We start from the raw sequence: 204,640 nt of genomic DNA, 5'->3' as shown, positions 1-204,640 counted from the left end.
AATACTCTCATGATTTCCTCCCAACATACTGTATCCGAAAGGGGCTTCTCCCTCTACATATATTAACATATACCCACAGGAATATATATATCCACCCTTGCAGAGGCCTGACATACGGAGTGACTATATCAAAGAGTTCTGGCCCCAATATCAAAAGTCCTGGCGGTGCCTTAAATTTTGCTGGGGAAAAAAGTCTCTACGTTGGGGACGCTGCCCGCGGGCGTCCCTCCCATCCACTTGTCCAGCCGTCTGGCGCTCTTCTGGAGATGGTTAGCTTCAGAGGATCATCAGGATTTGGTGTAACTGTCCAATCTAAAATAGCCTTCTTCACTTAAGTGTGGTGGACCCAAGGGGTGAGGTAACAGCAGTGGGCCTGGGTCCACCTGTTAAGACAGAGAGAAAATCTCGGGAGAATTACTGCACATAATTATTAAATTGCACATCTTGGCTAGCATATGGAGTTAACATTCTAACATATGGAACTGGTCTTCCAAACAGAATCTCAAAAGGAGACAGGTGGGTTCGCTTTGACGGGAGACTGCGGACCCTGAGTAACGCCAAGGGCAACATGGTCACCCAATTAGACCCGGTTTCCTGTGTCAGCTTGGACAGCTGATTCTTTAGAGTCCTGTTCATTCTCTCTACCTTTCCAGAACTCTGGGGTCTATAAGCAGTATGCAGCTTCCAGTTGATCTGGAGCGCTTTTGCCAGTCCCTGTAGGACGGCATGAACAAATGCTGGTCCATTGTCAGATCCTATGGACCTTGGCACTCCATAGCGAGGGATGATTTCCCTAAGCAGGCACCTGGTTACTTCAAATGCCTTTTCAGTCTTTGTGGGCCATGCTTCGACCCATCCGGTGTAGGTGCACACTGCCACCAGCAGGTAGCGGTGTAGTCCACAACGGGGTAATTCAGTAAAGTCCACGACAAGATCTTCCATAGGTGCCGTTCCACTGTGCTGAATCCCTGGGGGAGCCAGTGGTCCGGTTCTGGGATTATTCTTTTGACACAGCAAGCATTTCCTGGAGATCTGGGCTGCCAGTTGGTAGAGGTGGGCTATGTAGAAGCATTTTTCCAGCTGCTTGGTTGTAGCATCGGGTCCTATGTGGGTTGAATCATGGTACCTCTGAATTATTGGCCGCGAAAGAGACTCTGGAATCCATATCCTGTCATCAGGGGTAAGGTACCATCCTTCTTTGGACATAGTCAGCCCCTGGGCATCTGCAGTGTCCCTCTCCTTTTGGTGTATATTGGCTTATCAGCGGTGTTCAAGATCCTTCCAGGGACCAGTGCTCCAATAACTGACGCTGGGGGCTGGTTCCCGGGCTGCTTCCTTGGCCACTCTGTCTGCCAGTCAATTTCCTCTGACCACTTCTCCTGGTCCAGTCTTGTGTGTCCATAACAGTGTGCCACTGCTACTGCCTCAGGTTCCCATACTGCATCCAGGAGGTCCAATAAGGCTTGTGGGTGGGCCACCTGATTTCCTCTGGAGGTCAAGCAGAGCTGGGACTGCATGCGGGGTCACACAAACAGTGTCTTGGCCAAAAGTAAATTTGTCTGCTTTGTTCAGTAGGGTGGCTACTGCCACAACTGCTCTCATGCATGGCGGTAAGCCTTGTTCTGTAGGCGTCAGGCGCTCAGGTACCCTTCATGTCACTGGCTGTTGCCAGCTTCCCAATTTTTGGCACAAAACCCTTTTCGCTGTCCCTTGGTCCTCATCCACGAATAGAGTAAAGGGTTTCTCAGGGTTTGGGATGCCAAGCGCTGGGGCTTGCTGTAGTGCCCTCTTCAAATCCACGAAGGCTTGCTGTTGTTCTGTGTTTCAAACAAAGGGGTCTCTCTCAGTTCCTCTGGTTGACTCATGTAGAGGCTTGGCAATGATGCTGTAATTAAATATCCATATCCTACAAAATCCTGCAGACCCCAGAAAGCCACAGAGTTCTCTGCAGTTCTTTGCCTCTGGTATCAGGATAATAGCCTGCTTCCTTTCTTCACTGGTAACAAAAGGGTGTTCCACTGTGATTGGCATTGCCTCAAGATCCTATGTTGGAGCAGTCGCTCTAGATGCACCCACACTCCTTCAGTCGCCCTTCGTGGGATGGGATACTTATTTACTGCAACAGGATTGACAAATGGCTTGGGCTTCACAATTATTGGTGGGATATTCTTTGCCATTCCTGGGGGGTTCACTTGTTCCAGAATACTGGCGGGGATGGGTCCCTCCTCTTCTTTTACCATCATGAGGTGCCAGTACTCCCTCAGGGGTGCCTCCACAACCAGTTCCCCAAGTGACATAGTGGACAATGTGGCTTCTCCCGATGGCTTAAAAGTAATTTGGGCTTGCAACTTTACCAACAAATCTCTTCCTAATAATAGAATAGGGCATTCTCTCTTCCAGTGCCCTTCCTGTCGGCAGATGGCGCACTGATTCCTTCCAAGACGGCTTCGCCCTCCTCCCCGGGCACTTCCTCTTTCCTGAGGGGTGGGTGTGGTAGCCTGTAATGCCGTCAACTTCCTTGTTTGATACTTCTCCTTTTTTTTTTTTTTTTTTCCCTCTGGGCTTCCTCATCTCTCTGATTGTAAGTGGTTTGAGCTAACTTCAACATCTATTCCAGCCCATGGCCGATGCACCCCTCATGCTTCTGGATTTTTTCTTTTGGCGAATATTGGACGCTGCCTGAGCTACAAAGGCAGCCTTTATAATGGGGCGTTGGCAATATCATCTGGGTTCTCCTCAAAGGTAGGGTTCTAATTTCTCCAATTGCACACATCAGCACTTGAAAAAGGCACATGTTGGACTGTATAAGTGCATGGTGGTGCTTCCCCACCCTGTCCTGGGGGGCTGGTGGGTCATACACTCTGCATAGAGGCATCATTGCAGTCCCACCCTTTTTCTGTGCCTTATGGGACTTATGGAGGGACACCCTGGTTGCTGCTAACAAATGGGAACTAACATCCACTTCTTTCACATAGGGTTGTACATACTGTTGCAATCTCAATGTCTGATACTGTGTCCACATTTTTCCTTTCTTTGCTAACTCAATTAGTCCCTTCATAAACTCCTCATCATCCTCTTCCTCTTTGCTCTCTAATTCATCAACCTTGGAGGGTTCAGGCTGAGGGCCGGCTCCTCCCTGGTCCTGGGGCCCTGGGCCTGGGGGATTCGCTAGAGGGGCAGCTGGTGGAGCATAGGGTGGCGGCGGTTTAATGACTTCCCCCTCTTCTCCTTCTGGCTCTGGTATCACCGGGGGCTTTTCTGCCTTCCCTGCCGGTCGAACTGTACAGATTGTATTTCGTGGGGCGTCGCCTTGGCAGGCTTTCAACCACGGTGGATTCTTTTCTACATTGGTTTTCCAAGTAGAAATATAAGGGATCTGGTCTGGGTGGACGTTCAAGATATTTTGATATAGTGGGCTGATTAGTTGCAAATCAAAGCTCCCCTCCGAGGGCCAGTTAGTTTGTTGGGGCCAATCAACTTCACACAATGTCCTCATCCTCTGTCTTCTCAATTTGAACCCCCAATCATCATGCTTTGTGGCCGCTTTCCAGTTCTTTAAAAAACATTCCAGAGGACTACATTGGCTTGCCCCAGACCCCATTTTTTTTTTTTTTTTTCAGATACCCCGCACCTAATGGGCTGTAAATTCTTTCACACTCCACGCACTACAGATTGTGACCTGCCGAGGTCGCCCTGGCAGAAAATGCACAACCCTGCAATCGCTCGGCCAAGGGGACGCTAAGCCCCGACCCACACTTGACAACAATTCAGTCACTGGGGTATCCGACATGCAACATATAACATACAAATCACACCATTATAATTTCAACATGCAACACACAAAACACACCAATACAATTTCCCCTCTGTTTCCCTTTTACCCAACCTTACTGGCGGCACTCTACTGCTCACAGCCAGGGGAAGCTGATCAGGCTTCCTACCACGCCCTTTCCCTTGGGCTTACCTGTTCCGCTGCGGACCCCTCCTTCGGCCGTCCTCTTTTCTCTCCCGACTGGGTGTCTCGGCTCAGGCACAGCGTGGCGATCTCCCCCTACAAACTGGCAGGGTGCGCGCTGGAGATTGCGAGCCCTGGTCCTGGTTGCTCACCCGGTCGAGTCTGGCCCCTCGGTCCACCTTTCGTGGGGTGGGGACCCATCCCGGACACGAGCCCCCAAAACTGAAGCCTTAGATTAGCAGTACCCGGAGGTCCAGCGGTCCGCCAACCCCGTGGCCAGAGGGGAAAAACAATTCCAGAGACTTCTTGGTCAGAGAAAAGAGATTTATTGCAAATCTGTGCACAGAGACAGTCAGCAGAATATAGTTTCTGAAATCTGACTGTGTTGTTACCATGTTCAGCAAGCATTTTTATACCTGAAAGCATTCACCCTCCTCCCATACCTCCCCCCCAATATTTGCTGGCTAAGGCTGCTAGCTAAGCACTTCCTCTGCTGGTTAAGCATTTTCTCTGCTCAGTAAGCACCCCCTCCCACCTTCTTGTACACGTGTCTTTCTTTTGCTAGCTAAGCATTTCCTTCGTATCTCTTCTTATCTTGCATTACTTAAAGCAGAAGCAAAGCAGGAAACATCTTGCTAGTGGTTTTTAGTTGACAGCAGTTTTTGGCTAGGCAGGAAACGACCTTCTGACCTGTAGCTAGCATCAGCAGTTTCAGATAGCTGGTTAGACAGGAAACGGTCTCCTGACCTGTCTGATTTAGGCTTTGCAAATAACTGCATTTTTGAGTTTGAGCTTGTGTAGCCATCCTAGCAGAGTGCCGGAATTTACTATGTGTAGATAATATTAATGATTAACCGTTCCCCTCTCCCTTCAGAATCTCAGCTAAAGCTTCCATGACAGATAGCCGTCCAACCTCTGCTTAAAAACCTCAAAGGAAGGAGGCCCGAGGCCCCAGGGGGAGAAATCCTAGCCAGAAGTCCATCAAAAACAAGTGGCCATTGTGGTATCAAGCTGTTTGTTCAATGACATATCTTACGATCCTTTTTTCTTATTTATTTTTTAACAGTGTCGGAAGACTCATGCATCCCCTTCCCACTTGGAACCGAATCCATGGTTGCATTTGGCTTCTGAAATCTATGCAGACTGAGCCAACACTTTTTTTTACAAAAAAAAAGTGGTCTGAAAGACTAGAAACTTGCTTTAATAAATTTAATCTGCTAAACATGACACTTCATGAGCCTGGTATTGCACAACAAACCCAGCAGGTTATGGAATGCATACAGCTTCAAGCATGACAGGCCATAAAGGTAAATATTTAGGAAAGCCTATTTTTGTATGTTCCAGATAAATTGTGAATCAAGTCAAAAAGTGCCCAGGATGCTTATCACACAGTGGGAACCCTTGGATGAAAGCTCTCAGTGGTATCTGACAAGCTAAGCTGTCTTCCTCCTGACAAAGTTGATGTTCTATTTACCTCAGTAAAAAGATGGAGTTAATTCTGAATGCCTGCCTGGTCTCCCTTTAGCTTTCTGTTGAGAAGAGGGGAGTAGAATAAGAAAAAAGAAAATATGCATATATTAGGAACTGGAGCAATGCAGACATTGTGGGGCCAACAATTAATTGCAATGGACAATCTCCCATTCTGCCCTTTCTCTACTTGTTCTCCAGTGCCTAAAACAAATCTATAGGACAGTTAGAAAGGGCAAGATGAGTAACTGAAACTTAATGATAATGCTAGTGTTTATAGGTATACAACAACCCACTGTCAAGATTAGTCTGTGGAAACAGACTCTTGCATAAAGGTTCTTTGCAAATCTGGGAAAGTAAATGAGGTAATGATTAAAAGAAATGATTGGGGGAGGCAGGGGGATAAGGGGAAAAGCAAAAAGGAGATGCAAGCAAGAATGTATTAATGCAAATTAACCTATTATATTTTGTAAGTCTAAGAGAGAACATCATGTCCATTTTCAGTTTTGTTTTGTCTTTCTTCCCTGATTTGGTCAATAATAGGTTTGCAATTATGACGGGGAATGTCCCAGTTGATTACTTTGGCTTCTTCTATATTTTCACTTTTAGAAATTAAATAGATTGGCATTATAATGTCATTCAGGTATTACTAATGATATTCATACTAATACCAGTAATTAGTATGCCACACATACTAATACAGATAATTAACAAAATGCAGCTTTTGTGATAAAAGTCCAGTTGCCTGGATTCTCTTTTTAGCTTTGTATTTTCCAATAACTTAGGAGATCTCATAAGCATATTTCATCTCTTCCATCCCCCAAAAAGAGAATTTTATTGGAGTATGAGCTTGGTGATTTGCTTTGACAAATAATGAAAAGGGGAAACACCCTTTTATGAGTTACAACATACATACATAAAAATACATGCATACAATCAAATCCAGCCTGAAAATTGCTCAGAAACCAAGAGTTAGAGCTGTTCTGTGTTTCCAATATGTTTTCTGTCTCCTGTTTGGCTGTCCTGAGTAATTGTCACATACAGCTGTCATACAAAGAGCAGTGTTGTTAACTGGGCAGGTTCCCAGTCACTTCCTATTTGCAATGCTCTGATGCTTACATTGCTATGCACTCTTGTCACAGTATTTCTTCTGTCATTGCATCTCCATAGATAAGCCTTTTGTAATAATGACTTAAGGGCTATTTGTCTCTTTCCAAGGCTCAGGCCTAGTGATCCTGTTAAACCATTGAGAAGAGTATTGCAATATTAACAAAGCAAAGTATGACATATTTGAATTGGCCGATTTCCCCGTTTCATGCATTTTTAAAACAAGACATCTTTCCCACTTCTGCCAGCAACTCTGTCAGTCCATTTTAAGGCACATTGAGGCAACGGCGAATTGTTTTGTCGTTTTATATGGATGTCCACCCCATGCCAAAGACTCAGATAGGGAACAAAGGAAAACAATGAAGTTCCATCACATTCACTGAAAATTCACCAGCCCGCACAAGTAGGTCTTGTAAGACTTCCCAACGGTGCTTAAGCCTGTATTTCGGCAGGTCTTAGCGGGACGCCCTTGTTGTCTGAACCTGATGCACACCAATGTATTGATACAGAATGCTCCGAACAAAAACACCCCTCGATTTGCAAGTTAATCGAGTGGGAACTGAGCATTTTGCAAAAGGCAAAGTAAGATTGGGAAATCCTCTAAGAAGAGGGGTTGGTTTAATAAACTATATCACCCTCAGCATAACCAAGCACTGTGTCCACTGTTGGCATTATTATGCAGCCTAGATGATGCTACATCTAAGTTGTTACCTCCTGCAAGCATCCTCTAGTCACAGCGGTTCTCAACCTGTGGGTCCCCAGATGTTGTTGGACTACAACTCCCATCATCCCTGAGCTCTGGCCTTGCTAGCTAGGGGTGATGGGAGTTGTAGTTCAACAACACCTGGGGACCCATAGGTTGAGAAAGGCTGCTAGTGCTTCCACACTTCTTGGAAAGAACTTGTCTGCCTTGAACATGTATGTGTGGAGCAGAATAGGAGTACTCTGAGCATCAGCTAGAGTTGGGGTGAATACAGAGATGTGAGGACCTGGGGAAAGCTACTTTCCCTCCTGTTCCCTGACCCAACAACATTCTAGAATTAATAAAGAACTAATGGACATACCAAGAAATCTGGGTCACCTGCGTCTCCACTATACATTCTTGAGAAAAGGAGCAATAAGAGGACACTAGAGAAAAGAAAAATAAAGACAGCTATTATTGCCTGTTGAGTAGTTTTAGACTTTGTATTTAAGGGGTCACCCTCTTTAGATGGTGTGTATGACTCCACTTCCTTCAAAATGTGCTACGCCACCCTTGCAGCGTTTAGGAACTCCTCATTCTGCTGAACTGGGATCTGGACTTCTGCCAGAAAGCTCTACTCAAATGGTACCACTGGTTTCCAAGGGATTCCTCTGTTGCCTGCTGTCCTATGCTCCTTCCCCAGAATAAGGCTTTTGTGGCTGGGGAAGGACACTAGCAGGAAATGGGAAGCACTGGCCAAGGAGCGTGTTGTAAATGTTCATACTGAACAATTTTACTGCCTTATGGTTGCTTTGAAGAAGGCATGGTGAACCGAGCCCCTGCTACCTCTCCCCCCAATGGGCTATTGGCAGATTCCAAGACCACGGCTACTGGTTTCTTCATGTACCCCTCTTGCTTCTGGGATGGCAACTGTGGGGCAGAGCTGTCTCTCTCAAGGGCCACTGGTGGCTGATCATTGTTTGGAGTGTGGAATAATTCCTTCTGGAAAAGTTTCAGAGTCTGTTCTGAAGGCTGGTTTGGGAAACCTGTGAACTTAACCTGGTTCACACTTTCTGAAACAATACATGAGATACAGCCAAGTAATGTATGCAAAACATTTCTGCTCAGCAGAAATTCCTATGATGCTCTTCACACATCTTCAGCACCCACATCCAGTTAGAAGCACAGGAATCCCTTGTGAGTTAATAGCCTTGTATTTGCAATATCTTTGTGAGCAGCAAATTGTTTGGCAAGCTAATCCCCAGGAGGCAGGGGTCCACACAGAGCAAAGCATTAAGGTCCTTCTCACTGGTAGATGCCCTGGCCTGCTATTCTAAGCAGTAAGCTTGATCTAGGCAGTGCCATTATTGGGGAAAGTGAGTTTCTCTTTAAGGAGGTCACTTCCCAGCAAAATAGTCTTTTACCTTTTCTGGCATCCCTTGGCCAGTTTTGGCCCTCTGGAGACACTTTTATCTGTTTCTTGGTGGACTGACTAGGTTTTCATAAAGATGTAGTTAGAAGACTTCCAGCCTCCAAATCACCTTCTGGAGAATAGGCTGATCCCTGAGAATATTATCTTTGCTGTTAGTAAAATAAGTAGTTTCAGTAAACTGCTTAGAAGTTTTACTCTTTAAGTGGCATACGAATTATGTCAAATAACAATGTATTGTTTTAGTAAAAATAATATAAATATTCAGATCATGCTTTGAAATATACCCTCAAATGTTCTTATTACCAGGACTCATGTATTTGTACCTTATTTCCTGGTGGTAATATATGTTCTATATGAAACGTTTCCCGTAATCTCTTTACGATTACAGCAGATGTGTCATCTTTATTTTCTAACCGAGGTGCACAGAGAATGAAGCTAAGGAGGACTGACAAGTCTGTTCTTGTGGCCCCTTTGATCCTTTTTTCTCCTAGAAAAAATATTAGGAAAAACCAAGCACCAAGAAGAACCACAGCGAAAATGTCCCATTCCTCTCTCTAATTGTAAAATGCATGTATGTATATATTAATTAGAGCAAGAAGAACGGAACTTGCCAAAGGCAGATGCAGTTTTCAGCACCTTTGGTGATTTATCACAACTCCACTGGATGGTCTTAGTCCCTGTGTGCCGTGTTTTTTAAAACCCTGTCAGGGGGAACAGGGGCAAATGCATTTTATTTTCACTTCCTCTTAAATCTCCTTCCGTCATTTCACGGTGGGAATATGGGTGTGGATCCCTCCATCTGACCACTTGTCAAACATTTCAAACGCCTGCGTCGCTAATTTGAACCACCAGCAGGTTAAGGAAAACAAAAAAGAACAAAGTGTGCTGTGTACCAGCAATAAAACTCTCTAGACCAGCAGCATGTTTGTCAAAAAAGCGTTCGGCTGCTTTCTCAAGCTCCTTGCAATGTGAGGGCTACTTTCTCTCTCCATCCTGCATCATCATAGAAATAAGAAAAAGTTTGCTTTTCTCCTCAAATGTTGGTTTTTGTTTTGTTTTGTTTGCAGCTGATAAAGAGCTGTTCTAATTCTTCTTGCCATCGCTTTTCCTTTACAAAGATAAGCATACGATGGGTTTCTAACCCACAAATAGCCTGGACAAAAAGGCAGTCTTATGATAATGAAAGTCTAATTCATTCCTGACCCTTTTAGCATGAGTTGAGGTGGTTGTATAGAAGCCCCACCGTGAGAAATTTTGCTAGGGTGAATGAATTTTTTTTGCATCTGAAATTCTGCCCATGCTTTTTTGAATGCCAGTGGAGGAATATCAAGTTGCCCTGAAATTTCACTTCAAGTGAAACTGGAAGGAAAATGGTATTGTCAAAAATGAATGCAAATTGGTATTTAAGGTGCTGCTGTAGTAAAACAAAGACACATCAATCCCTGGCAGAAATGGATGAGTAATTGTCTGCTGATTTGGGCAGCTGGGTCAAGAATTATAGACCAAGCAAGACATTGCCGCTTCTTGGGCCAACTGGTCTTTCATGTTAGTGCAGGCAAACTTTGGGGTTATGCAGAGCTCTTCCTTTTCATTGCTTTCTCCAGCTCTTCTTGGGAATCCAGGTAGTACAATGGCTAAGAACGAGAGCTGTTACTGAGCCTAAAAGCCTTCCATTCAAATCTTACTTCAGCCACAAACATCTTTCTGCATCAGTCCCACGGCTGCAATACCTAGACACTGGCCTACCTTATCAGGTTGTTCTAAGACAGGGCTCCTCAACCTTTTTGGGCCCGGAAACATTTGCAAATTTCTTTTAATTAACAGAATTTGTGTACCTCTAAGCCTCTAAACAGTTAACAAAAGAATTTAAAAATAGATTAAAATAGTCAAAAACCGACACTAAAAATAGGTTTATAAAAAAGGAAAAGAATAAAATCAAAAGTATACGTCATAAGCTAAAATTACAGATTAAAGTATACATCAACTTTACATGCCAGGTTAAACTTTTGTGGGCACTGCAAAATACCCATTTCACATAAGAAAAACTGCTGATGCTCAAGACTCCTCCCCCTACAAACAGGCAAAACACCCACACACCCCAAAACTAATAAAACAGACCAAAGAAAGTCAACCCAGCTGCCAAACAATCCCTGCAAAGCTGTTATATGTTCATTTTAAAAATAAAATATGGTAGAGGCAGGGTGCCTGAGGGTGCCATGTTGGTGACTGCAGGAGTAAGGGAATAATGATGCAAATCAAGTTAAGCACATTTCAATTTCATTGATTTCAGCTAAAAAAAGTAAGTGCATGCTGTACTTAATATTAATAATAATAATAATAATAATAATAATAATAATAATAATTTATTTATATTCCGTCCTCCCCAGCCAAAGCCAGGCTCAGAGCGGCTAACAGTAAAAATAACACAGTTTACATAAAATCACAATCAATTAATTGAAATACATTCTAAAACCAATTCATTCCAAAATCAATTCAGAGTCAAATTAATGGCATACATACTTTTGGCCTGATCATATCCACATATTATACATAGCATTTAAGAACTATGTAAATGCTAAGTATTATTCCGCATTTGGCTTAAATAGCAAAAATAAAAGCTCTGCCAACTGATGAACCTAAGAGTCAGCCCCACTGAACACAGCAGGATTTAATTCTGAAACAAACGTAGATAGGATTCTGCTGCGTATGTTGCAGGGCTGCATTTGCTGCGTTTTAGGAGGTTGTTTGAAACTTTGAAACTCCTGCGTTAAAATTTGTGCAGGCCCCCCCAATCGCCTTCATTACTACAGTGCTAAAGTGGCTTGGACTGATCTGTTGATTATTATCAACGATGACAGAAAGGTCTGCTGCAAAGTTGCTAAGAATTGCAGTTTTGGTGTGACACTCTCGGTGAGTTTAAGGCATTGTGGTGCATCCATATATCCACGGTGAGGAATGGGGCTGACCTCACTGGTGACAATGGCATCCCATACACAAACCATATGAAATCAAGAAGTTGCCTGATAAGTGGGCAGGTATTTGTGGATCCAATGTTAGGCTAGCCATTGGAATGTCTTCATGGGCTAGACTAAAAGCCTTTAAGCCACAAAGCAGCCACAGTGATTCTAATGTCTGCCCTCATGAATGGGGCAAGAATAGGCTTTAGGCTCCCAGCTCAGGACACAGGCTAATTTGACTGCCAAAAAAACAGCTGGGGAGGCTTAGGCACTCCCAGCAAAAGAAGCTGGCCGGGTGCGAGCTAACCAATTAGCCTGTTCTTCTCTGTAGCTCTGAAAGCATGGGGCAGCCAGTTCAAATCCCAGTCACTTTTCCGATAATAAATTGCTTGTTACAAAAGTTGGGTGCCTCCCCCACTCTCTACAAGATTCCTGGGGGTTCCAGGCACTCACCCAGGGCCTGTGTTACTTTGGAGAATTGAAGCACAGCAGAGACTGTTGTAGCTTTAAGAAATATGGTTTATTCCCCTATTTACACCTTCAGTTTGCATGGAAGGAGTCCAGATCTTAAAGCATGGCCCTTTCATGGCCCTTCGGCTAGCCTGCCCAAGGTGATGGCAATGATGATTATATTTATACTCCGCCCATCTGGCTGCTTTTCCCCAGCCACTCCAGGTGGATCCCAGCTGAATAGTAGAAACACGATAAAACATCAAACACTAAAAACTTCCCTAAACAGATGTCTTCTAAAAGTCTTCTGAAGGGAGGGCGTTCCACAGGGCGGGTGCCACTACCGAGAGGGCCCTCTGCCTGGTTCCCTGTAACTTCACTTCTTGCAGTGAGGGAACCGCCAGAAAACCCTCAGAGGAGGACCTCAATGTCCGGGCTGAGCAATGAGGGTGGAGATGCTCCTTTAGGTATACTGGTCCGAGGCCATTTAGGGCTTTAAAGATCAGCACCAACACTTTGAATTGTGCTCGGAAACATACTGGGAGCCAATGAAGATTCTTTAGGTCTAGGACGTGCTAAATCAGAGGTCAGCAAACTTTTTCAGCAGTCTACTGTCTCTCAGACCTTGTGGGGGACTATATGGGGGGGGTGAACGAATTTCTATGCCCCACAAATAACCCAGAGATGCATTTTAAATAAAAGGACACAGTCTACTCTTGTAAAAACATGCTGATTCCCAGACCATCCACGGGCGAGATTTAGAAGGCGACTGGGCCGGATCCGGCCCCTGGGCCTTAGTTTGCCTACCCATGTGTTAAATGCTCCCGGCAGTCACTCCCTTTCACCAATCTAGCTGCCGCATTCTGGATTAGTTGTAGTTTCCGAGTCACCTTCAAAGGTACATAGAGCACTACTCTTCCCCAAACCCCTTGCTACCAGACTCCCTTTTCCTGTCACCTCAAACACACAACACCCCCCCCCTCAATCTTCCAAACCCCCCAGTCTCTGTTCACACCTCAAGGCAGAGGGGAAAGGACAGTTTTCTTGCATTTCCAGTGTCTCTCAATGGTCTTGTATTGTTTCTTAATGGCCCTGGCTTGACAAGGTCCTTTTGCATAAGCTAGCCCAGGGATTCCTCTACGGCTTGTATCTCTCCCTTCACATCCCAAATGATCAAAATCCTACCATTTTTTAATTTCTAGGGGTTTGCAGGGGGTGTCTCCCTCAAATCTATAACAATACTTACTGAAACGAAGTGGCTGGTTCCCGAGACATACAGAGGGACAAAACTGCTTGTTTGAAAAGTGTCTTAACCTAATGAGCTGGTCGTGCCTTTAGTTAAACTCACTTGCATGGAGTGTGTGTCTGTGTGTGCTTGTGACACTATGCAGTGAGAAGCTATTCTTTTCTGCTATGTGCATGGGTGTAGCTGGCCCCCTCTAACAAAAGTCCTGCACCCCCCCCCAAACAAAAATCCTGGCTACCAGTGGCGTAGCGTGGGTTGTCAGCACCCGGGGCAAGGCGAGTAATTTGCACCCCCTAACCCGTGGATTTGCACCCCCTAACCCTAACCCCCAGATGTTGCGCCCGGTGCGGCCGCCCCCCCTGCACCCCCATGCTACCCCACTGCGGGCCACACCCATGTGCATGACCCATGGCAAGCCTTAACCTCACCCACTCCCCTCTCCTAGCTGATCTGATGGCTGATCTGATTCTAATGGACGTTATGCACACACCCAGATCTGCTTCCTTCCTTCTTTTTGGGGGATAGTTTATCACAAAAGAGGCCACTAAGCTCTTCCTCTGCACCAGCCATGAGCAAGCTTTTAGTTTGCACCTTCCCTGACCCTCTCTTCCTTTGCTGTGTGACTGAGAAACAAACTGGAGGCACACACTTTTTAAAAATAATAATAATAATGTTTTATTATTCATTTTCCTACTTTGGCCACCTCATGAGAAGAGAAGACTCCCTGGAAAAGACCCTGATGTTGGGAAAGATGGAGGGCACAAGGAGAAGGGGACGACAGAGGACAAGATGGCTGGACAGTGTTCTCGAAGCTACCAGCATGAGTTTGTCCAAACTGTGGGCGGCAGTGGAAGACAGGAGTGCCTGGCGTGCTCTGGTCCATGGGGTCACGAAGAGTCGGACACGACTAAACAACAACAACAAATTCATTTTTCATATATATACACAACACATAGTCATCTTCATTTCGATCAATCCAGTAATAATATCACAAGAGACACATACAGTTTCAACTATGTGCTTTCTACACAAATCTATGACTTCCCACCCTCTCCATGTTTCCTTTATATTAAACATCTTGCTTTACTTAGTTTTACTTCTAGTTTAAAGTCAATCACCACCATGGGTGTAGCCAGGTGTTTTAGTGGGGGGCAGAATCTTAGTTAGCAGTGTATTTTTATTTATTTTTATTGATTGGGGGGGAGCAGCTGCTACCCACTACACACTACACACACAATCACCGCTTCTTTGTTATAGTTTAAAATCTAGTACAGTCGTACCTTGGAAGTCGAACAGAATCCGTTCTGGAAGTCTGTTCGACTTCCAAAACGTTCCGAAACCAAAGCACGGCTTCAGATTGGCTGCAGGAAGGTCCTGCAGCCAAATGGAAGCTACAGAAGCCCCGTTGGACATTCGGCTTCCAAAAATAGTTCGCAAACCAGAACAGCACTTCCAGGTTTGCGATGTTCGGGAGCCAAAACGTTTGAGAAGTAAGCAGTTCAAAAACCAAGGTACGGCTGCAGTTCGAACTAGCCAGGATCAGATTGTGCTTTAGAAATTTGGCTTGGTTATGACTAAGAGTTTCAGCCAACCGCTGGTCCCTGAGTTGTTGTTTTTCCTCCATTAGGGAGCTCTTTAAATGCAACAGGATTCTAGTTTAGAAGTAAGGAAGCTAGTAAAAGTAATTGGATATTGCCATCCAGTGCTCAGTTTGTGTCATTGCAACTAATGCTTAATAAAAGATTGGTAAGGTTAATTCCCTACTACAATGGTGCCTCTGAGGGCTTAGCCGCACTCCTGCTTTCCCGGGGCCTAGAAAGCACAGTTCCAAGTGGTTTTCTGTTAGTCCGGTGCTTTCTAGACACAGATGTGAGCCGTTCGCCCCTCCACTTTCCCCGGAAAACCCACCCTTTAGCACTAAACTGGAGCAAACATCAGTGTGGAGAAAATATTATTGATCTTTGCTCTGATTCTGCAGTAAACAGCAGGTTTTCGGGAGTGGGGAGGTATAGGGCAAGCAGAAGCGTGGATGAACCTAGTCAATGCCAAATTTGGGTTCTGTGCAGCACATCATTTATTTCCCTAAAGCATCTTTCCAGCTAATTGTATTACATAAGACTGATAAAAGCAAGAGAGTCCATAAAGGTAAAGGGACCCCTGACCATTAGGTCCAGTCGTGGCTGATTCTGGGGTTGCGGCGCTCATCTCACTTTATTAGCCGACGGAGCCGGTGTACAGCTTCCGAGTCATGTGGCCAGCATGACTAAGCCGCTTCTGGCGAACCAGAGCAGTGCATGGAAATGCCGTTTACCTTCCCGCAGGAGCGGTACCTGTTTATCTACTTGCACTTGGATGTGCTTTTGAACTGCTAGGTTGGCAGGAGCAGGGACCGAGCAACGGGAGCTCACCCCGTCACGGGGATTCGAACCGCCGACCTTCTGATCAGCAAGTCCTAGGCTCTGTGGTTTAACCCACAGCACCACCCGCGTGCCTCTCAAGAGAGTCCTTACCTATAGGCTTATAACCTAAAAGGTGTGGCAGAAAAGGAAGAAGGTGTGAGGATGGAGGAGGAAACACAGGCAGCGTATTAAAAAGTGATATAGTATTTCTTATAATGGCTGGTGAGAATGGAAAGTGTTTAGGGAGAGGAGGAACAAAATATAGGTGATCTCTGAGCTGAGCAGATGGCAGTAAATGTGCCCCTAAGGACCAGGTGCGCCGCCTGGCAGTCATTTTGGACTCATGGCTGTCCATGGAGGCACAGGTGAATTCTGTGTCCAGGGAACAACAGCTGAACCCTACCTGCCTGCACCCTGTCTCACCAGAGTGGTACATGATGTGGTTATCTCTCGTTTGAACTACTGCAATGTGTTCTATATGAAGCTACCTTTGAAGGTGACTTGGAAACTACAACTAATCCAGAACGCAGCTGCCTGACTGATGACTGGGAGTGGCTGCCAGGACACTGATCCTAAAGGATCTATGCTGGCTCCCAGTACATTTCCAAGCACAATTCAAAGTGTTGGTGCTGACCTTTAAAGCCTTAAATGACCTCGGCCCTGTATACCTGAAGGAGCACTCCATCCCCATCATTCAGCCCAGATACTGAGGTCCAGCTTTGAGGGTCTTCTGGCGGTTCCCTCACTGAGAGAAGTAAGCTTACAGGGAACCAGGCAGAGGGCCTTTTCAGTAGTGGCGCCAGCCCTGTGGAACAGCTTCCTCTCAGATGTCAATGAAATAAACAACCATCTGACTTTTAAAAGACATCTGAAGGCAGCCCTGTACAGGGAGGTTTTTAATGGTGTTTTAATAGTGAGGGGTTTTTGTGTTTTGATATTTTGTTGGAAGCCGCCCTGAGTGGCTGGGGCAACCCAGGCAGATAGGTAGCATATAAATAATAAAATCAGTGCTATTTTTCTAGAAAAAGAGGTGCTGGAAAAACACTATGAACACCCTCATTCTCTTAGAATTGCAATGGTGTCCACCTGAGAGGTACCAGAAGTAAGTTCCACTGAGATCCAGCTGAAGAATGCACTGGAAAATAATAATAATAATAATAATAATAATAATGCCCCTGATCTAGTTAGTACATCTGTTTTTAATGTGAAGCTATCATCCATCAGAAGAATAGGCTACCTCTTAGCACCAAACGCAGCTTCTCATCTTGCCAGTGCTGACACAATGCCACTTTTGCTCAGCTTCCTGTGAAGCACTTCAGTCATTCTCCTGCTAATCAGCATTTAGTTCAGCAAAGAGTAAGCCTTCATTTTCGCAGATATGTTTTCTTTTAGCTTGTAATCAAAGCTTTGGTTGTGTCGCCTTCAAAAGCCAATTACCAACTAATGAGGGAGCACTTACAAATTATTTCGTTGTCAAAAACAATTTGGTTTCGGCTTAACACCAAACCTTGCTTGACAAGGTGCAGCAACCCAGGTAGGATAAGGCTGCTCCAGTGCCAGAAACTGAACACCACTGGATTTCAGTTTCGGGGGGGGGGGCACAAGTGGGGAGATCTCTGTGATGCTCAGTTCCTGTTTGTGGGTTTCCCAGAGGCACCTAGTTTGCTACCGTGAGAACAGGAGGCCAGACTAGATGGTCCATAGCTCAGTGACAGAGCATCTGCGGGCAGAATGTGTCTAGTGTCTGAAATCCTGGAGTGCCACTGGCAGTCAGTGCAGACAGCACCAAGCTAGTTGGGTCAATGGTCTGCCTTGGTTTAATGCAGCTTCCTATGGCAAACTGAATCACAAAACTGAGAGAAGCTCACCTTTCCACAGATAGCTGTGCTTTATTCATCTATCGATTCGGGAGAGTGGTATCACATGAGTCGCTTCCAGACCTGTGATCGTGTATCAAGGAGGTTTATATTGGGGGGACTATATTGATCGACCAGTCGATCCCGATCGACCTGTTGGATATCCCCTGATGTAGTAGAAGAGAGAGGCTGCTTGAACCAGTCAGACCCAGTTTCTTTGAAAAAAGCAGAATGGAGAGGATTCTGTAAAAAGTAAATTCTTGTGCCTTCCCCATTATGCCAGCATGGTTTCACCCAATATATCTTGCCATCGACTAAAGTAACTTTCTTTGGAACTCACCATCTATTCCTTGAACAGAGGCGGATTTGGAGAAGGACGACTGGTTTGGTAGAATGGACTGTTGTAGGATGAAAAGCGAGAGGGGGAGGGGCACCAGATTTGGGCGTCGCACAGGGCACTGCCGAAATTTGAGACCCCCAAGGCCCACCACTTCCATGAACTTCTCTTGAGTTCTTTGGCTGCATCAGGTGTGTGTGTACTCTGCGTGCGTTAAGAGCCACACTTACCCAAGTGCAGAAACTGAGCCTGCACAGAAAGCCACTTCCGACCTCGGGAGGAGGTGGTGTTGCAGGCTCACGCCCCCAACACTCACGTGGAGGCTGGGTCCCAGCCCCGCACGATCTGGGGAATCCTCTGTATTTAAGGCAAGCATGGCAGAGGACCATCCTCTTTGCCACAGATCAGCTGGGGAATTTCCCACCACCACCCCACCCTTCAAGATTTCTTCTTTGACCTTGCTATGGACCTTGGTTGGTCGCCGTTAAGGGGCCTGGTAGGAATTTTTCCACTTGGCAAATTGGCACCAGCCATTTGGTTTTTTCGCCTACCTTGTAGCAAAACGTTACAACTTCCTCGGTTTGGCGGTTAGGCATTGGTCGGGGTATTGTTATGTAGATGAAAGGTGGGGAGGAGCACCATCAGCTCCCCCGGTTTACTGAAGGGTAGTCCGGTAAAGGATTCTGGGGGGCGTGGCCCCGTCCGAAGCCTATGGAGGCCAGGGCCCAAGGCACGCCCCCGAGCGGTGACCCCGGGGGAGTGCCTAGTTGATGTGCATCAGCAGGGCTCCCCCTGCTGGTGTTAACCCTTCCCGGCCTTCAGGCAGGCAGACTGAAGCTGCGTAGTCGATTAGGTCCAATGCCTAAGCCAATACCGCTCATCACCTGTAACCAATAAAGTTGTGGCCAATTTTAGCCCATTAACCTTAATTATGGTGTCTTGTGTCTTTATTTCCACTGGTGGGAGGCGGGAACTCGCCACGCAACTGAATGCAAGGGAAACAGCTCTGAAGTTGTGAAAGTGAGATCTTTTCAAATGCTGACAAAGGTATATGAAATGACGGATCACGGAGGACAAAACTGTGGGTCGGTGTGGCAATCACACCGGGTCCCCAGACGTTTAACGGTCTATTGATCCCTGTGCCACCACTGTGCCCGCTTCCCCGCTGCCACCAACCCGTTACTCTTGGATACACACTGAGTCCAGACAGTTGTTTAAATTGAACCAAATAAACAAGTTTATTTTATAAGTATTAACAAGTTTATGGATTCTCAGATAATATTCTTGTCAGTTTCTTAAATTTAGTTTCTGTACCGGCCTATACCTTCCTAATACCTTCTGACTGATTATCTCAACTGTTTGACTGATTCCTCTTAACAGATTCTCTCACTCTCTCACATCAGACTAGCCCAACCCACAGACTTATCCTCTCTGTCTCTTCTCTAACTCCAGACTGACTTCTCAACAACTCTAACTCTAACTCGTCCCCTTGGGTTCCTATTGGTTAGTCATTTTGCACTTAGTTAACCCTTTCCTTATGACCCAGTATGATGTCACACACCTAGGAGGGCAAACGCCACAGTCATTATTTTTCTTCCCCTTGGTTCAATGGTCTCAATGTGTTTGTCATTTTCTTCTGGTAACATAAGCAATGTGGCCTAATTTGGCACCCTCAGCCTAGCATAAGTCTCATAGTTTTTGTGTGCCTAGAGTAAGTCTTTGCCCAAGGGACATAATGTTTTATGTGAAAGAAATGTGATCTAAATCCAGTCTGTCTGTGGTCCTTATCTTTGCAAAAAAAATTAATCCTTAAATAACCTCAAATAATATTTATGAAGTTGAATAAAACAGGAAACTGGCATGCATGATGGTAAATATATCAAATGCAGGGGGAGGAGGAGAGAGAACTGGACTCCAAAAAGAGAATATGCTTAGGGTAATTATTAATAGCCAGTATCAACACTTAAAATACTCAGTAGATGTCATTACCGCGTGATAAGGAAGCACTTCCTTAATAACAGCCTTCAGTAAAATAAATTATGTGTATAATCAAACCATAGTTAAGCAGTTTGAAATGGCCTTAATTTTGGTGGGATGACTTGGCACATGGAAAGTATCTCTCCCGTCATAATTAATGGCATTTAGCAATGCTTAACATTGTGTGTTCTGGGCAGCTATGCTGACCTTGGTCTGGGTGGCACTATTCATACTGCCTCCACTCCTGGCTTGGGAGGTAAATGGGGCTTACTTCCAGGAAACCGGGTTGCACTCCTGTTTACTCTGCACCCAGTGCCCTGCCACCACTGGGTTTGAGAAGCGTTGTCCACACAACATTAGCCACAACCCCTATTTATCCTGCATCCATCCGGTTGCTTCTTATGAAACACTGTGTTTTACTGCATTTCCCTAGCTTTGATCGGAACTGAGAAGAAGAATGACCTAGACTAGGTACACATTAGTGCTTAAAAGGCCACGAGGACATTTCCTTCCCTCTGTGTTTCCAAGTTGCTTGCTTTGACGTCGCTACGAACTCCAGAAAGGCACTACCTGTCTTGTTTCGCTGCACCAAAGTCCTCTTCAGTGAAACTGTCGCCTGCACATGTACAACAGCTTTCTCAGATGCACATAAATGTGGCTACTGTTTTCGAATCAGATGGAAACTGGTTGGAGGAGAAACAAGTCAATTAGCAGTATCGATTGTGGCTAACGCCGTGTGTACTTGCCTTCAAACACCAGTAGTGGGACTACACAGGAGCCAGAGTAAATTGCATACCCTCCAACATATCTCCGATGAAAATAGGGACGTCCTATTCCATTTGTGGGTTGTGAAACACAAGAGCAGTCAAGTACAACATTCCTAGAGTGAACATGTTTACACATGGGGAGGAATGTTTGTCCAGCCAGCAGGTAAACTTCCTGTTTCCTTCTGGGCTGGGACAGACTTCCTCTGCCTGTGACTAGAGGTGGGCGTGGCCTCACCTGTGCAGGTAACGACAAAAGCATAGGACTGGCCGCCATCTCTCTCTCTTTGACTACATGCATCGAAGAAGCAACATCTGCTTAGCCAAAGATGCTCTCTTGGCACCAGCTAAGAGAGGACAAAGGGACTGTCTCCTTATGAGACAGTTTCCAGGTGTATGTTACTTTTCTAAGATAAGTCTGCTTCTGGGATCCAATTGTGAACAGAATGTGAGCAAACTCTTTTTATACTTTTATAGAAGACTGTGTCGTGTCTTATCTTTTATGAGGGAATAAGGGGGAAATACCAGAACAGTTATTATAGAGGCTTTAGCGAGCCTGAGCAAACGCATCCGCTGTGAGCTTAAAAAGGGGAATGTTACTCTGCTAAATTGTGAACTTGTCAAGACAAGTTGGAAAGGCTATAATCAAACAATATATCCTCTCCTGCATCCCTGAACATTCCCACACCATTATTATTATTATTATTATTATTATTATTATTATTATTATTGCTATTACTATTACTATTATTATTATTATACCCTGCCCATCTGAGTGGGTTGCCCCAGCCACTCAGGGCAGCTTCCAACATATATACAAACAGAATTAAACACTGAACATTTAAAAAAAGCTTCCCTACACAGGACTGCCTTCAGAAGTCTTGTAAAGGTTGTATAGTTACTAATCTCCTGTGATTGGGAGTCGCATAGCTCCGTTACCCTTTCTCCAGTGAAAATAGGGACATCTGAAGTAAAAGCGGGACATTCTGGGATCAAATCAGAAACCGGGACGGCTTCTGTATTTTTTTTTTAAATAGTATTTATTGAAGTTTTAAGGTTACAAAAAGGAAAAAGAAGAAACACCAAATTAAACAATAGCAAAACAACACATCACAATAAAAAACAGAAAAATAGAAACAATTTAAAAAAAACAAATCAAACAAAACACAACCTGCTGTTGTGGCATACATAAAGTTCTGTCCTTCTTTGGCACCAATTGGCCGACCATGCCCAGGAGAAAGGCCTCTGGTTTCTTCAGAAAGGTATATTTAAATACCTTTTTCATTTCGTTATAGATCATCTCCCAGAAAGCCTTAATCCTTGGGCATGTCCACCAAAGGTGAAAGAATGTACCTTCGGTCTCTTTACATTTCCAACATTTATTATAGGGCCAGTGATAAATTTTCGCAAGCTTGACTGGTGTCATGTACCACCTGTATATCATTTTCATTATATTCTCTCTTAAGGCATTACATGCCGTGAACTTCATACCTATGGTCCATAACTGTTCCCAGTCAGCCATCATAATGTTATGTCCAACATCTTGTGCCCATTTAATCATAACAGATTTCACCGTTTCATCCTGAGTATTCCATTTCAACAGCAAATTATACATTCTTGACAAATTCTTAGTTTTGGAGTCTAACAGTTCTGTTTCCAATTTTGATTTTTCCACCTGGAAGCCATTTTTTTTATCCAAGTTATATGCCTCCATTATCTGATAATAATGAAGCCAATATCGCACTCTATTTTTTAATTTTTCAAAACTCTGCAGTTTTAATCTGTCTCCCTCTAGTTCCAAAATTTCCCAATATTTCGGCCATTTAGCCTCCATATTGAGCTTTTGCTGAGCCTTCGCTTCCATTGGTGACAGCCACCTTGGGGTTTTATTCTCAAGCAAATCCTTATATCTTATCCAAACATTAAACAGTGCTTTTCTGACAATATGGTTTTTAAACGCTTTATGTGCTTTGACCTTATCATACCACAGATATGCATGCCACCCAAAGACATTATTAAAGCCTTCTAAGTCCAACACATCAGTGTTCTCAAGAAGCATCCATTCTCTCAGCCAGCAAAAAGCGGCTGATTCATAATAAAGTTTTAAGTCTGGCAGGGCAAATCCACCTCTTTCCTTAGCGTCAGTTAATATCTTAAATTTTATTCGAGGTTTCTTGCCCTGCCAGACAAATCTAGAGATATCTCTCTGCCACTTCTTGAAACACTCCATTTTATCTAATATTTGCAGTGTTTGGAACAAAAACAACATCCTTGGCAATACATTCATCTTTATCGCAGCAATTCGGCCTAGCAATGATAGCTTCAAATTTGACCATATTTCTAAATCCTTTTTCACTTCCATCCAACATTTTTCATAGTTATCCTTAAACAGATTCACATTCTTGGCAGTCATGTTAACCCCTAGGTATTTCACTTTCTTAACCAATGTTAGCCCTGTCTCCTTCTGAAACCTTTCTCTCTCCATCACTGTTAAATTTTTCTCTAGGACTTTGGTTTTCATCTTATTCAACTTAAATCCCGCTACTTGTCCAAATTCTTGAATCAATTCCAGTACCCTCTTAGTACTAGATTCTGGCTCCTGTAGTGTCAATACCAAATCATCAGCAAATGCTTTCAGTTTGTACTGTTTAGCCCCAACTTGTATGCCTTTAACTGTTTGGTCCCTTCTAATCATGTTTAAAAAAAACTTCCAGGACCGATATAAAAAGCAATGGAGAGATTGGGCAACCTTGTCGTGTTCCTTTCTCTATCTTAAATTCTTTCGTCACTACATTATTCACAATCAATTTAGCCTTTTGTTCTGAATAAATTGCCCCTATACCGTTTTCAAACCCTTGACCAACCCCCATCCCCTGTAAATTTTTCTTCATAAAACTCCAGGAAATATTATCAAAGGCTTTCTCCGTGTCCACAAATATCAAAACTGCTTTAGTATTAATATTCACTTGTAGCTTTTCTAAAATATTAATTATGTTCCTCGTGTTGTCAGATAAGTGTCTACCCGGGAGAAAGCCAGCTTGGTCTTTATGAATTTCTTCTACTAATACCTTTTTTAGTCTCTTAGCCAAAATGTCTGCAAAAAATTTATAATCCACGTTAAGCAAAGATATGGGGCGGTAATTCTTAAGCTGTGTCTTCTCAAACTCTGTTTTCGGTTTAAGTGTAATATAAGCTTCCTTCCACGACTCTGGTGCCTTTTTCCCTTCCAATATTTCATTACACACTTCCTTTAAAGGCTGTATTATCCATTCTTTCAAGGTTCTGTAGTATCTTGAAGTCAAACCGAAGTCAATTGGGATTTAGCCAATTGCATATTCTGGATGGCCCCTTCTATCTCTTGCTCCGTTATTTTGTAATTCAACATTAACTTGTTTTCTTGAGAGATTTTTTGTAGCCCATTTATTTTCAAAAAACTGTCTATGTCCATTTGTTTCTGAGTTTCCTGTGTATATAGTTGTTTAAAATACCTCTGAAAACATTTTCTAATCTCCACTGGATCCTGTATATTCTTCCCTTCTACTTCCAAATTTGTAATAGTGTTAAGTTTCTGTCTTTTTTTCATTTGCCAAGCCAATAGTTTTCCACATTTATTTGCCAATTCAAATGTCTTTTGTCTCATCTGTTTAATTTTCCATTCTATTTCCTGATTTATCATTTTCATATATTGTACCTGATGTAGCTTTATCTCTTTCAGAATCTCCTGCGATTTTGGCTTCGCTCTCAGTTTCTTCTCTCCTTCCTTTATTTTCTCCAAGATCTTATCTTTTTTCTCATTTTGGGCTCTCTTTTGGATCGCATTCTGTTGTATCAAAAATCCTCTCATGACCGCTTTACTTGCATCCCAAATTACTCTTTTTTCTACTGTGGTATTCATATTTATCTCAAAATAGTGTCTCAAAGTTTTTTGGGCCTTCTTAGTCACTTCTTCATTCCTAAACAATGTGTCATTCATCCTCCATCTGAAGGAACCAGTTGGTGTTAGTTTCATTTCCATCTTCACAGCATTATGGTCGGAGCAGATTTTAGGGCAGATTTCCACCTTTCTGGTCTTTGGAACCAGCCCTCTAGTTACCCAAATTTGGTCAATTCTTGTCCATGTCATTTTGGCCTCAGAGAAGAAGGTTCCCTCTCTTCCCATAGGGTTTCTAATTCTCCAAATATCAACTAAGTCCATATTGTCAGTCATATCAAAAAAAGTCTTTGGCAATCTACCATCCTTGGTAACTACCTGTCTCTGTGCTTTATCCATATTTGTAGACACCACTCCATTCATATCCCCCATCAAAATCATATTGTAGTCCATGTAATCCATCAGAGGCTCGTGTAACTTCTTAAAGAATTCCGATTTTCCCTCATTTGGTGCATAGATACCTAGTATCAAAAACTTCTCTCCTTGCGTTTGGATTTCAATTGCTACAAATCTTCCTTGATCATCTTTAAAAAGAAATTTCGGTGATAGGCTCTCCTTTGCATAAAGTAGTACTCTTTTTTTTACTTTATCTGATGAAATAAATTCCTGTCCCAATCTTTTATTTACCAATATTTTCCTATGTAGCCTTATCACATGTGTTTCTTGTAGGCAAATCAAGTCCAATTGTTCCTTTTTTAATACATGAAAGACTCTTTGTCTTTTCTCGGGGGAGTTCATCCCATTAATATTCCAGCTTAATATTTGCAGTGCCATGATGTAGTTACTTTAAATCACCTCCAACTGCGCCCAGTGCTTGTTCTTGTTCTAACGGTAGTGTTGGTATCCCTTTCGCTGGGTAGTCCAATCCAAAATTTAGCTTTGCTAAGTCCAGTATGGGTGATCTTTTGTCCAGTACTCTTTGCTCTAGTCCTCTGTCTGGTGATCTTCTGTCCAATACTCCTGGTTCTTTTCCAAGTCCCTTCTGTAGATCCTCTTCGTGGGTGCTCAAAAATTTGTCTTTATCTTCAACTGATCTTATTTTTATTTTCCTTCCTTTAAAGCTGAAGGATAGGCCTTGGGGAAATTCCCACCTAAAGATGATACTGTTCCTTCTCAGCAGAGCAACCAAATCTCCGTAATTGGACCTAAGGTCCAAAAGATATTTCGGGATATCTTTAAATATTTCCACTCTTGACTGCGATATTCCCAAAGGCTTCTGAAAGTGCCAGCCCAAAATTTTATCTCTCTCCTCTTTGGATCGGAGGGTAATCAAACAGTCTCTTACTCTATTCTTCTTCCCTCCTCTTCCAAGCCTAAAGGCACTCACGATTTTCACTCCTTCTTGTTCCAAGTCCAGCTTCCAAAACTCTACATTAGAAATTCTATCAAATTATCTTTCTCCAATTCAGGTATGGCTCTAATCCTCAAGTTCATCTGTTTTTCCTTGAGCTCAATCATAGAAAGAATCAGCCTATGATCTTCAACCTGTCTCTGTATATCTGGGACTCTCTTTGTTTCCAGTTGTGTTACTTTAGTTTCCACAGCATCCACTTTTCCCTTTGCTTCTTCTGCAATTTGACGGGTCGAGGCAGACTCCTGTATCAGTTTCTGTATTGCTTCTATATTAGTATTCACCTTTTGTCCCAGACTATTTATACTTTCTGTATTTATATCAATTTTGGCATTTGCAGCATCCACCTTCGCATTTGATGCATCGACTTTTATATTTGTCTCATCTACTTTCCTGCTGAGTTTTTCCAAAGATTCATTTATCTTACCTAGCACCGCCGCTAAAGCCTCTTCCAATGACATTCCTCTTTGTTTAAGTTGAGTTGGTGCAGCTGCAGATGATGCAGAAGGACCAAATGCTGACGCTCTTCGCTGCCAAGGCTTCCCAGATCTCGTTGTTGATAAATCTACTTTCTCTTTCCCATTTGCCATAACACTCAAAAAGTCCAAGGTCAATCCCACAGTCAGGCAGTTTTATCTTTCTAATGGAAAATTCCCCTGGTCCGGCTCTTACAACAGTTTCCACAACTACCTCTAGGGGGAAACAGTTGCAATCTGTACTTATATTTATCCAAAATAACTCCTTTTAAAACATAACTCAAGAAGGAAATTTAGTTTCAGTTTCCCGTTACTTTTTCTCCCCCTTAAAAATCAGAGGGGGCAGTTAGAAACAGTTAAACACAATGTATCTCTCTTTTGACAGCTAACAGTCAGAGCACATTCCAAATATGGCAACCTTATTGTCTAATTTGCAGCCCGTTCCCAGGGTCTGAGCAGTGGAGTTTTAATTTCCTTCCCTCTCTCTCGCAGGTATAAAAAGTCCAAAACTTCTCCCCCCTCTTCTCCTGCTTCCAGGGAGGAGTTTTCTATTTTAGAAGTTGAGATTTTAATCCTTTCCAGTCAGCTCTCCAAGACTCTAGCTTGCAGCCTCTTTGCTTTGTTCTGTCTACAAAAGCGGAAGGCGGACTTCCTGTTTATGCCTCCCCGCTACAGTTCCAAATTACAAGTTTCTTCTTTTAAAAGTTCCAATTTGTTTTATTCTTAGATAGTATCTTTGAAATCCAATTGTTCTACTCACGGGTAGTGTCTTTTTAAGTCCAATTGTTCACAGGAAAAAGTCAGCGCTCTCCGGCAACAGCTATGCGGCTTCACTCCGTGGAAAGAGCAGTCGATTCACAGCACCGCGCTGCTCACCCCACTTCACTACGGAGCCCCGCGAACGGGTTTCCCCGTGAGTAGGGGAGGCGCTGAGGGTGCCCACCGAATCCCGCGTTCACAGGCTTCACCCACCTGTGATTTCTGAAGGGTCTCCGCCTTCGCCGTGGCGGCCAGACCCGATTTTCATGGAGCAAATTCCTCTTAGTCAGAGGAATTCAGCCATTACCGATGGCGCCAACCCGGAAGTCCCGGGACGGCTTCTGTAAAACCAGGACTGTTCCTGGAAAATCGGGGCACTTGGAGAGTTTGAAATGGTGATATAACACAGCTGTAACTGTGTTTTAAGTTGGCAATGTACAGTGGTACCTTGGGTTACAGATGCTTCAGGTTACAGATGCTTCAGGCTACAGACTCCGCTAACCCACAAATAGTACCTCGGGTTAAGAACTTTGCTTCAAGATGAGAACAGAAATCGCTTGGTGGCAGCAGGAGGCCCCATTAGCTAAAGTGGTACCTCAGGTTAAGAGCAGTTTCAGGTTAAGAACGGACCTCCAGAACGAATTAAGTTCTTAACCCGAGGTACCACTGTACAGGGCTTTTTTCCCTGCCAAAGCTCCCCAGAACTGAGTTCCAGCACCTCTCAGGTGGGTGCCATTGCCATTCTAAGAGAATGAAGGAGGTGTTCATGGTTAGTTCCGGCACCTCTTTGTGTAGAAAAAGAGCACTGGTCATGTGTACTCTGCCTTAGTTGCACCCCACCATTGCCCCGTTGCTTCATTTTAATCCCCACCTGGATTTCTTAAAGAGCTTTCACTGTAGAAATACCTGGGTGCTGTAGATACCTTACAATCCATGAGGGTATTTTTTTACTGCCCACGTCCTCCTGACTTTCCATTCAAAGCCTTATAGCCTTTTCCATTCAAAGAGAAGTTTAATCACTGCTAGGCAGGGGCTCATTGATTAAAAATGTCACAAGTGATGAGAATGTAAAAGATTGCTTCCACGCTTGATGAATTACACATGCAAGTTTGCATACGCTGCAAAATGAATAAAAAATGAAATGAATTAGAATCTTCTGATGAAATGAACAAGCCCATATTTGCATGCAAAATTTATTAGGTGGAGGAGATGTGCTTCTTTTTAGGAGAAACAGCGTGTGCAAATCTTAGAATTTACTAAAACGACCTGCACTTATAGCTCATTAGAGCATACCGTCTGTACTGTTGATGTGTGCAAACAATTCCAACGTGTTTTGAGAAAATGAAACTGCTCTGGCAGCTTCAATGAGATATTAGTACATCTTTTAAATGCCTTGATCTCACCTTTGCAGCATAGCTGGTAAAAAGGATTCTTTGGGGTAATTGAGTTATTAGCTCCTGCTCACAGCTCAAATATACATATGGGGTTCTGCAAGGATGCACACCAGGTCTCAAAAGTTTCAAGGAAGCATTAGGGTTCTTTCAGATTCTTATGGGGTGGGGAGGGCAATAGCTCAGTCAGCATTAGAACATACATTTTGCATGGAACACGTTCATACCATGAAATTCCAGAAAGCTGCTGTCCACCGGTGTAATTGTGTGGTCTGGCTTGGTTTGGCAGTGTTCTAAATTGGCTAGGGCGCACTCTGCACATGCTTTAGAAAAATACCCACTCTCAACCAATCCCCCGTCCTGCTGTACGCAACACTTATGGGGCACCGTGGCTGCCACTTGGGTAGGTCACCAAACTATTACCCCTTTGTTCCAGCCTATTGGCAGGCAGTGCTAAGGATTCTTGCCTTGCCCCGGGCTGTGGCAACACATGCTATGCCACTGTGCTGTTGCGTATGTGTGTTTGAGGGTGTATAATATATGATGAACCCACATGGCTGCCTGCATTTTTGGCCTCACCCTGGGAGTGTGGCTGTGGACTTTCTTCGGGGCATGGCCAGAGGTGGTGCTCAATGATGAGCTCCTGTCCTTCAAAACCTACTCCTACACCACTGCCAGGAAGAGCAGGTGCAAGAGAGGAAAATGCTAAGCCCTCCCTCATTCATGCTTCTCTCCCTGAAGCTGCTGCTTTTTCTTCTGGTTAAGGTCCAATACTAGAAACGGCACACAGTAGGAAAAAGAAATGCAGCTGGAGAAAGTGTTCTGTGCTGCACAATAAGTTCCAACGCCCCTGATATTAAGAGTCCCGTGCTCTACCGACTGAGCTATGTTGTGTAGGAAACCTGCACGGCTCACTTTCTGCCACTTGCGTCATGCCACGAAAATGTCTACCTTGCCCTAGAATAAAACTGCTTGAACTTGGCTTCAGTGAAACTTAAAAGCTATCTCACTATATTTATGTACAGTGGTACCTCGGGTTACATATGCTTCAGGTTACATACGCTTCAGGTTACAGACTCCGCTAACCCAGAAATAGTGCTTCAGGTTAAGAATTTTGCTTCAGGATGAGATCAGAAATCGTGCTCCGGCGGTGCAGTGGCAGCGGGAGGCCCCATTAGCTAAAGTGGTGCTTCAGGTTAAGAACAGTTTCAGGTTAAGTACAGACCTCCGGAACGAATTAAGTACTTAACCCGAGGTACCACTGTATTATGGCAGATTTCACCCATTCAGCAAACGGGCCAGCACAACCGCCTGCTTTTTTGACAGGTTTCAAGTGGAATCTAATGGTGCCCTCTAAAGGAACAGAATTCGTATTGATTTCTTATTGACAATGAGAATAATGGCTATCACTTAATTTCTAATCTGAATTAGGAACATAAATCCTGTTTGGGCCGTTTGCTTTGCAACGAGGAATCCTCTGCTTCGTTCCCCGAAGCACCTGTTAAAGTAACAAGAACGTTTTGTCTTCAGCGACATACCTGCTGTTTTGAAAACACCTTAGTTTTGAAAATTATCCTGCCCCAGTGACTGCTCTGCATGTTGAACAAGTTGTGCTGGTGAGGACAATGTTTTTAATGTTTCTCACAAACTAAGGCATGAAGTAGAGTTGCTTGCTGGTTCTTGTTGCTTTTACTGCCAAATGTGCAAAATTACTTTTAACCTTTTTAAATAACAATTAATGTCATTGTCTTTCAAACACAACCATGGTGAGAAAATGCCCAAACCGAACACTCCCAAAGGAAAACATTGTAAACACTTCCCAATACTTCAATAGGGCTTTGAAGTTAAAAAAAAAAGTTGGATGCTGTTTCCCCAGTGTTGTGCAGTGATTCACATACACCAATAATAGCAAGAGACAGCTGTCTACTAACGCAAGCATAAAAACATCACATTGCCATCTTCAGTGGGGCTGGAGGCAGAATGTCCCAGAATTAGATAAAGGATGCAGCTGACCAGGTGTGTCAATATTGGGGGGGGGGCAGGTAAGCCATTTGAAAGGCAATACCCATCAACTTTGGAAGCCCTCTCAAATATTTTATTAAGGGCGACCAGGTCACCTCCATCGTTCAGCCCAGACTCTGAGATCCAGCGCCGAGGGCCTTCTGGCAGTTCCCTCATTGCGAGAAGTGAGGCTACAGGGAACCAGACACAGGGCCTTCTCGGTAGTGGCACCCACCCTTCAGATGTGAAGGAAATAAGTAGCTATCTTATCTTTAAAAGACATCCGAAGGCAGCCCTGTTTAGGGAACTTTTTAATATTTAATGCTGTATTGTTTTTAACACTCGATTGGAAGCCGCCCAGAGTGGCTGAGGAAACTCAGCCAGGTGAGCGGGGTATAAATAATAAATTATTATTATTATTATTATTATTATTATTATTATTATTATTACTACTACTACTACTACTACTACTACTAAGGTTTTGGTTGCTATGTAACTGGCTCTCCGTATCTCATTTCCACAATCCCAACAGATAACTGTTGTTGGCGTCCATTTGCCTCAGGAGACAATGGAAGGGTACACCTTTGGGGGTGAAGTCAAAGTGTTGGGAGGTTGCAGCGCCTGCTGTGGCTGTAGAGGCCGATATGGGAGAGACATGTTTTTCTGCAGCTGGGGCAAGTGAAGGTGTCCGATTGTGCTGGTGCAGGTGTCCCAGCAGTCGTTCCTCCTCCGGTCACTGCTATGGATGCGCAACCCAACTGTCTCCAGGCACTCCAGTCATCTACAAGGGATTCTCACAGGGCAAGGTCAACGTTGTCAGCCTTCATGTCCTTTTGCATATATCTTTGTAGCAGAGTTGGTCTGCCAATGGGCCTAGTGCTTGAAGACAGCTCCCCATAACAGCATACCCTTGGGGATCCTGCCATCTTCCAGTCTACTGACATGACCGAGCCACGGCATAGACGTCACTGAGACAGGAGTGCAAACATGCTAGGATTGTGCGCTTGGGAGAACACATCTTTGTTTGAAACTCCATCCTGCTATGTTGATACGTCCCTGATGTCCATAGGCAGTCCCATTTTGGCTATGTAAGAATAGGTGCTCAGGCAATGCATCCACTATTTATACACAGCATGATTTTGTCTCTAGGAGAGAAAAAAAGTGTGCTGTATCAACATTCATGTGTCATTCTTTGCAGGAGTGTGGCAAGGTAGTCTGAAGGTTAAAAAGAAAAAAATCTGCAAAGACCTGATTTTCTAATGAATCCAGAATCTTGGGTGCACAGTGAGTACAGAGTCCCTTTGAAAATCAATCTTTTAAGAGACCAAAAGGGGGAAAAATGTTTCCTAGCCAAACATTTGTGCTGTTAGAAATGTCTCCTTTTGCAGAAAGCCAGAGTCAGATGTGTAGCTCGATGGCAAGGAGAAGGGGGATATTAGGCGATCTTCTTTCATGTATTTGCATAGGCTGCTTTTCAGAAATCCTGTTTTGATTAAAGCAAATACAGATGAGTTGTCATAGAATATACTTTTAATAGAACAAATAAGGAGGTGAGAATCAACAGCATTTACCCACATAAAAATACTCTGCAAACGTTTCCCGTTCCCCGCAAGCATCGCCTATGCATAGAAATTTGATTTGTAATAGAATTGCTTAAATTAAGCCTTGATTTCAAGCAGATAGCATAAGAGGAAAGAGACTAGTCCGAGCTGCTAAAAAAAAAGCGGTGTCTGTTTAAATTTTAGCGATCTCACACTGTCTTGGGAGAAATCAAACGATATTGACTTTTTCTTTCTTACATGTTGCACAGAGACGCACTACGCACAGGCATATATTAGCCTCTTCAGGGTTTATTCATGTATGATATGCAGACAGTGTGCCCTGAATAACCGAGACTGTTAGCAGCATGGCTACACTACAGCCTTTTAGCGTTTTAACAGTCATGTCCTCTCCCCGTGAAATCTTCCTATTGTAGTTCTTCTTTGAGGGACGACAGACAGTTCCAAGCGCTGTCTGCAAGATTATTCGGGGGAAGCAAAGACACAAAACTGATATGGGTTCGTAGCTGAGATATGATCTAGTGATCACAAAAACAGGTTTGTGGATAATCAGAGTGCCAATTACTCCCCCCCCCCATAAGGACCCAACTATATGATATTGTTGCACACCAGTCCAGTCTCCACAGGGGTTCCTGGCATGCTTTGCCCTGGGTTTGTATTTCCTTTTAGAAAATGAGGCACAGCGGAGACTGTAGTGTCTTTATGATCATAGAATTGTAGAGTCAAGGGTCAACGAGTCCAATGCACTCCAATGCAGGAATCTCAGCTAAAGCATCCATGACAGATGGCCATCCAACCTCTGCTTAAAAACCTCCAGAGAAGGGGAGTCCGCAACCTCCTGAGGGAGACTGTTCCACTGTCGATCAGGTCTTACTTTCTGATGTTTAGTCAGAATCTCCTTTCTTGAAGTCTGAAGCCATCTTCCATGTGATAGCCCTTTGGGCATCATTCAGCAGTACCCAATGGGCCTTTAAAAGAAAAAGCAGCTCAGAGGCTCTGTTCAAGTACATACAGTGGTACCTCGGGTTACATGCGCTTCAGGTTACAGACACTTCAGGTTACCGACTCCGCTAACCCAGAAATAGTACCTCGGGTTAAGAACTTTGCTTCAGGATGAGAACAGAAATCGCGCGGCGGCAGCGGGAGGCCCCATTAGCTAAAGTGGTGCTTCAGGTTAAGAACAGTTTCAGGATAAGAACAAACCTCCAGAACGAATTAAGTACTTAACACGAGGTACCACTGTATTGCCAGTCCAGACAGGAACTGCACCAATTTCCTTCTGAAAATTGTCCCTGCTGCAATTTCTCCCCAAATTTGCTGACCATAAACAGCACCCTCAGGGACAAGAGTCAGAGGGATGCTCCTCAACAGGAAATTGGTGCAGGACCTCAATCTAGACAAGGAGCATGTTTCTGGATTGGGATCCTGCAGTTGCTTTTTCTTAAGAATAAATGGAGCCAGTTTAAGACAGCTTTTTAATAAACATCGATCATGCAACATGCAGTTTGCCCCTAAGACATTCAAGAAAAGCCAGAAGATTGTTAAGAAGGGGAAACCACCGTCTCCTTGTGGTGGCTTGCCTGTGGTTCCTGGGACATCTGCTCCTGAAATGTCATTAGCCCCATGATTCGGCAAGGCTGTCAAATTCTTCATACTTGGTGTGGGACAGATTTCTCCTCATAAAACTTAGCTCTCTGGTCTAACCACTTGGTTCAGAAGTAGCCAACATGTTGCTCTCCAGGTCTGCAGGACCATAACTTCCATGAGCCCCATCTAGCATACCCAATGGGCAGGGAAGATGGGATTAGTAGTTCACCAATGACTAAGTTGCCCCTGGCGTAGTTCAGCCTCTGGCCTGACCATTCATGCTTTGTTGTAAGATTACTGTAAACTGCTTTGAGAGGTTGCCTACAACTGAATAGTAATATATAAATGTTTGCTTGCTTGGAAAAGGACCGCTCCCCTTCCAATAGCTGCTTGTCGATATGGGTGATCAGAATCAGCACAGGAAACATACCAAAATTTGTGACAGTAACTCTAAATTCCTGCAACAAGAAATACATCTTTAATTGGAATAGGGTCCTTAGTATGTTCCTAAGCTGCCACTTGATGTTCTCTGGGTTCCTATCTACTGATGAATTTTTACTGTTTCCACATTTGGCATCATGCATTTTATATCAGAGAGTGTCTGTCAGGTTTTGTTTTGTTTTAATAGAAAAAGTACATTCTCTAAGGCTGTTAAAAACCTGTGAAAGAAAATATTATTCTGCACATCCCTGATAGCAAAATCGCCATTGCCTAGTCTTCGTACTAAGAATTCAGTGAGATGCAGTAAGAAATCAATAAAAACACAAATTGCTCCATCAATACGTGCATTCATTTATACTCTTCAAGGTTATCTTTGCAATGTTGGTGCAGAGACGCATTCTCTCTGTCATGCATATTAAACCAGGCAAAGAGTTATGGAAAGGGAACCCAATCTATCAGAACAAATCTAGTCTAGCATACACAATAGATAGGTGTGGTGGGTTTCGTTTCTCACCCCCTCCTCCCTGCCCTTTTTAGCTGGATGTAGCTAATATTTTGAAATGTGCAAGGACCGTTTTATCAGTACAGTACTTCTAAGCCACTTTCATCTACATTTATAATCAATATGTCCCAAGGTTGACGTGCTATTAGCAGGCAATGGGTCCATATTCATTTTAACCACTTACCATGCCAATTGCCACAGAATTTACTCTCCCGATGTGAATGAATTTCCCCCAGCAGCTCACTCTTGCACAAGGGTTTTCCCTATGCACAAAATAAAAGGGGAATCAGGCGACCCTTATCTCTGAGCATTCACCTTGGCCGAAAGAGAGTGACTGGAAATCAACTCTCTCACCAAAGAAAACACCGCATTACGGGAGGAGAAAAGGCAGGCGCATCCATTGTTGGGAGGAGTGATGCAAAAATAACTTCTTCTCATCTCTAGCTGTCAAATTTTGAAGGGAGGAAAATGACAAGTATTCACACATTCATACTAATTTCAGCCTAGAGCCTGCTAAACATTGGAATTGGGGCTGGTTCGTGTACCCAGTAGCTTCCACACTACTGTCCCCAATATTATTCCAGGTCACCAGGGTCACAGCTGGTAGGAACCGATGCCCCCATTGTGGCCACTGAGATTTGCAGAAATATGGTGGCTTAGAAAAAGGAGCATCATGGCAGATACATGGGTGCTCCCAATTTGGAGGCTCATTAAATGGGAGGCACAGTTCATTAAACTGATACTTGTGTATGCAGTGGTCCAGTTAGATTTTGTTAAACCCTGGATTTAGGAACATAGTAAGGTGTCTTATACCAAGTCAGACCCATGGGTCCACCTAATAATAATAATAATAATAATAATAATAATAATAATAATTTATTATTTATACCCCGCCCATCTGGCTGGGCGGCTTCCAACATAATATTAAAATACAATAACCTTTTAAACATTAAAAGCTTCCCTAAACAGGGCTGCCTTCAGATGTCTTCTAAAAGTCTGGTAGTTGTTTTTCTCTTTGACATCTGGTGGGAGGGTGTTCCACAGGGCGGGTGCCACTACCGAAAAGGCCCTGTAACTTGGCTTCTTGTAGTGAGGGAACCGTCAGAAAGCCCCTGGCACTGGACCTCAGTGTCCGGGCAGAACGATGGGGGTGGAGACACTCCTTGAGGTATACTGGGCCGAAGCCTAGTATTGTCAGTGCTGATAGGCCATAGTTTTCCAGGATTTCAGACAGGAAGCCTCTCCCAGCCCTAACTGGAAATGACTCTGAGACCTTTTGCATGCAAAGCACAGAGCTGTGGCCCTTCCTATAGCAGTGTCTCTCAGCCTTGGGTTGCCATCTGTTGTTGGACGATAGCTCCCATCATCGCTGACCACTGTCCCTGCCAGCTAGGGATAATGGGACTTGTCGTCCAACAACAGCTAAAGACCAAAGATTGAGAAACAGTACTATAAGACTTAATGGTCTTATGGGGGGGGGCACTTCTTTAGATAGCATCGCTTTGCATAGCTCGAAATGTAATGTCAGGCTGCTGGTTAAAATTGCACTGCTCATCCCCCTGTGTGGGACCCTACCCTTTCCCCCCAAAGTCCTGCCCTGCTAGCATCTCTGGCTGTGTGCCCAACCACAAGCCAAGGAACAGCCCCATAGATTCCAGCCAGTGGTAGCTTGTTAGCTGCATAGGCAAACCAGATAACTGACATAAACAGCTAAAAATTTCCCATTAGCCTGGTTTTCTGGGGTTAGATGTTCTCAGCATTTAGTTCATATGCAGGCAACTCCCCATTTACACAGGGGTTATGTTCTGAGGCGCCGTGCGCCTCAGTGAAATTGCGTATATTTGAAACGCCATTGAAAAAGCCTGCCAACATCCCGCCTCTGCCCTGCCCCATTTCACCCGTTTTTGTGACTTTTTGTGATGTTTTTAAGTCACTTCCAGGTCAGCATTGCACGCATGACATCATAAGCACGCACACACACACCAAGGTTAGGCAGATCTTGGCGCTTCTGGTCTGAATGACACACTCAGAACTCTGCCTAGCCTGTGATCTTGTATCCAGTGAGGGTTAGAATCTAGTACAGAGGTGTCCAAACTTTTTTCAAAGAGGGCCAGATTTGATGAAGTGAACATATGTGAGGGCCAACCAAAGTTGTTGAGCTTTTTCTAGGATTAACTTGCTGAGCTTTTTTTAGGATTTTACCCCAGGACTTATACTGCCACGGGGGCTGGATTAAATCAGATTAGGCCCCGAAACAGACTTTGGACATGCCTGATCTAGTAGAAGAGGACACTGAATGACAAGTTTCTTTGTAAGTCAATGGCCTTAGCTGGCCACTTAAGCGCTCTCATCAGCAGCTCAACGGATGAGCTAGGCTGCAATAGCTGCAAGAACAACAAGCCAAAGCGAGGCTGGAAGCTGGAGACGCAATGACATGTTTGCTCTGTGCTGGACTTTTTGGGCTCCCCTGAAAACCTAAAGAGGAAGGAAGATCTGTGAGAGGGTCAGTGTCATGAGCTCCTCCATCCAATGCTCAGGTTGTATATATGTGTAAATAAAGCAATATATCCTAAAAGCTCTACGGTCTCTGCTGACCTTCATTCCAAGGAAACCAAACCCGAGGTAAGCACTTGAAACCCATAGAGCAGGCATGTCCAAACTCGGACCTCCAGATGTTTTCAGACTACAATTCCCATCATCCCTGACCACTGGTCCTGTTAGCTAGGGATGATGGGAGTTGTAGTCCCAAAACATCTGGAGGGCCAAGTTTGGCCATGCCTGCCATAGAGTCTCTCACCACGCAGAGATTGGGGTGGCATTTAACAGTATCTACAGTTCTGTCGGGACGCGGGTGGCGCTGTGGGTTAAACCACAGAGCCTAGGACTTGCCGATCAGAAGGTCAGCAGTTCGAATCCCCGCGACGGGGTGAGCTCCCATTGCTCGGTCCCTGCTCCTGCCAACCTAGCAGTTCAAAAGCCCACCCCGCTCCGGTGGGAAGGTAAACAGCGTTTCCGTGCGCTGCTCTGGTTCGCCAGAAGTGGATTAGTCCACTTAGTGACCACATGACCCGGAAGCTGTACGCTGGCTCCCTCGGCCAATAAAGCGAGAGGAGCGCCGCAACCCCAGAGTCGGCCACTACTGGACCTAATGGTCAGGGGTCCCTTTACCTTTACAGTTCTGTCTGAGAAATAACTGGAGCCAATGATGCAATATGTTTCCAGAAGCCCAACCTTATGAATAAAGAACTTGTGATCCATGCTGAAAACAGTATTATATTATAGCTAGAGCCACACAGATACTTGGGCCACAAGACATGTTTCACTATCAGGCTGGGAGAGTGATTTGCTTATTTGTTTCTGTGTACCAACTGCAGAATTTGGAGGTGTTTCATCCCATTCGAGGGTACCTTCATTATGTAACTGGTTTTGTTGTTTTGGGGCATTCAGTATGGAAATGGCCTTGTTGCAATTACTATAATGATCTAGCAACCTCTCCCTTGTATTTCGAGTTTTGAGCCAGCAGAGGAACCATAAAGCAATGTGATTAACTCTGATTGTAAAACGCCCTCCACATAACAAAGATATAAATTATTGGCTCTCTTAACAACTGCAAATCACTCTTATCTAGCAGCATTACAATGTATTTGCCTGCAGTTTGACTTTTGTGGGCTATTATCCGCCTGACCTTGTGTGTGCAACACCAGTGCTATGTTCCTTCTTCTAGCGCTCAAAAAACATGCGTTCTTCCATTGCTAGTCGGATCATGAATGCTTTTGCCTGCTAACTGCCTGCTCCTGAGAATCTTGATCAGTTAACAGGTGTTAAAATAAGTTACATGCGCGTAATGGAACAGAGGAAACTACTTTGAGTAACAAGGTTTTTGCTGAAACAGGCCCCATTGCTATGTTGTTGTTGTTGTTTAGTCGTTTAGTCGTGTCCGACTCTTCGTGACCCCATGGACCAGAGCACGCCAGGCACTTCTGTCCTCCACTGCCTCCAGCAGTTTGATCAAACTCATGCTGGTAGCTTCAAGAACACCATCCAACCATCTCATCCTCTGTCGTCCCCTTCTCCTTGTGCCCTCCATCTTTCCCAACATCAGGGTCTTTTCCAGGGAGTCTTCTCATGAGGTGGCCAAAGTATTGGAGCCTCAGCTTCACGATCTGTCCTTCCAGTGAGCACTCAGGGCTGATTTCCTTAAGAATGGATACGTTTGATCTTCTTGCAGTCCACGGGACTCTCAAGAGTCTCCTCCAGCACCATAATTCAAAAGCACTCCATTGCTATAAGGTGGGCCAATATTTTTATACCCATGTTACAGATAGAAAACTGAGGTTGTCAAAGGGCACCTACACCCACTTATCCACTTGCCTTCAGCAGGACTTACATTTGAATAGACTTGCATAGGGGTGCACTGCTACCCTATTGGCTGCTAGATTGCATTCCTGTATACACTCACTTGGGAGAAAGTCATATTTAAGGCAATGGGGCTTCCCTCTGAGCTAGCATGTAGAACAGTGGTGGCCAAACTCAGCCCTCCAGATATTTTGGGACTACAATTCCCATAATCCCTGACCACTGATTCTGTTAGCTAGGGGTGATGGGAGTTGTAGTCTCAAAACATCTGGAGTTTGACCACCACTGATGTAGAGGATTGCCCTGGCAGCTGAAATTTTAAACCTTGTTAAGGGTCATGAACACAGTAAGACTTGCTCCCAAGTAAAAATGAACAGGACCAAGGTGTTGGTTAACCTGTGACAGTGGCAAGTTTCAAAGAAAAGGTACTTTCTCAGTGTCTTAAAGGGCAATCCTTTGCCTGTCTACTCAGAAGTACCATATACAACTGAGTATAAGCCAACCCGAATATAAGCTGAGGCACCTAATTTTACCACACAAAAACTGGGAAAACTTATTGACTCGAGTATAAGCCGGTTCACCACACCACAAACCTGGTGGTGGCGGCAGCGGCGGAGGAAGAACAAGCAGTCCGAAAGGGCTGCTTTTGGGCTGCTCGTTCCTCCGACGACGACGACGACATCAGCGGCAAAGGAGGAAGGAGCAGCCCGAAAGGACCCTCACTCGAGTATAAGCCAAGGGCGGCTTTTTAGGCATAAAAAAGGTGCTGAAAAAGTCGGCTTATACTCGAGTCTATACGGTAAATGCCACTATGTTCTTTGGGACTTACTCCCTTGTAAGCATGCATAGGATTGCAGCCTTAGCCAATATGCTACACCAGGCCTCAATATAATGTAAGAGAAAGTCAAAGCAACGTTGAGGCTGGCACGGGGTATAATATCAAGCATAAAGACCATATTACAGTGGTAAGTAGTGAATCTTGAAACTCTTATTGGCTTTTTATGGCTATCACTTATGTGGTCTGCAGCTTAGAATTATTTTTCTGCTGCACTTTAACGAAGTGATTTGTATGATGAAGGGCTTTTACATCAGTGGAGGAGGAGAAATGACAGAACTCTTAACTGGGATAGGGTTATATTCAACTGGAAGCTTACCAGCTGCACTGAGAGTACAGTAGAAATTAAGACCATCTCAGAGCTAAGATTATGTAGTTTATGTTCATGCAAACTTACTCTTGCACACCAGCCCAATCTCCAGGTGGTACAAGATTCCAGACATGCTTACCCAGAGTTCGTGATTCCTTTTGGAAATGAGGCACAGCAGGGAGTGTGGCGTCTTTATGATATATGGTTTATTTACACATATAGACAGCCTGAGCCTACAATGGAGGGGTTCACAGCATTAAACACCCCCAAGAGGGTCTTGCTTCTCCCACAGCTGCAGTCCTGGATCTCAGCAAATATCAGGCATGGCTCTGACTCTCTCCCTTCCCAGCTTGCCACTTTTGCATCCAGCTTCTAGCTCACATAACTCAATTCTGGTCTTTTGTCTTTCTAAGTAACAGACCATTGAGGAGGGAAGGCTTACCCATTGGCCCTCTGGCACACAGCCACTCCTTTTGTTCCCTTAACGACCCATATTTAGCAGGCCATTACCAGGCTGACCTGGCTATTCCAGAAATTTAATCTGTGCTGGAACCAGGAATTAGAAGTAGAGCTCAGGCATACAGCCTACCTCCCCCCAAAAACTCATAACACTATTGACAGTGCAGCCTGACGCACAGCTGCTCAGAAATAAATCCCAAGCAAGTCTGCCTAGGATTGCAGCCTCATTTAACGCCCTGTATTCTTCCTGGCAGAGGGATGTGTTGGCGCTGTGAGTTAAACCACAGAGCCTAGGACTTGCCAATCACAAGTTCAGTGGTTCGAATCCCCACGACGGGGTGAGCTCCCGTTGCTCGGTCCCTTCTGCCAACCTAGCAGTTCGAAAGCACGTCAAAGTGCAAGTAGATAAATAGGCGGGAAGGTAAACAGTGTTTCCATGCGCTGCTCTGGTTCGCCAAAAGCGGCTTAGTCATGCTGGCCACATGACCCGGAAGCTGTACACCGGCTCCCTCGGCCAATAAAGCGAGCTGAGCGCCCACAACCCCAGAGTCGGCCACGACTGGACCTAATGGTCAGGGGTCCCTTTACCTTTATTCTTCCTGGCACTCAGACCGTGTCCCTTAATTCCTTGATTCCCTGGGCTGCATTCTACAGGCAATTGTGCAAGGTGCAGGGCTTTTGCAAGCATGAGAGAGGAAGCTTACACTAGGTATCCTCATCAGTATGAGTTAAACTTGAAAAGGAAGTTTCAGGTAGGTAGCCGTGTTGGTCTGATCTGACGCAGTCAAAATATATCAAAAAAATAAAAAAAATTGTCCAGTAGCACCTTAGAGACCAACTAAGTTTGTTCTTGGTATAAGCTTTCGTGTGCATGCACACTTCTTCTGAAGAACTTAGTTGATCTCTAAGGTGCTACTGGACAATTTTTTTATTTTTTGAAAAGGAAGAGTTCACCATTGGTTTTGAAAAACAGCTAAACTAAGTTCTTGTTCCCAGGGGATGGTTGTGCTTCAATTTGCTCCAGCCAGAGAGCTGGCCAGTCTCCATGGGATGGATGATTTCTCCTGCCTCCTCTAACAGCCGTCTGTTATTTTTGTTATTTTCCTTTGGCTTCTTTGGGAACCTACTACAGAGGACACAAAGCTGTGTGTCCATTGCTTTATTCACCTCAGTGGAGGCGAGAGATCAGTACACTAATCTGATCATGAATATCAGAGGATGAACCTCACGGACGTCGCTGGCAGACTCTCATCAATTTTAGTGGCTGCAAATTGCATCCAGAGGGAATATTTACGGTATGTTATTTAATTATACTTATATCCTTATAATTATACTTATATGTGGAAGAGCAGGGAGCCAGTGTGGTGTAGTGGTTAAGAGCGGTGGACTCGTAATCTGGGGAACCGGGTTCGCTTCCCCGCTCCTCTACATGCAGCTGCTGGGTGACCTTGGGCCAGTCACACTTCTTTGAAGTCTCTCAGCCCCACACACCTCACAGAGTGTTTGTTGTGGGGGAGGAAGGGAAAGGAGAATGTTAGCCGCTTTGAGACTCCTTCAGGTAGTGATAAAGCGTGATATCAAATCCAAACTCTTCTCTTCTTCTTCTTCTTCCTGCCTTTTAGATAATTTTGATACATCCAAGGAAGTCTAGGAATTGAAGTCTGTTGAGGGAGCCACGTTCCCTAGTCTCCCACCCATGCTACAGTTCCAGGATGTCTTGTGGAGAGAGAATAGCTGCTAAACCATGCTTAGTCCAATGCTGTCACAAACATGGTGCCCATGTTTGCGCATCAGCCCATAGAAACATTCCCTGTCACTGATTGGGTCCATACCAGAAAGAAGCAACCTAATATAATCGGTTGTGGTGTGTGCTTGGTTACAGACAGTATAGGCTGGCTCCTTCGAATGCCCCACCAACTTTAGTTTGCTCTCCGATTAACCCCCTTTCTTACTTGCAAGCAGTCAGGGGGTGGTTCTGCCTGTCATTGTTTCTGGTTTAATCTACTGTTGGCCTGCCTGGCTTCTGACCTACCAGCAGCAGCCACCATTTGTGTGTCCATGTAGCACCCAAAAGAATTTCTCCACTTTGCACACATGCTCAGTGGCCCAAAAAGGTTGGCAACCCCTGCATTGGATCCACAGGAAAGCTAACGTGGGCAACAGACAAATGCAGCTCGGAGCTAAAATGTGGCTCCATGAGAAGAACGGGTGGTGTGCCAACAAATAATCACTCAGAGTAGACAAAATTGAAATGAAAGGAGCTAAGTTAGTCATCTTCATTCAGTGGGTCTTTTCTGAGCAGGACTACCCTGTGTTAGCCTTTCTTCTAACGCATACCACGCCAAACTTCACCCTAGCCGGCATTTTAAAAAACCCAACAGTTCAGAGGCAATGAATGACCCAGTAGATCCATTTTCAAGGACGTTTCCCGACTATCAATTTTCCCCCACCTTGGTATCGCATCAGAAATGCCAAAGAAATAGAATTGCTGATGATCAAGCCAGACAGCAGCAATCAATCTCCATACACTGGTTTGCATAGCATTTTCAGATATTTTCAAACTGAGCCGTCTGGTTTAAATTCTTGGCAAAGTCGCAATAAGAAGAGGACTTAGTGTTTGTATAGCACATTTCAAATGCTGCAAGTGCTTTGCTCACATTATATCTGAGTAATCCTGACAGCAGTCCTGTAAGGTAGGCTACTGTTGTTGCTATCTCTGTTAGGTAAATGGTGGCAGGGATGGACAGGAGATGTCTACAGCGTTGTCAGTTGTGCAGGATGGTCATTTAACAACATGCATGCATGCATGCACTGTTGGGATGCAGCCAAGGAATCGGGGGCAATTGGCAGACCCCCAGCAGGCTCCAGCCCGCCGGCCGGTGTGCCGGGCAATCTGCAGTCCTTGGTGCAGCATCAGCGACTCGAGCTTCAGAAGCTGGAGCACGCTGCTCAGCAGAGTAAACACTACGCAACAGAAGTGGCAGGGAGAGGCTGTGATGAGCATATTCACAAGCAGTTTATTCAGCATACATCGGGACAAGAGGTAAACATGTCTTCTCTCCTTCGGGTCCAAGCAAGCACCCAAACGGGTGGGATGCGGGTGGCGCTGTGGGTTAAACCACAGACTTGCCGATCAGAAGGTTGGCGGTTCAAATCCCTGTGACGGGGTGAGCTCCCGTTGCTCGGTCCCTGCTCCTGCCAACCTAGCAGTTCGAAAGCACATCAAAGGGCAAGTAGATAAATAGGTACCACTCTGGCGGGAAAGTAAACGGCGTTTCCGTGTGCTGCTCTGGTTCACCGGAAGCGGCTTAGTCATGCTGGCCACATGACCCGGAAGCTGTCTGCGGACAAACGCTGGCTCCCTCGGCCTATAGAGCGAGATGAGCGCCGCAACCCCAGAGTCGGTCACGACTGGACCTAATGGTCAGGGGTTTCTTTACCTTTTTATACACAAACGGAAGTTCCCAGCAAGCTGTGCTGGGGTTTAAACAGGCATGTGACACACAACAGTCATGCCTGTACTTAAGGTGGAACAGAATATCCTAACATGCACAACCCCCTCCCCAAACCCATGGGGATTGAGGCTAGGCATGAATGCTCCCCTTATGCTGATCATGAACTCTGGAAGTGGAGATCAGCACATAGGCATGAGCTCACAGCCACAGGGGCTTGGTATTTGGGCTGAAGGGAAGCAAGCAACCTGCCACTGAAGGGTAGTGTCGGAACATATGCCCGCACTTCCCAGGGCAGGCATGCTCCCAAGGGGTGCGTGGCATAGAGGGTGCCTGTGCTGGTCCCGTGGGCTACCCGAGAGACGAGGTCCAAGTCCGGTTTGTGGTCAAAGGTGCAACATGGAGGCAGTCTGTAGTAGCTGAAGCTGGGTGCAGGGCAGGGAGCCGGGTGAAGTCAGGAACAGGCTTGCAAGCAGGAGCCAGGGTGGGTCAGGAGCTCAGGCAGGAAAGCAGAACAGGGTTCAGGCAGGAACTAGCAACCAACAATGTTGCTCCCGCAACTTGGGACTGGGGCTGGCCGACTTTTATCTGCCCCAAGGCATAGGGCGGCCCATCCTCTGGTGACTTGCCTCTCCTGGCCCGGAGGTGAGCACTCCTCCTGCAGGAACTTAATTCCCTCCACCTCTCTGCCCTGAGCCTCTGCAGCTCAGGAGAGGCTGGAGGGTTACCGGGCCCAGAGGCAACCTCAGCTTCCTCTGACGGGGCTGAGAGTGGAGCACCTGCAGGCAATGGCTCCTCCCTCACCTCAGGAGCCAGAGCAGACTCAGCTGGTGCCCTCACCTGAGGACCCAGCACAGGTGAGGACCCTTCAGGCTCATGCCCCAGCCCCGGCTCAGCTGGTTCTGGAGGCGGGGAATCCTGTGCAGGCTGGGATCCCTCAGGTTCAGCATCTGATTCCGAATCCCAGGCCATCACACTGGCCTCCCAGGTACGGGATAGGCGCTTGGGTGCCCAGAGCGGCGCGTGCACCCTGCAGCCAGGAGCGGTGCGAGCCACCTACAGGGTGGAGCGAGCCGCCCATGGTGGACATTTGATGCACTGCCCACCCGTGACTCCCAAGCCTCCCTCAAGCTGTCAAAATGAGGGGGGAAGGGAGGGAATGCTGCCGACAAAGCAGCGCAGCTGCTGCCCCTTACCCCAACGGCTCGGGGTAGGCTTGGGAGTCGCAGGTGGGCGGCGTGCTGAATGTCACCCCACTCAGTGAGGGCACCCAGGGCGGTCCGCCCCCTCACCCCCTTCCTATGGCCCTGCTGAAGGGCTGTCTATGGACCTCCAAACCTTTCTGATTCCCTTTTTCCTCTGTAGGATTCCTTAAGGTGCAAGGCAGACTGCAGGATGCAGTGGAGGGGAAAGGGCTCTGGTGTGCAATTGGAGCTCCTTCTTCCGCCAGATTCCCTGCAAGAAGATCAAAGGAGAGGGAGAGATGTCTCAGCAGCAAGTTCCTTGCAAAAATATAAAAAGTGCCCGTGCATTGCACAATGGCGCGCATGTTGTTTTGGGGGGTGCAATGGCATTTTGAGACTTTGAGCAAGTGTGAGGCAGAGCTTGCAGGACAGCTGTGCGTTGACATTGTTTGTGTTCCCAGGGACTGCAGTTTTCATTCTGTTTGTTGGCCTTTTGCATAGCCAAGGCAGAAAGGGGGTGTTGGATAACTTGTCAAAGAAACTCTGAATAAAATATCTCATTTATGGCCACTGAGACACATCAACTGAACATCACATCATGAGTTATTCATCGTCTTTTGCCAGGCCTGAATACATCCACACTGAGATGTGTTGAAGTTTACTCAGTTGTGTGTACTGACCCTTTGAGGACCACTGTTTCGTATCTGAACCAGTACCATATGTCTGGTTTATTTAGAACTGGCCACCTTCCTTAACAGTGCTATTCTTTTTACTGATAATCCAGAATACATGCACAAATCCCTTAATTAAATCAAGTGAGCGACAGAGAAGATAATGCAATAATGAGTGAACACAATCATAGCCATGAGCCACTCTGTAAGTAAAAATTACTAAAAGCAATTAAAACTATGTCACCTGCATTTTACTTTGTTTTATTTGGGGATGACATTCTGGAGGCTATCATTTCAAAATCCATAGGCATGCATTGTGATATCTGTTTTCATTTTTGTTTCTCCTGTGACTTTACTAAGGCAAATATGAAATACATTTCAAAATAGAGATATCAACTCATTTTCTACTAATTATAACTGCCAAGTGGTTCAGTAAATGCAACTCACTATTTTTCTTCACACACACACACACACACACACATTTGGGTTGAAGCTTTCTGATGTTCGCCAGGTGAATTCCATGCATAATGTAAGACAGGCAATGTTGTTTGCATAATAAGCTATTTTCTACCCCAGAAGCAGAAACATTTTATCACTATAGAGAAAACTCAGATTATGAATACATTTTCCATATATATAAGTTGATTTATGTGAAAATTACCAATAAAAGCAGAGTGTAGCCATCAACAAAATGTTTACTCCCAGCTTAATGTTCTCTGAAAGTTACAAATAAATATTTACTGCACCCCACTAAATGCAATATTTTTAATAGGATACAGTCTGCAGAGTGCAATTGCCAAGTGCCCTCCCAGCTCAGGGTGCCTCACACCTGACATGTCTTTCCTGCACAGAAAACCTGCATTTATTTCAATACAAGAACATAGTATGTTTCACACTATGGAGAGAAGTTGCAGTTGGCCATTGCACCAGGTGTACAAACCAATGTGCTCATCACACATGGTGATCCACATTTGGGCTTCATACATTACAAAATTATAATAATAGTAGGATGGAAGCATCCCATTGTGGCGTTTGCCCTCCTAGGTGGGTCATAAGGAAAGGGTTAAATGAGTGTGAAGTGATTGGCCTGTGGGAACCCAAGGGGAGGAGTTAGAGTTAGAGTTGGAGGTGTTGGAAAGTCAGTTGGGAGTTGGAGAAGGAAGAGGGAGGATAAGTCTGTGGGTTGGTCGAGTTGTGTTGTGAGAGAGTGAGAGAAACTGATAGGAGGAGTCAGATAGACAGTTGGGATAATCAGTTAGCCGTTATTAGGAAAGGTATAGGCCGGTATAGAATCTAAGATTAAGAAACTGACAAGAAAAATTATCTGAAACCATAAACTTGTTAAGGCTTATAAAATAAACTTGCTTATTTGATTTAATGTTAACAACTGTCTGGACTCTGTGTGTACCCGAGAGAAATGGGTTGGTGGCAGAGGGGAAGCAATCACAGTGGTGGCACAGGGATCAATAGACCGTCAAATGTCCGGGGACCCTGTGTGATCACCACAAAAGTGTCGGCAGCGGTGGGATAACATCAATACCCACCACCACAAAAGTGGTATGCAAGTGTTGGGATAACATCTATACGCCGGTGGGATCCAATCAATACCCTGTGGTGGGATATTTAGATTGTTGCTACTAGCCATCACAAAAGCGACGGCAGCAGCGGGATCCAAATCAATATGCTTGAGGCGGGATCAGATAGATACGCCTGTGTTGGGGAAAACAATACACCTGGAGGGTCACAGCTATGATCAGGTGACAGCCAGGAGCCAATCCTCTGCCACGGCTTGCTATTAAAGCTCCTGTCCCTCACTTGTCACTTCAGCATGCCACCAGTTTCTCCCTCTGCATCTCCAGACTTTGTGGTTGTCTCCTGCAGGTGCTTGCCATTCCCCAGACCTGGCCAAGTGCCCCAAAATGGGATTCAGAAGTGATTATGGGTGATTCCCAACTAAGTCATACTCACTAAATTAATGGGCTTTTAAGTTCATTGACTAAAGGCTGCAAAATATGCTGAGTAGACCTGCTGAAATTAATGGACAGTGGGTCTGCTCTGAGCACAGCTAAGGCTGGAGGTCACATGCAGTCTTTATACACTGCTGGGCAAACATGGCAGCTACCAGATCATAGAAGGTTGGCAGAACACCTGTTCTCCACTGCAGCTGCTATAGCACTGCACTTCCCCCATTTTAAACGTCAAAAGTGGAGCCGCTGCTTAAATGCAATGCAGCATTTATGCAGGAAAGGCCAACTCGATGTTATGTGACGGCCATTAATCAATCCTTCCCCTACTCCTAATTAACTTGACTGGCTTTACTGAATGAAGAGCGAATCATAGATCATCTATATATTTATTCGATGTCTTGGCTCTCACGGCTTCTCTTGGAGATTAAGGGAGATCACCACAGGGCAGCTGTTAAGTTGTGACTTATCCTTGCAACAGGAGTGGAGGAAAGTTAAGCTGGCCCTCCCCAGCACTGGCAAAATGGCTGCTTCATTCCGAACGAGTTTATTCGGACAATATTTTCACGAGACACTGGAACATTATTGCATCTGTTTGGTTTTAGCACTTTGCTCTTGGTTTTCACCTTTGACCTCCAGCTGCTGTCCAAATGCTGAAGATGTACCATTGCCGTTTATGCTGGGAATGGTTACCTCTTCATAATCTAATGTTCGTGGTTCTTATTATAACTTTGGTTTTAACCATGAAGCACAGTTATGATGATGAAGTGCTTGCTTAATTGGTGATCGGTTGAAGGATCCAAGAACTTGGAATGCAGGCCAGGATGTCATCTAGAAGATGTGTTTTTTATGTATGTCAGGGACTGGCTGGATGAAGGGGGGGGAATCTAGCCAGTGAACCCCCTTGGGAAGCTTCCTCCTCAATATATACATGATGATTAAAGGTGAAGGAACCCCTAACCATTAGGTCCAGTCATGGCCGACTCTGGGGTTGTGGTGCTCATCTCGCTTTATTGGCCGAGGGAGCCGGCGTACAGCTTTTGGGTCATGTGGCCAGCATGACTAAGCCGCTTCTGGCGAACCAGAGCAGCGCACGGAAACGCCGTTTACCTTCCCGCCGGAGCAGTACCTATTTATCTACTTGCACTTCAACATGCTTTCGAACTGCTAGTTTGGCAGGAGCAGGGACTGAGCAACGGGAGCTCACCCCGTCGCGGGGATTCAAACACCGACCTTCTGATCGGCAAGTCCTAGGCTCTGTGGTTTAACCCACAGCGCCACCTGTGTCCCTCGGTATATATCTGCTTACAATGTTCGAAATTCTCCTGTTTGGTAGTTTAGAGTGTGTTTAGCAGCTCCAAGGAAAGAATCATTCTGATATTCCAGTCTATTCTATTTTAAAACAAGGGTAGAATAACCTGTGGCCCTCCAGATGTTTCTAGACTCCAGCACCTATTGTCACAGACCACTGGCCAGGCCTGCTGAGGCAGAGGGGGGGCGTAAGAGCCCCACAACATCTGGAGGGGCACAGCTTCCCTACCTCCTTTTGAAAAAGACAATCTTTAAATATATGCCAATATTAAGTGTGCCTGACTTCCAGGCCTACCATATCATTGCTAGTTACTGGGAGCATACAGTGCAAAGATATGTAATATACTGTGGATGAAATAATGTGAATCAAATGATTTAAACTCCATACATCATGCAAATTGTTCGTTTCTGCATATATTACAGCACAAAGCCTGAATCTATTATCATATATAATACTGACCTGCATGAACGATAACAGGATGTAACCATATTCTGTTTGGAGCGTTTGTTTCCTTATCCACGCTGTCTACTTCCAGACTGCATTTCTTTAATTTTGCTGTACAAATTCCTGTGATTCCAACCCCACCCCCACCCCTGTTAAAATGCTGAAGCTAGCATTAAAAGATGTTGTCATAAATAAGCTCAAAACGGTGAGATTCAGAGTGATCCATCATGTGTCAGAAAGGGATGCATTGCATGTAGTTCCTTCTGAGCTGCCGCCACAGCCACACTTTTGTGGAGAGAGCTGGGTGGCTCAGCTAGTGGGCATTGTAGTACTTTGCACACATGCCAGTTGAAGGGACAGAGGCAAAAAAAATGGGACGTTTGCATTTTTTAGAAGTCCAGCACTCCAAATAATTAGTGGGGAAAGCCTGTAGCTTGATGGTAGAGCATCTGTTTTGCATGCAAAAGGTGCTGTGACTATTAGCTGATTCATTGGTTAATTAATCAATTTAAAATCATTTGATGGATTAGAAAAGTCTTCCCAGTGTATCATTTCATGATTCTTTTAAAAACATAAGTACTCACAAAAGCCAGAGTTTAGGCACCATCCACTAGGGTAGGAATTATTATTATTATTATTATTATTATTATTATTATTATTATTGAAAAGGCAACTTTCCACCACCTTTTCTAAGATACAGTAGAGAATTCTATTCCCTAAGTTAGTGTCTGCTGAATTATATGTTGGCAGGAAAAGAGCATGCTTTTCCCTTCAAAATTACTGCTTATTCACGTACAATGTCATGCAGATTTGTTCAATTACTCACCTAAAACCAGTCTAATTGATCAGTGAAGGATACACAGTGTTATGTAGGCTAATGTGGAAATATAGCCCATTGAACCAAATAAGCATGAGAAGGCCCAAGATGCACAGTTTCTTTCCTTGGGTGACACAAAATATTTGGAACGCAAAGTCCAAAACAACCTGTTGTCACTATTTAGTGCCTTGTCTCGTAGCAATTCATAGGTCTGTAAGCTCAGAGAAATCGAAGGCCGATTTTCACATGGTTAAATTTCCAGCATGACTGAATTAATTACTTTAAGTCTATTTTGCAGTTAAACATATAATCAGTAAACAACATCAGGCAAAATCCACACAGAAGAAGAAGAAGAAGAAGAAGAAGAAGAAGAAGAAGAAGAGGAGGAGGAGGAGGAGGAGGAGGAGGAAGACCCCACCCATTTGGCTGGGTTTCCCCAGCCACTCTGGGTTGCTTACAACATATATAAAAACATAATAAAACATCAAACATTAATTAAGATTTGTATGTAAGCCCCATTGAAATGAATGGAAGCTTCCTATTCATGATGGATTGTGCCCATTAGCCCCTGTGGTTCTGGGGGCTTTCCAAGGCCAAAGCCTGGGTCTTGAATAATAAATTAAAATGTAAATCACTTAGCAGTTTAAATTTCAGGAACATCAAAACCTCACTTTGCATGCCTTTTCCTTTGCAAAATTTGTCACCAATTCCTTGAGGTCACGTGCTGATGCCCTGGGCATGTTCAGCTGATAATAGTTACCAAGTCAACGAATCTCTTTTGCAACTTAGCTGAGCACATGTAAGTTTGTGCTTTGAGAAACTAGTTTGCCACTTGCCACTGAAAGCGTGAGAAGGATCCTTAGAGCCACAGAAACATTTAGGCACGTTATCCAGGAGTTTTTGCTGTCGGTATGAAGAGATGTGACCTTTGTGGCAGCATAGACTTTGGAAGTGTTTGAGATGTTGCTATAAATTCACAGCACAGTTCTTCTGCATCAATATATTTATTTCCATTGTGCATCAATGATTTTTTCCAAATTCCTGCAGGTACATCTTCAGTAGATTTTTTTTGTTGATGCTATAGATATCATAAGGATGCAAATAGGGAATTAGATTGTTGTAGCTGCTGAAATCTTTCTTCAGCAGATTGGATGGCCTTGTCTAAGCATAGCAGAAAAAATTTGCATTGATTTTCTGCTATGGATCTTGAAGTGCCTCTTCTTAGGCCTCATACACAAGCTGCCATTTCTTTCTTTCCCCCCTAACTTATCCTGTCTCAAAGGTTTGTGGTATTTCTAGCTCCTTTGCAATCGCAGTAACATCTATCAAAACTTGTCGAAAACCCTCATCACACCTGCAGTTCACAAGCTAATTCCTGGTCACTTGCAATTGGCTTCTAGCTGAATTTAAATCAGATTCCTTATTTTGTAGTAGCTTGCTTGTAAGATTGACTTCCAAACGGATGTTGTGCAAACTACTAAGGGATGTCACAAGCTTGAACTTACTAATAGCTTCAATCCAGGAAATATTTCCATATAAACCTTTTAGGCTTGCATCACCGAAGATTTCCATCAAAGCACCATATATACTACCAAGATGATATCTCAATGATTCCAAAGAATAACTAGAATTTGGCTGAGTTTGCATGCCCTAAATTTTTCTGCTTTATAGCACCTGCTAGAAGCTGTATAAGCTCATTGTTGGTATCTTTTCCTAAGTAGTGAACCATTGCTTCTTGATCTTTAACTCTGTACAAATGTTCATTTATGATAGGATTTTAAAAAATGGTTAGTTATTGCACAAACATTGTTTTTTTTAAAAAAAATCATTTGTTAGCACTGTCCAGCTCTTTGGTTGTACCATGTAATGCCAATGATTGCATGCCAAGAACTCTGACCAAAGCGATAAAGCATTCCAAGATTTGTCACCAATGTTGTTGTTCTTGCCTAATTTTCTGCTGGTTAATATCATCAGTTGTCCCCCCCCCCCCTTTAGATAAGCACAATTCAAGTTCTCCGCAGGTCTGATAGTTTTCTCAATGGTCAGTATTCCTTTCATGTGAAGACAGAATTGCTCCAATGTTCTTCCAGTCTTTTGAACCTATTTCTTTTTGGGTTGATGCACCTTTTCTTTTTGCTGAACAACTTTCAGCAAAAAAACAAAAACAAACCAAAAACACCTCCACAACTTTTGAGGATGAATATAGCAACCATTGGCGGCACACTTATTCACCATTTGCTAGTCTCCTCTTATAGCGCATAGGAGAAAATCTTGTTTTTTGAGTCTTTGGGGAAATATGCGATACAACCTGTTGTGGTCCATGTTGTATTGCAAATTATCGCTGCAATGGTTAGGCCAATTAGCAGGGTCACTGTAATTCAAGTCAGGCACAGTTCTTTTGCAGACTTTGCAGCACTCTCACTTTTCTTGATACCTTCTTTTTCCTCTGGGTTCTTTTCCAAAATTATCTCCAATATGTGAAACTTCCATCTTAGAGTTTATCTCAGTTGTCATAGCAGCAGCACCACCACATTTAACTCCCTCGGTACTAGTTCATAGCTGTCAACTTACAGATTTGAAAATAAGGGACCAGCAGCCTCGAAAATAAGGGATCAGCAGCCAAAATAAGGGATCAACAATTACTTTGATAAAATACATATTTTGTTGTGTGCAAATGGCTTTAGATACCTATTAGGTCCTATAAATTACCATATAGCATATATTCAACACACAAAAAAGCAACAATTTGTTGTTGACAAAGCACAGCTGGACATAGAAAGGGCCCCATTACCTTCAGTAGCTTATTTAAGGGACATCATCAATAAGGGACAGCAGTGGGACATGGCCCTGGGATAAGGGACTGTTCCACCAAATAAGGGACGCTTGACAGCTATGTACTAGTTGCAACAAGAGTATAGCCATAGTCTTGTTCTTCAGTTGCTTTCTGTGTACAAAGGCATTTCAGGAAGAACCCCTCTTGCATAGCTTGCTCTTCAGCTTTTTCTGCCTTACGTTTGCAGTACTGAGCTCCAGATGGTTGTTGTTTCATCAGCCGTTGCTCACTGGAAAAATGAAGACATTTTCTAAATAAGATTAAGATGCGACTGTAAGATTTAAAATTAAGTGCGTTTTTCCATATGTACATAAAGAAACCATTCTAATGCATGAATTACTTCAAAAATGATAAAATTATTCAAAATATAAAGTAGAAGTAAAAGCTAATCTGTATAAAACTGTGCCCTTCTGAGGTCTGTGCCATAGGTGGCTGCCTAGTAGCCTAATGATGGTTCCACTCCACCAACCCCTTTGTGGACTTTGGAGGTCTATATAGGGTCAAAGCCATAACTGCTTTGTCACAGCCCAGACACAAATGGATTCTTCTTCTTCTTTGGTGATCGTAGCCAAGTTAGATTGTCTTCCATAAGCACACTTTTAACATCCTAAAGCCTGCCATGTGCTATCAGGCATGATAGGATAAAAAAAGAAATGGTCAACAAGACATTACCTGGCTCATAAATTAATATGAGACAGTGAAAAATTCTGAAGCTTTTGTGTGATGCAGGTTTCCCAAGAGCTCCAAAAGTTCAATTATGGACCTGGCTCAGGAGACTTTTGCCGTAAGTGACTGTGGAGGACAATTTTGGATCCACACAGTGGGGACATAGGTTTCCGGACGGGAGTTGATCATAGTGAGGGTTTCTCCCTTTCGTCCTGAGTTCAAGTGTCTTCAAAGCCCATGGCACCTTTGGTAAAGGCTGTTCTCCAATTGGAGCACTCACAGGCCAGTGTTTACCAGTTGTCTACATTTTTTTAGATTTGCCTTGAGGGAGTCTTTAAACCTCTTTTCTTGACCACCAGCATTACGCTTTCCATTTTTAAGGTGGGAATAGAGTAGTTGCTTTGGTAGACAATCATCAGGCAGGCATCCGCACAACATGACCAGTCCAACAAAGTTCATGCTGAAGAATCACTGCTTCAACACTGGTGATCTTTGCTTCTTCCACTACACTGGCATTTATTCGCCTGTCTTCCCAAGTGATGTGTAAAAACTTTCGGAGGCACCATTGATGGAATCTTTCGAGGAGTTGGAGATTTATGTATATTGTCCATCTTGCCCAACATTTGTCAACTCTTACATGGCAAATGCTCTCCAAGGTGTCAGCAGAGGTGGTTTTGGAGCAGTGTGACCGGTTCCCTTGCATTGGGCACCGAGTGGAGAGGGCACCCAGTAAGCACTTGCCTGGCTACAGGAAGAAGGCATGAGGGCTCTGGCAGGGTCCTTGTGCTGGTCCTGAGTGTTACCATGTGGCAAGGTCCGAGTCCAGTCCGAGGTCGAGGGTGCGGTATGGAGGCTGTCCATCAAAGCTGAAGCGGGGTCCAAGGCAGGGAGTCAGGTGAGGTCAGGAGCACTCCTCCTGCGAGAACTTAGTTCCCTCTGCCTCTCTGCCCTGAGCCTCTGTGGCTCAGGAGAGGCTGGAGGGTTACGGGACCCAGAGGCAACCTCACTTTCCCCTGATGGGGCTGAGAGTGGAGCACCTGCAGGCAATGGGTCCTCCATCACCTCAGGAGCCAGAGCAGACTCAACTGGTGCCTGCACCTGAGGATCCAGCACAGGTGAGGACCCTTCAGGCTCAGGTCCCAGCCCCGGCTCAGCAGGTTCTGGAGGCGGGGACTCCTGTGCAGGCTGGGATTCCTCAGGTTCAACCTCTGAGTCCGAATCCCAGGCCATCACAGTCCTAGAGTCTTCCAACCTCCTTTCCCAAGCTAGCTGGTGCTTTCCCAGCTTTGGGAAGGAGGTCGTAGGGCTCGGGGACCCTGCCAGAGCCCTCTCACCTCCTTCCCAGTGCGAGGGCTGGTGGGAGAGGTGCCAAATTTTGGACTAGCTCAGGGCCCCATAATACCAATGTCTGCCCCTGGTCTCAGGCAGCTGCTACCAGATCCTCTTTAGCTGGAGATGCCAGGCATTGAAACTGGGCTCTTATGCAGGCAAAGCTTGTGCTCTACTACTGAGCCACGGTCATCTGCTTTAATTATTATTATTATTATTATTATTATTATTATTATTATTATTATTTATACCCTGCCCTCTCCAGCCAAGGCTGGGCTCAGGGCGGCTAACAAGCAATAATAAAAACAAGTTGAATGAATACAACTTAAAAAAAAATTAAAATACAACATTAAAATATTAAAATATTAAAATGTGGCCTCATCGCAGGAGGAGAAAGGAAAAGAAAAAAGAAAGAGGGGGAGGGAATCAAATTGGCTCCAAGCCAAAGGCCAGGCGGAACAACTCTGTCTAACAGGCCCTGCGGAAAGAAAGCAGATCCTGCAGGGCCCTGGTCTCATGAGACACAGCGTTCCACCAGGCCGGAGCCAGAGTTGAAAAGGCCCTGGCTCTGGTTGAGGCTAATCTAACTTCCTTAGGGCCCGGGACCACTAGGGTGTTGCTATTTATGGACCTTGAGGCTCTCCATGGGGCATACCGGGATTTATATGTGTTTGGGTGCAGTGCTTACATAGGCAAGAACTTTATCTGCCTTTTTCGTGATATTTTGACTGCCCAGAAGCTTTTTTTAATGAACATTGGAAGCTGCCTTGTTCTGAGTCCGACCATGGAACTAATACTGCCTTCAATGACTGGCAGGGGCTCTCTAGGGTTTGGGGAGGAAAATATTTTCCAGCCCTACTTGGAGCTGCTGGGGATTAAACCCAGATACTTTGCCACTGAGCCGTAGCTTTCCCGAATGGACCCAATGGAAGCCTCCTCACCCCAAGTTTTCAGAAAGGGCAGGAGCTCCAGAGTCTTTGCCACCCATGAATCCCTTGCCTCCCCTCTGTTCTACCCAAAACACCACACAGTGGTACATTAGAACAGTATCAAATTTATTTAATTTTTGCCCTTACTGTCCAAGTACGCAGCGTCTGCCCTGGAGCCTGGCATGAACCGTCCTCAGCCACCACTTTGTTTCATTTAGCCAAGTCAGGTTCTCCAGATTCCAAGCTGCATTTTATTTGCCGTCTTTCAATACAATGAGCTTTCCCATATGTTCACAATTGGATCCCTTAAAATATTCATCTCCCGCCCCCCCCCGCCCCCACATCTGGTGTCAGAGCCATTACTTCTTCCCTGCATACCCTTTTGACTATTTTTAAATAATTCATTCATCCATTCGTCGGTTCTCAGGGGAGCACGCTCCTCTTTTCCTCAGACAACATGATCTTTACAAACACACAGTCTCGCCTTCTCCTTCCATTATTCTCCTCTGCTTTTGTTTACTCCGTCCAAGTATTCAATTTGCTACAGTTTCAGGAAGAAGAAGAAAAGAAAAACCAACGAAAAAACACACTCATACATTTAAGCCCAGATTGAGTTACATTAATTTACCAGTATGTGATGGCTTCTTGTCAACTGAGAACCCCACAGGAATTAAAAATACCCCCCCAACAAAAGTTACATTAATCAAAGCCACAGAGGTATATATGGCAAAGAACTAATAGAACTACCCCAAAGTGCTGGCCTTAGCACCCTGAGCAGGAGCCTCGATTCTGGCTCTGACCAAGATGACAAAGGAGCACCAGAGATACGCAAGACCGGCGGGAAGGTAAACGGCGTTTCCGTGCGCTGCTCTGGTTCGCCAGAAGCGGTTTAGTCATGCTGGCCACATGACCTGGAAGCTGAACGCCGGCTTCCTCGGCCAATAAAGCGAGATGAACGCTGCAACCCCAGAGTCGGCCGTGACTGGACCTAATGGTCAGGGGTCCCTTTACCTTTTACTCTTCAGGAAAGGTCAAGAAGCTATGAGAGGGTGATTTGGCCCTGGCAGAATAAGAAGTTTATGTTCTCTTCCTTTCCAGACCTTGTCTGGCGAAGCCGCTCACTTGGAGCTCTCCAAGGTACTGTAGCTGCCCTTCCTGGTTGCCTCATCATGTCCTGTGGGCTTCTGGTCCAGGAGAGGACAGATAGGCCCTTTTTTCTTCTTGCTTGGTGGGATGGACTGAGAGTGCAGGAGTTTAACCCTTGTTGGAAGATGACAAAAACTGATCCACTCCTGTTCCTCCCACCATTCCTCTGCATCCAGCCAGTCTATGACAATTCTCTACATCGAGTGGGATTGATGCTGGGGATTGAACCTGCTATCAAAGCAGGTTTGATTGCTAAACTATGGCCATTTCTCCTTGAAGCTACAGTTTCCGGACTGTCTTCCAGGGCAGCCCCACCAAGAGCAGATTGCAGCAATCAAGCCAGAAACAACTTGGACATATATAACAATGGCAAGACCCCAATTCTTGCAGAAGATGCGTTTAGTATGACTAACGCTTAACTCCATTCCCCATCTCTTTTCTCCCAGAATGTGCTGGCAAACAACGCAACTGGGCAGAAGGTAGCAATCCCAAATGGAAACCTGTATAAAATATTGAAAGGGGGATAATGCTTCATTCAGGTGCATAACCCTCTGGGCTTCAGAGTCACCCGATTGATCCAATCTCCAGTGTTGCCTCATAGCTTAGAATCGCCAATGAGGTTAAAAACAGAAACAAACACTGAATAATCTGTAACCACAGGGGATTTAGGGGGGGGGAGGAATAGAATTGCTGCATCAATCTCATTTCCTTGTTAGGCTCATTATCATAATTGAAGGCCTATGGTTTGGAATGCCGCTCTTTGATACCATTTTATGTCTATCAAGAGCTGCTGAAATAGTGGATTCTGCAGTTCATTTTCTTTTTGATCCTCCTGACTATTTTTGTTTTGTGATTAATAAACAGGAGCAACTGGGCTAGGCTTCAATTAGCTAGCGAAAGTTAAATGCTTCGGGAAGGGAAAGCCGGCTAGTCTGCTCAAAATCCATCTAGATTACAAACTAGTATGGGGCGTTGGAAGCAATTGCCGATTGCAGCATCCATCACACTTGCTAAATGCAGCCTGTAACAGTGACGTGTTGGGGGTGGGGGGCAAATCATATTTGCCCTCTGTACTCCATCAGCAGTTGAGGATGGCATAAAAGGAGAGAGGTTTACCCACTGCTACGAAGGTAGAGATAAATGGCTTTTGTTCTTTGAGTACTTGCTTTGTTCTTTGAATACTGCACCTTCAGACACCGACACATTTCATGATTGATAGCCCATGTCTAGACTGGGTCTTTTTCGATCTACTACAAACATGTACTACTTCATAATATTTCCTAGAAAGATGAAAGCATATAAAGCAATGTGGCGGACTTTCCAGGTCCCTTTTTAAAAATAAAAATCTATTATTCTGTTGTTTTATTTCATTTAATAACAGGAAACAATTAAAATTCCACTCGTTTATAAAAACCTTGAATCCATAGGATGTAAGGGTAGGTGTGAGGTCATTTGTTTCTCCTATTTATTTATTTAAGATTTTATTGGTTTTTTGCAGTTTTATATTCAATCAAATAACACAATATAACATTTGTCATATAAAAGAAAAAGACACACACCCTCAACTTCCCCTTCTGGTTCTTTAAATATTTACTACTTCTGCTTAATTATTATCTTATTTTTATAATCTTACACTTTAATGCTCTTATTTTCTTATCAGCATTATACCAAATTTTCCTTAATGATTACATCTTACAGTCCATTTCATTCTATGTTGTCCTTACTTAACCTTTGATCTTATTTTCTTACTTGTGTTTAATCAAACCCTGCTAGTGAGTCCATATCTTTACAGTATTTCTGTAAATACAACATAAAAGGTTCCCAGTCTTTTTTAAATTCTTCATTATCATTGTCTCTGATTCTTTCCGTAAATTTCACCATTTCTGCATATTCCATAAGCTTTACTTGCTATTCTTCTTCCGTTGGTATCTTGTCTTCCTTCCATTTTGGGACTAGTAGAATCCAAGCCGCCGTTGTAGAATACATAAACAACTTCTTCCGCTCTTTTGGTAGTTCCTGTCCTATTATACCCCACAGAAAAGCTTCTGGTTTTTTAACAAAGGTTATTTTAAACACCTTCTTCAGTTCATTATATATCATTTCCCAATAACTTTTAATTACTTTACAATTCCACCGCATGTGTTAAAACGTACCTTCTTTCTCTTTACACTTCCAGCACTTATTAGCACCTGTTCTATACATTTTTGCCAGGAGTTAAATACCATCGGTACATGATTTCCATATAATTCTCTTTCAAAGTTGTACATGCGGTGAATTTCCATAATTTTTCCCAGTCTATTTATGGCTGTTTCTTACATCATCCTGGCCCCAATTCTTCTAAAATCGCTTAGCTCTCCTGGCTTCCCAATTAAAGGAAGTTCCAGGAGAAGTTTATTACACAGTTAGTTTCCCTGTGGATAGAGTATTAGGGTAGGGTGCTTTTGTAAGCTGAGCATTGGCGGGGTGAGGACAGAAAAAGACTCAGTCAGTCATTGCTAAGTCACTTCCAGGTTACCTTTTTATTAATGAATCACACATATTTGTTTGCACAAAGTTTGCAGGCATGTTAGAACACTCAACTGATTTGTTGGCAGGGACGTTGATTTGAGGAAGTTGTTATCCCAACTCTTTCCAGAGCATCACTTTCCACATCACTTTCCCTATTGCAAAAAGTTATTACCGTATTTAAAGGGATAGCAGGGTTGTGGTGCAACTTTTTAATTGTGCAACTTGAATTTGCTAGTATGTGATTGACTTCCACCTTTAAAACCGTGACAGTCTAGATGTTCACTTGCTTTGCAAAAAGCCACATCAGTTCCCCTCAAAGCAAACAGCATATCTTTGGTAAGGTAAAGGTAAAGGGACCCCTGACCATTAGGTCCAGTCATGGCTGACTTTGGGGTTGCGGCGCCCATCTCGCTTTATTGGCCAAGGGAGCCAGCATACAGCTTCCGGGTCATGTGGCCAGCATGACTAAGCCGCTTCTGGCAAACCAGAGCAGCGCACAGAAACGCTGTTTACCTTCCCACCGGAGAGGTACCTATTTATCTACTTGTACTTTGACGTGCTTTCAAACTGCTAGGTTGGGAGGAGCAGGGGCCGAGCAATGGGAGCTCACCCCGTTGCAGGGATTCGAAGCGCCGACCTTCTGATTGGCAAGTCCTAGGCTCTGTGGTTTAACCCACAGCGCCACCCACGTCCCTTATGTCTTTGGTACACAAGGCTTATTCTTGCAATCCATCGCTGGGCTTCTAAGTCCCTTCCCTTCCCACCCCCTTCTTTCTATAGTCCTACTGCCAAACTATTTCACTCCAGAGTCCATCCAAGCCAAGTGTGGTGTGCCTAGAAAATGGTAGCTACTGGCCACCAAAACCCTTGAATGGTCATATAAGCAAGTATCATCTAGCTGTCAAGGTTCACTGAAGCATCTTTAGCTTTAGGCTAAAAGAAAAACAAACAAAGAAAGCCTAGAAGGAAAGGTTGTCGTCTCACTTGTCAGCTGTAACAATATAGCACTTAAGGCATGCACATTCTTCAGCCTTTTCCACACCAACAGGTTTGCTGGTCATTTGGACACTGGTTCCCTGTGAGTGCCCTTCTGCCCATGTGGCACCATCCCTGCAAGCAGCTCCTTGCAAGCAGGCCCTGGTTTACAGTGTTGTAGAGAATGAACTTGCTGGGAAACTGTGGTTGAAATGTAAGTGCCTTTACTTTACTGTTGAGCATTGTCACTGAGCCCTTATTGCCTGGCCATGCAATGTTGAATGGCCAGGAATTGATTACTCCCCCCCCCCACGATGCCAACCCCAAAAACACATATTTTGTTTCTTTCTCTGTGTGTGTAACAAGGATAGTTGAATAAATGGGGTTAGGGTTGCAGCCTTAACCACCTCCTTTGCTTTCCCTAGATGTCAGTGGAACTAAAATTAGCTGGGAATGAGCCAACCTAGCAGTTCGAAAGCACGTCAAAGTGCAAGTAAATAAATAGGTACCACTCTGGCGGGAAGGTAAACGGCGTTTCCGTGCGCTGCTCTGGTTCACCAGAAGTGGCTTAGTCATGCTGGCCACATGACCCGGAAGCTGTACACTGGCTCCCTCGGCCAATAAAGCGAGATGAGCACCGCAACTCCAGAGTCGGCCACGACTGGACCTAATGGTCAGGGGTCCCTTTACCTTTACCTAAATGAGTAGAATCAATTCTTCCATAAGATCTAGAGGAATCAGAATTAGATGAACCCAAGAGAAGGGCCACAGCTCAGGATAGAATCAATTGTTCCATTAGATCCAGAGGAATCATAGAATCATAGAGTTGGAATAGACCACAAGGGCCATCGAGTCCAACCCCCTGCCAAGCAGGAAACACCATCAGAGCACTCCTGACATATGGTTGTCAAGCCTCTGCTTAAAGACCTCCAAAGAAGGAGACTCCACCACACTCCTTGGCAGCAAATTCCACTGTCGAACAGCTCTTACTGTCAGGAAGTTCTTCCTAATGTTTAGGTGGAATCTTCTTTCTTGTAGTTTGGATCCATTGCTCCGTGTCCGCTTCTCTGGAGCAGCAGAAAACAACCTTTCTCCCTCCTCTATGTGACATCCTTTTATATATTTGAACATGGCTATCATATCACCCCTTAGCCTCCTCTTCTCCAGGCTAAACATGCCCAGCTCCCTTAGCCGTTCCTCATAAGGCATCGTTTCCAGGCCTTTGACCATTTTGGTTGCCCTCCTCTGGACACGTTCCAGTTTGTCAGTGTCCTTCTTGAACTGTGGTGCCCAGAACTGGACACAGTACTCCAGGTGAGGTCTGACCAGAGCAGAATACAGTGGCACTATTACTTCCCTTGATCTAGATGCTATACTCCTATTGATGCAGCCCAGAATTGCATTGGCTTTTTTAGCTGCCGCGTCACACTGTTGGCTCATGTCAAGTTTGTGGAATAATAGAACTGGAAGGGACCAACCTCCTGCAATGCAAGAATCTCAACATGTGGTTCCCCCATCCAATTTGAAACCATACCAGTCCCTGCTTAGTTTTGCAAATGTGCTAGCATTGCTGCACCACTAGAATTAGCTGAACCAAGAGAAGGACCACAGCTCAGTGTTAGAGCATCCCCATTGCATGGAGAATGCCCCAGGCATCTCCAGGCGGGGCTGGAAGAGATCCCACCCCTCTGAAAGCTTAGAGAGCCTCCACTATACAATAGTGAGGCAGACAGACCAGCAGTCTGACTCCGTGTGAGGCCACTTTCTACGTTCCTATGAGATGCCACCACAGAAGCAGGTTAGCAAACTCCACGGGGCAACACCTGGAATAACACAAGGAGTTGGGCAGCCCGTGGTCTGACTTTCGAAAGCCAAGGGGCTAATTGTGAACCTGATAAATGAAAGCAGTGAAATAAAGGTGGAGGGATGTTTGAGTGTGTAAGTGCACAGCATAGGAGCCAACTGCTAGGGCGCGAGGGGTCTCTTCGGGCCCCCAATAAAATATTTGAGGGAGCCATCACCCGCCCCCAATTTGATGGTCATTGCCATTCAAATGGTGTGTGTGCACTGTGACATGTGATTGATTATGCGAGGCGGGGCTTCCCTGGGCCCCCCAATATTTTATTCAAGTTGGCACCCCTCGTGCAGAGACAGGAAATGATAATGCAGACCATGCACATGAGGCTGCGTGGCTGAAAATTGGGAGAGCCTGCGTTTGGGTCTGGCTCCTTTTCTTCCCTGGGCCATCTCTCCCCAGGCTGGAGCTGCTATGTTGTTGTTGTTCAGTCGTGTCCGACTCTTCATGACCCCATGGTCCAGAGCATGCCAGGCACTGCCTCCCGCAGTTTGGTCAAACTCATGCTGGTAGCTTCAAGAACACTGTCCAACCATCTTTCCCGACATCAGGGTCTTTTCCAGGGAGTCTTATCTTCTCATGAGGTGGCCAAAGTATTGGAGCCTCAGCTTCAGGATCTGTCCTTCCAGTGAGCACTCAGGGCTGATTTCCTTCAGAATGGCTCGGTTTGATCTTCTTGCAGTCCATGGGACTCTCAAGAGTCTCCTCCAGCACCATAATTCAAAAGCATCAATTCTTTGGCGATCAGCCTTCTTTATGGTCCAGCTCTCACTTCCATACATCACAACTGGGAAAACCGTAGCTTTCACTATACGGACCTTTGTTGGCAAGGTGATGTCTCTGCTTTTTAAGATGCTGTCTAGGTTTGTCACTGTCACTGCCTTGCCGTGGCGGAGGGGCTTGAATAACTCAGAGAAGCTATGAGCTATGCGGTGCAGGGCCACCCAAGATGGACACATCATAGTGGAGAGTTTTGACCAAACGTGATCCACCTGGAGCAGGAACCGGCAAGCCACTCCAGTATCCCTACCAAGAAAACTCCCTGGACAAAGACAACAGGCATATAAAGAGATCTCCGTTATTCTTCAGCAAACAAATCCGGAGAGCCGATGCTTCTTCTTTTCGGGTCTTGGGAGTTCGGCCTGATCCGCGCGGGGGTCCAGGCAGACACGTGTCCCGCCCAGTCGAAAGAGTTTCGGAAGAAAGAAAAGACCAAATCCAAACCCGCCTCGCCAGGCCAAGGAAGACGAGCGCGCTTTCTTCTCTCCCTCCTCCTGCTCCTTTTGTGCAAATCACGTCGAGCGACGTGATTAATCTCTCGGATTCCTGGAAATCTGACATGCTTGAGTTACAGCCCCGCCGCCTCTCCGATTTCGCCAGGAAACGGCTCGGGCATAATGAGAAACAAAATGTCCTCTGCGCCGCGCTCTCGGCGGCCCTGGCGGTTCCCTTGGAGCCCCCGAATACTTTTATCTCTCGGCGGCCTCCATCCCATCGCTAACACGGGAGCCGAGGGGCGCGAAATCGAGGCGGGAGAGCGGGGGGAGGAGAGATGAGAGAGACGCGAGAGGCTCCGGGGTGAATGGCAAGTAGGTCGTCGGGAAGATGCCTGCGTGATCCCGGTCCCGTGAGGGGGAAACGAGACCCGTGTACACCCTCCACACCACCGAAACACGCGTTCATAAGGAGCGGCAGCTCGAGGAGTCAAACTTCCTTTTCCCGCTTGAACGCGAAGAAGTTGCGCGCGAGGGCGCAGGCGGGGAGCCTGTTCAGGATTCCTCTGCGCCCTTAAACTCAGCCCGCCCCTCCCCCCCCCCGCCGTCTCTGAGGAAACGTGCCTGCCTGGAGCGCGGGAAAGTTCCCGCGCTGCGCCAGCCGAGGCGCGCTTTGACGCGGGAGTCCCGCGGAGTTGCCCCAGGAGGCGCCGGCGGCGGCGCCCTGACTCCAGAGGGAACGCAGCGGGTTCGTCGTGGCCCGCCCGACGAGCGCCCCCGCGGGCTTCTTGGGCAAAGCGGTCGCCGCCGCCTGAGGCGCAGCCAGCAGCGCCGCGCGCCGCGCTCCCTGAGGCGCTCCCGCCTCCCCACCCCGGGCCGTTCCCATTAGCGGGCGGGGCGGGGTGGGGGCTCCCTCGCTTGCTCCTCGCCGCCCTTCTCCCTCCAGGCATTGGCGAGGCCGCCTGTCAATCAGCCGCCAACTCCCCCCCGCCCGCCCGCCCGCGTCTCCCCCAGCGCCGCACGACGGGGCTCCGGAGCGCGAAGGCGGCGGCGGCGGCGGCAGACGGGGCTCTGGAGAGCGCGGGCGAGCGGGCGCTGCCGATGGAGGAGGCGATGCAGGCGGTGGCGGAGGAGGGCCCCAGCGTGGCCAAGATCTACAAGCAGCAGCGCAGCCCTTACAGCGCCCTCAAGACCTTCCCCAGCAGCCGGAGACCGGCGCTGAGCAGGCGCTACGAGAGACCCACCATGGTGGAGATCCCTCAGGTCAGGGCGGGCGTCGGGCAGCAGCAGCAGCAGCACTTCCAGCCGCTGCCCGCCGTCGGCTCGTCGTCGTCGTCCCTCAGCGAGCACCAGCTGCCTTACCAGGCGCACGGCTCCTACCCCGGCGCCAGAGCCTCGCAGGGCCACCCGCCCCGGACGCCGGCTCCGCAGCTGGGACACCAGGCAGCGGCTCCTGCCGCCGCCGCCGCTTCGTCGTCGTCCTCGTCGGCCAGGTACGGCCACGGCCACCAGGGGGCAGCAAGCAGCAGCAGCAGCAACAGCAGCAACGAGGGAAGCGGCAGCCTGGAGCTCAGCGCAGGTACCAACTTTGGCCGAGGGGGCTGGCCCGGGTCGCTGGCGTGTGGTGCCTCTTCTGGCATACTTCGCGGGGAGGGAAGTTCAGCTTCCTCTCTCTAACACACACACACACACACGCCCAAGCTTATTCTGAAGGGCGCTGTGCAAAGTAGCAGGGGTGCCTCTGGGCATGTGCAGAGCACACGACAATCCGTTTTGTAGCGGGAGGAGCGCGTTTGCAGTGCTCAGAGTGATCGCTAGCCATCATTTTAACGACCAGGGGTGCCAACTTGAAGGAAATAATCAATCACATGATGCGCATAATCAATCACATGGTGCGGTGCAGGCACACCATTTGAATGTCAATGCCCATCAACTCGGAGGGGGTCTGGCCCCCTCAAATATTTTATTGGGGGGTGTTGAAGGGACATTGGCCCTTAGGCATTGACTCCTGCGCTTGCAACAGTATAGGCTGGTCCAAGGGTCCCTGTACAGTACTGCAGATCAAAGAGGGAATTGAGAATGAGAGGAATAATTCATTGTTCAGGTGAGATGGGAACTGGAAGTCCCTTAGCTAATGCTCTTGGCAACTGCCCTACACCAGTCCTTATGAGGAACTGGTGCCATTGGTTCACACACCAAGGAGGTCACCTCTGCGTTTAGGCGTCATGTCACTGCTGAGTTGCATGTTGATGGACATCCCTTGCAAACGGCCTTGCAAAGCGTTAGGCAAGCTGACTATGATCCATCTTGGCTGTTGGGCTTTGAGTTGCTTGTCCTGCTATTAAAAACTGGAGGGTTCTTTGGATATAGCTGCATCCCCTCAGTTGGAGAGGGGAAAAGTGATTATAATTTGACAGAAGGTGCGTGAAAGTGAAGGTTCAAAACTGTGGTTGGTGATAAGTCTGAGTATCCCACATGGGTGGGTTCTTAAAATATTAGAGGGAAGGTCTTCCTCTCCCTTCCCAGCTTCATTTCAAACCCACAACCCTTCAGAAGCTTTTCACATTTGCTCAGCCTCAGAACTGGTTTAAAATTTCCAGTGCCAGAAGGCAAACATCGATAATATATAGCAGAATGAAAAAAGAGTCTCTGACCATGCACAAAGTACCTTAAGCCTGCTGATGAATAACCACAGCCAGCATCCTACCCACCCTCTCCAAGGATTTGCATAAAGGGTTTCACGAGCCAGAGAGTCTAGACTCTCTTCCTTTAGAAATGAATAAATTGGGAAAAGCTAGGGAGTAGCCTCTGGGGACTGCAAGTTACCTGTCGGCCAGCCTGCTGTTGGGAGGGAGTGCACAAAACACCCTACAGATTGTGGGGTGCTTTTGATCCTAATTGTGGGGAACATTTCCTGGTGTTGAGATCCGCATCTGGATCAAATCTGCTGTGTTCAGTATCACCATTTTTCCTGTCGTCGCACAGCTGCTAGCCCAGAGGGAAGAAGGGCATGGAGGGGGACTGTAGCAGCAGGACTTAATCTAGAGGTGAGAAAACTCAGGCCAGAGGGTCAAAATGAAGTCCTCCGTGCCTCTCTGTCCATCCCACAGGACTCTCTCCATGCCACACCTTCTCTTCCAAAGCCATGCCCCTCACAGACCCTGCTTTGCCTTCTTCTCTGGCCGAAATGCCTCCTGAACTCTGAGAGTGCCTTTTGCTCACCTGTGTGAAGGATAGAAAGGGATGTGTGAATGTGCATTGAAACTAGCCCACTTGTTGCTCCACCTGCTTCCCCCCCTGGGCATGTGGCCTTAGGAAGGTTGCTGCCCAGGATGGGCATCAGCAGGCATTTTTCAGGAGTGGGAGAGTAAAACACTCAAGCTGAGCAGCAGATTTGTTGTTGTCGTTTAGTCATTTAGTCGTGTCCGACTCTTCGTGATCCCATGGACCAGAGCACGCCAGGCACCTCTGTCTTCCACTGCCTCCCGCAGTTTGGTCAGACTCATGTTTGTAGCTTCGAGAACACTGTCCAACCTTCTCGTCCTCTGTCGTCCCCTTCTCCATGTGGCCTCCATCTTTCCCAACATCAGGGTCTTTTCCAGGGAGTCTTCTCTTCTCATGAGGTGGCCAAAATATTGGAGCCTCAGCTTCACGATCTCTCCTTTCTCAGGGCTGATTTCGTTAAGAATGGATAGGTTTGATCTGCCGCAGATTAGTTTCTCACAAAAAAATTGAGAATGCTGTGTGCACATTTTGTCTCCTACCTAAAATATTACAAATGCTAGAAACTTTTTCTTTTTTTTAATGGAAGCTGGGATCTAGGGGGTTATGGTTTACCAGTGGAAGGTAGGGACCGTGGGTGTCCATATTCCCCAAAAGGGAGTGTGCCCCCTCAGTTCCCTGCCCCTGGTCTGTTCTGACCAGTCCTTGCTGCCGTCCACAATACTCCCTTCCATGATACTACCTGCTGAGCAGGATTCTGGACCGTTTTCACTCAACTTGGAAAAGGCTTTCTCGACCGTGTGCCCAAACCTAACTATTTGTCAGATAAGTGTACCAAATCTTTGCAAAACAAGTGGGTGTAAGAATTTGTGGCTTGAGAGCACTCCATGTTAGAAGTGGACTAGGTGGCTGCTACAGGCCCCCATCTGCACTATACACGTAAAGCAGCACCAGAACACTTTAAACAGTCATGTCTCCTAGGAACTGTAGTTTGTTACGGGTGCTGAGAGTTCTTAGGAGACCCCCTATTGCCCTCACAGAGCCCCCATTCTCAGAGTTCCCTGGGGAAAGGGATTGATAGTTAAACCACTGTGACAGTTGTAGAGGGTCTCCTAACAACTCCTAACAGCACCCGTAACAAACTACAGTTCCCAGGAATCTTTGGAGGAAGCCATGGCTGTTTAAAGTGGTATAATACTGCCTTAAACATATAGTACGCAGGCTGGGCCTCCGATTCCCTCCAAAAACCGGCCTGGAAAGGAGGCAGGAGAGAAAGAAGGAAGCCAGAAGTCCTCAGCTGATGCCTGCTCATCTCTGCTACTTCCCATGGTTAGCAAAGCAGTCTGGGCAGTAGCAACTAAAGTCTCTCTGTTGGCTGTGACTTCCTCCTTCAATGTCCCCCTGTGTACCCCCCCCCAAAACCATTTGCACCTACCTTCTAGGTGTCTTGGACCTTCTCCACATCCCCAAAAGGACCCACTCACATTTTCAGAAGCACTGCCATAGAGAGCCAACCAGGGAAAAGCTGAAGGACTGGTCTTTTTTTCCCCATTCAAGTTTATCTCGCTTCCTCTACCAGGATCTACTCTGATGCCTGGGAGTTGCCTCCCCACTCATTCTAATATGTATCAGGTCCGGTCTTGTGGAATCTTGCAATTACAGCATCCAGGTGTCCAGGGTCTCCTTCAGTTTTTCCCAAGAAGGACAACCTACTCTTGAAGTCGCCTCTTCCACTGTTAAATAGCTCTTCCCGTTAGGAAGTTTCTGCTAATGTTCAGCCAGATTCTGCTTCCCTGCAGTCTGAACCCACCTTAGGAGCGACAGATTATGTCTGCTCTTTCTACATGGCAGCCCTTCAAGATATTTAAAACCATCTATCCTGTGTCCGCCTTAATCTTCTCTTTTCCAGGCTAAACATGGTCATCCGTTACCAAAAGTACAAACACAAGCTTGCTTGCATATCTTGTTTTGGACCTTATTTAACAAATTAACTCCCCTGGTGCGCATTCGACCTTCAGGTGAGTAATAGGATAGAACTTAAAATATGGATGTAAAAAAAAAAAAGGTCAAAGGGTTCAAGGTGTGGGAGGAACTGGCAAAAGGAGAAACTAAGCTGTGCTCTTGTAAATGATTATAGTAATAGATCTTAAACGGTTCTTGGGAAATAAGGATGAGCTTAGCCTGAATCCTTAGAGAGATGCTACCAACAGGAATAGTCATAGAATCAGAAAATTGTAGAGTTGGAAGCGATTCCCACATGTCATCTAATCCAACCCCTTGCATTTCAAAAATCTCAACATGGCCTAAGTGTACAGTACAGGCTCATACGATAGGCTTCTTGTATTACTTTTTGTCTCCATCATTCACATATGACTTCTGCCCCCAAAGGGGACTTTTTCTTCATTTTGTAATAACTGTTGTAGATACTCTTGCTAGATAAACATTAAAAAAAAAAACAACCTAAGACACCCTCTGAACAAAGTTTTTCATGCCCTGCCTAAACCTTTCTGTAGAAAATGGGTTAGCATTTGGTAGAAATTTCTTTTTGCTGCTGCTTTGTGATCAAGATTATTGCTTTTTTGTGACCTGATCTTTTGGATGAGAGCGGCACACTGCTTCTCCAATGAGGTGAGAAAAAACACAGGACACAAATGACCATTGGAGTGACAGCTCACTCTTCTGTGACTGGCTTTCTGTAAAATGTACAGACTCTAGATACAGCCCATTAGCAGAAAACAGACTGTTTAAAAAAATCCCCCCAATAGATGTGTGCATGTAGATTTTGATTTTTTAAAATATATACATATATAAAAATAAATTTATTGAGCCTTGGTGTGGGAGTGTTAACTGAGATGTAGATCAAAATATTTTCTCTCTCTCAAGGTATAACCTACTAAGATGTTAAAAGCATCTCTCCCTCTCTCTATCCCTCTCTCTGTTCTCCTTTTCCTGCTGATGGCTTGGTGTTAGAGCTCACGTAGTTCTTGATATGCAGCCTAAATTTGGCACCAGGAAATGGGAAATTGCATCTTTAAGCAGACTACAATCAAAAATGAATTACAATAAATCCTATATAATTGCATAGGTCATTCTCTTTAATGAGATTTTATTAACCTGACTGTCAAGCTTTTGAGTCAGGCAGATATTTTATCTTCTTCAACTGATAAAAGTGTCAGCTATAAACCACCGTATAAATATTCATAAATCTACACATCTGTGGCAGCCTATCAGCATCATTCTTTTGGACATTAAAAGCATTCTAATTACTTTCTGTCTAGCAGAGCTGAAAGGCTGACTGTTATAGTATGTGCTTGGCAGGCATGATTGCTTTTGTTTGCCATCACAAATAACAGCATCCCCATTTTATATACTGAGGGTCCAAGAAAATAGTCAGGGTTTGACTGAGCAGGCTGAATACTGGGAGGCAACCATCTGGTTTTGATAGCAGTGGGCATCTCAACTCATCTGTTCATTTTGACACAGCCTTTGCTTATTTATTTATATAGGAGAATGCAGTGGGGGGGTGGGGGGTGGATGAAAGCCTGGTTTGGTCGCTTTGATGGCTGCTTGCCTTTTTTCCAGCAAATGCAATGGTTTTTCATTTTGTTTTTTTTAAAGGGCTGCTTCCTTCAAATTCATTGCATCCATCAGATGCCCCTCCCTTAGTGTGCAAGCTGTATGTGCTGTGAGCGGCCTCCTTTGCTTGCCCCTGGGGAGTTTGTGTGAAGGAACTAACCATTTTGGTGGGGCTAATAATATGGAGGAGTTTTTCACTGCCTGACTGGAAGGGAGGTTGACAATGAGCACTCCTGTGATTTGCCTGCCCATGTGCATGCACAAATTGCCCTGCGATGTGAGATTGCTCTGCGAGGGGGACCATCTTTCACTATGCTACACAGGTGTACCCCAAACCCTTTCCCATCCAACCCCCGCTTGAAAACTTCCAAGGAAGGAGAGGCCACCAGCACTCATGGGAGTCTGTTCCACTGCCAAACAGCTCTTACCGTCAGAAGTGATGTTCTTCATGTGAGTGCAGTATGTGTGTGTTGTGAAGAACGTCCTAGATTGCTCAGGGTGTTCTACACATGGTAGGACCAAAACATGCAATTCAAAGAGCTGTGTCACATCACATCATCACATTCCAGAGATCTGTGTGTAACCCATTCTGTTGCTTACAGTCCTATCAATTTCCTCTCTTGTTCTCGCAGGGAGTATCTACACCACAGATATAAACTGGTGTAATAGTCGTTCTTTCCCAACAGAATCACAGTTCAAGGGTGACTGGCAAGCATTCTTTGCACTTTCATCATGCTACAGTTCCCAATAATTTTTGCAAAAAGCTGCAAACATTTCCAACAGTTATGAAGTTCATATAGCTCATTGCTTTCTTCAGTTCCTGCAGATCCCATGAAGATCTCTTTGATTTGCAGAATGGAAGAAGTAAATGATTAAAAATGTGATTATTCTTTCTGCCCTGCCAATAAAGCTTTCTGAATATCCGCATTCGCTGTCACATCTTCTGTGTAGATCCCCCCATGTACATTAAATAAACAGGTCTTCTAAACTTGTAAATTATTTCTATTCTGCTTTTCATGTCCTCGAGGGAGTTGAGATTGACTGGGTCGAAAGGAGGGATCAGAATATTGTTTCATTATCAAAACACCAGTGCTGTCTTTGCAGAATTGGAATGCCCTTCAGAAGGCATTTAACTGTCTGGTAAATATGATTGGATACAGAATGTCATTGCATTATTAGTCTAAGAGAATGGAAGGTACGCTTAGGTAAGAGATATGCAGAGCTGCTGTGGAAAGTAGCAGCAAAACAGCAGCACACCAGCTGAATATTGAAGCTGCTGTTATGATTTTTCACTTTTGTACAACTGCTGTTAAAAATTTTCAGTGTATGTGTGTGTGTGTCTGAAGGGACACAGATGTTTCAGCATTGCAGGATTGTTTTTCAAGGAAGAATGACTTGTATACAAAACGAGGCTTGTTAACAATGCAAACATTTTAGTCACTTCAGGCAGAGAGTTACCTAATTATATAAAACCATTGCTGGCACCAGAAAATCAACCCACAGGGAGAGTAGTTACACAGACCTGAAGAATAGGGAGAGCTTGGTTTTGGAGCTGAAGCAGGGATACCTTGTGATTTTTTCAGGTGATGGATTAGTGTGCGTTTCAGAAGTTGCTCTCCCCTACCTTCCTTGTATGCGTGGTGAGAGGCAGAGATTGCCCCTTCTGTCATTCCCACTTTTGTCCTATCTCCAGCACCTCCAGAACAGCCCATGTCACTGTAATGTTTGCACAGGGTCTGCCTGCACAAAATCCAATGCATGCAAGGCCAAATCACAAGGTAGATTCAAAAATATTTTTGAAGGGAGGAGGGAAGAGAACTGATGGCACGATTTGGACTTGTGCATGAAGACAGAAATGCCTGGCGCGCTCTGGTCCATGGGGTCACGAAGAGTCAGACACGACTAAACAACAACAACGTTAGTTTTTAGGGTGTGTGCACCCTGTTCAAACATTCCACAGAGCTGTTGCACAAAATATGGTTTGACGTTACAGGCCTGTCTTAACGAATGACACTAAGCCACCCCATCACCCAGTGATTTTTATTCCCAGTTTGTTCATCTTGCATTATAGCTGGGTTGTATGTTTTACTTTATATGCTGTTTGCTGTACTATTTGTTTCCTGTCTTTCCAGTGGCCGATGGCCAAAAGCTCGTATGAGATGCTGAGTCAGTTTCAAAAGTGGCCCATATAGGCATAGATCCGCCCTCCGAATAAGGGCCTTGCTGCTGCTTACCTAGAAGTGAGCAGGGCAGGGAGGGCAGTGGCAAAGGTACTTGTTTCATATGCCAAAGATTCAATCCCTGGAATCTCCCAACAAGAGACTGCCACATGAAATTCTAGAGGGGTATTGCTAGAAGTGTACAACTCATGAGCTATATAAACCCAATGCAGCCTCTTGAAAGACAATCCCTGTGACTGTAGTCATCTCATGTTTCCTTTTGTGGGGTGCCAGGTTGGATTGGGACCAGGAGATTGGGGTTCTAGTTCGAATCCCCCTGCATGTTTGCAATATGGTACCAATGGGAACTTTCCTCTCATTGCAAACTGCAAGCATGCAAGGTAATTCCAGTTGAGACACTTTCTCTCTCCGTGGTCCTGATCTGGCTTGATCTCTCCTACCCAACCTCTTTCTGGCTATTTGTTAAACCACAGAAATGGCAAACCACATGACAAATATCGCCTCTGCCTCAACCCTAAGTTAGTACTGTTACCATACCAGAATGTTCATTGGACACATGGTTGTATCACACCATCTGTCTTTTATGACAGCTTCTGCAGTTGCCTAGTTAACAGGGCTGTAGTGGCATCTGAGGTCAGATCCACACCTTTGCCACCAACTAACGCCATGTAAAATAAGCATGCATGTTGAAAAAGCTAAGAGTAGCTGCACTTCTCCCTATTGCTAGTTAGCCAGGTGTCAAGTCTGAGATGTTGGGACGCGGGTGGCACTGTGGGTTAAACCACAGAGCCAAGGTCTTGCCGATCAGAAGGTCGGCGGTTTGAATCCCCACGATGGGGTGAGCTCCCGTTGCTCGGTCCCTTCTGCCAACCTAGCAGTTCGAAAGCACGTCAAAGTGCAAGTAGATAAATAGGAACCGCTCCGGCGGGAAGGTAAACGGCGTTTCCGCGCGCTGCTCTGGTTCGCCAGAAGCGGCTTAGTCATGCTGGCCACATGACCTGGAAGCTGTACGCCGGCTCCCTCAGCCAATAAAGTGAAATGAGCGCCACAACCCCAGAGTCGGCCACAACTGGACCTAATGGTCAGGGGTCCCTTTACCTTTACTTTTACCTTTAAAGTCTGAGATCAGCTCTGCATGTTAAGAGCATAAAAAGATCAGACCAAAGCCCAATCTAGTCCAGCATCTTGTTCTCACAGTGGCAACCAGATGCCTATAGAAAGCCCTCAAGCAGGACCTACCTCAGCGCAACCACACTCTTCCCCCTTGTTATTCCTAGCAGCTGGTGCACAGAGGCATACTGCTTCCAGTACTTCAGAACTCTTAGGTCAAGAGTTACCCTTCTGCTGAACTCACACATACCTTCATGCTTTGTCATTGGGCCTGAGATACTTCATCAGCTGGGGTTCCCTCTTGCTCAGCACAAGACTGCCTTTTGTTCTTCTGGAGGGGAATACGTACACATTCTCTGCTGTAAGCTCTGTGAGTTGTCTCCATATCTTGAGCACTGTACTACATGAGAAACTCACAAGTTCACCATTTGCACATGACCCCCGAGGCTCAAAAGGAGGAAGTGTGAATCTCCAGCTTGCTTTGCCTTCACATGCAAAGCCACCTTGAGCTTATTTGTTTCATGACATCGGTAAGAGACTATTTTCATGAGGTGTTGAGTTGAGCTGTAGGACTTCAGACCATGATCAAGGCAAGGACTGCCTCTTTGAAAGTCCCCCGGGGTTTAAAAACAAAATGCCACTTTCCTGCACTTGGAAGGCTAGTGAGTTGGGTGAAAGGGTTCTAAGCCTTGCTTGATGTATTAACTTTCCATGTGCAAGTAGTCTTTATTTGATTTGTTGAAGTTTGCAGTTCAAGAAGGAATGTGCCTTTCTTCTGCACGTTTTGAGCAGGGTTGCAAAATGCCTCTTCAGTAAGTGAAAGGCTAACTCTCAAACCTTCTGCTCTGTAGGTTTCTCCTACGTGAACATTCAGTCTTCAGTTTACAGTTTTAGTTTTGGCAAGATAATCCTTTTGAATCAGAACAGTGCACCCAAGCATGTAAATAAACATCATGCCTCTTTATGTTCTTTTTGTGAACTTTTACACCCACACTGTTGTTAATAGCACTGGATTTGGAACTGTTATCCAGCATCCAGTTGAGGCTAAGTTCTGAGGGATTTTGGTATGTAAAATGTTGCTGAAACTACACAAGACTGTTTTAAGTTCCGCCTTGTTTCCTTCATTGTACCAGCTGGTGCCATTCCTACAGTAGGACAAAAAGGTTCTCCACCACAAGCTCTAATTTTGTTTGGGCACCTGCAGTTTTCAGAGAAGATGCACTGGTACATGATTTAAGAGTCTTGCTATAAACAATTGTTCCTAAGAATATGACACTTAGGGAAATGTTCTGGGTTCCTTTGGTCAATTTTCTTCAAATAAAATCTCTTACTAGCCCTCCAAAAGAAAACATGCAGATATTCTACTCGGTTGCTTCATAAGAAATAAACATGCATTGTCTGGCTAATGAATGTAAATATATCAAGCTGCATATATATAAATATATATGTGTGTACGCGCTCATGCTTGCTCTTTTACCATGACTTATGCCCATTAGGTCCATCTACCACTGCAAAATGTATAGCTAGAGATGCGCATGGGTTTTAAGATTTGCAACAATTGGAGCTGGGGCAGCCAACATGGTTACTTCCAGATGTTGCTGGATCTCACCTCCCATCATCCCCAGTCATTTACCATGATGAGTGGAGCTGGTGAGAGTTGGGTTCTTCCAGATGCCCTGTTTATTGCACATCCACCCTGGTGACTCTGCAGAAAGCTTTTACAGCATTGCTTATTTCATGAGCATTTATTCTGATTCGTTTGTCTGGAGGTTAGATGGTCTTGTGTCAAAACAAGTGCTACCAACACTGTGCAGTGTGTTTTCCCATCATTTCCTTATCACAGAAAGCCTGATCTTACGGGCAAACATGTTGTTTGTGCAGGACCTCCAGTCAACCATAATGGCGCAGCTTGAATTTGCCAAAATGTGACTGAATACCAGCTGAAAATAGGAATAGGCTGGAAACACCCTTGGAGCCCAACAGTGTCTAGAGAGCGCCGGAAAACTGTCTGTGGACAAACGCCAACTCCCTCGGCCTGAAGCGAGATGAGCTCCGCACTTCATAGTTGCCTTTGACTGGACTTAACCTTCCAGGGGTCATTTAGCTTTACCTTTTACCATATCTACAAATTTATCTTTTCCTGATTTTAAAATGTGATAAGTCATTTACATTTAAATTTGCGGCATCAAAAGTGGATCATGCCTACAATCTAGGGGAAATCATAATATTTAACGCAGCATATATAATGTAATTTGAAGTCTCCATTCATATGTTTCTTCTTCTGTGGATGGAGGAGGTGCAGGGGAGATACAAAAGGCAGAGAACTTCTGAGAACTTGGGATCATCCTGATTAAAATGCGCACAGTAAATACAGCTTCAGGTCTAGAATCTGATTATAGGATTAAAACGGATGAAAAACTGCTGTGTATTTGAATTACAAAGTTCCAATCAATATCTTCCTTTGATATTTTTCAAAAGAGAAATGGAGTGAGTGAATAATGAGGGAAGGCAACCTTATACTGAGGCTGATACTGATATTTACATTTTCATTATTCTTTTATCATCTGATCATGATGTTAGCAGGAGTCTCTCGTTAGTTTTTTGTTTCCTGTTTTCTCATTCTCTAGAGCTGTGTGACTCCTGTGGAAGCTTCCTTCCACCAAATGTGTCCAGGATGGGTTTAGAGCTGTCTGTTTTCAGGTGGGCTTTGGTTTAGGGTTGGCATTGAGAGAAAGCAGGGTTCTTCTGCCTTTCACAACGGTGTGGCAGGCAGAAATTCAACAGGCTGAGCTTGGAAAGTTTCATTAGTTCACATTCTGTCTGCCAGACATTTTATTATGTGTGAAACCACTTATTTTATTTTTGGGCCCTCAACACCACCTGCAAAAAAAGGACACACATTTGCATATAAAAGGTAAAGGTAAAGGTACCCCTGCCCGTACGGGCCAGTCTTGACAGACTCTAGGGTTGTGCGCCCATCTCACTCAAGAGGCCGGGGGCCAGCGCTGTCCGGAGACACTTCCGGGTCACGTGGCCAGCGTGACAAAGCTGCTCTGGCAAGCCAGAGCCGCACACGGAAACGCCGTTTACCTTCCCGCTAGTAAGCGGTACCTATTTATCTACTTGCACCCGGGAGTGCTTTCGAACTGCTAGGTTGGCAGGCGCTGGGACCAAACGACGGGAGCGCACCCCACCGCGGGGATTCGAACCACCGACCTTTCGATCGGCAAGCCCTAGGCGCTGAGGCTTTTACCCACAGCGCCACTCGCGTCCCTCATTTGCATATAACACATTTGCATATAACACAGAGCAAATGTGAATGTTATGCAAATCTGTGTCCTCTTTGGTGAGTGGGTTGGAGGGTCTAAGCTACATACAATGTACTGGACTCTTAAAATCTGTTGGCACCCCTGGACACATTCCAGAGTCTAAAATGACAGCATGCTGGGTGGTGGCCTTAGAGCTTTAGAATCCATCAGGGCTAGAATAAGGAATAGAGTTTCTGCAGTTCCTGGGAGCTCTCCATGGTCCTGCAGTGTCTTAGTCTGGATGGGTACCTGGGCCAAAGTAGACATTGCGTTCACATGGGGTGGGGTTGGTTATGAAGGAAAGGCAGCCTGGAGGAATAACTGGTTGTAAGAGGGACAAACTAGCCATTAGCCATATTGTTCACCCCGCAGGTGTATGTCTCCCTATGGAAGGAAGTTTTCATCAGATGTCTGTAGACTAGACTGCTGCGGATGTGTGAGATCTACAAAGTTCTGCATCCGAGTGCAAGACTGACAACACTTACCTCCATTTGTTCAATAAAATGGAATTGAAAATGGCATTTTTGCAGTTGGGTATCCTCCACCTTTGGTCCCCTGATCCCTCTGAACAAGTGCTGGTGCGAGCCAAAATTGACCATCACCTCACTGATTGTCAGCAAGGGGATCAGGGCATGCATGAAATGTGTTGAATGTTCATGCAGGGCTGCCACTTGGGTAGCAAAGGGGACAGTTCCCTCTCTCATATGCTTCTGTCTACCGCATCTGTGTCCAGTCCTTTTTCTTCATATGGGGTGTGCATAACCTTATTTTGCTTGTGATCGTTGTGGCAAACAAGCTAATGAGGTTGAGTCATAGGGGCTTGTCCAAGGCCACCTGTTGAGCTTCATAGCCAAAGCAGGGATTTGAACCCAAGTCTTCCCAGCCCAAAGCCATCATGTTGTGCAACACATCACTCTGGCTCTCTGGAATGCTCTTTAGATACTTTCCCCAGCCAAGTGAGAACTATTTATCCAAAAGAACTATGTGATCAGCCCTACTTATGTGGCCGACTTATTTAAGAGTCTTCTCTGCCACACAGGATCTTGTCATGGAGAAGCAGCTTCCGCATGGGCTGAGATAATGTCTTTAAAGTTCCATTATTCCTCTCCAACATGCTGATGATGCAATACACCAGTCGTCTGGATGTTCTGCACACACATGTCCCTTCCCTACTGAAAGTTAAGATTGTCCTCCTGCACCAAAGCATTGCAGATGGCATGTGTGTCCCCCTCTCCCACCCCCTAAGAGACCTGCTTGGCTTTTTTCCAACTTTGGAAAGCAGGCTTCAGACCTCTCCTCATCAAGTATTTGGGGAGTGAGGGATACCAAGAACACATCCATGCATATAAAAGGCAGGTATAACACATCCCACCCACTGAAAGGGGCCACAAATATCTAAAATGCTTCAAATTTAAGGGCCAATTTCCTGGGTAGAGAAAAATGTGTTTGTCTAGCACCTGAAAGTAGATAGTGATGGTGCCAAGCATAGCTCCCTGGGGAGAGCACTCCATAAGTGAGGAGGCACCACTGAAAAGGCCTGTTCTCTGTTGCCATCATCTGCACCTCCTTCAGAAGGGGCACAAATAGGAGGGCCTTGGGTGCTAAACACAGGGCCTGGGTTGGGTCATGGGCAGAGAGGCAGTAATGATGATGATGCAGGACCTTGGTGAATTTAATGTGTTTGTGTGATGTTGTCTTGCTGTTTTCATCCATAATGTATTCTGGATTTTTACTGTAATCTACTTCCTCATTCGGGACACGGGTGGCACTGTGGGTTAAACCACAGAGCCTAGAACTTGCCAATCAGAAGGTCGGTGGTTCAAATCCCCACGACGGGGTGAGCTCCCGTTGTTCGGTCCCTGCTCCTGCCAACCTAGCAGTTCGAAAGCACGTCAAAGTGCAAGTAAATAAATAGGTACCGCTCCGGCGAGAAGGTAAACGGCGTTTCCGTGTGCTGCTTTGGTTCTCCAGAAGCGGCTGAGTCATGCTGTACGCCGGCTCCCTTGGCCAATAAAGTGAGATGAGTGCTGCAACCCCAGAGTCAGCCATGACTGGACCTAATGGTCAGGGGTCCCTTTACCTTTACCTTTATTTCCTCATTCTATCCAGCTAGCCAACTAGACTGCCTCTACTTTGGGTTTCTGTGATTTGTCTCCTCTTCTGTTTCAGAGAGCCGTATGATTCTGGATGCCTTTGCCCAGCAGTGCAGCCGGGTTCTTAGTCTTTTAAACTGTGGTGGGAAACTTCTGGACAACAGCCGCACTCAGTCTTTGGTTTCCTGTGTTAAGCAGGAGAGCCTGAGCTTTAGTGAAAGACCAGAGCAGTGCCAGATTGGGAAAATGGTCCATAGCCAAGCGTCAGACAACTTGGACCTAGAGCTGCAGTACATGCACAAGAAGCAGCAAACCTCTGCTTTTCTGAGAGTCTTTACCGATTCCCTTCAAAACTATTTGCTTTCTGGAAGCTTTCCATCTCAGAATGCTTCCTCCTTGAGTGATTTTGGCCATTTGGCCGACATGGATCCACTTTCAACCTCTCCAGTGCACACGTTGGGTGGATGGACATCCCCAGCAACCTCCGAGTCCCATGGCCACCCATCCTCTTCCACGCTTCCAGAGGAGGAGGAGGAGGAAGAGGAAGGCTACTGTCCTCGTTGCCAAGAGCTGGAGCAGGAGGTAATTTCATTGCAACAAGAAAACGAGGAACTCCGACGGAAGCTGGAGAGCATTCCAGGTAATCCTAATTGAGACATCTAGTGCTGTAGATATATAAGGTGCAAGGCCCAATGGCTAGCATCTATAAATCCTGTTAACATCAGTTTGTGCTGTTTGGTTTAAGGGTCAAGGCCACCATGGATGTTTGATGTACCAGAATGCAGAGGCATAGTTCCAAATAAACACGTTTCGTGTCAGGATATTGTTACTTGTCACTTTTCAGTAGCGTAACCAACACAAAGTGTTGATTAAATAAATGGGTTAGTATGCTATCAGTACTATTGTTCAACAGAAAGGTTGGCTAGGAATATCTCTTTTTTCCAAGTCCAGAGGGCTGTTCCCTCCTTCTCAAATTGGATGGCAGGGCCTCTTTGAGCGTAGCACCCACCCTTTGGAAACCTCTACTTAGCTAGTTTCCTTTAGCCTCCTACAAATTCCAGTGAGACAGGCGTAAGCATACTCCAGCACATTTCTTTGGTGTAACCTGTGTCCTCAGATGACTTAACATAGACCAAGGGTGCTGGTATCAGACTCCCAACTCCCATCATCCCTGATTGCATTGGCCATTCCAATATAGATGATGTTCAGATAACTCTCATCCTTTAGAATCAGCATCTCAAGGCCCCTGTTTAATGAGAAAAGGTGTCAGTGGCCAGGTAGCATTTTGTAGCCTGCTGCCCTCTCTCACTCTCCCACCGTTGTTCTAGAAGACCCTTGCCTGAAGCCCTGGAGAGCCACTGCCAACCAGTGCAGACAATATTGAGCTAGACTGAGCAATGGACTGACCCTGCTAAATTTGACGTGCAGTGATGTAACTCTATCCACCCGCTTGCCATTCACATTTCCCCCCTGCTTCTCCCTACTCCTGCCTCAAACTTCGTCTTACATGTTAGAGTTCCTACTGGTTTATTCATTGTCCGTTCCCTTTCTTGCTCGCAGTGTTTGGGTACTCCTGCTGGCAGCTGGCATGAATAGCCTGCCCTGAACTGCTCACTCAGTGCTTTCCTCACCCACCTGTACTTAGTGACTTGCCCATCTACTAAATTGCACGTAGCTTGAAGGGTCTTGCTAGGTGTGACTGCTCTGCCCACATCCACCCCAAATGATGGAAATTAAGAGGCATGCTTCATGCTGGAGATCTAGGGGCAGCTGTGAGAAGTGTGGGAGGTGACCTTGTGATTGACACATGGGTGAGCCCATCAAAATCATGCACAGTATGGCTGGCTGCAAGCCAACTTCCACATGCTTGATCCACATTTCCTGCCACCACATCTCTGACTCTCTCTTTTTAAGGGTCTCTGTATTCTCTTCTCCCTTCTTGCCCTTCCTGTATTTTTACATTTCTGTCCAATGTTTACCCCACCTTTCTTCCAAAGGAGGCATTTCTTTAGTCTTGCAACAATCCCGGGAGGGGTTGGTGAGGGCTGTCCTGCTGAGGGTTTCTTCGCACATCACAAAGGAGCAAACCTCAGGAGGGAAGAGTAAACAAAACTGTTCTGGGGATTTTCTGAAATGGTGTTTGACTCGCTGATATGTTTGCCTTTTTAATAATAAGCAGCAGATGTACACTCACTTCCCCTCTTTTTCCTACAGTGCCCTGCCAGACTGTTTTAGATTACTTGAAGGCTGTTCTTCAGCATCACAATCAGCTTATGATTCCTCAGCCAGCAGAGCAGCCAGCAGAGGTACTGTACAGGGGTGATAAGAAGTGCCTGGAGCCTGGCTACTTCAGTGGGCAAGTGGGCACAGGGAAATAATGCAATGCTGGATGAATATGCCTTTTACTTTTAAAAAAAAAAGTGTAACAGCAAAACTCTCGTTTATCTTCTGCAGTGCATTACTACATTTACAAGACACTGAGAACCATTCACTCTCAGCCTAGGTACATTGATAATACACACCCTGGTGCAAGATTTGCCGTTTACATGTCCTTCCCCCACCAGGCTAATAATAATAATGATGATGATGATTTATTTATTTATTTATACCCCGCCCATCTGGCTGGGTTTCCCAACAGAATTAAAAGCATAATAAAACATCAAACATTATAAACTTTAACAGTAATGTCTTGTGGACATTATTGTGTAATAGGCCCCATCTGATGTTAAAAGTTATACATACAGTGGACAAGCATTAGAAACTTGAGACTTACTCCCTGTTACTGTGGAACCTCGGTTTTCGAACGCAGTCTGTTCCAGAAGACCGTTCAACTTCCGAAACGTTCGAAAACCGGGAATCCAAGGGCTGGCTGCAAAGTCACTGGGGGGGGAAATGAAAAACGCGCCTCGGAAGCCATTCACTCCCAGGTTTTCGGCATTCGACTTCCAAACCATTTGGCAGCTGAGATGTTTGGAAACTGAAGTTGGACTGTACCTGTAAAACTTACATGCCCAGTCCATGTGTGAACTACAAGTTTGATGTGACCATTTCAGCTGTCATCCGGACTTCTCTCCACATAGAATTAGCTGATGATGTGCTTCTGCCATTGGCTGAATTCATCATTTGAGATGGTCCTACAGAAATGAGCCCTTTTCACTGCAGCTATGGGAGACATCTAGCATGTTAGCACTAGCTAAACATCTTCCATTGCTGCGTTGTGGTGAACAATTGCAGCCTTTGGTCCATGCCCTCTCTACAGGCTAATTTAACAGTGATTCCCTCTTTGTAGGGAATTGTAATTAGGTGAGGGATCTGCAACAGCAAACACTCGGCATCTAACTGAACTTCAGTTCACATGATTTTTTAGAGGAAGCTGTGACAGTTGCTAAAATATATAAGCACTGTAAATTGACAGTGTAGGTGAGGCCTCTCTGAAGCGGAACACAAGGCACATAACTGAACATTGCCTTTTTTTACATATTTCCACATAACGTTGTGTTAGAAGGTTTTTCATTCTGTTTTGTAAGTCTCTGTCTGGCTCTATGGATTAGATAGCATCATATGCTGGTACAGAGGTTAAAACGTGCTTTGTTCAGTTGGTTAACTACATCACATGAATTTCTGCCAAAACACAGCATACTTTTCACAAAGGGTTATTGTGTCCAGAAACACACCACTTACAGAAATCAGTGCCATTAAGTCTAGAGTGCTGTGCAGCAAGTTGTAATTAGATCACTGTGCGCACACTCAACAATAATTGAGGGGTGGGAATGTTAAAAGAGGGAGATATTTGAGTAGTGCCATTTGTAATTAGGTCAACTTTAATATCCTCTCCGAGAAAAAAAATGCGGTGAGATCTGAACACCCCTCCCCCAAAAGCCATATGGACATAGGGTTTTACATTACATGTTGAGGCTTAAATGTCCACAGGCGAAGTGACCTAAATCTTGTGCTGACCAGGAGGGCAATTTGCTGCATACTCTTTACATGAAAAAGTTAAGCAAACATCAATGTTTCACACACTTTCCCCTTCCCAAATCGTGAAATATAAAGCTGCAATTCTAGACATCTTCCTTACCTGGGAGCAAGTCCCATTCAACTCTGTGGGTCTTGCTACCAATCAAGCATCCTTAGGATCAGACTACATGTTTGCCACAGGAGATGGTATTGGTTTACTTTTTACAAATATATAGGTAGGTTGAGCAGGTTTGTATGGAAGTGTAGGAAGAAATGTGCAGGTTATACGAGATCCACAGTAACATAATCTTAGTGCCTCCAACTCCAGTGCCCAAAGCCCACCTATTCATCACTTGCTTTGTACAGGAAACAAAACTCCCGAAAAGACTCGAAATGCCACCCAATTCAGCTCCTTTGAGATGAGTGAAACTTTGTTCCAGGTGCTTGGAATATCCTGTTCTCCCTTCAGTGTCCCTCACCTACAGTTAGACCCACACCAGAGCTTCAGGAGATAACTATTTCTCCACAGCCGCATGGCCCACTTGCAGTTAAGCGTTACCCTGAATCATTAGTGTGTGTCAAGAGTTACCTTGTTGTGTTTAAGAAAGGGAGGCCAAGGTCCAGGGTAGTTCATGGGGGCCCAGCACCCCCTGGTTTTGTATATTCGCTTTCTACATGGAACCTTCTCTGCTTTGACTTGTCTGCTGAGGAACCAGTTAGTGTCCAGCATGGAACCTTAACCTGCTATTGGGGATAGAATCATAGAACCATAGAATCATAGAGTTGGAAGAGACCACAAGGGCCATCGAGTCCAACCCCCTGCCAAGCAGGACACACCATCAGAGCACTCCTGACATATGGTTGTCAAGCCTCTGCTTAAAGACCTCCAAAGAAGGAGACTCCACCACACTCCTTGGCAGCAAATTCCACTGTCGAACAGCTCTTACTGTCAGGAAGTTCTTCCTAATGTTTAGGTGGAATCTTCTTTCTTGTAGTTTGGATCCATTGCTCCGTGTCCGCTTCTCTGGAGCAGCAGAAAACAACCTTTCTCCCTCCTCTATGTGACATCCTTTTATATATTTGAACATGGCTATCATATCACCCCTTAGCCTCCTCTTCTCCAGGCTAAACATGCCCAGCTCCCTTAGCCGTTCCTCATAAGGCATCGTTTCCAGGCCTTTGACCATTTTGGTTGCCCTCCTCTGGACACGTTCCAGTTTGTCAGTGTCCTTCTTGAACTGTGGTGCCCAGAACTGGACACAGTACTCCAGGTGAGGTCTGACCAGAGCAGAATACAGTGGCACTATTACTTCCCTTGATCTAGATGCTATACTCCTATTGATGCAGCCCAGAATTGCATTGGCTTTTTTAGCTGCTGCGTCACACTGTTGTGGTCAACCAAGACTCCTAGATCCTTTGCACATGTAGTGCTCTCAAGCCAGGTGTCACCCATCTTGTATTTGTGCCTCTCATTTTTTTTGCCCAAGTGCAATACTTTACATTTCTCCCTGTTAAAATTCATCTTGTTTGTTTTGGCCCAGTTCTCTAATCTGTCAAGGTCGTTTTGAAGTGTGATCCTGTCCTCTGGGGTGTTAGCCACCCCTCCCAGTTTGGTGTCATCTGCAAATTTGATCAGGATGCCCTTGAGTCCATCATCCAAGTCGTTGATAAAGATGTTGAATAAGACCGGGCCCAAGACAGAACCCTGTGGCACCCCACTAGTCACTCTTCTCCAGGCTGAAGAGGAACCATTGATGAGCACCCTTTGGGTTCGGTCAGTCAGCCAGTTACAAATCCACTGAGTGGTAGCATAGTCAAGATCGCATTTTACCAGCTTCTTTACAAGAATATCATGGGGCACCTTGTCAAATGCCTTGCTGAAATCAAGGTAGGCTACATCCACTGCGTTCCCTTCATCTACCAGGATTCTGGGCTGCGTTCTGAGTCACACAGGCTGTTTGAGCCAGGCCTGGTGGACCTCACTGCTGCTTCTCTTCAACTGTTCCCTAAGAGTGTGTCCAATAACATAGTCATAGCACATCCTTGTAACTGTGGGTTGCAGGAAAAGATTAGGCGGTTGAGTGCAAGTCATTGTACTGATCGTCTCATGGAGGAACCCCACCTGAAGCTTCCACAGAAAGCCAGATGTTTCTATCAGGGTGAATGCCTGCTTTTGGGCTTCCTTAGCTGGGCATTCTAAGCAAACAGCAACCAAGAGATTTTGTGGGGCGAATTGTCCACCCCACAGAGCTGTCATCTGCCTTTACGTAGAATTCATTAATAGTCATGCAGCTCTGGGAACTGAGGGTTTGTAACTTTTGTTTATTTGCTTTAGAGTTTCCCCTGCAACTTAACTGCTGTCAGGTTCTAAGGGTGTTAAACAAAAGGTAATACGTTAATTATGTAAATGGAATTATTATAAAAAGTAGCGTCTGAAGTAGCTATCCATCAGCTGCCATTGAAAGGCCTGTTTGATCACACTCTTCAAAAGACATTTTTGCACATTCTAATAGATGAAGAAAGAAAATTATATTTAAATAGCTTTCCCAATCACTGGATCTTGACACTTTTTAACCTACCTGCGAAAGTACATTATAAATAGCTTCTTTCCTCTCAAGGTGTTCATTATACCTCACTGGTTCTTGTTATAGAAAATGCAAATGATTTCTTATTTTTTTTAATGCTCATTCTCAGTATGAGCAAGTCCTTGTTCCCTTCAGCCTATGTTTTCACTGTCAGCATTTCACAGCTGCCTAATTTCTGTTTTATTTTATTTGGCAACTGACTTCATCTTCTCTGCCTGTTAGCCTGCTGAAAAACCAGGAAACTGTTCTGCTCTCTCTCTCTCTTATTTTTTTAGGGGAGCAAACAGTTGCTTAACAACTATCCCGTCTACATCACTAGCAAACAGTGGGACGAGGCAGTGAACTCCTCAAAGAAAGATGGGCGGAGGCTCCTTCGATACCTCATCCGATTTGTCTTCACCACCGATGAGCTTAAGTACTCGTGCGGCCTTGGGAAAAGGAAAAGGTCAGTGCAGTCAGGAGACACTGGTCCTGAAAGACGCCCTCTGGATCCAGTAAAAGTAACATGTCTCAGAGGTACTACATCTTCTCACTCGGTGTCCACCATACGCAATCTCCATTTCACCGCATTGGCTTTGGGCTTTTAGGCAAGAAGGCTTAGCTTCCTGTTCTCTCATGTGGCCCAAGTGCTTTGGACAACAACTGCATCAGCCCCAGCCAGGATACCTGTTTTGGTTGGAATGGTTGTAGTTGTAGTCCAAAACCCCTGGGGAGCACCAGGCTGGAGATGTCTGGTCTAGAAGGAACAGGGAGCTTCCTGTAAACATGGGGTTCATGGGGCTTAGGTTCCGCCATCAATCGATGGGAGATGGGTTGACTGATCACTTACCTGTCTAATCAGTTTATCCAGCAGCTTTCAGACTGTGCTCTGGGGAACTCAAGGGTTCTTCACTAAGACAATTAGCACAGGTTGGAAAGTGTCTCTGGAAGATTGCCTCCTCCTGCTCCTCCTCCTCCTCCTCCTCCTCCTCCTCACCACCCATTTCCCCCTGCAGTGCACAGATGTGAGGATGTTTTCAAGGATGCGTTCTCAGTTGTTGCTAGGTGACAATGAGGTCCCAACTGGCCTCATGTGAACAGAGCATAAAGCCTAGACAAGAATATGCCCCAGAATTTACTGTAGGCTGCTAAAGGGTTCCTCAGTAGACAATGCAAAGTGTTCATAAATATAGAAAGTTTGAGCAGCATTGAGAAGCATTCTTCCCCCTCCCCCGCCGCCAAAACCTCAAAAGAGGTCCTCTTTTGGAGATAATTAGCATTTCCTGCACTAATTTACTATGTAATAAGCCCAAGCAGCTGCTCATTAGATGACAAGGCCATCTTTAATATTTTCTTTTTCTTTCTCCAACATCGTAGGAAGCCAAAATTAAAACAGCCTCCATAGCTAAAAGGGTGTTTTTACCCAAGCCCCTCTCATCAAAACACAATCCAGTTGCTTATAATTGACCCTGCCTATTCAAATCAACTAAAACTTTAACCAGACTTTAAATTAAACTTGATTATAAAATAGATTCAGGTTGATTAATCTACACATTTAAATCTAATTACTTGGATTCACTGTTTGAAAAAAATTCAGGAGGCTTTTCTTGTCCCGATTAATCCTTGATTGAATGAAATGTGGTTCTTCGTTGAAATCAATACACTGTCTTCAGAATAAGAGATAGAATTGTTTCCGAAGTCCATTTTTAATGAGATATGGAAACCATCTGTAATGGAATGGAACAGACGATATCCTGGTCTTATGGCCACAGTCTAGCCGTGGCTGCATACAACTCACTGTACACAACAACTAGCACGGTCCAGTTGCAAAAGATGCAACCAGCAAAACGAGGGAGAGATGGATGACGCCCTTGCAGAGGTTTCTCTGCAGCAACTGCTCATGTGTCAATGTGCTTCCACCCATAGATCTCTCTTAACAGGTCAGGACATACTGTATTTACTCGAGTAAATGCACCATCAAATCTAATGCGCACCTCAATATTCAGAACCTTGAAACAACAACAAAAAAGTATTTGCTGGCGGATGTAACGCACGTCCTCTGCAAGGATCTTGCACGTCTTCTCGCTAGCTTTTAAACTGCTCCATTGAGGCCTGCAGCTGCTCACTCCTCAATGGAGAGGTGGGACAGAACTTGCACCTCACTGCCGGCTAGCATGAGCTCGCAGTGAGGTACGTATTTACCTGAGTCTAATTCTGCCATTGAATCAAATGCACACCCAATTTTTCGCAGCTTAATTTGGCAAAAAAAGAGATGTGCATTAGACTCGAGTCAATACGGTAATGGGTTTTATTACCTTCAAAGAGCAACGGCGAGATTATTTCAGTGTTGTTTTTGTGTCACGCTATAGCCATGTGAAGCAGCAGATCGTTTCAGAAGAGAGAAAATTCTTTCTCTTCCACCTCCCCTTTATGACATCTAAATGTAGAGGCACCAGAATGGAACTTTTCAAATGCCAAACACACTGGCTCCAGTCGAGCGCTAAGGACTAGTGGCTTTGGCAGGCCTGCTATTAGCACTAAGCATTTGACTGGCATTTGCAGGACTCAGGTATCCCTTGCAGGGCTGACACCTTGTGTGCCCTTCCTCAGGTGACTGCTGTCACCTCGGTTGCCTGACAGACACACTTGCTGCAGCTGTCAAGCTCCTGCTTGCTTGAGAGCTGGCTTGCCCTGAAGCAGCACTGTTAACAGCTCAGGAAGATTAGCACCTGCTGAGCTAGCTGCATGGGTTATTGCAGCAGAATCTCCCCTCAGAGGCTTGAGGAGCAGCAGATGTGAGTGCGGTGGCAGCTTGGGCTCCGAATGGGATGCACTTTGACAGATGCATCCATCTGCTTCAGTGGGGCCCGGTTTGTGATGCAGATGTGGATCTGCATCTAGGTGCACAACTTGCACTGGCTGCACACAGGCACGGGAGTGTGCTTCTGCATGCTGGTAACCATCCCTTGCTGGATCAAGACCGTCCTTAAATGTCAGCACTGGGGTGCTCAATTGCACACTAAATAAAAATGCAGGTGGCAAGCCTTTTTGCACATAAATTGCATATATACCTCACCAGTCAAAGCATGCAAGCATTAAGTGGGAGAATTAGGCAAAACATAATTTAGAGTTTCGAACACATTTCTGTTGGTTTGGTGGCTACCCAGCATTTGACACTGTTGAAAGGAGCTTCCACACAGTCCCTGATAGTAGACTTGGTATGGCTTCTGCATGCAATTCCCCCCCCCCTTTTTGCAGCATCTGCACAACATCGTCTTCATCAAAATGCCACCCCATATTCCCCACCCCACCCTCTGTCCCATTTAATCTGGATTTACTCTTTCTGCGAGTTTTATTTTTACTTCTCAGATTTTCCCAGGAAACAATAATCCACATTAAATGGGAAGGTGATGTGGGACAGCATTTTGCTGAGGGCATTGCATGGACACTGAGCAAATATCGCTCGGCACAAACCCCATAGTAGGGTGCTGTGTGGAAGCACCCAACATTTGAAGTGGATTATGCCTATTGCTCCGAATGGCTTGCTGAGGCTTTTTGTTATGTTGGAGGAGTTTTAATTTTAATGGGGCCCAAGCTGTTAGCCATAGATTATATTTCTAGAACACGAAGTAATCCTACAAGGAAGGTAGAGGGAGAAAGCTACCTTTTCCTAAGCCCTGCCAGTTTGTGCAGGCAGAGTAGAAGGCTGCGTCTCTGTGTGGCTTCCCCCCCTTTTACAGCTCTTGCTAATTTCATTCATTATAACTCAATTTCTGGACAACATATTATTTAAAAAAACATCTTGAAGCATTTCACAGTAAGAGTCGCTCAACATTCTGAAAACTTCATTAAACTGTAGTCGCGTATGTACAATGGCTATGAGTAACAGCTGGGGAAAAAATATCCAAAGGAGCATAAAATTAAAATGGCAAAGAAAGCTCTCTGTCTTGGGAGTCCTGCATAACTCCATCCCACATGCCCTATCTGCAGCAAAACAAGGATTGCAGAATTGTGGAGTTGGAAAGGGACCACAAGGGCCCAACCCTCTGCAATGCAGGAATCTTCTGCCCAACATTGTTCAGAATAGCTTGACTTGGTGAATAAGTTGTGCAAAATAAGAAAAGTCGTGCCAGTGTGTTCTCCCTGTGTTAGTTTTACAGAATCTAAATGTCCACTTTTCCGTGCAGTATTTTAATTCATTTAGTATGAAATCAGCACTGTCCTGGTCAGTAGACGGTTTGTTTCCAATGCAGACGTTTTCTACCCCTTTTTTCCTGTGTTCCTGCTGCTGTTCCTTAACATCCCACGCATCCCATCACTCCTTTCCCTCCCAAACACCGCAATTGCTAACCCAGAAATGCTTTTGGAAACCCACACTGTACAGCCGTCCAGTACAAACTGTGTTAATTCTGACGGTGTGTTGAAGCCCCTGATGGGAGCTGGAGAAAGGACTACATGTTGTGGGAGTTAGAGCTATGGGGTTGGCTCTCTTAGCATTGCCTCCAAGAACATATACCCGGCATATGAATGCGATGCATCCACATGCCGCTGCCCAGCTTGCGAGAGAGCCAATGGTGCCAGTGGGCCGCTGTTGCTAACTCCACATTTTCCTGCAGAATTCATTAGGATGCACTGCACGTCCAACCCTGATTGGTGGATGCCTTCTGAGGAACAGATAAACAAGGTGTTCAGTGATGCCGTGGGACATGCACGGCAAGGTCGTGCGGTGGGGACGTTCCTCCATAACGGCAACTCGTATTACGAAGGGATTGAGCAACATAGTTCGCAAGACGACCTCTTCAACAGGGGCATCCACGATGGATCTGGAGACTGATGGCAAAGGGGCAAACTGTATTGGGGCAGTGAAAGAGACTGTGTGTTTGATGTGCTGTTTGACGTGACTTAAGAACCCAAAGCATGTTCAGAGTCTTGTTTCATCCAAGGCCTTCCTGTGAAACCCCATAGTGTCTAAGCCCAGACTTCTCAAACACAATTTAAGGATGCAAACCTACTTCTGAGTGGGTGGGGAGCAGAATTCTCCTCAACGCAAAATAATAATAATAACCCCGCCACACACACCTTGAAAATTGGCATGTCAGGAAACAGGCCAGGCTAGGAAGAGTCTGCCTTACGTTTGTTTTTTTATGTGAAGGATTTCATCTCCTGTATTTTCCGTATTCGAGTCTCCACCTGCCATCTTAACGCACAAAACTCAGATGCGGTTTTATATTCCCACCTCACATGTGGCAATGAAAACCAGTCTCACAGCACTATATATCTTCACAGTGGTCAAATGCAGTCGCACCCCCCACTGATACACAACTTTACACTTCTGAGTTCATGTGCAATTTAGGGATAAGGAACGTGTAGTGACATTTCATTAAATCTGGAAGGCATCTAAATCAGGGAGAGTTTTGACAGGTTGCATTTTATTTTGGAAGTTTTCCTATCTTTTGGGGGGGGGCAGGGGCGGGAATGTCACCTAAAGATGCTGGAACTAGTCTATACTGCTAATAGATTGATAAATGTTCCAAGAGATAACTTGTTACTTTTCAAGCTTTCTCTGTCGCTTTAAATGTTTTCTGTATAGCCTTGCTTCTGCTTGTGCCACGCAGTTTTGTGTACAATCACTAATTCAGGAATACACTCCTGCTCTCTGTCAGGTGTGCAGTGGCCCTTACATCCCTAGGTTGGCATAATGTTAACATTTCATATTTTAAGCTGAAGAAGTGTCACAGACTCAGTCCCACAGGCCAAGACCAAACAAGACTCTCTCTGAGTGTCCTGCACTCTGGGAGTCCCCTGCTTATTCACCTCAGCCATTTGCTTGTCAGTGGAAGGGCCCGAGGTGCGAAAGAGCAGCTGTCCCCCCCCCAAAAAAACCCCAAAGAGCTAAGACCCTCATGGAGGTGACTTGAAACAGTTCAGAGCTTCTCTGTGTGAAATAAAAGAGCATAGTCTAAAAATACATAAGATCTTGCAGTATCAAGTTTGGGAGCTGCTGTAAATGTATAACACTTCTAGAAATAGCTTATTTTCATTATTACTTTGGGGTTTTGTTGTTTCAAGTTCTTCCTCAGAAGTGTATTTACCTCACAAGGCGCTCAGCAGGAGAAGAAACACATTCTTTCATAGGTAAGGTTGACACCACCACTGTGTCAAATATCTCTCGCTCTTCTTGCAGCCTCCCTTGCCACATGACAACCAACACCATTCCAGAGGGTCTCTGAACCCTCATAGCATCATAGTGTTGGAAGGGACCCTGAGAATTTTCTAGTCCAATCTCCTGCAATGCAGGTATCTCGACTAAAGCATCCATAGCTGATGGCCACCCAACCTCTGCTTTAAAACCTTCAAGGAAGAAGAGTCCAGAACCTCCTGAGGGAGTCCGTTCCACTGTCAGAAAGTTATTCTTGGTGTCGAATCAGAATCTTCTTCCTTGTAAATCGAAGTCATTGGTTTGGGTCCTGGTAGGCTTGGGCAGGCTTCCTCCTGGCAGGTTTGGTTGGCCAATCAGCACCAGCCGGGCCTGTTCCCAATGGCAGGGAATAAATTGAGGCCTGACTTGGAGGTCATTCCTTCTGCCTGCCTTTGCTGGATTGCTGCAGGGTTACGGGGTCTTGGCATGAGAAAGCTAAGAGCTTTTAAACCTCATGGGTGTCAAGTACACACTCGGCTCTCTTCCACTGGAACCTGTAGGACTTTAAAAACTGAGTGTAGCTCACATCCTTCGTTTATATATTTTATTTGGCTACGATGCCATCTCTGCCTATTAACATACAATCAACATTTCAGTGCCGTCCGTTTCTGAGACAAATCTGTTGTAAATCAGCAGGACACCAGGTGGCCTGATGAGAAGAGAAACACTCCCATCCTTCAAAAATCACGGCATTTCTGTCCTATTTGTATAGTGTTGTATGTAACACATCCGCTGCCACAATGCTAACATAGTGCAGGCCTTGGTGTATGTTTCCTGTGGTGACACTTGCTGATCTTTTTGGTGGAAAAAAGAAGTCAGATGGAATGCATGAGTCCACGTTTGTCTACAGTATAATCTCATGATAGTGTATTTTTGTAATAAGCAGTGTGAAATCCAATATTTGTGTATGAATCCAAGTAAAAGTGTTTTGTTCGAATTATGCACACCAGATTCACATAACAGACCTCACTGAAGCAATACCATTTGGGGTTTGCTAAGGCAACGGGTAAGCCTGGCTATTTTAATGGGAAGGGTAATCTACTGATTTCTACTTGGGCCCCACTCATGCATTGTGAAGTGCCACACAGAAGTTGCTTCCCTGCAGCCTAGCTGGGGGTGGGCGAGGAATTGGTTTGAGCTGCTTTTTGCTGCCAGATTTGAGCTCCCCAAACTTCCTGACAGCTGGGAATGCAACCTATCCGTTAGATTATGCACTTCTCTGAATTTTGTGTTGCAGCTTTGGTCCCAAAAGTACAAAAATATGCATCTTCAACAACGACGAAAAGAGAGGATACATATTTTAGGAGGAAATACATTTAAAGGGTTGTGGTGCAATGGGGGGGAAATGCACATTTGATGGAAGGAGTGCATGCGATTTACATGCAGGTATTTTTTTGTGTGCAGTCTTTGCAATATCCATAAAAATGGAAGGGAGCAGACCTTGGCCTAGTGTTAGTGTAACTGGCACAAAACTGACACAGGTTGATCATCCATCCATCCATCCCTAGGCTCATAGTAACATCTATAAAGAGGAACCATTTGGGTCAAGTCAGAGAGATGGTTGCGTCTCACCACAGGGTTTTCACTCCATGAGGGCAAGTGATCTATATGATGCATGTGAATACTCTCAACAGACATTACTTTTGTGGGCAAGGCTAGAGCAGCTGCTACATCATGCTGGCAACACAGTAAGATCTAAAGGATCCTTTAAGTGTTACTTTAGCAGTGTGTGCTCCTCCCACAAGGCTCCAGTGATGTCAGCAGAACTAGGCCAAAGTTGCAGCTCCTTTCCATCCCTTCTTGGGAACTGGGGCCATGGCGTGGTGTTGGCAGGTTGCCTATGCTATTCCAGCCTCCACACCATTGAGGCAGCACAGGAAGGCACCCTTCGTTTGGACAGTAACCATGCACTGCCGCTTCCAGCATTGCAGAAAATTGTAGCGATAAAACCTATTGCTTGCTTCCCAAAGCCTCATTGCAGCAATGCTAGCCACTCCGTTCAAAATCTTTTGAAGGTAGAATGCCTACGATATTTAAATTGGCAGTATAAGCAGTGTTTAATCCATCTGAAGGATTCAGTCGTGAAAGTTTGAAAATTCAGCGCAAGTGACAGACCTCAGTAGGAGAGCAGTTTCGAAAGCTTTACTGTCAAAATTGGCCATGAAATCTACTTCTCTCTCATTTAAGGTGCTCCACCCTTTAAACGGTTTGCCTGAACATAGACACTTGTTCAGCTTTCTTAGCTGTGCTCTTTTAACATTAGTGTAAACATGCACACACTCAGACATGGGGAAATACTCTTTTGGAACTCATCTTGTACAAAGCCACTCTTGCCTCCTTATTCTAACCACAGAATATATTCTCATTCACTGTTAAGGCCTTGCACTGAGAGCGCAATCCCGATGCCTCAGAGCCCGGAAATAGTAATAGGATAACTATGGAGCCGATCATTTGCTGTCACCGGTGATGTAGCATGAGTTGCCAGTGCCCAGGGCACCACCTGCCGATAGGCTGGAAAGAAGGGCAAAAGCTTGGCGACCTACCCTAGTGGCAGCCCTGTGAGCATTAAGCACGGCGGGGCGGGGGGTTGGTTGGGAGCAGGTTATCTTTCTAAAGCCTTTGCAGAGGATGCCCTAGCAACTGGCCCTTGCCCAAATCCTCTCCTCGGTCATATGTGCATTTGCAATATGGAGGAAACCATGAAAGTTCCCCACCTACAACCTGAAATGATACCATCCAAGATCAGTTTTACCACTTGGCAGTCAGAACAGCTTACGGCGTTGAGCTGCTGTCCCGCCCCCCCGTCCCCCCCGTTCTGCAGCAATATTACCTCAGTTAAACCACATTTACCCTTCTGTTTTACGGCACCACATCTGGTTTGGGCTTCCTCACTAGAATAGGGATAGCCAGCATATCGTGGACTACATGTCCCATCAGCCTCAGCCAGCAGCTAGGGATGAGGTGAGTTGTAGTCCTCAACAGAGCAAGATGGTTCCCTCTGCTCTAGGACCTCTTCGATTATCAACAGACTTAAAAATATATATATATATAAAAACCTCAAATTACTTTCACCCAAAACTACCACCTTTCTTCCCAGTACATTTGACTGATTTCCCAACCCTTTCATGGCAGCCTCTACTGTACATACAAGTGACAGCAATTCCTGGGTTCGAACGCATAGCAATTCCAATGGCCTCTGGGGAAATACGTCATTTGCCTTATTCTTTCTGAATCTTCCTCCCATTTCTGTAGCAGCTTTTGAAGCTTGTGTATCACTTCTGCACGGACCCCAGTGCCGACATGCCTTTGCTCTGTTTTCTATGACAAAATATTTGTGGCCATACTGTGACCAAGAACTCATTACTCCTAATATTCCTCTCGTTCTCGTGTCGTCGATTCTATTAACAATTTGTCCTGTGTCAAGTAAATGAGACCTAGGGATAGACAAATTCCTGATGCTGTACAAAGTGAATAGTGTAATATAGGCTAGTATGTTTTGGTGAGGATTTCTATAGGACGTGTGAATTGTTTTCTATGTGACATCAGGCTACACCTTTCTTTTAAGGAAGTAAGTGCATAAAAGTTTAGACAACTTTTTAAAAACAGTGAATATTTTTTGATTATAAAGAGACATTTGTTACTAGAGTTTACTATTTCAAGTGTTAACTCTTATTTAAATATTGGGTTTTTATTACTACATGCCTCCATTTGTTCTGTTGCATAAGAGTGCACAATAATAATAATAAAAATAAAAACAGCCTCTGCCTTGTGTTTGGTGTGCAGCATGTTTATCAAGCATTCCACAAATGGGGAGACACTGCGGAAATGGCCCATTCTAGTGCTGCCACCTTCCGGACTTCACTTGGAGGAGCCACACGAAGGAAAGCCTCAGATGATGATCACAGGGTTTGGGTCGGTTCACATGGGGAGAGGCAGTCCTTGAGGTATTGCAGTCCTGACCCGGCTTTATAGGCCAAAAGCAGCACTCTGAATTGGGCCCCGAAACTAATTCGCAGCCAGTGAAGTTGGGGCAGGATTGGTGCAATATGCTCAAACCATCTTGCCCCAACCTGGTCTTCGAATTGAGGTTTTCGAACCGTCTTCATCAGAGGCAGCCCAATGTTGTCCAATTCACTTGAAAGCGGTGCCAGACACCTGCAAGGTTTGGCGGTGCAAAATTCTAATCTAGAAGTTACCTGAACATAGATAACAGAAGTTAGGCTATCCCTGTCCAGTTGGGCATAGTTGGGCCACCAGCCAAAGCTGATGGAAGGCCACTGAGGCCAACTGAACCTCAAGGGATGGCAAAGGATCCAGGAGGACCCCCAAGCTATGAACCTGCTCCTTCAGAGGAAGTGTAACCCCATCAAGAGCAGGCAATCTCCCACCCATCTGGTCTAGGGAACCACCCACTAACAGTGCCTCAGTCTGATCTGGACTGAGCTTCAGGTTGTTGGCTCTCATCCTATCAATTACTGAGGCAAGACCACTGGGAGTAAACACAATAACACAGTCTAAAAGTGTTTTTTTAAGGTACAGACCCCATCATCTTATGGGGGTGACTGCATATGGCCTAAGTAAAGGTAAAGGTAAAGGTAAAGGTACCCCTGCCCGTACGGGCCAGTCGTGACTGACTCTAGGGTTGCGCGCTCATCTCGCTCAAGAGGCCGGGAGCCGGCACCGTCCAAAGACACTTCCGGGTCACATGGCCAGCGTGATGAAGCTGCACTGGTGAGCCAGCACCAGTGCTGCACACGGAAACGCCGTTTACCTTCCTGCTATAAAGCGGTACCTATTTATCTACTTGCACTTAGGTGTGCTTTTGAACTGCTAGGTGGGCAGGAGCTGGGACCGAACAACGAGAGCTCACCCCGCCGCGGGGATTCGAACCACCGACCTTACGATCAGCAAGTCCTAGGCACTGAGGTTTTACCCACAGCGCCACCCGCGTCCCGCATGGCCTAAGTACCGCATACTAATTTTGCTATTCAGTTCAATATATAATTTAAGGGGATTCCCCCAGTAAGCAAGTTTTTGCAGAAAGAGGGAGGTATCTGAGCTCAGGTGGGCTCAGGCTATTCACTGAAGCCCAAACAGGCTGCCACAACACAAGCAAATCAGTTGTCAGAAATGCTATTTCATTACTCAAGCATGAGTTACGCATGTGCATTGGACTCTGACTAAACTCATCGCGAAGTGGGGCGCTTCTGAGATATCTAGGACTTGGCAAAGGTCAAGTGGGATCCCTCCAAGGTGACACAAGTCAAAATGGGGAACCCTGAGTTGTTCATAGCACAGTGGCAATCCAGACATAGGAAGAAAATGGTGCAGAAAAGAATCAGCTGCAAGCAAAAGCAAGCTTAACATAATGCCATTTGAAAGATACCAGGGAGGGACAGGTCAAGGGGAGTTATTTGATCCAGAAAGTTAACCCCTTAGTTATTCCCAGGTCTGCATAAAGTGTGTACATGCTAATTTTTATCTGTATAGGTGCAAATCTAGGTTTTCCCCAAATTCAGCTCAGAAAGACTGTGCAATGCTGTCCAAACTCACTGTCACAAGTACGGCACAATTACATTCAATGCAACCCCTTGGAAAATGAACGGGACTTCGGTAAACGCAGGTGTCAAGCACATCAGACTTGCGGTCGATTTTACAACATAAAAATATATCTGCAGATTCACAATTTTATTCCATGTCTTCAGTACACCAGATGAAGCTTGTTTGGCTAAAAAACATAAATACATATCCTGAAATTTGGTCTGGCTGCCATGATTGGTACACAGATGGGAGAAAAAGAAAAATCAAGGTGTGTCTTCATAAAATACTTTTGCATAGAAACCACATCGAACGCATTCATGAAAGCAAACCAAAAATGTCTGATGAAGTGGACTAGAGTCCATGAAAGAGTATGCCATTATAATAATGTGTTTTAAAGTGCCACAGGACTCTCTGTTGTTGTTTTCAAACCAAAAGCACAAAAACTTGTCAATCTAGTTACTATACTAACTACAATACCGCACGAAAACTGGCGTTAACGGCTTTCACAGACGGTTGGGAAATATCTTGTTAAAATATTATACCCAGGAAAGAGAAATTACGCTGTGGCGTGCAATATCAAAAATTTCAGGTCTCATCCATCCAAAATCTCCAGAACTGCTCACAAGGTGTCATTCAAAAACTCATGGCATTGAGCCAGTATTTATGCTGTTTAGCTGCGGTTGCTCATGGCCTTCAGGATTCCAATTCTCAGGTTCCACCACGCCCCACTTGACATTCTGCTGCCTAAACCAAGGCTCTTCAGGCTTCTATAACAGAGATGCGGAATGTGTGGTTCTCCAGATGTTGTTGGATTACAGCCCCCTTCACCCCTTGCTATTGGCCACGCCGGCAGGGGATGGTGCGTGTTGGCGTTCCGCGACATCTAGAGGACCACAGGTTAGCCTTGCTTGCTCTACAACATCAGAACCATCCATGGCATCAATAAAAAGGTAGGCAAAAAGGACCACACCTTAACAGTGCAAAGAGCTAAGACCACAAAGCAGAAGACAAACATACAAGTACCAAATACAACCCCAGTTCTGCATACAGTCTATAAAAAAATATTCTGTAGATCTTGGGCCAGTGCTAATTGTGCATCATAAAGAACGACAACTCAGAGAATCCTGAATAAACATTATTTCCATTATTATGCCGGTACACAATTAATTCCATGAAAAGTGGACTGCCAGTATCATGACTGCTCAGCAAAACTATGTGCAAACTTCTATTTCACAGTGGTTTGGACATGAGATGCATGGCCATCAGAAAATTACTGTTCACAAGTATCAGACGGTTCCCCCCCTCCTTATTGTTTCATTCAGATGTCAGTACCACATCAACAATCTCTTCCACGGTGAGGCATGTGCAGATACCTAAATGCAGTTGTGTGCAACTTTTTGCTGCAAGCAAGGATTTGTGGAGTGGAATCTTTACCTAACAGATTAGAATAGGGATAGAATCAGCAGGGACACTTCTTCCCAAGCAGACTCTCTTTTTCCCAAGGCAGGTTGAGATGTTGAGACAAGAGTATTTATCCCATAATCTCAATGAGAGTCAAGGGTGGCCCTCATTTCAACAGCCATTCAGCCCCCTCTAGTCTTGGCCTATGCAAGGAGGACACTCTAGCTCAGGGGTTTCCCAAACTTGGGTCTCCAGCCGGTTTTGGACTACAACTCCCACCAACCCTATCTAGCAGGACCAGTGGTCAGGGATAATGGAAACCGTAGTCCAAAAACAGTTGCAGACCCAAATTTGGGAAGCCCTGCTCTAGCTGCTTCCCAATCCTATCCCCTCCCAGGCACTTTTTACACCCTTGCTCAGGCACATCACTAAGAACAACCTGCCCCACACTTGGAGAACCACTGAAGGGCCAACCTTTACAGATCAGAACATGCTGTGCTGGCTGGGGCCAATGCAGTTCAAAACATCTAGAAGTTTACAAGCGCAGGAGAAGACCACTCACCAGCAGGAGATCAAAGGCCACTACTGATGAGATCAAAGTGTACTACAAATGAGAATTCGCTGCCTATTAAAGTTTATACAGATATTTACACCTTACCTTTAAAGAGAGCTAAGTTACATTTTTAACAAACACATTTGTAACTGTATTATCTAAAGCCAGCCTTGCAAGTAAGTCTGCAAAGGGTAGTAGCCCAGGCAATTCATCCTGGTCTGCCTCCATTTACTTATGGAGCTTGGAACCCAAAACAAACAACTTCTTTTAAGTTTCCCTGCCCATTTGCCTAGAGGAGATTCCTACCTGCCATGTGTAACCAAGTGAGTGACCATTTGCAAACCCACCCGAAGCACACTTTGCGAGGAAACGAAGCTCCCCTTGAAATTAATGTCCCTATACTTCTCTTGATCCATAAGGTGCTTTCAGCAGACAGAACCATTCAATAGATGTGCATATGTAACTGAATGTTACATCTCTTGTTTGTTTTAATGTGCAGACCTCTTTAACCTTTGGTGTGTGCAGAAAAGCTCCCTGTATGCTGGAAGATGCCTGTTTGAAGATTGAAAAACAGGTTGCCCATAATATAGTTTGGGGGTGAAGAGGACACTCAGCTGCAATTAAGCATTTACTAAGAAATTGCCCTTGAGAAATCAAGATTTAAAAAACCAAAGAGCGCCTTTACTTCTAAATTTATGTAATAAAGTTATCGTTACGTACTAATTACAATATGTACATTTCTGAAACCTAAAATCCAAAACAGTACCATAAAAATGCATGCTGTTGTTAATTTTCATGTTGTCAAGAGGCATGCTAGTTCAAAGTTACATTTACTTTTGTCATTGGCCTTTATTGGCATAAGTTACGTTTACTTTAAAAAGCGACATTTTAAATTTAGAAAGTAAGCCAATGCTGATCCATTTTGGTTTCCAGCACAGTTGTTTTAAAAATTATTATTATCCATATATCTTGCTTTGCACAGCAGGTTTATGTATCGTTGTTCCACGGCACTACCAAGGCCACTGAATCTGGGGATTCAGCCTTCGGGCCAAAGTCATTCCAATAAGCAACTCCTATTTTTTAAAAGTACCTCCCTTACAATGCAACTTTACCACTGAAGTTTCGCTTACTGAGAGCTGGCTGGCACGTGTGTGCACATCACGTTTGCAGACATCAAATGGTGACACATTTCTGTAAAAGTCATCACAGATCCAGGACTAGACGGATAAAATTGCATGACATTACCTAGCAACAAAGCTTACACAACCGAGTGCTGAGTGATGCATATATGCCTGTGTGAACCAGCCCCAAACCTGCATGATTCATGTTCAGTTTTAGCCTCTGCTAATGATACAGGTTACAGCCCTCTTATACCACTTACCTTCAGAGTACATTTCCTCTGACTTTTACAAAATTCGTCCAAGGTAAATAGTGCCAGGATTATCACCCAGCCTCAAGAGCTTGCAATCTGGATTCCCGCTTCTTCCTGACTCCCATTGCAAACAACATTCAAAGCCCCAGTACTGAACTTTCTACTTTTAAGTGAACTGTCACTGTTTTATTCCCCACAGACGAGAAGTTTCATGTTATAAACCATAGCTTGCCGTTCAGAGCTACATAAGCAGTGCAAGTTATCAATAAATATTCTAGCTGGAATCCAAACGGTTGCTTCCAATTCTGCTTCGTGCTGTTTTAGAGGGATTTTGGACTGTGTCTTCTTCAAAAAGCAGAGGCATTAAATTATTGTGGAGCTGTTTTTTTATAAATTACCCTCTGTTTTGAAAACAGTTTGCTGTTTAAGAAACACAAGTCTAAAGTCATCTTAGGTGTATGGAATTGGTTGCACAGTTGTTTGGATTTTGGAGCCTCTTTATAAATAGCCTCAATGCATTTTAGAGCATGCTAAATGTTCCACACCAGATGGATAATAAAACAATACCACCCTAAGATTCTGAATAGAAGGTGATGCCACCCCACAATTGCCCCCCACACCATTCCAAGTGAAACCTGCAACTTTCATCCAGGGGATTAGGCTGAACTATTAGGGAGACGCAACACAGCAGTGGCTACAAAACAATGCCATTTCCCCCGATTCCACAGGTGGAATATTTGCAGGCTTTGGTGGGAGCAACTATTGGACCACAACGCTAATGTAAGGAAGGAGCCATATGACAAGTTTCTATTTACTCATATACTCTCTGCACGCTTGCTCTAGAACAACGAATGGGATCGCTCGAGTGGGTCTGATCAAATTGTCAAGGACCATCAAAACACTACAAGGAGAAAGGTCACCAGCTCATGATACTGGGGGAAAGGAAAGAATTCTCATTACGTTCATAACATGAAAAGCCAGAGAAGGCGACAGAATTGGAACACAGCCATTTGACTCAAGGAGGGGTGAAGCCTTTAAAATTGGGCATGGAGCTCTAATATACGCTTAAGAATAGCAGCTGCATCAGAGCTAATGTGCAAATGAGATACAAAACCTTGGTCTAGGGCAGCAAATTATATAGTGTGCATTTTCAGAAACTGACATTTCAATAACTTATTTAAATTAAAAGTTTCTAGTCCCAAGTATTCCTCTCCGCTACGCTTTCAGGCGGCAACCAGCTGTCCTGGAAAACCAGTTCAAAGGAAGCCGTTCACTCTGGGAGGAAAACCAGCACTGAGAGAATCGGAAAGCTGAAATGTGATGACATCTTTTGAGATCCCGGCAGTTTCGGATGCTGCTCCGTTCCTCAGTTTGGCCGATCCGGAAGACTTTAAAAGCTGCTTCCGTGAAGACTACAATATTTCCAGATCCACGTGGCGCACCTCAGGATTCAATTTCTGAAACGAAAACCATAATGCTTTTAAACAAGCACGTGGGAAGAATGTCAACACCGCACAATGGATCAAATCTTGGATTTGAGTTGAGGCAAGGACCCGAGTTCAGAGCTCTGCTCAGAGGCTCTCTTGGCAGCCTGGAGTGATCCACCTTCCCAGACTGAGGACAGGACAAAAAGGGAGAATCCCATGTACACAGCCCAGAGCTGCCTGGAAGAAGCGTGTGATCAGTACTGAACACATGCAAAATAAATCATTCGGATTTAACATATTATTATTCCATCCTGTCTCTGAGGAGCTCAGGGTGGTTTCCATGGTCTTCTTGGACACTCACGTTACCATGATAAACTGCCTGCGAGGTTAAGAGATAACAACTGACCAGAGGCCACACAACATGTTCCACAACTGAGCAGGGACCTGAATCCAGGCCTCTCCCTTCCAAATTCAACATTCCACTCACTGCTCCACTTTTGTCTTCGTGGACTTGATGATTACGTTTCTGGGCAAGTAGAATCATGGAAGAGTTGGAAGGGAATCTAAACTAAAGCATCCATGACCGTGAGCAACAAATTCTTGATGTAGGCATCCTCAGCTACTTCTTCTGAAGTGCTCCCTTCCATCGCAGTGGGGCTTCTTCAGGAGGCTGTTCCCAAAACGAGGTGGCCAGAGAAGCCAAGACAAGAGCCTTGAGGCCACTCATGGGGAACCTCCAGCCTCTGGGCCTCTCACATTCTGGACCTTGGGGCTCTTCCCAGGCCACACACCATGCCTGTACTCTCTGCACTTTGTGCCTGGCTGGAAGGTGTCCCTGAACTTTGATCATGCATCTTTCTTTGCCTGGCTTTTGGAGGTAGGGCAACTACCGTATTTATCGCTCCATAAGACACACTTTTTTCCTCTTAAAATCTAAGGGGAAATGTCTGTGCACCTTATGGAGCGAATGTGTGGTCCCTGGGGCTGGGGGGGGGGAGAACCCGGGCTTCCCCCGCCAGCCCCGACAAGCTCCTGAGCAGCTCTGGGGTAGCCCGCAAAGCCTCCGCAGGGCAGTGGGGAGCCTTCATCCTGCTGCCCTGTGGAGGCTTCGCGCGGCTATCCCTGGCTTTTGCTGGAGCTGGGGGAAGAGACAGAGCGAGGCTCTCTCACTTCCCCCACCTCCCGCAAAAGCCCCCAAGAGCTGTGCTCCCTTTAAAGAGCTGCACGGAGCATGTATGTGGCTCTTGGGGGCTTTTCCCCGAGGAGGGAGAAGGGCAGCCCGTCAGTGAGGGTCTACCCTTCTCCCTCCACGGGGAAAAGCCCACAAGCGCTGCACGCACGCTCCATGCGGCTCATGAAAGGGAGCGCTGAGCAGAGCCTGGGATGCATATAGGCTCTGCTCTGCGCTCCCTTTAAATCATTTTTTTTCTTGAATTCCCCCCCCAAAAAGTAAGTGCGCCTTATGGTCAGGTGCGCCTTATGGAGCGAAAAATACGGTAGCTTGCTTTTGCATCTGGCCCACCACCGATGTGCGGCCCCCAGAATGTTGTCCATAAGGGAATGTGGGCCGAAACAGGGTTCCCATCCCTGCTCTGGGTCTTTGTTTACAACGTTTTAACCACCCGTGAACTGGAAATGGGCGTATTCACCTAACGGAGCCTCAATTACAGAAGGAGAATATTTCCCCCCGAGGCCAGTTCAGCAAAGAAGTACATCTCCTTCTCCCTTTTCACCAGCCAAACTCTTACCTTCAGCTCCTTCTCAAGCCGGTCGACTTCTGCCCCTAGCGTGTCAATTATATTTTCGCCATGTTTCAGCATGAAATTCTCTAAGTCTTCAGGAGTCGTCACCTGCTGGATTTCCTGCCGTGAAGTTAAGCAAGCAAGCTTTAAAAAGCGGCAAGGGGGGAAATAACAAATATGCTTTCCTATCTTGTAAACGCAAAGACTTTTTCACGTAACGGGTAATGCCATGCTTTAAAAAAATGGGAGCATGAACCTATTTTCACTAACTGCTTAAACTCAAGTGTTGGCACAGAACTGGACTGTCAGCAGGCAGTGGTATCTATTCACTGGCTATATTCATGTTGTGCGTATTCCAAGTTTCTGAGCAGGTGCAGAAAATCCACAGAGCTAAGGACCCTTAAGAATCTCAGGCTTTTATTTATTTTTTTTAAAAGCAAGTTTCTAATGCTTACAGGTGCAAGGTTAAGCTTCAAAGTCTACAGGCATCGCCTGGTGAAATCTCCAAAGCCAGAATTTTATTTGAACTTTTGGTAGGGAGGTGATAAAGCATGGCCAGCTTGCTGTCCTTCTCCAGAAATGCAGAAACATGCTTACAACCACTAAGGAGAGGAAGACAAACTTGCTTAAACTGCACTACTCACTCAGGCTGCAGAATCCTCAGTGCAGAATATGAATTAGCTTAGCACAGCTTTCTGTTTAACTAGATGTTACAAGTAGACCCCATTATTATACACTGTTTACAATATCCTTCATTTTTAAGAACACACTTCTTAGAAGTTAACAAGGCTTCCTTTTTAAAACACACACACACACACGGTTAAGTTTTATAGTAATGAAAACCATACCATGTTAAAAAATGAATTATCAGAGCAGAACTAAATACAAAGGACACGATCCAGGCAAAAGTTAGCCTTTTACATTCCATTTGTTTTAACTTTCCTAGAGCTGAATGTCTGTGAACATTCTAAGGCATCACATCAGCTCAGCCAAAAAATAATCCCCTTATCATTAATGTAGGATTAAACAATTCCTCATTTATATTATTGTGAGCTGTGAAGTAAAACTACATTGTAAATAATTCCCTGTTGTATTTACAGTGGAACCTCGGTTGTCAAACGTCTCTGTTGACAAACATTTCGGCTTTCGAACGCCAAAAACCCAGAAGTAACTGCTTCAGTTTTTGAACAATTTTAGGAAGCTGAACATGCCACGCAGCTTCCATTTTGAGTTTCCCTATTTGTACTGAGGCTTCCGCTTTCAGTTTTCGAACGTTTTGGAAGTCGAATGGTCTTCTGGAACAGATTACATTCGAAAACAGAGGTTCCGCTGTACTTGTCAAAAGTGCTCTACACCAGAATCTATTTCCACTTGAAAACCCACAAGGCAGATTTGTATACAGCCTATAAACTTTAGAGGAATTGTGTATAAATACAAAATACATATACCACTGATTTGGGGTTTTTTAAGTGCACTTAAGAAAAACTACTGAAAACAACCACGCGTATTTATGCATACTTGTAGCAGCTGTTCAATGTCTTGTTTCTCCAGGTAAGACCGAGTAACAACCCGTCCATCAAAGTCGACTTCTGCTTTGAATCTCACTTTACTCATTCCCATATCTGTGGCTTTAACATCATGAATGGCTCTGAGATAAATATTTTGTAGGATGTGGTGGGACAAAGCAAAAACAATTAGGTGTTTCGAGCTGCCCAAGCAAACGGCCACATGACCCAAAACTGACTTTCTTCCCATAAAAATAAATAAATTCCAAAGTTAACTTGAAAGAAGAACTCATCATTCCACCCATGACATGCTCTGTCTTTATTGTTGAGGGTTTTTGCCATCAAATAGGTCCTTCCCCACCCAACTCTCTTACCTGACAGCAGGGTCACTTTCCAGTAACTCTGTAAGTTTCTGTAGCTGGTCAGGCTGGATGGATCTTCCCAGCAGAGCTTCAGTGTTGGTGTAAATAAGGAAGGCTGATACAGCTCCCAGCAGTGTCCCCACACCAAGGGACCCCAGGCTGTCGTAGTATGGGTTACCTGAAAGGATACAGACAGACACAAATTCATTTCTCAAAAGGGATTGCTGTTGTGTGCCTTTTCCATTTCTCTCGGTGGAGATGATCGCTTAGGAATGAAGTTAGCCACGCTATGCTGTGCTCACACTTTTCGCTCTGTAACCTGATGTCGTGGATCGGCTGCATAGCTGTCAAGCGTCCCTTATTTGGCGGGAAAGTCCCTTATCCCAGAGCTGTGTCCCGCTGCTGTCCCTTATTGATGATGTCCTTTAAATTTCCCGGGTTTCAAAGGAAGCAGCTCCTCTCCCTCCCTCCCTGCCGGCCAGGGAGGAGGGAGGCTCCAACTGTGTTGCTTGGCTGCGTTGCTCACCCAATAAGGAGCCTAAGAACGACTGGGAGGTGGAGCTTGCATGCCTTGTGCTGATCACATCGGCCGCATTGCCTGGGGACTCGCCTTTGCTCAGCGCTTCCCAGCGGAGAGGAAACGGTGGTTTTCCTTGCTGCATCCCCTTTGCCAGGTTGCTGCGCTGTGGGAACCACCACTTGAGGCTTCGTTTGGCTGCTGGCTGGGCTTTCTGCCTTTGGCTTGGAGGAGCTCAGAAGTTGAACATACCTGTGCTTGGAAAATCCCTTATTTTGGCTGCTGACCCCTTATTTTTGAGGCTGCTGGTTCCTTATTTTCAAATCTATAAGTTGACAGCTATGATTGGTTGGGTGCAGAGGAATGATGGGAAGAACTAGCTGGGGAAACACCAAGGCAAGAAGGCTTAGAGCATAGCTTTTCCCTTTTCTTGCGAGGAATCCTATTCGGAATAAGGGAATTTCCCTTAAAAAAAGGGAAACGTTGACAGCTATGGCTCAGAGCCCGGGGACTGGTGGCGGGAGAACAATGAGTGGGCAGAGGGAAAAGACTGGGGAGGGAAGAGGTACTGGAAGCTGAAGAGGCAACAGGGCTTAGTGAGCTGGGAGAGTATGTGGCAGAGAGGAGCCCAGAACCAGAGGCAGAAGCTGAAGCAGGAGAGGAGGCCAAGAGGCAGAGGGGAGTCTGGCTGGTGAAGACTCACAGGTGTCTGCAACAAGCTCCCCTCCCCGCTTATCTCCCAGGACCAGAAGAGTCATGAAACGGGTGGAGGAGAGGTTGGCTTCATACAGGCACAGTCTCCAATTGCTTGGAGGAACCCTGGAGAGGAGGGAATTTAGATGGCTGCGTGGAGGTGGGGACTTTCACTCTCAGCAACTGATCCTACTTGCCCAGTAGGGGCAAGACCGAATAGGGATGAGCTTCTGTGGTCATTAAAAGGTAAAGGTAAAGGGACCTCTGACCATTAGGTCCAGTCGTGACCGACTCTGGGGTTGTGCGCTCATCTTGCTCTATAGGCCGAGGGAGCCAGCGTTTGTCCATAGACAGCTTCCAGGTCATGTGGCCAGCATGACTAAGCCACTTCTGGCGAACCAGAGCAGCACACGGAAACGCCGTTTACCTTCCCGCCGGAGCGGTCCCTATTTATCTACTTGCACATGACGTGCTTTCGAACTACTAGGTTGGCAGGAGCAGGGACCGAGCAACAGGAGCTCACCCCATTACGGGGATTCGAACCGCCGACCTTCTGATCGGCAAGTTCTAGGCTCTGTGGTTTAACCCACAGCGCCACCCGCGTCCCCTCTGTGGTCATTAGACTCCAACAAGTCTGTGCAGACTGCATTCTTGCTAAAAAAAAGTTAACTCCAACTTGCCCAGTGTGATTTACTGCCGGCTTGCTCCCAACGCCACGTAATGGATGGGACAAGAGCGACGAATGTAAGTTACAGTATTACGCAATTCACACATCACTAACCAGAAGGGTGAGGAGGGAGTTAAGGTAGGTAGGAACAGAAATGGCCAATTAAGGTCTCCATTTAATTAAAATTGCTCTAACCCGCTCTTCGGGAGAAAAAGTTGTATTAATCATGATCGATAATCATGCTTAAAAAACACACACAGCGAAGACAGCCCCTGCCCACAGACTTACAGTCTAAAAGTCAGGACGAAAAAGGAAAAATGCATAAGAATGGAAGAGCAAAACTAGCATGCTGTTAGAACATTGCACAGGATCAATTGGGTTCTAGACTAGCCTTGACCCCAACGTGCAATTTTTCTATGTGCAAGGTTTTATAGAAGCAGGATTCAAATCTCCAACCTGCAGCACTCCAGTCCAGGAAAGTTTTGTGTCTACTTATCCTCAGTTTGTTTTAAGCACTTGACTATTACTGGGTTTTTTTTGCCAATTGCCTTAGAAGAAGATTAGCTTCTTCTAACTTGCCCTGCTTGCAAGTTAGAAGAAAGTTCTGCCAGGACTCAAACTCACAGAAAGGCTTACCTGTAAGAGAAGTCAGACCCATACAAGTAGCAGCTAATGTCACGCCCAGAACGGCTGCGGTATCTTCTAGCAACACAACATTTGTGCTGGGATCACGAGCCTGCATGACTGAAGATTGAACATGGGTGCAACAGTGAGGTACTGACGTAGCCACACAAGAGTTAAACAAATGAAAACTTGCCAAAGCTTTTAATAAAGTGTTTGCTGCAAAGTAGAGTTAAATGTTGATAATGTTTTAAAATATGATTCTACGGACATCTCAGAGTTCAATAGTTATTATTTCCTTGGTAGCAACAAATTTCAGGAAGCGCTAATGAACGAAAAGGCTTTTCTTCCCATTTATGAACAATACAGGAGACATTAAGCTGTACAAATTCAAAATAAGTAAAAACGAAACCAGAACAGCTTCTTGCTATGTTTTACAAAATGAATAAATTCATCTCACGTTACGTACCATATTGGTAGAAGGATACATCTCTGGCCCGAGCGCTCCTTCGAATTTCATTTATAGCTACAAGAAGAGTAGCTGGAATAAAAGCAGTGAAATAATTGTTTCAGTAAGAGAAAGAACACAAGGGAAACATTTCAACTACTGATGAAAAGACAATGATATCGGGTAAAACAGCAAAGAAAGTACAATATAAGAAATAAAAGAAGCAATGGAAACATGAGTAAAAAATCATACAGCATACTGCAATTGCTACAACAGGCAAATAATAATAATTAAGTGGTCCACTATCAGCAAATTTTCAAATGAGGAGAAGGGAGTTGGGGAACCACTGCTCTAGACTAAGTGAGTTAAGATATCCAGTTCAGATTGGCTTAACTGCCTGCAACTATGGTTCTATATCCAATTCTTGGCAGTGACTTGAAGACCGACTTGAGATGAGCCTAAGAATTTGGGGGAAACCACCCTTTTATTCCTCTGAATTGCAGATTTCCATGCCAATATCAGAGACTTGCTTTTTTCATCTGGTCTCTTTCAAAAGATGTTTGCTGTGCAATCCGAGAAGCCCATCAACAAAAATCCCCTCTCACAGCACCAGCTGTGCGTTTCTTTGCTTCAAGTTCTGTAACTTAAGTGATTTGATCAACACACCTAGATGCCAAATCACAAGTTTTATTTATAGATTTAAAAAACGCCCTCCATGTCAGAAGTTAGGTGGGTGAGGCAAGCAGGAGTTTCATCCCCCAGGACACACACACAAAAACCCACCCACCCACGCACACACAGCACTTTAGATTTTCATGCTAAAGAGTTAAACTATAATAGCTTGAAATGTTATGTGCTTAATTTTGAATGTTCACTTAGGAGCAAGTTCAAGCCTTAAAAAAACTATTAATGCATCAGCAAAGTAATGGCAAAGTAATAACGCGTTTTCCCGCTGGAATACATACCTCCTTCAGACACCAGTGATCCTGCTAAAATACAATAAGCCTAGAAGTAATAGAGGAGAATGTAGTTATACAGTAGAATGCCTTGGAGGAAAACAGTAGGGTTTTTTTTTCCAGGAATAAAAAACAACTTCCTATATTGTGAGACAAGACGGAAGCAGGAGAGCCAAAATATTAAAATTGTGGTAATCTCAAGAATGACAGTGTTCTCGAAGCTACAAACATGAGCCTGACCAAACTGTGGGAGGCGGTGGAAGACAGGAGTGCCTGGCGTGCTCTGGTCCATGGGGTCACAAAGAGTCGGGCACGACTAAACGACTAAACAACAACAATCTCAAGAAGCACTCTAGTCTCCTGACTCATAGGCTAAGGGCCAGGACTGTGTTTTGCCAAACTGGTCAGTCTATTACAATGGTGATACTCTGTAGCAGTAGTGACTTCCTGGATCTGAAGCACACGTAACTCAGGCATACCATAATATGCAACACTATTGACATATTGCATCCAAAATCAAAATTTTATTGCATCAAAAAAAAGGAGACCTAGCAGTAAGATGTGGTCTCTGTCTTTACAGCCTGAAAACATGCCCTACTTCTTGCAATACTTACTTCAAGACCAAGATGGATTGCTTTTTCTGCAGCCCAAATGCTGCCAGCTTACCCATTCCCCTGCCTTCCCCCCCAAAAGGAAAAGAAGCTATCAAACACAGCAAGGCGAGCCCCGCAAAAACTACCCACTGTCTGTGTCCAACGCTGCTGTTCTGCTAGCACAGCGGGCTAACGATATTAAACTTCACTAAAGCATTGTAATTTTCAAAAGACAATGACAACTCACCCAAAGAAGAGATTCTATGGGCTGAGGATTCATCAGACCTATGATGCCGTGATACCATGAGAGCCCTGCGCCCATCATGAAAATGCCAACGCCACTGATCAGGGATGCAATGTAGCGCATGTTTGTGAAGCCATATCTGGGTGGAGATTTGGGAGAGGGAGGAGAGAGAGAGAAAGCATGCAATATTTGCGTACAAAATTCCTTTGTATGGAGTCAGACCGTTGGGTCCACCTAAGTCTGGACTGTCTCTATACTGAAAAGCAGCCAGCTCTCTAGGGCATGGGTAGGCAAACTAAGGCCCAGGGGCCGGATCCAGCCCAATCGCCTTCTAAATCCGGCCTGCAGACGGTCCGGGAATCAGTGTGTTTTTACATGAGTGGAATGTGCCCTTTTATTTAAAATGCACCATTCCTCCTCTGCCCAGTCCCGGACACCAACGCACCCAAAACCACTATCTCCGTGATGCCATTCTCAGTAATCTTGGCTGCCTCACAGTCGCTGTGGGAGGAGGCTAAAGAGTGTGTCTGTGCAAGAAAGGGGGAGGGTGAGTTCGTGTGTACATGTGCAGAGGAGGAAGGTGTGTGCCTGTGTGCGCATTTCTGTGTTAAAGAGTGTGTGTAAATAGATATCCGATGGACTCCAGCGAAGGACTTGCCCACTGCTGGGTCTGGCTTGCCCTGTGGCATGGGACCCCCTGATCACCTGCTGTCATATATCGGCCTTGAAAGCAATGTGGCTGTCTGTCCCTGTCTTTCAAGAAAAAGCAGAAACCTGATGTCTCCCCATGTTTTGGAACCCACTGGGTAGCTAAAAATCGTATTGGCTCTCATGTATTTTGAGGGTGTTTAAAAAAACAAAAACAAAACCCTACTTAAGTGTGGTGTGGGGGATTCCCTGGTCCTGAATGGGGTAACTGTGCCCCTGAAGGACCAGGTGCGCAGCCTGGGAGTCATTTTGGACTCACAGCTGTCCATGGAGGCGCAGGTTAATTCTGTGTCCAGGGCGGCTGTCTACCAGCTCCACCTGGTACGCAGGCTGAGACCCTACCTGCCCACAGACTGTCTCACCAGAGTGGTGCATGCTCTAGTTATCTCTCGCTTGGACTACTGCAATGCGCTCTACGTGGGGCTACCTTTGAAGGTCACCCGGAAGCTGCAATTAATCCAGAATTAGAATTAATCCAGAATTAATCCACCAGCTAGACTGGTGACTGGGAGTGGCCGCCGGGACCACATAACACCAGTCCTGAGAGAGTACATTTCCAAGCACAATTCAAAGTGTTGGTGCTGACCTTTTAAAGCCCTAAATGGCCTTGGTCCAGTATACCTGAAGGAGCGTTTCCACCCCCATCATTCAGCCCAGACACTGAGATCCAGTGCTGAGGGCCTTCTAGCAGTTCCCTCATTGCGAGAAGTGAGGTTACAGGGAACCAGGCAGAGGGCCTTCTCGGTAGTGGCGCCTGCCCTGTGGAACGCTCTCCCTTCAGATGTGAAGGAAATAAGCAGCTATCCTATCTTTAAAAGACATCTGAAGGCAGCCCTGTTTAGGGAAGTTTTTAATATTTAATGCTGTATTGTTTTAACACTTGATTGGGAGCCACCCAGAGTGGCTAAGGAAACTCAGCCAGATGGGCGGGGTATAATAAATTATAATTATTATTATTATACAAAAGCTAACACAACCTAAATAGAAAACCTCAAAGACTGTAGTCCATCATTGAAACACAATACTTTAGAACTTGTCATTTGCCACAAATCGCTTTCCAGTATTGGCAGTTGCCAAAGAGAGGAGCACATGGACAAAACTCACCTTCCATGTGACAAGCCCAAACTACCAGCTGTTTTCACCAGACCTGGAACCTGAACGTATGCAGCGATACGTCACAATGTTAAGTTGGAAACATTGAAAAGGTGTCCGATTTGGGCTTCGGAAGACATTCTAAACTACTTTAGAAGTTAGGGACTTTTAAAACTAAAAAGGAAAAAAAATAACATACGGATGACTGGGATCTGGCGTCCTCACCGACTGACTGATTCCCAATGCTAGTAAAGCCTGGATATGAAAAGAAAGCAGAATTGAACAATTTTGAAATCATCAAAAGCTTTTGAAGATATTAAACAGAGAATGCCACTCTATACACCGAAAGGGCAAATATGACCGTGATGATCGGGCACCAAGATGTCAAGAAATTCAGTCAAGAGTGGAAAACGTTTATAGAATATCTTAAAGACCACTGTATATAATTAAATACATTAGCAGGACTGTTGTGACACTTATAATGTAATATGAGTAAAGGTAAAAAAGGAGATTATTATTAATAATAATGAAAAATTTGAAACCGGGGGGGGGGGGGGAGTCCAAGGGATCTGAGTAATCCCAGAAATGTAGAAATTGAAAAGGATGTGAATGTATAAGAACATTGTCTTTAAAAAATGAAAAATAAAATATTTTAAAAAGAGAGAGAGAAAATGCCACTCTAGTAATTCAGATTTACTGCAGACAAAAATAATACCAATTTTAATGTTTGGGGAAGAAATCAGGAAATTTTAGTTGAAACAGAACAGGTTTTGACCTGGCAAAAACCCACCAGGAAAATGCTCATAGGAAGTATTTCAGATCTTCATTGTGAATCATTGTGGGTTCAAGGCATCGAGGAACAACATTGGTGGCACACTACTTTGTCACTACGTAAAGAAGACATCCATCTCATTCAGAAGAGCAGGCACAGGTGGCCTGCACCACACGCTTGCCAGAGGCCCCACACAGCCCACCAGATGCTTCAACAAACCTCATTTCTACCTGCGCTCAAGGCAGAACGTCTCAGCAAAAGCAAAAAACTCAGCATGCATGTGCGACGCCATAGAAATGTCTCTCCACTACACATGCTCTTTCAAACAGCAATCCATCACACCAGCAATTGGGACGTGAAGGGGCTTTGCCCAAGAGTATTTTGCTCCCTGCAGCTTAGCAGACAGTGCCAGCACCAGTCACTGTTGGAAAACTGGGCGGCTCACTAGAATACGTCTGCTGATGCCAAATGAACTGGCCTTATAATTTTACAGCCTAAGGAGGCTATTCTTTTTTAATAGAAAGCACAATGTTTCAAACAAAAAATGTTAAGCCACCCTGGCGGGTGTGCTAATGTCTCAGTTCCAGTAAATGGCAGATTAGCTGCAAAAGAAAGTGTGCTTGAAATCCTGAAGGAAGCCGTTCGTAGCTCCGCAAAAAAGCTTCAACATCAGCCAGGCTGCTGCCAACCCAAACACCCCACTAATTCACGGGCCAAACCCATATAGAGAATTAAACCTAAACGTTGGGAAGACAAACTCGAATTCTCAATTGTTTGAAAGAATGACATTGCAGCCTTAAAGCTTTAGGTGTTGGGGTTGTTTTTCATTATTTAAAACTGTAGGGATGTTCTTATCTAAATTTGCAAGCCAACCCACCTTGACTAACATATTTGAAAAGGCAAGGCAGTGATTTGTGTTTTCCCTGCTATCTTCAGTTACCCTTTCCTATTCGTTCTAGCCCTATTTAGGGCATAAGTGAGTGACAGGAGGAGTCGTGTTCTTGGCCCCGCCCCCAGTGTCTCATCTTTTTCTTTCAGTAACCAAAATATATAGAAAAATTGTCCAGTAGCACCTTAGAGACCAACTAAGTTTGTTCTTGGTATAAGCTTTCGTGTGCAGCAACCACACGTTGAATGCAGTTGTGGGAGAGGAATGAAATGGTTTTAGAATAAAATAGTTGTTTTACTATGATTCATTGTAAACGCTCTGTTCTGCCATACACCTTGGAAGATATTTCTGTTTTGAAAAGTGGCCTGGACACAAAATAATAATAAATACTTGACAAAGCAAGCGTAGTCGCTGCGTATAGACCACCGTTCGTAGCAGGGAATACAAAATACTGCGAAACAGAGACAAAATGCAATGGACAGGCTCCAGCAACCCGTGGCCCGTTTGCACTTCCTGGCAAGTCTCCTGGCCACTTTATAAATACACATTTCCGCTTCACACTTCGCTGCGCTTATAGTGGGAAGCGCAGCCGGTGAACAAAAGGGTCAACATATAAGTCCGACACAGAAACGGCCAACGAAATAGAGAATACTCACTTGATTGCAAGTGTCTGCTAAAGAATGGATGGCTTCGGAGAACATGCTTGCAGAACCCGTGTAAACCCAAGCAAGGAGCTTAAAAAAGAAATTCAAGCCATTTCTGGGGATAGAGAGGGAGGGAGGAAATCCTTATTGATAAAGTAAGTGTTAACAGTTTTCTAAGCACCATACAAAGATTAAAATGCTACGATCGTTGCCTTTATCTTATGAGAAAGAAGGGAATGAATAAACAGTCCAAATTACCAGGCTGTCGGGGTTAGTTTGGGGTGGGGGGAGCCGATACAGGGAACAGTACATCAGAACTGGATGTAGAAGACTGGGAGCATGTTGCAAGCTCCCTCTCCCTTCCATGTTTTGCTTTCATCGTGGTGCAGCACTATGTCTGCATCAGCATTAACCACAAATGGTATTTACAAGATTTCCCCATCATCAAGCTTAGAATAGCTAGTTATGGGTCTGAGAGGGGTGGGGAGAGAGGGAGGGAGAGGGGGGCAATTGTTGGCAGACACCAATGCTAAACCCTGGAAAGATCCAATCTGTGTGGGAGAGGGAAGGATGAAGGGCACATCTACAGCACACATCCCTGATATCCAAGCGGAAAGTTACAGCCAGAATGGATCACGGCAACTTTGCAGTCATGAAGCAGAAATTGACTGGAGACCACAAATTTAAAAATGTACATCCAAGCTGGGCATGCCACTAGCAAATATGCTAACTGAGCTCTCCTTATAAAAGTGAAATTCTGCTTTCCAGGATATGACTGCACAACCCACAACTGAAACCAAAAAAAACCACCACCAATTAACCTTAATCTGCATGCCGGAACCTAGAAACATGTACGCCTAAAAATAAAATAAAAACTTACATGCAAATAGCAACCATGACAACTTTTCCTGGTCCACTCAGAAACATAGTTGACGTGCTGGAACGTGGCTAAATTAAACACAAGTACACCGTTTAAAATTCATTGATTGCATTATGGAAAACCATATATGCAGAATGCTAACTTCTACCTCTGTATAATAGCTAGTCCTACAAGATATAAACCAGGTTAAATAAGTTTTAAGCAAGTTTATGTGTGAGTTGCACTTAATTATGGCTATTCAATTAAGTCTCAATGCATCTACAACTGAATTTATTTTATATCCCAGCCATGCTTTATTTACAGATTTACTTTATTTTTAGATGAATCACAGAATCATAGAGCTGGAAGGGACCCAAGGGTCATCTAGTCCAACCCCCTGCAATACAGAAATCTCTTGCCCAACGAGGGGCTCAAACCCACAACCCTGAGATTAAGAGTCTCATGCTCATGAAGGAACGCAGCATTTTAGAAGTGACATTCCTTCCTGCAAAGAGAGAGAAAGGAGGAATGCTTTTTCTAAGGAGATGCCTGTCACCCCAGTTTTTGGGGAATACTTGTGTTTTGTAAAATAAACCTGGCGCCTAATCACAGCTCAAGGGCACATTGCAGTGAGGCAAAAGCACTCGAGAAGGGGGTGGAGCAAGATGGTGAGGGGCGTGGCCTGGCAAGATGGCCGGACAGAGGCCTGTAAGGGTCAATTTCAATCTGTTTGAGGTTCCCTACCCTCATCCTAAACCAACTTATCCCTGCTCACCAGGCTATTGTGTGTTTTTCTATACTCCTGCAAAACCACAAGATGCACAAAACTGCAGCTTATGCCTATAAAGGAACAGCAAAGATGGAAAACAGTATTCACCCACCTTAGTTTCTCCTAGGAAATCTTTGTATTCCTTCAACAACCTCTGGTTTCTAAACAAATCTGAAAAGATACATAATTATGAAGTGGGCACTGCGAGCGGAGAGAGAAGCAGAATACAGACCCTTTTTTTCTGACAAAATACACAAAACTTTGCAGCATCCCAAGGCATCTGCATCAGGGCAAGCCACACTCCTCAGCCCACTTCTTCCTCTGCAACCTGTATGGCCCCGATAATTTCTGCAGAGTTTTGCACTATGTTCTATAAACCCTGGCTTGTTATGTACAAAATAGGCACCATGGCTTTTTCGGTTAATTTGTTTTTGTGACTGTGTGGAACTCAGTTCAGCTACTGATTGATTGACTGTGTGACTGCGGAAATGGATAAAAGCCCCCGATCCAGACAATGACTATCATCAGTGCAGGTAAGAAAAAAAATTAATTAATTTTAATTTTATCATCTACAATACTGTCTTATTTGTTTTATAGTACAGTACATTGATTATCGCTTTCATTTTGTGGATCAATGGTCTCGACAGATAATAAAATTCATGTTAAATTGCTGTTTTAGGGGTTGTTTTTAAAAGTCTGGAACGGATTAATCCGTTTTGCATTACTTTCTATGGGAAAATGCGCCTTGGCTTTGGAACGCTTTGGATTTGGAATGGACTTCTGGAACGAATTAAGTTTGAGAACCAAGGTACCACTGTACATGAGGTACGGCATGGAGACTGGCTGCTGGGCTCTGTCAAATGTACACTTGGGGGGGGGGATGCATTGCAAAACTTTCCACAAATACTTCACAGCCACACTGAAACCTGAGCTGAAAATAGAAATGTTCAAGACTTTGTCCACCCCCATTATTCGTGATGAGAACACACAACTAACTTCAAGCCCAGAGGTGACATTACAGAATGTGCATTGATCAAATATACTGTACAGGAGTCAGAACTCTTACACTCTTTTTTTTTTTTGTAACATTCCACACTTACTCTCTCTGTATTCTATTTCTGCTTCTTTACGCCTTTTTCTTTCACGTGCAAGAGCTTCCGGGCTCCCCCAAACTTCTAAAGACCTGTACCAGGAGGAAGGAGAGAAGGAAGAGAGAAAGTGATAGGAAGTGAAGAAAAAACTTCATTTAACTTGCATGACGATGATGATAATAATAATATGTTGTTCTTATATTTATACCCCGCCCATCTGGCTGGGTTTTCCCCAGTCCCTCTGGGTGGGTTCCAGCAGATATAAAAGATCCTTTATGAAATAATACACTTTGTTTTCTATTGCTTTTGACCCCAACCTGTAGTTTGGAACTGCAACTATCATCAGCTCCAGCCAGTAAACCAGACCAAACCATCTGCCCCAAGTCAGGGAAGCCAGCTTTTGACTATGGAAAAAAAACGAAACAGCAAAGAATTTGCATTTTCTGCCTCTTGCAATTCTAAACACAGGTCGGTGTGGAAGTATGACACCACCCCAAGCTGAACTGAAGAGAGAGGCTTTGCTGATTCTGAAAGTTCTTGGTGAACTTAATTTTCTCACAGTAATATAGCATGAGGTCTTACTCATCTAAGCCCAGGTACCCCTAGCAACACAGGGAATGGCAAAGGCACTACCACCAACTGTAATATATATCTATATGGGAAAGTGTTAGAAGTTAAATACAGTCGTACCGTGGAAGTTAAACGGAATCCGTTCTGGAAGCCCATTCGACTTCCAAAACGTTCAGAAACCAAAGCGCGGCTTCCTGCAGCCAATCGGAAGCCCCGTCGGACGTTCAGGTTCCAAAAGAACGTTCGCAAACCGGAACACTCACTTCCGGGTTTGCGGCGTTCGGGAGCCAAAACATCCAAGTACTAAGGCGCTTGGGATCCAAGGTACAACTGTATATATTTTGGATAGCCAAACCCAGGAAATGTTGTCAGACTCGCCCTTACTTTGCCTCCACGTCCGTCCTCAAAAACACAGTGAAAGCCTCTGTGTCATCATGGGGGCTTCGCCGCCTGATTTTCCTGAGCTGATCTAGGTCACTGTTGGGAAAACAGAAACAGTTTTGTGGAGAGGAAGGCAGTATTACCACCAGGCATTAATCTACTTACTGAAAAAGTAAAGCGATCGTCACAATATGCGATTTCTGGCTCACTAACAGCAGGTGGCAATTTTTCAACCTCCCCACGTTCCAACGTGCGGCTTGCTCTCGTATTAAAAGTCAGAAAGAGATACAGACCAATTCTTTTCATTCCCCGTACCAACCTGCCAGCTGCCTGCGATCTGGCGAAGAGGCTCTTCTCTGCTTTGGCAGAGGCTCAGTTGACAGGGAAGAGAGAAAAGGCGTTCTCTGTAGCCACATGGCCAGTGGTCAGGGATGATGTGGGCTGTATTCCAGCAAAATCTGGAGGGCTACAGATTCCACAGCCCTGCTATCGAGTAGTGCTGTTCACATGTTGCTCACATTCAGGGCACAGCCCTATCCAAGAGAGGCAATGCGGTGTAGTAGATAGTGTTGGACCCTGAGAGATCAGGGTTCGAATCCGCACTAAATCATGACACTCCCTGGGTTATCTGAGGACAGCCTTACCTGTCTCACAGGTTGTGAAAATAAAATGGAGGTGGTGGAAGAGCCATGTTGAGCTCAGGGGAGGGAAGCTGGGACATAAATGTAATTTTTGAAAATATGGCGGTGGAGCAGGGCCACACTTTTCCTCCCTGCCACGAAGTCTTTTTTTCTGCAACAAGTGACATTCAAATGTGAGCACCTACTCTTGTGTAGGGGCTCAATGCAATGAGTCACTGTGCCACCAGGTATCCCGGAAACCATGCACACCACAGAAATACAGACACGGAGCGCTAAACCATGGTTTGCTCAAACCGTGGTGAATTCTTCATTATAGTTAGCACAAGCCATTGTCTGGCATGATAGCTGAACTGAGCCTCTCTCCTAGAACATCTACATAATATGGAACTGCGCTCACAGTACCCATTAACCGTGAAGTCCCTAGGTGGTGCCAACTTTATTATGAAGCTGACCACTCTCAACCCCGGTGAAAAGTATGTGATAACCAAGAGAACAGAGCTGTCCCCCAAACCCAAAATGTTACCCATGATCCTCCTCAAATTCCACTAGCTACTTCATATCCCACCGGTTAGCTTTAACACACTGCAGCAGTTCTTACAGAATTTCAGTCTAATTTTTAAAGAAAGAAATGATCATACCTGGACTTAAGGCAGAACTCATTTATTGCTCTGACACCAGTGATGAAGTTATTCTTCATGTATTTTGGTCCATATTCTCTCTTTTTAAGTACAGCTTTCACTTTAAGAGGGAGGAAAAAGGTGAGACTCAGTTACGAGCGCCACCAAAGGACCTCTCTACCGCGGAGAAGCCAGTATGCATGAAAATATACAGGCGTTCACCTATTCGTCTCACTTCAATTGAAATCTGGTAACGGACACCGAACATGACAAAATCATTGTAGAAACAAAGCAAGAGGTAAGCTCAAGAAGTGAATGGCAAGCTGGATACATACACATAGTAACTGGAGATGTGGGAATTATAGATAATTACCCATTAAAGCAGCAGCTTATAGTGCAAACATTAAATCGTTTATAAAACAGACTTATTTGAGAATATTTCACTCTATGAATGCACTACATGATCTGATCACGCAGAGTAAAACCATGGGAGGTATTCCATGCTAGGCTAATGGACATGATTAACTTAGGTTTACTAATTTCAATGGGCCTACTCTGTTTAGAAAGGAAGTATTTTGAAACAAGGAGGTCCCCACAGCAATGTCTCAAGGGCACTGCTCTTCCTCACTGCCCAATGGTCTTGCAGCTCTGGCTTCTCCCGCCTCCATCGCCTGCTCAGCCAATCACACTGTTCTCAGAGTAATAGTTAGTTGACTACAACCCAATGACTCTAGATGCTGGCATGAGAGCGGTTGATCCAAACAGGTGTCTGTCTTCAGCAACTGCTCCATGGAGGCTACAGAAACCTCTACACACACACACACACACACACACAGAGTGCAAAGCTATGTCATAATAATTACCTTTCACTTGAATCGGAGTTTGCGGCAAAGGTGGCGTTGGACTGCTAGCTGTTAAAAAACAACAATTAATTATTAGTCGGAGTTAATCCTACTGCTTTCCAAGACAAAGACAAAAAGCCATGGGGGGGGGGAGTGTACAATTTGAAATTGACACTGTTGCTTAAAGGGGAAAAAATAATACATGTGTTAGCTCACTGCTTAAATTTGGCCTTTTGCAACATTTGATATTTTTTTAAAATAATTTTTATTGAATGATTTTATGTTACAAAAAACAATACAACCATACTACCACTAAATATAGTTAAGAAATAAAAATTACATAAATCAATATTTAGTTTGTTATTTGTTATTTGCCGTCTCATTTCCTCCCAAACGTTTCATACAAAAACACACATATGTGCAGACACCCACACACCTGCACACAAAATGATAATAATGAAAGTAAATATTTTTCCCCTTTTATCTTCCAAAATCTTTTCTTTATGGTGGAGACGGCTCAACTGACAGGGAAACTCAAAGCAAAAATTTGCGGAAAAATGGGATGGTTATAGAAGATATGTTCAAAAATACAATAATAGTTTTGACTCCGCACTAGCATTCGAGTGATAAAGGAACTGAAAGGAGGTGGATAACAATTAAGGATTTATTTTTTCAGAATGTATTGGAAAATTTATATAGAATGGTTTGTTGTTTTGTGTACATTCAATTGCAAGATAAAATATACGCAAAGGGACTCGACAGGAAGTCAAAGTTGTTGTTGCTTTTGCAACATTTGAAATAATTGAAAGCAGACACCTAACTTCTGGTTTTCAAAAAGTGTTATAATAATAATAATAATAATAATAATAATAATAATAATAAAATAATAATAATAATAATAATAATAATATAATAATGATAATAATAATAATAATAATAATAATAATAATAATAATAATAATATAATTTATTATTTATACCCCGCCCATCTGGCTGGGCTTCCCCAGCCACTCTGGGAGGCTTCCAAAAAAATACTGTAATACATCAAACATTAAAAGCTTCCGTCTTCTAAAAGTCTGGTAGTTGTTTATCTCTTTGACATCTGGTGGGAGGGCATTCCACAGAGCGGGTGCCACTACCGAGAAGGCCCTCTGCCTGGTTCCCTGTAACTTGGCTTCTCGCAGTGAGGGAACCGCTAGAAAGCCCTTGGCGCTGGACCTCAGTGTAGAACGATGGGGGTGGAGACGCTCCTTCAGATATACTGGACCGAGGCCATTTAGGGCTTTAAAGGTCAGCACCAACACTTTGAATTGTGCTCGGAAACGTACTGGGAGCCAATGTAGGTCTTTCAAGACCAGTGTTATATGGTGTTATAAATCCAAGCACATTTAAGCTAAAGATTTTATTTAGAAGGATTTACATCCTGCCTTCCCTACAAGGCATTCAAAGTAGTTTGCATGGTTTCTGCCACCTCCATTTAATCTCACAACAGCCCTGTGAGGTGGGTGAGGCTGAGAGATAGCCATAGGTGTTCCCCACTAGGAACAGAATCTGCCATGCCTGCAGATGGTCCCGTGCACATCTCTGTCTTAATTAAGTATATCAACGGAATTAAGTTCTTATGACTTCAATAACAACAGCCAATATACTGCAGCTTTATTCTCTGGCGTTTGGATGCTTGCCAGACTTCCGCTACCAGTAAAAGAGAAGCTAATTTTACTGAAACTGAAGACATTAGGATTAGCCTTCCAAACCTGACAACGCTACAAAGGGAGCTGTGTTTTATTAAGAGAAGGCTTGGCAAGTGGCTTGAATTATTCAAAAGTTAAGTATTATTAAAGCACTCTTGGTCTATGCAACTTTTTTTAAAAAAAGAATCAAACAATTAGTTCCTCCTGCCTTAATTTACAAAAAAAGGGGAGGCAGGGATAAAGTAAATTGCTTCCTTAAGAGAAGGAAACTCTGGATAATGGCTTTCCATTTATAATGTATACAGAGAAGGCCTAGTGAATACACAGCAGCAACTTCTTTTTTGATACACTTAAAAACAGACTCCAGCAAAAGCTGTTTCAAAGTTACGCCTGTCTGCCCCCTTCCTCCTTATCTTCAGAGCCCTGGGCTGGCAGGCTGTGTTTATACTGATATACCTTGGCAAGGTCACAGTTTCTCCAAGGTTTGCCGAAAGTCGCTGCCTGTAGCAATGATTCCTCCTTTCCTTTCCCCTCCCATCGCCCATTGTAAAATGGACACACAGTGACATTATTTAATAAAAAGGTTAAGCCATAAACTTTGATCAGGGGAAAATAATCACATCTCAAATGTCAAGATTTACTACTGGAGATTCAGGCAGCGTTATGTGCCCTTTAAAATATATATCTACTGGGTAACAGTGGCCAGGAGGCCTGACGAAAACACGGTGCTTGGAATTAAGCAGAAACTGACCTATTCCCTGTTCTGTGGGTCAAGATGATACTGTTTAAAGCCTTGAGCAAATTATTCTGTAGAATATGGATATATCATGGCTAGGAGGACAAGCCATAGTTCAGTGGTGGTATTATTAAATTTATGAATCACGCTTCCTACAAATGACTTCACAATACAATAGAGACATACAGTGGTAACTCAGGTTAAGTACTTAATTCATTCCAGAGGTCCGTACTTAACCTGAAACTGTTCTTAACCTGAAGCACCACTTTAGCTAATGGGGCCTCCTGCTGCCGCCGCGCCGCTGGAGCACGATTTCTGTTCTCATCCTGAAGCAAAGTTCTTAACCCGAGGTACTATTTCTGGGTTAGCGGAGTCTGTAACCTGAAGCGTATGTAACCTGAAGCGTATGTAACCCGATGTACTACTGTATATAAAATAAATGCATATATAAAAGCAATTTCAACGACAAACCCGCTGACATGCCGTGGGCCACCTGAATGAAGCTTGTGGCCGACAGGTCAGAGTTTGGGGAGCTCTGCTCTTCCTTGAAGTTACACACTGAAGGGGAAAGTTGGGAAACATGGGGAAGTTGGGGTTCATGCCCAAGACTCCTGATCTTTTCCTCTCCTTGAGGAATTCTGAAAAGCTTTAGAGCAGGGATGGGGGAACTGGTGCCAGAGAGAGGCTGCTGGACTCCCATCAGCCCACAGTTGGCATGGGAACTGGGGCTGATGAGAACTGGGAGTCCAACAGCTGGAGCTGGGCGATATATTGGCAAATTGCCCAAAACTGGTATGGGGTTCGGATCGTGATACCAGTTTCGGACAATGCATCACACTAGATCAAATTGCCTGCAGATGGCAAAGGTGCAGGAAGGCAGGCAGGCAGAGCCTGAGAAGGTTCTGAGTGAGGACCTTCTTGGGCTCCGTCTGCTTGCCTGCCTGCACCTTTGAGGAAGCCCCCTGCCCCCCCCAGCTCATGCAAGCCGGAGAGATATGGGGGCCTGCTCAGCTGAGGGGCAGGAGGCGTCCCACCCTCCAGCCAAGCTGTTTAACAAAGCCCCAATGCCTCTGCGGCTCATGTGAGCCAGAGAGGCATTGGAGCTTGGACTGAGCGATGTATCTGGGCTGCTGCTTCTTCCTCCAAGGGGGCGAGAAAAAAACAGCCAAGATACATTCTAGACATCATGCTAAATCAGCATATTGCGGTATTCATCTGACTTTTAGAAGACACCTAAAGGCAGCCCTATTTAGGGAAGTTTTTAATGTTTGATGTTTTATTGTGTTTTTACTATTCTGCTGGGAGCCGCTGGGGAAACCCAGCCAGATGGGCGGATATAATAATAATCATCATCAACATCATCGCTGATATAACACGATGTTGAAAACCAGATATTGCCCACCTCTACCAACTGTTAGAATTCCTGCTCCATGATTGCAGTCATGGGATTGTTGTCTTTCACATGACGGTATATGTGCTGACTCCACAGAGTGGGAAGTGACGGAGACAGGATGTTTGTGTTACTGTGTTCCGTGAAGTGGAACTATTGCCCTTTGTTCTTTTTTCTCTTTGCTGTCTGATGCTAGAGAGAGAGGGAGCCATGTTGCAGTGCTCTGTGTGTGTTTATATGTAAATTAAGTATATTAGCCAAAATGCTGAGTTGCTGAGGTCTGTCACGCATGTTGAGCAAACTCTGCGGATCCCTAAGTGTGCCGATGTCAGTTGGCATCGGTCGCTGTTATGTTTGGGCTGAAGAAAGCTCCTGAACAATCGTCCAGGAGGGAGGGAACATGCCAGTCAAGTGTAGGCTGAACTCTTGACACCAACAACATCGGGGGCCATAGGTTGTCAATTCCTGCTTCAGACCTGTCTTTTATTTACGCTTGTTTATTTCTCTTCTGTTTCTATGGCACTTTGAGTCATTTTTATGGGAAGCAACTAATAAATACTACTACAAATAGAACTGTGTGTTTCCGTGGATTGCATCTCAACTAGTCTTTTATTTGTGTTTGTGTCCATCGAGTGTACATAAAGAAGGGCCTCAGATGACAATCATAGGATCCAGGTCAGTTCATGCTGAAGAATCTTGGCACACAGCAGAGGATTCTGGGACATGTTCTAAAGCAGCCTTCTCCAACTTGGTATTCTCTAGGTCTTTTGGATTATAGCTGTCCTGGCTATGACGGAGGAGAAGGGTCTCCCAACAATTGTTGCTGGACCTTGGAAACAGAGTACAGCCAAGATGTTGCAGCCCAACCACTTCTGGGGACTCAAGCTTGAAGAACACTGCTCCAGAGGATGCGCCCAATTTATGTGGGAATTGGACAAGAGCTCCTTATGGAAGCCATTTCCTTAATCTGCTGCTTTACCTTCAGAAACAGCTGCCTTGCAAGAACTAATTTAAACCAGGGCCAGAAAAAAACCGAAACCAACAGGCTTTAATTCCAAGCAAGCACATTTAGAATCTGAACATTTAGAATAATGGGGGATTCTGGAACGCCCATTTCAAGCCAATCGACAACATAACAATACTTAAGCAGCAGCTTTAGAAGCTTTTGTTCTCACTTGGCAATCATCTTCACATCAAGCTGTGGTTCAGCAACAGACCGTGGCTTAAATGCCTCGTGGATTCATTTGAATTAATCGCATACATACAGCAGATGTGCGAGGTTATTACAAACTGTCTCTACAGTCATTAGCTTATTTTTATCTGGGTTTTTTAAGACACTCGGAAATATAACCAGAAATATTGCCAATGCATGCACAAATTAATTAGAGGTACACACAGAAGGGGAGGAAATGCTTTGGAACACTTTGGTAATTCAGACAGGACGTCAACTCACCCCAAACCTCTTTGGGAACAACCACTCTCCAAGATTTACTTCAGTAAGATGCAGTAAACAGGCTGCTTTGAAGCGAGATTCATCCCTCGCAAATTTACCCCCTGCCCACACCCCCAATTAAAATCTACAAACCATTAAAATACCGTATTTTTTGCTCTATAAGACTCACTTTTTCCCTCCTAAAAAATAAGGGGAAATGTGTGTGCGTCTTATGGAGCGAATGCAGGCTGCGCAGCTATCCCAGAAGCCAGAACAGCAAGAGGGATCGCTGCTTTTGCTGCGCAGCAATCCCTCTTGCTGTTCTGGCTTCTGAGATTCAGAATATTTTTTTTCTTGTTTTCCTCCTCCAAAAACTAGGTGCGTCTTGTGGTCTGGTGCGTCTTATAGAGCAAAAAATACAGTAGCTCTAGTACACTATCCCGCAGGAGAATTAAAGGTTGAAACCAAAGCAAGCTCAGGGTTGAAAGCTGGCAACTCTGCTAATTTCTGTAAGAAGAAATGTTAAGCCAAGATGGTGCCTACCTGTTGCTGTTTTCTGCACACTGCCTTCAGCAGCTGAGGAGCTTGCATCTTGTGCCCCACTGTGGTCCTTCTGACCATCAGAGGTATAAACTCTTACTTGGCTTGAATGAACCGGCAGACGACTCCCTGGCAGCACAGGCAAGAGACTGCCAAATTTAAGGGGCACTTGCCACCCTGAAGGAAATGGGAAAGAAAACAGCTTGAGTACTTTGAGATGGCAACAACAACAGCAACAAAAAGCACCAAGGAAAAAGCACAGAGAACAGCCAGATAATGGTTTGCAAACTGTTCAGGACACATAACTCAAATATTCCGCTGAAAAACTAAAATATTCCTCAAGTAGATCCCTTAGACTGGTATTCAACTAGGTTTTAGAACATCCACTGAAATTACTGGACATGACTCAGTCAGGTCCACTATTTTCAATAGGCCTACTCAGCTGAACACCAACCATAGAACATAAATTTCCATACAACACAGATTACTTTATTATACTCTCACTAAGAGGCTACTTTGAGATTAGCTGCTGCCACAGTAAGCCCTGCTGGAAGGAATTATAGGTTTGTAAATAGCCACTTGACAAGTAAGATGTACCTGTAGACAAACAGGATCAGATGTTTTTAATTAGCTGAAATAAGGTTGGTCCTTTTATCTTCCAGGCCGCTGATGAGCCTCCAATGACTAGCATTGCTATGAGTTGCCCAGGCAGGCTAGTACAAATTGATGTGCACTCACTAATACTGTCTCTGGACTTCCTTGCAAGGCTGGGGTATTGTCCTGAACTTACGGGGAATATAGCAACATGAGGTTAATTGGGATGCTGGATTTGACTCAAAGCAGCTGGGCTGCCTACGCAAAATTTCAAGACTTCATGGCAAAACAGAGCAGTCAAGTGACCCTTCTATATATTGTTCTTGACAGAAATTTAGAACTTGAAATAAGAACACCGCCAGGACCCTAGCAAATGACTGCTAAAAGCCAGGCCTTTGGTTGATCCGAATGACATCCTATGCCTTTTTTAAAATGTGGCTCTTTTGGGGGGGGGTATTTGGTTGTTGCTTTTATTTTGATTATATATATTGTGGTTTTTATGTTGATCTTTTCTGTGAACTGCCCTGAGACCTCCAGGTCTAGGCTGGTATATAAATTCTAACAACAACAAGGAAGCTCATGAAGGACCAGAAAGCAATTATACACATGACACAGTGTAAGCCATAGGAATGTAGCCTGAAAATAGGGTAAAGGGAAACATTAGCAACTAGTATAAGTATTAGGCTCTTCAGAAATGCAATCTAACTGAGATGAAACAGAGAAAGCAGTATTATACCAAGTCAGAGCAGTGGTCCAACTAGCTCAATATCATCTAGACCAGCCTTTCTCAACCTGTGGGTCCCCAGATGTTGTTGAACTACAACTCCCATCACCCCTAGCTAGCAAGGCCAGAGCTCAGGGATGATGGGAGTTGTAGTCCAACAACATTTGGGGACCCACAGGTTGAGAACCGCTGACTAGGCTGACTGGCAATGGCTCTCCAAGGTTTCAGGCAGGGGTCTCTCTCAGCCCAACCTGGAGATGCTGGGGATTATTATTATTATTATTATTTATACCCCACCCACCGGGGACCTTCCGCATGCAAATCAGATGCTATAACTGGGCTATGGCCTTCCCCAAATATAACATTAAATTTTTAAACTCAGCTATATTTAGAGGGCACTGGGCCACAGGGTCTCAGAAATAGCAAGGCAAGGCCATTTACTCAGATGCACAGGGCAAAATGCAAGACACCTGAGGCACCCACATCCACATGCAAAAGCCCCTAATAGGGAGCACTGGCCAATGCGTCAGGCGGAACAGCTAGGGGGCTGCTCCCCAGCATCAGCTGCCCAGGGTGAATGCCAACAATGGGGACAGCCCTGTCTATGTGGGGATGCCACCTGCCCATACTTCTAACTTGGGATTATAAACTGCTGTCGAAACTCAACCTCAGGGATAAGTAGCTACCACCTCTAAACACACACACACATTTACCTATTTATTTATATTAGAATTTGTACTCTTTCCCCCTTCTGGTTCTTACATACCTATCATGGTAGCTAGCAATACTGTAATTATAAGCAACCATAATGCACAGTTATTGTTTGTTTTGTTTTTAAAGAAAAGCAAAAGTACTGGACAAAAATGTATGCATCCAATAAAACAAACACTATAGATGGAACACAGAGAAGGGCCTCTCTGTCAGACCGTATGGTACAGGCACGCTGGCATGCAAGTTTCCCAAGCCACTCAGGGCTTTGAAACATCATCGCCAATGCTTTTAATTGTGCCCCAAAACAAACAGGTAGAATAAACAGATTGCTTGTGTACTGTGTACTAAATATGAACCTGGCAAGTTACTATAGCTATTTATTCTTCTTTTATTTACATGAAAACCAATACAAAATATTTGTACCAAAGAAAAAGATATCAGGGTTCTAGCTTGCTAACAAGCCATGCTCACTGTTTGCTACCCTTTTACTCCCAAGGGCACATATGTAGCTGCAGTTACTCAATGAGGTTAAATAGGTCCGTACTGAGAGGGGCTTCCACATCAATTATAGGTTGCACTAGTGAATTTTGGGGCTTGACAGACCTGCTGAATCTGAACTCAAATTGAACCCGCTGGAAAAATGTTAAGTGACATGCCATGATGGGTGCAGAGCAATCTCAAGCAGCTGAGAGTAGGGTAACAACAGTGGATCAGACTAGCGAAACAGATGTAGGGAAACAGAAACACCAGGTTGCAACCTAATAGTAGAACTAGGGATGCGGGTGGCGCTGTGGGTTAAACCACAGAGCCTAGGACTTGCCGATCAGAAGGTCGGCGGTTCGAATCCCCGCAATGGGGTGAGCTCCCATTGCTTGGTCCCTGCTCCTGCCAACCTAGCAGTTCGAAAACACATCAAAGTGCAAGTAAATAAATAGGTACCGCTCTGGCGGGAAGGTAAACGGCGTTTCCGTGCACTGCTCTGGTTTGCCAGAAGCGGCTTAGTCATGCTGGCCACATGACCCGGAAGCTGTACGCCGGCTCCCTCGGCCAATAAAGCGAGATGAGTGCCGCAACCCCAGAGTCAGCCACAACTGGACCTGATGGTCAGGAGTCCCTTTACCTTTAATAGTAGAACTCTCCTGCCAACCTAGCAGTTCAAAAGCACGTCAAAGTGAAAGTAGATAAATAGGTACCGTTCCGGCGGGAAGGTAAACGGCGTTTCCGTGCGCTGCTCTGGTTTGCCAGAAGTGGCTTAGTCATGCTGGCCACATGACCCGGAAGCTGTACGCCGGGTCCCTCGGCCAATAAAGTGAGATATTTTACTCTGGCAACCCCAGAGTCGGCCACGACTGGACCTAATGGTCCGGGGTCCCTTTACCCCTTTAATAGTATAACAGCCTTACATACAAAAGTCAGCCCCCCACATTCCTTCACACTCTCGCATGCTCAAGAAAGAGGATCCAGGATGCAGCTGCAGGACTAGGCAGGCAGGAGCAGAATCCACCCACTATGGCTGGAGTGACCAAGAAGGGGGTGCAGGTTCAGCCCCCTACAATCATAGGAGGGTCTAATCTGCTGCAATGCAAGGGGTTCACCACTTCACTTCCCAATGTGAAAGTAAAAGGCTGCTATCCACTAGTGGAAAGCACTGCATATGGGGAGAAGCACCGTGTCACAGTCCTCTGTGCCTGCAGCCAGAACACTGGAGGGCCTGGTCCTTTGCTGACAGCGACCCCAAAAGTCCTCCCTCTGCCCACCCCACCTTGTGCACCTTGTTAGTGAGTGACAATGATGCTATATCCCCCTCACACAAAAAATACATTTAAACCACTTCATATAATTTAACCTCAGTAATCATCACAACGACTCTGCACTGCTCACAGCGTTAACAGATTCAGGACTGGCAGTGCTGATAACAACAATATGCCACCATCGCAGCCTGTTAAATGCTGAGGGCGGCCAACAAGCCCCAGGACCATAGCTGTCAACGTTTCCCTTTTTTTAAGGGAAATCCCCTTAAAATAGGATTCCTCGCAAGAAAAGGGGAAAGTTGACACCTATGCCCAGAACATGAGCAGCTGATGTAGGCTCTCTCTCTCTCCACACACACACGCACCAGCTTTTGGTGGATGAAGAGGACAGTTGTGCCCTGTTAGATAAGTTTCTAGTCCTCATGACTACAAGAAGATGCAGGGTCCACCAGGCTCGGGGAGCAGAGCAGGGGTGACCCAATGACAACTGGAATAGCTCATTCGGTAGAATCATAATCTCAGGGTTGTGGGTTCGAGTCCTATGTTGGGCAAAAATTCCTGCGCTGAAGGGGGTTGAGCTAGATGACCCTCGGGGTCCGTTCCAATTCTATGTGGCACCTCAAACAGACTTTTTAAAAGCTGTTATCGCGGCCCTAGAGCAGCAGCCTCTTCATCCCAGGGTCGTGGGTTCGAGTCCCGCGCTGGGCAAAAATTCCTGCGTTGAAGGGGGTTGGGCTAGATGACCCTCGGAGTCCCTCGCAACCCTTCGAGCCTACTCACCGCGGCAGCCTGCCCGGGCGAGCGCTCCCCCCGCCTGGCCTCGGCCCCTCCGCCGCAGCAGGTGGAGCTGGTAGAAGCAGCCCCAGCCCCTCCGCTGGGCGCCCAGGGCCGGCAGCATCCTCCGCGGGGTCCTCCTCCTCCTCCGGGCGCAGCGAGAGGCGCGAGGCGACAAGGAAAGAGCGGCCGCGCCGAGCTCCTCATTCACGCGCCCGGCCCCCGCCGGACACCGGCTCCGGAGCCGACTCCATCGGCCCAGGCTCTGAGCGGCAGGATCCGGATGCGGAACAGGGCCGCTCTGTAGTCTCGTCGCGCGCCTCTATGGTCCGTCCTCATCCGACGGGCACCAGGACGCATGCGCTACGGGATAAAGCGGAGAAGCGGAATGCGGGGGTCAAAAGATCCACCGCGCACGCGCAACCTCCACGTGGGGAAAAAAGAGGCAGTAAGAGGGAGGGAGTCCTTGCCTTGCGCTGCAGTTAACGTGGGAACGTGTTCGGGACGGTGTGGAACAGGGCAGCCCATTCTTCCTCCTCTATTGCAATTAGCTGTATGTTTTGAATAGATTTTGTTTGTGTGTCTATGTATTTCATAAAATTTACACGCCGCTTGATTGTGTAAAAAACAAGAGGCTTACGAAACATAAAGCAGTAAATCAAGAAGAAATTATAATCCTACTTTAGAACAGAAAAGTTAAAATACTAAAAGAGATTCAAATTACTTCTGCATATATTTTTTACATTATTGAGGTCTATTTCATAAAATTTATACACCACTTGATTGTGTAAAAAACAGGCTTACAAAACATAAAGCAGTAAATCAAGAAAACGTATAACCCTACTTTAGAACAGAAAAGTTAAAACACTAAAAGAGATTCAAATTACTTCTACATACATATTTTTTACATTATTGGGGTTTTTTAATTAATTATTGGGGTGTTTGAGGTGTTAGCAGAGGGGTAATACCTGTGGAGGGGGAGACATCATGTTCCTTCTGGGGTAATTTCTGCACCTTTGGTCCCCACCCTGCACTCTGCTCTCACCTGTGGCTCCTAGAAGCTGTCGGCATGCAACTGCAGCCGCCACCCCACCAGGAATGCCCTTGGCCAGCAAAAGTAGATGAGGGTAGCCTATGGGACTCAGACCCTCTGTAAGTTAGGGACTTCCCCTGCATGCGAAGACAGGTTCCGGCAGATTGAGCAGATAAGACCAGTGGTCTGCCAATGTATTGGAGGGAATAAGAGGCAGCTGGGGCTTGTCAACCTGAGAAGAAGGAAACCTCTGACCCTAAACATTTAGAAAAATGTTTTATTATGTTTTTACATATGTTGGAAGCTGCCCAGAGTGGCTGGGGCAACGCAGAAAGATGCGTGGGGTGTAAATAGTAAAATTATCATTATGGAATAGGATGTCCCTTTTTTCATTGGGACGCCTGCTTCTTGGGAGAAAAGCAATGACAAACCTAGACAGCATCTTAAAAAGCAGAGACATCACCTTGCCAACAAAGGTCCGTATAATTAAAGCTATGGTTTTCCCAGTAGTGATGTATGGAAGTGAGAGCTGGACCATAAAGAAGGCTGATCGCCGAAGAATTGATGCTTTTGAATTCTGGTGCTGGAGGAGACTCTTGAGAGTCCCATGGAGTGCAAGAAGATCAAATGTATCCATTCTTAAGGAAATCAGCCCTGAGTGCTCACTGGAAGGACAGATCCTGAAGCTGAGGCTCCAATACTTTGGGCACCTCATGAGAAGAGAAGACTCCCTGGAAAAGACCCTGATGTTGGGAAAGATGGAGGGCACAAGGAGAAGGGGACGACAGAGGACGAGATGGTTGGATAGTGTTCTCAAAGCTACCAGCATGAGTTTGACCAAACTGCGGGAGGCAGTGGAAGACAGGAGTGCCTGGCGTGCTCTGGTCCATGGGGTCACGAAGAGTCGGACACGACTAAACGACAACATTTTCATTGGAGAAATGTTGGAGGGTATGTAGGACACATGATACTGCTTTCACACTGTGGTTGTAAAGGGTAAGTATTTTAAGAGGAGGTATCAGCAGGTTTGATAATAATATTTTGTTTTATAATTTTTAAGGTATCAGCAGGTTTGGGGGAGCCCCAAGGTTTCCAGAAGCGCGCGCGCGCACACACACACACACACACATACACAAATATAAATGGAGAAAAATCCCTAAAGTGGGAGACCGGGCAAAACAACTCAATGAACATGCTCAATGGGAATGTAGTACTGACTGTCAAAGCAGGAGGAGTGTGGAAAACTAGGGGAATGGGATGGAATGGAGTAGCTGAAATCCTGAACAGCTGCAGGATTGTTCTGCTTCTACTTAAAATAACAATAATACCTGCAGCGCTATAAACCAGCCATTGTGATTCTGATAATTTCTTAACTAGCCTATTCAAAATATAATAGGGTCACTGTGGCATTTTGCAAAATGCCTTAATAAATTCAGACTGGGTGCACCTAAGTTGCTCCTTACAGAGTTTCACTTCCTGCTCCCCTCCATCAGAGCAGCCTGATCCTTGGGATACCAAATTCTTATTCAGAAACGGGCAGGTGGGAGAAAAGTGCTCATCCATGCCCTCCAAACTCGGCCGTTTTTCTCTTAGTTGGGATTATGGACGATAGTAGTTGTAAGAGACCTCAAGAGTCATGTAGTCCAACCACCTGCAATGCAGGAATCTCAACAGATGGTCCCCCATCCAATTGGAAACCATACTAGACCCTGCTTAGCTTTGCAAATGTGTTAGCAGTTTTATTTCTGCACCACTAGGGAGAAAAACAATTGAGGAGGCACAGTTGGGGGGCAAGGAGAGACAGAGGAATGCACAGGCAAATGAAAGGTTAAGCGCCTCTGTCCTTCCCACTCCTGATATATTTCACATAATTCACCATTCACTGAATAGCGATTCTCTGGCAACCCAGTTCTTATGCCATGGTCTGCCACCATTGGATCCAAGTGTGCCACACACCCTGCTCTGTGAAAATGCTTCGGGGCTGTTTCATAACTTAATTATTTCAAAGTGCTTTCCACGGACAGGTAATCCTCAATAATGTTACCGATTCGAAAGTCGAAGGAGAAAAATGGTCCTTTGCAATATGACTAGGGAAAGCGGAGTTACATGTGATAATGTACCACCAGAGGGCAGTGTTTGGGAGAAGAGAATGATTAAAATAAGTTTTCTCAAAACATGCAGCCCCTAGTCTAAATGAAGCGTTGCTTAGAATTGCAGGTGGGGTAGCCATTTAGGCATTGCCAAAAAAGGAGGAGATGCAACGTCAAAACAGTAGGGCAAAAGAAGGCACAGATTTGCAAGAAGGAGGAGGAGGAGGTGTGAGTATGGATGCAAATTTAGAAATAATCAGCTATGATTTAAATAGAAATACATTTCACTATAGTAGGGAAGATTGTGACCTAGACGGCAGACTGCGCTGTCCAGGTCTTTAAGACAAACATATTTCTCAGTCTCAGTCTCCATCTCGGTCTCTGTCTGACTTGGACTGGGCAGCCCTTCAAAAGAAAAGTCCTCTTACAGCACTCCAATTAGAGCATTGTCCGGGGCTGGGGAGAGACATATATCACCCCCACAAAAAAATACAGGTTTCTGAGAAGGCATTACCTAAAACAGGGGTGCCCAAACTTTTTTCAAAGAGGGCCAGATTTGATGAAGCGAACATTTTTTTTACAATTTTACTCCAAGACATGCACTGCCACGGGGGCCAAATTGGGCCCCCAAATTGAACTTTGGACATGCCTGACCTAAAACAAGCTTGTTCCTTGGCTCAATTGTCACCAGATGCAGGTGGCATTTCAGCAGAGGCTGACTTCCATCCAAGGTAGTTAATGGGAAATGCAGAGAAGGCTTGTTTGGAGGAGAATGTGCCAAAGCTCACTGAATTGTGTCCAGAATGTAGTAAGTAAGAAGGCATATCAGGATATGTGTATCAGTGTACATCAGTACACTTACATCAGCTGTGAAGTTAGTATTATGCCCTTATCCTGATTCACTGTCCTTTTACTTCCCACTTCTACAAGGCTGTTCCAAAAAACCATCACAATGATTCCCGCGTCTTGCATCATCCAAGCAGCAAAGGGAAGCCAAGCTCTAATAACAGATGCTCCTTTGCAATCTAAACTGGTGTGACTATGACTGCTTACAATTTGGGGGTGAGGAGCGTATGGGGGAACACAATTTGATTTTGACAACATCAATAAAACCAGAGATGTGACAACATAGGAGGGTGCAATTTAATTTGCGTTGAAATAAATATTAGGCATACAGAGCGTCGTGAATGAAAGAGGGTCACAATAAATTACGAGCGGAGACATTTTGCACAATCATTGCAGAAAGCCCTTGGTATTTCCAATTTCAGACCATCGAATTTATCATTTTTGCTGATTTAAGCAGAACTCCAAATAAATATGGATCTCAGCGCTTACTTTCACAGGTACTGGCATGGATAATTTACGGTTGTGATCCAATTTGTAAATCAGCAGGGGCCACTAAATTGCAGCATAAAAAAGAAAGCGCGAATGAGGTCCTTTTTCCTTTGTGTCAGCAGGCTGCGATGATTATGATTATTAGATTTCCTTGAAAGGGTTTCACATTTTCTCAAATATGCAGGAGAACTATTTCCCCTCTGAGGCTGGCATTAGCATTTTGTGCCTTAGTCCTCGAAGACAGGGAAAGTGATGAATTTTTCAATTGGTTTTTTGAAATGTATGCTCAGCCCCTGCCAGCCAGGGTACAGCAGCAATCTGCCACCTAAAAATGGTGCCGTTACCAAGGAAGGAGCAGGTCTTCTGCATGGAAATATATGGAATGTACTATGTGAACAGACCGGTATAACTTGATTCAGCTAAGGGCTGTGCACATCTATTCTTAGGTGGGCCCAATCTAACATATGACGCTGGGCAGGAAGCTAAAATCCTTCTAAAACAGATGCTTGAACTGGATACCAGTTCAATACCAGTGCAGCCCCTTTCCCTGCCCAATAGCTGACAAAGGACTTTTTTAGCACCCATCTGTTTCCTGCACCAGCTAAGGCCCCACATGTACAGGCCTAGATGATGCTCTGCACATGTTCTCTTGGATCTGGTCCGTAGTATAAACAGAGTCACCCATTTTGCCGTGCTGGCAGGTCAGTCCCCCATAACGAATACCAGAGTTATGAAAAACAGCCAACATGTTCGAGTTACTTGAGAAATTATGCAAATATACTTCATTTGCATATGTTTCAGAGGACCTCACATGTGTTGTTTGGGATGCAAATTTCTACTTTTAGCGGAGAGTATACACAGCTCTGGGCACAGGGTAAGAAGGAAGGTTTTTCATTCTCCAAAGGCCTTTGGCTAAGATTCAATTACCACAAAAAAACTTCTAGGAGCCCAGGGGAGGGGCTATAGAAGATCAGCTCTGCCCCTCAACTGCTGCCCCCCTGCTGCTCAGTACACCTCTTTGAAACTGGAGGGCACTTTTAGAAGCTGTTTGTAACAGACCTGCAAGACCCTTGGCTGGAACCTAAACAGATCTTTGCACCCCAACTTTTATATAGAAGGCTATAAAATTTAGAACACTAATGGAATTGAGTTAGCTGTAAATCCTGATGTTTAAAATCATATTCAGGAAACAGTTGTCTTGATTAAGTAATCGTTCTGGGAGGGGTATAATCCTGAGAGCTCTGAAAAACAGTCTTCCAAGAGATCCAAAGATAGATAGATAGATGATAGATAGATATGCCATACAAACTCTGACTTTGCAAGCGTGATCACTGAGCATTGTGGCTGAGGACTGGATGCAGCAGCCCATCGGCAAAGCTATGTTTATTGAGATTCATAAGAATGCAGATGTACATTCCTGAGTGACCAGTTATGTGTGTTTTGTTGCCTGCAGTTGCAGCTGGATTGGGGTGAGGACTCTGTTGTCTTTCTTTCCCTCTGATGGAATTATACTCCAAGCCTCGGGATTCAACATACAACTACAAATAACGTTAAAATAGGTTCAGACATTTCATTCCAGGCTACCACCACAACAGTCACTTTATTGCTGTAGAAATTTTTATAAAATCCTCAAAGCAAGAGAGCCTAGATGAAAAAACGCATGAAGCATTCCTGCACACTAGTGTGCGCCTTCCCTATAAGCAGATGTTTATGAGCCAAAAAACTAAAAGGAGTGCCATCAACCAGCCGTGCCAGCCATTTTTAAAGCTGCATTTGTCCATACCCGGAAGTTTAGCAAGCAATGCACAGGGTGGGCTATCGACAAGCTAACGAATGAGTTCAATCTAAATTACATTCACATTTAATCAAAAAGAAATAAGGTAGTTACAAGGAAACATAGTTTTAAAAACAGCGGCAACGTTCCAAATTATTTAAATGTATCATTCGGTTCATGCAGTTGTTAAGACACTAAATCATGAAGTGGCTTAGAAGAATCAATGAGTAAGTACAGTGCCTGGGCAAATTCCTCAATTCTAAAATGCAGGCACTCAATAGGGAAAAAATAACTTAATCTTCATAAATAGCAACAAGCTGACAGCCCAGTGCCCAAGTTCCCCATCAGATATCATAGAAGACTATGGCTGTAACGTACATACTTCCTGGCCCTTTTTAGGATGCCTAGATCTTACTATCCCTAGCTCAAGGAGGGCTGAACACATTCAAGAGTAAGCCTAGAACACTTAGTGGGGATTTATCTCAAGGAACCACCCAGACCGGGTTGCACATTTAGGACATGTGTTCGCTAAACCATCAGCTATCATTATGCAAAACCTCTCCCGAGTATTTCTCTGGAATAGGTTGTATTCTGAGTGGTCCAAGTAATATTACGTGATTCGGACCAAACAGCTCGGCTGGGAAATATCACACAACTAAATACTCCTGCATAGTTAGGAACTGGGAGTGTGGGGGCAGGAGAGCAATGAAAAACATAAATCTGCCTACACCAACCCCCAACCTCAAGTCCAGGAAGAATTTTAATAAACACCAAGGTGTTTGGTTAGACACAGATGCCTAAATTGATTGCCCTCCGCCCCCAAAACACACCCACACTCATATTTTTTCTGGGGGGTGACATAAAAAATGAAAACCAAAAAAAAAGTAGTCACAGCACTTAAATTTCTCTGCCCAGACTCTTGGTGGATATGCAAATAACCCTTCCCCAGTTACCATTTCAGAAGCAGAGAGGGGCTAACAGCCCTTTTCTCAGCAGATCTGCAAGGATCAACTGAAAAGCGATGGGCTATGTACCTGTGCATATACAAGTGTGTGCAGCTCCAGGTGGGTTGACTACAGGAATGTAACCCTCAGACCAAAATTTTTAAAAAGTTGGTCAGCTCTGCTTCAAGAAGAAGAAGGCAAGTTATGTACGTGTGAAGCAACTCAGTTTAAAATGCTCTTCAGTCCTCAGGACATTCAATAACCGGCTTATCATGGGAATCAAAACTATTAGGTTGCTGAATCTGTTAAGTGAACCAGTTTGTGCAGTTTTTTCCCTTCTTGGTATGCTGAAATAGCAAATGACCAGACTTCCAATTGCCTCTGCTTTGTAAGACAACAGCCCCACTTCTACTGAAATAAGGCTACAATTACTGGAAGAGTGCTTCTTCTCCAGGGAAGAAGTACTGCAATATTATTTTATTCCTGTGGTGGGAAACTTGCGACCCTCCAGGTCTTAGACTAGCAATCCCATCATCCCTGACCCCTGGCCATACTGACTGAGGAAGATGTGAGTTGGAGAGCAACATCATCTGGAGGGCCAGAGTTTCCACACCTCTGCTTTATAAAATAATTCCTCTAGTTTGAGCAGAATGGACAGGATGCTTCCCTGTGCAGGCGCAGCACCCACAGAGACAGAAGTCCTATGAGGTCGCAACAGAGCTGTGTTCCCACAATCCTCTCAGTTTCCTGACCATGTGTACATGAGAAAGTGCTGGGGCAGGAGACACATGCCCACGCCACATTATGGTCCGACACATCTGCAGTTGTGCCTATGCATATAAACTGAAGGTGGAGGAAGAGAGAAGATCCATGCTCATAACTTGAAAGGCAGACCTATGTCATAATGTAATTTACAGCTACTGCCATGTTTAGCATTGCACCATGAGTATGCAATGGTGTTTGGAACTAGCCTAACTGCAAGAACTTTAAAAACTACCTCACAAGGGCAACACTTCCAATGTATATTGAAAATTAATGTAACATCCATCTTTATTATTCAGACATTTCAAAGACTGGCATTTTAAGAAGCCTGCTTTTTGGAAGACAGGGGAAAAAATAGGGCAGTCAGATGATCTAGAGAAATATTTACTTTACAAAGAAATAAAGTGCTTAGGGAAGGGTGGAGAGCTTTCCATTTCAAAAGCATTCAATAAATCAGAACAATGAAATGTGATGCTTCGTTCTACTGTTCACATTCGAAGTAGGTGCCAATTGATTTGTATTGACCACAATGATTTACTCAATTGACTAAACTTGTCTCATTTACTGAATGGAAGGAATACTGACTCAAATGTACCGCATGGGTAGAGATTTCAATAGGTACCCCTAAGAGGCTACTAGTTATGTTGCAGCCACAGCTTGCAGCTTGTTAGACACAATCCAGCTAGTATTGCCTGGACATTATTATTATTTTTTGAATAAGTATTTTCATTCAGTATCGAAGAGGACATACATGACAGCACAAAAGCCATATTGTACAAGGCAGGGTTGTCGCCACTGTTTTGCATTGGAAAGTATTCTGTCTAAGATGGCAAGCGTTCATCTTCCACAAAGCACGGAAACATCTTGAAAAACAAGACTTTTTAAACATATAGGATACAATTCACAGAACAGGCTCTTGGAAGAAAACATGTTTCCATACAACCTTGACTGAGATCCAGAATTTATAAATCACCAGCAGAAATACCAGCTGCTTAGAAAGTTCATCAGACAAACATACGCATGTTTCCAGTGTTGACTATGCAACTGTTGGTGCCAGTCTGCTTATAAAAGAAATGCTGCTGACACAGAGCCTTCGTACAAATGCCGGGCACGACGGTTTCATGATGACATGCTCAACGACAATCCGAAGTTCCGTGAAGAGGGTTCTGAAAATAACAAGACACTTTTTACAGAAATATCTTTGCAACAGTAGCTCCTACATCTCACTCAAACCTAAACCTTCATCAAAATCAATAATAACGAGGAGAATAATAATAATTATAATACAGTAATAATAATAATAATTACTTATACCCTGCCCATCTGGCTGGGTTTACCCAGCCACTCTGGGCGGCTTCCAAGAAGAGATTAAAAATACATTAAAACATCAGTCATTAAAAACTTCCCTAAACAGGGCTGCCTTCATTACTAGAGCCATATTACCATAGCCAGAGAGATTCTGAGGTTTGCAGAAGTACAAAAACATTTAAACACACAACATTACGGGACGAAAACATTCCCGTACCAGAGAGGGCATTGTGTAATTTGATTACCAATGTTTCTAAAATTAAGACAACTAATGGGCAACAGAGGATGTCCCTGTTTTGTTCTATGACTAAACATTTGGGGTGGGGAGCAATCTGAATTATTTATTCTAATCTATATCTATATCAATATCTATATCTATATATGCCTTCGAAAGCTTTTACAATTTTTTTTTGGCCAAAATCACATTTCTTAACTATTTCCATTAGATAATTTGGTTCTAGACAATCAAATAGTTTTAAAATATCAAGCGAGAGGCTTGTTAAAGGTTATGATTTTTTCTAATGAAATAAAAATGTTCAATAATTTCCTTATTGGATCAGTAACTCTTCACCCTGAAACAAACCCAGATAGGTCTGTCTGTATACAGCTGCCAATAAATGTTTTTAATCTATTGACCAGATTGGCCGTAAAGATTTTATAATCTAGATTTAATAAGGAGATGGCTTGGTATGATATTGGTGGAGTCCTTGTGAAGTTTGAGAATAACTATGATTCTTGAATGCTTCCAGGTTGCAGGAAGTAGGTTACCAGCTAAAATATCATTGTATAGCCTGGCCATTTGTGGAAGTGTTTGTTCCTTAAATGTTTTGTAGAAGGATGCTGAGAATCCATCAGAGCCAGGTGACTTTCCCATCTTCATGTTTTTAATTACTTCCTTTAACTCCTCTTCTTAGTCCATGATATGGCAACACAAAGGAGTCAACTGTTTAAGCACTGTATTTACAGACAACAACAACTTTAAATCATAATTGGTTTCTTACCGGCAATATGGATTTCGGCGGGAGGAATAACGGAGTGTAAGAAATCTGTAGTAAATAAATGGCTGCAGCAAGCTTCCCTGCCCACTGAAAAGAACAGAAGAAAAAAGGTGGGGTGGTGGAGGGGTAGATTTATTTAAAAAGAGACAGTGTAGGATTTGCAGTAAGACACCACCTTATGTTTGTCTTCACACATAGTACCTGCTTTGACCTGCAAAAGACCCTTACAACTAAATAAATGTTTTCACACAGTATCTGACTTGCACACACAGTGATGAATGACAGCCGCGACAGCCGCAGATCATTAAAGAAAATGCGTCAAGATGGCTGAAACATTAAAACCTTATAAAGGAACTAGTGTTGCCCCTCCTGCCATGAAATTATGTAACTTTAGTGTATGTTTACTCAGAAGCAAGTCCACTGTGTTCAGTAGACTTTTCTCTTGGGCAAGCATGCACTGGAAGGAGCTGCCTTATGGCAGAATTCTGTGCATATTTACCTGTACTTAGAAATAAATTCCACTGAATTCAATGGGACCTGGAAGTTTGCAGTGGCTCCCCGTCTGTGGAATGCTCTCCCCAGGGAAGTTCGCTGCCACTTTCATTATACACCTTTAGGTGCCTTTGCTTGATTGACATCCTATGCCCTTTTAAAATGTGTTTTTTTGGGGGGGTATTGTTTTTATTTTCTTGTTTTATATATTTTGTGGTTTTGTATTTTGATTTTGTTCTGCGAACGCCCCTGAGACCTCTGGGTATAGGGAGGTATATAAATTCAATAAATACCATATTTTTCGCTCTATAAGACGCACCTAGTTTTAGAGGAGGAAAACAAGAAAAAAAAATTCTGCATCTGCGCAGTGCCTCTCTAGCAAAGCGGGAGGAGAAACGGAAAGGGTTCCGTTTCTCCTCCCGCTTCGCTGAAGGGGCTCTGCGCACCTTTCCCTCTCTGCGCAGCAGCTCTCCAGCGAAGCGAAGTCAGAACAGCAAGAGGGATCGCTGCTTTCGCTGCGCAACGATTCCTCTTGCTGTTCTGGCTTCAGCAAAAGCAACGCAAAGCCTCTTCAGGGCAGGGGGAGCATTCCTCCCATTGCCCTGAAGAGGCTTCACGTGGCTATCTCAGAAGTCAGAACAGCAAGAAGGATCGCTGCTTTCGCTGCGCAATCCCTCTTGCTGTTCTGGCTTCAGCGATTGCTGCGCAGCCTGCATTCGCTCCATAAGACGCACACACATTTCCCCTTACTTTTTATAATAAATTATATTAATTATAATAAATTACCAGTATATGCCATTCTTCCACCAGTGGTCTACAAGGTGGCTTAGATACAAAGGATGGTATTTAAATAAATAACTGTGCAAGGGGAATGAGTTTCATTTGCACAACAGGACTTCACCCCTCTCCTCCCCCTGTGCACACCCTGTTCCACCCCCAAATCTGCTCTAGAGAGTTGGGGGAACTCCAGAACAGAATTAGGGGATGCATAGTGGGAGGAGAGGGGCAGAACATTCTGTTGAACAAAGAGAAATTATTTCACTGATAGAACATTTTCCTTAATGCTACTTTGAATACAACCCTAAATTAAAACACAATACCACAAAATAACGGGCACTTAAAATGCAATATAGTCTTTTTGGCATCTGAATCAGTTCTTCATGCACATGAAAGTAAAATTTCTCCAAAGAACAAAAACAGACTATGCTGATCTTTGCCTTGAGGATCAAGAAACCATCCTTACATTAGTCAGCAAGCAAACCCTGTGCATCTTAAAAATTGGGTTTTTAGTGCAGCACAGCCACAGGGTCAGGAGATGGTGAGAAAATCACAACCCGACCTTAGTTTTCACCCTGCAAAGACGGTCCCTTATAGGGACATTGCAATGATAAACAAGAAACAGTCTGATTCTGTATTCCCAAGCAGTTATAGAACACCATCCGAATAAAAATAAAGATTAATGTTTCATCTCATACCTGAAAAGCATAAACACAGTAGCCGGCATCAAGAAGATCTCATTGCAAGCTATAAATTTCAGGATGTTTTGCTGATTAGCATTTAACTTGTCCAAGAGATTTCTTAGGAAAAGAAGACTATTTGAACCTCGTGCCTTGAAAGAAGGGAGTAAAAAAGCAATGTCAGGAAACTTTGTGTTATGTATACGAAGTCAAACCTTGGGAATACTTTCAGCTATGCTATAATTATTTTATAAACCTTGAAAGGCAGTCTAAATATAATAAGCAGGAAAACTGAAGAATTTTGCAAACCTTGCTACAATGTTTATTATGCAGGAAACGGTCAACCTAATATTCAGTTTCAGTTCCCCACTGCCACCATTTAACCCAAACAACCCTGCGCGGGAGGTTAGATTGAATAATGATCAAGGTCACCCAGCGAGGATCACAGATACATAGGGATTTGAACCCAAGTCTCCTCAGTCCTCACCAAACATTCTGGCTCTCCACGTGTATCCTTTTCTTTCCTACCTGCTAACCCTTTGATAGAAGCAGCAGCACTGGATGAGCTACAGCTGTCCCTTCAAACTGTGACAGAAAATAGCCAGATCTCCGTTTTCAGTTTATCCCTTAAAAAATCCATGTCTCATCTGAATCCTGTCCTCCTTACAAAGAGCAATGTAGCATGTGAGGGGCACAAGATCATACACTAACAACATACTTACATCAAGAACCTTCTTTGTGTAGGTGGCAGCGTGAAGCAAAGAAAACAACAGAACTGGGAAAATACTCACTGAAGTGAAAGTTAAGGAGAATTACAACCTCACGCATGTTATTTCACACTATAGTCTGCATCTTCAAGCACATTGTCCACTTGTGTCGGCATGCAAGCCTGCAATCTCTTGCTTTAAATTCAGATTCTTTTGTATGAGAAAAAGTTTGGACCTTAAGATTCAGGTGGTTTAAGTTAGGCAGCTTTATTAAACACTTAGTAACACAGAACACCGTCCTAATCATGGAATGGAATTTGAAAATGATGGTTAGCAGTATGCACTTGTAGAAGTATAGGCATCCAGCAGTTTGTGTGTACTTAACTTAGGTAGGGCCAGAGTTTAAATCAGTAGATCAATGTTTTAGAGTGAAATCCTATACAGGTCTTCTCAGAAGCAGGTATAGGATTGCAACCTTATTAAATAAATTGATGGGGCTAAGAAATATGAGCTCACTTGTTTATTTTGATTCAGATACATTACATCGATAGGTAATAAATAAGAGTTAATAAGGGTGGTGCTTCTGTCTAGGGTGAGACTAGAGGTGATGAGGCCTTAATTTGTGTGACTGCCCTATACATATATAAAGCAGGAAGTGAGCTGGTAATTTCACTAACAACAAAAAGCACACATAAGGCGGGATGGGGGGAGATAGAGTTCAGCTCCCCTCTCCCCTGAGCTTTACCTCCTTGTAGTTGATTACTCCAGTCCGCGGCGGAGGAAGCTGCTCAGGCGCCTGGGGTGGTGCGCCCAGGAGAGAGGCAAGCCACCCATTGGGGCGGGGCAAGGGCAGGGCACACCGCAGGGCCTCCGGAGTCTGCCTGCCTCCTCCCATTCAGCCGCCCTACAGCTTTGGGGGGGGGGAGGTAGTGGATGGACCGTTTGGGCAGCGCAGAGCCTGTGTGCGCCCAAGCCACCGCATCTCTCCCAGGACAGACACGTGGCTCGGATGCGCTGCAGGCCCCATGGTGAGTGCTGCCCGGCATTTTGTCACCCCCCCAGTGGTGACACCCGGGGCAGCCCACACCCACTGTACCCCCCTCCCTCCGCCTCTGACTCCAGTCCAGTGGTTCTCTAACTTTTTTCTGTAGGCCACACTTTCAGAATAAAATTTTGTTCCCCCCACACCAACATTTTTATTTATAAGAAGTACATTGGAAAACAATGTGGGGCTACCTTTGAAGGTGACCCGGAAACTACAACAAATCCAGAATGCGGCAGCTAGACTGGTGACTGGGGGCGGCCGCCGAGACCACATAACACCTGCCTTGAAATACCTACACCGGCTCCCAGTACATTTCCGAGCACAATTCAAAGTGTTGGTAATTTCCTTTAAAGCCCTAAATGGCCTTGGCCCAGTATACCTGAAGGAGCGTATCCATCTCCATCGTTCTGCCTGGACACTGAGGTCCAGTACCGAGGGCCTTCTGGCAGTTCCCTCGCTGCGAGAAGCCAAGTTACAGGGAACCAGGCAGAGGGTGTTCTCGGTAGTGGCACCCACCCTGTGGAACGCCCTCCCACCAGATGTCAAAGAGAAAAATAACTACCAAACTTTTAGAAGACATCTGAAGGCAGCCCTGTTTAGGGAAGCTTTTAATGTTTAATAGGTATTTTAGTGTTTTGCTGGAAGCTGCCCAGAGTGGCTGGGGAAACCCAGCCAGATGGGCGGGGTATAAATAATGAATTATTATTATTATTATTATTATTATTATTATTATTATTATTAAAAGAAAAAACTCCTAGCAGGGCTTGATTTATAGCAAAGAACACAACTACTTAATATTATGATCATGGGACATCCCGAAAGCATAAAACAATGCAGCTACACAAGAACATGAATCTGGCCGGTCATCACCCTGTAGGCTTTGTGGCTGAGCAAAGGTATGAGCTGGAGTAATCCCTGATTTAAGTCTAGCACTCTACGACAGCAAAAGCCCAATCAAACTATTACAGAATTGGAAGTATTACAAGACTTGTAGAAAGGATACTTGTAACAGGGTAGGAATTGACAAAGATGAGGGAATACAAAAGGTAGTGGCAGCTGTCCTCCAGCAAGGCTTGAGCCAGGAACGCCCTGCTTAGCTGAAAATGTGGTAGCCTTTGGTGAAGTCGAAGGGCGCTGGTGAGAGCATTTGCCAGCAAGGCACGTTGATAAAAGCTAGCTGCTTCATGCAACCTTGAGAATTATCAAAGGAGAGGTTACCATACAAACCAAGTTGCGGCTTCAAGTCTTCCTCCCAAGAGAATTGCATCATCATTTCAGTCTCTGAAGCCCGCCCTGCTAAGCTCTGCCAAGATGTAACTGTTACTCAGTCTGAGCAGCATTCCCGGTGCTTGGCACTAAACTCTACAGGTGTGCCAAGTTTGGGAGAGTGGGGGGAGGGGAGAATGTCATTTAAAAGTATTTTCAATGCAGTTATCTATTTGACGTTTCTTTGGAGAGAAAAATGGCAGATAAACAATAACGTAGTAACTGGAATCTAGTTAAATGACAATATCAAAACCTAAACAATAAATGACACTCACTTGATCTGAAGGTGTATAATGTACAGATTACTGGACAGGTGTAAAGTTGGTTCTTAAACAGAACCAAATATCAAGCACTGATATTTGCAAAATATTGGTCAAAGTCTAACCAAAGTCAGTGATATAGGTTTCCTGGATGTTTTCCTATGCAAATTTAGGCTAATTTGCATTGGAAATCTTTCAGTCAGCATTTAAACATTTTCTGATGGCCTAGAGAGTGATCTAGTTTAGCATTCAGTAAGCAAAGCTACAAACTTTGAAATTGCTAAGCTTACCCAATACTGTAGTTGAAATGGGCATCCTTTTGTTGTCACTAATGAACTTAACGAAAGTTAAAACTCCCACATAAAAATAAAGCACTGGAAAATCTTCTGCCCCATATCACTGACTGATATTTCACACCTATTACACCACACTGATTTCCAATGGGCAGCTAAGAATATAGATTGATATCTCATATTAAAATGGATGGGAAGTAACAAAAGCTTAACCTTAGCTGGATTAGAACAACTGTATATGCATATAGAAGGGACGCGGGTGGCGCTGTGGGTAAAACCTCAGCGCCTAGGACTTGCCGATCACATGGTCGGCGGTTCGAATCCCCGTGGCGGGGTGAGCTCCCGTCGTTCGGTCCCAGCGCCTGCCAACCTAGCAGTTCGAAAGCACCCCCGGGTGCAAGTAGATAAATAGGGACCGCTTACCAGCGGGAAGGTAAACGGCGTTCCGTGTGCTGCGCTGGCTTGCCAGATGCAGCTTGTCACGCTGGCCACGTGACCCGGAAGTGTCTGCGAACAGCGCTGGCTCCCGGCCTATAGAGTGAGATGAGCGCACAACCCTAGAGTCTGGCAAGACTGGCCCGTACGGGCAGGGGTACCTTTACCTTTTATATGCATATAAAATGTGATACAGAGCTTTTAAGCATAATGTATGTTTTCTGTTTCATTCTGTCGCTAAAAAAAGCAGTGTCCTTTCTAAGGATATTGGGGCACTACTGCTTTAAAGAACATTATTATACATACCCTAGAAGAGGCAGGACAAATAAAGCCGAACAGTAAACTGTGAATATACGGGAAAGCCACATTGCTGTATCCAACTTATTAGTAATCAGAAATTGCTGTAAAGAAAGGAAAAGTAGTTAGTGAACAAATATTTATTTATTGTTTTTATTTATTAAATTTCTATCACATCCACCCTCCCAAAGCAGCCCACTGTTTTACCCACTGTTAAAGAACAAATACCCACCAAACTGACCAGATCCAGAACCAACATAGATAACAGACAATACGAATAATGCAAAACTTTGGCTTTTTCATAAATGCAAGTGCAAATAACAAATAAAAAAGCAATCTCCACACAGTCGCTCTTAAATTTGGAAGACATAATTATGAGACTTCTAAAGACCTATGTTTCGTGATTGCATTTTTGAACTGTAAATTTTAAAAACTGTTTTTAATGTCACAGTTTAAACTGTTGTAACCCACCCGGGGATCATAGGGTGAAGGTCAGGCAATAAATTAAAATAATAATAATTAAGAGGGTTTACTTTGAAAATCTGCTCTTTGAGAACCACAAGGATAACTCAGCTGCTCTCTGCTAGCACCCATGGCAGATAGTGGCTAGGAAGCAATTCTGGTGAACTTCACCACCTTCTGGAATGGAACAGGACATCCCAAAACCAATCCCTACTCAGTCTAGGCTCCAAGGAAGCCCAGTGTAGCCCTCCATTGCTCACAGAATGAAGATATCTACTTTGCCTCATGGCTAGGACAGGTGGTGACTAACTGAACTAGCAATCCCTCCCATCTCTGAGCAGTCAGGGCAACAGCAGTGGCTGCAGTCACCTATAAGAACTCTCAGGGTATTTTCAGTAGTGCAGGCATTTACCATATAAAATGCCCAGGGAGTAGTTCTATGTAGAAAATGAAGTCACCACCATATTGTGGGACAGTCATTAAAAACAAACAAAAACAAAGAAAGTTTCTTCTGTTAAACTGCTAGCAGATAAAACTTTTAGGCTGTGTGTTTATGGAAGATAAGGAAGCTATCAGAACTCAGTGTTTCCTGTTTTCGCCAGAAGTCCACCTAGCATCAGGAATGACTCCTATCTAAAGGTCCAATTCAAAAATTTCCTACAAGAGGATAGAAGTAGCTATGACACAGCCTGCTAATAGTTTCACCAATGCAATACAGTGGTACCTTGGGTTACATACGCTTCAGGTTACAGCCTCCGCTAACCCAGAAATAGTACCTCGGGTTAAGAACTTTGCTTCAGGATGAGAACAGAAATCGTGCTCCAGCGGCACGGCAGAGGGGGAGGCCCCATTAGCTAAAGTGGTGCTTCGGCTTAAGAACAGTTTCAGGTTACCACTGTACTGCAAAGTGTACTACAACCACATTCTATCAAGGCAAAGCATCTGTTGAAGGGCCACATGTTGTGCAAACCTCTCAAGCCAAATGCAGCCCCATCAGCCAGAAACAGCAGCTCATAAAAAGCTTTTGTTGTTGGTTCCTGCTCAGGATTGCAAAAACAAATAGGCTGTCAAGTATTTTGTGGGTCCAAATACACAGCTGGTGGTCTGCATCTGGCTTAATGGATCACAAGTTAAGCAGGCCCAGCATGAACTACCACCGGTAGCATGACACTGCTTGTGCATTTCACCATGACTAATATGGTGTTGCAAGTTGTTATGTGTATGTGGAAATATTAGCTAGCCTGAACATTTTGCCAGTGGCCCTGCCTGCCTATAAACTAAATGGGGAAAGGTAAATCTGGTTTCCAGGGAGGCAGTCACACCCATCCTACATAGACAAGAAATGAATCAAATTGGCCAGAACTTGACTGTTCCCAGTTCCCTGCCCTTTTCCAAAATATGCTTTTGGTTTGTTGGTTTGCAAATTTCCAAATGCATTCACATTCAGCCCATAAAAGAATTTACTACATGGTTTTGGCATCCTATTGCCACTTCATTCCAACCTTTACACTTTTTTTCTTTTAGATCCAATGTGTGTATACACTTGACAATTGGGGAAACAGCTGATAAACTGGGCTCTAACCCACAATAGCTTGTGCTGTAGGTAACATTTTTTAGTCTCTTTACCAGTCAGTGTGGAAAGGGAGGGGAATCATTTTGGCCCAGTGAGTCAGATTTTTACCTCCTCATACACTGCAGACCACTTTTGACAGTGTGGTGGGCCACCCAGTTGTCAAAGTTTGCCCACGGGCGTGGAGGGAGATAGTGACCCAGCAGGATTTAACTCCCTGTGTGTCAGCTGATGCTCAAGCCTGTTTTCTGCACCAAAAGCAAGCAGGATTAAACTGATGCACAGGGAGTTTATTCATGATTTCTAAAAGGATCCAACCACATTTCTACTTGCCCCACAGGTAAAGAACTCCTGGACGATTAAGTCCAGTCAAAAGCAACTATGGGGTTGTGGTGCTCATCTCACTTCAGGCCTAGGGAGCCGGCGTTTGTCCATAAACAGCTTTTCATGTTATGTGGCCAACATGACTTCTGCTACAATGGAACACTATGATGGAAACCAGAGAGCACAGAAAGGCCATTTACCTTCCCGTCGCTGTGGTACCTATTTATCTACTAGCACTTGGATGCTTTCAAACTTGCTAGGTTGGCAGAAGCTGGGACAGAGCAACAGGAGCTCACCCCGTCGCACGGATTCGAACTGCTGACCTTCCGATCAACAAGCCCAAGAGGCTCAATGGTTTAGACCACATCGCAACTCCTTCCCATATACCCAACATCACATATGTTGCTAGGCATGAGACAGGTGTCTGTGGTTTGGGGGAAATGGCCTGCCAAGCCAACTTTGGCTCACAAGCCAGGGGCTCCCCATCCGTGGTACAGTGGTACCTCGGGTCAAGTACTTAATTCGCTCCGGAGGTCCATTCTTAACCTGAAACTGTTCTTAACCTGAAGCACCACTTTAGCTAATGGGGCCTCCTGCTGCCGCCGGAGCACAATTTCTGTTCTCAACCTGAAGCAAAGTTCTTAACCAGAGGTACTATTTCTGGGTTAGCGGAGTCTGTAACCTGAAGCGTATGTAACCTGAAGCGTATGTAACCCGAGGGACCACTGTATAGGCAATACAGAACTAAAGAAACCAATGGTCTTAGCATCAAGCAACTTCCTAAATATCTACGTACTAGTGCAGTAACCTAAACATCTGTTGCATAGCCTAGGTTTCAGAAAACAGCCAGAACAACTTGGGACGGTTGACACCTAGTCAGCTCCTCCAGCCTGTTCCACAAACCTTTGCCAAAGGCAGCAGTGGAAAGGAAAAGGCTAAGCCTGGAACCTTTAGATTAAAAAAGTTAAGAGGAACTGAAACTTCTCAAGAGCAATTAAGAGGCAAGAGAGGGCAACTTCTAATGGAGATGTGAAACAGGGGAAACCGTCATGGTGACAAAACTGCCACTGCAGACATCCAAATTCCCTCCTCTACACAACTATCAGAGATTCAGAATAAACCCTCAATGGAGGTGAGGGGGGAGGCGTGTGGTTGTGTCAATCTGCTCCCACATGTGCCCATGATACATGAACAGTTAAAGCGTTGGGACTATGACCTGGGAGGCCACAGTTTGAATCGCTGCTCAGCCGTGAAGCTCAGTGGGTGACCTTGGGCCAGCCACCATCTCTCGGCCTAACCTGCCTCACAGGGTTGTTGTGAAGGATGAAAATATGGAGGACAACCATGTACACCACCTTAAGCCACTTGGAAGATAAAGGCGGCGTATAACTTAATCAATTAACACTGCCTCATTCGTAGCCTTGAAAACTGGGCTTGGGGGGGGTGAGCTACGACACCCCCAATCTCAGAATTTGAGCAGATTTGCCCTGATACAAGAAGGGGGTACAATACTGGAGTCAACCCACAGATTTGAAACGACCTGAAATCAGAACTCTCCCTACAAAGAAAACCACATGGGAGCGCATTTATAGACTCACAGAAGGACAGAATTATTATTATTATTATTATTATTATTATTATTAATTGAATTTATATCCCGCCCTATACCAGGGGGTCTCAGGGCAGTTCACAGAGTTGGAAGGGACCCCTCCGCAGGGTCATCTAGTCCAACCCCCTGCGACATGCAGGAATCCTTTTCATAGCTGTCAACGTTTCCCTTTTTTTTAAGGGAAATTCCCTTATTCCGAATAGGATTCCTCGCAAGGAAAGGTAAAAGTTGACAGCTATGCCTTTTGCCCTCCGTGTGGAACTCGAACCCACGACCCTGAGGTTAACAGTCCCCGGCTCTACCGACTGAGCTACCCCCGGGGGCTGAAGAGGCGTGAGGCCGGTTTCGAATAAAAGAAAAGAAAGCCCTCTCAGGCGGAGCGTCGGGATGCCGCCCCGCCGAGGGTCGAAGCAGGGCCGCGAAGGCCGCGCTAGGCCGCCCCCGCCGGACTCAACTCACCACGGCTCCGCCGCCCGCCCCTCCCTGCATGGGCCCGTTCTGCGCCGTGTCCGCCATGGCCGCGCCGCCCACCGGCTCCGCTCGGAAGAAGGAAAGGAGAGGCTCGGCGACGAGAGGGTTAAGCGGAGAGCGGGGCCTGTTCGTGCCGCGCGCGAGGGCCGTATCTGGCAGGCCGGAAGCGGGGAAGTAAGAGGCGGCGGTTGCCGGCGGCGGCGGCAGCAGGTGCGCGGAAGGAGGCGAGCGAACGAGGGACACTCCTCAAGGCAGGCCCGCCGCTGAGCAGCCCGCGTCGCGGAGGCGCAGAGGGGCGGCTTCCGGGTCGCTCGGGTAGGAGGGCGGTCATCCGGTGGAGCATGCTGGGTAATGTAGTCTTCGAGGCGCAGCCGCCTGATTTCGGGACAAGGTCGCTTTGGTGTTTAATTTTGGAACCGGGAAGGATGCTTTTCATGCATTTATTTTCCCCTCTCAATATATATATATGTGTGTGTGTGTGTATATGTATATGTGTGTGTATATATATATATATATATATATATGTATGTATGTGTGTGTATATATATATATATATATATATATATATATATATGTATGTATATATGTATATGTATATGTATATATGTATATGGGACGCGGGGGCACTGTGGGTAAAACCTCAGTGCCTAGGACTTGCCGATCGCATGGTCGGCGGTTCGAATCCCTGCGGCGGGGTGAGCTCCCGTCGTTCGGTCCCAGCACCTGCCCATCTAGCAGTTCGAAAGCACCCTTAAGTGCAAGTAGATAAATAGGTACCGCTTTATAGCGGGAAGGTAAACAGCGTTCCGTGTGCTGCTCTGGTGCCGGTTCGCCAGAGACGCTTCGTCACGCTGGCCACGTGACCCGGAAGTGTCTGCGGACAGCGCTGGCTCCCGACCTCTAGAGTGAGATGAGCGCACAACCCTAGAGTCTGTCAAGACTGGCCCGTACGGGCAGGGGTACCTTTACCTTTACCTATATATGTATATATGTGTGTGTGTGCGTGTGTGTGTGTGTGTGTGTGTGTGTATAATTAAATTTTGTTTTACAATTTAGAATATTCATTTAAACAACCTTAAAATGTCAATGACTTCCTTTCTTCTCTTTCCGTGGTGCATTTTACATATCATAAATCCCTGCATATTTTACATAAACTAAACCATTCAGTATTCCATTTTTACATCTATCAAACTTGTTTACACTGCAGTTAATGCTGCCAACGTTTTCAAGTGTACACAATTTTCCTCCATATATTCAATAAACATTTTCCAATCTTCTTGAAACGTATATTCTTCTTGTTCTCTTATTCTATATGTTAAATCCGCAAGCTGTGCTAATAATAATAATTTATTTATACCCCACCCACCTGGGTATTCTGATGTTCCATCAGTTTAAGTTTCCATTTTAAGGTAACGACAGGTATACAATTTAAATAAACAACTCAGCAGCAGAAAAGCCTGTGATGCTCTGACGGGCTCTGCTCCGCTCGGCAGCGGCTGTCAGCTGGCCTGGCTCTTCAATCCCTGGACTCCAAATCTCAGCCCCAGATTCTTGGCCTGGCGGCTCTGAGAACCAGCGCCTGGGTGTCCTGCACCCCAGCGCCTATGGGTAAGCCGGCCCTGAGGAGATGAGTCTGACATGAGAAGTCACTTTGGCATACAAGTGGTAGGTGCATTAGTTTTAAAACAGATGCGAGTTAAAATCCAATAATCTGTGGAGCAGTTGATCACAGTCAACCAACATTGATCTTGCATAAACACATACAAAGATATGTGTGAGGGAGAATGACACTCAGCTTAGTTCAATCATCGTGCACAGCAGTGCTGTCAGGCATTTTCAGATCGTCCAAGTGTCCCTATTTTCTAGGGATGTCTCTGATTTAGAGTAGCCGTCCTGGTTTCTGATTTGATCCTGAAATGTCCCATTTTTCCTTAGGACGTCCCTATTTTCATTGCAGAAATGTTGGAGGGTATGGAGATACTCAACTCCGGAGCTGTCTGAAGACAATCCTGTATAAGGAAGGTTTTTTAAAATGTTCTATTATGTTTTTATATATTTTGGAAGCTGTCCAGAGTACTGGGGCAACCCCATAAGATGTGTGGGGTATAAATAGTAAAGTTATTATTATGGAATGGGAACGTCCCTATTTTCATCGGAGAAATGTTGAAGGGTATGCATTATTTTTTTTAAAAAAAGGACTTAATGGTCTTAACACAAACATTCAGACACACAGCGAGAGACTTTAGATGCTAATCAGTGGCTTGCGGTCAGTGGTCTCGGGGGGACTAGGTTAATCTCCTAAATGTTCCTGGTAAATTAGAGTACAGTGGTACCTCAGGATGCAAATGGGATCCGTTCCAGAGCCCCGTTCACATCCTGAGTAGAATGCAACCCGCGACTGTGTGGGTCGCGATTCGCCGCTTCTGCACATGCACGTGACGTCATTTTGAGCGTCTGCGCATACGCGAGCGGCGAAACCCAGAAGTAACGCATTCCGTTACTTCCGGTCGCAGCGGAGCGTAACCTGAAAACGCTCAACCTGAAGCATATTTAACCCGAGGTATGACTGTACTTGATCACCTCATCTGTCTCCTGAGAAATCTCTACATGGGACAAGAAGCTGCAGTTAGAACTGGATATGGAACAACTGATTGGTTCAAAATTGGGAAAGGAGTACGACAAGGCTGTATATTGTCTCCCTGCTTATTTAACTTATATGCAGAATTCATCATGCGAAAGGCTGGGCTGGATGAATCCCAAGCCGGAATTAAGATTGCCGGAAGAAATACCAACAACCTCAGATATGCAGATGACACAACCTTGATGGCAGAAAGTGAGGAGGAATTAAAGAACCTTTTAATGAGGGTGAAAGAGGAGAGCGCAAAATATGGTCTGAATCTCAACATAAATAAAACGAAGATTATGGCCACTGGTCCCATCACCTCCTGGCAAATAGAAGGGGAAGAAATGGAGGCAGTGAGATATTTTACTTTCTTGGGCTCCATGATCACTGCAGATAGTGACAGCAGTCACGAAATTAAAAGACGCCTGCTTCTTGGGAGAAAAGCAATGACAAACCTAGGCAGCATCTTAAAAAGCAGAGACATCACCTTGTCAAAAAAGGTCCGTATAGTTAAAGTTATGGTTTTCCCAGTAGTGATGTATGGAAGTGAGAGCTGGACCATCAAGAAGGCTGATTGCCGAAGAATTTATGCTTTTGAATTATGGTGCTGGAGGAGACTCTTGAGAGTCCCATGGACTGCAAGAAGATCAAATGTATCCATTCTTAAGGAAATCAGCCCTGAGTGCTCACTGGAAGGGCAGATCCTGAAGCTGAGGCTCCAATACTTTGGCCACCTCGTGAGAAGAGAAGATGCCCTGGAAAAGACCCTGATGTTGGGAAAGATGGGGGCACAAGGAGAAGGGGACGACAGAGATGGTTGGACAGTGTTCTCGAAGCTACCAGCATAAGTTTGAACAAACTGCGGGAGGCAGTGGAAGACAGGCGTGCCTGGCATGCTCTGGTCCATGGGGTCACGAAGAGTCGGACACGACCAAACGACTAAACAACAACAACATGACTGTATTAAAGTATTAAAGTCTTTTGCCTCCATCCCAAAGCCCGGGAAGCTTCTGCCCTCCTTAGGGAGGGATGTGAGAAGTTCATACATGGCGTCAGGATGTCACAATGTTGCCCCCCACCCCATCGCCCTCTCAAGCTAGCACCTCTGGCCCTAACTGTTCCGCTCCCAAAAAATCTGTGCCTCTGATTTAATGTGTGTTATTTCACCTCCCTCAAAACGTAGTGTGCCAATCCAGCTATGTTTGGGGGCTCTGCTACTTATTCTTCTGAGCTGAACCCTGGACAGCAGCCCCAAAGTTTTGCCTGATGGGACAACTGCACACAACAGAAAAGGACCGTTTTCATTCATAGTTGTATTGAAGAATGAATTTTGGCCTGTGCAACTTGTTGTGCCACAGGGTAAGAAAAGCTGCACCTGGTGAAATTTGCACCTGCATCGCCACTCAAGTTAACAGGCCGCTGTTTTCCATGGCATCTGGTCTCCGTATTTATTCCCCTTGTTCCACCACGCCGGGTCAGGAACTTACATTTCTGCATTGGCGGCCTGCTCCGCAAATATTCCGATGTGGCTGTTTGAGGTTGCAAGGGAGACAAAAGGGATGGGGAAACAACCTTAAGAAAACGTTCAGATGTTAGTGTCAAACCCCTGACAGAAAAAGGCCAAGAAGACAAGCGAGGGGGGAAGTGTGAAGAAACGGACAAAGCTGCCTGTCAATTAGACTAGGTGAAGCTGAAGCTGAGGTCTCCTCTGCCAGAAGAGATGAAACGCCGAACGAAAAGGGCCAGGAACAAGCAGCACAAAGGGGGCGGACGTTGATTTGTGCAGCTAAAGCTCTGGGCGCATGCAGCCCTCCCTTGATCGCAAACAGACCCCATACGAAAAGCAGCCATTGCTATCCACCCTTGTGATGATGCAGCCATATCACACCTTTTATCCAAGTATCTCCAGGTGGCGAAAATGGCTCTCCTCCCTCTCCATTTTATCCTTTCAACAACCCTGTGAGGTAGATTAGCCTGAGAGGGAGGGACTGGCTCCAGCATGCTTCGTGGCTGAGTGGGGATTTGAACCCTGGTCTCCGAGGTCCTACGCGGGTGGTGCTGTGGGTTAAACCACAGAGCCTAGGACTTGCCGATCAGAAGGTTGGCGGTTTGAATCCCCACGATGCGGTGAGCTACCGTTGCTCGGTCCCTGCTCCTGCCAACCTAGCAGTTCGAAAGCACGTCAAAGTGCAAGTAGATAAATAGGTACCGCTCCGGCGGGAAGATAAACGGCGTTTCTGCGTGCTGCTCTGGTTCGCCAGAAGCGGCTTAGTCATGTTGGCTACATGACCCAGAAGCTGTACACCAGCTTCCTCGGCCAATAAAGCAAGATGAGCGCCGCAACCCCAGAGTCAGCCACGACTGGACCTAATGGTCAGGGGTCCCTTTACCTTTACCTCCTAGGTCCTAGTACAGGGGTCAGCAACCTGCGGCTCATGGGACACAAGCAGTCCACAGGGGTCATTTAAACGGGCCCCGAGCTGCCCCCAAACTGAGCCGCCCGCTCGGTGAGTCCCCCCCCCCCGCTGCACTAAACCGGCGTGGCGCAGAGCGGGGACTTGCTTCCACAGCACTGGAAATCCCATCTGCACAGACGCTGAAAATTGCATCTGCGCAGACGTGCTCCGGCCCAGGGAGCAATCTCCGTGGGAGTGAACCGGCCCAGGCGAGGTAAACCTTGCCAACCCCTGTCCTAGTCCAACACTCAAATCACTGCACTACACGGGCACCTCCCCTGCTTCTCTACAACCTGGTGTAAGTCAGCGTCCAAGGTAAAGGGAGCAGCTCCCGGTTCCCTTGGCACATGCCGCTTCCCTTGAGAGTTGTAGATTTTCACCCTTCGTTGAAGGAAGGAAATGATTGATTAGATAAAGAATCCAGGATGGCTTTGCAGAGATAGGAGCTCTAGAAGATAATTATAGCCTTGGGGTGAAATTGCATTAGACGCAACCACCAGCATACCCTGTTCTCTCCCTCCCTCCCATTTAAAGATATGATTAATTAACAACAGACACTCCCGAAAATGGGTTCCCAGTTCATATTGTTTAGCAAAATAATGTCCTCATCTTAAAAAACACTTTACAATTGCAGTCAAAAACATAGCTATTAAGACACTTTCCCCCATCCTGACCCCCCCCACACGTTGGTTTTAACTGCATTATTATTATTATTATTATTATTATTATTATTATTATTGAAAGTGGTGAGGCTACATTTGTATGTACCCTTCCTCAGAAAGAAGTCCCATGGAGATGATTCAGATTCACTTTCAAGAAACGATGGTTTGGCGCATGGAAGAGAATGCCACAGAAGTACAGTGGTACCTCAGGATGCGAATGGGATCTGTTCCGGAGCCCCGTTCACATCCTGACTAGAACGTAAGACGCAATGGTGCATCTGCGCAGGTCGTGTTTTGCCGCTTCCGCGCATGACGTCATTTTGAGCATCTGCACATGCGCAAGCAGCGAAACCCGGAAGTAACACGCTCCATTTTTTCCGGGTTGCCGCGGAGCACAACCTGAAAGCGCTCAACCTGAAGCACATTCAACCCGAGGTATGACTGTATGACTCTCCAAGGGACAGTGGGAGAGTCAGGACTCAGGAGAAGATATTCCTGGTAAAAATAATTGTTCTGTGTGCAGATTAGACGCGATGGAGGGCAGCTCAGGAGCAGAGCTCTCATGAGGATGTGGTCCCATCGCCACTTGAGAGGAGCAGGTAGAAGATGAAGGCAAGAGGCCTCTCTGCTTGAGGTCTTGGAGAGACCCTGCCAGGTCGAGAAGACAGGGAAGCTCTCATGTGCCTGAGGGTCATCCTGCTTATGCTGATGCGGAGTGGCCCCAAACTCTGTCCGGATGGTGTCCCTGATGACAATATTGACCACAATGGACCATTGACATATACACAAGGGTCCTCCAGATGTTATGGATGACAACCTTGGACTCTCCAGATATTATTGGACTGCCATAGCCACCAACGGGTGTATGGGGTGTTAGGAGGGGGGTAGTGGGGGACCTGTCCTGCTCCTTCTGGGGTAGTTTGTCCACCTTTGGTCCCCACCCTGCACTCAGCTCTCACCTGTGGCTCCTAGAAGCTGTCAGCATGTGACAGCGGCCACACGCCAGGAAACAGCTTTGACTGGTTGGCTCAATCTGGTGAGGGTAGGCTCTCAAGCCTTCAATGAGTTAGGGACTCCTGCAAGCAAAGACAAAGTCCAAAGGATTGAGCAGATGAGACCAATAGTGGGTCCAATGGTTTGGAAGGCGGTTTCTGCACGTGCTGTAGAGGGGGCAGGAGATGGGGCTCATCAACCTTGGAAGGTAGCCCATCTAGGAGAAGAGGAACTCTGACCTTAAACCTCTGCTACCTTGTGGGATACATTTAGGAGAAGAAAAGGCTAAGGAGTACAGTGATAACTTGGGCTAAGTACTTAATTCGCTCCGGAGGTCCGTTCTTAACCTGAAACTGTTCTTAACCTGAAGCACCACTTTAGCTAATGGGGCCTCCTGCTGCCGCTGGAGCACGATTTCTGTTCTCATCCTGAAGCAAAGTTCTTAACCTGATGCACTATTTCTGGGTTAGCGGAGTCTGTAACCTGAAGTGTATGTAACCCGTTGCACCACTGTAATAATAAAAAGCAAACACAAGGCAGCTGGATTCCACCATTGGTATATGCTTTATTTGTGTTTCCATTGCAGTTCTTTAGTTCATCACTTTTTGGCAGAGAAAATAAAAATGTGGACCTAATGCCCATTGAGTGTAGCCAGTGGTCCTCCATTTCTCGAAGAGGCATTTCCCAACTTGGGAAATAAATGGCTCCTTAGCTACCCTTGCTTCTTGCTACAATCGCCATCAACAGAACAGAATAAATCTTGGGCTCAGCTCTGATTATAAATCGAATTTAAAACGCGTGCCTTTTGAATCTGAATCGCATCAAGGGAGGCTCCCGCGCTGATTAATCGATCCATTCCTTCATCCCACATAAACAGGGAGATGTGTTGTTGGGGATAGGGACTCCGGGTCAGATCTCAAAGGAACAGCCAGAGACTTGAAGAGGATCAATGCGCAATTGGGACGAATGTCAGTAGGATTTGGTGTTTATACCAAAGCAGACGTCCGCCTTTTCTGAGAGGTGATATTGATCTACTCGCATGCCCGATGATTAAAGGAAATGATAAAACCCTATATCCTAATTTTCATCTCTTTCCATTTTCTCTTCAGATCGGAGAAATTATACCGTCACTTTGTGTATAGCTAGCTATAGAGCAAAATCGCGAGCAAATCAAAAGGTCGTATGTGACTGCAATCCTATACGCGCTGATGTGGGAATAAGAGATCCCTTATAAATCAACTGGGTTTACTTCGGAGGAAACACACAATAGATTGGGCAGCAACCTTACGAATGTTGTGTTTATTCAGAAGAAAATCCCTCAGCGGTCAATGCGACCTTATTTTCAGCTCAGGTTTACATCATATATACCTGAACTCAAATTTCCATGATTTAAATAGCTTCAACGGGCTTAAAAGTGGAGAGGGGTAGAGAATAATCACCGAAGAGGAAAAAATGGCGATTTTATTAGTGGTTTCAAAGACGTTCGGTTGCTCTGGTTTTCTCCAGTATTTACATTTAGGTTGCATTCCTGCACAAAGTTCCCTGAGAGTAAATCCCGGTGAGTTCAGTGGGACTTACTTCTGAGTAGACCTTCAGAGGATCGCCTTATTAAATGCCATTTCTCCCAGATTTTCCTATAACTACCCACCCACCCGCTTGTGTGGGGCTTCCTTTCCCTTCCTATGAACCTCAAAGATCTTCTCGACAACAATTGAACATTTATTTAGCTCCGTGCGGCGCCCCTGCAACAAATCAAAATGGAGGTGCTATTGCTATAGGATCTAACCACTGGGACCAGAGCCTGGCACTCTTATGGTATATTTCTATATTTATAGCGCATCTCGATTTTGAGTAACAGTCAGGTCGTCCGAGTTTCCGATCGCTTTCCAACTCCTGTCCGCCGATAATTAGACTCACGTCCATTTTACATGTTATTTGCTTATGAACATTTTGCAGAGCGGATCCTGCTCCGGCAGGTTGCTGCATGTCTCCGCTCAGCCGCTAGAGGGCGCCGCTCGCCTCTCTTCCGGGCTGTGACTTGATCAAGGCAGAAGCCCCAGATAATTAGTTTTAGGTATAAAATATTCGATCATGGAAATATTCTTTGCCTTATCCTAGGATAGGGAGCCTGTAATATATGTTAAAACGGTTAATTTTTTTATTATCTCTCCGAATTGTTTTACCAGCCCTGGCCCCCCAAATTATTGTAGCATCCACTGAAAATGCAGGCAATGTAAGCAAATGTTAAATCTAATTTTTTCCTGTGCAAAACCTAATTAGCCATTAAAAAAAAAAAGAGGAGAAGGTTAACGCCAGCGCCTGAGACGGTTTTTGTTTAATAATCCTATTACTGACGGCTCATCATGTATAAAATGGTGCTGTAGGATGCAAAATTTTCCACTTGTTTGTGGGGAGAAATGTATAAGCGCAGGAGGCAGGCCGGGGCGCGATGGAAGGCAGGCAGACAGGCACACGCCTCAAATGTAAGTAGTTGTCCTCTGCTCTTATCGCAGTCAAAATAGAAATGTTGTCTCTGCTCCGGGAGAAGTTGTCTCCAAATAACCTGCCAGGAACCGCTGTTGGGTCTTTTGGTCGTTGTTGCTGTTTCCCTGCAGAGAGTAAAAGGCGATACCTTGGAGAATTAGAGCGGTTTCTCTTCGAGGTTGTTTTCCCCCCTGGAAAGGGGACTAAATGATGCGCAGCTCCATCTCTCTGCCCTCCACCCCACCCAGCGCCAAGACTAGAATTCATTGCCCTCTCCTCTGATCGGCGCAAAGCTGCAGCGATCCACAGCTTTTAAGGCTGCGATCCTTTAGCTTCACAGGAGTCGGTGGGGCTTGCTAAAGAGTAAGCTGTCATGCTTTGGGGAATTTAGCTTTCCAGTTCCCAGCGACTGGCAACAGCGAGCTTTCTTTTTTTAAGATAACAACAACCATAATATTTATTAAATATTTTCTGGGGTTACAAAAGTAGGTGCATGGTCTGCATTTTCAGGTCGTAGAGTCTTCTCTACAGATCAGTTGCATTCGATGTGAGACAGGGAGCTTTTTCAAAACAAAAAAAACCCCACCCTGTATGTTTTCAAGCCGCCTCAAGTCTATCTTACCTGATGAGTTCAGTACTTTAGGAAGGGGTCTCCCCCCAAAAAAATAGATCTCTTTTAAAATTCCATAAGCAAGGTCAACGAACAACAGGAAAGAGATTCGTCCCCCTAAAACGCACAGTAACGGATAGGCAGTCCGCTTGATATTTTGTAAAAAAAATAATAATCTGAGTGTGTGTGGGTGTGGGAGAATAGAAGGGGACCTGGATAGTAGTTAGTTAGTTAGTTAGTTAGTTAGTTAGTTAGTTAGTTAGTTAGTTATTTTTGAAAGAGGGGTTTGCAAGGATAATTGAAGCGGGAGTTAGAAGCAGGTTTCGTTTTCCAGGGAAATTGTCCGGAGATCCATTCTACCTCCACCACTTTTTGCCCCGCGGAATGCGAGGTAGCGAAGGATAACCAAAGCGCGTTAGCGGCGGCCAGACTCCCGCCTCCCCCGCAGACAAAAGACAAAAGACATTCCATCCGATTGTTACGTCCGCAAACAAACGCGGCGTGATCATTAGGGAGGGAAATTCCTGACAGATCGCCCTGTGTTTCTTTCCCTCCCCCCCCCCCGAAGTTGACCCGGCTCCGTGTTTGAGAAAATGTTTTTGGGTTTTTTTTAACAATGCAGACATATCGGCCTAGATTTTATTTTATTTTATTTTATTTTATTTTATTTTATTTTATTTTATTTTATTTTATTTTATTATTTTCGCCTTTCTTCGGCCCGATCCTAAACGCATTATAGCGAAGCGCGCGCGGGGCTTTATTCGTTTATTTTAAGCTCCCTGAAAAATCCCTTTGGCTGAACTTCTCTCCCTCGCGTTCTCTCCGACACACGGAAGAATTGGGCTTCGCTCTTTTAAAAACCTCTTTCCCCACGAGAGGAAAGAGATCTGCATTTTCACTCAAACTAGAGCAACTGCTTAGGAATCGCGGATCCCCTCGGATCCTACTTTCGCTTTCTTGCTTCCGGCCCCTTCGGAAACAGATCCGTCAGCGGGGACCGGGGATCTGAAGGAGAATTTTTATTTTCACCACTTTTCTTTCTCTAAGGGACTGTGAAAGGGAAACAAAAGGCTGCCATTCACACGAGAAGTCAAAGGCGCTAAAGGAGGAATCCGGGTTCAAACGGGCGGGCGTGTGGGGCGTGCGTGTGAAATACATAACAGAACCTGATTTATTTTCGTCTAAAAAAAAATGATGAAAACTCCTAAAACGAACAAGTCGAAAAAAGAGCAAGGGTTTTTTTGTGTGTGCGTGTGGTGGTGAGAAAGGTGAATATAAAAGAAAAGGGAGAAAGAAGCTGTTTTAAAGGAGACGAACTGCAAGGCGATAGGACCCGCAGCTTCCCGGGTCTTTTATAAAATCATACAATTAGAGAGTTGGAAGGGGCTAGAGAGTAATCTAGTCTAACCTTTCTGGCAACGTGGGTTTCTCTTGAAAAGCTAGAACAGAACCCCTTGACCGCAGTGGTTTGCCGATTTTAAATAATAATAATAATAATAATAATAATAATAATAATAATAATATTTTAAATATATTAACTGTCCCGCATTTTAAAGTGGATCTGAGTACGTTTACATCCGTTTCATGGGCGGGGGAGTCCATTGAGGATCCGGGATTAAAACGTGCAAGGCTCGGCTTTTATTCAAAATATAATAAATTAAATCCATCGGGGCGCTGGTCTTTTGGTATTCACTATAGCGGGTCTGCGAGGAGCAGACAAATAAACCAAAAATTAACCCCACTTTGGAGAAGCGTGTGCAGGTAACACACTCTGTAAAAAAAAAAAGCGATTAAAGTTTCCTGTAGATTCGAGGCAGCGTGCAAACGCTTTTTAAAGCGTTGTGACTCCGACGCTGCACTCCTCTTCGGCACCGTTACTTGAACTTGCTTCCGAGTAATTGTAATAATAATTTTATTATTTATATGCCGCCCGTTTGTCTCATTGAAATATCCTCCGTTGCAAAGGTCCCGTTTTTAAAAATCTCATTCGGATTGTGCAAATGTATTGTTGGATCGGGGCCGGCGCATTTCCCGGCAGACGGACAACTCTGGCAACTTTCTTTTGGGGTGTACATAAGTCTTCCCCGCCCCCCTAAGGAAGGAAGGCTGCTCAGTGACTGGAATGGACTGCAATATCTTCCTTCCACCAGGCCTACCGCCGCCTTTGAGTCGCAGAAAGCGTCCCCGCGGATCTTCCGCGCGTCCTCGCTTCACACGTTCATTTCAACACGGGAGAGGGGACCTGAACGAAGCAATCGCTCGAAATGCCACGTCGACAGCTTTTAGGAGGCCGGGTTTCCACCAGGCGCTTGGCGATCTTCGTTTCGGCCCGTTGCGCGAGTTCTCTTGGTGTTTACGCGGAAATAACTAGGGTTCCAAGCAGCTAGTCCCGAGTGAGGTTTAAAGCCAAGCGCAGCGCTGCAGCGGAACCTTCTAGTTGAGGATCGGGCTGATTGTTGGTACTGGCGTCGGAAGAGAGGTTTCTGAATCCAGCCTCTTCGGAAAACTGGATTTATTTCTTCCGTTCAAACAGAGGAAAACCTCCCGGATCGCATTCCCTTGTCAGCCATCGCGGTCCTTAAACAGACTGCGGCTTCTCTTCAGTTCCCTAAACTTACATGCAAAAGAAATGGGTCGTGCAAAAACTAATTTCTGGCCAGCGCATTGGTTGGCATTTTATTTTATTTCGGTCATTTCGTTTTTGTGTATTGTCTGGGTTGATTCCGTTCAAGCCAAGCTGCCGGAATCGTTGGATTTTAAGCCTATCCAGTCTAGATCGAGGAACGAATCTGCGCGGATGGTCACGATCCCGGAGTCAAAGGAGCAAAAATGCCCATCAAATAAATCCTGCAGTAAAAATAAAAGGTAGCTGGCCTCGAAGAAAAAAAGGAAACGGGGAAAAACAAAAACAAAATCGATCTCAGGGCAATACCTTTTATTAAGCCGACGAAAAGCTGGGGTATATTTTTAGGGACCATAAAATCGCTATTTTATTTTATTTTATTTTATTTTATTTTATTTTATTTTAGTAAGGGGAGAGGTGATGACTGGATTTTGAATGGGGTTGGCGGGATCGGGCGCTTCTTGGATCCAAGAAGGCCTCTGGGCACCTTTTCGGGATGCGCTGCAGTTTCTGGGAACGAGTCCGCTCCTTGTCTCCCTCCTCCCGGTTTTCCCTCCGCCGCCCCTTGGCTGGATCAAGCCCCCTCGGCAAGGGAGGGGAAGGCCGTTTTCCAGGGCAGAGGCTCCTCTTTGCTCTCAGTGTGTGTTCTGTAAAGTTGTGACAGATTATTAGTCAAGGGAGGGGATTCACAGTTTGATGGAGATCTAACACACTCTGGACCATCCATCCTGCGGCCTCCTTCATTCATCGCGAGGAGCAAAGACAGAAGCAAAAAAACCCCAAGCCAGCCGCGGGGAAACGCCTTTCCTCCAAAGCGATTCATCACCGCAGGCTGAATTGAGAAAGCTTTTTTTCCTGTGCTTTCAGCCAAATTCCGCTTTCCTAGCCACCTCTCCGCGTGCTTAGCTCAGAAAAGAGCCATCATCACTCCGAGGGGCGATTTATATGCCGCCCTGTTAACGTGAAATAAAGATCACGTGTGCGTAACTGATTTCACACGTGACGTTTTTCCGACACCCGTGTACACCATCACGAGTGAAGGACACTCGGGAGGCTGCTTTTGTACGAAGCGGTCAGAAAGGTTACATCTTTCATCATTCTAAGGAATGACACACCCGCGGTGGAATATAGATAACCATGAGGTATATCTCTCTCTGTGTGGACACGTGTTCCCCGACTAATATCTCCAGTGAAGGGAAGATTGAACTGCATGCCGCAAACACTCAATGCCATCTAAAGCTCGCCGTAGAAAAGAGCTCAGGCTGCGTAGAATCATAGCATCACATAATTGGAATGGACATCCAGGGTCATCTAGTCCAACTCCTGCAATAATGGAATCTCCACTAAAGCATCCATGACAGATGGCCATCCAACACGCAAGGGAGAAGAGGCCACCACCTCCGGATAGCGAAACCAGAGTCATGGCCCGAAATCTTTGCAAGCGAACCCAAGCTTAGCCAACGTGGCGCCCTATATATATATATGATTGTTATTATATTAAATTTGTATACCGCCCTATACCCAAAGGCCTCAGGGCGGTTACAACATAAAATCGTCGTATTAAAAAACAACAAAATAAATAATAATAACAAAAACAAACGCTGTAAATCGCAAGTCTCAGTAGCCCTGACCATCATCTCCCTTGCTTCTCCTCGGTCGTTTCTTTTCGGTGCTGTTCCTCGATTCTTAGCCTGGAAACCCCATAGAAATCGGCCTGGGGCGGGGGGTGTTGCTCACTTCCAAGAAGAAACATGGAGGTGAAAACCTCGGGGGAGCTTGCGTGAAACACGTAGGCCAGGAACGTTTATACGGGTAGCATAACCTTTGCTTTTATGCGGGTGGCATAACCATTCCTTGCTCCGGTCGCAGGGTACGTCAAACGGTATTAACTTGGGGACGTACTCTACCTTTCATGCGCATTTGTTCGCTCTGCGGCGAACAATTTGCAATTCTCAGCAGCGCTCAGAAAACGGCAGTTCCCAGAATTCTTTGAGAGGGGACATGTGTTTTGAATGTGCTGCCGACTTCAAAGTTATAGGATTGCGCGCAGGCCTGCTAAAGAGGACTTTTGCTTTGCGCATGGGAGAGCACGACAAAGGAACGCGTTTCTTCTGGGTTGATTCATTCATACATAAATTTAGGATGCCTCTCTGCATCCCTTTTGTTGCTGTTGTTTAGTCATTTAGTTGTGTCCGACTCTTTGTGACCCCCTGGACCAGAGCACGCTGGGCACTCCTGTCTTCCACTGCCTCCCACAGTTTGGTCAGACTCATGCTGGTAGCTTCGAGAACACAGTCCAACTATCTCGTCCTCTGTTGTCCCCTTCTCCTTGTGCCCTCCATCTTTCCCAACATCCAGGGAATCTTCTCTTCTCATGAGGTGGCCAAAGTATTGGAGCCTCAGCTTCAGGATCTGTCCTTCCAGTGAGCACTCAGGACTGATTTCCTTAAGAATGGATACGTTTGATCTTCTTGCACTCCATGGGACTCTCAAGAGTCTCCTCCAGCAGCATAAATCAAAAGCATCAATTCTTCGGCGATCAGCCTTCTTTATGGTCCAGCTCTCACTTCCATACATCACTACTGGGAAAATCATAGCTTTAACTATACGGACCTTTGTTGGCAAGGTGATGTCTCTGCTTTCTGCATCCCTTTACCTGGGCGTAAGCCCTGTCGAGCTCCCTACTCCTCGATCCGTGCAGGATTGCGCTGTGAATTTGAATGAATGGCTCGAGAATAATAAACACGAGCGAGGTAACTTCGGATTCTCTAGACTAGAGAGAGGTAACCGTTCGCAGGTTTTCTTATTCCAAACATTTCGCATCTCCCCAAGATTCCTCTCTTAATTTCTTGTTTACGGAGATCGCCCAAGATTCCTCTCTTAACCTCTTTGTTTCGCGGAGAGATCTCACTGCGCACCTCGGAGGCATTGACTATTTTTGGATTTTGAAGCAAAAATGGTTTAGACACAAGCAGTAAAGTGACCCCTAACCGGAAAAGAAATAAACCCGAAATCCGCCCCCCCCAGCTCTTAAGAAACGCTTTGTTTTAGGGAGAGATCACCACCAATTTCAAGACACGGCTCATCTGAAAATTACGTTGGTCGATTAAGGAAAACTGTGGGGGATCATCAATCTGCGAAGGGATTTTATTGCTGGCAGAAGGAGAGCTATGGGCACATTTCTTCATTTTCCTTCAGAGATGCTACTGCCATTGTAAAGGAAGGCAAAATGGTAATGACGGTCTTCTCTAGCAGCATTTTGTTCCTGGTTAAATCGTCGCGTCTCACACAGCCTCTCCCCGCTGACCAAGCCTCCAAAAATCGCCTATACTGTAGTGAAGTTTTGGTAACTCTAGAATTGTTACAATGAAATCGTTAATCCAAGTGGGGTTAACGGACGAGGGTTTTTTAAGAGACATAGAGGGCAGACCCACACCATACATGGAAAAAAGCATATCCTATGTAAATTAAAAGCACAAAAACGTCCCCTCAAAGACGTAGGTTAACCCATGGATCTACAATTCCAAGCACCCTGAGCAAACTATAGTTCCCAGGATCGGGAGGGGAGCCATGTGCTTAGAGAAAGGTTTCTCTACAGGGCAGAGCAGCGTCCCCTGATACTTTTGAGACTGAGACTGCAAACCTTTCACCTGGCTGGAACATACCTCGGCGTCGGTATCCACAGATTTGCGCCTTAGGGGTGTAGCTTTGCAGCGGCGAACCTAAGCAAGCGGTCCTTTGAAAGTCAGTACACCGAGAATTGTGTTGCGATACGCCTCCCGTTTCTAAAACCGTGTTAGGCGGAGGCAGTGCTTTTTAAAAAATATATATTTAGGGGTACAGTACTCTCATTTTCCTACTCATATTGAAATACTGCCCCTCAATGAGGCCAAACTTAAATTCACAAAATGTTTAGGGGTACGCGTCCCCCTGCCTCCCTTCAGAAAAAAAAGCACTGAGTGGAAGTAAATATGTAATAGATTTTCTGTTGTTTAGGATGGGGGAGCGATCCTCCAGGTCGTTAATCCGGCTTAGTCCACTTGGCTCGAAGTGGAAACCCTCCGGAAAACATGGTCTGTAAGTGACTTCACTGTCGTGCACGAGAGTCCCATTGGCACCCCGCCTAACACAGCTAAACTGGTTTAAATCGGGTACATTGCGGCTGCGCCTTTAAGGCTTGGCTGCTCCACTTGCGATGCTGTTGCTAATGGCTGCTGAAAAACAAGGCATCGCTTCAAAAAGAAAATCGAATGTATACACTTTGCAATCAATGCTGGCTTTAGGTATTCGAAATGGGGAATGACACCTACGCTCGCGAAAAAAACCGGTTTGAACATCACTAGTGAAAAAGGAAACCGGACTCCAAACCAGGGAAGGAGAGACTATTGCTGGACCCCCAAACTGACCTCACCCCCCCAGGTAGTACGTCTAATGGCCAGGAATGACGGCACCCCATAGTCCAGGGGGGTTCTCCACCAATTTAAATTAATTTTTAATATTCTCCAGCCTTTTAAATGTGTCTGTGGAAAGGGGGCATTCTTGTTTTGCTGTTTTGTTTTACTTATTTTCATGTTTTCCCCCTGCATTTTATTCTATGAACAACCCTGAGATCTTAGGATGAAGGGTGGTATAATAATAATAATAATAATAATAATAATAATAATAATAATAATAATAATACAATCAAAAGCTGGGGGAGGATCGCTCTGAAGCCTGAGAGCCATAGCCATCCAAACAATCTGGAGACGCCATAGATTCAAAGCACACTACTTCTCCCGAGAATCCTGGGAAATGTGGTTTGTTAAGGGTGCTGGGGGAAAGTAAGGGGTAAACTACAGTTTCCAAGATTCTTGGGGGGAGGGTGTCACGTGGTTTAAATGTGCGGTGCGTAGGCAGTCCTATTTAGGAAGGGGAAGAGCGTCAGAGCTTTGGCCATCTTGGCTGCAAGCTTCTCGGGGCAGCGACCTCTCTTTGCAATGATGGCGGTGCTGATGGTAGTTTGGGCATAACAACATAAAATGTCTACCTCGGGGTTCTGGTGGGTGCTGTTTGTCAGCGAGGGCGAAAGAGGGAAATTAATTGCAAGCAATTAATAATTAATCCCTTTTCAAACAGCTTTATTATCTTCTCCTCCCCTCTTCCTCCTCCTCTCCCCCCCACCCTGCACGAACCAGAGGGAATTTCGCCTGATAACCCCCCAAAGACCAAATGTCAAGTTTAACCAAATAGTTATTGCTTTATCAAGCCGAGCCTGCAAATAAATTAATCAAAAGCAAATATGTCCTGGGCGAGCCTCATTTGCCCATAATGGATGGAGAGGAAGCTCCGCCGATATTATTGTCTGTCATTCAATCTAACAAAGTGAACATTTATTGCATATATATTAAAAATTATCCCTTAATCGAGCGGGGGAAACGGGGGGGGCGGTTAGGCAGTTATTGGAGTCTTCCCAGAGGTGAGGTCTCCCTTGGATAGAATTTGGGAGGAAGTGGCGGGGGGGGGGGTGCTTTCTCTTATCGCCACCCCCCCCCAAAGAAATAAATGTGAAGGACTTGAAAATGCATTGGGTCTGCAGTGACACTGAGCTGCTTAGCTAAGCGACCCCAGGAAAATGATCAAGTTGAAAAAGGAGGGTCTGAGAAGCACGGTGGGTGTAAGGAGGTGTACGAAGGGGGGGGATTATTCCCCCCCAGGAAGGGGTGGCTGGGCAGCCTAGCCAGCCAGGGAGAAATACCAGGTTCCCTTTGTCTCCCTTTCTGGGACGCATCATTTTCTAATTAGGCATAAAATTGCCTTCATACACTGGGATCGCCGGCTTCATAAACATAACCATTATGGTTCATAAAGGAGTCCATTGTGGCCGCCTCTTCTCAAAATAGAAAAGAAATTTGGAGAGGTTCAAGAAAGGACCTTCTCTCCTCTCTCTCCCCCTCCTCATGCCGGCTTTGTTTCCCTTTTAGGGAAGATGGATGGCCAGTGTCTCCCCAGATGATGACTTTGGCCCAGTACATTGTCCAAAAGGGAGAATATATCTCATAATCATCACAATAATAATAACATGGAGAATTATAGAGTTTTCTTCCAGAGGAGACAGATCGGTTCCCGGGGCTGGGGGGGCGGGCAAGGGGACAGTGTGGAGACGAACAGGAGGGCGGAGAGAGGGGCAAGTCGAAGAGGATTAATGAGGATGTCTAAGGGAGGAGACGCGGTATGGGACAAGGGTGGCGCTGTGGGTTAAACCACAGAGCCTAGGGCTTGCTGATCAGAAGGTTGGCGGTTCGAATCCCCGCGACGGGGTGAGCTCCCGTTGCTCGGTCCCTGCTCCTGCCAACCTAGCAGTTCGAAAGCACACCAGAGTGCAAATAGATAAATAGGTACCGCTTCGGCAGGAAGGTAAACGGCGTTCAAAGTGCAAGTAGATAAATAGGTACCGCTTCGGCGGGAAGGTAAACGGCGTTTCCGTGCGCTGCTCTGGTTTGCCAGAAGCGGCTTAGTCATGCTGGCCACATGACCCGGAAGCTGTACTCCGGCTCCCTCGGCCAATAAAGCGAGATGAGCGCCACAACCCCAGAGTCGGTCATGACTGGACCTAATGGTCAGGGGTCCCTTTACCTTTACCTTTAAGGGAGGAGAAGACTGGGGAAACTGGAATGAGCTAGCCAGAGAGGCTGAACTAGGAGAGACGGCGACTGGGAATAGCTGTGCAGGCTGGAAGGAGCTTCAGGCCTGGTGGCTGATGAACAGGCATCAGAATTAGTGAAAAGACGAATGGGAAAAGGTTTGGGCAAAGAAGTAGCTTATGGAAATTGTGAACACTGCTCTGTCGGATGGTTAGAGTCTGGTGCTGATAACGCCAATGTTGCAGGTTCAGTCCCCTTATGGCTCAGCTGCAGATCCCTGCATTGAAGGAGATTGGACTAGAATCAACTGTTCTCAACCTGTGGGTCCCCAGATGTTGTTGGACTACAACTCCCATCATCCCTGAGCTCTGGCCTTGCTAGCTAGGGGTGATGGGAGTTGTAGTTCAACAACATCTGGGGACCCACAGGTTAAGAAAGGCTGATCCTTAGGGTCCCTTCAGAGTGGACAATTGTAAGATCATGGCCACGCAGCTCAGTATTGAGACCCCCTCCAAGTGGGGGTTTATTCAGTGTGTGCTCTGCGACGCAATGTGGCAGATTTATTCTGCTTTGTTAGTGGTTCTGTGCTGTTTCCCCAATGCTGCTACCGTCACATGTTGCCTGTCTAGAAGCACATCTGTGGCACGAGAGAGTTAGCTTAATATCAGCAGGAAATGACAGGGCATCTCACTGGTTGGAACCGAAAGCAGTGCGGCCATGGCAAAACGTTTACAGGTGCAAACGGTATTAAAAGTGTGATAATGTAAGAACCGGGACGCGGGTGGCACTGTGGGTTAAACCACAGAGCCTAGGACTTGCCAATCAGAAGGTTGGCAGTTCGAATTCCCGTGACGGGGTGAGCTCCCGTTGCTCGGTCCCTGCTCCTGCCCACCTAGCAGTTTGAAAGCACGTCAAATTGCAAGTAGATAAATTGGTACCGCTCTGGCGGGAAGGTAAACGGCGTTTCCGTGCGCTGCTCTGGTTTGCCAGAAGTGGCTTAGTCATGCTGGCCACATGACCCAGAAGCTGTATGCTGGCTCCCTCGGCCAATAAAGCGAGAAGAGCGCCGCAACCCCAGAGTCGGTCACGACTGGACCTAATGGTCAGGGGTCCCTTTACCTTTTAATGTAAGAACCACTTTGATACCATCCTAAGCACAAATCGTCAATAAGAAGGATGCCTGGAGAAGCCCCAAATCTACACTTGACTGGCAGGGTTTCAGTAGCTATATACAACTGATGTGTAGACACACACACACACACACACACACACACACACACACACACACACTATAGACAGTTGAATCCCATTGACTGTCCATCCTGCTATATACTGACTGTCACCTTTTGAATTCACATTGAATTCAATGGGAAGGAGCTGAATACACATGTCACTCAGAAGTAAAGGTAAAGGTACCCCTGCCCGTACGGGCCAGTCTTGACAGACTCTGGGGTTGTGCGCCCATCTCACTCAAGAGGCCGGGGGCCAGCGCTGTCCGGAGACACTTCCGGGTCACGTGGCCAGCGTGACAAAGCTGCATCTGGCGAGCCAGTGCAGCACACGGAACGCCGTTTAGCTTCCCGCTGGTAAGCGGTCCCTATTTATCTACTTGCACCCGGGGGTGCTTTCGAACTGCTAGGTTGGCAGGCGCTGGGACCGAGCAGCGGGAGTGCACCCCGCCGTGGGGATTCGAACCGCCGACCTTTCGATCGGCAAGCCCTAGGCGCTGAGGCTTTTACCCACAGCGCCACCCGCGTCCCTCTCAGAAGTAAGCTCTACTAAATCCAGTGGGGCCGGAGGCTGCAATTCTGAGTAGGTTCGTATAGGCATGCACTACTCAATGTGCTGCACTTCATTTGGTTCATGTCCAGAAATTTAAAAGGCAAGCTTAATCTTTGGGGATTGTAGATGGCCAGGTACTCAACAGAAGCTCAACACATTGACTTAAAAGTGTATCTGTGTGATAGTTTGTGTACTCCAGGATAAAGTCTATACATAAAAACAGAAACCAGAGCTATTAAAAGAACTCACTGTTCTGTCCTTTGCTGCTTGCTCTGTTACAATGTCTGACTGCATTTCAAAATACAGTGGTACCTCGAGTTGCATACACTTCAGGTTACATACACTTCAGGTTACAGTCTCTGCTAACCCAGAAATATTACCTCGGGTTAAGAACTTTGCTTCAGGATGAGAACAGAAATCGTGCTCCGGCGGCGTGGCGGCAGCAGGAGGCCCCATTAGCTAAAGTGGTACCTCAGGTTAAGAACAGTTTCATTTTAAGAATGGACCTCCAGAACAAATTAAGTTCTTTACCTGAGGTACCACTGTATTTGACATTTTTTTTAAACTCTTCCTCCACCCCGATGATTGCAGAGGCTGGGAATGGATAACTGAGGAGATGCTATGAATTCCTAAAGACAGGGAGATGTCACCCTCCCCATGTAACTTTGTAAAATACCTTTTTAAAGACCTTAATTTCTCTTTCTACATTTGTCACATCTGTATCCTGTTTTTCCTAGAAGGAGCTCAAGGTGGTGTATATGGTTCAGCCCCCCCTTATTTTTACAACAGTCCTGCAAGGTAGGCTAGGTTGAGAAGTAACAAGTGGCCCAAGGTCACTCAGTGAGCTTTGTGGTGAGCGAGGATCTGAGCTAACATCTCCTCAGTCCCACACAATCCGACAGTCATATCACTAAAAACATGGGAATGAGAGAAGTCAGGGCTTCTGTCTATCAGGAAAGACTAAGCTCTGATCTGCAAAGCATCCCAGGAGCCCAAAGATTTGTTGCGTTTACAGATTGTGAAGGATTATTGTTTTGCGATGAATAATTGCCCTTTCATAGAATGATAGAATTGCAGAGTTGGAAGGGAAGCACCAGGGTCATCTAGTCCAACCCCCTGCAATGCAGGAATCTTTTGCCCAATGCGGGGCTCAATTCCATAACCCTGAGATTAAGAGTCTCATGCTCTACCAGGTGTGCCAGTATTTAAAACACATGCAAAGGCTCAGTTCTGGCACGAAGTATTACACTAGACTTCTCAAATAGTTCTCTCTCTTTTCTGAGTACAGTGGTACCTCGGGTTACAGACGCTTCAGGTTACAGATGCTTCAGGTTACAGACTCCGCTAACCCAGAAATAATACCTTGGGTTAAGGACTTTGCTTCAGGATAAGAACAGAAATTGTGTGGCAGTGGTGCAGCAACAGCGGGAGGCCCCATTAGCTAAAGTGGTCCCTCAGGTTAAGAACAGTTTCAGGTTAAGAACGGCCCTCCAGAACGAATTAACTTCTTAACCTGAAGTACCACTGTATTCAGCCCCAAACACAGTCAGACTGCACTGTATTTAGCCACTAGACCAAGGAGCCAAATATACTACTATTGCCAGCCCCTCGCTCCTGTGCACTTTTCTTTATTTCCTGTGCAACGGATGAATAAACGGTCAAGGGTTTTTTCCCCCCTCCTCTCCTGCCTAGGCCAGGCCAGGCCGAGCCCTGCTGGGAGCACAAGCACTAAGTGGATAGAGATGGATGGAGCCACTCCAGTCCCGCAACGTGGCGTCAGGCCTGGGACAATTACTGTCTCCTGAATACTGCTGGACAGCCTGGACTGCCACTGACCTCGGCACGCTGGCCCACTGGCAGCCCCGAGGAGTTTCTCCCCTGCAAATTGCCGGCTTGCTCTTACAATAAGCTGATTTGACACAAATAACTCTCATGCTGTGTCTACGCTTGTGTGACCTCCTGAACTGGGGCAGAGACCCTTCTGCCTCTCACGTCCACAGGCACAGAGCTGACTGGAGCTTCTGTCTATCATCTATCTATATCATCTATCTATATCATCTATCTATCATCTATATCTATCTATCTATCTATCTATCTATCTATCTATCTATCTATCTCTATTATCTATCTATCTATCTATCTATCTATCTATCTATCTATCTATCTATCTATCATCTATCATCTATCTATCATCTATCTATATCTATCTATCATCTATTTATCTATCTATCATCTATCTATATCTATCTATCATCTATCTATCATCTATCTATCTATCTATCTATCTATCTATCTATCTATCATCTATCTATCTATCTATCTATCATCTATCTATCTATCTATCTATCTATCATCTATCTATCTATTTATCTATCTATCTATCATCTATCTATCTATCTATCTATCTATCTATCTATCTATCTATCATCTATCTATCATCTATCTATCATCTACCCTACCCTATCCTATCCTATCCTATCCACGTATCTACATCATGTGTAGGCAAACTAAGGCCCAGGAGCCGAATCCGGCCCAATCGCCTTCTAAATCCGGCCCACAGATGATCTTGGAATCAGCGTGTTTTTACATGAGTAGAATGTGTGCTTTTATTTTAAATGCATCTCTGGGTTATTTGTGGGGCACAGGAATTCATTCATTTCCCCCAAAAAAATATAGTCTGGCCCCCTACAAGGTCTGAGGCACAGTGCTGAAAAAGTTTGCTGATCTACATACATACACACACACACAGAGCCGCTATTATGTCATAGGAGATCCTTACTGCAACCAAATGCATAAGGAATTAAGGCCAATTGTTGCTACCTTTCTTCACTTTGCACAATAGTGGCAGGATCCTGGAGGTTTCTAAGCAGAGGTTGGATGGCCATCTTTTCATGGATGCTTAGCTGGGATTCCTGCATTGCAGGCGGGTGGACTAGAAAGATGACCCTTGTGGTCCCTTTCCAACTCTTAAGATTCTATATGAAGCCATAGGTTAGCCACGATGAGAACCAGACTTCTGTCACCACCAGACGGGAGCTCCTATCACTGAAATGGCCAGAGAAGCCCATCTTAGAAACCCTGCCTTGCTCCAATGACTCTACAGCCAGCCCCAGGCCTCCACAGGTGATGTGGTCCAAAGAAGACCACACAAATGACTTTCTCTGGCACTCAACCCAGTTTTGGTGGCAGCAGTAAAAGGACTTTCAAAATGGACGTGCCCAGCTTACAGCATGCTGAACATGTCTGCTGTTGTCTCTGTGGACCAGCGGTCCTTTTCATCAAATGATGCTGTCGAAGGCACCTCAGACTGCCTGTCTAGTTGCAGAGGCTGGCAGTGGAGCTTGGCTCCTTTGGGCAGATGGTCATCAGCCTCCACCTGCCTACCTTCTTCCTTACAACCAGTCAGGAGGAGGCTCTGCCTGCCTTTGGCTCCACCTGCTGGTGGTCTCCCCACCTTCCGCCGTTCCACTGGGTGCTGGTGGTACTTTGAGCCTTCATCACGGGCATCTCCTGAGCCATGATGAACAGACACATGACAGATGCGATCTTTCGGTTCATTATGGACTACATCATGGATGGGGAGCCTGTGGCCCTCCAGCTGTTGGAGTCCATTGTCCATCAGCCCCAACGAGAATGGCCCATGCTCAGAAATGATGGGCTACATGCAGTATGGCATGGTTGATCATTTACACCAGTCAATGTTCCTGCCCAATTCATCTTGTGGAGTCAATACAGTATTGCTTAATACAACCTTCACCTCCCTGGTGCCCTTCCGATATGTTAGAATACAACTTAGATCAGCCCCAGCCAGCCCTCTGAAAGCTGTAGTAACGGAAGGGTCTAGTTGTGTACAAAACCAGTGAGTTAGCCAGAAATAGAGGTGCTTTGGGGGAACAATCACATGCAATCTGAGACATTGCACACCAAAACAATGGCCCCAAGACACAGTACTAATAGCCATAGCACTAGGGAGTAAAGGCAGTTGTTATAAGTAGTTTTCAAGCTCCCAACATCAATGCTGATATCTGTCTCACAAATCATTTAACGTTTTCTTCACAGATATCCTCAAAAGTGGCTAAAAACAAATTAAACAGAAACATTGTCATCAATAACAACCAACAACACACTTTAAAAAAAATAATCAATATGGTTATAGCCCAATCCGTTTCATTGCCCAGTTAAACTGAAGAAGGAGGCCTAAAAGTGGTGTGCATTTCAGTATCTGAAGCCTATTTACTCAGAAGTAAGTTCAGTGGGAGCCTAGGCCTTGCCAATCAGAAGGTTGGCAGTTCGAATCCCCGCAACGGGGTGAGCTCCCGTTGCTTGGTCCCTGCTCCTGCCAACCTAGCAGTTTGAAAGCACGTCAAAGTGCAAGTAGATAAATAGGTACCACTCCAGCGGGAAGGTAAACAGCGTTTCCATGCGCTGCTCTGGTTCGCCAGAAGCAGCTTAGTCATGCTGGCCACATGACCCAGAAGCTGTCTGTGGACAAATGCTGGCTCGCTCGGCCTATAGAGCAAAATGAGCGCCGCAACCTCAGAGTCGTCCGCAACTGGACTTAACGGTCAGGGGTCCCTTTACCTTTACCTTTAAGTTCAGTGGGACTTACAAGAAAGTAAGTGTGTTTAGTATTGCAGCCAGTCCTATGTGAGTTGAATGGGTCTGAACTGGTCAGTTGCCAAACCCTCCAGCTTAATGGGAGCATGGATTGAATCATGGATTCTTTAGATAGGGAAGGTGAGTTTGACATTGGGATGTTGTACCACATCTTGAAGGGGCACCATGTACACCACCTCGAGATCGCCCTGAGGAGATCGCTTTGGTGCTGCTAATGCAGCAGTTTGACAGACAGACAAATGTGGGATGTGAAACACAAGAGCAGTCAAGTACAACATCCCTAGAGTGGACATAAAAGGGGATGTCTGGACCAGCCAGTCGGGACTTCCTGTTTCCCCTGCCTGGGACAGACTTCCTCTACATGTGACCAGAGGTGGGCGTGGCCTCACCTGCACAGGTAACAAAAGCATAGGACTGGCCACTATCTCTCTCTCTATGACTACTTTTGTCAAAGAAGCAACATCTGCTTAGCCAAAGATGCTCCCTTGGCCTCCAGCCAAGAGAGGACAAAGGGACTGTCTCTTTATGGGATAGTTTCCAGGTGTATGTTACTTTTCTAAGCGAAGTCTGCTTGCTGGGATCCAATTGTGAACAGAATGTGAGTGAGTAAACTCTTTTTATACTTTTATAGAAGACTGTGTCGTGTCTTATCTTTTATGAGGGAATAAGGGGAAGATACCAGGACAGTTATTACAGAGGCTTTAGCGAGCCTGAGCAAACGCATCCGCTGTGAGTTTAAAAAGGGGGGTGTTACTCTGCTAAATTGTGAACTTGTTAACACAAGTTGGAAAGGCTATAATCAAACAATATATCCTCTCCTGCATCCCTGAACATTCCCACAACAAAGGCCAGTCAACAACATGACCTGGAAGCAGCCCTGCGCATTCACTTTCTCAGCATGCATGCACCTGAGCTCCCATCTACCTTGGAGCCAAAGACTTGCATCTCCCCCTCTGCAAAGCCGGGTTCCTGGATGTAGCCCTCATGCTGGTCATCCTATCACAGCAGCCTCCCTTCTACTGATCTGAAAGCCATTCGGAAATGGCCCTGGCTCAGCGCCACCAGGCCCCATCCGTGCCTCGCTCCCTCCGAGGGGGGTCGCCTTTTCTTCTGCCCTTCCAAGCCGTGCGGCCCGGGGGGCTTCTGCGGCTGACCTCCTTGGGTATCTATTGCTGGGGGAATGTTGACTTGGACGCTGTCTCCTTGTCTGCCCATTGAGAGCCGGAAGATTTATGGATTTTTGATATTAAATCCTTGCCATCATTAAGCCTGCTCTCCTGTTGACTTTCATTGACCCGCTGCCCTCCGCTCCCCCTTCCCGCCTCCTCCTTTTCTCCCGGCATGGAGGCCCGATCTCGTCTTCTCCCCTCCTTCGCCATTGTGGCCTCCGAGTCGACTGCTGTTCCTAATGGCCTTTGCATGTTTGCTCTGTTCTTGAACTTGGTGGGGGTCACGGAGTCTAGGCCCGGGTTACCCTCTGCCTGCCTGCCTCGCCCCGATCCCTAGCTACCAACTTCCTAATGACTTAAACAAACACCTTCCCCTCCACTAATGATCCCCCGGGCTCCCCTGCGCTCTTTGGGCGGTTTTGTTCAGCTGCGGGCCTGCCTTGGCCTTCGGATGCCTTGGCTTCTCTGACCTGAGTCATCAGCCGCTCTCCCCTTGCCTTGTCCAGTTCCCCAGGGCCAAAGGCCAACGCCGTGGGAGCCTTGCATGCCACCAGCTGCCTGGAGGTGACACCCCAGTCACAAAGGGAGAAAACCCTCTGCTCCCAGGCCAATGAATGTGCCCATTGATCTTCCCTCCCACCAGTGATGCTTGTTTATTTTTTTTCCCCTTGCCCCCTTTTAAATTGCTGCATGCAGGAGAATAGGAAGCAATAGCCCCCTATCTCCGGAAAAATTGGCTCTCTCATATGTCTTGGGGGTCTGTTTAATATCACGGCAGTCCATTTTGTCCTCTCTCTCTGCCACCAGAGCTGCTTGATGGTCTTTTCGATTCCGCCCTCCGCTCGCCCGCCTGCCTCCCTGTGCATTGGCGGCCTAGAGGTCCCCTTCCAAATGGATACTAATTGCAGGGGCTGCACACTGCTTGGCTGCTGCAATCGCCCCAGGGCTCCCAGGGCCTGCTCTTCAATGGCTTAATTGACAAGGGCTTGTCTCTAGTTAGGAGCAGCTGGTCCAAAGCATTGGCACATCAGGGCCCGCTTAACACAGCACCCTTGCTTCGCCTGGAGGAGGAGGAGGGGGGGAGAAAGGGAGGGTTAATCGTGGTTAAAATGAAGAAAGATTTATAGTCGGCCCCTTTGGGGAACATGACAGGAGACAGCTCCCAATATGCCTCCCTGCCCCGCTTTTCCTTAAGAGAGAGAGAGAGAGAGATTTCATTCATCAAATACGAAGTCTTGGCTACACATCCAGGAGCCTCATTCTGGCCACTATAAAGAAGAGGAGCTGGCACCTCCAGCCATCAGGCAGGCAAGCATCTTCCACAAGGTTGCCGCAGTCTCGAGCGAGCCTCCCTCCCCAAGCATGGATCTGTTGCTGAACAACTCTGCCCTCACTTCCCTAGTCCATGGTGATACCCTGTTTTCCCGAAAATAAGACAGTGTCTTATATTAATTTTTGCTCCCAAAGATGCTCTAGCTCTTATTTTCAGGGGATGTCTTATTTTTCCATGGAGAAGAATATGGTACACATTTATTGTCTAATTGTGAGTCAGCCAGACTCCGTCAGGGCAGGGCGAGCAGCAGGCGGCAGCTTGTTCTGGTGGCGGCATGGGCTCTCTGATTTAGAGACCTCACACTGCCTGAACAGCTCCGGCTGCGCTGCGGCCAATCAGTGAGCTGTGTGGCGGCACCCGCCACTACAGTCCAGAGGAATCAGACACCTTACGGTAGCTTCGGGGGCCTTATATTCCGGGGAGGCCTTATGTTCCGGGGAGGCCTTATTATCAGGAAGGTCTTATTTTTGGGGGAGGCCTTATATTACAGCGAGAGGCAAAACTGGAAGTAGGTCTTATTTTCGGCAGATGTCTTATTTTCGGGGAAAGGTGGTAGCAAACAGGTATGGTTGGGAATGCAGCAGAGCGGTAATATTTAGCAGGCAGCAGCACCATAAGTGGTCAGTGGTTTAGCATTCCCAAAGAAAATCCTGAGCTGTGTTCTCATAATGTCCTCCAGGGAGGTACGAGCAGTTCTCCAAGTGTTCAGATGAGCCCTGCCCAGGCTTTGGCCTCCATTTCTCCTGAAAGACCAGCTCCCAAATTCCAGGTGTTTGTAGGGACAAGCTGCAGTTGCTCAAAGGCACATGGTACATGCTCAGAGGCACTTTTCTTTATGATCTAGGTAAAAGGTAAAGGTAAAGAACCCCTGGACAGTTAAGTCCAGTTAAAGGCAACTATGGGGTTGTGGCGCTCATCTCACTTTCAGGGCAAGGGAGCTGACACCTATCCACAGCCTTCTGGGTCATGTGGGCAGCATGGCTAAACAGCTTCTGGTGCAAAGGTGCACTGTGACAGAAACCAGAGCGCACAGAAACACCGTTTACCTTCCTGCTGCAGTGGTACCTATTTATCTACTTGCACTGGTGTGCTTTTGAACTGCTAGGTTGGCAGGAGCTGGGACAGAGCAATGGGACAGAGCAATGGGAATTCACCCAGTCGCACGGATTCAAACCACCAACCTTCTGATCAGCAAGCCCGAGAGGCTCAGTGGTTTAGACCACAGCACCACCTGCTCTCTTAAGATCTGTTATAGATCTTTATGATCTATTACTTCCTAGTTGCTAGGGGCCTGACCACTGGTGGGAGGGAGTGTTGTTAAATGGCCCCAATGAAGAAACAAGGATCTAGACCTTATTGCTTTCATTGGGGAGTGGAATATTATTTATACAGAAAATTGCCTCTGTGCTTTCATTAAGGCTATAGTTTCATGTGCTAACGGAAAGGAGAATCAGGAAATTAAAGGATATGTGACTCACATAGTAAATTCAATAAGAAATTAGTGACTTAAAACAAACACATAGGCATCACCTAGCTAAGTAAGTTTACTTCTTGGTTTCAGTCAGAGGAAGTTGAGCACATGCTTAATTCTCCCAGTGATTTACTTTCAGGGAAACCAACATAGGATTGGGCTGTACAGCATGTGCTTATGTCTGCCACGGAAATTAATGGGATCTAAGCTTAAATTTGATTGAATCAGTCCCAAGGCCCCCTCCCTTCTTTTTGGACCTAGATTTGGTTTCCAACCCTCTGTTTAATATTTGATTTTAACATGAGAGTCACTTCCCTTTCTTTCCTGCGATGGCTATTTAGCTTTTTACAAAGCCAGCATGGTTGAAAAGCTGGGTTTTGTTGTCCCCATGTGTGGGAAATCCCTGGGACGTTCACCCACTTCGCCCCTGTGTGAATAAGGATAATGGTTTTCGGGATCCTCATTGAAATTTGAAGTTTTCTTAAACAGAAATTCCCTAACTTTTGCTCATTTTCTCCACTTTTTTTCCACTCTGCAGGAACAATGCCAACATTGAAGCCCTCGGTTGGAGTCTGCACAGTTGGAGATCTTTGGTGCCATTTTAGACATCTTTGGATTTCATCAATCAAACTGACTGCAATTTTCCATAAAAAACCCTGAATTTGGGTCAGAAAGTGGGCAAAGCAGATAAAGATCATTGGAGCTGTCTTATGAGATGATAAATAGATAGGCTTTCAGGCCAACAATGCAAGAGAATGCATTTTCCCCCCCGTTTTGCTAATTCACCCCCAAATGGGCCTGAATGCAGTGAGTCTAAACAATTTCTCCATGTTTTCCCATGGTTTAGAAGATGTCTTCACAGACTTGTCAATAGTAGCTTGACCTCTTTCCCCCCCTACAGAGTTAACTAAGTTTTTCCCCCCAGAATACAAAAAAGTCTTTCCCCCCTCCCTTCGGGAACAAAAACAAATAATAGAACATTTTTCCTTATCTTAGGAATAAAGAGGTTGTAGGTATCTGGAATGTAAAACAAAAACCAAAACCCATTCTAGGTGCCACTGACAGTTTGCATTAGGGACTGCCGCCTGAGCTTGCTGTGCTGAGTTTTAAAGCAATAGGAAAGGGCTGGACTTGCTCTTGAACTTGACAAACAGCCTTTTAAATAAGGCAAACCTGAAAGGTAAGCCATAGCTCTACCCACAGCCCAATATGCAGCAACGATTAAAAAGGGCTGAAGCTTTTAGATGCTGGAAAGTGGAGTGCGGATCTTAGGCACATGCACTTAGGACTTATGCTCCCCCTGCCCCCCCTGCAAACAAAGATATATAGGATTGGGATGTATGCCAATGTACTTTGGATATATTGCAGGATGGATCCATTTGCAAATCCCAGAATGAATCCTTGTAGTACAGGGTTGCCATCTTCTAAAGTGGACCCATGTAATTCTGCCTTTCTCTGGAGCTTGCCACACGTGCAGCAGCAGCCAGTAATGCTTAGCTATTCCCATGTTACCTCCTAGTATCGACACATCAAACTGCTACTAAAGAGACAAGAGCTGTGTGCGTTCTGGTCAGTTGGCAATCCCTCACCTCTCCCTGCTTGCCTATTAATAATCCTAACTAAAAGATTTGTGCAGTTGGAATGAAAAAAAAGAAGCACAGATATTGTTGTTTCCAGAAAAGCAACTGTTCTCTTAATTTAGTAATATCAAAGGTGTCACACTGAGAAAATTCACAATCATTCATCTGGACTTCTAAAATGGAAGGGCAAAAAGCTTTCAGGAGGGGTACCTGGGTTTTGTTTTTCTCCCCAATTCTCAGGAGCACCCAAATTTCTAGCCAACTCACTGGTTCTGTATGCAGACGAACTATTTGGTATGAAAACTGTTGGGTCCAGTTTCCTTGGCTTTAAAAAGTGACTATTTGACCTGAATTGATAATGTTCTTAAGACTTGAATATTAAAACAACCGTGAACATACACTTAAAATATGCTGCTTTTTTTTTTTAACAATTAAACTTCAAACATATCCAACAGCGAACTTTAGACCACGGATGGGAAAGCTGTGGTCTCCATGTTATTGAACTCCAACTCCCATCATCATTGGCCAGACAGGAGTTGGAGTCCAACAACATTTGCAGGTTCTCCAACCTTACTTTAGACCACGTCGAGAACCATGTCTGCCCCTACCAATATCTCTTTGCCCGTTACACTGAAACCTAAAACACCTTTCCTAAGGATGTACTCTAATTGATGTCCTTCAGCTTCCTGTGGTTGAATGCCCGAGATTTGTACAGCATGGTTACCAGACCTACCTATGACTCAGCTGTGTGACTCATCAAGTTAGCACATACATCTGCTTCAAGGAATTATGGGTTGGCATGTATATGACCACTGATGACAATGTGTTCCACTAAGTAACATGTATATATATATGAATGCACTTAATAAAATGCAGTATTGTCAGAACACTAGCATAGCATTTTTATTTAGTGTTCTTCTTGGCTTCTTCATGGCTGGAGCTCACTTACCATTGTCACCGTGTGTGTCACAAAAGATGCAGTTCTTTAAGCATGTTTAGATGGAATTAAGCTGCATGGGACTTCCATCCAACATCCTAAGACCTCTCTTGAGGCATTATAAATACCTTACTGTGTCTGAAGCGTTCCTGATCTCAGCTGCTGTCCACCTTCTCAGGCTTCAGAAGCTAAAATTGATCCCACAAAATTAGGGCAGACCAGGCATTGCATGCTACCCCGGATCTGTTACAACAACAGTGTTGAGGAGAGCAATTTCACTCCTAGAAAACATGTCACAGCAGGCTTCCAAGGGACCAGCGCTCCATTCGCCAGGGTAGATGCTAATAAGACTTGCACCAAGTCTTATTAGAGAATGTTAGCGGAGGCAGCAAAACATACTTTATTTTCTGCCACCACTACCGAGCCATAGGCATGGTCAATGTGCTCTAACTTACCTTATAGTGAGTTCTATGCTGTTTGTGCTCCAGCCATGATCTGACCTGTTTCGTTGTCTGCGGCTCTCTGGATTACCAAGGAGCCCTGTGCATTCTGTAGTGCTGGTGAGGGCACTCAAGACTGATGGTGTCAAATACCTGTCACATTTCACCATTCCATGGTGAAACGAAAGGCTTGACAAAAATCACCTGCTCTGTCAGCCAGAAAATCCCCCAGGGACAGACCATCTTAAGGGTGGGGACAATGGAGTTATCTCAATTATTCCGCCTCACGCCACAACTCAAAGCCATCCCTCCTACACTGAGACAAAGGGTGTGTCCTGCTCAGTGTGTTGTGATGATGACAAACTGAGACAACCCCATAGTTGTCATGGAGGCCATGTCCTGAGTTGGCCCATTTAATGCAGCTTCGGTGCAAATGTCACCCAGGACAACTGCCTTCAGAGTTCTTCAAAACCGGGCTCGAAACATTAGCCAGTTCAGTCAGTCAGGAAGCCCACTGGGTAGCAGGCCAGTCTGTATACCATCAAAATCCATTCCAGGGTGAAGAAGTCTTTTGATGAGATGAAAACTTTATGGACCACAGCAATTCCACCAAGTACCCAGACAGCAACAGCTGAGCCAGACCACTTATGCCCAACTAGGTCTAATACATGCCAAGTTGGAGCCATTGTTTATTGTCAAGTTCTGTATGAATGTGATCTTATGAATCCACCTGGCATTAAATAACAGTAGCACTAGGCTAGTGGGCTTGGTGACATAACAATCAGAATCTTGAGGGACAGATAGATGGGCAAAGGAGGAGATGGCATGCAAGCATCTATATTCTCCTTTTTGTAGATGGCTCATCCTTATTTTCCACTGCCTGTAATCACTGCTATAGAGGTACCACACCCTGACAACTCTCCTTAGATTTCAGGGTCCCAGATCTGCTCTGCATTCTGGAACTCCCTTGTTCATTCCTCTGATGTAAGGTAAAGGTAAAGGGACCCCTGACCATTAGGTCCAGTTGTGACCGACTCTGGGGTTGCGGTGCTCATCTCGCTTTATTGGCCGAGGGAGCCGGCGTACAGCTTCCGGGTCATGTGGCCAGCATGACGAAGCCGCTTCTGGCAAACCAGAGCAGTGCACGGAAATGCTGTTTACCTTCCCGCCAGAGTGGTACCTATTTATCTACTTGTACTTTGACGTGCTTTCGAACTGCTAGGTTGGCAGGAGCAGGGACCGAGCAACGGGAGCTCATCCCGTCACGGGGATTCAAACCGCTGACCCTCTGATCAGCAAGTCCTATTCTCTGTGGTTTAACCCACAGTGCCACCTGTGTCCCTTTCCTCTGATGTAGATGATCCAATTAGCATGGCCAGTAAGGATCTCAGGAGATGGGGGTGGGGTCAAGTGTTTAATAGTCTCCCCTTGTTTCCTTCTCCCTTCCCAGTGCCACTGCTATTAGTTGCTGCCTTAAAGGAGTTCCTCCACTCGACATAAACAAAATCCTGTTAAACCACAGGCACAGAGAGAATCCATTCTGAAAATGCATTTACTTTTCTTGAGATTAATCTCACTTCCAAATAAATGTATGAAAATGTATATATCCCCTTATATAGATGCACAAGGTCAAAACAGATGTGGCCAGAGGTAAAAGGCATCCCCATTATAAGAGTTCCACATGCTATATATACACAAACATTCATTATAGGAGAAGGCTCATCCATGTTTAGAATTAGCATATCAGCAAACCGTGCTCTGGCCAGGTGAGCTCCTGACATGCTAACTCTATAATCAAATACAGTCAAATGGAATCTGTTCTGGAAGTCCGTTCGACTTCCAAAATGTCTGAAAACCAAGGCGTGGCTTCCAATTGGCTGCAGGAAGCTCCTGCAGCCAATCACAAGCCACAGAAGTAACACTGGACGTTCGGGTTCCAAAGAATGTTCGCAAACCGGAACACTCCCGGGGTTGCAGCGATTGGGAGCCAAAATGTTTGATTCGCAAGACATTCAGGATCCAAGGTACGACTGTAGATTGATTCATGCAGTGATAATAATAATAATGATGATGATGATGATGATGATGATGTAATGGAAAGTATGTGTATCTCTTACACAAGCAAGTGCTTTACCTATGACAACTATTACATGTTTTGGCTTAAAGCTTGGTTTTACGTAGAAGGGCTTACATTTGAGTAAGCACTCATAGGATTAGACTGCAGAACGATTTCTGTTTCCAGCTAACCTGGATCGAGGCTGGTGTTATGTATCACTCTTGCTTGCTTCTTCTCATGCACACCCACCCACAGAATGTTCATAATGTTTTAAAAAATAAGATGGAGAAGTAAAGGCTGCAGGGACAAAATTACTTACAGACTGACAGGGTAGATGGGTAGACATTTGCTGTTGGCTCCCATTCTGGTTAGTTATGGTGAGATCATATCCTGAACATATCTTGTCGTATTCTAAAGACATTTACTTAAAAGCCGGTCCCAACGATTTCAATAAATGTCCCCTACCATGTAACAAGAAAGACAGAAATGTTCTTCTTCTTTAGCCTGCTATCAGTAATCCTACAATGCTAAGTGCTAAACGCTATCAGTTAATGGATAGTACAGTAACCCATGACCTGCGGAACACAGCTTCCTCTCGCGGATCTAGTGAAAGCTGCTCTTACTATTAATTGAATTTTGTAACCCGAGCTGAAACAAGTTTCTCCATCTCTGAGAAGTTCTGGAATTAGAAATATCAATTATTCTATTTACTTTCCCCCTTACAACCCCACCCCTCTGGCACAAGGGTAATGACAAGCACAGCGGCGTTGGGCTAGCCAGAAAAGGATAGGCTTGGCTCCAAAACCATCACACCACAGAATGAAAGACCAGTTTTTATCCACCTGTGTACTTAAGGCTAAAAATGAACAAAAGCAACTTGACGCGCATGAAGTTGGCGCTTTGAGAATCAAGTGATACAAGGTTTGCTGCAGCCACAGAGAAGCTGCGGGCGACTAAGCGGCAGGTCCTACGGAACTCAGCGAGACTTCCTTCCCAGCGAAGAGCGCGCAGGATTGCGCCACGGCGGAAAGGATGGGAGAAGGAGACAGCGGGGCCGTCGGGGCCGTCCAGGTGGCTGAGCCCCGGAGGCGGCCTTCCTCGCTTCCCTCCCTCCGGCTACTCCGCGCGCATGCTAATGGCCGCCCCGCCGCCCCGCGCAGCCCTGGCGGGGCACTCGGTGCCACTCAGGCCGGCAGGGGGGCGCTCGGCTCTCCGCGCCGCCGCTCGCCGGCCTCTCAAAGCGCCTTTCAGCCGCGCCGCGGGCTGCTCTCCGGAGGAGTCTGGAGCCACATAAAGGCGCTTTATGCAGGAGAAGAAGGAGCAGCAAGCGGCGGCGGCAGCTTCAGCTGGGCCGCTTGAATTCGGGAAGGCGCAACAGAGAGGCTCTTTATGCGCCGGGCAGCAGCAGCAGCACCTCGCTCGCACCTTGGCGAGGGGGAAGGGAGAGCCGGCTGGAAACAGCGCCGGAGACCTGGCGCGCCCAAGCAACGCCTCTCTCCAGCAGGGTCCCTGGGTCGGGCTGCCCCACTTCAGACGGCAGGGACGGGAGAGGAGGCGTCGTCGTGCTGGTCGGGCCTTTCTCTCGCGAAACGAGCCCTCCTCACGTGTAAAAACCCCCCATATATGAGCTGATAAGCGGTGGTACAAGCAGCCTGCACCCAGTTAGAAGGGGAGCAGGTGAAGGCAGCCTGGGCCTTTGGGGGTCTTGGGCGGTGGGAAGGAAAGGAAAGGAAAGCTGGCCAGTGAAGGGTGTCTTTGTAACCTTTCTAAAAAAAGGTAAAGGACCCCTGGATGGTTAAGTCCAGTCAAAGACGACTATGGTTGTGACGCTCATCTTGCTTCAGGCCGAGGGAGCCGGCGTTTGTCCACAAATAGCTTTCCGGGTCATGTGGCCAGCATGACTAAACTGCTTCTGGCACAACAGAACACCGTGATGGGAACCAAAGTGCATGGAAATGCTGTTTCCCTTCCTGCCACAGTGGTACCTATTTATCTACAGTCATACCTGGGGTTATGAATGCTACGGGTTGCGCGTTTTCAGGTTGTGGACCATGCCAAACCCGGAAGTACTGGAATGGGTTACTTCTGGGTTTCGGCGCTCATGCATGCACAGAAACACAGAATGACATCATGCGCAGAAGTGCTGAATTGCGTCACACACGTGCGCCGATGCGGCGCTTCAGGCTGCGAACGCTGCAGATTGCGAACATGCCTCCCGCACAGATCACGTTCGCAACCAGAGGCATGACTGTACTTGCACTGGTGTGCTTTCGAACTGCTAGGTTGGCAGAAGCTGGGACAGAGCAATGGGAGCTCACTCCGTTGTGGGGATTCGAACCACCAACCTTCTGATCAGGTAGCCCAAGAGGCTCAGTGGTTTAGACCACAGCGCCACCCGCTGCCCTTGTAACCTTTGTAAGCCTGTTCGGTTTGGCAGGTTGTCTTAGCTTACAGGGTGGTGCAATTTTTCACACCAAGTGGGCCGCTGTAGTACTTTAACACAGAACCTGTGGGTCATGCACTGAATTAAATTGCCATATTACAGATGTATGTGCTTTCATTAACAATGCATGGCATAATTTTTTTATAAGAAATAATAATATTGCCAGTGGCCACCAAAAAAGGTTTCTCACAAGCTGGACCACACTGCCCTAGAATCTCAGGGTTAGTAAGCTGCCTCCACTAGGAGGAGAAGCAAGGTTTGCGAGGCAATTCATAATGTGAAGAATCTCAGCTGCTGTTTGAGGCAGGCCTAATGATAGGACTTATTCTGTTCTAGTATGATGTTTGCATGTGAGAGGGAGATCATGAGCTCATGCTTTAATACAGTGGTACCTCGCAAGACGAATGCCTCGCAAGACGAAAAACTCACAAGACGAAAGGGTTTTTGGTTTTTTGAGTTGCTTCGCGAGGCACCACTGTATTTAGGTACAGACTGGAGATTGCACTTACAGTGGTGCCTCGCAAGGCGAAATTAATTCGTTCTGCGAGTTTTTTCGTCTTGCGAATTTTTTGTCTTGCGAAGCACGGTTTCGGAAAAGTTTTGGAAAAGCTTCAAAAATCACCAAAGTCTTCAAAAACCTCAAAAAAGGCTACCACACCGCGTGCTATGAGTTGCTCCTCGAAGTCAAGTCACAACTGTATTAACGGTTTTAAGAAAAAGGAAACAAACTTGCAAGATGTTTTCGTCTTGCGAAGCAACTCAAAAAACCCAAACCCCTTTCGTCTTGCGAGTTTTTCGTCTTGCGAGGCATTCGTCTTGCGAGGTACCACTGTATTCACACTATAATTGGCTAACAGTAAAGACCATAGTTTCATGCTTGCTATAACCACTAATTAGATTTAGAATAAAACTACACCAGCATAAATATGCTTATCAAAAGCTACTTTTCAGCATTATTTAACCAGCACAACTAGTTATACCTCCTCTGGTGTGTACCTTGTTCGTCTATGTTTGAGCACTCAGGCAGAGTTGTAGCGTGGGGGGTGCCGGGGGTACCGTGGCCCCAGGCACAATTTTGAGAGGGGGTGCAAACAGGCACCCCCACACCAGCCTCCTTCATCAGAGCCTGGCTCCATGCCAGAAGGAGCTGCGCCTTGGCTGTGGCGCTTGTGTCTGGTGCAGCTCCACCCCCCGGGTCAGGCCTGACCCAGAGGAGGAAAGCAGGTGAGTGGGTGACAGAACTGCCGCCCACCCTCAGCTGTGGTACACCTCACGCCTGGTGGCAGCAGCTCTGTCCCCGGGTCACTTCTGACCTGGCAGCCTGCTGCTGCACTCAGGTATGCCAGGGAATAAGCGCTTAGCCCTAGAGCAGAGGTTTTCAACCTTTTTGAGTCCACAGCTCCCTTGACCAACCACAATCTTTTTGCAGCACGACTGTGGGGCTCAGGAGCCCAGTTTGGTTGACCCTTTCCTGCAGAGCTGGCAGCCCCTCACCCTTTCTTGAACACCCTCCCTTGCGGAGGGTTCCCTCAGCCTCCTCTCCCCTCTCCTTGGGAGTCCTCTGGGCAGCCGGTGCTGCTGCCCCTGGTCTCTGAGCTGCCCTCCTGCCCCAAAGAGAGGTGCCTCCTCACCCTGCCCCACAGGAGCCTTGGACTTGTCTGCCCATTCGCAACAGCAAGGGCTGGTGGAGTGGCTGGCTGGGCTCCCTCGCCCTCTTGCTTGCTTACTCCAAGGCCACCTCAGCTCCTGGCAACCAGCATCCCATGGCCAGCCCAGAGTCACCATTCGCCTGGGGAGCCTGTAGCCAGGGCTGCTGCAACAAACAGCTGTGCAAGCCTTTGGGAGGCAGAGATGCAAGAGGGTATAAGAAGAGGGGGGGGGAGGGAAGAGGAACAGAGGCCAGTGTTGCCTGTGGCACCCTTGACCATCATTCAAGGAGCATCTCCACCCCCATCGTTCTACCCGGACACTGAGGTCCAGTGCCGAGGGCCTTCTGGCGGTTCCCTCACTGCAAGAAGCCAAGTTACAGGGAACCAGGCAGAGGGCCTTCTCAGTAGTGGCGCCCGCCCTGTGGAACGCCCTCCCATCAGATGTCAAGGAAATAATCAACTACCTGACTTTTAGAGGACATCTGAAGGCAGCCCTGTTTAGGGAAGCTTTTAATGTTTGATGTATTACAGTATTTTAATATTTTGTTGGAAGCCGCCCAGAGTGGCTGGGGAAGCCCAGCCAGATGGGCGGGTATAACTAAATTATTATTATTATTATTATTATTATTATTATTATTATTATTATTCAAGGCGCCCCAGGGTGCCACAGCACACTGGTTGAAAACCACTGCCCTAGAGTCATGGTATGTGCCTGTATGAAATCTTGGTACACATTCAAAACTTCCATAGCTCTCATTACTCCAGCCACAAGCCTTCTTCTATGGAGCAACCCATTCAGCAACGACTCACCAAGAGTTAAACTATGGAATTTGTCCACCAAATGACCTTATGGTCTTCTCACTTGCTGGCACCTCAAAAGCCAAAGTTTCAAAATAACAACAGTTCAAACACTGAGCAGTGTCCAGTCCTAAGGAGCACACAGTCAACTGGTCAGAAATCAAGTACAGTAGGCATATGTGTGAACGAGCCCTTTGTTAATTTGTTGTTGTTGTTTAAATTGCCATTGAACTTCTAAAAACATAAGCTGAAATTAGCAGCCCAAACCTAATGAAATTGAAGGGCTTGGAGCCTCTTCGATTCAAGGGGATTGGTATTCCCACATCATGAATACATGTAGCTAGTGTTAACTCCTATTGTTTTCAAAATATTTCATTCCTAAGGGTTTATAACTGGGACTCAGAGAAATACGTTAAGTATCTTAGTCTCGACTCTGCAAGCAGGAGAATAAAAACAGGCAAAACGCCTGTGTGTTTTGGCATTACAGTGCATTGTCATATTTTAACCCCCCCCCCCCAACCAGAAAGAAAGAAAAGGCTTTGGCAGATATGATATATGGGGGCAGATGAGCTGGGCTGGTATTCAAAATATTACCCATTGTGTTGTTAATCGCCCTTAACTCAGACCCGCTTTATGACTATAATAAATCCTTTAATATTAATAAACAAAGCCTCCATTTTCTGTGCTGGTTGTGCAGGTGTCCTTCTGAGCAACCTGTTCACACTGAGATCTCCTGATGTTTCTTCTGCTCTTGGCTAACTAAGCAGGTGCTGTTTTTTTAAAAAAACAAAACAAAACAAAAACGCGCACACAGCCAAATAACAAAAGGCTTGTTTAAATTTGGCTCTCTGAGCAAGAAGAATTGGCTAATTTCTGAAGCGGGGTGGGGTGGGGTGGGGGGGAGGGGGGAGGTTGGAAATGGGGGAGGGAAGTGACCAGGCTTTGCTTGCCTGGATATGACATTTCCTGTGGTGAAGCCTGCATTGGCTGCTAATAGAGATCTAATTGATGGGTGAAGTCCCATTTCCGCACTCTCTCCTTTATTGCTCCATCCAGTCTGTTGCAAAATATAAACCTTAATCTGATTGAGCAATTCCTCCAGGATTCAGTGCAAGCTCACAGCCCAGGAAAAAAATCGTTATTAAAAAAGTTAAAGCACCAGGCTCGAATCCCAGAACCTTTGCATGCTTCAAGGGATGGGGGGGGGGAGGCCTTTTTGACATTTTAACACTTTTTCTTTTTGCAGTCATTCCCTCTTTATGATTATTAATATTGCAAACTCGGGTGGGGGTGCAGATCAGTGACAATAAGACCTGGCCCGCCTTTTTCTTTTCAAATAGGATTGATAAGTGTGTTGTTGGTGGTATTTTTTTAATGAATTGCATCACCTAAAGCTGCTTGCAAGCTGGATTCTTTCCATCACTCCTAAGACTGCCCCCGCCCCTCCTCATCAGTGCAGATGCTTAATTCGGTATGATAAACCTCACCACGCTATTCCTTACCATTTCTCCCGCTGAGGAACTCATTCTGGCAGCTGTAGGTCAACTTAAACTCCCTGGGATGCCAGACAGCTCTTAGTCAATTGCATTCTATTCTATGGGACTGTACATTAACAATAATAATTCTGAATGCATGATCAAAAAAATACCCTTTATTCTAAATATACCGTTTAGATGTGAATTCAGATTGCATTTATAAATGTTACCATGTTTTCCACCTCCATCCTAAAAGCATTTACTTGGAAGTAAGTAACCTTGAGGACGCGGGTGGCGCTGTGGGTAAAAGCCTCAGCGCCTAGGGCTTGCCGATCGAAAGGTCGGCGGTTCGAATCCCCGCGGCGGGGTGCGCTCCCGTTGTTCGGTCCCAGTGCCTGCCAAGCTAGCAGTTCGAAAGCACTCCCGGGTGCAAGTAGATAAATAGGGACCGCTTACTAGCGGGAAGGTAAACAGTGTTTCCGTGTGCGGCTCTGGCTCGCCAGAGCAGCGATGTCACGCTGGCCACGTGACCCGGAAGTGTCCCCAGACAGCGCTGGCCCCCGGCCTCTTGAGTGAGATGGGCGCACAACCCTAGAGTCTGTCAAGACTGGCCCGTACGGGCAGGGGTACCTTTACCTTTACCTTAAGTAACCTTGAAGGACGCGAGTGGCGCTGTGAGTTAAACCACAGAGCCTAGGACTTGCCGATCAGAAGGTCGGCGGTTCGAATCCCCGCGACGGGGTGAGCTCCTGTTGCTGGGTCCCTGCTCCTGCCAACCTAGCAGTTCAAAAGCATGTCAAAGTGCAAGTGGATAAATAGGTACTGCTCCAGCAGGAAGGTAAACGGCATTTCCGTGCGCTGCTCTGGTTCACCAGAAGCGGCTGAGTCATGCTGGCCACATGACCCGGAAGCTGTACGCCGGCTCCCTCAGCCAATAAAGTGAGATGAGCACCACAACCCCAGAGTCGGCCACAACTGGACCTAATGGTCAGGGGTCCCTTTACCTTTTAAGTAACCTTGATAGGATTTACATTGTATTGAGTATAGGAATATTTGAGTGAAAGCTTCAGTGCTCTTCTAAAAAGACTGGGGCTGGGACTGAAGGAAAGAGAGATGCAGGGGCTTAAGTCGGTCTGGAAACCATTAATCGCAGATTCCGTATTTCTCATTCCAAACGCGAGGTGCACTCTGCACATGCTCATGTATCACTACTGTGCAGGTTTTGGTTCTGAGTCGTAGCATGGGAACAGGTTCCAGGTTTGAAGCCTTGTCTTAATATGCCCCACTCCCACTGCAGAACACTTTATGATTTTAACAGTAGTTCACCCTCCTAGGGTGGCGCTGTGGGTAAAACCTCAGTGCCTAGGACTTGCTGATTGTAAGGTCGGCGGTTCGAATCCCTGCGGCGGGGTGAGCTCCCATTGTTCGGTCCCAGCTCCTGCCCACCTAGCAGTTCGAAAGCACCCTTAAGTGCAAGTAGATAAATAGGTGCCGCTTTATAGCGGGAAGGTAAATGGCGTTTCCGTGTGCGGCACTGGTGCTGGCCTTCGTCACGCTGGCCACGTGACCCGGAAGTGTCTTCGGACGGCGCCGCCTCCCGGCCTCTTAAGTGAGATGAGCACACAACCCTAGAGTCGGTCACAACTGGCCCGTACAGGCAGGGGTACCTTTACCTTCTAGTTCACCCTCCTATGCTGACTGGTTTATTTACAAGAATGCCATGTTCACACATGGTGAGGCCCTGAGCCCTACCCCATTTGTTAGATAATGAAACATACGGACACCAATATTTTGGGTTAATGGGATATATAAGGCCACAACTTTGTTTGTTACAGATGTGAGCGGTATTGGCTTAGGCACTGGAACTGAACTGTCAATATTTGACATCTGCCCATCATGCAGGTAGTCTCATAAGGGTCAACTACCAGTAGGGAGAGCCCTGTTGATGTATATCAGGCATGTCCAACGGTAGCTTGTGATCTACTGGTAGATCACTGAATGCAGTAGATCACTGGTAGATCACTGGCTCCCTCCAAAGAAGCTGAACAACTGTGGCTCCCCTAAAAAAAGGCTCAACATTTTACCTCCTCCCTGAAAAAACTCAACAACTTTGATCTGAATCCCCCAAAGAGTTTTTAACTCTGAGTAGATCGCAGTCTCTTGGGAGTTGGCCACCCCTGATGTACAGCAACTGTGAGCTCCCCCAGGGTCACCGATGGGGTCATGGCACAGCCCTAGCCCATACTCGGGCTTCGGATAGGATCCACACCCCCAGATCCCTTTAATGGAATACCTTTAAAGAGGAGGGGCAGGTGAAGGCCACAGCCTCCCCTCCCATTAACCAGGTTTACCAATGCCTAACTGCCTAACCTTACAAAGTTGTGACGATTGCTACAAGGCAGGTGAACACCACATGGCTGGTGCCAATTTGGCAAGTGGGAAAATTCCTACATGGTCCCCTCAACAGACGACCAACCGTAGTTCATAGCAAGGCCAAGATGGCGAACGCATGAAAACAGGGCAGGAGGGCAGGAGATCTGATGCAGGAGGAGAAAAGGAGACTGAGCCCCCAGGGATGTTTAGATCAGGGAAGCCACACCCCCGGTCAACCAGATTGGTTGCCCGTGAGGCGCGATGCGGCTGGGACTCCCAAGGATGTGGGCGTGGCTTACCTGATTTTGTGACCAGCCTGCAACTCCACCCCCTGGGAAGGTGAGCGGCTTAACTTGATTGCTCAACACTCTAGAATGTGTGACCTGGTTCCATTGGCAAGCATTGCCTAGGGAAAGGTGATGTTTTTTCTGCTGTTGTGTTTGACGAACATGTGTGTAAACCCGATTCTTTTCAGGTTCTCTTGGAACTGCACTATATTGTGTTTAGAATCCAGATCACAGTATTTAATCTGCTTTGATTAGGGGGTGTCACATGGGGATTTATTTGTTGAGGGGGCTCAGAACTTACAGGGTTAAGAGTTCTGAGTGATGACGCCTCACATTCTGAGGGCGGGCATAGAACACGGAAGGGGTGTGGATTTCTCTGTGTGCTTTCAGTGAGTCTGCGTTGCGGCTTGGGGAAGCAAGCAAGATGTCCGCTCGGTCTCCAGGCAGGAGATTTATAACTGTTGTGTTTTGCTAAGAAATAAAGACTTTAAGATAAGGACACTGCAGCGTTCAGCCTGAGTTATTGACTTCGCACGAAGAACGTTCAAGCTTCTCTTCCGCTGTGTTTTATGCTCTGCTGAGTCAAAGGTCCCGGGGGGAAGACCAGAGCTGCGCGAGGGAAGTGTGCCGGACCCCCCCGGTCGATCTTGACCCCGATCAGGTTATGGAGATCAGCAATAAAGATAAGCAACGTTCGTGCGTGTGAGGAGACTGCAGGCAAAGAGGCCAGCAGCCAAAGGCCAGCTAAGGAGTAGCTGGAGCCAGCCGGGAGGAGCTCGCTGGGAAGGATCTGCCGGACCGGGAGGTGCTACTGTATCGTGAGTAGGCCGGGCCCCGGGGAGAGATGGCAGACAGCCATGAATCGTACTCCGTCCCTTTTGAGAGGCTGGACGGCAAGAACTGGGAAGAGTGGAGTAGGAAGCTAAAGGCCTGGCTACAAGCCAAGGGTCTGTGGGAGGCGGTGCAACAGGCCCCATTGCCCCAGCCAGGAGCCGGAGCAACGGCAGCGGAAGTCGCAGAAGCCCATGCCTCGCGCAGAAGGAACCAGAAGGCCCTGGGAGCTATAGTGCTCAGCCTGGAGGGTTCACAACTGCCATTGGTTGAGGGGCTTGAGACTGCTGTAGAGGCCTACCGTGCGCTGGAGAGAGTGCACCACAGAACAACAGCTGGGGCAAAGATACACACCACCAGGCGCTTGTTTGAGATGAAGCTGCGTCCTGGGGTCAGCATCAGGAAGCATGTAACTGAGATGCTTTCTGTGTTCAACCAGCTGAGATTGCTGCAGGTGAACTTCTCAGAGGAGCTGAAAGTTTATATCTTGCTCAGCTCTCTGGACAAGAGTTATGACAATTTGTGTCTAACTCTGGAGTCAATGGATCCGCAACAGCTGACGCTGGAATATGTGACCGGCCGTCTGGGGGATGAAGAGGAACGGCGTATCAGAGAGGGCAAGGCTGGTTCGGGCGGCTCCTCTAGCAGCAGGGGGGCCAGACCAGCGGAGTGCTCTGTTCAGGCTTTTTCCGTTCGCCGCTGCTTTGTTTGTAACTCCCCGGACCACTTGTGTCGCAACTGCCCACAGAGAGCGAGAGAGCCAAGGCAGGATGCGCCCAAGGTCGTTTCCCATGGGAACCAGCCCGGGAGAAGAGGCCAGCGTGGAAAGTCCCAGGGTCGGCCGGAAGGGGAGGAGAGCGTTTTTCAACTGTCTGCGTCGATGGCTCTTGTGGAAAACACCACCTGCAGCGAGAGCTCCAAGGTCGAGGGCAGCAGGAAGTCAGTTGCAACAAAGGCAACAAAGAAGGACAACTCCGGTGGGGGGAGCGTGCTACGTTGGGTTGTTGACTCAGCTGCGAATGCCCATCTGGTCACAGCGCCACCTGATGGACAAATGTGGAACTGCAAAGCTGTTTCAACTGAGAAAACTGTTAGTTTTGCTACAGGGGCACAGGGGCGTGTAACCCATGTTTCTAACATGTTTGTCTCTTTCTTACAGGCTGAATTGAAGGTTTATGTTCTCCCTGAGATAAAACACTGCCTGCTGTCTGTACCTTCTCTTTTACAGGAGGGATATTCTGTGAGTTTTGAAAAAAATATTTGCACCATCTCCAGAGATGGGAAGGAGCTCGTAAGTGTTGAAAGAAATCAGAACAACCTCTTTGTTCTGGAATCACCTCTCAAGGGTGAGGGGAAAGCCACTGACCACACTCATGTGTCGTGTGCTTGCGTGTGGCACAAGAGAATGTCACATGGGTCCTGTGAGGACGTCCAGATGTTATCAGAGTGCACCAAAGGTTGCAAGGTAAAAGAATGTGGTAAACCTTTGAATTGCAAGGCTTGCAGGAAAGCCAGAAAGAAGGGGTTTAATGATCCCAGTGTAGAGAGAGTCACCACAAAGCCTTTTGAGCTTGTGCATGCAGACCTTTTAGGTATGCCACAGCCAAGTCTGGGCAAGGCCAAGTGGCTGTTGGTGCTGACAGATGATTTTACTAGGAACGCAGGGGCTTTCACGCTGAAAGCTAAGGAGGCAGCAGCGCAACTGATCAAAGATTGGGTTGCAGAGGTGGAACAGAGGTTCTCCACCAAGGTGCAAGGTTTCCAGTTTGACCGTGGTTCTGAGGTCACTGGGTCTGCTCTAAAGGGTTTCTTTCGCCAGAGGGGGATACGTCACAAGGTGACTTCTCCTCAGGAGAGTGGCGTGGCAGAGCTGAGGAGTAAAGCCCTGGTTCGAGCATCCGAGATTCTACTGGATGACTCTGGTTTGCCTCACAGTTTTTGGGGGGAGGCGGTAAAAACGGCCAATTTCTCGATGAACAGGTGCTACAATGCAGTGGTGGGTGACACCCCATATTTCCTGCTTCATCGGCAGAAGCCGCTTGTGCATTTCTTTCGCACTTTTGGTTGCAGGGCCATGGTGCCTGTACCAAAGTGGTTGCAGCAAGAAGGTGGTCCAAAGTACCAGGAAATGATCTTCTGTGGGTACGAACCCGCGACCAAGGGGTGGAGATTCGCATACCCAGAAGGTGATCAGACCAAGCTTCTGGTCAGTAAACAGGCTGAGTTCTTTGAGCAGGATGGTTGGGCAAGGCGCAAAGCGCGCTCTGACGTTCACTCAGATTGTCTGTCTGACTCTGAGGAGGAAAAAGAGCCAGAGCCTGAACCTGCTGGTGGAGACCAGGTCCCTGAACAGAGTAGGGCGTCTCCACAGGTTGTGAAGGGAGTGTCCAAGAGTGAGCCCTCATCTCCTGTGCGCATAATGGAGAAAGCTCACAGACGTGTCAAGTCAGAGGGGGAGTCTTCTGATGAGGAAGACGCACATGCTGGCCCCAGTGGGTCAGGAGGAGCACCCCAGTTTGTGCCCAGGCGGTCTTCAAGGGCTACAAAGGGAATTCCACCTGAGAGGTTTCAGGTCACAAATGCGTGGATTGGTTTCGCACAGTGCGAACCTGAGGTTTGTGAGGTTCAACAGGTGCCTAACAACGATGCCAGGAAGGGGCGGAAGGCAATTGGGAAGGTGTTGAACACTCAGAAGTCCTCTCAGAATGTGATTCGAGAGGGGGTGTTGAGGGGGCTCAGAACTTACAGGGTTAAGAGTTCTGAGTGATGACGCCTCACATTCTGAGGGCGGGCATAGAACACGGAAGGGGTGTGGATTTCTCTGTGTGCTTTCAGTGAGTCTGCGTTGCGGCTTGGGGAAGCAAGCAAGATGTCCGCTCGGTCTCCAGGCAGGAGATTTATAACTGTTGTGTTTTGCTAAGAAATAAAGACTTTAAGATAAGGACACTGCAGCGTTCAGCCTGAGTTATTGACTTCGCACGAAGAACGTTCAAGCTTCTCTTCCGCTGTGTTTTATGCTCTGCTGAGTCAAAGGTCCCGGGGGGAAGACCAGAGCTGCGCAAGGGAAGTGTGCCGGACCCCCCCGGTCGATCTTGACCCCGATCATTATTGACTAATGAAGCTACACCAAAAGAAATTCAGTCTACTGTGTCAAGTGCATAACATTTTTCATTTTTTAAATGAGCCAGGTAAATCCCCTGTCTAATCCTTCAAAAGCTGCATTGTTACAAGGCTTATTGAAATGAAATGAGTGTACTGCTGCCAGAGCACAATTTCTGTTGTCACCCTGAAGCAAAGTTCTTAACCCGAGGTACTATTTCTGGGTTAGTGGAGTCTGTAACCTGAAGCATCTGTAACCTGAAGCATATGTAACCCAAGGTACAGGGGCAGAGCAGTTTCAGAGCTACATTTTTCTTGGTATTTCTTGTATACTTGCCTGTGAGTATACCTCTAAAATGGTACACTCCCACTCCCCATACAGCTTTGGGTGCTACGGGGAATGTAAAGAAATATAAAGCCATTCTTGACACTAATATCCAATATAATCTGACATGCATTTTATTGAAATCAGATTTTCTAAAATACCCATGCCTGAAATAGCTTGCCTGTGTACTGGTGCCTTTCCGCGAAAAAATATCCACTGATATGAACTGACCCAAATGTTTGTCAATTATCCATTTGACTTTTAATCAGTTTGCTAATATGTTTGAGGTAAATGTTGAGGTGGCTACAGTGATCTGCCTGAATTACACGCACACACAGAGACTGCCTGCAAGCCCTGCAGCAATGATCAGGTGTGATTAAAATCCAGTTTAAAACTCCCAATCCAAATTCACGATTAATGACACTCCTGGAAAGATTAATGTTTTCAGCCCCTATTGATGTTTCTTTGCAGTCGTTCAAGAATAAGCCTTTAGTTCAGGACCCCCCCCCCAAAAAACCCCTATTATTAGTGTGACGAGGTTTAAAAAGATAATAAACCAAGAAAATGCCTACAGGAAATGCTGTGATTGTGTGTCACGACTGGAGAGGTAACCTAGAATCTTTTGTAGTGTCACTGAACATGTTGGGACCCAAATCTCTGGATCCCAGGGAGTCACAACCCAGCACCAGGCTTGTGGAGTAGGGCAGATGTGATTACTTCTCAGGCTGGTTATCCGGAGTGACCATTACTGTTACAAACAATTGAACTGCGCAATCCACGATCGGCAATATGTTTGATTGCATCGAATGGAGCAGCTTACTGCCATGTGAATGTGTTTAGGGTTTGTATCCTGAACAGGCCTATCTATGTGAGGGTACAAAGACTTTTTAAAAGGAGGGGGTGCAGAGTTTGTTTGGCATCTTTGATAACATTATGAGATCACACACAAAAAAGCCACAACTTAAAATCCATTGGGTGTTTTGAGTGGTTTTTTGCAATGTAATCTACCACAGTTCTGAAGAACTCAAATCAAAATTTCTCATTATTTGGTGACATTTGTTTGGCCATTAAAAAAAAGTACTGTGTGATGGTGTTTTCCAAATACAGTGGTACCTCGGGTTACAGACGCTTCAGGTTACAGATGCCTCAGGTTACAGACTCCGCTAACCTAGAAATAGTACCTCGGGTTAAGAACTTTGCTTCAGGATTAGAACAGAAATCGTGCAGCATTAGCTAAAGTGGTACCTCAGGGTAAGAACAGTTTCAGGTTAAGAACGGACCTCCAGAACAAATTAAGTTCTTAAGGTACCACTGTATATCCTCAAAGCAGGCCTTTACAGTTTAAACTGGAGAATGCTCACCTCAAACCAGCACCCAAAATTTCCTCCATCGTCTCCAGCTTTGCAGCATTCTCTGTGACTTTACAAGGGACATCTCTGTGATTTTCTGCCACGTCAATGCCCTTCTTAAAAGTTCCACCATTGGATGATTAATTCTCTGAGTGTCCCTTCCTTCTCTTTTCACTCCTCCAAGAGCTTTGTAGTCTTCTACACATCCACATTTGCACCCTTAATCTGGCCCTCGCTGCTTGCCACCATGAGCAAGTCTTTGTCATGGCTTGATTCCTTTAAAGGTCTGATTAAAACTGAAGCTCACTGGATGACCTTGGGACAGTCTTTGCCTCTCGGCCTAACCTACCTCCCAGGTAGGACAACTGGAGGGAGAGAACCATACAGGCCACCTTGAACTGAGATAAATACATAAACCCCATGTACAGAAGCTAGCCAGAGGGGTAGCTGATTCTCCAGCTTTAACACGGTTTCCCACCATATCTGAGGACGAGAGGCTAGCTTAGGGCACAAGGGCAAGGCTGTGCACAACACTCCAACACCATGCGACTGCCACTCAGAATCTGCCACCTGAGGCAGCTGCCTAACGGTAGGGCCGGGCCCACCTGAATGTTTGGGTCTATAATAGACTATGCGAAAAGTCTGCTCCTTCCTTTGTCACGCCACACAGGATGCTGTGGTATTGGACATTTTGGATTCCACGTTGAGGGGTGTGTGTGTGTGTGTGTGTGTGTTTCTCATTAGAATCCTAGAGTTGGAAGGGGCCACCAGGACCAAGGCAAGAATATTTCGAACCAGTGAGATTAAGAGTCTCATGCTCTACCGACTGTCATTGTAATCTTGTATTTGGAATGACGCCTTCTTCCTTCAAAGGGGCAGTTTGTTTATTTAGGGTCTGGGTTAAAGGCGGATCTACATGGATCCTCCACTTTTTAAAAAATAACTCCAACAAATCCAGTGTCAAATCACATCTGGAAGGCATGCCTAGTGCAAAAATCATAAGGATCCGTGTTTTTTTAACCATGTTTTTGCGCCGCTGCGACCCCGCGTAACAGGGGATGCATTATTTTTTTGATGCTGCCTACAGAGTAAGACATGGTCTACAGTATCATGGTGGTTTTATTTAATTTGAATGAAAAAAATCATATGAATTCATGAGGATCCGTTTAAAATCAGCTGGATCCGCCTTTTACCCTTTCCCGTTCATTTACTCCAAGATTAGCTGCAGCTCATAATCAGTAACGCCCGGTTTTCAACGCTTCTCCGGGATTAACTTTCTTCAACCCTTCACCCTTCGCTGGCTGAGGTGTAAAGCTGTTGGCCTGGCTGCTCTCTCCCTAAATGTTTGGGGAGGGCCCTCTCCGCCCCTGCGATGTCGACAGCGAAGCGTCCTTTCTCTCATAAAGGCCCTTTTGCTTTTATGCTTTTCTCTGGGGCCTTTTCTCTCTCTTTTATTTTTCTCTCCCCCCCCCCCCGAATCTCGGAAACACTAGGGAAAAAATAAATAAAATAAAAGCGGTGTGTGCAGGCATTTTTTCCCGGAGCTTTACAAACCTCTCTTCACTTTCGCCCCTCGATAGGTTAAATGAGGCGGAAGGCTATGAAGGGGATTTGAACCGGTCTAAATGATTGATGAAGCCGGGGGCAAAGCGGAGCTTTTTCCGGATAAAGCTCCATACATCCAGGCATAATGGCCGGGTAGTGGCAGGGCCGGGCCGCTTCAAAAGCCGTGGCCCAAGCGCATTGAAGGAAAACAGCGAGGGAAGGTGCTCTGTTGTTACCTAATCAGTTTATGCGCTGAGCCACCAGCCGCCCGGAGGCGCGCGGCGCGGCAGAGGAAGTGGAGCGGGTGAAAAGGGGAGGCAGATCAGGCCCAACACACACAAACACAAACACAGGGCCCGTCGTCGCCGCCTGCCTCTCTCCCCCACCGTCCCCTGCGCTTCTCTCTCAGCTCCGCTCAAGGGCTGAGCTCGGCCCATGCAGCTGCCTGCCTGAGAACCCAGCATGGGACGAGCGCCGTCGCTCCGGGGAGCCAAGCGAGACTGGCAGGGAAGAGAAAGGAAAAGAAAGTGAAAGTGCCAGTGGAACGCTGGCGCTCGGCCGCAGCGCTGCGCCTCCCACGCGAGAGCGTTCCAGGGAGGCGCGCCGGCCAATGGGACCCTTTCTCTTCCAGGCCAAGCCTCCTTCTGCACCTTTGTCATAGGTAAAGGGACCCCTGACCATTAGGTCCAGTCGTGGCTATTTCCATACCACCCCAAATCTCTCTTTCCCTTCCATCCATTATGGAGGAGATCAGACCAGTCCAAGAATAGTTTTTCATCCCAGTCCTATGCAAGAGCTGTCATGCACATACCCTGCTTGACCTCTTAAGGGCAGTTAGGATCCCGGCTGCAAATTTGCAACCTGGCAGGTGATATAGAAGGTTACAGTAGCCTCAGATGAAGACTAATCGAAGTAAATAGCTGGTGGCCTTCAGACTTTATGCACTGATAGCACACTGAGGCAGTAGAACAGGCTTCCTCAACCTCAGCCTTCCAGATGTTTTTGGCCTACAGCTCCTATGATCCCTAGCTAGCAGAGCCAGTGGTCAGGGATGATGGGATTTGTAGTCTCAAAACATCTGGAGGGCGAGGTTGAGGAAGCCTGCAGTAGAAGTATGGACTATGCCGCTTTGCACTACGGGTGAAGTTGCTTCAGTTGCCTCGCTTCAGTCCAGCCCTGGAAGGTAGTTCCATTTTGATTGCAATAAACCTGGACTTAAGTTGTACAACACTGTCAATCAACAAGGAGTATTTTATACATGTTAATTCAGAAGTAAATTTCACTGCATTGGGGCTTACTCCCAGGTATAGGTGCACATGAATGTAGTCTTAGATATCAATTTGATTCAAGGCAGAATACTTGTGGAATCCCCCCCCCCATCTCAGAGTATGACTTCAATAGTGTTGAATCTTGACCCATATTGGTGAGTGGAGAATTGAGTTGTACTGTATTCAACATATTTGGAGAAGACTAATTAAAAGCAATGGACTTGGCTAACTTGATTATAATAGATCTCTCCTGATTACGATTTTGTCACTTTGGGTTGCCCTGTGCAAGATAAAGCGACTAACAAATTTGATAAGTAACACAACCCACCACTCCAGCAGTGTGACTTTTGATTTGGTTGAACTTCCTTTGAGGTCAACCATTTGAGTTGAGTAAACTGGCGGCTGCATTTTCCTACGTGCGTTTTAGAACATGTGTGCAGAAGTGTTCAGGAAATGCTGGTGATTAAACATTTAATTTAAATTACGATGACGCGGCCTACAAGCTTTAATCGGTTTAGTAAGAAGATGCTTGCTCAGAAATTAGAATGTAAAAACAGCCTTGTTGGATGAGAGCCAAGGCCCATATAGTCCAGCAGCATCTCTTGTCTGGTCGAGTCCAGTCTGGTCTGGTGAAGGCAGCACCATGGAGAGCTCCAAGTCAGCCACTTGCTCCAAAAAAGGCTGGAAGTAGACTGAAGCCTTCTGAGTTGCTCACGCAAGTCCACTTCTCCAGGGCTCAACTCCTATTGTGAGAATTGCTATCCGTAAGGGGTCAGCCCCCTGGCCTTCAAATGGGTGCTTCTTCTGGGCTCCCTAGCCTCCTGTCTTGGTACATTCCCTGCACCACTGGATCAC

At 45.6% G+C, this 204,640-nt stretch overlaps 3 protein-coding genes and 1 long non-coding RNA gene across 6 annotated transcripts; 2 read left to right on the top strand and 2 right to left on the bottom strand.

The window, feature by feature from the left end:
- The first annotated feature begins 63,952 nt into the window (after positions 1-63,952).
- BEND4 (BEN domain containing 4) lies at positions 63,953-91,437 on the top strand. 2 transcript variants are annotated; one of them, XM_053402836.1, is made up of 5 exons: positions 63,953-65,465; positions 79,452-80,015; positions 81,590-81,681; positions 86,193-86,362; positions 90,513-90,622. In XM_053402836.1, the coding sequence occupies exons 1-5, from the start codon at positions 64,988-64,990 to the stop codon at positions 90,520-90,522; spliced, it is 1,314 nt and encodes a 437-aa protein (XP_053258811.1). In that variant the 5' UTR covers positions 63,953-64,987; the 3' UTR covers positions 90,523-90,622. The 2 variants fall into 2 exon arrangements, with proteins under 2 accessions (XP_053258811.1, XP_053258810.1); XM_053402835.1 differs by having other exon boundaries at positions 63,954-65,465; positions 86,193-86,433; positions 90,513-91,437.
- Positions 91,438-97,768: 6,331 nt separating this feature from the next.
- SLC30A9 (solute carrier family 30 member 9) lies at positions 97,769-131,259 on the bottom strand. Its single transcript, XM_053402834.1, has 18 exons — positions 130,962-131,259; positions 126,405-126,578; positions 120,634-120,681; positions 119,792-119,891; positions 118,516-118,608; positions 117,571-117,653; positions 116,583-116,641; positions 115,723-115,790; positions 114,855-114,957; positions 112,737-112,792; positions 110,741-110,876; positions 109,910-109,949; positions 108,966-109,037; positions 108,512-108,619; positions 106,011-106,176; positions 105,650-105,779; positions 104,138-104,251; positions 97,769-102,419 (listed from the first exon to the last, which is right to left on the bottom strand). The coding sequence occupies exons 1-18, from the start codon at positions 131,077-131,079 to the stop codon at positions 102,375-102,377; spliced, it is 1,713 nt and encodes a 570-aa protein (XP_053258809.1). The 5' UTR covers positions 131,080-131,259; the 3' UTR covers positions 97,769-102,374.
- Positions 131,260-139,152: 7,893 nt separating this feature from the next.
- TMEM33 (transmembrane protein 33) lies at positions 139,153-152,174 on the bottom strand. 2 transcript variants are annotated; one of them, XM_053402837.1, is made up of 7 exons: positions 151,876-152,174; positions 147,461-147,555; positions 145,904-146,091; positions 143,871-143,938; positions 143,167-143,300; positions 141,203-141,286; positions 139,153-140,059 (listed from the first exon to the last, which is right to left on the bottom strand). In XM_053402837.1, exons 1-7 carry the CDS (start codon positions 151,930-151,932, stop codon positions 139,930-139,932), a joined length of 756 nt encoding a protein of 251 aa, XP_053258812.1. In that variant the 5' UTR covers positions 151,933-152,174; the 3' UTR covers positions 139,153-139,929. The 2 variants fall into 2 exon arrangements, with proteins under 2 accessions (XP_053258812.1, XP_053258813.1); XM_053402838.1 differs by lacking the exon at positions 151,876-152,174 and adding an exon at positions 147,985-148,095.
- Positions 152,175-160,853: 8,679 nt separating this feature from the next.
- LOC128420845 (uncharacterized) lies at positions 160,854-183,797 on the top strand. The gene is made up of 2 exons (XR_008332139.1): positions 160,854-161,104; positions 181,869-183,797. It is a non-coding gene; the product is annotated as an uncharacterized LOC128420845 (long non-coding RNA).
- Positions 183,798-204,640: the final 20,843 nt, after the last annotated feature.

The sequence above is a fragment of the Podarcis raffonei genome, chromosome 9, assembly GCF_027172205.1.
Source record: "Podarcis raffonei isolate rPodRaf1 chromosome 9, rPodRaf1.pri, whole genome shotgun sequence".
Lineage (NCBI taxonomy): Eukaryota > Metazoa > Chordata > Lepidosauria > Squamata > Lacertidae > Podarcis > Podarcis raffonei.
The sequence above is the reverse complement of the archived record's forward strand: the minus strand, read 5'-3'. Positions and strand labels throughout refer to the sequence as shown.

What these genes read in the sequence shown, in the direction of transcription:
- BEND4 (XM_053402835.1), top strand. Translation starts at nt 64,988, where the DNA reads ATGGAGGAGGCGATGCAGGCGGTGGCGGAGGAGGGCCCCAGCGTGGCC. An exon ending in CAGCCTGGAGCTCAGCGCAG is followed by an intron (nt 65,466 to 79,451) that starts GTACCAACTTTG and finishes CTTCTGTTTCAG; the next exon opens with AGAGCCGTATGATTCTGGAT. An exon ending in AAAAGTAACATGTCTCAGAG is followed by an intron (nt 86,434 to 90,512) that starts GTACTACATCTT and finishes ATTTTCCTGCAG; the next exon opens with AATTCATTAGGATGCACTGC.
- SLC30A9 (XM_053402834.1), bottom strand. Translation starts at nt 131,079, where the DNA reads ATGCTGCCGGCCCTGGGCGCCCAGCGGAGGGGCTGGGGCTGCTTCTAC. An exon ending in GAGTTCTGCCTTAAGTCCAG is followed by an intron (nt 118,609 to 119,791) that starts GTATGATCATTT and finishes TTTTCCCAACAG; the next exon opens with TGACCTAGATCAGCTCAGGA. An exon ending in GTCATGGTTGCTATTTGCAT is followed by an intron (nt 114,958 to 115,722) that starts GTAAGTTTTTAT and finishes CTCTATCCCCAG; the next exon opens with AAATGGCTTGAATTTCTTTT.
- TMEM33 (XM_053402837.1), bottom strand. Translation starts at nt 151,932, where the DNA reads ATGGCGGACACGGCGCAGAACGGGCCCATGCAGGGAGGGGCGGGCGGC. An exon ending in CAATTCCTACCCTGTTACAA is followed by an intron (nt 143,939 to 145,903) that starts GTATCCTTTCTA and finishes CTTTCACTTCAG; the next exon opens with TGAGTATTTTCCCAGTTCTG. An exon ending in CGCCGAAATCCATATTGCCG is followed by an intron (nt 140,060 to 141,202) that starts GTAAGAAACCAA and finishes TGTTATTTTCAG; the next exon opens with AACCCTCTTCACGGAACTTC.